This window comes from Mesoplodon mirus, assembly GCF_964341445.2.
Source record: "Mesoplodon mirus genome assembly, chromosome: 1".
Lineage (NCBI taxonomy): Eukaryota > Metazoa > Chordata > Mammalia > Artiodactyla > Ziphiidae > Mesoplodon > Mesoplodon mirus.
This window is the reverse complement of record NC_138976.1, coordinates 2,814,822-3,096,814: the sequence shown is the minus strand read 5'-3', so window position 1 is coordinate 3,096,814 and position 281,993 is coordinate 2,814,822. Positions and strand designations below refer to the sequence as shown.

The 281,993-nt window shown below is 58.4% G+C and overlaps 4 protein-coding genes and 1 long non-coding RNA gene across 11 annotated transcripts in view; 2 read left to right on the top strand and 3 right to left on the bottom strand.

Annotated features, from left to right (window-relative positions):
• Positions 1-5,945, bottom strand: part of COL5A1 (collagen type V alpha 1 chain) — a 162,338-nt gene extending 156,393 nt beyond the window's left edge. For 4 of the 6 annotated variants that reach the window (XM_082624008.1, XM_082624010.1, XM_082624009.1 and 1 more), the window contains exon 1: positions 5,430-5,945. In XM_082624008.1, the coding sequence (XP_082480134.1) occupies positions 5,430-5,547 (118 nt within the window). In that variant the 5' untranslated portion in view covers positions 5,548-5,945. The remainder of the gene's footprint in view (positions 1-5,429) is intronic. The other 2 variants (XM_082624007.1, XM_082624011.1) reach the window with 1 other exon arrangement.
• A 41,224-nt stretch (positions 5,946-47,169) lies between these two features.
• On the top strand, positions 47,170-50,336 carry LOC309805620. Its single transcript, XR_014294275.1, has 2 exons — positions 47,170-47,255; positions 50,145-50,336. It is a non-coding gene; the product is annotated as an uncharacterized lncRNA (long non-coding RNA).
• Positions 50,337-93,964: 43,628 nt separating this feature from the next.
• Positions 93,965-95,453, bottom strand: LOC309805615 (uncharacterized protein). Its single transcript, XM_082623675.1, has 2 exons — positions 95,016-95,453; positions 93,965-94,933 (listed from the first exon to the last, which is right to left on the bottom strand). The coding sequence occupies exons 1-2, from the start codon at positions 95,287-95,289 to the stop codon at positions 94,320-94,322; spliced, it is 888 nt and encodes a 295-aa protein (XP_082479801.1). The 5' UTR covers positions 95,290-95,453; the 3' UTR covers positions 93,965-94,319.
• Positions 95,454-160,086: 64,633 nt separating this feature from the next.
• On the bottom strand, positions 160,087-259,194 carry RXRA (retinoid X receptor alpha). Of its 2 annotated transcripts, none has more exons than XM_082624068.1 (10): positions 259,097-259,194; positions 188,445-188,710; positions 182,639-182,789; positions 182,019-182,198; positions 174,217-174,386; positions 170,819-170,948; positions 169,158-169,290; positions 167,529-167,620; positions 165,675-165,780; positions 160,087-164,059 (listed from the first exon to the last, which is right to left on the bottom strand). In XM_082624068.1, the coding sequence occupies exons 1-10, from the start codon at positions 259,122-259,124 to the stop codon at positions 163,912-163,914; spliced, it is 1,404 nt and encodes a 467-aa protein (XP_082480194.1). In that variant the 5' UTR covers positions 259,125-259,194; the 3' UTR covers positions 160,087-163,911. The 2 variants fall into 2 exon arrangements, with proteins under 2 accessions (XP_082480194.1, XP_082480195.1); XM_082624069.1 differs by lacking the exon at positions 259,097-259,194 and adding an exon at positions 239,681-239,779.
• LOC309809924 (uncharacterized protein) lies at positions 227,304-235,930 on the top strand (the record flags this gene model as incomplete). Its single annotated transcript, XM_082631505.1, has 8 exons — positions 227,304-228,859; positions 229,241-229,384; positions 230,856-231,011; positions 233,856-234,439; positions 234,636-234,705; positions 234,914-235,033; positions 235,285-235,382; positions 235,543-235,930. The coding sequence occupies exons 1-8, from the start codon at positions 228,707-228,709 to the stop codon at positions 235,928-235,930; spliced, it is 1,713 nt and encodes a 570-aa protein (XP_082487631.1). The 5' UTR covers positions 227,304-228,706.
• Positions 259,195-281,993: the final 22,799 nt, after the last annotated feature.

The window sequence follows — 281,993 nt, the reverse complement described above, 5'->3', positions numbered from 1 at the left end:
ACGAGCCAGGCCAGAAAGCTTAAAACTAACATTTGGCCAAGTGCTGACACCAGATGAGTCGATTACAGGGGAGAAATAAACAGAGGGAGAAGCAGAAGCTATAATATAACATCGCCCTCCTGTGAGCAAAAAAAGACTCATCAGATTATCAGACCCAGCTGGACTGAGTTTGTCCTGGGGCTGGACCCAACGCCTCGTGGCTGCCCAGTGGGCTCCGTGGCCACGGGTCATCTCCTCGTCTCCGATCCGGCAGGAGTGGGGCACGATTACGGAGAGAGATGCGGCCTCGCCGTGAGCACCTCAAACACACCAGGCCCTGCCTGAGCAGACCCTGGAAACACATGGACCTGTGCATGGATGTGGGTGTGCATACTCGTGTGCACGTGTACACCCACACACACGGACATGTCACACACACAGGCACACACACGCATCCACACACACACTCACATCACTAGCACACACATGCTTGGACACACACACACAAACGCACACACAGGTGTACAACCCTGCAATGGGCTTGTAAAGCATTTTCACATACGTTGCCTAGGGTGACCTTTACTGTGACCCCACGAGGTGTCGTGGGAAATGGACCCACCGAGCATATGGGGGTGCTGAGGAGAGTGAGGGGGGGCTCAGGCTGAGTCACTTGTGGATGGCAGAGCCCTGGGGGTCTCACCAGCCCCCATAGCCTCCTTGGACGGACACGCCTCCCTCAGCTGGGCTCCCGCTGGAATACTTGCATTTAAAAGAGGATTGTGGGGCTTCCCTGGTGGCGCAGTGGTTGAGAGTCCACCTGCCGATGCAGGGGACACGGGTTCGTGCCCCGGTCCGGGAAGATCCCACATGCCGCGGAGCGGCTGGGCCCGTGAGCCATGGCCGCTGAGCCTGCGCGTCCGGAGCCTGTGCTCCGCAACGGGAGAGGCCACAACAGCGAGAGGCCCACGTACAGCAAAAAATAATAATAATAAAAAAATAAAAGAGGATTGTGAGGCTTCCCTGGTGGCGCAGTGGTTGAGAGTCCGCCTGCCGATGCAGGGGACGCGGGTTCATGCCCCGGTCAGGGAGGATCCCACATGCCGCGGAGCGGCTGGGCCCGTGAGCCATGGCCGCTGAGCCTGCGCGTCCAGAGCCTGTGCTCCGCAACGGGAGAGGCCACAACAGTGAGAGGCCCGCGTACAGCAAAAAAAAAAAAAAAAGAGGATTGTGGCAACCCTACGCTTTTTCCTTTTGCAGAAACACCACCCAAAACAGTAGCCATAATAAGACCCTCCGCTCATCAGGGGCTTCCTGTGCCTTGACATTCCACACGCGGTCTCTGTAGATCGCCTCAGTCTCCATAACCACCCTCAAAGCACGAAAACCATTTCTCCCCGTTTTCCAGAGAGGAGAGCTGAGGCACAGTGGCTGGCCCCCGCCCAGCCGACCCCTCAGAGGCAGAGGAACCATCCACGCTGCCCTGGGTTCAACAATCTAACTGCCAAGGACTGTCCCCCCACGTCCCTGCCTCGCGAAACAGGGGACCCAAAGCGCGCCGGACCCGCCCAGGCCAGGGCAGGCGGCACCCCTCGGATCACCTCTTAACCCCGAGAGGGTTAAGGCAGGCCCCGGCCTCCCTCCTGTCCCCTCAGAGGCCCCCCCATCCCACAGCGGCCACTTCTGCTGGCACAGCACTGTCGGGGCAGGCGGTGCGGGAGGCGCCCTGCCAACCAAGCTAATGAGGGGCTTTCCAGCCAAGGGAAGCAGCTCCGGGAGAACAGGGAAGCTGCGGGGGGGGGGGGGTGTCCTGCGGGGAAGAAGGCACGGAGGAGACAAAAGCCAGAGGTGGAGGAGGGCACCTGCGGAGGAGGCCTTTTGGAACAAAAGGAAGGGGAAGAAGAAAGGAAAGGTCAAGTGTAGCATCACCTCCTCCAGGAAGCTGCCCCAGATCTCCCCACGGGGGCCAACCCTCCAGACAGGCTCGGCAGGAGAATGAACAGTACAGCGAACGGCGTCCACATGCGTGCCTCGCACCAGCCTGTGGGCCCTGGAGCCAGGCGCTCTGTCACCCCAGCCTTCCCACAAGCAGGCCCGGCGCAGGCAAAGCCTCCAGGGGTCGTCGGGTCACGCCAGTGAGTGAAGGGCCTGGTGAAAGGGGAGTGGAGACGGCAGACCCCGGGTGCCCCTGGATGGCATTCGGATAAAAAGCAGGGGTGTAAGGGGCAGGAAGGCACCGAAACAGTCTGCTGGGGCCAAATGGAACCCCTCCCTGGTCCCAGGGCCGTGTCTGGGCTGAGCCCCAGGCTGACAGCAGCTCCAGGCACTGGGCCTCCCCCGTGGAGAAGCTCACTCAGCGCCCAGGTGCAGGGACCAGACAGACCCAGAGTGTGCGGTCCCAGCCCCCTGTTCCCCGGGCCTCTCAGAGTGCCAGCCCCACCCCCTCACCTTGCAGGCCGGGATGAGGGTCCAAGGAGGTGATGTGGGCACAGGGCTAAGAGCAGACCAGGCAAGTGCCAGCAAATTCATTCCAATCGGTACCACGGGTGTGGGTGTCTCAGGAGCCAGGGACCCTGCCCTGCTCTGCGTTGCAAATCCCAGGCTCCACTGTGGGTACGGCAATGGGGCCTCGGGGTGCGCGTGACTCATCCTCGACCCTCGGGGGCTCCGAGCGAGTCTGTGCTGTCACCGTGATTCAGTGAGGGGCGGGGGGCAGTGGGTGTCTGTTCCCCACAACCCTCTGCTCCACCCAACAATGTCCGTGACCCAGGGAAGAGGCAGGGGTGGGAGATGGGGCCAGACAGCCAGAGGGCAGGGGCGGGGCAGGCGGGCATCAGCTGTGCTCGGCTAAGGGCGTGGCTGTGTGAGAGTCCAGAGATATCTGAAGGGTGGGGTAACGGGGCAGGCTCTGGCCAGCACCCCAGGAACAGCCATGGAGCGACATCACGGGACAAGGGAACTTTGTGCTTCCGCACAAGGAAGAAACTCCTGCCCGTGGCCACTGCCGGGTGGTCGCGGCGACCCGAGCTCCAAGCCCTGCAGCCACTAAAATCTGGACCAGAGGAGACACAGGCTTCGGGGAATCAGCTTGGCTTCTGAACTCCTCCCACTGACTGCTCTTTTATGGGGAGGAGGGGGAAGGGGAGGAGAAGATGGAAAAGGCTGTCTTTTCAGCCAACTTGATTGAGTCAGAGGAAATTTAACCATTTGATGTCTGTCAAGTCCCACAAAATTTGGACAACTCTTCCCACCAAATTATTGCCAAGAGCGATCACGTGACGGGCGTCAACCAATGATGTGCCGGGGAGATGACCTCAATTTCCAAATATTGGGGTCATGTTTCATTTCACTTACTCTCCTTTGCCCGTTACAATGTTAAACGGCCCCAAATGCAATCTGACTTTTCATTCCTTCACACGCTTGGCCAAGAAGAAGGTAGGAAAAAGAGCCATGTTCAGCGGGAACTCAAAAAACATCTGGTGGATCTCAAAATGGAGAGAAGAGCTGCCTGCGGATGGCCTCTCCTGCCCCCCCGCCCGCCCCCGCGTGTCAGCGGACAGCCGTTCCCGCTGGCCACGCACTGAGGATGACTTCCAAAAGGGTCCCACCCTCGTGGCGGTGAGGGGAGGTCTGTGAAACCCACCCAGAGACGTGGCTTCTTCACAGGCTCTCAGCGTCTTTTCGACAAGAGCAAAACGTCCAGCTCCACAGCCACGGTCCAGGCATCCACCTCATGCCACACTCAGTTAGGAAGGGAAACCGGAGACGGGCGGGGGGCAGAGATGGGGAGTGGGATAAACAGCCGACCCCAAACCCAGGCGAACGCATGCTCTGTGTGCTCCCCAGCCAGTGCCCAGCCCCGGCTTTTGGGGGTGGCGACTCCCCTGAAGGATTCCCGCCTGACTTCCTAGGGGGAAAGCCCGGCAGAGGAGCTGGGACAGGGCTATGGCCCTGGGCCTACAGGGGTCCCATGACCACATCCCCACCCTGCTCCGTGCCACTTTTCTGGAGGCCGCTACTGTCCCCCACCTCCAGTGATCCCGGGAGAAACACAAAGCCAGTTAGCCTGGGATCCAGGGCACGTAGGTGGCAGCCCAGGGCTAAGACCCCAGGTCCCCAGAGCCAGGCCAGGCTCCCCTCCGCTCCCCCAGCCCCTGACTGGCTGGACACCCTGATTCCTGCTCACCCCCTCTGGCCCACCAAGCACTCACTGTACCAGGAAAAAGGGAGAGAATGTCTTAACTGGCCAGTGGAACACGGAAGTGATGCTTCCCACATGTCTTCAAATGACAAAGCGGAGGAGAGAAGAGCGGAGACAGTAAAGCGGTGTCTTCTCACAGGGGGCCCCTGGCTGGTCCTGCTGTCCACCGAGCCACGGTCCCATCCCTCTGCCCGCACCTTCCTTGACCCTGCAACAGCGGCTCTGAGCCTCGTCTCCGCATCTGTTAACGGGGCCCCAGAGGACTTGCGGGGCCTCGGGCTCCGACGACTGAGGCTTGTGAAGTCCCATCCCACAGATAACCACAAAAGGTGATGCTTAGAAAAACCACTGTCCCGTCAGGAAGCTGTGTGGGAGAGAGCTGGAGCTGCAAGCATCCAGGCTGGCACACTGTCAGTGCTGGCCTGGTGGACGCCATCCACTGGAGACAGCTCCTTCTAAGGGCAGACCTCTGGCAGAAGAAATCCCACATCTGTGTGTCATCTGAACCCCTCACAGCCAAGACTCCGAGAGCATCTCCCGCCTTTGCTCCAAGAATCCCGTCTCTGGGCAGCTAACCCAAGAAAAACTGCCTTCCAGGAGGTCGAGAGGTGGGATTAGAGCAGGGCTGCTCCACCACCCGCCCGGGGCTCCCCGGTACCACTCACTGAGTACTTAGATGGTGGGGAACCACAGGAAGCTCTGTTTCCTGAGAAAGGGAGAGTCAGCCGGGTCTGGAGGCAGAGGAAGAGGGTGCTTGGAGAAGTCCTGGGCTGGGGGCTCAGCTGCTGGGATTCTCCCCAGCGGCCCCCCATCCCAGGAGGCCCGGCCGGAACTGGCCCGCTGCGACTCTAGGGGGCGACCCTTCCCGGGTTTCAGGAAAGGAAGTTCTGCAGCGGGGCTGTGTGGGCCAGAGCTGCGCGCTTGTGATGTGGGACAGAGAACGCAAAGTTTCGGGACAAAAGTGTGCCTGCCTGGTGGACAAGCCCTCTGGCTGATCCAACACAGAGCCCTTCCTCGGCTCCCCGACAGCCCCACCCGCCGGCCCGTCTGGCGTGGGGAGTATTGTGCCGGCGCGTTTCCCTCTCCGGGGCCCCCAGCGAATGGCATTCGGAGTCCCGGCCCGTGCATTCCACAGCCCAGGGGGGGAAGGTCGGGCACGCGCGGAAGAGGCCGGGCGCCCTGGGATGACAGCCGCGCTGGCCCCGGCCCCCCGGCCCCCGGCCCCCCGCGCCCAAGCGCCCCGCGCCCTTACCTGCGCGGCTCGGAGGCGGCGCCCACAGCAGCAGCAGCAGGAGCAGCAACGGCGGGGACAGCAGCGGGGCGCCCGGGAGGAGCGGGCTGCGCGCTTTCCAGCGGGTGTGGACGTCCATGCCGGCGGGGCGCGGGCGCGAGTTGGGCGCGCGGGGACGCACGGGGCGCGGGGCACAACTCAGGGGGCCGGCACAGCTTTAGACAGTCATGGGAGCAGCCGCCGGCCCGTTCTCTTTGTGGTGGCGGCTCTCTGGAGGGTCGGCTGGCGCGCTCGCCCACGGGCGGGAGGGCTCGACCTTGGCCCGCGGGGCGGCCGGGACCCCGGTTCGGCTCGCTCGCCCTGGCCTCCCCCGCCTCCTCCGATCCCTTCTGGCCTCCTCCTCGCCGCCGCCGCCGCCGCCGCCGCCGCCCCGCGACTCGCTCCCCGTGGGCGCTGCGCTCGCGTGAGGTCCTGCGCCGGCCGCGGGGACGAACGAGGAGTGCGGACCTCGCCTCGGGCGCCGAGCACTTTTCCCCCTTCCCCTCCCTCCCTCTCTCTGGGAAGGCACCCGCGGAGGCCGTGGCTCCCCAGCGCCCGCAGCAAATCAGAGCCGGCGCTGGGCTCGGCCGGGCCGGCCCCCGCCTCCCACTGGGCGCCGCGGGCGAGGGGGTGGGGCCAGCGGGCGAGCGGCGGCGAGGAAGGGGCTGGCCCGGGGCGGGCGGGGACTCGGCGAGGGCCAGGCGCCCCCTGCTCTGCCGGCGAGCGCGGGCGGACGGGGCCCGGCGGCCCACGCTGCACCCCGCTTTCCCCGCTCCAGGGGCCCGCACCTGGCCGAGCCCCAGAACCAGTGTGCAGGGGCCCCGAGTTCGATCATTTGGGGTTTAAAAAGGACGTTGCAGCTCACCCCGCCAACTTTTTCGTTTACTTGGAGTTCAGAGCTCCTCTTCTGGGTGGAGACTGAACTTCCAATCCAGCCAGATCGGGGCGCCCAAGACTGTGGCAGACATGTCCACCCCGAGAGAGACGACCCGCCCTCCACCTTCCCCCACTGCAGATTGGGCATCCGTGCCCAGGCTGGGGTCTAGGCTCCCAAGAGCTCTCCGAGGGAGCTCGGATGCCACACATCCTGGATATTAATCAGGCGAACTTGGCCAGCACCCCCTCCCCACTCCCTCCCTCCTACTGCGTGGAGACCCCTCTGCCACAAAAAGGAAAGCGAAGAAGACACTCTTTTGGGAGGCGACAGCAGGCAGAGGGGTGAGGGGTTGGGGCGCTGCTGCCCTGGTACTGCCACTGGGCACTGCCTCTCTCCCTCCGCTTCTTTAAGCCTTGGTGAGGTCTCCCTGGAGTCGGTAGCAGCCCCTCCCACCTGGCTCCCCACATAACCTGCTGGAGCCCCGCTCACACCCCTTCCTCGAAGAGCAACAGAGCTGGTTTTTAAAGAGGAGGGAAGGTGAGTCAAGGGGCTTTTCAAACCCTAAGCCATCCGCATCCCCTTTGAACAAATAGTTCAGCCAGTGATGCCCAAGCAGTGCTCCCTGCCTCCAGTTACATCTCCAGACTGGGCGTGAAATTCCCCAAATGCCCTTTAACTCCCATCATTCTGGAAACAGGAAGGGAGGGGAGGCGGGCAGAGGTTAGGTTTGCTGGGACGGCCACGTCCTGCCTCTTGAGCCAGGTGGTGGTTCACTGGTGCTACCCTGATGGTCCACATCTGCCCCACGTGCCCTTCGCGGCACTAAATGTTGCCCGGGAAAAGGATGAGACTCACAAAGCAAAGCTAAATGGTCCTTCTGGTTTTTTATAGCCCTTTGTTGTTGTTTTACAACCTGTATAAATCACATATATGATCGGGGAAATGTGTGTGTGCGTGTCTGTGTGTGTAAGTTGTGTGTGTTGGTTCCGCTGGAGCTGGTCCTTTGTGTGCCTTAATGAGAGGGAAATTCCATCAGACACTCCCTGAGCCCCCAGCTCCACCTGGCCCCTGGAACGCCCCCCACCAGGGGAAGGCCAGCTTCTCCCAAAGACTTGGGATGCTACCATAGGTCAGTGGTCTAGTTATCAGAAGATAGTGCAGACTCAGGGCTCCAGTTTCCCCCAAGGACACAGGGTGCTCCTTCTGTGACAGTTACAGATGCCTCTGTGCTGGCCAGCCAGCCCTCCCAACACCTGGAACTCAGGGCGGGCATCTGGTCCCTCAAGAGCTGATAGTCAAGGGACACCCAGGGTCCCCCAGCAAGCTGACCTCACAGTAATGAGAAAGCTTGAGACAAAGGTGGGCTCATCCACACCTGGACTTGGATGAGGAGGTAAGTTTCTATCCCACCGGAAAACTCGAAAAAAATCCCCAAACTGAGCAGCCTGACCTGTCTGCCCAGGACTGTAGGAGAGTAACCGTGATGCCTGGTCACGATTGTTATTCCAGTGGGAACAGCAGGAGTACCAGCCAGCCACATGTGTTTCCCACTTTAAAGCCACTCTTGCATCAGGTCACACACAGCAGTAGGGAATACTGTCATTTCTCCCCTCTACAGACAAGGAAATTGCGGATCAGAGAGGGTAAAGGACTTACCCAAAGTACCAGCCCATCCATCCGTGGCCAAGCCTGAATTTGAAACCAGATTTATCTTCGGGCGGGAAAGATGCAGATCGCCTTGCCCAGATCCTTGCAACAATGCCCGATGATGGTTGACCCCGAGCAGCATCCCTTGGCCCTCCCATAACTGATTAAATTGGAGAGTCCTTTGAAAACTGTTTATTTCACTCTGGGCTCTAGGATGTCTGCAGTGAGCAAGGCACCCATCCCCCTGGCCAGCCCCCAACCCAGTCTCTTCCCCTCAACTCCTATACAGTGAGCAGCACCTGCTTGCCTGTGTGCCTCCCTCCTCTCCTGTAATTACTGCCACTTTCCCACCTGGTCCCTCCCTGTGCGTGGACTTCTACTCATGGTGCTCCACCATGGGAGGGGCTTACCATCATCCAGGGCTCTGCACACCCCTGGTCCCCCATGGCTGGGTATCTCCCACAGTGCCTGACAAGCCAGGTGTGCCTCCAGCTTTGCACCTGGGACCTGCTGCCCACCTTCTCCTTCCTCTGCCTTAAGTTCTTCTCAATGATTTTTTTCTTTTCTTTTCTTTCTTTTTTTTTTTGGCTGTGTCGGGTCTTAGTTGTGGCACGCGGGATCTTTTCATTGCGGCATGGGGGCTCTTTGTTGGGGCGCACGGGCTTCTCTGTAGTTGTGGCTCATGGGCTCCAGTGCACATGGGCTCTGTAGTTGTCCCGCAGCATTTGGGATCTTAGTTCCCAGACCAGGGATCGAACCCAAGTCCCCTGCAACGTAAAGAGATTCTTAACCACTGGACCGCCAGAGAAGTCCCCCCTCATTGATATTTTTCAAGTGGCAGAGTCATGGTTCTCAGCGTCCATGACAAGCCCCAAGTGTTACCCTCTTGTGGGTTGTTTCATTTCCCACCCTCCCACCTTAAGGGGCCACCCAGCCTCCCAGGGTCATCGCCTGGCTGGGAAAAGCCTGGGGAAGCGCTCCGGGACAACTGGGATCCTTCTCTCCTTCCCCCTCTCACAGGCGGGAGCTCACAGTCCCACAGAGGAGGTGGAGGAACCCGGTTACCTGCTTGCCCTACAAGAGTTCATGGTCCACTGGGCCCAGGAGGGAATGGGGAGCTGCTGCCTGGTGGAGTGAGGGGCCGGAGCTGCCCCCAGTTACTCACAGCAGTGGAAGTGGCCTCGAGGTTCGCTCAAGCTGCCCAAGGAGGATGCTCCAAACCTGCACCCCGCACCCGTGGCCGCAGCTGCATCCTGCAGTGGGTGTCTGAGGCCAGGCTAACTCCAGAGTTCCAGACTCAGCTGCAACCCCAGCGGCAGGAACCGCCAGCCGGGGGTGGGTCCTTGGGCCAGTGAGTCCTCACCTCTGCGCCCCAGTGCTGTTTCCTGGTAAGTGGGGTGAGGAAGCCGGCCTCCGGGGAATCCCTGTGGAGCTTGGAGGAGAAGCCAGGCAGGAAGGCCTACAAAGCCCTGCTGGGCATTGGGAGGCTCCGGTGCCCCCTCCTTCCCCCTGCATCCTGCAGCTGGGTGGTCTTCCTCCGACCCCTCTGAGCCTTCTGCTGGATCCTTCAGGGCTTCACCCCATTCACCTGCACCACTGGCTCAACAGAGTGAAATCGCTCCCTCGGGGGCAGGAGCACACAGAAGCTGGGAGCCGTGAGACTTGCTCCAGGTCCAAAAGTAGGGGGAGGGGTGGCCAAGCCTGAACCCAGAGCTCCTGCCGGGGCCCCCAACCCCTTGTGAGCCTGCTCTCCAGGACGAGGGGGGCTGTTGGTCAGAGGGCCGCCAGGCTGGCTCCAGGGTCCCCCTCCTTTGCCTGCACTGCCCCCGACTGACCTTCCAGCCCTGGGCCCTGCCCACTGCCCCTGCAGTGCTGGGGCTTCAGCACACCAGGGACGGCTGCCCCGCCCACCCAGTCAGCAGGGCTCTCCCTCCATGCTGGGGTGGGGTGGCTGTTAATCCCAGAGGACTCTCCACAGCTACTAGGGGAAATCCACCGCTTTAAGGCCTCCACTTTGACACAGTGGAGGAGCCGGGGAGAGAGCCTAGCCAGGCCGGTCAACGGCCAAGGGCAGCTCCCAAGATGCCAGGCTTCTCAGGGTATCAGTTTCCTAGGGCCACTCTAACAAAGTGCCCCAGACTGGGTGGCTTGAACAACAGAAATGTACTCTCATCCCGGAGGCTGGAGGTTGAGCTCAGGGTGTGGACAGGGTTGGTTCTCCTGAGGCAGCTCCTGGGCTTGAAGACGACCCTCTTCTCCCGCATCGTCCCTCTGTGCGGGTCTTGTCCTAATCTCTTCCTATAAGGACAACCAGCCACACTGGACGAGTTCACCTTAAAATGAAGATGGCTTCATTTTACCTTTGTCTCTTCTTTAAAGGCCCTTTCACCAAAGACAGTCACATCCTGAGGTGCTGGGGTTCAGGGTTCAATAGGTGAATCTGGAAGCGGGGCACATAATTCAGCCCACAACACCTTGGCAATCCTAGTCTGTGGGCCTTTCGGAGACACCTAGTGATGGGGGCTGTCTGTTCTCCAGAACAACAGGGACATTCTGATGCCCATGGGGGTGGGGGCAGGACCCTGCCCAGCGGGAGGGACCTGGATGGCGGCTCACCCTGGCTGTTGGTCCAGGCCTGCCGACAATCTCGCCCCTTCTGTACGTGGAGCTAAGTGTCTTGTCTGTGAGGCTGTCCACGCCGGGCAAGGGAGTGCAGGGGCGGGTGGCGTGAGGGGGCAGAATGCGGCTGAGACACAGCCACCTCCTGCAGAGGCTCCATGCCGGGGTCTCCTCTCTGCATCCCTAACCACGGCACCTTGCCCTTCCCGAGGAGAGGCCCAGGGCTGCAGGGAAATGCACCGCAGTCCCCGTGACAAGTGTGGGCAGGTGCAGCCCAGCACCGTGGGTGGAGCCAGGCCTCAGAAGGCCACGTTGTCATGCCACGTGGTCCCTCCCTCCAGGGACCTGATCTCGGCATCCCGGGCCGCCCCCAACCGGTGCTCCATTTGCTGGGTGAACCAGAGAGTGAGTGGGGCTGTGCTGGAAAGAGTTGGCACAGGGAATCAGGGGCCTGTGCTCTGGTCCTGGTTGTCACACTGCACTCCAGGGCCCCGTGATTGCACCTAAAATCCTATGGGTTTTCTCTAACGGTTTACCCGTGAAGCCCCCCTCCACTGTGTCGAAATTTCCACAGCTCCGAGAAGTGAAGGCCTCTTCACCCAGCCAACCCAGAGTCCAGCAAAGGAGCTATTTCCCTCCCAGGGCTCACGTCCAGGACCAGCAGCCCTGTACAAGCAAACCAGTCAACGCTCAGCCGCTGGCATCGCGCAGACCCAACACTCAGGCCCACCTGAGGCTGGAGTTCTTCGTGGCTGCACAGCGCCGACCCAAGGCCAGGCAGCATGGTTCTCAACGGCCAGGGAGCCGCCCCCCATCGAGGGCAGGGATAGGACAGCATAACTGCCAGAGCCGCCCACAACAGACGCGCCCAGGACCGGCTGAGATGTGATGGGTGAGTCAGGCCTGTCGGCCCCTCACTGCATGGCCCTCTCCCTGCTCCGTGCGGCACAGCTGCTCCCATGTCATGCCCTCGATGTTTTTTTCGGGGGCCAAGTAAACTTCACAAAATAATGGAATTTCCAGACAAAATGGACCGTGATGGGCACCAGTCGGGCTTTGGACACATAGAGCGAGTTTACAATTGTTCAGACAACAGGATGTGGATCCACCTCTCCCGGCCTCAGACTCGCTGGGCAGGTTACCCTCCTGGAGATGTTTTCTAGACAAAGGTTGGGTTTGCAGCCCAGAAAAATGTCAGTTGGAAAAATCCCTGTGGACTCTTGGTAAGAGCAGTCTGTGTGAGTGAGAGGTGCCCAGAGGTAAAGGGCTCCGTTCCCCAGACACAAAGGGAATTTCTAGACTCTGCCCAGGACAACGTCTGCAGAACATCAGGCTCTCATCCCATCGTCCCCGCCGGCCCACACGGGACCCCACCTTGGGAGGTGAAGGCACAGGTGTCCACGGAGCCCGGAGCAAATGGCCCTCTGTGTGCATGGAGCTGACTCAGACCCCAGTTTCCTGGTCTGGAAAATGGGCCAGGAGAGACCCCTTTGCAGGCTGTGTGATTGCTTTTGGGGGGGTGATGCAGGGACCGTTCCAGGCACAGAGCACATGCTCATGATCAGGGAACAGAACCTCAGAGGGGTTAAGGCGCTGACCGGTGAGTGGAGGCAAGGGGGGCCCAGCCCCACGTCTGAGCTCTGGCCACTCCCTGGCCGCAGTGCCCTGTGTGCCTCTTGGGTCTGTGGGCTCAGGAAGAGGAGAGCCGGCAGAGGTGCTTTGCAAACCGTGAGAGGTTGCCGCTCTCAGCTGCCACGGGGGCTGATGTGCCCTTGGGGATCTGCACTCCTGTGGCCCTGCAGGGAGCGGCGGCTACCGAGGCCCTAGCTGAGCCCCCCGAGCCCCTCCCTGCAGGGGAAGCCCACTCCCACGCCTGGTTGGTGGGTGGGTTCCCAGCCCTCTTGCCTTGCGTGGATTCAAAGCAGCTCGGAAGGGCCTTTGCTGTAGCTGCGTGGACCCCTGCCTGGGCCTGCCGCCCTCGCCCTCCCTGTAAGGCCCTGTGAATGCAGGCCCCGGGCTCAGAGCCAGGAGCCTGGTCAGACACCATCTCCGAGGCAGTTCTCCCCGCGGGCAGCTGGAGCTCGGAGCCTGGGGCTCGGGGGCTCAGGGCAGGGCAGGTGCCCTGGTGGGGGAAGCAGAGACGGCTGTGGGCTAGCGTCTGAGGGCTCCGACCTCTGGGGGGCTGGGGGCTCCCCGAGGAGGTGACACTGAAGCTCAGACCCCAAAGTCCCAGAGGAGTCGCTCAGGGCCTGGTGCCACCTCTCAGGGATGTCCTCCCTGGATGGTCCCCACCAGCAGAGGGAACACACGCACCCAGGCCCAGCGGAAGACTCTTGGGGCTGCACTTCGGGCCATGATGGAGCAGAGAGTGGAGGAGGCCGGGAGCCTGGGGGCCTCTGCTGGTCCAGGCAGGGAGTGTGGCCTCTTGCCAAGGAGAACGGGGCCGCGTAGAGGGTTTTAAGAAGAAAAGGCTACATCAGAGTTGTGTTCTGGAAAGTTCTCTGACTGCAGGGTGGAGAGTTGCTCAGAGAGGCAAGAGCAGGTGTGGGGAATGAAGAGACCAGAATGGGGACAGAGGTGGAAATGGGGACGCAGGGGCTGGGGTCAGCCTGGACTTGCCAGGAGCCCAGGGCCCAGCCAGGAAGCCGACCCGCCCGTTATGCGCCCTCGTCACGGACGCTGTCCACTGCAGGATGTGAGTCTGGGGCCCGGCACCTCGTAGGGGCCCCCAGCATCCAGGGGTGGAAGTGTTGTCTCCCCGCCCATCCACAGATGGGGGAGCAAGGTTCCCCACCGCAGGGGGGCCCTCGACCCACCCAGAGTGGGTCTATATTCTGTTCTCCACACAAGCACCCCCTTCTCATGTCCTCCTACACAGCCACCTCCCGGTCCCCATTCACCTGGCCCTTGGCATTTCATGAGCTGTGTCCTGTGAGGAGTCAAAGGCCAGTGTCCCCGTTTCACAGGTGAGACCACCAAGGCCCTGAGAGGGGGGCGCAGACCCCTGCATCTCCCTACAGCATCTCTGCCTGACGGGTGCTCCCTGCAGGGCACCCACCACCACTAAGGGATCAGATGCAAACACATCTTCCCTCCGAGAAGCAGGGCTGCCTGCTCTTTGAAAAGTCCTGGCCACGGGACACGTCCACACGGCCCCATCCTCTCACCAACGCCACACGCAGAAATTGAGGGCGACACCACACCAGGAGGATGTGGTGCGTGTGGACTGGAACCTGGGTGGTCCTAAGCCCCTCTCCGCCTGGCCCCGAGGACAGCTGCACGTTGAGGACCACAAATCTGCCGCTTAACAAATAAACAAGGAGATAAATCAACTCTACTTCAATTTATAAAAAGGAAGTCACAGAAGAATTCATGAAGTGAAAACAAAAATCTGTCCCTAATTAGAGGGAATGTGTCTTAGCCTTGTGAATAAATACATTAATTAATCTCTTAAAAAATAAAACTAAATATAAATAAATGAGAAGAACTTAACAGCAGTGGAAGGAGAAGGTGGGCCCTAAATTAGCACAGGCTTCGTGGTGGGATGCCTATTTTTATGCTTATTAGTATTCCTGAAAAGTAAACCAGATGCTAATTTAGGGCAAAAACCTTCAGATCTGTTTTCTTCACCTCTCAGGGCAGTGGCGTGGGTCTGGGTGGGACAGCATCCACGCAGGGCAGATATAGCATGCCCATTCCTTGAAACAGCCGTGCTTCACTTTTAAGAAGCTCCTGTCCTGTGGTCATCATCTTCACCCTGGTCCTCGTATTAGTGTCCCAGGGCTGCTGTAACAAATGACCACAAACCAGGTGATTAAAACAACATAGGTGGGCTTCCCTGGTGGTGCAGTGGTTGAGAGTCCGCCTGCCGATGCAGGGGACATGGGTTCGTGCCCCGGTCCGGGAAGATCCCACATGCCGCGGAGCGGCTGGGCCCGTGAGCCATGGCTGCTGAGCCTGCACGTCCGGAGCCTGTGCTCCGCAACGGGAGAGGCCGCGGCAGTGAGAGGCCCACGTACTGCAAAAAAAAAAAAAAAAAACCAGAAGTGTATTCTCTGAAATCCAGGTGCCAGAGCTGCCCTCCCTCTGGAGGCTCCAGGGAAGGGTCTCCTGCTGGCCTCTTCCAGCATCTCGGGGCTTCCAGCGTTCCTTGGCTTGTGGCTGCATCACTCCAGTTTTGGCCGTCGTCTTCATGTGACTCCTCCTGTGTGTCTGTTCTTTAATCTCCTTCAGCCTCCCTCTCTTATAAGGATCCTTGTGATGGCGTTTAGGTCCCACCTGGGTAATCCAGAATGCTCTCCTGCGCTCAAGATTCTTAACTTCATTACATCCGCAAAGACTTTTTTTGCAAATAAGGTCACATTCACAGGGGCCACCATTTCACCCTCCGCCGTCCTGAACACAATAAAATAGGCCTCCGTGCCTGGAGTTTCAGGTACTCCCCAGCTCGGAGACTGAGAAGACACTGCAGCCAGCATGGGTCGGAAGGCTGGGCCAGTGGTGCAAGAGAGGAGAACCCGCTACATTCCCTGCATCCTGAGGGCAAGGTCCCCAACGGCAGGGGACAAGGCCAGGGACAAGGCAGCTGGTGAGAGGACATGCATCTCAGTGGAGCCATGCCTGCGGCGGCACGGTGCCCAGGGGTGCCAAATGCCGCCTGGGATTGTTGTTTTTTCCAGTAGGGGCTAGTTTTATTTGTTTTCATTTTTAGTATGAAACCAATATTTTGAATGGAAATAGCTCCCAGATTAGATTTTCTTCCATAAGAGGAAATAGAAGAGAATATAGGATTTAAAATGAGTGTCCCAGGGCTTCCCTGGTGGCACAGTGGTTGAGAGTCCGCCTGCCGATGCAGGGGACGCGGGTTCGTGCCCCTGTCCGGGAGGATCCCACATGCCGCGGAGCGGCTGGGCCCGTGAGCCATGGCCACTGGGCCTGCGCGTCCAGAGCCTGTGCTCCGCAACGGGAGAGGCCACAACAGTGAGAGGCCCGCGTAATGCAAAAAAAAAAAAAAAAAAAAAAATGAGTGTCCCAAAGTGGAGTTCAACCCAAACACCGAATTCATTCATTCCTCCAAATCTTTGAGCCCAGTCCCTGAGCTGAGCCGCTGTGGAGCTGCAAGTGACTCGGGGTTCCTGCAGAGGGGGAGGAGGAGGAAGGTGGCAACGTTGGTGGGAAAGGACGTGGCAGCTGCGTGACCTTTAACCCTCACTCCTGCCGTGACACAACGAGCATCCCCAATTCGCAGGTAAGAATTCAGACTCAGAGCTTTTAGAAATGGGTGCCAGGGCTGTCAAGTCTCCAGGTGGAGAAGCCAGGATCCCACCCATCCACCCCAGGACGTATGCCCTTTCCCTGCTGCCCTCCAGCAGAAACAGTGCGAGGCAGACCCACACTGACTCTCAGGGCCTGATGCAGGGACCAGGGCACCGAGAAGGAGGATGTGCAGAGCTGACACTGGGGACCCCGGACAGGTCTGGCTGTGGGATACTGACAATGGTTCCCAAAGACACGCCCACACTCTGATCCCCAGAACCTGCAACTGTGCCCTTATTTGGGAAAAGAATCTGTGCAGATGTGCTTAAGTTAAGGACCTTGAGATAAGGAGATCATCTTGGTTTACCGCTAAAGCCCATCGAAATTGTCCTTAGAAGAAGAAGACAGAGGGAGATTAAAAACAGACGCACAGAAGAGAAGAGATAGGAAGAGGAGGCTGGGTCTAGAGTGGCGCAGCCACGAGCCAAGAAACCTCTGGACCCACCAGAGCTGGAAGAGACAAGGGAGGTCCCTCCCCTGGGACCTCCAGAAGGAGCGCGGCCCGGCAGACCCCTTGGTCCTGGGCTTCTGAGCTCCAGAACAGGGAGAGAGTGAAGCTCTGTGTGTTAGCCACCTGGCTTGTGGTCATTTGCTATAAGAGCCACCGAACACTAATACGCTGTTCTTCTGAGACCTCCAGAGGGTGGGGCACCTGGAGGGGGACCCGGAGGGAGGTGGGACATATCAGGAGGCAGGTCCGTCTTGAGCCGAGGCCCCTTAGCTGACATGGCCCAGTGGCACCTGTCCCCTCGCTGGGCCAATGGGGTGGGTCTGGGAGAAGACGTCGGGCCTGGGGCAGCCCTAGGTGGGCTGAGGGGGCTGCCGCTCCAGGCTGGGTTCCGAGAGGCGGGGGTGGACCTAACTCCAGCGACAAGCGTCCTTATAAGAGATACAAGGATGGGAGACACGAGGAGAAGAGGAGAGGCCACGTGACCACAGAGGCCGAGACTAGGGCGATGCGGCCACCAGCCCAGGGACGCCTGGAGCCACCAGCAACGGGAAGAGGCAGGAAGCCCCCTCCCCTAGAGGCTCCTGTCCCTGCGACACCTTGGTTTCAGACCTCTGGCTTCCAGAACCGGGAGATGATAAACTTCTGTATTTCGAAGCTCCCCTCCACGTCCCCCATCTCTGGTGCTTTGTTACAGCAGCTGCAAGAAGCGAATAAACTGGGCAAAGCCAGGCTCCCCATGTCCTCATCAGAGACCCAGCGCTCAAAGATGTGGGAGACCGGCTGGTTCCCACCCGACCCGGGGGACGTGGGGGCCCCCTGCCCGGGTGTGCGGCCCATCGGTGGCACCTCAGGCTCACCGAGCTGCCCGAGCTCAGAAAACGCTGGCTCTGCAGCTGAGCTTGCCAGGACCATCCATTCCGCACTCACATCCCACCTCTCAGCCTAGGAAAATGCAGACGTGGTGCCAAGGAAAATGAGACAGAATGTGTTGGGCGCTAATGAGACCCTGGGCTTGGACATCTCCAGGCCGCTCCCCCCGTGGGGCACTTCCATTCTCTAGAGCACCCCGCCAAGGCCCCTGCCCGCTTTGGAATTTCCCCTTTGAAGCCCGTGGGCCTGTGCCAGTTTGGAACACGGGATCCAGCTTCTTGTGGGAGAATAAAAGCAGCACGCCGACGGCAAATACTGGCGTCGACTGAGTTCTTTTTATTTTTGTCAACAAGGAGATTTGTCTTAATGGGAACCAGGAGCACCGAAGCTGCAGATTTTCCACTCCTGCAGGTCTCAACAGCACTGGCCTGGCTTCCCACCCCAGGCAGGACAGCTGCGAATTCTGTGGCAGAGGGGGAGGGGGGGGACGGCATCCTGCAGAGAAGGGACCTCAGCTCCACTCTGTCCCTCACTCCCCGCCGCGGGCTCCCAATGCCACCCCCAGGCTGCTGCCCCCTCACTGCACTGACCACAGGGACAGATGCTGACTCTTGTCCCCGACTCGTGACAGGGAGGCACCAAGAACAGACGTGCTCTGAGCGAGCGGGCCGCACATCTTGGTCAAGATACTCAGCCTCTCTGTGCTTCAGTTTCCTCATCTGTAAACGGGAACCTCACGGGCTTTCATGAGGATTCAGTGGGATGAAATACGCCCTCCTAACCAGGCAGCAGAAGTGCTTGGTCCACGTCTACTAATGTCAATCAGACTTTGGTCTGGATTGGGGAGAGTCAAACTGGCAAGCCCTTGGTGGTACATTTGTTTCTAAACTGGCCAGCATGCAAACTTCAGACACTGCAAGGTCTAGACACTAGAATAATTCCCGGGGTGGTAGGACCCTCTGCCCCTCCGTCCCGGGGACCAGGCCACACAGACTGCCCCTCTCCTTTACCTCTGCAGACCCTGGAAGATCTAATCTTGACCCTGACTGTTTCCCCTGAGGCCTGTCCACTTGTCAGATGTTAGCAGAGGTCCAGAGGTGGGCTGGAGCTGGCTTGTACCAGCTCACAACAGCCAGTCATGTGTACTTCTTAAAATCAGCCATGGTGGGAGTATTTACACCACAGAAATTGGCAAACGCTACAAAGCTAGACCTTTTCCTTAAAGAGTCGGTCATTAAACATTTACCAGGACCCCACTGGTTTCACCCTAAGTGGCTCTCTGACCCCGATCTACTTCCTTGAGTCCCAGGTGGAGGCCAGCATCTTCCCCTGAACTCTTTAGGTGATGTCTCAGGGCTTTAGGGGAGAATGGGAAGGCGGATCTTCCCCTTTTCCGTTTTAAAAGCTCAGATTTCCTGTGGGGCAGCCATCTGCTTTCCTAAGAAGCTGTCTTTTCTAAACAGCTGTCCTCAGATATTTGAAGGACTGTCATGTGGAAAAGGAGTCATTCCATATGGGCCCTGAGGACAGCAGAAACACCACAGAGTAGATACTTGGGAGAACAGTTTTCCTTTCGCTCCAGATGTATCTTAGAGCCCCAGGGAGCCTTCCCAGGGTTTATCTTGTCTGAGCGCCCCTCAAAACTCAGCTCATTTCCAGAGCGAGGAGATACTTTCATTGTAAATGAATCCTTCCCATGCCCACTTAGTAGGTGTACCTAACTCCTCCCGTTGGTATAACCTGGATGTTTTCCCAGGAAAAGGTGACACACACACAGCTCTTTGCACAGGCCTGGCCTGTAGCAAGAATTCAATGCATGGTGACCAAGAGGCCCCTTATTTGCATCAAATCACGGAACGTCAAAGCTGAGTGGGCTCTCAGAGGTGGGCTAAGTGCCAACACTGTCACTCAGCAAATACCCGAGGAGGACAATGTCTCCATCATAGACCCTGAAGCCGTCACCCTGGAACAATGGGGTTCCCGGTCCCCTGCCCTGGTGGGGCCTGGGGCTGCATTTCCCAGCAGCTGGATGGTTGGCTTTATTTCAGACCATCAGCTGGACACCCCAGATACAAAGTATGCTGTCTTGTTTTGTTTCCTTTTTAAACAAATTTAATGGATCACAATAGATTTTTATGGTTTTTTAATATTTATTCCTTCTTTTTTTTTTTTTTTTGGCCATGCCATGCAGCATGCAGGATCTTAGTTCCCCGATCAGAGATCGAACCTGTGCCCCCTGCAGTGGAAGTGCGGAGTCTTAACCATGGAACCACCAGGGAAGTCCCCACAATAGATTTAAACTTGGGTTGACTAATGGTCTTTGGGGGGCTGGGAAGGGAGTGACTGCATTTTCCTCACACCAATCTTAAGTTAGTGTCATGGGAAAAGGATGGGTATTATCCAATGAATGATAAGTGTTTCCTTCAATTTGCTTGTTGTTTACAGTTTAGGCCATGCTTTCCAACACATCCTTTCTTTTGTCCCCCACGAGAAGCTCACGAGAAGAATAAGGAGACTGTGGAAGCCAAGTCTTGCCCCAAATCATAGCACCGTGTGTGGCAAAGCCCAGGTGAGAGCTCTGGGCCCCTGGCCACCAGCTCAGCCTGTGTTCCCATGTGGAATGGCTACTTCCAAGGTACAAAAATGACAGCATTGTCCAAAGAATAGGTCCCAAGAACTGAGTGCCAAGGCACCGCCTGGTGCCTGCCAGGCACTCTGGGGGTACTTGAGACGCAAAATCATATTTTATCCTTGCAACAAATCCTGGAACATGGATGCCGTGCCTTTGCTTCGTATATGAAACCTGAGGCTTAGAGAAGGGAAGGGAGCATCCAGGCTGGAATTTGGGCCGAGTCTCTCCAGCTCCACAGCTGTGCTTTGAGGCTCCGTCTTCACACCCCAGTGCCCTCATTGCTTAGGACCCCGCTAGTTCCCTCCTCTGCTGAGACGGCTTGTTGGCCTGAGCTGGGGCCAGGGGAAACCGTGCTGCTTGATCAGAAGGAAGATGTAGGCTTATGTGCGAATGCCCACGGCAGTGTGTGAGAGGCTGCTGGGTCTGTCTGAGTAAGTGTTGGCTTTAAAGGCAGGAGGGTCTGTGGGGTTGACCCACTGCCTGATCTAAATAGCTGACCTGCTCTTCATCCTCTTTTTGGGACGGGCCTCAGGGCTCCAGAAAGACTGAACCGCCCACCGCAGCGCCCAGGCCGAGTGAGTCCATTGGCAGGAAAGTGTCAGTCACCCTCAGTGATGAGCAGGTGTGCTGGGGTGGGAGAGGATGTGCGGGTGGGGAGGTGGTATTGAAGGCACCAAGACAGCGCCCGTCCTCTGCAGAGTACAGGGATGTCCACAGACACGTCTCACGCCCCAGCCCCACTGGCAGGCCAGCTGGTGACTAACGAGCTTGGAGTCATGCAGATGGTAAGGTAGCTGGACCCTGAGCTGGGAGAGCCTGGTTCAGGGCACTGTAGGATACAGGATACAGAGTCAAGTTGAGCAGAAGGCCAGAAGGTAAGCCTGGCATTGGCCTTTCTGAGACCATGTAGTGGTTGCAATAGGGCTTCTGGAATATCATGGAGGCTTCTGGAAAGTTCACAGTCCCTTTGTGCATAGATGCTGCACGAGGTAGACCAGATGGCCTGATGATGCTTCGGTTTCATTCTTTCTCATGGGGTTTGGAGATTGCTTTTCTTTTCCTTTTTCTTTTGTTCTTTTTTTTTTTTTTTTCCCCAGTTCTGAAGGCTCTCTCTGAGAGAATTTGAAGGCCCAAACATAAAATAGCTGACTCTTTTATTCCTACATCACAGTGAAAATCTTCGAATGAAATCCTGGCCAGTCTCACACTGCTGAGCAATTTACTGGCCCCTCTGAACTTAAGCTTCTGCCTCCTGGATTCTGGTGATGAAAAGGAATAACGCACACTCTGAGCTCCTCTGCTGCTACCAAGCACAGAGTATGCTCTCTGCAAGTCTCGGCTGTAAAATTCATACCTGACCTTTGTCTGGTGCTGCATGGCTGTGGGCCTAACTAGCTCCGCGGTTCCAGAGCTGTGCTGTACATCTTCCTAGCCACTAGCCACACAGGACCATTTAAATATCAATTTAAAATCCATTAACATTGAATAAAATGTAAGAGTCAGTTCCTCAGTTGCACTAGACACATCGCAAGTGTCCGATGGCCACAGGTAACTAGCGGCCACAAATTGCAGATATAGAACGTTCCCATCAGGGCACTGAGTCCTTTTGGACTTTGGACAACGCTGGTCCAGAACCTCAACAGGCCCACAATCAGCCAGGACATGGGTTAAAAAGTCTGATCTAGGGCTTCCCTGGTGGCACAGTGGTTGAGAGTCCGCCTGCCGATGCAAGGGACGTGGGTTCGTGCCCCAGTCCAGGAGGATCCCACATGCCATGGAGCGGCTGGGCCCGTGAGCCATGGCCGCTGAGCCTGCACATCTGGAGCCTGTGCTCCGCAATGGGAGAGGCCACAGCAGTGAGAGGCCCGCGTACCGCAAAAAAAAACCCTCTGATCTACTCCACGCCTGGAGAAGCTGCTCAGAGGAGCCCAGGATTTGCACGTATAAGAAGTTGTCGGGTGATTCTGATAAGCACCCTTCTAAACTAATAACATCCCTTCGTACCCATGAGGCCACTGAGGCCCCACATCTTGATGAAACCCCATAGCTAGCGAAAGGGCTACCCATCCTTGGGGCTTTTGCTGCAGGGGCTCTCTCGTGTGTGTCCCTCACCAGCTGAGCGTCCGCTTGGCCCCAAAGGCTCCGTCCATCCTCCATCTGCACCTCCGAGGCCTCCATGTCTGCGGGTGAAAGGGACTCACACCCTCGGCTCCCTTGGCCTCTCCAGATTGCGGTCCGCCGCGCTCCGGGCACACAGTGATAAAACTACTCATCTCATCATTAAAACCAGTGGCTCAAAAACCCTATAATTGTCATAGAGCTCATGTGCGAGTCCAATCCACCGAAAGAGTATCCTCCACCCTCCAGCATGTTTTAATGGAAACAGCTTTCCAAAGGAGAGAGAAGGCCAGGGAGCCAAGAGCTAGTTTCTTGAAAATGATTCATATGGGGTTGGCCTGAGCCCGGCCCTCGGTCTCTCCACAACTGATACTGATTTCGGTCTGTTCGGAGTTTGTAAAATCTGCTCTGGATTCATTCACGTTCTGGGAAATTCATCAGCGTGGCCCAGACGAGGGCTGTGAATGTCCATCACTGTCCCTTCAGCCGGGGCAGCCCTGCTCTTCCTCCCCTGTCACCTTCTCCCAGCCATCCCCAAGGAACTATCCCCCGTTACCTGGAGCCCCCGGAGGCCTCTCGTCCAAAGCCAGCCTCTCTCATGTGACTGCTGGCTGATTCCATGTGATGTCAGATGGCTCCGGGCCCTCATCCCGTCATCAGAGAGCTGAGGCTCGGGGGCCTGGGGCAGGTTTGGCGTGAAGCCCTGACTACAAAGTGGGACAGGCCGAGCACAGGCCCTGCCTGCAGGGGCTCCGTCAGCACCTCCCTACGGTGCACCCCAGGAGCTCCATGTTAGAAGCTTGTACAAAGTGGTGTGTAAGCACGGAGGGTGTGTAATTCTGGGTGGGGAGGAAGAGGGAGGGAGGGCAGCTTCCAGAAGTTCCAGTCGCAGGCGAAGCGCAGAGGGCCTTCCGGGGACTCCTGTGAGGCAAGGATGGAGAGGGTGCGGGGCTGTTAACCACAAAGGGCCTTGTCTGCCCTCAGTGATGTGGTCTCTGTCCCCCAGCTTCAGTGAAACAAACCAAAAGCACAAGCCAGCTTTCTTTTGCACCCCATTCCTCAGGGCAGAGCACGGGGCTGGCACATGGGTGCGGAGAGCCACCTTGGAAGGCTCAGGGCTGCCCGACCGAAGCAGAAGGCCCAGCGGGTGCAGCCCATCACATCCCACCCTGAGCGCTCCTGACTCAGCTAGCAGGGTCAGCCTCCTGCTCTGCTGGGTTTTCTCAGTTCTGCCTCTTCCAGTTCCATGTGACCCCTCCCCACTGATGCAGGCCTGGCCCGATGACGCACACACCAGCTGGAATCAGGTTTCTTTACAGCAGAGTTCACAGCCTCAGCCCTGTCAACATTTGAGGCCAGATAATTCTCTGTTGTAGCCATCCTATGCGCTGCAGGAGGTTTAGCAGCATCCCTGGCCTCAACTCATGAATGCCGGTAGCATCCCCCCATCTGCAGTAAAAAGAGCATCTCCAGGCCTTTTCATATGTCCCCTGCGGGCAAAACGGCCCTGGTTGAGAACCACTGATATCCATGGATTTAGGGGTCGTCGGCTGGCCTATCAGACAAGCCACAACCCCCCTCAAGCTGTGTGCAGAGGTTATCTCATGCACCCAGGTGTTCTTGGGGGGAGAGTAGCCATTACTCTCGGCACACGCTCGTAGGTCCCACAGCCCCTGGTTGTTCAGAGCACCAGGAACTTTTCCTGCAAAGGGTTAGACAATGAATATTTTTGGCTTTGCAGGCTAGAGGGTGTATGTTGCGGCTACTCAGCTCGTGCTTGTAGGGTGAAAGCAACCACAGATACTAATAATTAATGACGGATGCAGCTGTGTCCCAGTGAAGCTTTATTTATGGACCCTGAAGTTCGAATTTTATATAATTTTTACATGTCAGAAAACAGTCTTTTTCCTTCTTTTTTATACCAACCATTTAAATATGGAAAAACTGGGCTTCCCTGGTGGCGCAGTGGTTGAGAGTCCGCCTGCCGATGCAGGGGACACGGCTTCGTGCCCCCGTCCAGGAAGATCCCACATGCCGTGGAGTGGCTGGGCCCGTGAGCCATGGCCGCTGAGCCTGCGCATCCGGAGCCTGTGCTCCGCAACGGCAGAGGCCGCAACAATGAGAGGCCCGCGTACCGCAAAAAAAAAAAAAAAAAAAAAAAAAAAAAGCACTTAAATATGGAAAAACTGTCATTAGCCCATGGGCAGTACAAGCACAGGTGTCTGGTTCTGAAGCCAGAGGGGCATCCCTGATCTTATGACCACGGCCTGCATTGGGCTTATATGCCCGATCCCAGGAGGGGGCTCAGCCCAGTCCGCCTCTCTCCCGGGACACACTTGAAGCTGGAGAAACCATTCTCTTCCTGGAAAGAAAGGGAGTGTCTGGTGGTGGGTGGAAAGGGATTGACATTAGCAGGAAATTAACCCGTGAGAAAAGTCACCTGCAGTCTCAGGAAAGCCTGTGGGCACTTGGCTTATCAGAACCCAGAGCTACTCTGCAGGTCTGGCTTGAGGAATGATAGTTCCATCCCGGGGGCAAGAGCGTCCACCAGGGCCTGTCTCAACGACTGGGCTGTGCTGCTCTGAAGCACAGCATTGGTCTGAAACACCCTCACCCAAAAGGCATCTGCCCACCAAGGACAGACTGCCCTATTTATAGCTCTCCTGGGCCTTCTCAAGATGGCAATTTCATGCCCATCCATAAATCTCCCCTTCCAAACTGGTACTTGAAGGTCAGCAGAGGGAGGGCCGAGAACCACAACTGCCAGCCTCCCCATCTAGGAATGGGGAGGATCCCTGGTGGGCAGTGGCCAGGCTTCATCCGAGGGCAGGACACGTCGGCTGTGGGCGAGCGTGGAGCCCGGGAGGTCGTGTGGGCGACCAGCCTCAGAGAGGCTGCCCGTGAGTGAGCTCTGCCGGCCAAAACCCGGGGGGGTCGCAGGGACCCAGGATGCCCTGACCGAGCCCCACTGTGTGTGCCGTGCTGGGCGAGGTGCAGGCTGTGTCCCCAGCAGGACACAGAGATGTCCAGAGCGACCCCACCCTGCAGGGTCCACCGGGGCCCTGCTTATGGCTCACGGTGTCCGAGTGCCCACCCTGGATGCCCCACGGACAGGACACTCACCAGGCCTCTTGCCGAGGCTCTGCAGAAAGGATAAGAGCTGGATGCATCGTAAAGACACCTGCAGCTCACCAGGGTGCTTGCCTCACTGGAGAAGCCTGGGGGCCTGGGACCCCATGTGAGGGGCGCCAAGCGCAGAAGGGCACCAGGCATCAGCTCAGCCTGAACGGAAGTCAGGCCTGGTGCTGTGCCAGCTGGCAGCTGGCTGGGAACCTCGGGCACGTAGGTGAGCTGCTCTGGGCCCCTCTTTCTTTCAACTCTAAAAGGGGCGATTGGACTAGATGTGTCTGTGGTTCAGTTACGACATTGCCGCAGGTTCAGGTCCTGCCTCCTGGCGAGCCTGCGCGTGAGGATCACCCCAGTGCCCAGAGCCACCTGCTGAGCTGGCACCGGGCTCCTCTGTCGTCCTCCAGGCAGGCTCAGCCCTGGGTCTGGTCTTCACGAAGCAGCGCTTTTCCTAACCCCGCAAGTGTCAAGGGTGATTCTTGACAAGATCTGGGGACAGCCCACAGCTGATAGTGTATCTTTACAGATGGCGTGTTCCCTCCACCCACATCTGCCAGAGGCGCAGCCAGGAGGCTGCCGGTCCCACCGGAGTGGACCCGCATCCGGGCGACATGGAGGAGAACGTCCTCAGACCCCACACGGATGCTGCCGTGTCCCGTCCAAGCCGATTGCCTCAGCGAGGAACAGAAAAGTCACCACAAGCACTGTCACCTCCGCATCCCTGGGTGTCCCCCCACCCCGGATCCGCCCTGCAGGACGAAGCCCTCGCTCCCCAGCCTGGCACTCCCGTCCTCTCCCATCCTGACCCAGCTCGGTCTCCAAGGCAGTTACCGAGCTCCTGGGATTTCCAGGCATTGCCATTCAGCCCCCGGAGCTTCCCAGGGGACAGAGTACAAGCCCCACCCACAAGGAGCCCCGTCTGGCTGAGGAGGGACACGGAGACCGATCATTAGAGTCCACCTTGGGGAAGGCGGAAGGGGCCAGCGGGGTGCCCCAGAGACCTGGGTGAACCCCGGCTCTGCCGCAGACTGCAGTCTGATGGCCAAGTCCCATGTCTACATCCTCGGAACGCGGTAGAGACAGCAGCGACTCCACAGGGTCGGACCTGAGAATAGCAGACTAGCCGGGGAGCATGCTCGCACCCTGGGCCAGGGAAAGGCCAATACTCAGTGGGGACGCTGGCAGTGGCAGGATGGCAGAGCGGATCCCGGCGGCCTCCCCGCCCCCAGGGTCTCCTCCGCAGCACAGCTTTTGTGTGTTGTCCTTCCCCAGGCCCTTCTCTGGGAAGGTGGTCCGTCCTTCCTGGGCCCAGAACCCTCCCCCCAACAGCATGACGGACCCCCTCTTCCCTCTGCAAAGGAACCAGGGCCCCTCAGGTACCTCGAGCTGCCCGATGGGCCCAAGCTGCCATGCCGGGCAAGGCGGGCGAGGGGCTTGGTCCCTGCATGGGAATCACGTTGCCTCCATGTCCACCCTGGTCCCTGGGTTGGGGGGCGGGGGGGGGCCAGGAAGGCTGGGCACATCTGTGAGTCCCAGGAGGGGAAATGAAGGAGCCTTAGGACAAACAAATGCTGATGAACTGGAAGAAATGGAAAACATCAAATCTACTCTCTGGCAGGAGAACCAAGAGAAGTGCTGAATGGAGCCAAGGAGGGTTCCGGCCCAGCCGTCAGGCTTCGGAGCAGCTGGTCTGAGCATCAGGATGGGGATCCAGCGCTTGGCATTCCAGGTGGAGAAAACCCACGTGTGCGGACCTGCAGGAAGCTCATAAAAGCCACTGTTCTGAGTCAGAGAGAGGACCAGGAAACAGCCTGAGGGATGCGGGGCACTGGAGAGAGGGCTTTGCAGCCAGCCTTACAGCACGACCTTTCCCAGCACGCCCCGTCTGGGGATGCCAGTGACCGCAGGGACAGGGAATGGGGTCTGTTCTCTTCTTTGTCTCCCGATATCCAGCTCCATGAACTAGAGACGAGCTCTCTGGGGCAAAGGAGACTGGACGTGCAGGCCATTGACAGGGACCTGGAATTCAGAAGGCAGTGAAGCTGGCAGAAGGAAGGGTAGGAGGGGATGATGAGTCTACCCAGAGGTCGGTGAGAAGGAGCACAGGCCTTAGTAAGTAGAAGGCTTCGTCTGCAGCCCCAGAATGCGAGCTAAGAGGTCCGGGAGTCAGGGGAGATGAGGTCTCAGGAGAGAAAGAAGCGCCAAGGTGATGCAGCCGAGGGCTGGTTAAGTCAGCAGCTCAGGGGCACCTCCAAGGCCTGGGCTCCTTCCATCTTTCCGTGCGGCCATCCTCGGCCTCAGGCAACCCCGGGTATCTTTACACACCAGTCTCTCTGAGAACTGTTTTAAGAGCTAAGAACTTCTCCCAGGACTACCCCTCCACCCTCACTCTGGCAGAATTCCCCTCATGGCCCTTCCCACCTCTGTTTCAAGAAAGGACAGCAGAATCACTGTGATTAGCTGAGCGTAAAGACGAGTCCCCTCGCTGGGGCCGGGGATAGGGCCACGGTATGGGACAAGGCTCAGGCACCCCCCGAAGCCCCTTTTGTCCTCCCCTGTCTGCTGGCCCAGTCACCACCGAGGGGCCAGCTCTCTGTGGACCTTGAGCCAGACCAGCATGGCCTTGTCACTCTTCACGCCCAAGCTGGGTACCTGCTATCTCCCACCTCAGGCCTCCCGTCCAAGGGGACCTCACTCCTGAGTGTCCTGTGTCTCTTCCTATGGTTTCTGTAGAGCTTTACCTTTCATTCTTCAATCCCTATGTGCTTCAGTATGCAGGCTTTGAAACGTACATGAATGGAACCTCACTCTGTGTATTTCTCTCCCTCCTGTGCTTTTTTGCCAACATTTTTTCTCTGAGATTCACCTCTTTTGTTGAATGCAGCCTTGGTTCATCCATCTGTGCTCTTGTACACTCCCCTGTGTAAATGTGATACCATTTCTGCACCCATCCCACTGTCGATGGAGATTGGGGGGATTTTTCATCATTTGCCATGGTAAACACCATTCCGTGAATACACACGAGTCTACAGCCTGAAACAACCCCGCCAGCCCACCCTTTGGCACACACCTGGCATGGATGGCTGGGCCATATGGTAGCATCTATTCAGCTTGACCTGATAATGCTGAATTTTGTTCCAAAGCAATTGTAAGAGCAGTTTATATTCCAAAGGACAATGATAAGGATGCTTGCTGGTTCACATCCTTGCCAAGCATGCTATTTTTATAATTTTTGATTATGGCCAATATGGTATATGTGAAAGCTTATAACATTTTGGATTTAATTTGCATTTCCCCATTACTGATAATGTTGAATATCTTTTTCTATGTTTATTGACTATTCAAGTGTCCTGTTTTGAAAGGACTTATTTCAAGTCTTTTGACCATGTTTCTACATTTTAGGGGTCTTCTATTGATTTATAAAAAGCCTTTTTGGATCTCTAACACTAATACTGTTTTTGTTACAAATATAGTTCTTCACTTTGTGTTCTGTTTAATGAACAAAAGTTCTAAATTTAAATACAGGCAGTGAAATCCAGCTTTACCCTTTTGGTGTTCGCTGCTTTGGTATGGTTTGTGAAATCCTTTCCTATCCTGAAGTCATAAATATATCACCCTGTATCATTTTCTAAGAGTTGTACAATTTTGCCTTTTAATTAGGATCTTTAATTAACTTTTCAACATCCTGTGAGATGGCTGGAGTCCAGTTTATTTTATTTATTTATTTTTGTATGGACAGCCAACCACCCTTTAACAATTCATTTAAAAGTCCATTTTTTCCTCTCTTGATCTGCAAGGCTGTCTTCTCCACAAATCCAGGTTCCAGATGAGTCTGTTTATGAGATCTCTGTTCTGTGCCATTGGTCTTTTTGTTTGTTCCTGCAGTGTTTTAAGACCTAATTACTTTAGTTTTGTAATAATCCTTGAGATCTAGAAGGCTAAATTCTCCCACAATGTTTTTTTTCAGGAACATCTCTATTACCTATGTTTCCTTAATCTTCTGTATAAATATTCAAATTGAAATTTTTTAAGTTGCACTCACATACTCATGTACACACACACACACACACACATGCATACGTTAAGAGTTTTATTAGAATTACATTATCAATAGATGAATTTGGGAAGAATTGACGTGATACTCTATCATTCCCAAACATAACAGCTCTCCATTTATTTAGATTTTCTTCCAAGTCTCTTACTACAATTTGTAATTTTCTCCACAATAAAAGTATTGCACACAATTTATTAGATTCATTTCCAAGTATTTTCTATTTTAAGTGTTATTATTAATGGTAAATTTTACCAGTATTTTATTAAAGTATAGTTAAATAGGGTAAAATGCAAAAATCTTTAGTGTACATCTCAATAAATTGTACATGTTTGCACCCCTATGACCACTACCCAGATCAAATATGTGACTTTTCCATCACTCTGGAAGGTTCTGTCCTGACTTTCCAGTCAACATCCACCCCCAGAGGTAATTACTATTATCAGTTTGATCACTGAAGATTAGCCTTGCCTTTTTGTGAATTTCAAATAAATGAGATTATGCAGTATTTATCCTTTTGTGTCTGACTTCTTTCGCTCGGGATAATTTTGAAACCCATCCATGTTGCTGTGTGTATTAGTAGCTTGGTTTTTCTCTTTTTATTCCTGAAAAATATTCCACTTGTCAACATACCCCAATGTGTTTATCCATTCCCCTTTGGTGGATATTTGAGTGGTTTCCAGTTTGGGGCTACTAGGGGAAAAGCTCCTATAAAATGTTTGTGCCATGTTATTATTATCTTGTTTGAAGTAGTTCTCTACGAGAGATGGCTGGGTTTTCTTCAGTTTAGATCAGAATGGTGTGTGTGTGCTTGCATCTCATTATGGCTTCTATTTGCACTTCTCTGGTGACTGATGATGTTGAATATCTTTTCATGTTATTAGCGATGCAGTAACTTTTATTAGGAAGTTTTGTTAATTATTTTGTCAATCTTTAAACTTGGGATACTTATCTGTTTATTAATGTGCTATACTCTTCTCTATATATCCTGGTCCAAACTCTTTGCAGATGTATATAACACAGACATTTCTCCCTATCTGTCCACCGCCTTTTTAATTTCTTAGCAGTATTTTTTGAACATGGGAGGTTTAAATTTTTGATTAAATCCGATATATCAATTATTAGTTTTATGCTAAATGATTTTCGTATCTTGTTTAAGGGATCTTTACTTACACTCAGGTCATAAAGATGTTCCCTGACGTTCAGAGACTTTACAGTTCTAGCTTTCACATTAGCTTTGTGATTCACCTCAAAATAATTTTGTTCATGTGGTGCGCTAAGAGTCAAGGTTGTTTTTTATTGTATCCGTAGCCATTTACCTCAACACCATTTACTGAGAAAAAGCTCATTGTCCCAACTCAATTCATTTGGTGTCTCTGTGAGTCTATTTCTAGAGTCTCTATGTTCTATTCTTTTTTTAATATACATTAATTAATTAATTAATTAATTAATTAATTAATTAATTAATTATTTTTGGCTGTGTTGGGTCTTTGTTGCTGCGCGCGGGCTTTCTCTAGTTGCGGCAAGTGGGGGTTACTCTCTGTTGCGGTGCGCAGGCTTCTAATTGCGGTGGCTTCTCTTGTGGAGCATGGGCTCTAGGCACACGAGCTCAGTAGTTGTGGCTCACGGGCTCTAGAGTGCAGACTCAGTAGTTGGGGTGCACGGACTTCGTTTCTCTGCGGCATGTGGGATCTTCCCAGACCAGGGCTCAAACCCGTGTTCCCTGCATTGACAGGCAGATTCTTAACCACTGCACCACCAGGGAAGCTCAAGAGTCTCTATGTTATATTCTTGTATCAAAATCACACTGTCCTGAGGACTGTCAACTTTATAAAGAGTCTTGAAATTTGGGAGTGTAAATTCTTCAAACTTTTCTTCTTCTCAACAATTATTTTGGTCATTTATTCTAGGCCCTTTTCATTTCCACTTAAATGTTTAAAAAAGATGAAATCTTTTTGTTAGCCCATGCTCATCTTGTATCAACTTTTCAGTTAAATGTATACTTTAGAAACTACAATGTGTATCCTTGATTTATTATAGTCATTGAAACATATCACAGTCTAAATGCTAAAAAATCAAAACAAAATCTTAAAAATAGCCTGTGGGTGGTGGTGGGGAAAAGATAGGAGGCATTTTATCTTCAAAGGAGCAACAACAAGCATTATGGCTGACTTTTCCACAAAACTATGGAAACCAAAAGACAATGGAATGACGTCTTTTAAGCACTTAAAGAAAAAAGTGCCAATAAAGAATGCTATAGCCAGTGAAAATATCTTTCACAATTTGAGATGAGATAAAGATGTTTTCATACAATAAGAAAGAAAGCTAGTATTCCAGATGGAGTATAGTTCCAGATGGAATCACAGAACTACAGGAAGGAATGAAGACAGCCCCAAAAGGTAACATGTGGATAATTAGCAGCAAATATTTATTTAAGACAAGACTAACAGTAATGTCTTCTTGGTATTATAATGCTGGGAAAAGCAAAATATATGGCAACAATAGTAAAAAAAGGCATGGAGGTGCAAGTGGAGTTAAACTGATGTAAAGTCCTCGAATTTGCAGGGAGGAAGGGAGTTATCCTAGTGAAGTTTTTTGCCTTAAAGTCAATTTATCAGATATTAATATAACTCTTTCTTTTTTGTTACTGGGTACTTGGTCTCCTAACTTTCACTCTTTCAACCTCTCTGTATCCTCATGTTATAGATATGTTTCTTTTAAACAGCTTATAATTGGATTTTTTTAAAAATACACTTTGGCAATTTTTATCTTTAATGGAGGTTTTAGACTATTTACATTTATTTTAATTAGTGATATATGATTTTATTTTCATCATTTATGTTGTATTTTTTAATCTTGCCTTTTTTTCTTTTTCTTCTCTCTTCTATTTGATTGAATATTTAATTCTAATTTTCCCTTTATAGTTATACACACTCTTTATATTATAAATGGCTACCTTAGACCTTTTAACATATATGTTGAACTTATCAAAATTCAAGATCAATCCATATATTTACCCTACTCCCAAACAATAAAGGTTTAAAACTCTTTGACTCAGACTGTTCCTTCCTGACTTTTCTATTCTATTATGGTAATTTTTTTAACTCAGTAAAGTATTTTTATTGCTTTTCACAGTCAGCGTCTAATTACCTTTTCTGCATATGTACTTTGGTCACCATTTCTCCTTGCATCTAATCTCCCACCTGAGATTACTTTCATTTTGCCTGACATGCATCCTCTAGAATTCCTTTGAGGGAAGATTTGTTAATAGAGACACTTTTATTTTTCCTGCATTCTTGAAAGATATTTCCTTTGGGTATACATATTCAAGGTAAATAATCACATTTTTGCCACGGAATAATGATTCCATTTTCTTCTGGTGACCACTGTTGATACTGATGAAGTAGATGTCAGTCCAATGCCATTCCTTTGTGGAAATTTAGTCTTTTCTCTTTGATACTTTTTTTTAATTGATTAATTTATTTATTTTTGGCTGCATTGGGTCTTCATTGCTGCTCACGGGCTTTCTCTAGTTGAGATGAGCAGGGGCTACTCTTCATTGCGGTACATGGGCTTCTAGGCACACGGGCTTCAGTGGTTGTGGCACACGGGCTCAGTAGTTGTGGCTCACAGGCTCTAGAGCGCAGGCTCAGTAGTTGTGGCACACAGGCTTAGTTGCTCCACAGCATGTGGACCTTCCTGGACCAGGGCTCGAACCTGTGTCCCCTGCACTGGCAGATGGATTCTCAACCAAGGTGCCACCAGGGAAGTCCCTCTTTGGTCCTTTTAATATATTCTCTTATACTTTAGGGCTCTGCACTTTCACTCATATCTCTTTGAATATTGAGAGGTTTTTATATGTCCTGTTTGGATTTGATGTGCTTGAACATGAAGATTTGTATCTTTTTATCAGTTCTTGGAATTCTTGGCCATTATTTCACCAAATATGGCATCTACTCTGTATGATTAGAATTGAGTTAAACCTTCTCACTCTATTCCCATAATTCTTTTTTTTTTTTTTTTTTTTTTTTTTTTGCGTTACGCGGGCCTCTCACTGTTGTGGCCTCTCCCCTTGCGGAGTGCAGGCTCCAGACGCACAGGCTCAGCAGCCATGGCTCACGGGCCTAGCTGCTCCACGGCATGTGGGATCCTTCCAGACCGGGGCACGAACCCGCGTCCCCTGCATCGGCAGGCAGACTCTCAACCACTGCGCCACCAGGGAAGCCCCTATTCCCATAATTCTTATCTCTCATTTACAGCTTCTGCTCCTTTTCTCTCAGTGCTACTTTCAGGGTAATTTCTATAACTCTATCTCCAAGTTTATTGATTCTCTCTTTAACTGTGTCTAATCTGTGGTTAAACCCATCCATTGAGTTTTTAATTTCAGTTGAAATTATTTTCATTTTCAGTGATTATATTCGGCTTTTTTTCAAATTTGCTTGGTCATTTCTTTAAATACTCTCCTGCTCCTTACCCATATTTCAGTCTCCTTTTTATTTCTTTAAACATGTTAAACATACTTATATTCTTTTCAATACTTCCAATATGTGAGGTCCAGTGTGTCTGATTTTTACAGTTGCTGCATTTTGCTTTTCGTTTTTCATTTGGGTCTTATTCATGGGGCCCTGTTTCCTTGTGTGTAATGTGATTTTGATTGTGAACTCAAGCCCCTTGTAGTGGTTTTATCTGGGGGATTTTTTGAGGCCTGATTTAAAGGTGAGTTTCCCCATGCAGGGTTTATATTCCCTTCCTTCAAGTACATCACAGTGCTGCCAACCCACAACCACTCATCCCATGACCACTCTAAACTAAATTTTCAGGTTGAGACTCTGGATCATCCAGGTAGTGTGAACTTGGGCTGAAAACCATGTGTGGACTGGCTTAAGGTTATAAATTCTCAGGGAGAATTTTTTCTCCACTCAATGACAAATTCGTTATAGACAGTTTTCCTGGCTTCGCTGGGGGGACCTTGGGGATATGTTTAATAATGCAGATGTGAGCCCCTTGGAGTTTTAGCAATAGACTCCGTTAGAATCTCCTCAACAGACAGACTGTGGCCTTTCAGTGTCCACTGTCTCCTGGAAGACCATGAACCCAGAAGCTGATGTTCACCTAAGGTCATCATGGTGAAGGCCCATTTTGGTGCATAGGTGCCCACTTGTACTGAGTTATTTTGCCACAGAGAATCCCTTCATTCTTGCCAGGAGGGCATTTTGACAAAGTGATTCTAAAATTAACCTCGAATAAATGAGTGAGAATAGTAGCCAAGGCCTTTTGGGAAAAATAATAGTGAGTCATTATACACACTGTCCCACATTTTGAAAGTTAATTGTATGTGTCAACTTGATAATTGTATGTGTCTAAGGGATGCCCAGATAGCTATTAAAATATTATTTATGGGAGTGTCTTATGTTTCTGGAAGACATTAGACTGAGTAAAGAAGATAGCCCTCCCCAACGCATGGAGACATCATCCAATCCATCAAGGGCCTGAATAGAGCAAAAAGGTGGAGGAAGGGAGAATTTGCCCTCTGCTTGACTTGGGACATCCATCTTCTCCTGTTCTCAGACATTAGCATTCCTGGGTCTTGGGCCTTGAGACTCAGACTGGGTTTTACACCATTCCCCCCTCCCCTGCCCCAGTTCTCAGGCCTTTGAACTCAGGCTGAATTACACCATCAGCTTTCCTGGTTCTCCAGCTTGAAGGCAGATCCTGGAACTTCTCAGCCTCTATATACTGTGAACCAATTACTATAATAAAGTTGTGTGTGTGATAAAGTCATGTGTGTGTATATATATGTATATACACATACATATATCCTCAGTAATTTTAAATGTATGACACCAGCTCATGTCACAGCTGGTAAGAATCAGTAAGAATGCACAAAATGTCTAGAAACAGACTGTGTAAGAGTAAGTTTTCAAATAAGTGGAGCTAGAAAAGATTCTTCACCAAATAGCCAAGAGTTGGATAATCTGTTAGTCATTTAGGAAAATGGCCAACTAGAGTTCCATCTTATGCCAAAACAGAGTCCAGATGAATCAGAGTGGAATGTAAAAAGTGAAGACATAAAACAACATTAAAAGTAGAGGACAATATTTATACAAGCTCCAGGTAGGAAAGACATTTGTAAGCATAAAAAGCAAAGGAAAAAAACATTAAAAATATATTTAAACCTCCATTAGTAAAACAACAAAAATAAACATGATGAATCACAGTAAAAGGCCAAGGCAAACTGGAGAAACCTCTGGAAACAACATGAGATAAATGTTCATGTTCCTTGCCTTTAAAGAACTATTACAAATTCATAAAGCGAAGGTTTAAAATGACATGAACAGAAAATTAACCACCAAAAGTGCTCAAGAAACGTTTGAAATAAACATTCAAGTTCACTAGTAATCAAAGGAGGGTACATTGAAAGAGCACAGCTTCCAGACTCCTCAAGATTTTTTCATTGATAATCCTCAGCATTGGCGAGCTTTGGGTGGATGAATGTTTCCTATCCTGATGGCAAACTGCATTGCCATTTCTGAGGACAGTGTATCAAGGGCTCCAAAAGCATTCCAACACTTTTGACTTAGCAAGCCCCTAGGTAAATACATGGCAATACGACAGTTACTAGCAAAATGATACAAAACATACAATCAATACCCAAAATAGAAACTGGATAAATATATGATGGTATGTCCAAAGAATATGACACATGATGAATCAAGTATTAAAAATAAGGCTTTGGATAAAGGCAACACAATGGACAAAGATAGTCTTTCAACAAACGGTGCTGGAACAACTGAACAGCCACATGCAAAAAAAAAAAAAAAGAAAAGAATTTAAACACAGACCTTCATGGAAACTATCTCAAAATGGATTACAGACTTAAATGTAAAATGCAAAATTATAAAACCCCTAGAAGATAACACAGGAGAAAATCTAGATGACCTGGGGTATAGTGATGACCTTTTATATAAAACACCAAATCATAATCCATGCAAGAAAGAATTGATAAGCTGGACTTTATTAAAATTAAAAACCTGCTCTGCAAAAAAGAATGTGACGAGAACGAGAAGACAGGTCACAGACAGAGAGAAAATATTTGCAAAGACACATCTGATAAAGGACTCTTATCCAAAATATGCAAAGGACTCTTAAAACTCAGCAATCAGAAAATGAACAACCTGATTGAAAATGGGGAAAAGACATGAACAGAAACCTCACCAAAGAAGACAAACGGATGACAGATAAGCGTAAAAGATGCTCCACCTCATATGTCATGAGGGAAATGCAAATTAAAACAATTATGAGATGAGATACCACTACATACCTGTGAGAATGGCCAAAATCAAAAACACTGACACCAAATGCTGGGGAGGCTGTGGAGCCGCAGGAACTCTCACTCATGGCTGATGGGTGCGAGGCAAAATGGTACAGCCACTTTGGAAGACAATTTGGAGTTTTCTTTCAGAACTAAACACACTCTGACCATATCATCCAGCAATCACGCTCCCTGATATTTATCCAGATGGACTGGGAACATATCCACACAGAAACTGGCACACAGATGTTTATAGCACATTTATTCCTAATTGCTAAAACTTAGAAGCAACCAAGATGTCCTTCAGAAGGTGAATGGATAAATCAACAGTGGTCCATTCAGACAATGGAATAATCTTCAGCACTAAAAAGAAATGAACTATCAAGTCATAAAAAGACATGCAGGGGCCTTAAATGCACATTACTAAGTGGAAGAAGTCAATCTGAAAAGGCTCCAGACTATGTGATTCCAACTATATGACAAAACTATGGAGACAGTAAAACACTCAGTGGTTTCCAGGGGGTGGAGGGGGATGAATAGATGGAGGATTTTCAGGACAGTGAAATTGCTCCATAAGAAACAGTAATGATGGATAGGTGTCATTGTATATTTGCCCAAATCCATGAACGTCCACCACCAAGAGTGACCTCAGTGTAAACTATGGGTTTTCGGTGATAATGACATGTCAACATAGATCCATCAGTTGTAACCAATTACCACTCTGGTGGGAGATGGTGAGAGTGGAGGAGGGTTGTAAGTAGAGTGTGGGGAGAGGAGGGATAGGGCAGATCTCGGCACTTCCTACCCAGCTTTTCAGAGCACCTAAAACTGCTTTGAAAAATAAAGCTTATTAACTAAAAAAACCTTAAAAATAAAGGGGAAGAATCAGGGTCTATTTAGCTGCAGGGAAACTGCCCATGACGCCCCTTAGCACATACCACACAGTAGGTCCCAGTTTTGCGAGAGTTCCCCAGGGGAAGCTGTTCCCCATCCCCTCCTCTGGGGGGTCCCTCTCCTGTGACCCTTTGTGGGCTGCACAACGGCTGCCTTGTTGCTCCCCCGATGGCTCAGAGACCCACAGAGACCGCCGCTTCTCTGTGGCCTTTATCTCTCATCGCTCTGCTCTGGAGCAGGGGTGATACCCACTCCAGATAAAAGCGCAGCGGAAAATGGCGGGTTTTCATTGGCATGGGGAAATCAAACAGCAATTAACTAGACAGGGGTTATTCATCTCTTCACCAGCATTGCTGGTACGTGGAGTCACCGTCATGCGTCCTCCCGGGGGACCGCCTTGCTGGGGGATGGCAATGTGTCCTCGGCTAGAACAAGTGATGGACCACCCACCTCCACCCTGGCCAGTATTTTCTTTCTCTAAGAAGAAAAGCGACAGCAATGGGAAGAAGAGTTAATCCACGGTCTTTGTCAGCAAACGGCAACATCATGGACTGTGAGCTGTCCTGTGGGTTCAGAGAACTACTGGGCTTGTCAAACAAAATCAGTCTAAACGAATTTACAAAGAGCCATCTGAGACGCCGGGAGTCACCCAGGCTCTTAGCCACCGCTTCCTCCCCGATGCGGACGGTGCTTCATGCAGGAAGAATGTGGTGCGTGTTTTCCCAGCTTCCTTCTCGGGCTACCACCAAAGGTGGGAGTAGGGCAGCCTCTAGGAAGCACAGACTCCTCAGCTTTCAGAAATTCCACAAGTTGATCTGGGACATGAATCACACTTCAGGTTTGGAAAAAGTTGCAGAACCAAAGCCGACGGAGGTTCGGGGCCACCCTACCATGGTGGCAGGCCATGGGGGTGGGCGGGGGCTGTTCTGGAGCCTGGCTGGGCTGAGTCCCTATCTGTTCCATCTGGGGGTGGCAGTGGGAGCTGTCAAGCTATAGACAGCACTTAGTCACAGGTCAGCTTTTCGCAAAACTGGATTCATCCCATTAACTGTCTCAAACCACAAACATGGCCATTGAGTCCTGGTTCTACAATTCTCTGAGGAGCCTCAAATGATTTCTTGGGGCGTCCTGGAATTCCATGAATAAAACCATTCCTTAAGCAAGCACACAAAAACCCTGTGGTGAATTGTCACTGAAAACTTCTGGAATGTTGGTGAGAGACCAGGACAGGGGATGGGAGAGTCTCCTTACCAAATAGTCAACGGTGTCCCAGTAATCTAGCTAAGGAGTAAAGTAGCCCTTGCGAGATGAAAGGTCGCATTTTCCTTTTATAAACAGAAAAACTGAGGCCCAAACAGGGGATAGGAACCCTCCCACCCAGGTCTCAGAGTATCATACAACACAAACCACTCACATGCATCTAGTCCAGAAATGTTCACTCTTCCATTTACTCCCTAAAGACCTTCCAAAGACATGTATGCATTTTTCAACTTTATAACCAAAGTGCGCAATGATCCACATGGAGCAAATGTGTCACTGCCACGCCCCACCCTGTGACCTCCCCTCAGCAAGTGTCCCCATCTGGCTCTCTTGAACAGCTGGAGCACTCCCTTCAGGAATATCTTTGGAGAAGGACATGTTGCCTATAGGAGGATGCTTCCTGTTGCCACCTCACCAGGTTAACAACAGACGGGCATGGAGTTTAGGGTCAGGACCTTTATCTTTCAAGTTCACTAGGATATTGGTCCAGTTGGCGTTTTGTACTGCAGAGAAATCTTGAACCCAACTTGGCTTCTGCTCCTTTGTACAGAAACATTTTTCCCCATCCTGCGAGGATGGGCCTCGAGTCATTCCCAGGAGGAACAAGGAACAAATCAGCCCAGATTCCTCCCCACCCCAATCTCCCAGGGCCCTGCTTTGGGTCAAAGGCCAGCCTTGGGTCAGATAGCCTTGACTTTGTTCTGCCGCTAGTTGGGTCCATGACCCTGAGAAGTCATGTTACCTTTCTAAGGACACTTCACTCCTTTTTAGTAAGGAGGGAATAGTTCCTTCCTGTATCTGTTAGCACAGGCTAGGTTATTCTGAGTAACAAACATCCCCCAATTTCTTCATAGTTTAAAACAACAAGAGAGTGTTTCTCCCTCAGGCTACATGTACCTCCTGACACTTGCACACAGTGACCAGACACTGGCCCATCACCTGTTCCATGGCAGGAGAAATGACCAGCCTTCTCTCTGCCCAGGCATGGAGGGGGCTGGACACTGGTGATTAGTGAGAATGACCGCCACACCTGTCCAGACAGGGTGTGCAAGCAGGCCCTCAGCACCCAGGTTACCAGATGGCAGCCAAGATTCCCTGGCAGAGTCTGCCCCATGGTTAATGTTGGTGGGAAGATGGAAAAGCCCAGATGACGGGTGATGGTGCCTGAGGGCATCCAGGGGGCAGGCGCATTTCCAGAGGGACACCTTGGGAGGGCAGAACACAGACAGCGAGGCTGGACCAGCCCAGCAGCGGGTCTTCTGGTGACGGCCTGACTGCCGGAGTGAACTCCATCCACACGTCTCCCTTCAGCCCACGTGGTCAGGGACCCTGCTCTGCTTGGGGATCACAAGCAGGCACAACTTTACAAAGGAAGAATGTTCCAACCTGGCAAAACTGGGATCGTCTAATTTTCTAAGTCCCTGGTTCCTCTTGATCTTTAAAAATCAGCTTTTTTAAATCTGAAGCTCAAGATGTGACAGAACTCAGGTTGGAGAGTTTGGTTTCCAGTGAAAACTCCAGAATGGAATGTGCATCTCAGCCAACATGGCTGGGGCTGCCGACCCTTCAGGCTCCTGTTCCCTCTCTCTGTCTCTCTCTGCTTGTCTCTCTGTCTCTGTCTCTCACTCTGTGTCTCTGACTCTGTAACTCTCTGTCTCTCTTTCTGTATCTCTCTGTCTCTGTGTCTCTCAGTCTGTCTCTGTATCTATCTCTGTCTCTGTGTGTCTATCTCTGTATCTCTCTGTGTTTATCTCTGTCTCTGTGTGTCTCTCTGTATCTCTGGGTCTCTCTCTGTATCTCTGGGTCTCCCTCTCTGTCTCTGTGTCTCCTTCCCTCCCCCGTCTCTCATTCTGCATCTCTCCCTCTGCCTCCCCACCCCTCTCTCAAGCCAGACAACAACAGATGACGTAACTTGGATCCCAGGCAGCCAGCTTGTTGTATCTGAAGAATCCACGTGTTTTAGGTGTTTCAGAATTACACCCTCTTTCTCATGGGAACACATCTGGGGGCTCCCCCTCCCCCTGGATCAGAGCACCCAGACCCCGACACGACCAGCCAGGTGCCCCAGGATCTGCACCCCCGGAGACCTCCTTGCTCCTGGAAAACAAGTCTCTTCCCGTCCAGCAGCCCTGCTAACAAGCAGGTCGTGGCCGCTGGCAACAGCAAGTTAATGACAATCGCAGACTCGGCCAGAGCGGCCAGCCTGGCGCAGACGGACAGAACCACCTCCCCTTTCCAGGTCACCATATTCGAGCACTGCACTCCAGGCGGGCCTGGGGGGGACACGCAGGCCACTCACCCCCCGCATGGGCCATGACTCCGAGCGGTGGTGCCTGGACCCGTGAGCACGCAGTGGCCATTCCTGTCCACCAGGAGCGCCTTTGGCACAGGAGAAAAGAAAAGCCTACGTGTCCTTATGCAGTGTGAATGCAACTTTCTGGCACTGAATGAGACTTTTTCTAACCAGCGATGCGTCAGAGTCCCACTGGGGCTGCCAGGAACCAGCAGCATTTGGGCGTGTGTGGCGTGTTCCCTCGTTAAGAAAGGATGGGCACGTGGAGGCTGAGATCAAATGGGATTAAAGGCTAGAAAAGCATCTATACTGTTTGATCTCAGTTTTGTTTGAATAGGTTTTCAATGCAGAAAAGTCTGAAGATGGAGGGGAGAAAAGAGGGAAAATCATTCCAGATTTTTACCTTTACAGAGGCACAAATAAATCGCAGGCGAGATAAGGAAAGGGGGAGAAAGGAGAAGACTCGGTGCTCTGAAGACAGCCTGGGTCCTCACAGGGCGTGGGCAGGAAGGAGCGTGTTCTGGGGCTGCCCCCACCCCTACCACCGAGAGAGACCAGCGTGCGTGGCTGAGGGGCAGGGATGTCCTGGAAGATGCAGCACAGCAGGACCCAGGCTGTGCTGTGTGCAAGTTAGAGGCTGTCTCCCACCTCCTTAAAGACTGCAGATGGAGCTTGGCACCAGGAGAGACCATGGATGAGAATCTCGGCTTCCTTTACAGTTGGGGAAACCGAGGCCCTCATGGGCAGTGACTGGTACCTGGCCCCGGCTCTGTCCTGTTTCCTCTTCCTTCCTCTACAACATTCCCTTTAAACCTCAGCCATCTGGGGAAAGGAAAAAGGCCGTGGAACAAGTGTGCAGTTTCTTTCAGCTGCTGAGGTTGAGGCAAGGAGTGGGCAGCACGATGGTCTTTCATAACCATCTTATTAGTCAGCTCAGCTGCTGTAACAAAAACCACTGTCTGGGTGGCTTCAACAACACACATTTGTTTCTCCTGAGTCAGGAGGCTGGACGTCTGGCATCAAGGTGCCTGCAGCTTTGTCTCCTGGTGAGGACTCTCCTCCTGGCGTGTGGATGGCCACCTTCTCCCTGCGTCAGTTCTCACTCAAATGGCAGAGAGGGCGAACTCTGGTCTCTTCCTATAAGGAAGCCAATCTCAGTCTGGGGGCCCCACTCCCATGACCTCAGCTAAATCTCATCACCTTCCAAAGACCCCACCCCCAAATACTATCACCTTGGGCGTTAGGGCTTCAACCTATGAAATTGGAGGGACACAAACATCCAGTCCATAAACCTGGTGCACCTGGATAGAAATGGCCACTGCACAACTCTAGGGGGCGCAGGTCGCATCCTGGTCTGTGGACAGATCCCCGGGGTTGTGCGGCGCACAACTTACACAACCATCCACAGTGAACCTGAGCCTGGCACCCACCAGTCACTGTGAGCGAAGCCTGCCTTTGGGGTTCTCCCCCTGCTAGTGGGGCCTCCTTTAACAAACAGGTGATGCATGAGAATGTTAAAGCAGTGAAGAGGCTACAACCCAGGTGCAGGAGCCCAGGAGCCCTGGGGAAGACAACCCTGTCCCAGGAACATGGGCCTGGGACAATTTCACCCTCCCCCTTGGGTCCATTATCTGATTTTGTCCTCTCCTCAAGGCCATCCAGTAGGCATTGCTGTCCTCGAGTTACAGGTGGGTAGCACTGGGGCTGTGAGGCCAGACCATGGTTAGACCCTTGAATCCCAAACTTCAGGCATATCTGGCTCCAAAGCCAAAAAGCAGCCCTGGGCCCTGCAGCCTTTGTCAGCTGAGAGGTGCCCAGGAAGCAAGAGCACTTCACAGTCAAGCGATGGGCCACCGGGTGACCACACATGCACCCATGTCACTCCGTGAGACCCCTGAGCGCCATACCATCTGCCTCCTGCAATGCAAACCTGGTAAGTCACAAGGGCTGGCTCTCACCTAGTGTCTTCCATGGGCGGGGACGGAGCTGGACATTTTATGCCCATCAGCTCATTAAGCCTCGTATTGGCAAGCGTCAAGCAGAGAACCAGACAAGCAAGAGATGGGGATGGATTGACCTCCACATGTTGGCTCAAGGGCCTGGGGTGCTGGCTGGGCAAGAGGGAAACCCACAGGGCAGGCTGCTGGGGGGCGGGCTGGATGCTCTGGGACAGGGTCTTGGCCCCTCAGGGAAGCCTCCACTCTGCTCTGGTTGAGTCCTGCCCACCCCTCCTGGATTATTGAGGAGGGTCGCCCTCATCCAAGTCAACACATCCACCAAACACCTAGGCTACTGTGTGATTGACTCACTGGGCTCCAGCACCTCCTCAAGTGGACTCAGGAATCGTGGTCCCGATGTTACCTGCAGTTGACGGATGGTGGCACAGAGACCCAGAGAGGACGCGCAGCTCAGCCAAGGTCAAGTGGCCAGCCCGTGGCCACAGGGGGATGGGAGGCTGGGCGCCACCTCCCCTGCAGCTCTCGGGAGGCCTCACTGAGGTCCAGGTCCCCAGGAGTCCCCACACTGTGCCCTCCAGGGGGACAGACCACTCACCAGGTCCTCCGCATGGAGGCAGCCGAGACAGATACATGCCAGTCGTCAGGAAGCTCTGTGCTGGGCATCCGGCGGGCTCTGGACAGATCATTCATTCATGGGCAGGAGGTGAGGTGCCCCAGGATGCGTGACAATGGGGACCCGACTGGCGGCGCTGAGGAAAGGCTTCTCAGAAAGTGACATTTAAGCCGAGTTCAGGATGACAAGAAAGAGTTAAACAGGCTACTGGTGGAGGAGAGCTGGGTGCCTGCTCTCAGCCCGGAGCCTGCAGTGTTCTGGCAGGAGCATGGCCTCCCATGCATGAGTGTATGTTACTAGACTGGGGGACAGTGAGGCTTCATATGTGAGTCCTGGGCAGCATTCAGTGGCCGAGGGCAGAGCATCGATGAATCGATCCATCGGACCCGTCCTTCCTGGGTGTGTTGGCTGGGGGCAGGGTGGAGCCCTCGCAGGAAGACAGGGGGGTGATGGCTCCTGGGGTCCTGCACGGAGCACCCGCTGAGATGGGCCTCGCCCATGTTCCCCCCGACCGCCCACCCGACGTCCACGGCAGGCGCTCCTCGTGGCTCCCTGGGGCCATGCTGGGCTACCGGAGGATGTAAACCAGGTCTGGAGCTTCTCCGGCTTCCTCCATTCCCTGACGTCCTTGCAGCCCTTGCAGGGGACCCCCATGATCTAGCAGATGAGGTCTCTGTGGCCTCCACCTGGCTGGACTAGACGGGTGACCCCTTCAAGCCTCCCGTGGAGGAGGAAATGTCACTCTGTGTCCAGTCCTGCATGGGGAGTGTCCTTTTTAAGTGCTGCCCAGGGATGGGGCAGGATACAGCCTCACAGCACAGCCCCACACACGTGCAGGCACCTACCCAGGCTCCAGCAGCAAAGGATGCCCCGGGTCAAGGGTTCTCATACCTAACACCTGCCCCAACCACGGAATTATCCCAACATCAGCATTTGGCCTGGAGGATGGCCCCAGAGAGCAGTACGCATGGCAGACCCTGCTGCGTGGGCCCATGTGGGTCCCCCACCCTTACCAGCCCTCCAGGGAGAGACCTGGGGACGCCCTGAGGGACTGGAGAGGGGCACAGCTGGCATGACCCCGAGCACAGCACACGTGAGCCTGGTGCTCAGGAGATGCTTCTTGTATATTTGCTGAAGGCAAGACTGAGTCCTCACAGGGGCTCCTGCCAGGCCTCTCCACTGATCCAGTCATTCTACACGTGTTGATGGAGCACATTTTACATGTTAAATTATGCTGAGCCCTAGGGGAACCAGCCTAAAAAGAGAGAGATGGACGGACAGAGGAAGGAAGGAAGGAAGGAAGGAAGGAAAGAGGCAGGGAGGGAGGGAGGGAGAGAGGGAGGGAGGGATGGAGGGAGAGAGGGAGGGAGGAGGGAGGGAGGGAGAGAGGGAGGGAGGGAGGGAGGGAGAGAGGGAGGGAGGGAGAGAGGGAGGGAGGAGGGAGGGAGGAGGGAGGGAGGAGGGAGGGAGGAGGGAGAGTCCCTGCGAAGATGCCTGCGCCCCCGAGAGTTGAGGATGGCAGACAAGAGGGCGTGGGAGATGCCAGCAGGTTATCACAATTGGGTCTTCCCGAGTTATTCATCCAACAGTGACCAGCGGCCCGCTGTGCTCCAGGCGTGCCTGGAGGGTGGGGCCTGAGCTTGGCAGTGGACGGGCAGAAAGCAAGCAGTTACCACAAGGCTGATGCGGATTAGCACAGAGGAAAAGCAGGATTGCAGGGTGAGGGTCTCGGAGGGTGATGCCCAGTAAGAAGGGGCCCGCCAGGTGAAGACGGGAGGGGGCACAGGTCCAGGGGGCTGTACAGAGTGTGAAGACAAGGCGGCTTGACTTGAACGTGGACGTTCACCCACAGCCAGGCCTTTTCCAGCCCTGAGAGCAGACAGAAAGTGACCCATTTCTTTCCTGAGAAGGCCAGCCCCCGGCAGAGGTGGCCCCGGGTGGACTTCAGACTGTCGAGAGAGGCTTCCAGAACCAGGCAGCCAGCTGGCCCGGTGCCTCACCCAGCACTGTCCACCGGGGGTGTCAGTGTCCACCATCAGAGAACCCTGAGGCCTGGGCCTGGGAACCCAAGGGGCCTGGTGGCCGGACGGGAGGGGGACGGCGAGGCCAGAGGGCAGAGGATGTTTGCACAGTGAGTCAGAGCAGACGTGGGACTCTTATGACACACTGGTCCACGGAGGCTGGAGTCGAGGCCTCACGACGGCCGACGCCTATGCTCCCTCCCGCCAGAGGGGCCCTGGATGGGGGCAGGGAGGCGGCCACAGACAAAGGCGGGGACACACAGCCCGTGGCCAAGGGCCAGTTTAAATTAGTGAACATCTGAAATGAAGGAAGTTTTGTTTTGTTCTAAGAACCCAAGTGTGTTGGAACAGTCGGCCACAGATTAGCGGCCGGGGAACACCGCCAGCCCGGCGTCTTACGGGGCCTGATTGAGGAACAGATATAAATACCTCGCTTTCAGATCCTGGATCATTCAGCGGGTGAAGGGACACAATTACAGGGACCCGAACGCAGCCCCCTTTGGGTCAGCTCCCTTCCACTCAGGGTCCCCAGTGGCTCTGCAGTGGCTGCAAGCCCAGGGCTCGTTATCCCGTGGGCACACATGCCATGGAGCGGGCTCTGCTGAGGGCTCAGGATGAAGAATCTAGAGCATCAGGAACCTCACCGGTAGCCCGCCCACCGCTTGCCTCCACATTGGAAAAAAAACCCGCTCAGAAATTCTCCTGTGGCTAACTCATTCCAGAAGCCACCAGACTGAATATCGCTACTGTAAATACATTTCTTCTTTATCCTGGGGCATCTTCTGGCCAAAAGACTAAGGAAAAAGCCAGGAGAGACTCAGTAAGTGTCTGGGCCCCCGGCAGGGGTGGAGGAAGCGGGCAGAGGGAGGTTGGAAAGACAGCATGTTCTCACCGAGGACATAATCTGCGCAGTTTATGAAAGCGCTCGCTCGGCTAGAGGCTCTGGGCTGTGCATCCGTGAGAACCAAGGCGGGAAGAGGCACAGCTTAACCACCCAGGAGGGGTACAGTGGGCGGCGTTTCACCATGGTACCCGGGATTGAATTTATAGAGGTAACCAAGGGAGGGCACGGGTGATCTATGGCATCAAAGAAGAGTTTACCACTTACAGTTTTCAAGGGGAGGAGCCATGCCGGGCCATGCAGGGCCACACGGGGAAGCACCAGGGTCGGCCGGAGCCTAGGAAGGAGGGGAAGCTTGGCCCAGAAGCTCCATTGTGGTTTCTGAGGTCAGTGCCTGGTGAGGCAGGCTCAGCACTGGTGGGTTTGAGTCACTCCAGTGGGCCCTGGGCCATCGGGTACCTCTGGCTCTCGACCACCTGGCTGGAGATTTAGGGTTGGGGATCCTGGCTTGTGTAGGAGTTAGAGAGGCAGGTGGTCGGGGTGGGCTCTGGACTGTTGGTCTGCATGTGAAAGGCCTGTTTGCAGGGAGTGGCTTGCTGTCTCCAGGAATTTGCTCCCCCCTGGGGAGGGACAGTCTCACCGAAAAGCCCCCAAAATGTCAAAGCCTCATAAGATCCAGAAATTTTTCAACGTGACTGATACAAGCAGATGGATGCTTCTCTGTCCTGGGGTTTGCACTCTTTTCCAGAGCACTGAACGCAGCTGGCCACTCCCGGTCCTTGGAATGGGCTCCCCTGGAGCTCCAGGACTCCGTCTGCTCCTGGAGTCTCCTTGGACACCCTCAGGGCCCAGTCTTGGGTGGTCCTCTGCCTTCACCACCACCCCGTGACCTCCAGAGGGCATGCACAGGTGCTGGGTCCCCATCTCTACCTGCTTCAAGCCCCTCTCCTGAGCTCCGCACCTGCAGACCCACCTAAACCACCTTTCACTGGCCTTAGCCAGGCCCCCAATCTTCTCTCCCATGTTGTGCTCTCCTGTGGGCTCTCCCTCCGTGAACGGGCCCTCTGTCTTTGTCACCCAAGCCAGAGTCCAGGCTTCTCACTGTGCTGTTCACTGTGTCTGCTAGCCCCTCTCCTACCCCTGACACCCCAGAAACTAAGTGAGTGCCTGGTATCCCCAAAGTGGCCAAAAACCAGCTGGTAGACCAGACAGAGAGACTGAAGGCAACGCCAAGGCCCTCGGGGCCTGTCCTGGGTTGGGGTCTCTTCCCCAGGAAGGCCCACCCTGGCAGCTCAGCTCTCTCCCTCCCCCTTGGAACCACAGCAGTCAGAGAGAGCAGATTGTCTGAGTGCCCATTTTACAGACTGGAAAACTGAGGTCCAGAAAGAGGAGGCCATTTGGGAAGAGCTGGTTAATGGGTGGAGGGACCAGGCCTGGGACTCAGCCCTAAGAGTCTTGCTGTGGTGTTTTCTCGACTCACGGCTGGGCCCAGCGAGGCCCCAGGCATAGCAGCAAGGCCAGTGTGGCCAGAGCAGCCTGTGGACCGGGTATAGGGTCAGAGGTCGGGGCAGGATCACAGCCAGTACCCTCGCTGGGGCTTCCTTCTCAGGGAAGGGTGGTGACCAAGAAGAGGGAAGTTTATCGGGCACCCACTATGCGTACTCGTTTGCTGCCACTGAAGCACAGAGTACAGCCTCGGGGCATGGATGAGGAACTGGGCTCAGGGGTCCCACAGCACCACTGGAGTCCTGGGGACCGTGCCCCTGAATGTCTGCGCAGTGCAGGACCGCTCAGGGACGGGTGGCCGTCAGGCCGGGCGTTGGGTGGCAGTAGAAGCCCAGGAAGGACACAGCATCCGCCTGGGGGCCTGCACCTGAGCCCTCCCACCCTGGGCGCGGGCACTGTCCTGGGTCTCTGTGTGGGGTGACACCATCAAGAGGCGTTCTCTGCTTTGCGATACCAAGGGCGTCCAAGGTCGGGAGGAAACGTGCCCACCCTACAGGGCCAGCTGTGGAATTTGCAGGGCTCAGCGCAAGCGCAAAGATGGGGGCCCGTGTTCCGCAAGTGGGAATGATTTCAAGGCAGCAACAGCAGAGGAGGGTCAAGGGCGGGGCCCTCTCAGCTCAGCCCGGGGAGCAGCCCGGTGCCGTCTCGGGAGAGGGGGCTTTCACCAGGAGGGGTGAGCAGGACAGGTGGTCCCGGCCAAGGGGCCAGAAGGAGGTGGGCTCTGCCCCAAGCCCAGCGTGCACAGGTGAGGGGTGTGCAGAAAGAGTGACAGAGGCCGGAGCCTGGTGGGACCCCTGGGTGGCTTTCAAGCAGGGAATGGAAAACACTAGAGTCTTGTTTGGGGGAGAATAGGCCAGCGAGGTGGGGGGCAGGGTCCTTGTGGCTCCCCATCCCCTGGGCTACGCCATCCAAGTGAACCCCACCTCCCGCCCACCTCACTGGCTCCAGGGACCCCATTCTCGATCGCATTAGCTTGGTGGGGAGGACCTGCAGCTCAGCGTACCTGTAAAAGAGGGGGGCACCAAAACTGGGCACCCTGACCTGATGGTAAGCGTTTGGGACCAACCCCCAGAAAAACGTCATGTGCATCAATGTACCCACACCACGCGGCTCTCAGGTCCTCTTGAAGCCCACCCTGCACCCTGTGACCCCACGTGCTGCTCCTGGCCATCTCATCAGCTTCAGGCCCCCAGGGAGGAGCCAGGGCCCTACAGGTGGCATGTGGCCTGGCGTCCTGACCTCCTGGACCCTCAGTTCCCAGAGAAGCTGCACATCCCAGGGGGCCCACAGAGGAAGCAGGGCCACGGCCCCTCAGAATTCACCACATGTGGCCTCTTGGGCTCTCAGTGAAGTGAGGCTCCCACATCTAGCTCTAGCCCAGGTCAGCCCCTCCACAGCAGGCCCCTCACAGCCCCTTCTCCCTAGCGGTGACCAGGGGGTGCAGTCCCCCGGTGCTTGGATGGTCGTGCTCACCCGGGCCCAGGCCAGGTGGCACGCCTCTGCCCCCCAGGCTCCGTTCAGCTCACTGTCTATCCGCTCCAGCCCCATCACCCTCTTCCTAGAGGTCAGGAAGACAGGTCAGAGGTGGATGGCGCCTCTAGGGTCAAGCGTGGCCATGGTCCAGAAACAGCTTTTGGAGTCCTCAGGGCAGCCTCGGGCAGGGTTCCAGCTGGATGTGGATTCTGTCTGCCTTTGCTGCCCGGGACAAGGCCAGCAGTGCACCCCCGGCAAAGGAGGAGAGGCCTCAAGTGGCAACAGAGGTCCACAGGCAGGAGACTCAGGGTGGTCTCGGGCTTGAAGTGGGGAGGATACCACTGAGACCCACCAGCCAGGCAGGCCCCACCCCACCACTCCAGAGCTCTGGTCCCAGCTGCATGCCCTCTCCCAGTGCCCTGTCCTCTCCTGGTCATGGGATGCTGAGGACGCCACCTCAGAGGGTAATTGTGGGGTTAAAACATAAGGCCTGTGGATCTCCCAACCAGTGGGAGCCTTTAGTTGGTGATTAGAAGAGATCTAGTGCTTTCTACTGCTTCTGCGCTCCCTTTTACTGTCTGCTTGAAAACAGTTATCACACCTGTTGTCATTGTTTGCCCAACTATCTCCCCACCAGACATTCGGCTTCGGAGAATAGGGTCGTACAGTTTCATTTGTATCTCCCCAGTGCCTGATAAGGTCTGAGCGTGTCCTAGCCACCCTGAGGGTATTTAGTGAACAAACAAATGAGTCTAAATGGAAGGGAACCAGTTCTGTGCCAAGCACTCAATTTCTGTCTCACTCCTGCTCTCCCTAAAGGCTGTCACATAATGGTTTCCTGGCTCCCGCTGGTCCTACTACATAAGACATCATGAGGGTCTCAGCAGTCCTCCCCCCATCCCCCAAAACTGTTCCCCGGCCCCCACCAAGGGTGACCACTGCCCTACCTTCAATTGCAGTGGGATAAAATGTGCTTGTTTTGAACTACAGATAAACGGAATCACACAACAAGTGTTTGTTTTTATTTCTGCCTAAAGTTCTTTCCCTCTGCATTCTACTTCACGGTTTCAACCGAATTGGTCCACATGGCAATAGTGGTTCATCCACATTGCTACACAGTATTCTCTTACAGAACATGGCCATCCACTGACCTATCCTATTTTGATGGACGTGGGTTTTTCTAGCTTGGAGGTATTACAAAACAGCTAGGATGGACATCCTTGCACACGGGTTTGCTTACGCCTGTGTACGCAGTTCCGTTGGGCATGTACCAAGGAGCAGAACTGCTAAGTGGCCAAGGTTGCATGTTTTCACGCGTGCGTGTTCCAGTTGCTCCACATTCTTATCAACACATGGTTTGTTGGTTGTTTTTAATTTGAGCCTTTTTGGCAGGTATGTGATTGTGGTTTTTTAAAAAATAATTTATTGAGTGAAATGCACACACCATAAAATTAACCATTTTACAGTGAACAGTTCCATGGCATGTGGTACATCTACAGTGTCATGCTACCACCGCCTCCGTCTAGTTCCCAAACATCTCCATCACTCCAAAGTAAAACTCCTCAACTCTTAAGTCATTTCTTCCCATCCTCCCTCCCCACTGGCACCCACCAATCTGCATTCTGTCCCTATAGATTATCTAGTCTAGAGAGTTCATAGAAACAGAATCACACAATGTGTGACCTGTGGTGTCTGGCTCCTTTCAATTAACATAATGTTTTTCAGATTCACTCATGTGGTCGCATGTATCAGTACTTCATTCCTTTTTTATGGCTGAATAATAGTCCATTGTATGGATGGACCACAATGGTTTTCATTGTGATTTTAACCTGCATCTTCCTGATTACTCGTGAGGTGAAGCACTTTTTCAGAGATTTATCAGCTCTCTGAAGAACCTCTTTTCTGAAGTTCCTGTCAAAGTTTCTTGCCCACTTTTCAATTGGGATTTGGGTCTTTTTCTTACAGATTTGCCAAAGGTTTTCTATATTCTGAATTCAAGTCCTGTATCAATTTTACGTGTTGTAGATATCTTCTTGCACTTTGAGGTTTGCATTTAATTCATACACCTGCTCCTCACCCATTCTTTGTGCTTCAAGTCCGTGATTGTAGTGTTCAGGCTCAGAGCTGGCTATGGGCTGTCAGATCAGTCATGACCACACCCCTGCCCTGGATTCAATGCAGAGTCTTAGAGAAGAGACTCACCCCCGGCTTCCCTGCCCCCCTGGTCGGCTGGAGGGGCGTCCCAGAGAGGCTTCTCTAGAGCTCATCTCCTTGATTTCCTGCAGCTACCTGACCACAGACACCCCCAAACCCCAAGCCCACTGCCAGGGGGAGAGCCCAGAAGACCCCATCAATTCAATGCCATTGAACAAATCTTTTATCCACACCTGCTCTGTGTCAAGGATGGAAGTCAACCCCAAGTCTGCACAAATGGCTCAGGTCTGGTGGAGAGGTGCACTGGGATGAGGAAGGGGAGGGGATGCTGCTGAAGCATGGGGAGGGGCACACAGCCAGGCTCAGGGTGTTCTGGACCATCCCCCTCTCACCCCACCCCCCAGCATTAGCTGGGAGCATCCAAGTTGACGCACCTGTGAAAGAGAGAGCCAGCACACAGGGAAGGATGCGGGGTCCCCAGGGCCTTGCCTTTGGCCAGCAGCTCACACAGGGGTGTGGAAGGGCAGAGGGAGATGCTTCATCCACACCACCCATCCTGGGAACCTCCGGGAGGACAGGAACTACGTGGGTGGATGTGGTCGGCTGATAATGGCCCCAAATATCCCACGTCCTAGTGGCTAGAACCTGTGAAAGTCACCTTATACTGCAAAAGGAATGCTGCAGATCTGATTAGGGACGTTGAGATGGAAGATTACTCGGATTGTCCAGGTGGGCCCAGTGTCATCACAAGAGTCATTGTAAGAGGGAGGCAGGAGGCCAGAGGAGAAGACGCAGGGCAGAAACAGAGATCGGAGGGATGTGTTTAACGATGTAGGAGGGGCCATGAGCCAAAGAAGGTGGAAAAGGCAAGGGAACAATTCTCCCCGGAGCCTCCAGAAGGAAGCAACCCTCTGGACCATCTTGATCTTAGCTCAGTGAGACGGATTTTCTACCTCCGGCCTCCAGCACCATGAGCAGGTCAATGTGTGTTATTTTAAACTCCTCGGGTTGTCATCTGTTTCAGCAGCCTCAGGGGGAATATGAGACAGGACTGGAGTTGAGGGGCTGCGGGGAAGATGCTCAGGAGAGCATCCGGGTTTAGACAGCCAGATGTAGGAGGGGCATCTTAATGGGCTCCCTGGACCCCATGCGAGAGAGCCCAGCTAGACACTGGGGCAAAGAGCAGAAACGACGCCCTCGCCCAGACTCTCGGGGATTCTTTGACCATGATCCCAAGTAGCATGATGTCTAAAATCATGCCCCTGCCAGCCACATCACAGGGCTTGGAATCTGGGTGAACAGAGGCTCAGGAACCCCAGTACTTAATGAACGGCCACCCGCTCGTGCAGAAAAGAATAATCCCACGAGCAGCACCCGAAACAACACCTCCCGCTCCCTGGGCACCGGGTCCAGTTATGAGCATCGTGTGGGCTCCTAGCAACCCCCCTCACAGGCCTTGCTGCTCCGTCTCACAGGTGAGCCCCAACGCCATTTAGAGGATGTATTTCCTTTTTTTTTAATTTTATTGAAGTATAAGTTGATTTACAACATTGTGTTAGTTTCTGCTGTACCACAAAGTGACTCAGTTATACGTATATATATATACTTTTTCATATTCTTTTCCATGATGGTTTATTACAGGATATTGAATATAGTTCCCTGTGCTCTACAGTAGGACCTTGTTGTTTATCCATCCTATAGATACTAGCTTTTTCATCTGTTAATCCCAAACTCCGAATCCTTCCTTCCTGAGGATGTATTTCTCATTCCAAAACCATTGCCTTTAACTCTGATGCTTTACTGTAGTTCTATGCCCCTAGAGCTTCTATGCTTTTAAGTAAAACAAAACCACAAACACTCATTTGGGCCACACTAATTCTGCTTTTGCAAACCTTGGGCCTCTTCTTAACAAACCATTTCCTCATGGGCAATTCATGTCATCAGCACCACCGCCAAACAGCCTTTGGAAAGTCTGAGAAAACATGGACACCCTCTCACAGCCTCTCTTGACTCTTTGCACAGAAGCAAACAGTCCTTTGCTGTTCTGCTGCCTGGTCCCTTAAGGATCTCCAGGAGACAATTTCCAATAACCGACACATACCTTTCCAAAGTCCGCAACGTGCACTCCAAGCCAGAAGAGCGCGTTTACACTAGCCCATTTATTCAGACGTCTCCCAAAACCAGACAGGCCCATCTAATTAATTCAAGGGAGTGGTGCTCATCCATCCACCAGCATCCACCGGCCTCCACCCCTCCAGCCAGGCTCTCTGAGTGCTGGCCTCCATCCTAAGTGTTGTGGAGGCCGAGGCCACAGAGCTCGTCCACTGCACTGAAAGCAGCCAGGAGGAAACCAGTCCATGAGGCAGGCATGGCCCAGGGCTCCTCTCAGGGGTGGCCCCCACCTGCTAAGTGTGTTCACTGCCCCAAAGGGATAGGCGCCACAGCCTGAACACCAATACCTTCCGGGGCTCCTGGGCCCCGCCCACCAGGTCAGAAGGAAGAGTCAGGGAGGATCCAGGGTCATCCCGGGAGACACCCGGCATCCTAGCTCCCTCCGCAGCACCCTCTTGTCCCTGGAGCATCCCCACCCCTCCTGCGGCCTCACGGCACTCACGCTCAGCTTGGGGACTACCAGGTTTGGGAATTTTATCCATCAGTAAAATTTTTAAAAAAATCAGAACCTAGCAGTAGCCAACTTTCTTTTTTTTTTTTTTTTCGGTACGCGGGCCTCTCACTGCTGTGGCCTCTCCCGTTGCGGAGCACAGGCTCCGGACGCGCAGGCTCAGCGGCCATGACTCACGGGCCCAGCTGCTCTGTGGCATGTGGGATCTTCCCGGACCGGGGCACGAACCCATGTCCCCTGCATCGGCAGGCGGACTCTCAACCACTGTGCCCCCAGGGAAGCCCAAGTAGCCAACTTTTAAACACGATTTAATGTCACCTCTATCTCATGACAATAGAATAAAGGACACTGCTGAACATGGAGTAAACAGAGCTTTATGAAGAAAAGCTGTCCTTGTTTAGTTTGCTCACCGTGGACCTGTGGAAATGTCACCCACATTGTGACACACGGGCTGGGAGGCTCTAAGCGCCTGACAGCCCCTGACACTCTAAGTTGCCGGAAATCCAGGTCAGGCTGATTTCACCGACAGGTGTCCTTGTCCATCTTCTCGACCTGCAGAAGCTCGTGGAGGACCAGGGTATGGTATCCTGTCATTCTGAGCATCCCTTCTCACTGCTAAAGGCGATTTGTTGCATAAACACGCATACGCGCAGGCTCTGGGCCGGATGCTGAGTGCCGCCAGCACCGGCCATCATCCTGACTGAAGGACTGCTTCATTCCTCCTGCCTCTTTCATTAAGTGTCTACTTCTAGTTTTCTTTTTGTCTTTTGGAAAATGTGGTTTGTCACTTTCAGTGAGGTCTTTATTTACAGACTCTCGTTTCCCTTTCGGCGAGCGTCTTCCCCGTTTCTCACTCACCTTGCATTCTAAAAACATGGGTATCTCGGTCACCTTGATGTGCACTGAGACAGTGACACTGTGACAGTCACCCGAGTGATGCTTCGGTTCCTCAATCATCTTTGCCTTTCCTCCTGTATTTTCTTTGAATGAATAATGTCCTCCAGATTGTTGTTTGTTCATTTTGTTTTGTCTTTTGCCAAAATGCTTTATGAATTTCCTATATCCTAACATTTCAAAAGTAAACTTTTTTCTTGAAAAGCGTGCAATCCTTTGTTAAGCCTTCAAGCAGTCAACAACCTCTGTGTCTGTGTAGGAACCCAGCATGGAATCAACAGATGTACTAAAGCACATTAGTGTGGTGACAATTGACTCTGTTACTTTAGGGTAGCTGTTTAAAATGTCAACCTCAACTGATCAGAGTCAGCTTTGGTTTCTAAATGTGACCTTTATTAACGGTTCCACCAAAGAAAATAGCCATAGGTTGAATATTTGGACTCAGTAACTACAAACAAGACTTTTGGAGTGTGTGTGTGTGTGTGTGTGTGTGTGTGTGTGTTTACATTTATTTATTTAACTATCAATCAAGCAGACTAAACCCACTCCTTGGGCTTAGGGTTGGCTGGGGTGACCCCGTGCTCTAGGGAGCTAATAATGTCACAAAATTTAATGAAATGCCTGACTTTGGAAACAATCTGTCCAGGGCCACCAAGATCCTGGTGTTTGTCCCATCCTCACTCAATTCCTTGACATGAAGTGGAGGTGGATTAGTGCCCACCCCATATCAATCCCAAGACAAGGGTCCTGCAACCCAGCCCCCCAGATATCTGGAGGTATACAGAGAAGAAGGGTATCTCTGAGGGCCAGGAAAGGTAGCTCGGGCACCACGTAGCTCCAAGACCACAGCCGTGGCCTGTGGGAGCTGTCAGGGCTGACCCCTCAATCCTCTGGCCAGATCCTTCATGAGCCTCAGGACACCGAGGCCCAGGAGAGGGCTCTGGTTGAGGTTACATGGTGATGTTGAGGTCACACTGCCTGGGCCACAGCTCTGACCCCTGTCCAGATCTGTTTCCTCTGCACCATAGATGTTTGACTCAAGGGGCTGCTTAGGGTGTGTGGGATGCAGTGTCATCAGTTTAGGGCCTGACCCAACTGGGGCGGGGGCGCTCAGAGCTGCCCTGCCTGGACAGAAGGTGGAAACCACTTCTGAAGCCACATTCCAGGCAAGAAGCCTTCCACAGGGACGTGTTGGCAGTAAGGAGGACAGGTGTGGAAGGAGGGACGTCAGGGCAAAACCTGCTAATGGAGAGAAAAAGGAAGTGCGAGGGGCACCTGAACTTACCAACTCCCCCCGCTGGGACCTAACCCAGGCCAGTCCAGATCTGCCATATGGGTTGAGACTCACAGAGATGCCACAGTTCAGACAGCTTCAACCAAAACTATCAGCAGCCTCACTTATTTCATGATGACTACAAAACCCTTGATCTTATAAGTTGTGCCAGTGTTTCCTGTGATGTTTTTTAGTAGAATCCAACAGGAGGTTCCTGAAAACCTGTTCTTTTAAATCTTCTGATAGAGGGGATGGGGAGAGGGAGGAAAGAAGGAAGGAAGGAACGGAGGAAGGGAGGGGGGAGGGAGGGAGGGAGGGAGGGAAGGAGGGAGGGAAGGAGGGAGGGAAGGAGGGAGGGAGGGAGGAAGGGAGGGGGGAAGGAGGGAGGGAGGGACGGAGGGAGGGAGGGAGGGAAGGAAGGGAGGGAGGAAGGGAGGAAGGGAGGGAGGGAAGGAGGGAGGGAAGGAGGGAGGGAGGGAGGGAAGGAGGGAGGGAAGGAGGGAGGGAGGGAGGAAGGGAGGGAGGGAAGGAGGGAAGGAGGGAGGGAGGGACGGAGGGAGGGACGGAGGGAGGGAGGGAGGGAAAGAGGGAGGGAAGGAGGGAGGGAGGGAAGGAGGGAGGGAGGGAGGAAGGGAGGGAGGGAGGGAAGGATGGAGGGAGGGAGGGAGGGAGGGAGGGAAGGACGGAGGGAGGGAGGGAGGGGAGGAGGGAAGGGAGGGAGGGAAGGAGGGAGGGAGGGAGGGAGGGGAGGAGGGAGGGAGGGAGGAAGGGAGGGAAGGACGGAGGGAGGGAAGGGAGGGAGGGAGGGAGGGAGGGAGGGACGGAGGGAGGGAAGGAGGGAGGGTGGGAGGGAGGGGAGGAGGGAGGGAGGAAGGGAGGGAAGGACGGAGGGAGGGAAGGAGGGAGGGAGGAAGGGAGGGAGGGAGGGGAGGAGGGAGGGAGGGAGGAAGGGAGGGATGGAGGGGAGGAGGGAGGGAGGGAGGAAGGGAGGGAAGGACGGAGGGAGGGAAGGGAGGGAGGGAGGGAGGGAGGGAGGAAGGGAGGGAATGATGGAGGGAGGGAGGGAGGGAAGGAGGGAAGGAGGGAGGGAAGGACGGAGGGAGGGAGGGAAGGACGGAGGGAGGGAGGGAGGGAAGGAGGGAAGGAGGGAGGGAAGGACGGAGGGAGGGAGGGAGGGAAGGAGGGAAGGAGGGAGGGAAGGACAGAGGGAGGGAGGGAGGGAAAGAGGGAAGGAGGGAGGGAAGGAGGGAGGGAGGGAAAGAGGGAGGGAAGGAGGGAGGGAGGGAGGGAAGGAGGAAGGGGAGAGAAATAAAGACTATTACTCCATCTCCGTCTCACTGGCCAATAACCAGGAGCCCACATGCATCTAGCTGGAAGTGGCAGATCATCTTTTCCAAAGGTGGAGACAACACCTTCTTTCCCACACACTCTTCTACAATGTGACCTTAGTACTGTCTGTCAAGAGATGTGGTCTACATCCCTTCCCCATGGACTTGTCACTGCTTTGACCAACAGAGTATGGAGAGTGGGGCAAGTGACACTGAAGCCTGGGTCACAGGGCCCTGTACCTTCTGCTCTTCTGCTGGGGCACTCACTCCTGGAGCCCTGAGCCCCCAGGTGAGACATCTGACCACCCTGAGGTGGCTGTGCTCTGAGGAAGCCCAGGGCATGGGACCTGTTCCATGGAGGTTAGGAGGTCTATGTGGGTGGGGAGGGGGACCCCTCAGACCAGGATCTACAGCCCTTGCCTATGACTTTTTTTTTTTTTTCCAGTACGCAAGCCTCTCACTGTTGTGGCCTCTCCCGTTGCAGAGCACAGGCTCCGGACGCGCAGGCTCAGCGGCCATGGCTCACGGGCCCAGCCTCTCCACAGCATGTGGGATCTTCCAGGACCGGGGCACGAACCCGTGTCTCCTGCATAGGCAGGCAGACTCTCAACCATTGAACCACCAGGGAAGCCCTGCCCATGACGTTTAAACTCTGTGTGCAAACCTGGGTATTACCTTAAACTTTTTTTTTTGATGATATGTATTTTAAATTGTTTTAAATACACTCATAAGTCCTAAGTGCGTGGATCAATGAAATTACTCAAACTGAACACAGTTCTGTTTGCGGCACCTGTGTCAACAAAGAGATATTGTCAGACCCCAGAGACGCTCCCATTGGTTCCTTCCCTGTCACTACACCTGGGATAACCACTGCTGTGATGATATAACTTAGATGATATAAACTTAGATGATATAAAATACAAAAGTAGTGAAAGTAAAGAAAATGATAGTGTGTTTACTTCTTTGTATTAGATTTTTTCATTTCTCACGTTGTTTGTGAATTTAAAGTTGCATAAATTTGTATATTGTTCATTGGCATTGCTGTACTGGATTTCATTTTATGAATATCAATTAATTTAATCAGTCTACTCTTACCAAAGAGTGATTCTAGAGAACTGGAATTTAAGGAAGAGTTTTAGTTTGGTTCTTGGGCCAATCCATTTTGCATGTGAAAAAGAAACAACTTGGGGTTCAGAGGTCTGAGAGTTATGAGCTGAACTGCATCTCAAATCATTATTAGTGTATAGCAATGCAACAGTTTGGGTGTCTTAATTTTGTATCCTGCAACTCTACTGAATTCAGTTGTTAGTTACAATGTAGTTCCAAGGCATCTTTAGGACTGTATATATAGTATCATGATGTCTGCAAACAGCTACAGTTTTACTTCTTCCTTTCCAAGTTGGATGCCTTTCATTTTCTTTTCTTGTCTGATTGCTGTGGCTATGACATCAATGCTAATTTGAATAAAATTGGTGAAAGTGGACATCCTAGTCTTATTCCTGATCATAGAGAAATGCTTTCATCTTTTCATCATTAAGTATAATGTTAGTGTGGTCTTACCATATGTGGCTTTTATTATATTCAGATATATTCTCTCAATACCCACTTTGTTGAAAGCTTTTACCAAGAATCCGTGTTAAATTTTTTCAAAAGCTTTTTCTTCAGTGCTTGAAACTTTTTCCTCACTGAGTTTCCCCACCTAAGACTTCCCCACTGAGTGGATTCCACATTTGTTTATTTATCCACTTTCCTGGTGATGTGCCTGCAGCTTGTTTTCTTTAAAAAAAGAACAAACATCTGGGACTTCTCTTGAGGTCCAGTGGTTGAGACTTCACCCTCCACTGCAGGGGGCTTGGGTTCTATCCCTGGTCAGGGAACTAAGACCCTACATGCCTCACTGCTTGGCCAAAAAATAATAATAAAAAAAGATAAAAATCTTCATTGAGGTATAATTCACATACCATACAAATCACTCATTTAAAATGTTCAGTTCAATGGTTTTTAGTGTAGTAATAGATGTGTACAACCATCACCACAGTCAATATCATACTGTTTTCATCACCTCAAAAAGAAGCCCTGTACCCTTTAGCTATCATCCCCAGTACGACAGCCCCCCTGCCCTAAGCAACCACTAACCTACTTTCTGTCTCTATGGATTTCCCCTTTCTGGACGTTCTCATAAATGGAATCATATAATATATGACTTTTGTGGTCATCTGCTTTCCCTCAGCATGTTTTCCAGGATCATCCAGGTCATAGCGTGTGTCAGTTTCTTCATTCCTTTTTATGGCCACATAATATTCTATCGTATGGAAATAGCACATTTTATTCACACATTCATCAGTTGATGGATATTTGGGTTGTTCCTACAATCTGTCTGCTACAAATAATTCAGAACACTCATGTGTCTTCATTTCAGGAAGTGGAATTGCTGGGTCACATGGTAGCTCTGCATTTAATTGTTTGAGGAGCTGCCAGACTATTTCCCACAGCAGCTGCCCCATTTCACCTCCTCTCAGAAGTACAGGAGAATGGATATACGCATCTTTAACTCCACAAGATACCACCAAATTGTTCCCAAGCTCACTGTGGCAACCCAAGTTTAGCCCCGCTGACAGGGCAGAGTATGAAAGCGTCACATTCTCACCAGGAAGTGGCATCACCAGACGTGAACATCTGATGACCACATGGGTATGCAGTGGTCACTCACCAAGCTGGAGCTTAGACTTCCCTGATTACCAGGACAGAACCATGGGAAAGCACCAGTATTCTGTTGTGCTGACCTACTGAAAATGTTATTTCATGGGGCTCAACCTCATAGTAAGATCGAGCTTCCTTTTATGGAATGAATGAATCAGTTATTTCTTTATTTACTTCATCCACACTGATTTCCTCTGCTGTGAGTTTCGTATTCATATATTTTGCCGATTTCCCTGCTTTTTTAAGGAAAGAGGTCTTTTTCCTTTTGATATATGGATATAGGGCTATTATTTATGCATTCTGGATATTAATCCATTATTGCATGTATGATGAAAATATCTTTTACTGCTCGGAGGCTTGCCTTTTCACTCTGCCCATGGTATTGTTTCACAATAAGAGGTTTTTAATCTTAAAAGAGATGAACTTATAAACCGTTTTTGGGTCTGTGCATCCTTTTGTTGTCTTCTTTAAGAAATCTTTCCACACCTTGAGATCATTCAAGATAGCTTCCTTCTTTCTCTTTTAGTAATGCTGACATGCTCATTACACCAGGTCCTTAAACCATCTGGAATATATAATTTGTGAGTGATGTGATGTCACAACCTGATTTTCTCTCTTTTCCGCCCCGATAACAATGATCTCCACGTCGTTTGTTGTCTGGGCTCCCCTGAGGATCACTTGCCCCTCCGCCACTTGGTGAGTTTCCCTGTGGGAGCAGACCTGTCCCTGGGCTCCTGGCTCTGACCCACTAGGCCCCTTTTCTCTCCCCTCTACACCAGTCTCCCTTTTTTTGCCATCACTTTATAAGATTTAATAGTTGAAAATGCAGATAACATCACCTCCTTCTTCAAACTTGTTTTGCTTATATTCCTGCCCTGGCCCTTGCTCAGCAATGGGCATGGTAGAATCCATTTTTCAAGTGTCGTTAAAACAAACACAGGCCTCCTTGAGATTGCACTGGCATTCCAACGGATGAAAACATGACGTGAGGACGGATGACATCTGTAGGATACTGAGGATCCCACCCATGAGCCTGGGGCCACTGCCTCGTCCTTGTTTCCCAGCTGTTTTCCCAGGATTTCATCAGGGGCTGCACCAAAAGTTATGTAAGCAATTCTCCACTGGTGAGCGCTCAGCTAGGGTTGAGGGTTTTCTACTGTAAACACTGCTGCAGTGAGCGTTTCCTTGCGTGGGTCTTGGAATCCATGTGAGAGGGTGGGGTTAGGCTGCATCCCTAGACGTGGGCTTGCCGGGACATAGAGCATGAACGCTCACAGCGCGGGAAGGTGTGCCATGTTTCCTTCTGGAAAGATTATACCAGTTTACATGGCGAGGGGCCAGACCTCACGGGTGAGCAGTGGGCTCAAGGCAATGGGATTCGGTTCGTCCTGACCCCGCTCACAGGCTGGCAAAGATGGAGGTGTCCGGCCATGAGAACATAATCGCAGCAAGACGCGACCCCCCATACCCACTCCACCACTGTGGTCCCTCTGCTGGTCTCACTGACCAGGCTCGGGGGACAGTGGCTGGAGGTGTGTCTCTTCCTTCAGCTTCGCCCCCAGACCTGGGGTGAGGTCCCACCCCAGCCAGGGTCTGTGGAGCTCATCTGAGCTCTTCCATGGGTGTAACCTCTGCAAGGCAAGGAGTGGAGGCCAGCCCTTCACACTGCATCCCCAGGGCTATGGCAGCGCCCAGGCACAGAGCCCGTCCTCAGGATATACTTGGAAACTAATTAGATCAAGGACTGTCCCAGCTGTGACCGGAGTCTCAGGCTGCACACTTGGTAGAAACGTCCCTGTTCCTGTTAGCATGACGCACCTTGATCGGGTCCTATGTGCACCTTCTCCAGGCTCCCAGAGGCACCTGAAGACACCTGGTGCCCCATGAACCAGGGAGCCACGTCTCCTGGGAGCTGGCTTTGGACCGCAGGGATAACCTGCCCTCCCAAGAAGCTCCCCCTGCAGCCTGACCTCCAGCCAGATGCAGAAGTCCTTGGGCACAATCTCTGCCATGTTTCATCAGTCAGTGTGCACACAGGGCCAGCCCCGATTCAGGGGAGGGAAAACGAACTCCACCTCTCAACAGGGAAGTGGCAACAACGTATCAAAGAAAGTGATGGGGGCCTGGTCATAATGACCAGGTCATATGACCCTGGTCATAATATCAGCATCACCCATAATGGAGGTCATCTGCCAGGGTTGATTCTGAGCCAGGCATTGGGCACCTACCATTCTAGGTACATATTTTTGTTCCCATTTCATGGATTGGTGAACTGAGGTTCTTGGGGGCCTTATTTCTAACAAGTAGCAGCACCAGGGTTCAAACCCTCTTCCATCTTGTTCTCAAGATATTACTCTTTCTACTATATCAGGAGGCTTTGTGACAAGAGCTACCAGGGGCCTCCTTTCATTGTTTTCTAGGATATTTTCCCAAGGACACTCAAATTGCTTCAGCTCTCCCATATAGTTTAATGTTTTAAATTATTCTAATTTTGAAGATATATAAGAATATATTCATTATTATAAAGCAAACAGCCATGGATCCACCACCAAGGTCAAGATAGACAGCTGCCAACAGCCAGATGCCTCCACCCTGACCTTCCCTAGCATGGCCCCCCTCAGCCCTCCAGAGCTAACCACCACCCTGACTCTTATGGTAATTGCTTCCTTCTTTTTCTTTTTAGTTTTACTATCTAATTATGCAGCCCTAACAATAGAGTTTAGTTTTGTCTGTGTTTTAACGTTATATAAATGGAATCATACAGTGAGTATTCTTTCATGTCTGGGCTTTTTCTCCCCCTCAAAATTATGTTTTTAGGTTTATCCGTGTTGCTTTGTGGAGCTCAGATTATGCGTGTGTGGATGTGTGTGGGATTTGTGGGTCCCAGTTTTCGTTGTCACTGGCTTCTCGTGCTGTATGCAATTTCTTTGCATGAATACACCACACTTTACCATTTCTCTCTCGACGGGCATTTGCACACACGAGCCCAGGCTCCACCAGGATGCTTTTCCAGGGGTGGGACCGCTAGCTCAAGGGCAGGCACACTTCCGGCTCTACCAGATCATACCCACCCATTTCCCCACGTCCACTCCGACCGGCAGAGCTTTACATGCTTGCCAACACGTGATATTGACAGATATTTTCATTTTCCTCCATCTGGCTAGACATTATGATAGCTCGCTGTGATTTTATGTTCCACAGCATTTTAAAGCCCATTTCCATGGCACGATTAATGAGTAAACAGCGCTGAAGAATGACGCTCTCTCGTATTGAGAAGCACAGTGGGGCTCCAGGCCTCCTTCCCCAGCTTGTTCTGGTTTTATTCCTCTTATTTTTATCTCAGTGATCGCAGCGCCTGTCTTTCTTTGGTGATGAGGTTGCAAAGCCAGGGGACGGTTGTGCGTCCCCCCCCACAGGTGTCCAGTCACAGCCCCGAGGTTTGGCCCCCTGCCCAGGGCCTTCCACAGTCCCGAGAGCTAAGCAGGGTGAGCTCGCGACGCCATCCACCATCACGGACAGGGACAAGAGCCACGTTCTGTGTCCTGTGCGCCTGGCTAGCAAGCCCCGCACCCTGAGGTCTCTAGTCGATGTCCAGGGCCTTTGGCGAGTGGTACCCTACATTCATTCATCCCTTCAATCCACCTTTATCACGTGCCAACTCCCAGATAAGAATGGCGGACACCACTGTGCACCAGGCTGTTTTGTGTCGGTCTCAGTCTAGCCATAGCGATGCTATCGGCTGGGAAGGGGATACTGGCCAGGGAACAGTCACGTGGTCCCCTGCTTCTTGTGGCAGCTCCCGCAGACATTTCTCCACCGGAGCCAATGTTGGGCTGCAGCCACCCTTGTGGTTCTCCTGACTGCAAGATGCATCTCAGCAACACCCTTCAGGGAACGACAGAAAAACAAGGCTTGTCACCCATGGGTCCTGGAGGGTCTACGCCTCACATGGGTCTGACCCCACATAGCGAGGTCACAGGTAGAGAGAGAGAGCATGGACTGGGAGTTCTGCCTTTTTTGAGGGATCCAGGGTGGAGTGCCTAGGGCTTTGCAGGGTCACTCTTTATTGGCAAATTTTAAACCTGAGAGAGAGAATTAAGATTCAGGAAGGGAAAGGCGGGGTCATTTGAAGGTCAGTTACCTAGGTCCCCCAGGATTTCCTAAAAGAACATCATGAGAGGGGCGGCCGAGCTCTTTATCTAGTTGTGCAGTGGGAAGGTGTTTATTGAGAATGGATGTCTTTGAAGTGGGTGCCCAGGCAAGCAAAACCTTCATGTCAGGCACCTGCCCTACAAAGCCACTATCCTCAGCATTCATGCCGCGTTAGCTCACTTAACCCTTAGGCAACACCGTGAAGGAGGTACAGTCATCTTCCCTTTGAACAGACAAAAACACCAGCACAGAGAGGTTAAGTGAATTACCCTAGGTCACACAGCAAACAAATGGTGGAACTGAACTGGGGATCAAACCCAGGGACTCTGTCTCCAGGGCCCACACATAGAAGCAGCCTGGGCTCAGGGCACCTGGAAATGATGCTGGTCCCCCTCCTCCTAAAGGGTTCATGTTGCCCAATTTCAAGACACACTACAGAGCCACAGACCATGTGATAGAAAAAGAGTAGACACAGGGATCCATAGAGTAAGATAGAGAGCCCAGAAAGAGAGCCATGAGCATCCCCAACTGCTTTGTGCAAACGCACTTTAAATTTTAGAATAGCCCTGAGTTTACAGAAAAGTTGCAAAGATAGTACAGAGTTCCAGTACACCCAGCACCCAGCTCCCCCATTGTTAGCATCTTACGTTACTACATTACTACAGTATATTTGTCAAAAGTAAGAAACAACATTGGAACATTTGTAACTACACTGGTTTGGAAACTATAACAAAACTCCATTTCATTCTGAGATCATCAATTTTTCCCTAATGTCCGTTTTTGTTCCAGGATCCCATCCAGGACACCATACTGCATTTAGTCATGTCTCCTTAACTTCCTCTGAGCTGTGACAGTTTCTCAGACTTTCCTTGTTTTTGATGAACTTGGCAGTTTTCAGGAGGACTGGGCAGGTATTTGGGGGAATGCTCCTCAACTGAGGTTTGTCTTGGGTTTTTCTCATGACGGTGCTGGGTTTGAGGAGTGGAGACCACAGAGGCGAGTTGCCATCCTCACCCCATCCTCTCAGAGGTACAGGATGTCCACAGGACTGATCACTGTTGAAGTTGACCTTGAGCCCTGGCTGAGGTCGTGTTTGACAGCCTTCTTCTCCGTGAAGTTTCTCTTTTCCCTTCCACACTGTCCTCTTTGCAAGGAAGTCACTCAGTGCAGCCCACTCTCAGGGCTGGTGGGGTAGAGAGGAGGGTCTACGTGAATTACTTGGAATTCTGTGTGGGAAATTTGTCTCTCCTCCCTGTTTATTATTTACTCAATCATTTATTTATATCAGTATGGAATCGTGGATATTTATTTTATAATTTGGGTTACACTCCAATTCTACTTTTTTTTTTTTTTTTTTTTTTTTGCTGTACGCGGGCCTCTCACTGTTGTGGCCTCTCCCGTTGTGGAGCACAGGCTCCGGACGCGCAGGCTCAGCGGCCATGGCTCACGGGCCGAGCCGCTCTGCGGCATGTGGGATCCTCCCGGACCGGGGCACGAACCCGCGTCCCCTGCATCGGCAGGCGGACTCCCAACCACTGCGCCACCAGGGAAGCCCCCCAATTCTACATTTTTGTTTTGCTGCTCCAATTATTGCAGCTTTGGCCATTGGCAGCTCTTTCAGGTTGGCTCCTGTGCCCCGTTTGTTTTTTGAACACACCCTTACCTTCTGTGCCTACCGGATGCTCCAGGACCATCGTGTGTACCTGCCACCCCAGCCCTAGAATCAGCTGTTTCTATAAGGAGCCCTGCTTCCGTTCACTGGAGGATGGTGTTAGAAGCCAAGATCTGGGGACTGGGTGTGCTCATGGCTGCTGGGACATCATTACTTCTCACTCTTCTCAGCTGACAGAGCTGGGAAATACATGTGTGTACAGTAATCTGCATATACAAACATATCTGTAACTATTTCTGTATCTGCCCATCTCTACCCACATTAAGCTAATATGAGTCCATTCTTAGGAATCCAACTTTAATCCAGTACCGTATGGTCCTTTCTAACTTTCCCCTTTGCTTGTGTGTAACCTCCCCCTTCAACACTGAGAAAACTAGATTCCACTGCTCACCTTATATCCACTTATTTGTTCCCTCCCAGTGTGCCTGCACGGCACCTTCAGAACTGTTAACCCAGACCCCCACAAGAAAGAACATTACCAACCAGCACAGCATTTACGCACAATGCTTTTCATCTTTACGCTTACAGTTTCTAATCAAAATACCCTTTTCCATAGTCACTTAGGTCAGCTTCTTTTCCCCCATTCCCTTCAGAGATGTTATATTACACGTATGTAATACAGTTAGTCTTTTGTCACAATCTGCCTTCCATCCTGGGATCCCCTCACATTTTGGTTGATTTTTTAAATTTTATATATCAGAGTTCACTCCATGTGCTGACAAGCTGTATGAGTTTTGACAAATGCATAGTGTCATGTATCCACCAGGCAGTGCCATGCAGAATGATTCCACCACTTAAAAATTCCTCTGTGCCTCTCCACCACTTCTCCCACACCCAACCCCTGGCAACCACTGATCTTTTTCCTATCTTTATAGTCTGCCTTTTCCAAAACGTCATATCAATGGAATCCTACCATATGTAGCCTTTCTGGTCTGGCTTCTTTCACTTAGCAGAATGCATTTAAGCCTCATCTATGATGCTGCATGAATTAGCAGTGCTTTCCTTTTTCTTGCTCGATTCTGTGCCATTGTCCAGAAGCACCACCATTTGTTTGTCCACCTGTTGAAGGACATCATGGTTGCTTCCAGTTTAGGGTGATGATGAATCATGCTGCTTAAAAGTTCACATGTAAGCTTTTCTGTGAGTGTGAGTTTTCAACTCACATAGGTAACAATACATAGGAGTGTGATTCTGGATCCCATGGTAGGTCTACATTTAGCTTTAGAAGAAACTGCCAAACTGGCTTTCAAAGTGGCTGCACCATTTTGCATTCCCACCAGCCCCGAATGAGCTTTCCTTTTGCTCTACATACTTTCATGTGCTTATTTGCCATGTACCATTTTTGGTGTTTGTTCAGATTTTTACTCGTTTTTAATTGGGCTGTTTTCTTATCATTAGGTTTGAAGTGTTCTTAATATGTTCTAAATACATGTCCTTTACTGATACAAGATTTGCAAATATTTATCCCCATCTCTGGTTTGTCTTTTCTCTCCACATAGTTAAGAGTTTGATTTTTTTCACTAATGTTTTGTGCTTTTCCATCTATAGATCCTACACATATTTTGTTAAGTTTATGCTTAAGTAATTCATTGTTCTTTGGTGCTGTTCAACTGATTTTTGACAATGGTGTAAAGACAATGTAATGGAGAAAGAATAATCTTTTGAACAATCGAGGCTGTAACCATTGGTCATCCATATGCAAAAATAATAATAACTTCAACACATACCTCTCACCAAACGAAGTGAAGAGGATCTGAAGTTCCACATAGACCAGCTCTCCCCTTGGCCTCCACTGCCAGGGACCCAGTGGGCACAGGGCATTGGGTAAACCCACAGGAGAAGCGGCCAGGGTTTGAGTCCCAGCTCCTCCATTTACCAGCCATGAGACTGGGGTGAGTGACTTCAGCACCTCTGTGTCCCAGTTTCTCCAATGGGAAAATGAGGATAATAATACAGCTGCCTGGTATGTTGTCCCAAGGAGTCCATGAGCTAACACACAAAATGCGTTAGAACAAAGTCTGCTACACACAGAAGCTGAGTATCCTTTGCTATGTTGTCAAGGTCACAACAACCTCATCTACCTTTGCTGCTCTTGCACCCCACAGCCCCGCCCCTCCCTGCAGAAGGTCCTACCCTAGGATCGCCAAGTGTCCTTCCATGGTTCCAGGTGGGCTCCATCCCTGGATCTCAGTGATCTTCCTCCACCGTAAGGGCCCCTGTAGTACTTGACCCAAAGCTGCAGCCCAGTGCCTGGGCCCTACTGAGGCCGCGTCGGGATCCGGGAAGAGGAGGGACACATCCTGTGAAAAGGGACTCCCCTTGCAGGCAGCATTACCCCACTTCTTGACCAGGGAGTCAAAGTTCAAAGGCCCCATGGCTGCCCAGGGTCGCAAAGCTCTGAGTGGTGAGTGAGGATTTGCACCCAGGGGGTCCGAAGCTATCGCTGGGTCCTTACCCACTGGGCCGGGCTGCCTCCCAACCCGGGCTTTATTAACTCTCCAACACCCAGGGGCCAGCTCTTCGCGAGAGGGCTTGGCTGGGAAGTCGGGCGGAGGGGAGCCTAGGAACCCCATGGCCGGGAGCGTTGCAAAACTTTCTAATCTTTCATCTTTTCCAGCATGTTCTCATCAGCCACAGGCCTTGAAATCATCACCCTGACCCAGGAGAGTAGCACAGACAGAAACGTGAGGAGACCCGATTGCATATGGCAGGTGGAGACTCGACCTGTGACTGCTGGGAGACTCGAAGGATAAGGCGACTCTGCCCTCTGACAGCCTCCTCGTCCCGCATGTGGGCCGCTGTCCGTCCTCCAAGTACATGTGCAGGCCAAGTGGCTGCTCCAGGAAGCTGATTGGCTGGGCCGGGGACTCTGAATCACGGTGCGTGAGGCTCACAGCCCAGCTCCAGCTCACTTCCTGCCGATTAGAACATTTCCCCCCTGGGGGATTTCTGAGCCCCCAGTGTTCTGGCGTCAATCTGTTTCCTTGCAGACTTCACATCTCAGGCAGACACATAATGTATAGGAACAGCCCGGCCATCTGGGCCAGAGGCTCTGCAGGCGCAGGGCTGACGTGGTCCAAGTGGCCCCACCCCCGACCGTGCTGGCGCTTTCTCTCTGATGCATGGTCCAGCCACCATCAGTGAGAGACGGCTCCCCAGTTCCCGCCCCAAGGCATCCAGGAAAGTTTGGCAGGAATCCGCCTCTGCTGTGGGCACAGAGCCAAGCGGTGAAGCACGGGGGCTGTAGCCTCAGGCAAAGCTGGACACAAAGCTGCTCTGCCTGGACTCTCATGCAGCCCCGGAGGAAGCGGCCGACCCCGCAGGTCTCTGTTTCCCCATCTGTAAAGTGGGGCGCTCAAAACTGCCCAGCATGCTGGGAGGACGCAGTGACCACTGTTGCTGGCCGCGTTGGCTGGTTCCCTGCCCACGCCCTGGACCCTGCCCCTGGCCCCCACAGTGTGATGTCTTCAGGTGGACGGACAGGCCCCCCAGAGAGCGTGGACTCACCTGACTCAGCCTGGAACACAGCAGGTGCTCAAGAAACACTCCCATTGACCCCGTTCTGCTCACACAGACCTCAGGTTTTGCCTTGTGAGACCGGAAGCTCTTTGAGGAAGGAGCATGTCCTGGAAACACCCAACAAGACGGCAACTGGGCTGAGGAGACTTCCACTCTCTATTTCTTTAGAATCAGAGCCTCCGGACTAGGCTGCGTCTGGGGACCCCGGAGAAGGCCCCACCTGCTCTGGGCCTCACTTTGCCATCTGAAAACAAAGGGGTCTGTTTCATCTGCCGTCCAAGCTGGCCCTCAGTGCCTTCCTTCCAAAACGTGGTAAGTAATGTATCAAAGGCTTCAAAGTGTCCTCCCCACCCTGACAAGTTCTGTGGTCAAGAGAGAAAATTCCCATGATCTTCAGCCTCTTTGATAGGTTCCAAGGCATTTCCACACCAGGGTCCCACACTCCCCGGCTGTCCCTTCATCTGTGCAGCTTTAACAACTATTGGCCTAGAAAGCAGCATCCACGCGATGATGACCACCAAGGGACATGGCAGATTCATCATAGGGAAACAATGGCCCAGAGAGGGCAAGCAACCTGCCCCAGGCCACACAGCACAGTCATGGTGAGTGGGATGGACACCGGGCCCGAGTCCTCCTCTCCACCCGACACACCTCAGGGGCCCTCCCAAAGCCCCAGTTTTCTTGTACCCAGAGCATCCGAGAGCCCTGTAGCCACTGGACATTCCCCCCACGAGGGCTCACCACCTGGGGACCACTTACCCTCTGGGCTTTCCTGGATAATTGGAGCCCCACCCTGATCCCCATCCCCAGCCCTGGCCAGCTCGTGTGGCCTCGTGGGAGCTGCTGGCCCAGCATGAGAATGAGCTCAGCCTTCGTGTCTGCTCTCCAGATGCCCCAGTCCCAGACCTCCTCTGATCCCTGCCCCAAGCACACATTCCACAGTTTGTCCTCAAAAGACAAAGGTCACACATCTTGTGTGCTTGCTCTCAGCTCAGCTCCTCCCTGGGACTGTGGTGGACCCCTGGCCAGGACGGCCACTGGATGTCACCTTGTGTGCCGCTGAGGTATCTCCCCGGGGCTGACAGGACAGCAGGGCAAGGTCAGCTTCCTACCGGGCAGGAATGAGCTGGGATGGATTGGTGATGTCTGCCCTGCTGCGAACGGACAAGGGGCTCACCTGTAACTTACCAGATGACCACCTGAGCCCGCCTCCAGAGTTTGCTGCTGGTTCCTGATTTGTGCTCAGTCCAGGGCTCAGCCTGGGTGGCACTCCTCACTTGCAGACTCGCAGACGGCTCCCCAGGGTGGACCCCTGGGGTCTACATGGACAGGACACTGTAACAGCTGAAGTGTCATCACCCAGTCCTCCCAGAGGCACAGTAGGAGTCAGCCCCTGTCTCAGATGAGAACCGAATCCCAGGGGCCAGGTAACAGTCAAGGCAGGCTCAAACCCCAATGGCTCTCAGACCAAGGAGGAGGGAACCCGGCTAAGCCCCCAGCCTCCACCAGCCTCCACTCCAACTGCCTCCTCTGGGCTGGGCCTGGGCCACCCCCTCTAGTCCTCCCACTGCAGCTCTCATCCTTGAACCCTAAACTGCCATCTCCCACCCTTGCCCATCTCTCTATATGTGCTCACCTGAGCCCCCTACTCCCCTGCATTGCTGCATCAGCTCACCTGGGTCGCCTGGAGTGCCCGCCCCACCTCCCCTCACCTGGCTTTCTCCCCCAGGCCTGCAGGACCCAGCTCACTCTACGGCTCCCTCAAGACCCAGCACTGCACAGGGAGATCACCTCGGTGCTTTGTGACCGCCGGGAGGGGTGGAATAGGGAGTGTGGGAGGGAGGGAGACGCAAGAGGGAAGAGATATGGGAACATATGTATATGTATAACTGATTCCCTTTGTTATAAAGCAGAAACTAACACCATTGTAAAGCAATTATACTCCAATAAGGATATTAAAAAAAAAAAAAAAAAAGACCCAGCACTGTCCGAGCCCCCCGAGTGGGTGGGTGTCCCTCTGTGGCCAGGGCACTCCGTATATTCATGGGAAAATTAAACGCCCCCTCCCCGACCTTCCTCCATCTCCTCTGCCTGGAATGGCTTTCAGCAAGAAAATGTAAGGAGATAGAGATGTTCTCAGCCTGGGATCTCATCAGAGGTGTCGGAAACAGCAAAACATCACCGTCATCACCAGGTGCATCTGCCCCGTGCACGTTTTTCTGTGAAGATGGAGGGACCTAGAACCTTCCAGGGTTACCTGGGAAGTTCCCTGAAGGCTCTGGCAGTGCACCTGGGGGAGCTGGGATTCTAGGGACTACCGGGGAGTTGAAGGGTCCCAGAGTACGAGTGGAGAAGCTCACACAGATGTGAGCCCTCTGTGTGTCTGTCGAGTCCTGGGGGCTGGAAGTGGCCACCTGCGTCATCACAGCCGGCTCCCAGGGGGACTCACTGAAGGTCTGAGAACAAGGCACAGGGCGGGGGTAGGCGGGTGGCTGCCTCTGTCCACTGCCCCGGCCCCCGGGGAAGCCGGGAGTCCAGGAGGATGGGGCGGAAAGTGCAGAAGGAGACCACAGCCCCCGCCTCCGCTCTCCCGACCCAACACAGAGGCCGGGCCCATACGGGCTGGGTCCGCCGGGCCGGCACTGTGGCTGGCACGCAGTGGGCATTCTAGAAGCATCTGCTGTGTGCAGGTCCAGTGACAAGAGCCATGGCTGTGGCAACGTTCACAGGCCACTAGGGGTGTCCTCACGGCAGTGCCCTCTGTTCCTTCTGCTCCAGGTGGATGGCAGCTGCCTGGGCTTCTGAGCGGCAGCAGAGCCACCTAGGACCCAAGAGGAGCGGTGTGGGAAGGCGCGTCCCTAACCCATCGCTGTCCAGTCTCCAGACGCCTCTGAGGCCCGAGGAAGCTGTGGGACTCAGGAAGCCCCCAAAGGCCTGCTCAGGGACTGCAGTCAGTGTGGCCACTGTCCCCGCCAGCTGGACCTGTCCGGCTTGGTGGTGGCACTCCGTCACTCCCAGCCCCTAACCAGTCACTTCCAGTTGCTTGGAAAGAAAACACAGCAGGCTGGCTCGGCCGAGGGAGGAAGTGTTCGGTGAGGAGCCTCGGCAAAACCAGAACCTAAACTGTGGAGCCACTTACGCTCAGAGTTTATCCTTCGGAATGTTTACCAAGGGCCCGAGGCCAGCCCCGGTGAAAGACCACGCACGGTCCTGCCCTTGAGCACAGCGTGGTCCAGGAAGGGTGGCTGCAGGGATGCAGGCACCAGTGGGGGCAAACCCTCCGTTTTCTCATCTGCTAAAGGGACAAACAGCACCAGGGCCCAGCATGCAGCAGGTGGCCCCTCTGTGGCCACGTGGATTGTCTTAGGTCACCGGCAGCAGGTTCCCCAGGAGAATTCCCTGGTCGCACTCTCATTAACCTCCCCCCTCAGCTCTTGAAAGAACCCTCTCCATTTCCGGGGGTCCTGGCCGTGCCTGCCCAGCCCACCGCTCCCAGGGATGCCCACCCGGGCCCTGTCCGCCAGCCCCCATGTCAGCGGAGCGGAGCCCTGCTTGGCCAGGCAGGGGACCCAGAGCCCTGCTGGGCACGGACCCCAGCCCCTCCCCTCGCCCCCGTCTATTCGACTTGGCCAGCCTCGCTTCCCTTCTGTTTGTCATTTCAATCATCTCAGGGCAATTTCCTTTCTCATCTGCACACTGATCCCCCTCCAGATGGCTTCTTCCCCCCATCCCCCTCTCCCAGGGTCTCGGGCCAAACCCCAGGGCTGAAGGCGGGGAAGGAACAGCAGAGGGTGGCGGGCGGACAGGAAGGCGCTGGCGGCGGCAGCTGCTTGGAAAGGGCCGTCCTCTGCAGAATGGCTGGCTGAGTGAGCTCGGGCTGGCCCCACCAAACCAGGGGCAGTGGCCACAGCTATGCCATGAGCACATTTTTAGACTGTGAGTCAGCTGTTAATAGAGAGATTTTTTTAATCATCCCAGAGAGAAGGCTGATTGATAGCTCTTCTCCGCAGGGGCTGTGCCGTCAGGGAGGGGGTTTGAAAGAGGCTTGGGTGGAGGGAGGGGGCAGGGGACCCTAGACCAACCACTGGCTGGCAGCGGAACGGGTCAGAGAAGGGTGTACCGACCTCCTGTCCCGTCTCCGCGAGGAGGCTGGCTCCCGAGATGAATGGTCCTGTCAACTAGGGCTCAAGCTGGGGCCTCCATCCGCTCTGACACCAGCTGGTATCGCTGTGACTCTAATGCCTCATTACAGGGGAACATAAATCAGTCACAGAAATGGCTTTTCTCTGTCCCCAGCCTGTGCCAAGGCTTTGGGTATTGAGGGATGAATAAGACAAAACTCTTATGCAGAACAGGCAACATGTGTGAAAAAGAGCCTTCCAGATCTAAGCAAGGGTGAATGGACGTGTCCCCTCTGCGCCTATAGAGCAGGGGCCGGAGGGGAGAGGGACCATCAGACCGGACTGCCTGTGCTTCAGGACAGCTGGGGCTGCACAGCATCACTCCCTACATGGTGATCAGCTCTTGGCAGCGGCAGGCAGGGCCCGGGAGGCTGATGCAACAGAGCCAGGCCGCCGGGAGCTCCAGCCCTCCCCGCCCCATCCCTGCAGAAGTCTCCCTCCCTGGCTCGAGCAGGATGCCTTCTCACCTCGGGGGCTGCTGCAGGGCGGCTCCCGGCACCTCTGGGGTTTCTGCTTGGGTTGGGGGACGGGGAGCCAGGACACGAGACCTTGGTGACCCAACCTTTCCATTTTCTGGGACGACGGAGCCTCAAGCCCACTTTGCACCCAGTCTGACAGCAGGCTTTGCCCCCAGCCGTGTAGCTTCTCCAGGCCTCGGCTCCCTCAGCTCCCAAACGAGGGTGGGCATCATGTCTCCCTCACAGAGGGTGTAAAAGGGGTGGAGGTGTCTCTACTCCAGGACAGCGAAGGACAGGCACCTACCTGACCTGGCCCCGCTTCCTGCTCAGTCCCAAGACAGACATTGCTAATCAACCTCCGCTCTCCTTCCTACAGATTCGAGTCTGCCTCAGAATCCCTCTCAACACCGCAGTAGGCCACCACTTGTAATTGATCAGGACTGTCCATGAAAAACACCTCTCTACGTAGAGATGAAAGGGAAGCCCTGGGCTTCCCTGGTGGCGCAGTGGTTGAGAGTCCGCCTGCCGATGCAGGGGACACGGGTTCGTGCTCCGGTCCGGAAAGATCCCACATGCCGCGGAGCGGCTGGGCCCGTGAGCCATGGCCGCTGAGCCTGCGTGTCCGGAGCCTGTGCTCCGCAACGGGAGAGGCCACAACAGTGAGAGGCCTGCGTACCACAAAAAAAAGAAAGGGAAGCCCAAAGAGGAGCAGGGACCTGCCTGAGCTCTCAGAGCTGGCAGTAGAGGGGACACCAAGCTACAGTTGTCCAGAGCATCGGGGAGAAGAGGACAGGGAAGGCAGGGCTCTGGGGGAGGAAGAAGCAGCAAGGCTGGCAGCACCTGAGTGAGCAGGACCCAGCTGGGTAGCGTGACCACCACGGAGGTCGACGATGCTCCCTGGTGGGGATCCTAGCCCATCACCAGGGGGTCGCCCCGTCCCTGCCCTTTCCCCCTCACCACTCATGCTGTCTGGGCACAGGCCCAAAGATGCATCCAGTCCTGGGAGGAGGTCTGGATGAGCACACAGAGGGCTGGGCCTGGGGGTCCAAGGGCTGGTGAGATCCAGACCAGTGGCTAGCACTGCCACTCACGGAGCTGTGAGCGCTGGTCAGGGGGTGTCCCCTTGTCCCCCTTCAATTACATGGGAACTGCAGCAAGTGAGCCATGGGTCCCAGGTCTGGGGGAGGGACACAGACAGCTCCCCAGGGGCCTGGGGGTGAGGGTCTCCCACAGGCAGCAGCTACAGCCTGTGTTTCCTTCAGGTCTGCTCACGTGTCCACCCTGGTTCCCCAATGCTGAGCAGAGGCCATAGCTGAGCCCTCCCGGTGGGCCCCATGCCTGTGCCAGGCTGACCTCGTGCAGCTCAGCAATGCTTGCTGAATGGGTGATGCCGAGGACGCATTCCTGAGGGCTGACCAGACGCGGGAAGGGGACGCGGCTCAGAAGCTGAGAAGCAGTGAGGTCACCATCTTAAGCCACCAGGCCCCCATTTTGCCCCAGAGCAGGGTCCCGTAACAAACCACAGATGAGGGTCAGTGGCTTACAGTGAAAGTTACTGCCATTAGACAGAAAACCTCCTTTTCTGATGGTGGGAAAAGAGCATGAACTTGGCCCGAGCACTTTGAATGAATATTCCAAATGTCCCACAGGCAGCAAGAGGCAAAGGAGTAGATGGAGCTGGAGGCCCGACAATCTCTTGTCTCAAGGCCAGCTCAGGGAGGCCCCCTCAAGGTCCCTGCAGAGCGTCAGAGCAAGTGCCCCAGCTCTGACGGCAGAGCAGCCACGGCCAGGGGAGGCCTTCAGAGGCCCACACGCTGCCAAGGGCAGTGCCCACCTACCTCCGCCCCCCAGGATGCAGTGCTAAACTAACAAACAAAAACATCGTGTACACTAAAATAAGGGAAAAGAAGCCTAAGAAAACATTTATTTTCTCCCAAATGACTACCTTAATGCTTTTCACGAAATATTTTAAGAATGTTTCAGTGTCTCTGTCTTGCTAAGTGTGCGTACTATGAGTTGCACTTGATTTCAGCCCAACGTGGGGCTGGGAAGTCTGGCTTTCTCCCATAAACCACCCGCACAACTCTGGAGGCAAATGGTACGGCTGGGGCCCTCAGCTCCTCCGGGGACCAGTGTCCCGTCCCCTGCACGCCATGCCGACCCCGGCCCCAGGCTGGCACCGTGGCTCCTGCTGGGCAGGCAGAAACCCAGACAGAAGCGCTCAGGAAGCTCCAGGGCTCCCTCCTACGAGGCTGGCCTGTGACGGGGATTCCACAGATTCTGGCTGCCCGGGAAAGTCAGCAAGAACCCGAGAAGTTCTGACGCTCTGCTTTGCCCAGTCGCTCACCCTCTGAGAGGCCAAAGTCGTTGTCCAGACAAGGAGGAACTTAGGGAAGAAGTGATGCTGTTGATCTCCGTGGTCAGAAGTGCTTTGGGTGTCAGCAACGGAATGAATTTCGGCCAGAAGGAAAACATAACCAGACACATACAGGGGACGGTGAGGGTTTCAGAAGGTGGGGTCTGGAGTCAGACACACCTGGGTTCAATGTGTGACTCTGGGAAGTTCCCTGAACTCTCTGCACCGATTTTCCCCATCAGTGAAGTGGAGACAATGCCTGTGTGATGGGGTTGTAGTGAGGGCGAAAGACGGTAACATACACGCGGGTGATACACAGACCCAGGCACGCATGCTGCCTAGCTGGGAAGCGCAGCTGTGGGCGCTCCAGTTCTGTGCCGGAAAGTGTATAACAACCAGCTCAAGGTGTTGGGGGGAGGACAGCCCCACTTTGAACCACTTGCCGATTTCCACGGCGTGAATATTCCCACCTTGTCGGATTCTGAGCTCCCATCGTGATGTCTTTGACGCAGAGCTGGGGGAGATGCACACCATCAGCTCTGGCGGGCCAGCCTGCCCCGGCTCGGGCATTCCACATCCCAGAAGCTGTGGCCTGACGGAGCCATGGACAGGCCTTTGAAGATGCAGCTGAGGGGTCAGCTTGGAGACGACACCTTGTGAGCGTGAGGACGGGGCCCCCTCCTGGACATGGCATCCCCCCTAAATCAATGACCTGTTGCCAAGAGGGTCAACACACAGACGGGTCTAAGAGCCAAGGGGAGGGAAGGCGGGGTGGTCCCTCCCACCAGCAATTAAGTAGGGGAGCTTGTCCTTCTATCCACACAATTCCGGGTTCCAGAGAGAATCGCTTTTACCAGAGACGGTGAGAGCTCCCCCAGTTGTCCCCCACCACCGGCCCCTGGTAACTTCAGTCTCCTCGTGCCGGGGGAGCAGCAGCTTGAGAGGGAAGTAACTCCACAAGCAGGGTGACTGGCCGTCCGTTTCCCCTTTGAGACCAGTGGCAATGGGGCAAGGGGGGAGGCATGCTGTGTTCGCCCCCAACCTGTTCTGTTAAGTGTCCCCGGGGAAAGGGCTCAACCAGAGCCCCAGAGGAGCTGTTTTCCCAGGTGGAGTGTGTACCCCTGGGGTGACTGGAGTGGCCACTGGACCTGGTGCTCACGGCCCACGCTGCAGCTGCGTCTCTCTGGCAACTGCTCTGGACTAGAGGAGCCCGCTGTGCGAGGTCATCCCTCCCTGGGCCACCCACATCCAGTGACTTGCCAGGCAGGATACAGAGTCTCGGCCCCTTCCCTGGAGGCCGCCACCCGCTCCAGCGCTCCCCGTGGGGTGCACTACGGCCCTGGCGCCACTGCTCCACAGCCCATCTCTCCCTCTGCCCAGCCCCATGCTCCTAGCTCTTTAGGCCTTGGTCCCCAAAGCACCGCCCCAAACCATCTGCACATAATTCTGTATTTCCAAGGCTTCCATAGAATCCATCTTCCAGTCGGAAGTCCAGACCCCGGCCCCAGAGTTGCCATGACCAGGTGTAGAGGGAGGGGTCCCGAAGCTGCACCCTGCATGGGTGGGGCAGCAGGGGCGGGGCACGGGCGCTTGATAGGCAGCTGTCCCTGACCGGCCCCCAGACCTCCCTCCAGCAAACAGGGGCAGGACAGCACCAGGAGCCTTGTCCCGCGGCGAGTGTGCTTTTAATTAGCTGTACAAGAAAGTCACAGGGATTGACTGTCCATTGACTGCCTTTCACGGGGGTGCTGGAAGAATCTGCTGCACGTAAACCAGTCGTGGAAAAAAGCGCCGCGCTCCGTGTGCACGTGGAATTCTTGACTGGGATTTGCAACATGGGCGGGAGCCAGGCTTAGATTCCTCTAGGAAAACATCTGAGATTCTACTGAAAACCAGTGAGAAAAGAATTCCATGTACACACGAGGCAGCCTCATGCTGGAAAGAACTCAGGCCTGCCTGGATCTGTACAGACTGGAGATGAACTTTCTCAAGTGTGGCCTTTAGATGGTGAGAAGCAGATCCTCTGGGCAGATGCTGAAGAGTCTGGCAATTTTCAAACAGTGTTTTCTGGAGCCTCAAGGGGTCCACTGGGCCTCAGAGGCTGCCTGCGGGGTTGGGGGTACTGCTCCCCCAGACAATGCCGGGAACATCCCACCTCAGTCCATTTCACCTCCTGGACTTCCACAGGGACTTCCTGTGACAGACGCCGAGGAAACTTAAAAACATGCTGGCCCATAATGACAGCCCCACTCTCACAAGGTCCTGTCGGAAACGGAGAAACAAGACAGTGGTGCCTCTGCAGCCACATGCCAGTCGGGTACTGAACTGCCCAGTTCCACGTAGGCAGCAGCTGGGACCACGTGGTGGGGGCAGGGTAACCATGGCAACCTCCCCCCAGTCATCGCTAAGTAATTCCTCCACAATGTACAATTGCTCTGTTTATAGGAAGAATGCTGACCATATATTCTGGTTTTCCATGCACAATACTTCACTAGGAAAGAATGCAGAACCCACCAGAAGGAGCTCACGTTGCACTTTTCCCAGTCAACCAAACCTCTTCCTGGTCCTTGGGGAATATGATGGATGGGGTTCCATTGCTCTCCCTGCAACCCGAGAAGATGGAGACTGCCCGGCCTCGGATTCACTGCCCAGAGGAGGGTCCCCGTGTGTCAGACCGTGGATGCTTCCCACCTGAAAACCTCCTGAAGACATAAGGGGCAGTGGACTGTGCCAGCCATGGGTCTGGAGTCTGTAATCGGGCCAAACCACCACAGCACTGGTTCGTCAGAATGAAAATTCAGCCCGTTGAAGCACAGGGGAGTTTGGCTTCTCGCTGGCTGAGGCCACAAACGCTGCTCTGTGACTTCAGCTGAGCCTTCGTTCTCTGGGGAAGGCACACACGCTCGCTTCCTTGCAACATGAAGTTCAAATTTAGGAGGGAAAGATGAGTTTCAGATGCTAAAAATAATCTATGGGTTCTTTTCGAGGAAGACAATCAGCCCTGCTGCTGGGCCTGCCTTGGGAGAAATGTTTTCACTCCCCATCCCGTCTTTGATGGATGTGGTGGCCGAGTCGTTGGTATTCCAAACGAGGCCTGTAATTTCCTGCGACCTGGAGATCCAGATGTTCCCCGGTTTAGACTTTACCGCTCGGAACAATGAATTTTACTAAAATGCACCCTGGAGCTTTTTTGAAACTTTTTTTTAATGGGATGCGCATGACGGAAAAGTGCAGAAATCAACAAAGTGTGGCTCAGTGAATGATCACGGAGTATGTGCCCAGGTGTCGACAGCCAGGTGGTGGCCGCTGTGGATCCCACCTTCTCCCTGAGAGCCCGTGAGCCCCTCCCACCTCCGTCCCTTCACCTGTGCCCAGAGGGGCCCCCACTGCCTCTAATGACGCCTTGAGGGAGATTCATCTGTGTCGCCAGGTACGCTCTTGTTCCCATTGCTATGTAACCACATCGAGGCCTTTCTTAAAAAGAAAAGACAATTAGTTTGTTATTTGAAGGGGAAACCTACCCCGGCGGGAGCTCTGGGTGGGAGGAACTTCGGTTCTCCCGGCCCACCCTCCATCACGGGCACCCATGTGTGACTCACCGCTGGAGTTTTCAGGCTGCCTCCAGTGAGCTGGCAAAGGAATCTCAGTTATTAAAGGCTGTGCTAATTATAAGCGCCTCCCGCAGATGGTCCAGTGCGGGGTAATCCTTTCCTTTCCCTGTCCCCAGTTTCTATATTTTTTAATAAGAGGAGGCAGAGAGCTGGTCTAGGATGCAAAAGATAAGCTGTTCTCCCCACTTCAAACACCCTCCCTTCATCTGGAGCCTAGACGCTGCACCCAAGCCCCGTCCTCTGCAAAGACGGTACCCAAGAGATACACGGGCTTGGCATCCACCCTGCCCAGGGCCTGGTCACAAAATCAGTGGACAATATCGGCTGTTCTCCTATAAAGAAACAAAGCCAGCAAGAACACGTAAAGGAAGAAGAGAACCTATTTATAAAACACTAAAACATTCCAAAATGACTAAGTCTATTTAACAAAGAGGCACAGGATCTATAAGAGGAAAACATTGAACCTAAGTTCGATAAAATAAGACAAAAATGGAAGAGGAAACTCTTCGTGGATAGGAGGCATATTAAATATGACTGTCATTTCTTCCTAAAATTATCTATTCATGGAAATGAATCAGTAAAATACCAGTAGTATTCTCCATGGTGGTGTTGCAGGGAATTTAAGAAATAATTTTTCAGTTCAAATAAAATAATGAATTCATGAGGACAGACTAGAAATTTCTGCTTCAGTGCTGAAGTCACCAAAGCAGTCCTCTCCGACATTAAAGCCACCACATTTAAAACAGCTTGGTGCTGGAGATGTCAGCCCATCGGTGGAACTGAGCAAATCCAGAAATAACCCCAGAAAGACATGTGGGCTCTTAGAAGATGATAAATTGGAGGGAGAAGATGGAATGTCCTGTAAATTATGGTCCCACAAATGACTGGTCATTTGGAGGAAAAAAGCTTGAGGAAGAACTGAAGGCCTACCCTCTCCTTGCACCAAAACAAATTCCAGAAGGACGGAGTTTTAAACATGAAAAATAAGACCATAAAAAGTAGGGGCAAAATCACACGTGGATTTATAATACAGTGTTGGAGTGGGGAAAAAAACATTCTAGACAGTACCCAAAAGAAGTTATATCAGAGAAGACTGACTGATTTGAATACATAAACTTTGAAGGTTCGGCAAAGCATACACATGTACACATATGTGTGCGTATGTATGTCCGTAGAACATACAGATGCTATAGACGCTATTCTTACTTATGCATGTGTGTGTACACATACACATATATATGTAAGTATCTCACATACATATCCAAATTCAAAGATAATCTAGCCAAAAAACAAAAACCTGCTACAGGATAGACCAAGGCTCAGTTCCTTAATAAACCAAGAGCTTATACAAATCCAAAAGCCTCCAATTATATGAAAAGATGTGAAACCCAACTCAAGTTGTTTCTGAGCTATTATATTGGCAGAAACGTGAACGTTTTCAATACCTGGTATTGGCGAGGGTTCGGGAGAAGAGGCAGGCCCGAGGCCACGGAGCAAGGCCAGTTCGTGTCCTTGTTGGCAGGACACTGCTCACCCCAGTCGACACTTAACATGCACCTTCAGCCTCTCAGTTAGGAATTCCGCTGCACGACTTTACTTACTTTTAAGGAAGTAGGCCAAGACACACACAAGAGAGTGTTTACAGCCCCATTCTTGTAAAGTCAAGGACACTGCAAACAACGGAGGTGTTGCCCCAGCACAGAGACACTAGCCGTGGGAGCTGCTCTAGACACTTCCCTGTGACGTAGACGCCCTCATCATCCTCGTGATGCAGACAAGGAAACCGAGGCACAGAGAGGTTGGGTCACTGCCTGAGGTCACACAGCAGGCGAGGTCTGGCGCGGAACCTGGCACGTGGCGGAAGCCGCTCCCCGGCAGCCAGTGCAGTTCTTATCATGGTGGGCATGAGGGGCTCTGGCTCACGGTTTATTTCTGGAAGTGGTTTGTATCATCCTTGCAAAACGCGTGAGGCTGATTCTGCTCACCTAAGCATTCTAACAGCAAATTGCAGGGTGGACCTGACTGGGTGAGCAGTCCTGTAAAACAGGAAGATTTGGTGACTCCGCTGTGTCCTGAGCAGACCATCACCATCCTGGAGGCCACAGGAAGGTGCCAGGGTCCTGGAAAGGAGTCCAGAGCACCCGCGGGCTCCACAGACGCTGGACGAGGGCTTTTCCCTCCCAAGCAAAGCGGCAGCCCCTCCTGCCGGCTGGAGCTCAGCCAGGGTGGCCAGGCAGCGCTTCTCCCCTGCACGGAACATTGCTCCCCGACGAGGCCCCGGGGCTGCGAGCCACACTCGGCCACTTCCAGGAAGTCATCTGAAGCCAGTCATAAAGGCTGGGAGGATCCCCCTCCTCTGGGTTCCGGCTCTGGAGCCGCTCCAGACGCGCTCCCCACACCCTTGGCAGAGGTTCAGGGGGATTTTTCCCTCTAGTTGAACCGGAGAATCTATAGGGGGCTTGTCCTGCAGATGAGGTGTGGCTCCCTGGGGCACTGCACGCCAGTGTGGAGGTCACTCTGAGGGCAGGGACTGGGGAAGGGGGGGGCTCAGTCCCCGGGGAACTAAGAATAAGATATTAACAAATGTCTCCCATGGCACATTCTTGGGTCCTTGCACCACCCCCAGACCATCCCAGGGTCCTCACCAGCTGTAGGGGGAGGCCCCTAGGGGCTGCTTTAGGGGCCCTAGAGGGAGTGGCCTGGCCCAGTAGCGGGGAGCACAGGGCTCGTTCTCCAGACACCTGGTCACCCTTCGCGCCACGCATGACTCGCCCGTCCCGGGAGAGGGGCCAGCGGGGAAGGGGGCCTGGACTGCCCAGCTGGGAATGACGAGCAGTGGAATCTCCACTCCGTTGATGAGGAAATAATTCTCCATCATTGTCTCCGGTTCAGCCGCGATCACCTTGTGCGTTACAACTAACGTTCCTTCAGGGAAACCAAAGTCAAGGACAGTGAGAGGTGGAGGGGCCTGGACATAGCCATTCACTCCAGGAGCCGTCTGGGCAAGCTCCCTTCCCGCTCGGTCCTCAGTTTCCCGGAATGAGGGGTGGCCTGGATGAGAGTTCTCAGAGATCCTTTCACCTGGACCTTCTGGGCCCCCAGGGCCTCTCTGGACATCTCCATGGGGAGGTGGGGTCTGCGGGGGAGAGAGCACAGCTGGTCACGGTGTGGTCATGGTGGGGGACAGAGAGGAGGCAGGCTAAAAGGAGAGCAGATGGGCCGGGGTCAGGGAGGGGACACCGTGGCAGGCTTGGGCAGCATCTGAGGACAGAGCTTCAGCAGGCCCAAGGCTCGCGGCGCTGGGGAGGGGGCCGGGGCCTGGGCAGCAGGCAGACGTGCCCCTAGGTGAAGCCCCGGAAAGCCCAATACGGCCGGAGGGGGACACAGCAGCCCCGGGCCCAGCCTCAAGGCCCAGTCCCTTCTCCTACAGCCACAGCTAGGCAGCAGCTGTCTGTATCTGAGACCTCCTCCACTGCCCCCACCTCCTTTGCTTCTTGCTCCAGTTGGAATTTCATTCCAAATGGTAAATATTTTATTTCCATCTGTGAGGCTCCCACGCAGATGACTTTAACGTGGAAAATACGTTTTGCTACTCAATCCAGCACAGGAGTCTGTAGTCCAGAAGATGAGTTCTTTGTGAAGCCAGAGGGCAAGCTTTTGGCAAAACACTCCGCCTTCCTCTGGACCATGATAAACCAAGGGAATTACTCCCCTGGCCCTCCATCAAGGGCCTGCCTGGGGGCTGGGAGATGACATCTCCAGGGTAAGGAAGCAGGGAGTCCACTTCTGAGTGTTTGTTTCAACCCCACCTGGCTCAGTGTTGGCACACAGCTCTCTAAGACCCCCCCCCCACTGGGTGGAGCACAGGGGTTCCCACTGTAGACTTGGGAAGACACTTCCTAGCTGAGTGACCTTGGGAAAGTTACTTCCCCTCCTTTTTTTATTTTTTTATTTTTTGTGGTACGCGGGCCTCTCACTGCTGTGGCCTATCCCGCTGCGGAGCACAGGCTCTGGACGCGCAGGCTCAGCGGCCATGGCTCACGGGCCCAGCCTCTCTGCAGCATGTGGGATCTTCCCGGACCGGGGCACGAACCCGCGTCCCCTGCATCGGCAGGCGGACTCTCAACCACTGCACCACCAGGGAAGCCTTACTTCCCCTCTTTGATCCTTGCTTTCCCCTCTGTAAACTGGAGGTAAGAATGGAAACTTCTTCAGAGTTTGCTGCGAGCGTGGAATCAAGTGATGCTTATAGGGTGCTTAGCCCACTACTCAAGCTATTGCAATAAAAGTGGCCAGAAATATGGAATCTTAGAAATTTAGTCCACCCCTTCCACTTACAAAAACATGCTTGGATTGCTAATTAAAGTACCAGCTGCTGGGTACGCCAGGGGTTGCTGGCACATCAGGGGCGCGTGCTGAGGCCCAGAGCAAACCCCATGCTCGTACCAGCACAGGGTTAAAAGAATGTATTAAAAGAAGATCAACCTGTTGGGTGTCTCCCTCCCCATGAGAGCACATCAAGTCACCGCTCGACTGCAGCTGCCCTGAGCGTGGAGCCTCACGGGTGTGCCCCCAGCACTGCGTTCCCAGGGGCCCTTTACAAGCGGAGGATGGACGGGGCCTCTGCAGTTCACCCCTGGACCCGCTGGCCTCTCAACAGAGTTCACACCCGGGAACAGCTGCTCGTAAATGCGGTTTTCATTAATTTTCTGGAAGATGGAGTTTTAATTTCCACATGATGGGTCTTGGGAGACCTGGGGAAGGAGGACCCAGTGCAGAGCTGGCCTCCGTGGTCCCTGGCACCCTTGTTTATATTTATTCCCACATTATTTATTTAATCGTCTCTAGTCCGTGCCCAATGTTCTGGCTCCGAGGGGAAGGGGCCAAGCCCATGAGAAAGTGCCCCATGTACTTTCCTGGGAGGAGGATCGCCCCAGGAAACTTGAACTTGCAGCAGCTCAAAGGGGGTCGGTGTTGAGACCCCACAAAGGACAGCGAGGCCCCTCCAATGGGTGGACATCACATCACTCCTCTAGAATGTTCTTTGAGCAGTCCCAGAACGTCCATTCCAGGGAGGGGACCACTGTGGTCCAGGAAGCCCGGGAAGGAAGACAAAACGTGCAGCAGAAACGCCGCGTCAGGGTGGACACACGGTCTGCCCAGTTCTAAGTCTTCAGACTGTTTTATTTTCTTCAGGATCCCATGAAATCTCTCATACACAATAGGACACAGGGGTCATTTTCGGAGTGAGGCCAGGGTGTGGGTGGGATGAACTCATGCGCTGGGCTGCTGGGATCCCAGACACGGAGGAACTGCCCAGCCCGGGCCCCCGTGAGTGGAGGGTGCGGCCGGGCATCACCCCAGGCAGGGCTGCCGGTCCCTGCGGCCTCCCTGCCGACAGGTTGAGGGCTGCCAGTTCCTTCCTCTGCTTCGAGATGTTGCTTGCATCCAGCCAAAGCTCAGGAGGGCTGGGGATGGCCGAGCAGGGCCCTGTCTCTCACTCCCAAGCAGTTTAAAGTGCTACAGGAGGACAGCTCCTGCTGCCCTCGCGCGGGGCCTCTGTGCCGGGCGCGGCCACCCTGACCGTGTGACGGGGGACAGTTCGTGCATCCTGCCCGCCTCAGGTTCCTCGTCTGGAAAGTGAGATTCGTAAGGGCACCCATCTCACGGGAGCACGACGTCCTCAAGGAGGTAAAATTTGCCGAATGTTTAAAAGCCGTCAAGGGGGCTTCCCTGGTGGCGCAGTAGTTGGGAGTCCGCCTGCCGATGCAGGGGACACGGGTTCGTGCCCCAGTCCAGGAAGATCCCATATGCTGCGGAGCGGCTGGGCCCGTGAGCCATGGCCGCTGAGCCTGCGCGTCCGGAGCCTGTGCTCCGCAACGGGAGAGGCCACAACAGTGAGAGGCCCACGTACCGCAAAAAAAAAAAAAAAAAAAAGCTGTCAAGGCACACGGTGAGTTCTCCAGAAGTGCTGGTTAAATTAAGAAGATGCATAAGAAAGGAGGCCAGATCCAGGAGGAGGAGGGTACTCCAGCACGGTGGGAGGCCAGGGGGCCTTATCTCCCAGACAAGGAACTGAGGAATCGGAGAGCTGGGGGCCCAGCTGGTGGGCAGGAGAGGCCTTGAACCAGACATTCCAGGAAGCAGCAGTGACCTCCAGGGTGGAGGGAGAGGGCAGGGGACCCCTCCCGGCATGGAAGTGCCCACTCTGCCTGCCCCGGGCAGCCCTGTGGGGGCACATCACTGCACGGACATCTGTGGAGCTTCACCAACAGCCCAGTAAGGTCCTGGCCTGCAGGTCCTGTCTTTGGACCTCAGATGGGGTCCCTGCTCCAATAATCAGGGTGCTAAAGCAGCGCTCCCAATCCCAGGGCGCCCCATCCATGCCCCCAGACCTGCCCAGCTCTCCAGGGGCCCTGTTCCAGGCTGAGAGGCTGAGTCCCAGCTTCCCCGAGGCAGCTCACCCCAGGCCAGTGCCACCAGCACCTTCCAGCCGGCTCTGCGCCCCCCCACCTGCTCCCCTCGGGCCCCAAACACAGCTTGCTTTTGTTGTTTGTTTGGGGACTTTTGAGGACATATTTTTTTTTTTTTTTTTTGCGGTATGCGGGCCTCTCACTGTTGTGGCCTCTCCCGTTGCGGAGCACAGGCTCCGGATGCGCAGGCCCAGCGGCCATGGCTCACGGGCCCAGCCGCTCCGCGGCATATGGGATCCTCCCAGACCGGGGCACGAACCCGTATCCCCTGCATCGGCAGGCGGACTCTCAACGACTGCGCCACCAGGGAGGCCCTGAGGACATATTTTTAAGTGTCAAAAATTTACACTTTTTTTTTTTTTTGCAGTACGCGGGCCTCTCACTGTCGTGGCCTCTCCCGTTGCGGAGCACAGGCTCTGGACGTGCAGGCTCAGCGGCCATGGCTCACGGGCCCAGCCGCTCCGCGGCACGTGGGATCCTCCCGGACCGGGTCACGAACCTGCGTCCCCTGCATCGGCAGGCGGACTCTCAACCACTGCGCCACCAGGGAAGCCCCAAAACTTTACACTTTTAAGTGTAAGATACTTCAAACACATCGGAAAGTGCAGAGCAGCACTGTCCAGTAGTCCTTTCTGTGATGGGGGGTTGTCCTACCTCTTCCCATGCAATTCAGCAGCCACTGGACAGACACATGGGGCCTGGGGCACTGGAAACGTGACCTGCCTGCCTGGGAACCTTCAGGTGGCATCTAATTCGATCTCAATTCACGGCCATGACTGGGCTGCCACGCTGGAGAGCACTGGCTGAGAGGAGACGGCTCAGACACCACGAATGTCAACGTTCATGAAATTTCTGTGCAATTTTCATTTCTCCAGAAACAGAGCCAGAGACAGGGATTGGAGGGCAGGCTGTTCATCTGGAGGATGGAGAGACCGCTGGGGGCGGGGAGTGGGCCACAGGCAAGGGGAGGCACCGGTTACGAGCATCCTCTCCAGGTGGACACATGAGGACTGGCCCGGGCACACAGCGCTGTCACAGCGGCAGTACCATGCTGGATGGATGAACCACGCATGGGCACCCACACAACGGAGTGTCATTCAGCCGTGCAAAGAGGTGAAGCGCTGACACATGCTGTACTCGAGCCCCGAAGACATGGTGCTGAGGGGAGAAGCCAGACATACAGGGGATGAGGGGGAGTGATGGGTAAAGGATGTTATTCAGCTGAGGGAAACGTATTCCAAGTAGATAGAGGTAACCGTCGGACAACACATGAATGTACCAAAGTCCACTGGACTGTTAACCTCTCTGCAAAAAAAAACACACAAGAATGTGTGAAGTCAGTTCTCACAGCAGGGGACTGGGGGGTGCAGTCCTGCAGGGGCATGCTGGGAAAATGGTCCAGAAGGAACAGCCCCAAGGGTAGGGAGCTGGGGTATTTATACTCCACCCCCCACCCCCGCCCGTCATGATGGCCAAGCATCCCTGGGCACAGAGGTGCAGCCCTGGGGGCTGAGCTGTCTGGAGGGCACTGAGGGAGAGGGTTGGGGGGACATGGGGGGGCACAGAGGCTGCTTCTCCCGTTCTTTATAATAATAATAATGATAAAACAGCCCGTCTGTGCACCGCCTGCATCCTATCCCACCCGCCCCCAGAGCTCATCTCTCTCTCCTTTTTTTTTTTTTTTTGGCCACGCTGCGCAGCTTGCAGGATCTTAGTTCCTCGACCAGGGACTGAACCCAGGCCCTCGGCAGTGAAAGCATGGAGTCTTAACCACTGGACCACCAGGGAATCCCTGAGGCCACCTTTCTCTTGAATGCCAGGTTGATCATTCACCCGTGTGACGGGGAGAACGATGCCCCCAAAGATGCTCTAATTCCCCGAACCTGTGACTCGGTTATGGGAGAGGACTATGCAGGTGATTAAGTGAAGAATCTGGAGATGGAAGTTACCTTGCATGATGGGGCTGGGTCCTGTGGGGTCACAAGGGTCCTTACGGGAGAGAGGCAGGAGGTCAGAGCGGAGAGAAGATGTGAGGACGGAGGCTGAGGTCAAGGAGGGAAGACGCTGCCGGGAGCCCAGGAAGGGCTGGGAGCCAAGGAACGCGGGCGCCTCCAGAGCTGGGACAGGCTGGGCGGCCGATGCCCCCCTGGAGCCTCCAGAAGGACCCAGCCCTGCGGACACCCGGACTTCAGTCCATTGAGACGGCTTTTGGACTCTGACCCCCAAGACTGTAAGATCATACGTGTGTACTGCGTTAAGCTACCAAATCTGTGGTCATCTTACAGCAGCAGCAGGTGTGGCATTTACGGAACCAGCACTGACTATCCATCTGTCTCCCACTTGCCTTTCTCCCTCACTTACGTTTCATCCCTGCTGATTCATGGAGCCGTTATCCATCCCTGTACTTCTGAGTAACATTCTGCCACACAGATCCACCACAATTCATTTGTCCCGATCCCTGTCGATGGGTTTGGAGCTGTTTCCATGCGTTGGCATTCTTAACGGACTTTTATAAACGTCCTTTGCCCTCTTTCCTGTTTCGTAGGGTTTCTCTGGACTCGCATGTCCGGTGTTTATTTATTCAGCAAATGCTTCCCGAGCATCTGTACACGATGCTACTTACTAGGAACACAGCCGGGCAGGGCTGGGCTCCAAACACAGCTGGTCCACCAGCCACAAGCCACAGAACACAAGTCAGGCTGCAGGGGGCTCCCTGGCGCCCCTTCACCAGGCACCCCGTGAGAAGGAAGTACCCTCTTCTCCATCCCCCCCAGCAACCCCACAACCCCCAAGAAACCCTTCCTGCCCACCTCTCTCAGCGGAAGCTAAGCCTCCTTCTGTGTGGGGCAGGCAGAGTGGGAAGTGACCGGTGGTTTGGAACCCGCTGGTCTCGGCATCTGTGCCTCTGCCCTGGTTACAAGACAAGTGGCGGGCCGTGCTGAGCAGACACGTCAACGCCATCAGACCACGAGCATTTCAGGAGGGGCACTCAGTGCCCTAAGGACGTATCAGGTGTGAGGTATGATGTCATCACAGAGGCTGCTCCAGGCCTCCCCGTATGTGCCAGGCAAGGCGAGCCCCTCTCTGCAAGCCTTCTCTGCAGAGTCGTCACAGTGAGGCTAGCAATTTCCCCATCTCACGGATGAAGACACTGAACTTAGACAGGATTGGTCCCCCGCCCAGGTGAGCCCAAGGTGGGCAGACCGTCGACTGCAGGGCTTCCGAGGTCTTCTGCAAGAGGAAATTCCACCTCTTCCGGGAATGTCCTGTTTGGTTTGTCCTGTAGATGGGAGGCCCCTAAAGGGAAAGCCAGTCTTTCTGTAGTCAGGACCCAGGCCAGGAGCTCTGAGTCTCGGTTGTGCTTAGAATACAGGGACCTGATTTGAATCCTGAAATCATTCCTTTGTTTATCAAAAAAAAAAAAAAAAATCTACTGAGCTTTGCCGTGTGCTGGGCGCTGGTCTTGGCGTGGGGCTGGATCAGTGGCTGAGACAGAGGGGGCCACGCCAGTCGGAACCTGCAGAGGGTCTGATTTCCAACTCGCCTGAGTCAGGGCCCCAGCAGGAGGCAGGTGCTCTCTCAGGACAAGATCATTCAAGGAGGGTTTATTCCCAAAGGGACGATTGCAGTGGTGCAGGAGAATGGGTGTCCTAGGGACAGCACGGTGACTGGGGCTGTCATCCCAGCCCCCAGGGAGGAGGGGAGGTAGTTTCCAGACCCCACGTGGAGAAATCAGCCTGGGAGGAGATGCACGGCCAGCAGAGACGACCTCGGGGTGGGGGGGGTCGCACAGCCTGCCTACTCCCCTCCCTCCTTTCTTCTCACCCCCACCCAGTGGCTGAGTCCACCTGGAAGCCAGAGGAGCAAGGTGCCTTTGATATATATGGTCTACCCAGGACCACCCTCAGGACAGAGAGCAGAGGGGAGAAAGGCGGACCGTGGGTACGGAGGGGCAAGCAAAATACCAACGAATGTAAAATGGTGCAGCCACCTCGGAAAACATAAAGCTAAACGTGGAGTTTCCAGATGACCCAGTGATTCCACTCCTGGGTACAGACCCAAAGGAACTGGAAACGGGAACCCAAGTCCAGGTACACATAGGCTCACAGCAGCATTTCCCACAATAGCTAAAGGTGCAGACGCATGCACCCACCAACAGACAAAGAATAAACAATACATCATGGTCCATCCGTACAGTGGAATATTATTTAGCCATAAAAAGGAATGAAGCACTGATTCGTGCTACCACATGGATGAACCTTGAAAACGTGATGCTAAGGAAAGAAACCAGACACAAAAGGACAAATATTGTACATGAAATATTGAGAAGAGGCAAATTCATAGAGACAGAAAGTAGATTGGAGGTTACCAGGGGCTGGGGAAGATGGGAGGTTGTTGCTTAGCAGTGACGGAGCTTCTGTTGGGGTGATGAAAGTGTTTCAAAAATAAATAGTGGTGATGGCTGTACAGCATTGTCAATGTAATTAATGTCTCTAAATCGTACATTAAAATGGGTGAACTTTTTGGTATGTGAATTATATCCCAATAAAGCTGTTCTTTAAAAAAAAAAAAAACATCAGGGCTTCCCCGGTGGCTCAGTTGTTGAGAGTCCGCCTGCCGATGCGGGGGACGCGGGTTCGTGCCCCGGTCCGGGAAGATCCCACATGCCGCGGAGCGGCTGGGCCCGTGAGCCATGGCCGCTGAGCCTGCGCGTCCGGAGCCTGTGCTCCGCAACGGGAGAGGCCACAGCAGTGAGAGGCCCGCGTACCGCAAAAACAAACAAACAAACAAACATCAGACACATTCCACCCCTCTGCCCCTCAACACTCACCCAGCCCTGTCCTCCCTCTGGTTGAAAAGCTCATGTCCCCAGCACAGAGGATGGACCATGTCCCAGGAGCTGCCACACCATCGTGGGCAGCGTCAGTATGACTGCAGGACACGCTCCCCCCTGAAATGTGCAACCAGCTGTACCAGCGCTTTTCCTGCCGGGCAGACTGAAAGGGGCAGGGGGGACAGGAACAATGTGGGGCTTTCTTCCACCTAGGGTTCCATTGCCCCTTGACCTCTGCATGACCTCTGCTGGTGGGGTGACCCAAGACTTCACTTGCCAAGGATCCGGGTCCTTGGTGGCCCTGCCTTTGTTTTCTTCCCTTGTGAGGAATTTCTTATGTAAACAGCACAGCCTAGGTTTGATATATTTCTCCAATCTGTCAGCATCTTTTAACCGGTAAGTTTTGTCCTTCTACGTTTAGTGTGGTGACAGGTGTAGTTGAAATCACTCTGCCTTCCGTGTGCATTCTATCCATCCTGACCTGTCCAGGCTCCCGGCCCAACCCTGTCCTGCCTTTCTATGGACGGAGGTTCTCTTCAGTTCTGTTTTTCCCCTCTGCTGCTTTTTCCACCCTATTTGTTTTTAGCAGTTATCCTTATAGGTTTGACGTGCCTATCTAAGCTGAAAATTGATTTCTCTACCTTTCCCTGAAACAAGAAGAGGAATCTAAAGTACTTTCACTCCTATCATCCCCTCCCATCTTCCTTGTTATTCTTGGCTGGCATTGGAGTTCTATCTTTTTCATCCCTCAAATGAGATTTGTTTTCTACAGTCACAGTGGACAAGGCTGGTGTTGGGCTGGGTCTCTTCTTTATACCATTTCTTCCAGCAGCAGCACCAGTCTGACTGAATGCGTGTGTGCGTGTGCAGGCGTGTAGGAGTGCCCTTGGGACAGTGGTGGCCACTTTCCCTGCAGGGGATGCAGGCTGTGCCCGAGCACTGCCCACCCCCCCCCGCCCCTCCCTCCCTGACCTCCAAGCACAGCCTCCGTGTTTGATAAACATGTGAGAAACTCTAAACAAAACCTTTGCGAACCATTCCTCCTGGCGTCTCCTTCTCCCTTTGGATCATTCTCTTTCCTCCTGAATCGTACTTTTTCTGAGTCCTTTTCCTGAGGGTCTGTGGGGATGCTCTAACTCAGATCTTGTTTGTCTGACGTTGTCTCTATCCACCGTTTTTTAAACGGCATTTCACGGGTACCTGATGGATGGAAGGGGAGTGTTGTTTGGGGAGCACTTTGGGGACGCCTTCCCGTTGCTGTGCTTTGAGAGTTTGTTGTCAGCATGGCTGTCCTTGATGGGGAACCGGTCTTTTCCATCTGTCTGATTACATAGGACCTTCTCTTCGTTCACGGCCCCAGTGTGCTATCGTGTGTCTGCGGTGGCTTACCTCTCGTCACCCAGCTTCCTGAATCTGAGGACGCCTGCCTGTCATCAACTGTCGCCCCTTCTCAGCTGTGAGTGCTTTGATCACAGCCCCTCTTCCGTCTTCTACTTCCCCTCCTCCTGCCGCCAGGACGGTGGTCCCCTCCCGCCCTGAAGCAGGCCTGCGTGGCTTCCAAGACTGGGTCACAAAGGTCACTGCAGCCTCCCCAGCTCTCTGGGGAAGCGGCCACCACGCTACCTGCCCTTGTGAGGACACTGGAGCAGCCCCACAGGGAGGCCCCCCCAATTCTGCCAGGTGAGTAGATCCTCAGGATGCAAATGCGCGGTTGCCTAGGAACAGGGTGGGGGAAGGTGACAAAATATTTCCCCCTGCACACACAGACCTCCCTTGGCCCCGAGTGTCTGCCTCAGCGTTCTCTCCTCCAGGAAGTTTCTGGAACGTCTGCAGCCACTTGATTCCCCCCCTTCTCTGGGCGTCTTGCCCTCTTCCAGGCCTGTCACTTTCAGTGCATGTCCTGTTGTGTCATAAGCCCAACATTTCTTTCATTTGAGTTTCTTGATTCAAAGTCCACAGATTATCAGATTATTTCCTTTATCTCCCTTGTGGTGCCCAGTTTGGGGCCTTAGATGATCCAAAAGCTCCCTGTTCCCCGCAGGAGGCCGGGGGAGATTTCTTGGAGAGTCCACGGCCCGAAAACAGACTCCCCCCGTGGAAATCACGCTGCTGTCCTCACCACGAGGGGCAGCTGTATAAAGGGCTTCCTACCGCCGCGGGATCCCCAAGGGCAGGGATATTTTGGTCTCATCATTACCAGCACTGTGTCCTCCACGCAGGCCTGACACCGTAGGGGCTCAGCGTCTATTTTCAGAAGGATACGAACGTGGTTTTCTTTGCCTTCTGGCTGCCGACGGAAGAGTGAAGAGCAAACCCCACCTCCGTTTCATCAGCTGGGAAGGGCTTTTGGTGAAAAGCCCTCTTCCATTCCACCCCATTCCAATGACAATCTTCCCTGGCCCGGACTCCCGTTTTCTTTTAACATTGTTTTTTATTGTAGTAGAAAATGCATAACATAAAATGTACCATTGTAACCACTTTAAAGTGGAAACTTCAAGGGCATTTACGAAATTCACGATGTTGTGCAACCATCACCCCCTCTGGTTCCAGACACTGGGCCCTGAGTTTTCTTCCTGCTTCCACATTGTATACTTTGCTCTATGCATCTCCCGGGAGCTGCCTAAAATCCTCAAGGAATGAGGCGAGATTTCCATTAAGAAAATACCTGAATTGAAAGGATGAAGTTTGGGCTCTTTTAAACTTGAAACTCTCCTGAGAATGCGTGGTAGATGAAGGTGAGCTGGGGGTTTCTGCCATAGCATCGGTCTAGTCGTCCAGCTCTTTCTGAGTTTTGGCAGCCAGAGACCTCTTTCCACGACACCACCGACTCCCAGCTCCTGGGCTCCGGGACCCCTCACTGGCGGCCCACACCCGGGAGCGGCCCAGGCTGTGGATTCTCCGTTTCCCTGGGTTACACACAAAAGTTTTGTCCCCCTTGGCTCTGTAGAAGGCTCTGTGGAACACAAACTGACCAACGCCAGAAGCGACGGCTGCAGCCGGCGTCCCGGGGAGGTCGGAGGGCCGCTCCCGCCCCGCGCCCCCTGCCCGCCTGGCGTGGCTGCACCCTCGGGGGAGGAGGCCGGCGGAGGCCCAACAGCAAACTCCCAAAGGGCAGCAGCCCTTCTCCCTGCCCTCGACCCCCAGGCCGTTGCCTTTCTTCGCTCTTGTTCCCTGTCGGGACATCTTTGCCAAACACTGAGTGGAAACATCTGAGCAGCTCTGGCTGCATCTCAAGGCTGGGATTCGAACACGGCTCAGAGCTGCCAGCTGGTCAGTGCATCTCGGGCTGTGGATCTCTGCAGCTTGGCAGTGAGAACTCTTGGACGAGAGGCCCCCAACTCTGCCTTCTCCTGCAGCATGTCTGAACCCAGGCTGGCTCCCTGGAGGAAGAAGGAGAGGGGGAGGAGAGGGCACAGCTGAGGCCCTGGAGATGGAGAAAGCTCCTGACCCCCTCACCATTACCTGTGACTCGGTCATCCCAGCTGCACGCTGTCCAGTCAGAAGTGTCCACGAGGCTGCAGAAAGCGCAAGGCAGGGCAGCAGAGCCCAGGCCACCACCCTCAGACCTGGTCCAGCCTCCCTCTGCTGAAGGTCCGGCGGGCCGGAAGCAGCTGGACAGCTTGGGAGAATGAGGAAAGGTGGCGAGGGCGCTCCGTGACCACCCGGCACAGGGCGGCGCCAGCAGCCCTGAAGGCTGTGCGGGGTCTCCAGCAGAGCCAAGGCGGGGCGGCCACATACACCTCAGCAGCACCCAGGCCCCGCCCGGCAGCAAGGAAGAGGGAGGAGCCGGGTGCTGGATGTTCCTGGCACAGCGGGGGGAACCTGGCGAGTGTCCGCTGAAGCAATCTGCCAGCCTCAGAAAGGCCCGTGATGGGATGCCAGGTCGGACAGGAAGTGATCTTTTCAAAAACGTTCACTTTCACCTCATCCAGCCTTTGCAGCTGAAACACAGGGGACGGGGGAAGCAAGGAAAATGATGCCCGAGGACATCCAGACGCCGACAGTCCACAAGGCGACCGGCTTGTTCTCCAAAATGTCCATGAGTCAGTGTCCTGGGAAAACGTGAAGGGGGCGGGGTGTGTTCTCCCGTGAAATAGATCGGAGGCGGAGCCAAACGGGAGATGGGAATTACATTCTAAATCCCAAAACCCAGAAAGCCATAAGGTGCCTCTCTGCACAACTGAAGAAATGAAAGATAGAGTGAGGAGATTGCAGAGTTCTCCAGGGCCAGGACAGTACCATGCTGACGATGGAACGTGGCCTTCTTTTTAGCGGAGGCAAGCCGAAGGGTTTGGAGGTGAAGCGTGGGATGTCTGCAACTTTCTTTCAAATGAGAAGAGAAAAAGAGGGAGGGGAGGAGGGGCCGAAGCCTCCCGCGGCTCTGCATCCATCGGCAGCCTGGGTAGCTGAGCATATTATGTAAAGGGACTGGCTACAAACATCTGGCCAGGAACGGGGAGACTGGGAAGGAGAGCCCGCTGGGAGCTGTTACCCCATCCGCAGGGAGAAGGGTGCTTGAGAGGCCCTGCATGCACACACCCACCTCCCGCCCATGAGGAGGGAGCCGGGGGAGGACTGTCAGGGCGTCACTGAGGCCAGGTGGTGGCCGCATGGGCCAGCGTGGGCCTGTTGGGTTTTTTTTTCCTTTTTGTTTGAAATGTGGAACATTTGAAAACTCTCCTAATAATAAAAAATGGGGGGTGGGGAGGAGAAGAAGGAGAGGCAGAGAGCAGAGGGCGGATGCCCACCCTGGCCTGAAAGGGGTGGAGGAAAGCCAGTCTGCAGGCAGGGAACGGAGCCTGCAGCTCCTCCCCGCCCCACCTCGGGGGGCCCCGTGGGCCTCGGGCCGGGCAAGGGGGGTGCAGGCGGTCAGCTCGGGGGAGACGCAGCCCCGCTCCCTGGGAGGCAGAGTGGGCATCTGCCTGGATACCCAAAAATAAATGGGCAAAATGTGAATAACGGGGGTCTCTGGGGGAATAAACAACATTTGGGCCAAAACCAAACTCCGTTAGACATGCTCACACTTATTTAACGGGTTAGCACTGTTTTTCTTGGGAATTGCATGGGCGTGGAGAGTTTTGGAGCTTGACCAGAGAAGCAGTTCCCGCCAGGCCCTCCGACCGACTGCACGCAGCAGAGCTCAGGAAACTCGGCAAAACCCTCAGACCTGCTGAGACGCGTCCCCAGCGATCAGGGCCAGCCCTGCGGCCACCACACAAACGCTAGGAGGACAGGCCAACCCAGGGCCCAGAGCCACCGCCCGGCCCTCCCGCTGGGTCCAGGCCCTGGACACCCCTAGCCCACGCAGGCCCATGCTGCCCAGCCCACAGCGGGGGCCACGGTTCAGGTTTGTGTCTTGGTTGCTTAGCACCAGGAGCGGTGACCTCACTGGCACAGAGAGAGGACAGAGCCCCCTCCCCAACAAGGTCCCGGGGAGAGGCAGGGCCAAGGCACAAGCCCGTGAAGGCACCAGGAGGGACCCCCTGAATGTAGGGAGGGGACGGAGGACACCCACGTCACCCACCCCCGCGCCCCCAATGGGATCCACAGACAAAACAGGCTGAGCGCATCGCCCAGGGTCAGACAGACGTGGGTTGGAACCAAGCGCCCTCTTCCTGGCTGTGTGCCCTGGACAGGTCACCCAGCATCTCTGAGCCTGTTTGCTGCTCTATGTAAAGGGCTTGCTGAGAGCAGCACCTGGGAAGCCGCTTAAAGCAGCTCCTTTCCACCACGAGTTGATTGACTTGGCGTGTAAATGTCCTGGGGCTGCTGTAACAAGTGACCACAAACGGGGGGCTGGAAACAACAGACATTCATCTCTCCCACTTGTGATGGCTCGATGGCTGCAAAAACCTCTGTTTACTGATGTGGCAGGCAACATTTTTCATTCACAGAATTATGTGTGAGAGTAGCTGTTATCATCTATGCATTTCATTTCTGGATCATAAAGGAACTGGTAAAAATATTTGTTAGAAAAGGGCCGTTGGGTCTGATGGAGTGAGAACCATATGTCAAAGGAACAGCCCAGGGCTGGAGCTCCGGCGGGGGCTGGAGGGGGTGTGGGAAGCAGGACTTGAGCAGGAATCTGAGAAATGGGTCCAAGAGAGGATCCATGTGCAGGGTCCGGCCCGGAGCCGCAAGAGCCCGGCCTGAGGGTTTCTGGAAACAACCGGCCTGCCGTGGGTTTGCACCCACAGGGCCCAGGACAGGAAGGGGCACCACCAGCTCAGGCACCCGCCCCTCCAAGGGCGTTCTCGCACTTGCTGAGGCTGAGAAGTTGTGCTTCCCACCCGGCAGGAAGTGCAGGATTCAGGCTGAAGCCCGGGTCTTGGGATCCAAGGTGGGGGGCTGGGGGGGGAAGAGATGCTGACTGTGAACCCGGGCTGACTTTCCCTTAAATGGAGAAGACAAGAAACACAGGGGGACATTTTAGCCTTCCAGGGGGGAAGGAAGGCAGAGTTCTTTCTCTTTTCATAGTCCAAGCACCAAAAAGACACTTTGAACAAAGCCGGGCGAGTCAGAGGGCAGGGGGCCGGCTCACAGGCCAGGGCGGGGGCAGCTCAGCACCCACGGCCCATGGGAGTCTGGGTCAGAAGCCCAGCAGCGGAAGCAAGGGGGTGATGGACCCAGCTCCGTGTCCCCCGAGTGCCCTGGGGACACACAGAAAGGCAGTTAGTGGCTCAGAGCCTTTCAGCTCGTCCAAGGGAAAATCATTTTTTTGGAATGGGTGGGCGAGGAGCTCTATATACAAAGATGTTCTCAGCCGTATCATTTAGGATAATGAAGAATTCAAAGTATCAAAGAGAGGTGGGGCGTGGTTAGTCTGGGAAATGTCTCTCCGGGTCAACAGCCCACAGACATTTAAATGGCCTGCAGGCTGGCTTAGGGGATAAGATTAACTGAAGAACAAGATTAGAGAGTTCCAGCATGACCACCACACTGTGACACACAGAGAAAAGGCCTCCTAGAAGGGGTAGCACAAATGCAAATGGAAGTCTCTTGTAGGGAATAAAAACATAGGTCAAGGGCTTCCCTGGTGGCGCAGTGGTTGAGAGTCCGTCTGCCGATGCAGGGGACACGGGTTCGTGCCCCGATCCAGGAAGATCCCACATGCCGCGGAGCGGCTGGGCCTGTGAGCCACGGCTGCTGAGCCTGTGCATCCGGAGCCCGTGCTCCGCAACGGGAGAGGCCACAACAGTGAGAGGCCCGCGTACCGCAAAAAAAAGTCGATAGAAAGAGCAGGCAGAGGCCAGGTGGGTATGGGATGTGGTGGGGATGCTGTGTACCTGGCTACAGGTTCTCCAAACCTGAGGAGCCGGCAGGAGAGTCAGCCCAAGCATGGCATCCAGAGGACCGCACCCCACCTCCACTACAGTCACGCCGTGTTAACGCGCTCTCCCAGAAAGCCCCTCGAGGGTGCATGCAGGCGCCACGGAGAGGCCGCTTACCCTGAGCAGGTCAACCAGGGGTGTATAGCAGGTGAGAGGGGGGCAGGATTCCCCAGGGGGAGGCTCTGGGCAGGCCCAGCGGGCCCGGGAGGTGGGCTCCGTCTACCCTCCTGCCCCAGCTTCACATGCCCCGCAAGCCGGGCCATGTCAACATCCCCCAGCCACCCCTCCCAGACCTGGTGCTCATCCAGAGACGCTGTGACCTGCGGGGGCTCAGCCCTCCCGCCATGTCCTCCCCCGGCTCTTCAAATGTGGTCCCCGGGACGTCTGTCATCTCACCCAACCCTCCCAACAAGCCGCTAGGAAAGTGTCACCAGCACCCCCACCCCCACCATTTTGTAAGGAGAGGAGATTGCAACTCAGAGGCTGCTTGTCCCCAAGGCCACACAGCACTGTCCAGGACTCCCAAGAGCATGGCTTTGGGTCAGCCAGACGTGAGTTTCAGTCTCCACTCTGCATAAGGCCTGGGCCTCAGTTTCCTCATCTGTAAAGTGGGAACATGGACACCTGGAGGGTTAAAGGTGACGACTTGCTTTCCTTGGCTGGCACGGGGTGGGGCGGTCGCTGTCAGCTCATAACCCCAGGGTCAGGGCCAGAAATGGAGATCTCAGGCCACTCGACACCTCGGGACTCTCGCCCCATCCGTGTAGAACTCGGTGTGGCCCAGCCTGAGCCCATTGGCAGCCCATACTCTTGGCCCAGCAGCCCCAGTGGCCCTGCCCTGCAGTCACGGGCAGCAGGACGGGATAAACCCTCAAGGAGTGGGGACAGCCTTCCCACAGGGCTGGGCCTGGGCCTCAGCTCAAAGAGCCCGGCCAGGCTGGCCTGCCGCCGGCCCTTTAGCAACCTGAGGGCAGTGAGGGGCTGTGGGAGTGGGAGCGCAGCAGCCTAGCCCCTCATCCCAGCAGGAGGGAGACCCCACCCCTGCCCGTCGGCTCAGGCCAGGGTTCCTGGACCAGGCCTCAGTCCCCACCAGGGCCTGGACGGCCACAGCCCCCCTCATCAGCTGGGGTTCCCAGTCGAGCTGTCACGGTGGCCGGCCGCCAGCACCCGCCAGGCCGAGAGCTCCGATGACATCACTCTGGCCCAGGCGGCAGCAAAGTAAAAACAGATGGCGCCTCGTCCAGGCTTGGACCCGCCTCAGGAGGCACCTCGTGAGCAGTCCTCCACTGGGTGGGCCCAAGGTGACCAGAGGGGCCAGGACAGCTGCCCTGTCACAGTCCTCGCCCCTCTGAGTGGTCACTGCTGCCCCCTGGGCTGGGCCTCGAGGGAGGGTGGGCACCGCCCGTGCCTTGTTCACGGGCGTCTCCCAACCTCCGACATGGCGCCAAGCACATGGTTGGCATTCAGGAAATGCCAGCGGGATGAATGAAGGGCCACCAGCTGTCCCGGAGCCGTGGCTGGGGGTCCGAGGTTCCCCTCCCCCCGCCCTGGCAGGGTCACCGCCATTCCTTCTCGGTGGTGCTTTGCAGCCTCCCCCAGCTCCCAGCCGTCACCAAAGACCATAGGTTAGATGATTGCATTCACATGGAATGTCCAGAAGAAGAGAATCCATAAAGACAGAAAGCAGATGAGTGGGTGGAGGCTTGGGGTAGGGGGTCACAGCTAAAAAGCGTGGGATTCTCTTCCAGGTGATGAAAGTGTCCCAAAATTGAGAGTAGTGATGGCTGCACACATCTGTGACCACACTCACACCATGGACCCCTTAAGTGGGAGAATCATCCGGCGTGTGAATTACATCTCATAAAGCTGTTTAAACAATGAGGAAGCCAGTTCCTGATAAGCCAGAGGCCTGGGGCTGCGGACCTGGGAGCTCAGCTCTGAGGACCACCCACATGTAAGGATCCAGCAGGCAGAGGGTCGAGGGTGTCTGTTTGAGCTCCGCCCCAGGTTTTAAATGGGGCCTTCCCTGTTATCGGTGGAGGTGATGGAGACTGAGGCTGACTCTTAGTATCATTATTATAGTTGTTACTGCAGAGCTTAATGGGGTCTCATTTGGTCCCTAGGAGAACCTCCGACCAATGGTATAATGGGCCCGGTGTGATGGGGGAGCTGAGTGCAGGGGGGCCACAGACGTCGGGGGTCTGGTCTGGCCCGAGACCCAGCACCAGCATGTGATCTCTGCACAGGACACAGCTGCAGTTTGCTCATTCTTCTCTGAGGCTGTCAGAGTATAACTTTCAGAAAACTGAAAGCAAGGCTGTCACACAAATAGAAAATGACTATGGATCAACAATTAATTAGCTCATTAATACAGGAACCAAAAAGAGGCTGCAACAGTGTGAGGATCAGGGCAGGTGAGTTAAAGGTGACACAGGTTAGGGTCCCACCGGCAAGAGAACTGCAACCCTTGGGGGGTCACCTTATGCCAGATGCACATCTGCAAGTTAACATAACTTCACAAAGTCCAAACTCTTAATTAATAGTAAACAGCAAAGTTCACAGGCACATTCTCTAGATAAGGAAATTCCTTGTGTGGCCTTAAATAATGCCCCAGGATGACTTAGAAAGGATAGCTTTTTCTTTCTTATTATTTTCAAGCTTTAAATAATTTCCCTTGACATTAAAGAAGATACAAATAAATGGAAAGATATTCCATGCTCATGAACTGGAAGAATTCATGTTGTTAAAATGTCCATACTACCCAAAGCAATCTGCAGATTCAGTACAATTCCAGTGGCATTTTGCATAGAAATAGAACCAACAGAGACTTCCCTGGTGGTCCAGTGGTTAAGACTCTGTGCTTCTACTACAGGCAGGGCAAGTCTGATTCCTGGTCAGGGATCTAAGGTCCCACATGCTGTGCGGCACAGCCTAAAAAACAGTAAATAAAAATAAAATGAAATGGTGCATTTTAAAAAATAAATAAATAAAATAAAACAACAGTCATTAAAAACAAAAAAAAAAAAACAAAAAACACCAGAAAAGTTCCCTGGTGACCTAGTAGTTAGGATTCCAGGCTTTCACTAATGTGGCCTGGGTTCAATCCCTGGTCAGGGAACATCCCACAAGCCATGTGGTGCAGCCAAAAAAAAGAAGAAGAACCAACAATCCTAGTTTGTATGAAACCAAATAACCAAAGCAATCTTGAGAAAGGAGAACAAAGCTGGAGGCATCACAATTCCTGCTTTCAAATTATGTTACAAAACTATAGTAATCAAAACAGTATGGTACAGGCATATAAACAGACACACAAACCAAGGGAACAGAATAGAGAGCCCCAAAATGAACCCACATATATATGGTCTATTCACTTACAACAAAGGAGTCAAAACTATACAATAGAGAAAAGATAGTCCTTTCAATACAGACAGACCTCACTTTACTGCACTTTGCAGATACTGTGTTTTTTACAAATTAAAGCTTTGTGTTGAACAAGTCTATCGGTACAATTTTTCCAACAGCGTTTGCTCATTTTGTGTCTCTGTGTCACATTTGGGGAATTTTCGCAATATTTCAAACTTTTTCATTAATGTTATATCCATTATGGTGATCTGTGACCTTCAAGGTTACTATCTTAATTGCTTGGGGAGCCATGAACGGCACCCATATAAGACGGCGAACTGAATTGATCCATGTGTGTGTTCTGGCTGGCCCACCGACCGGCTGATCCCCATCTCTCTCTCCCCCTCCTAGGGCCTTCCTTTGCCCTGAGACACAACAGTATTGAAATTAGGCTAATTAATAACCCTGCCATGACCTCCAAGTGTTCAAGTGAAAGGAAGAGTTGCACGGCTCTCACTTTAAATCAAAAGCTAGAAATGACGAAGCTTGGTGAGGAGAGCATGTCAAGAGCTGAGATAGGCCTAAAGCTGGGCCTCTTGTACCAAACAGTTTGCCAAGGTGTGAAGGCAAAGGAAAGTCCTTGAAGGAAATTAAAAGTGCTGCTCCACGGCTGGGCCCGTGGGCCATGGCCGCTGGGCCTGCGCGTCCTGAGCCTGTGCTCCGCAACGGGGGAGGCCGCAGCAGTGGGGGGCCCGTGTACCGCAAAAAAAAAAAAAAAAGTGCTGCTCCAGTGAAGACACGAATGATAGGAGAGCAAAACAGCCTTATTGCTGGTATGGAGAAAGTTCGAGTGGTCTGGATAGAAGATCAGAGCAGCCCAACGTTCCCTTAAGCCAAAGCCTCATCCAGAGCAAGGTCCTAACTCTCTTCAATTCTGTGAAGGTTGAGAGAGGCGAGGAAGCTGCAGAAGAAAATTCTGAAGCTGACAGACGTTGGCTGAAGAGGTTTAAGGAAAGAAGCCGTCTCGTAACGTCGAAGTGCCAGGTGAAGCAGCAAGCGCTGATGGAGAAGCTGCAGCAAGTTGTCCAGAAGATCTAGCTGAGATCATTCATGAAGGTGCTACACTACGCAACAGATTTTCTATGTAGACAAAACGGCCTCTATAGGCAAAAGACACCGTCCAGGACTTTCATAGCCAGAGAGGAGAAGTCAATGCCTGGCTTCAAAGGACAAGCTGACTCTCTTGTTAGGGGCTAATGCAGCTGGTGACTAAGTTGAAGTCAGTGCTCATTTACCATTCCCAGAATCCAAGGGCCCATAAGAATTATGCTAAATCTACTCTGCCTGTGCTCTATAAATGGAACAACAAGGCCTGGATGACAGCACATCTGTTTACTACATGGTTTACTGAATATTTCAAGCCCACTGTTGAGACCTACTGCTTAGAAAAAAAGATTCCTTTCAAATTATTACTGCTCATTGACGATGCACCTGGTCACCCAAGAGCTCTGATGGAGATGGACAATGAGATCAGTGATGTTTCTAGGCCTGCTAACACAACATCTATTCTGCAGCCCATGGATCAAGGAGGAATTTCAACTCTCAAGCCTTATTATTTAAGAAATACATTTTGTAAGGCTACAGCTGCCATAGACAGTGATTCCTTTGATGCAGCTGGGCCAAGTAAATTGAAAGCTTTCTAGAAAGTGTTCACCATTCTAGATACCATTAAGAACATTCGTGATTCATGGGAAGAGATCAAAATATCAACCTTAGCAGAACTTTGGAAGAAGTTGATTCAGGACAACAAGCTTGGCAATGATTTTGGATTTGACACTAAAAGCAAAGGCAACAAAAAGTAACAATAAACAAGTAGAACTACATCAAACTAAAATCTTCTGCACAAAAAAGGAAAACATCAACAAAATGAAAAGGCAACCTACAGAATAGGAGCAAATATTTGCAAATCATATATCTGATAAAGGACTAATAGCTAAATTATATTAAGAATGCATGCTACTAAATAACAAAAACTGATAATAATTTGATTTAAAAATTGGCAGAGTAACTGAATAGACAATTTTCCAAAGAAGACATATACAAATGACCAATGGGTACATGAAAAGATACTCAACATCACTAGTCATCAGAGAAATGCAAATCAAAACCATAATGAGATACCATCTCACACCTGTTAGAATGATTATTACCAAAGAGATAAGAGATAACAAACGTTGGCAAGGACTTTGAGAAAAGGGAACCCTTTGTTGGTAGCAATGTAAATTGGTGCAGCCACTATGGAACTTAGCACGGCGATTCCTCAAAAAATTAAAAATAGGGCTTCCCTGGTGGTGCAGTGGTTGAGAGTTTGCCTGCCGATTCAGGGTACGCGGGTTCGTGCCCCGGTCCGGGAAGATCTCACATGCCGTGGAGCAGCTGGGCCCGTGAGCCATGGCTGGGGAGCCTGCACGCCCAGAGCCTGTGCTCCGCAACGGGAGAGGCCACAACAGTGAGAGGCCCGAGTACTGAAAAAAAAAAAAAAAAATTAAAAATAAAACTACAGTATGAGCCAGCAACTCCACTTCTGGGTATTTATCCAAAGGAAATAAAATCTCTATCTTCAAAAGATATCTGCACCCCCAGGTTTATTGCAGCATTATTTACAATAGCCAAGACATGGAAACAACCTAAGTGTCCATGGATGGATGGATGGATGGATGGATGGATGAGAAGATGTGGGGATGTGGGAGGCTTCCGGCACTTACACTTCTGGTAAAAGGACAGATTAGGTTAATCAGGCCCATCTCTCACTGAGGAACAAAAGTGCTTAAAAAAAATTTTTAAAGCAATAAGGTAACAAGATAGTAAGGAATAAGGAGGCCAAGGTCTAAGGGGGGGCAGGCCCGCAGACGTGAGTGCAGCTGAGCATGCTCTTAATTGAGAACTTGTAGAAAAACCAAAGGGACCTTGGGTTTCACTAGCCTCATGCAAGACACAGAGACCCCAGCCCAGGCCCGCATGCCCAGGGCGGCCCCCAGGAGGCACAACTCGTAAAGCCTAGAGCATGAAGAGCCCCACTCTCAGGACACAAGTGAACCAGAAACAGACCCACTAAAGGCCCACCCCAGGGACCACAGGGGAGCCACCTCAGGACAGAGCGTGGGGCTGGAGTCACTAGAAATTGGGACCATGGTACAGACCCGCATCACCCGGTGACTCAGAGGAGCCTTGTCAATGAATTTACCTCAAAGTGACCCTGGCTCTGTAGTGGCCCAGGACCCAGAAGGACCAAATGTGGACTTTCCCCACTTATCCTCGACCTCAAAGGAATTCCACACATTATCTACTAAGGACAGCAAGCAGGTCTCAGTACAAGCGCAGAAGGGCACCTAACGCAAAGAGTGAGGAACAGGAGAGGAAACAGACCCACAGAGCTCAGATACTGGAAAAATCAGATTGATTGTAAAACAACTATGTTTCTGTCAAGCCTAAAGAAATCAGAGCCAGATGGAAAAATCTACAGGAAACTATTCAAAAGGAACCGACAGGGTAAAAACAAGTAGAAACCTGGGAATAAAAAATACATTAATTAAAATTATTTATTGGATTTTGATTTTCATAGTATATCCAGTTCAACTGAAGGAACAGTATTGAACCAAAGGACAGATCAGAGATGTTATAGAGGTTGCATCACAGAGAGGCAAGACGATGGGAAACGTGTGAGGTTTGGTGACATGGAGAAAAGGATGACTTGGTCTAACCACGCTCCAGAAGGTGAGAAAAAACAGAAGCTCAGAGCAATACTTGAAGCAATACTTGAAGAATTTTATAGAACTGGTGGAACTCACACACACAAAATATCCCCCAGAAAAGCCCGATGAACCCCAAGTAGGATTAACAAAAGGGAATCTACATCTAGACTCATCTTAGCAAAACTACAGAGAGAAAGAGAAATACAGTTGACCCTTGAACCACACAGGTTTGAACTGAGCAGATCCACTTCAACATAGATTTTTTTCCAATAAGTATATTGGAAAATTTTTTGGAGATTTGAGACAATATGAAAAAACTCGCAGACAAACCACATAGCTAGAAATATCAAAAAAATTAAGAAAAAGACGCACGTCATGAACGCATAACATCTATGTAGATACTATTCTATCCTTACATAGGCATAAGGTGAATGATATTTAGTATAAAATTAATAATGTGTTCGTTTTCTTACTGTTTTATAACTTTGCTTCCAAAGAATTACATCACCTTACTGTGTGCCTCTCTCTCTCTCTCTCTCTCTCTCCTAATTGAAGATACTATGGAAACAGTACCAGCCTACCATCAGAGGTGTTTTTTTTAATGTAGCAATGTTTCCAATACTGTATTATGAATATGACAGTAATACTGTATGTCATAAACATTGTATAACTATTCATTTATTAGTGTTGTTAGGCTACTGTGAGGCAATTGTATTGATGACACCAGGTGACCATAAAGCAATCATACCGCTGCGTCTTTGTTATGAATGCATGAATCGTTATACCTGTTATAAATGATTTTTTTCATGTTATCTTTTCATTTTTGATGTCCAGTGCTAGTAATACATATAACATGTACTGTGTTTTGTATCATATAAGACAATATTGATATAGGTACTGGCAGACGATTCATCCTGTAAACAGATGATGTAAACTTATAGTATGGATAAATACTTATAGTATGGATAAATACTCTAAATGTATTTTCTTTTCCTTACAAGTTTCTTAATAACATTTTCTTTTCTCTAGCTTACTTTTCTAAAAATACCATGTACAATACATATAACATACAAAATATGTATAATCAACTGTTTATGTTATCAGTAAGACTTCCGGTCAACAGTAAGCTATTAATAGTCAAGCTCCAGGGGGAGTCAAAAGTTATATGCAAATTTTTGACAGTATGGTGGGAGCCGGGGTTCGGAGTCCCTAAGCCCCGTGGTGTTCAAAGGTCAAATGTATTTGAAAAACAGCCAAAGAAGGAGACAGATTACTTTCTAAAGAGTAACATTAACGGCTGACTTGTCCAACACAGGAATGAAAACCAGAAGCCCGTGAAAGGCCATCTTCAATGAGCTGAAAGAAAATACCCAGCGAAAATGCTTTCCAAGAATGAGGGCAAAATAGAGACATTTTCAGGATGATAAAAAGACAGAGAGAGTTCACCAGCAACGGACAGTCTCTGCAGGAAATCCTGAAGGGAGAATTCCAGGCATATCCTCATGTGATTCCAGATGGAAGGAATGTTTGTAAGAAGAGAAGGAGGGCATAGAAAGTGGGGTGAAAAAAAGTGGGTGAGTCTAAATGAGCCCTGAATGCATGCAAATCATGAAGTCTCTTGCGTTATGACCATCCCGCCAGGTAGCGTTAACACACCTGTCAATCAGGGGCCGGTAACCCGGAAGCCCAGGAGGTCTGTGCTTCCTGCGTCCTCTGATTAACTCTGCCCCCTCATAAGAAAGTAGGTTGAATAGTGGCCCTCCCAAATCCGTGTCCACCCAGAGCCTCAGGATGTGACTCATTGGGAAATAGGGTCTGTGCAGATGTAAGTAGTTAAGGATGGAGAAAAGATCTTCCTGGGTTAGGGTGGGCCTAAACCCAAGGACCGGTGTCCTTATGAGAAGAGGAGAGACACAGACCCAGAGGAGAAGGCCGTGGGGTGATGAAGGCGGAGATGGGAGGGACGTGGCTCCGAGCCTGGAGTCTCCAGGGGCTTTGCAGGGAGGGAGAGAGGGACCGAGAGGATGGGGGGCGTCTGGTCTGCAGGGAGGGCCTCCTGAGCAGGAGCTCGGGTGTGGAAAGGGGCGTCCAGAATCCAGCAGCCAGGCTGGGTGTCCGCTGCTCGCTGTGGGGTGTAGGGTTCCTGCAGCCCTGGAGGACTGGAGCCTCTGAACACCCTCAACTGGCCCAAATGTCACATGGCCCATCAGTTCTCATCAGGTGGAAATATCTGCCAGGGGGTGGGAGCATAAGATTCCAGAGGCTGCCTCCTGCTAGGTGGGAGAAACGGCCTAATTTGCGTGTCTGGAGGGGGCACTGGGTCACTGCCAAGCACTTGCCACCTGGGCTGGACCGCAGCTCTCAGAACAGACAGCAGTGATTTATTCCCAGGAAACTCTGGGCTCCAAGCCTGGTGACCTCGGGGCCTTGGGCCTGTTACTTGATTTCTGGGTGCCTCGGTCTCCCCATCCCAGGCCATCATATCAGGAGAGACAGCCAACGTTGTCCAGCTACCCAGACCCGACCAGGGGGACCAGCTATGCCGTGTGCCCAGGACCCCTCCCAGCTCCAGCATAAAGGGCTTGGGTCCCCGGAAAGTCCTCAGTGCCAGGGGGTGCAGGCTGGACCCAGGGGGGCCGCACCCACCCAGCAGCCTGCGGCCTGCAACAGCCTTTCCCAGGGAGGTCAGCACGCAGGACCCGCCCACACCCCTACCCCAGCTCAGTTTGCAATAACACAGGGACGTCCGCGCGGCCCTGCGAACAGCTGGGCCCCATTCCGCTCAGCTCTGAGCTCCCATGACTCACCCCGCCAGGCCTCCCACAGACCAGGCCGGCCGGCGAGGGCTGCAGACGCCACGTCCCCACCTCCCGCCTTCCACCAGGCAGCACTGCGCCTCCTGAGGGGCACCCCGCCCCGAGACGGTCTCCCCAGCTCAGGCCCTGCCCTCTGCAGCAGCCGCAGGAGTCTGGGTGAGCTCCGGTGTCTGAAAGCAGGCAAGAGCCAGGCTGGGTCCAGGCCCCGTGGCCGCACCCGCTGACCACCCTCCTGGTCCATCCTCGCGGGGGTCCAGCCCACCGGTCCCACGCCTAGGAGAACAGTGCTCCCCGGGCACCCCCATCTGAGACAGTGGAAGGTGGCCCTCAGGCCTGGGCCGGCCTGTCCCTGCATCCCCCTCCCATCTTGAGGCCCCTCCACGGAACCCTCTGTGCTGAAGCCAGCAAGCTCATCTGTCACCAGAAGCTCAGAGCAAGCCACACAGCTGGCCCGGAGCAGCCAGCCCTCTGTTCCCCACAACTTAAGGCTGATCCCCTGCCTTCCCCCCAGGGTCTGGGTGCAGAGGAAAAGAGATGTCTGGAGGCCACTGGGTCCTGGCTGCAGGGACATTCTGAGGAGCCGGTCTGACCTGAAGGGGCCTGTGCCCCCGGGGCCACGGTCCAGAGCTGGTGCCTGAGGGGCAGTGCTCCCCAGACGGTGCCAAGGGTGGCGTGGCTGACGCCATCTCTCTCGCTCAGCCCAGCTAGGGTGACGCTGGGTTCATCCCCACCGTGGGACATCCCAGACTCCTTCGAGAGGATATTCCTCAAATAAAAATATGGGGACTTCCCTGGTGGCGCAGTGGTTGAGAGTTCGCCTGCCGATGCAGGGGACACGGGTTCGTGCCCCGGTCCAGGAGGATCCCACATGCCGCGGAGTGGCTGGGCCCGTGAGCCATGGCCGCTGAGCCTGTGCGTCCGGAGCCTGTGCTCCGCAACGGGAGAGGCCACAGCAGTGAGAGGCCCGCGTACCGCAAAAAAAAAAAAAAAAAAAAAAATATGATGGTCAACAGAGAAAGAGCTAGTGAGGGCCTCAAGAAAGTCAGATTGATTTCCATAAACTTGAATGATTTGCCAGAAATTTCATGAAAAAACATTTTTTTGAGACCACATTAAAATAAACACCAATTTTAGAGTTCCACATGACTGAGATACTGAGCTGAGTGCCTGGCACAGTACCAGGGATTATAAATACAGACACAGCCGCGGAGGGGTGCTAGCCATAACCAAAGTTACCCAGGCTGGCAATGCGCTTTCACCTGCAAGTTGGTTGTATCGTAATGGAAGCTTTGTAAAATAGTTCGATTCCAAAACTATGTCCAAAAATAAAATGCTTTCTAAAAGTAGGAAAATATATCTGAGTACATTAAAGTGAAAGAAAATGTGTGTCCGTATTTAGAATCCTTGGTCCATTACCCATCTCGGCCGTGTGGACCTTTAACGGTCATTGCTGGTGTTTATTCCAATTTGGTCTTATTTTTTATGTTTTTCATGAAATTGCTGGCAGATCATTCAAATTTATGTGAATTAATTTGAATTCCTTGAGGCCTTTGCTGGCCCTTTCTCTGTAAACCATAGTATTTCTATTTGAGAAAATATATTCTTGATAAATGCTGAGATACCTGATAAGTTCAAAGCAATTTCTGCTGAATGGAGGATATTGGCAATCTTAGGTTTATTTGTTTGGAGTCTTTGTTTGTTGTTTTTGTTTTACTTAAACGTGTACATATTTCAACCCCAATATTCTTTCAGGTGCATCTCTATTCAGGGAGCCTTTCTTCAGCAACAATATTTATCAGGCAAAATTCAAATGGGTGGTCTCTACATATGATTCCCTTGAACAGCTCTCTCAATTTTGTTCCATTTAGCTTCAGGATGTAAATGTATCCAATTAAACCTAAAAGCACCCTCAAAACATTCTCCCCACAAGTACGATTTTCCGAAGCACAATTATACGACTTGAAATTAGATCTTAGGGCACTGTCTGAGACCTCCAGTTAAATTTGTCTGTTTCCTCCTTTGCTTTTATAGGGATAAGCATCTGCGGCCTCAACTCTGCAAACTTTGTTTTCAATCATTACAATCCTTAAAAGATTCAAAAGCTCACGTGCTTTGACTCTTTGTCAAAACGTTTGATTAAAGCTCTCCAAGCGAATTTCAATCAAATGCAAAAGACTCCTTTTCCAAAATGTTCAATACCATCCCAGGTAATTCTTCGATGGCCCAAACATTTCTGAACTCAGACGGCAGGCAGAAAACAGAGAAAGTACAAGCTGCTACGCTGAAGGGTTTTTTCTTTAATTACACATCAACTTTGAAACAAATTTTGTAGTTCTGTTTAATTTTTATTCTTACTTTTTGGCTGCACCACGCGGCATGTGGTACCTTAGTTCCCTGACCAGGGATCGAACCCGTGCCCCCTGCAGTGGAAACGCGGAGCCTTAACCACTGGACCGCCAGGGAAGTCCGTTTTGATGACTCCACCTTCTATATCTATTGGCCACACATCAAGCTAGCTTACATGCAATTAGGAATTTCATACAAACCACAAGCAGTTCCCAATAATAATGGATTTCTTAATTTAGTCAAAATATTATATTTTTTATCACAGTGCTGTGATCCTCCCAAATTCATCTTCTTGTAAACACCTTCAAGATGAACAAAATTTCAATGTTGAAGGGTTTGTTTTGTTACTGAATTTACACCAGGATTGACAGGACATCAGCTATTTCACATTTGTTCGAATGAACTTCCAGATGCTTTACCTATATTCCATCCACTGGATTAAAAAAAAAAAAAACGCAAAACATTTTCGGAATTAATTTAACTGATTTCTTGCTTGAAACAACTGATGTCGCTAATCTGAACAGGAATCTCTCAATGGCTCGTAAAGTTCTTCTGAGGATGCGCGAACAACAAGACTTGGAATAAAAAAAACAAGCAAAATCAATTTCAAAGAACAGACGTTCCCTCTGAAGAAAATGACAGGCTTCAGAGTCATGTGTCCCTGACCTGCAGCTGCACGTGTGCCAATGCCCCAGTCTTCGGGGGACCGCCCACTGGTGACCAGCTGGCACCACACCCACAGCTGTGCCCTCTGGTTCCCGCCCACTCAGCGTTGCCGCCACTGCCCACATTGGAGATCAATGTCCACACCTATTTCATACCAGTTAAGTGTTCCACTTTCTCGAGAAAAAGGAATCAAAATTCAATCGTTTTGTTAAGTGCGATTTTCATGTTTCTGCTGGTTGCCACTGAATGGGTTTATTGCAAAATTTTAAAAGCATTACCAAGAGCAATAAAATGAAAAATAGCTGCGGATTTGCACCATTCGATAAATGACAAAACCACAGGAGGGGGCTAAGCTTATTCTGCCTCTGCTCCATGGCAGGGCCACCCGGCCTTCCTTCTGCACACGCCGTTCATGGTTTCCTAACGGGTAATTTCCACCCCTCCCCACCCACTGGCTGCCTAGTGACTCACGCCCGTCAAGACCACAGCATCCCCCATGCTCCAGCCCCCCTCACTTGGGGGTGGCCCTGAAAAGACAGAGCTTCAAGCAGGAAACTTGTCATCAACTCTGTGGCAGCAGAAGCAACAGAAGATTAGCGTACACCGTGCCTCTGGGGCAGGGGCGAGCGGCTTGGAAGGTCAGGGACCCGGAGGTCTTGGGGAGAGGTAGGTGGGCTCCCCTGCAGGTGATGGTCTCTGGGGGGCACTGGTGTAAGCACAGCCAAGAGGGCAGGATGCTCGCCTGGAGAGGGTCAGCCAGCCTCTCTCCTCATCACCCAGTGTCTGAACAATGAGTGCGGGAACAGAGCTGCGTGCCGGTGAGGCTGGGGACTCTGCACCGGCCCACCGACCTCAGGCCCCTCTCACCGGGGTTGCTCTAGCTTCTGCCACTGCTGAGTGTGCACCTGTCAGCAGCAAGACCACTGCTGAGCCCTACACAGGGCGCCATTCCTCCACGCAACCAGCCAGCATCCCTATGTCAATATGAGTATATCAGAACCATCAGACTTTTCTGCCCTGGAGGCAATTTGCCTTCCTGCATTGGTCAATGTTCCAGGCGTGGGTTCTCTTTCCCTGTCCACACAGCCTCTGCCAACAGCATTCACCAAGACTTCACAGGGCATCTCACTCAACAACACAGGGTCCAGCAGGATGCGCCTCAGGCCAGCAGATGCCCATCATGGTGAAGGTAGAGGGACAATGGGACCATGACCCCGGGACCCACTGGTCCTGTCTCATACCTTGTCACCCAGAGCCTCCAGCCTGCTAGAATATAAAAGGGCTCCTTGATGGCTTAGCTACTGCCTCGGCTTGACAATGACCTCTGTGGAGCTAGGACACTGTCCTTCAAGATACAGTGTCTAATAGCCAAAAGCTAGAAACAGCCCAAATGTCCGGCAACAGAAGAATGGATAAACAAATGCAGTCTATCCACGCAGTGGAATATTATTCAATCACAAAAAGGGATGTAGTACTGGTTCATGCTGCAACGTGGATGGACCGTGAAAACATTACTCAGTGAAAGAAACCAGGCGCGGAAGACCCACACCTCGTTCGATCCCATGCATATAAAACATCCAGAAGAAGCAAATCTGTAGAGACAGAAAGCAGATCAGGAGATGGGAGGAAGAGGAATGGGAGTGATTATTTCATGGGTGTGGGGTGTTCTTATGGGGCGATAAAAATGTTTGAGAGCTAGATAGAGGTGATGGTCACCCAGCACTGTAAACACACTAAATGCCGCTGGATTGTTCACTTTAAAGTGGGTAATTACACGTTAGTGAATTTCATCTTGATAGAAGTATATTAAGTGAAAGAGAAAAGAGAAACATTCAGTATATATTTTGAACCATTGTCCTTCAAGGTACAATATGCATTTTGAACCTATGGCCACCGTACAGTGACTGCTCTGACCCCAGTAATTAGAAGACACGTGTCCCCAAACCAAGGTGTGGAGGGCGGAGTAAGCCTTCTCGCTTCGGCTTCCCGTGTCCACCGGGGAACCTGTGCTTCCCAACCCCACAGCTTCACACTCTGTAGGATGAAAGGTTCCAGTCCCCAGGGATGAAACCCTTCCTTCAGGGAAGTTTACAAGGGCCCCTGTGAACCTAACGTGACAATTGCCGCCTGGTTCTGGGTTCCTCTTGGCAGCTGAGCCTGAAGCAAAGAAAGGAGCCTCTCCAACCTACCTCTCTGCCCCGCTCTGTGTAATGGGGGCAGGGAGGCATCATCCTGGGCCTCCTCTTGGGGCTGCACCCTGGGGATGACCATCAGTAGACAACCACAGCAGCCACCCTGGGGCTTGAAGGCTGCGGTTATTTCACAGCAAGCAACCCAGGCCAGGAGAAGCGCAGGTACGGGGTGTGGGTGCAGGGCGGTGCATCTCGCCGATGCGGTGGAAGGCACTGGAGTGACAGTGCTGTAACTCGTCCCACCAGCTCTCCTGAAGGGAGGTGTTTTCTGGGGTGGGCGTGGGGGCATGCTAAGAGCCACCACACTGAAGCGTCAAAGACAGGACAGGATGGGCTTACAGAGAGCCTCAAGCGATCTGAGCAGTGCAAGGGGTGGACTGTCACCACCGGGTGGATGCCCCGCCCACAGGCCCTCAACCTGCCCCAAGGCCGCTGGCACACAGCTCCCTCCCACAGTGACCCCTGCTCGCCATGTTTCTCTGATGTGGGGTTGCTCTGTCCACAAATGCAGAGGATCGAAACCCCAGAATGACCCTCGAAGAATAAGGGATGAGAAGAGCCAATAAGCACCCCAGCACCATCACCACCCTCATCTGGACGACCAGAGGGCCGCTCAGTCAGGCACGCTCCCGTCAGTGCCCAACTCCTAGCATCACCGCCAATGTAAATTACTTGCATCCAAATCTTTGCCTGGGGGTCTGACTTGGTGGGAAGCCAGTCTACGACAAACTAAGGCCTGAGGCCCTCCTGGGCAGGAAGATGTCAGTTGTGTCTGAAAAGGAGAAGGAAAAGTACAAAGTCATTCCCCAGAATCGACCACATGACAAAGGGACGAGACGCTGCCGAATTCGCCACCTGCGCCAGGAAGAGGCTCCAACTCGGACTTACCCAGGCAGACCCAGAGCCCAGCACGAAGCACGGGCCCCACGCCTCCACTCCAGGTCCACCCCACGTCCACCCTGCCCAGCCTGGCCGAGTGTCCAGTGCCCTCTCTCGCCCCGAGGACAGTGGGACCCTGGTACCTGGTGGTACGTCCCCTTCACGTCCTTGACAGCCTGTCCTCACCCCGCAGTCAGCCGGGCTTAGCCAGATGCCACCTGATGACCTCCCCACCGCACACTCTACTCTCATGAAAATCCTCCCATTGCTCCAGGGCTGCAGTGCCTCTGGGACACGGGACCACTGGGACGGGGTACCAAATATTGAAATACTGCCTCACTGGTCAGTAAATGGTGACTTTCCATGCTCCCCTGTCCTTCCCAAACGCCGGATCTCTCCGAGACTACGGGGTTCATTCCAGGACCTTGCTCCAGCCCGGCTGGCCATCCATTCTCACCAACCTGTCCCACCGCCTCCCCACTGCCGCCTGTGCCTTTGCTCCAGCCTCACCTCCTTAGAGCCCTGGACGGGCCCCACTCCCTCCAGCCACGGAGCACAGGCTGTCCCTCCCCCTCACTAGTTCCTACTCATCCGTCAAAATCTGACTCAAAAGCCGCTTCCTCCAGGAAGCCCCCCACCCCTCCCCGGCCCCCGAGAGGAGCTCTGGTCCCGTTGCTTCTTCCTTGGTTCCGGCACCTGCCCTCTCAGCACCTCCCGCCCAGGTAATGACACTCAGTTCTCGGCTACTTAGCTAAATCTCTCCTCTCCTCTACAGGGCTAGCTTCTCTGGAGGAAGAACAGGCTGGGGGTTTTTTGGTTTTTCTTTCTTTCTCATCACTGTATTCTCGGCACTGGGCAAGGCACCAGCCCAGAGCAGGAACTCAGCAAGTCTCTGAATGAAGGCGTGAATGAAATGCCATCCGATCTGGGCCCCAGCCTCCCGCCAGCGCCCCCAACTGGTGACAGCAAGCAGTACACGCGGGGAGCTCGGCCCCTCTGTGACTCTGGACTCCCAGGAATGCTTCGGCAGCACAAAGAATCCTGCTCCAAACCCCAGCTGCACTTCTTATCTTCAAGGATTGCACAAGACCCTGGAACTCACTTTAATCTTAACTGTCCATTTAGAGAACACAGCAAACCAGCCACGCTCGAGGGTGGAGGGGGCGGGGAGCGAATTCACTGATCCTTAATCTCTAGCAGATGCTGGGCGGGGCTGAGCAGGCTCTTCTGAAACTTAGGGACTGTTTCTTAATGCTGGTGTTGAAGTCCTTCAGAAGCAGATCTGGGCTCGCTGGCTGCACAGGCCCCAGCTGGAGGGCTAGACACAGCCCTTCTGGTGAGCTGACGTGGCCTGACAGGGGCACCATGACCAGTCTTTGAGAAAATCCATGTCCCACCTTCTCCAAAACCTCCCCTGACACCCATTACCCCAACTCCAAGGGCGCATGCAGAATTTTACACAAGTCAGCAGTGGTCCGTGCTCCAACTCCACCACGACAAGTATTTACCCCACACTTGCTGTAGCTGGAGGGGCTGGGAGGCAAGTGGGTGCGGCGGGGAGAGCAGGGAAATTGCTGCCACCAAGGAGGTCAGGGCAGCGGAGCAGTTAAGTAGGCATCCCTGGAGCTGGACCGGCCTTCAAATCATGGCTCTCGGCCCCTCTGTGGCCCATGGCAAGTCACTTACCCCAGAGCCTCGTCCATAAATAGGGGAAAAACCACTCTTCTTCAAACATTTACACCGTGCCTGGCACATATTAGGCACCTGATGTTTGCGAATGACTTTGTTATATACCTATTGTATCCCAGGATCTGGGCTCAGTAATGATACCCACAGGATCACTGTCCTGGGGGCCATATTTCTGGCCACAAAAGGATCCTGTTTGGGGCTCAGATTATAATGAAGCCCATTCTTCATCTACGGAGAGAACACAGACCCAGGATAACAAGCATGCAAATGAGGAAGCAAGATGGGAAGAATCGTGGAGCTACACGTGGCAAACAGAGCCCTCCCGGGAATAGACAACTCTTTCTGGAGAGTTTATTGGAGGAAGCAGCGAGACACAAACGCTCTGCTGGAAGGGCTCCTCCAGTGAAGATGAAGATGAAGAGCTCCAGCCCCCTAGGTGCACTCAGGCCAGGTTGCAGGCAACACAGCACAGACAGAAACACAGTAACATGATCCTTGGGTACCTTTGCCGAGCGGTCACTCAGGGAAGGTCCCAGGCAAAGTGTTCTTCCCCCTTTATCTCGTGGATTCCGCCCAACAGCCCAACATGGCAGGCACCACCATCACCCCAATTGTACAACCGGGAGGTTCTGAAGGGTCATTAGTTTGCCCAGGATCCCACACGGTGAAGTCAGGATTTGAACGCAGGCCACTGACCCCAGAACTGTTCTTTCAGGACCACCTATGCAGAAAAGAGGGAACAAGACCAGAGCAAAAGCCTGCCCTCACAGCATCAGTGGGTGAAGCCCAAAGCTCTCTGGCAAGAAGGAGCTGGACATTTATCCTCCAGTCCCACTGCCTGCCTCTTCTAGATGTCGGACATACCCACGTCGTGGTTGACTTCAGAGTGTCCTCCCCAAAGTTTTCATGCTAATGTGTAGGCTCAGCCATTTGCAACTTTCATTGTCTCCCGAAATCCTGAGGGAGAGGATGCTTCCTTCCAGGTGGTATCAGGCATCAGTATCTGTCTGCAAGGAGTAGACCCTTCCTCACTGCTACAGCCGAGATTCCGGAAAACCAGTCATCAGTAGTAAGGAACTGATTCCAGCATCCACTCTATGCACCCTAACCAATCACATAGGATGCCTGCTTCTGGTTAGCCCTCCTACAGCTTCCCCAGACCAGCAGCCTCCAATCAGGGCATATCCGTTCCCTTTTTTCCACTATAAAACTTAGCCACTCTAGGACTTCTCTGGTGGCGCGGTGGTTAAGAATCCGCCTGCCAGTGTAGGGGACGCAGGTTAGAGCCCTGGTCCAGGAAGATCCCACATGCCGCAGAGCAACTAAGCCCATGCGCCACAACTACTGAGCCTGCGCTCTAGAGCCCACAAGCCACAACTACTGAAGCCCATGCACCTAGAGCCTGTGCTCCACAGCAAGAGAAGCCACCGCAATGAGAAGCCCGTGCACCGCAACTAGAGAAAGCCCATGTGCAGCAACGAAGACCCAACGCAGCCAAAAATAAATAAGTAAAATAAATAAAATTTTTTTAAAAACCACTTACCCACTCCCCTGCCTGCCTCTGAGTCTCTGTCAAAATGAAAGTCGTGATACCTGACTCCCTTGCTATAGCAAGCCCTGAATAAGCAGTCTTTGCTTTTCTCATTTTATTGGCCTTCATTTATTTTCCCCTGGGGCTCTATGTTAAGAAGGATTCTGAGGCTTCTTCAAGGCTCAGTGGCCAACTAACAATGGCCCGTGGGCTGTGGCAGAGGTGCTAAGAATCTGCCACTGTCTTAGAGCAGCCCCTCCTGCTTCAGCTAGAAAGATGCCTCCATCGAAACACCCACCTTCTGCTTCCGTGATCCCAGAGGTAATGCAGATTGAAATGCAGGAGAGGCAGCTGGTGGAGGATATGGGAGCGTCTGCTCACCCACAAAGTCTAGCCAAAAGTTCAACCCAGTACTTGGCCGAGTTTCCCACTGTGCCCTCATCTAGCACTAGAATACAAGAGATGGCACAGAAGATCTGAAGGCAGATGGTAGATGGCCCTCAAATCTGATCATCTGACCATAAAATCCACACAAAATGGCTGAGATTGTCGACGGTTAAAGGAAGCGTTACCAGGCCAAGATGGGGAGGCCTGAGCCAGTGGCAGAAATGACCAGCTGACCCGCCAGTATCTGACTCCCTTTCCAAGGTGTAGTTATGCTGGGGGCCGGTGCCCCGCCAGTTTCCCAGCCTCCCTTGCAGCTGAGTGGAACCATGTGATTAGTTCTCACCAATGGAAGGGAAGAGGAAGTGCCCCAAGCACTTCCGGCTCCAGGTGGTTGAAGGCACACCCGTAGCCGTGCTGTCTCTGTACAGGCTTCCGGGAGCCCGGGTGGAGCCTGGGTTTCCGAGGAACGCTCAGAGGAGAACCAAGCAGGAGCAGCCCGATCTACTGAGTGGGCGCCGTGGTTTTGTGATGCAGCTGCCGAGGCAGCCCCACCACCATCAGTGCCCACAGATCGATGAAGGAACGAGGAGTCCGGCGAGCAGAGAAGCCCTCCCCCATCCGACGAAAAGAGGAAAACAAAGTGGGAAGCTCCTGCGTCAGTGTGGGGGATAGACAGCCCTGGCCACCAGATGGAGAGCTGGAAGCTGGGTCGCTTTCCCAGAGGTCAAGTTTGTCCATATGTCAATTTCAGAAAAGGCGTTCACTCGTCATTAGCAGTCTTCGCCCGGGAAGATAGTGAGACAGATTCCAGGAGGTTGGAGGAGGCATCACTGTGTCGACAGAGAGAGGGGAATCCCGTCAGGGTCTCCAACAGCAGATGGGAACAGGGCTTGCTGTGCTCATGGCCACAGAGCGTGTTCCTGGTGGCGAGGCTGTTGCTGGAACGTCCAGGGATGTCTGCATCCAGCCCTGCCCATCGTCCTCCTTCCTCACAGAGGAAGGGACACACCCAGGAAAAGAACAGAGGGTCAGCGGACACGGCTTCCTTTGATCTGGGTTTCTGTTCCACACCATCTGACGCAGAGCCCCAGCAAAGCAGACGGGGGCCCATGACCTGAGTTCAAACCCGGATGTGAAGGGGCTCCCGCTCTCTAGCTAACCCCCTGGTACAGGGACCCAGAGCAGTGACCAGTGCCTCAGGCACAGAGCGGAGAGAGCATAAGGTGGCCAGGCCTCCAGAGGACGCCAGGGCTCAGCTTCTAGACCTCCCGACACGAGGTCATTTGAGATTGGCCCGCCCTGCCTGCTGTGGGCCAGTCTCTCTCTCTGTCCAACAAGGAGAGGGGCCCTCTGTGGTCCCGCCCAGCCCCAGGAATCCTATGATTTCATGAGCCCGTGGTTATTATCCTTGGATAAGCTCTCCAGCCCACAGGACCATGAACCATGAACTGAAAAGTTAATCTCAGAACCAAGGAGGTGTGTGGAGACGGGAGGCCAACCCAGCTTCGGCACAGCTGAAGTCACCCCAGCCTTACATGGAAAACCATTCTTAACTCAGGTCCACATTAAAGCAGGCAACAAATGTGGCTCCCGGGCTATAGTCTGCTGACCCCTGCTGTCATACATAAGGGCCAAATCTCAGTGGCTCAAGAAAATAAAAGTTTGCTTCTTCTTGTGTAACATCCAATGATCATGCAGGCGGGTGGCCTGGTCTTCCAAGCCAGGGAGCTGTGCAGGGACCCAGGCTCACAGAGGCTCTGCCAGAGGCTCTTCCACGTGTGGTTTCCCAAAGTCACCATGGGCATCAGTGTCCACATCAACATCCAGTTAGCTTAGGAAGGGAGCACATGGGGGGTTGTGTGGAGGGTTTATGGACCAGGGATCAAGATGGCGTCCACATTCCCCTGGCTGGACCTTGGTCACATGGCTCCACCCAGGTGCAACAGGGGTGTTGGGAAATGTCATCACTGACCCGGAACCTGGTCCCCAGCAGCAGCCCGATGGACCATCTTTCATGGGGGCAACAACAAGGGTGGTTACGGATGGGTGGTGACGATTCAGTGAGGGTAATGCATGTAAAGGACATGATGACGCCTGGGAAGCCGTTCTGTATGTATTATCCTAGGTACCAGATATAGGAAAGGTTATAACGTGGGGATATTTTATTTTAAAGACAATAAAAATGAAATCAGCATTCCCATGCCCACCACCCAGATTAAGAAAGAAAACTTTACCTACCGTCTTGAGACCACTCTGCATCCCAGTCCCGTGTGCCCCGTCTCCCCAGAACCACCCTCTTTGGCCCCCGGTCCCACATTTCCTTTCATTTCCCCACCTCTTTGTTCACCCGAGATCCCAGAGCTCAGTGACACCTGCCTGTTTCCCAGCTTCACGTCAGTGGCATGGTGCTGCTTGCCTCTTCCTGGTATTCGGTCTCTTCTGCACGTTGCATTTGATATTCATCGGCATTTACATAGCTAAAGATCCTTTATTTTCATTGCTGAATGTTGTTTGCCTATACACACCACAATTTACTTACCCATTTTCCTATGGAGGGACAGTTGGCCTGCCTCTCACTTTGGGCTGTCGAAATACATTTGTACACATCTCTTGGGGCCCATGTGTGCATTTCCCGAGGGGAAGAGCCTTGAGTCACAGCGTATGGCAGGCTGAGCTTCAACGGATGAGGCCAAATGTGTCAGGAGGGGCTATCCCACTGCCCACCTCCCCCGGCAAGGCGCACAGCGCCCGGGCCCCTGGACGACGCTGCACGCTGATCCTCCCTGTGGGTGCATGCCCCCCCCCACCTCATAGCGCCTTAAGATGCCAGCCTCCCACCTGACACTCATTACCATCCAGTGAGGCGCACAAAGCCAGGTCACTGTTCCCATTTGACAGATACGGGCCCTGGGCAAGTCAGAAGTGGGACATTTCCTATTGTTCCTCCACGGACCATGCCCGGCTCTGAGAGGAAGTGTATGTCCCTGGCCTCTGTCCTGGTGAGCCCAAGGTCAGGCCCTCAGGGTCCGGGGCTGACTAGGTCCTCGTCATGCTCTGCATTGGAAGGTGCAACCTGCTTTCCCCTTGAGCCCAGGACCAGGCCAAGCCAGCGCCAGCCCAGTCTCACAAGGGCCCTGCGGGGGGATGCAGGAAGAGCCAAGGGCTGCACGTCACTTGCTGGTATGTAAAACAAACTCGATTTAAATTTCAGGATGCGCATCTCCACCCCACATAATCCCGAGGATGAAGTTCCCTGCAGAAGCAAAGGCACCCGTGCTGAGTGGGCACCTCCCCTTGGTGCAGTGCCTACCCCCCCCACCCCCCCCACGGGCCTGGCTGTTGTGGTCCCCCGTCCTCTGTAACATCTCTTCCCGCTCTCCTTCTCATGCCCCTCGGGCAAATATGGGGGGGGTGGTCAGGGGACTTCCCAGGCGGTCCAGTGGTTAGGACTCCATGCTTTCACTGCAGGGGGCTCAGGGTCGATCCCTGGTCGGGGAACTAAGATCCTGCACACCGCACAGCATGGAGTGGCCCCCCCAAAAAAATGGGGGGTGGGGGTCAGACGTTTGGGGACAGCCCCTCACCCAACACCCAACTGTGTATGTAGCCTCTGGACTTTGAGCAGATGCAGTAATGGGATGAGACTCTTGGGACCCTTGGAAGGATAACTGTATTTTACAGGCGGGAGGGACATGCATCCCGGGGGGCCAAAGAGCAGACTCTGCTGGATGGATTCTAAAGTGGCTTCATGATCCAAGCATCCTGGTGTAACCCCTTCCCCTTGAGTGGGGGCTGACCTGTGACCTGTGTGTAATCACTAGACTCTAGCAACGGTTATGGAATGTCCCCCTTGTGAGTCCTTTAGAGGATTCCGTAACGCCCATCTCTCTGGGAGACTGTCTCCCTTACCAGCTCTGATGAAGGAGCTGCCATGTGAGAGGGCCCCACGTGACTGAGGGTGGTCTGAGGGCAGTTTCCAGGAGACGGCCAGCAAGAAAAAGAGGTGTTCATGTGACACCCCACAAGCACCTGGATCCTCCCAACAGCCACAGGAGCTTGGACTCTTCCCCAGCTGAGCCTCCAGATGCAACCCAGCCTCCTGCCCCAGAAACTGCGAGATGACAAAAGTGTGTTATGTCACACTGCTACGTTGGTGGTGAGCATGAGATGCTCAAAGTGGCAGCCATACTGGACAGAGGATTTACTCTGCTGAGCGTTTTAAATAAAATAATATCTCTAACTTCAATGATCATGCTAAAATGCACAAAGTACTACTCAAATATTGAACAGCACTATGGCTCCCAAGACCCATTAACCAGAAAGAAGGTCAGACCCAAAAACACAAACTCATGCTCGAGGTTTCTAAGCCAACTGTGACTTGGGAACCTACCTCGGCTCCAGTGGGATCCTGTCACCCCTTTCTTTCCCAAGGTCTCCAGCTCACCAGAGGATCCCCAAGCTCAGTTCTCTCTGGCTACCACCCAAGGGTGTCATTGTTGTATTTGCTTAACCAAAGCCACCATTCATGCTGCATTAGCATTGCTAAGCATTTGGACATTCAGACCCTTTCTTAGTTGGCTCAGGCGGCCATAACAAAATGCCATAGACTGGGGGCTTGGACAGCAAAGCATTTCTCACAGTTCTAGAGGCTGAGAGTCCAAGATCAAAGTTCCAACCAATTCAGTCTCTGGTGAGAGCTCTCTTCCTGGCTTTTAGATGGACACCTTCCCACTGTCCTCACATGGCAGGGAGAGAAAGAGAGACAGAGAGACTCATCTCTCCTTATAAGGACACTAATTATATAGGATCAGGGCCCCACCCTTATGACATCATTTAACCTTAATTACTTCCATAAAGGCCCCATGTCCAAATATAGTCCCACTGGGGGTTAGATGAAGGGGGTGGCACATTCAGTCCATAAAAGACCCCCATGGCCATCTGCAAAGAGAGGCTTATGTCTCTCCCTCAACCATGGACAAGGGAATCTACCCTGGACTTTCTCTTATTTTCTTTGACAATAAAAAGACCCACCCCAAAACTTCCCAAAACATTTTCCATCAAACACCAATGTGCATGCAAGAGTAACAGGTGTTTTGAGAAAAGAAGATTCCACAGTGAAATAGGTTTGGGGTGACAGGGTTATACCAAGTGTGACAGGCCTCTCTGAGCCAGGGGTGGTTCTCCTTGGAATGGATGCGTGAATGGCAGTGCCTCCGGCCCAGACACCACGTAGCCACTCGCCCTTCTGAGTCCAGCCAGTGAATCTGTCCCCAAGGTGAGTCAGAAGCTGGTGAGGAGACCCATCTAGTCCAGCAGACAGAGGAGCCCCGAGGGAGCCGGTGCTGTGACAGGACCGCTGGCCTCACCCATTCGCTGACACATCCTGACCCAGTTCCTGCCTCAATCACAGTTTACTGCTTCACAAATCGCCTGAAAGGTCACTTCTCTGCCAACCCATGAGCAAACTAAAACAAGAAGCTTTTCCTCCCTTCAAATGTTTAAAAGGCCATCGAGGTCCTGCCAGCTGCACGAGGCTCCCTGCTCAGACTCACCACCCCAGAATCAAAGCCCCAGGTCCTGACAAGGTGGGGGACCCAGCAGGAGACACACAAAGGTGGCCACGCCGTGCACCCATTCGGCACTCCTCTGGGAAATAATCAGAGCCTGGCACACAGTTGGTGCTCAAAATAGATACAGCTGAGCCGTGCCCAGAACGGCTACAGCGGCAAACCACAGACCGCACCCTTGCCCGCACAGAGCCACCAACCCACCAGGAAGATGGACAGTAAAGACCAGAGGCGTCCAGGGTGCTGGAGGCCGACCTCCTCCACCTCCACGGCCGACCCCCACTCCCGGGCTGCGTCAGCCCTCTCCTGGCACTGCTGTAAAATCGGGGAAGGCAGCAGTCCTTTCAAGCATGACTGAGCCCTGATGTCCCTGTAGGACCCGGGCTTGGCACAGCTTCTCCATCGGGGCCCCGCCGCCCAGCCCCAGGGAGCGGTCAGCGCTCAGCCTCTAGCTGTCACCTCCCTCCAGGTCTCGCCCCTCCCTGCACCCCACATTCAGAGTGAGCGAGAGGTCACTCTAGAGGTCCAGCCACCGCAGCCTAAAGCTGGATGCTCTGTCGGGGGCAGTTGCTCTGGGGCGCCCTCGGGGATAGGCGATGCCTTACAGGCCTGAAGCCCCTGCAGCCACTTTCTCGGCCCAGCCCCGCCTCTCCCTGCCCTGCGCAGTGTGGACCCCTCACACACATCCGGCCCCCGAACTCCGGCACAGCATCTGTTTCCGGAACGCCCAGCCTGAAACTGTGGTTCCCGAGTGGTCTGAGAAGGCAGCCCCCCTTCCAGAGGGGTGAGGAGCGAAACGCTCATGGATTCCATCCCTGCTGGCCCATGAGGCTCAAACCCCCTGCAGGGTTGGCGGCCCAGGTGTCGAAACTTTGAACAGGAGGAACTGGGACTGCGTTGCTGCTGGAAGGGACCAGATGGTATCTGTGAGGACTAAGGACTGGATGGTCATTGCGAAGCCCACCAATGTCCCAGAGAAAGACAAGGGACCCCTGGGGGCCGGGGCAGGCAGCTAGAGCGCAGGTGTGAAAGCCAAGGACCCTGAGGGGGGGGTCCGGCTGAGAACACCCAGCACAAGTCCGAGGGCCAGGATGGTCAGAGTGGCTGGACTCCACAGAGAGCCAAACGTCCAACCAGGCAGGCCTGCCAGGCCAAGGTCAGGGACCTGGTTGGGGGAAGCTGGAACCACGACACATGGGACGAAATATCTGAAGATGCCCGTCCCCAGGTCCTCCAAGCCTTCTGAGCCGCAGCTGGAGCCCACCCAGCCCTGCGAGCTACACCCCACCCCTGCCCACCCAGTGGGGGGCCTCCCCTGTGAGACAGTAAGTGTGGCCGAGGCAGGCCGGGACCCGGGACCCTTTGCTGCAGTGCTTGCACCTGGACACACATCTCCTGGAGCGGCGAAATACAAAGAAACCATAACGGACTTAAAAATAACTGCGTGCGTGCGCAGGTGGGGCAAATTCTGGACAAAAGATACAAAGAGACCAAAACAACCCAACTGCCACTTCTGAGGAGTCCGGAGCAAAAGCAGGGCACTGCGCATGCCCCCTGCACGCAACACCACCAAGGGGGTGGGCACCCTAACCTCAACCCATATAAGGAAGCAGCGGGCCCCTCCCTCAGGGAGGAAGCGAGCAAGGGAACCTATTGTTTATTCTCGGTCGCTCCCCCCACCCCCGCTGCAGCAGGGCCCGCAGTACAGCCTCGCCTGAACTTCTTATCTGGCTTCTTGTCAATTTCTATTGATTAAGGAGGCCAAGGACCCTGGTGAGTAACAGCACCCCACCTCCCCTGCAGGCAGGGCCCATAACTAGGGTTAAGTCATAGCCTGATTAGGGACGAGGGGGCGGCACCCCAGCAGTGGAGAGACAGGGAACAGACATGGGATTCGGTCTGAGGGCGCCGGAGCAGAGACCGGGTCATAGAGTCCTCCGGGAAGAAGGATTTGGGAGAGACTGCGGACACACTGGGCTTGTCCCCTGGCCGGGAAAACAGACACGCCTCAGCGGGAGAAACAGAGAGGCCCCTAGGCTGGAGCAGGCTGTCCTCAGCGGAGAATCGCGCGCCTTTTGAAAGGCACCTCCTGGCACGCCGTGGCCCCGGCAGAGTGGAAGCGGGCACCCTCCGAGGGCAGGGTCACGTGTCCTAGAGCCGTCCCGCTGTAGCGCAGCCAGCCCCTCAGCTTGCTCCTCGGCGGTCCAGGGTCCCACACAGCGAGATGGAGGAGGAGGAAAGCCCTTCACCTGCAAGCGGGGTGCAGAGGGGCCCGCTGGGTTTGGGGGTGCAAGCTGAGAACTGACAGCAGGCTCACCACCTGCTCTGCTCAGCCGCACGGCCCTGGGCAACAGCAGCCCAGCCAGAACCACCCGGATGCCCTCCACGCTCCCCCCGACCCTGCCCCACCCCAGAGCCCCAGGACTTCTGACCTTTTAAGAGAGAAACAAAAGCTGGCTTAGAACTGCATCCCAAGGGACTTGAATTTTCCTCAAGTACTGAATTCAAAAACGTTTTCCCACTTCCCTTGAAAGGAGTATCAAAAACTGCACTTGAAGCATTCTTTTTTTTTTTTTTTTTTTTTTTTGCGGTATGTGGGCCTCTCACTGTTGTGGCCTCTCCCGTTGCGGAGCACAGGCTCCGGATGCGCAGGCTCAGCGGCCATGGCTCACGGGCCCAGCCACTCCACGGCATGTGGGATCTTCCTGGACGGGGGCACGAAGCCGTGTCCCCTGCATCGGCAGGCGGACTCTCAACCACTGCGCCACCAGGGAAGCCCCTGAAGCATTCTTAATAGATGTCACAAGTGCTCTAAAACCTAGGTGCAACTAATTTTGTCCACCTGGTTTCTGTATTCCCAAATAAAACTTCACAAAGACTTAAAATTCTTTCCCCTTCCAAAGTGAGCTCAAGAGCACATTTACAAGGCGGGTGAGTGACTCCCGCCAGAGGGAGGAGGGGGCGGAGGGGATGTGAGCTTGTGTCTAATTCTGATTTCATCAGCGCGCCCCTGCCCCAGAGCCTGGCTCCAGGGCACGGCTGGGCTTTTGCCCAGAGTGGGGCAGTTGGGCCGCTCCAGGCCTGGGCCCAGGCATCCGCTGGCCGCCCTCCCTGGCCCCCTCCCTCCGGGCTCCCCACGGGCTGAGTCAGTCTCGGTGCAGGAGCAATGGTGGCGTCCAGGCCACAGTCCTAGACTTGCTGATGGCAGGGCTGGGGAGCAAGCTCGTCTCGGGGTTGACACAGGAGAAGCCGGCCTGGCAGGCGGCGGCATGCGGTGGGCAGGCATCCCTGTGTGCCCGCTCCCACACCCTCCTCCCTCCCAGGGCTCTGGCCTCACTTGGTCCCTCGAGGCTGCCCCACCAGCTCCGGGGGCACGAGCAGTCGCCTCGGTGGCCACAACTCTTCCCACTGACTGAGCATTTACACCGTTACAGAGGCAGGGAAACTGAGGCTCAGGCAGCGAAAGCCACTCACTCAAGGCTACAGAGCTGAGACGTGGCCAAGCTGGGACCAGCCTGTGCACCACCAAAGCCGCATATCGGGTCCACACCCACCTGGCCACCCCTGCAGCTCTCGGCCCAGCACACAGAGGGGCAAAGCAAGGCCCGCCAGAGAGCCACAGCCAGCCGGCGGTGCAGGTGGGGGTCCCGTGTGTGTTCACAGACTTGTGCTGAGACCCTGCAGGGGCTCTGGAAGCTTCCAGGGATCCCCACTCTGATAATGTGTTAGGGCTGGAGGGACCACTGACCCTGGCTGCATCCCAGCCAACCCACACCCACCCTGGGCTTCAGGGCTCCCGGGCGGGCGGAGTTGGGGTGTGGCTTGTTTTGGGGGTGGGGGAGCTGGTGGGGAGAGGGGAGAGCCCTGGGCGGGGAGAGGCGCTCAGGAGCATCTCCTGGGCCAGGGCCCGCCTCCCCTCACAGCCCCACCCTCCCCGGGAAGCCACCCAGAAAAGGAGGAGGGAAAAGTTCATTTCCTGAACATGGGTGCAGAAGAGGAAGAGTACAGGCCGCGTCCACGTGGCAGTTCCTGAGCGCCCGCCCCGGCCAGCAGCCTCACCCAAGCAGGCTCCCCAGGGGGTGGGGAGGACCCTCCTGGGACCAGCGGCGCCCCCTCCTCTCTGCTGGCCCTTCACGCCCCTCCCCTCCATGCCCTTCTCCAACTCTGCCCTCCTCTGCCCTGCAGAACTGGCTTGTGCCTGTCCCCCGAGCCCAGGACAGCAGGGACAGGGCCCCAGGAGCCGATCAGGGTGGGGGACACGCAGGTCTCTCCCACCAGCAGCAGGGGGCTCACCCAGCTCCCAGTGCCAGGCTTTCCCAGTTCCCAGGACCAGGTTTCCCTCGGGGCCAAAGCCACACCTCTGTGTGCGAGGTCTGCCCTGGCACCAGGGACACAGCCCAGAGCAAAGCCTATGTGTCTGCTCTGGGTCCCCCGAAGAGAACAAATAAACAAGCATACGGGATGCCGACCCCACCTGAGGAAGGAAGATGCAGGGAGGAGATGGAGAGCAGGGTTGGGGGAGGGGGGCCCTCAGAAGCGACAGCCGAGTGAGGACACGGAGGTGGCGCAGAGAACCTGGAGTTCTGGGAAAGTGCTCCAGGCAGAGGGCGCAGCAAACGCAAAGGCCCTGAGGCCGGACGGGCTCCCAGGAGGCCACAGTGGAAGGGAGCGAGAGGGAGCCAGACCAGGCCCCAGTGGCATCCCAGAGCCGGGATGGGGCTGCCTCTGGCCCTGCCCTTGTCTTGATGGCGCAGACAGCTGGTGCCTGGGGAGGAAAGCTAGTGTTTCCTGCGGTTGTACGGGCCATCCTCTCCCTAAACACACACTGAGTGCCTACCGTGTGCCTGGAGTGTGTGTGCGTGAAGTGTCTCCAAGGCGGATGCTGGGCGCTGTCTCCAGGCCAGGCTAAATCCTCCCCCAGGAGTCCCACCGTGAGGACCAGGAGGCCGGCCCCGTCCAAGGCAGCACTGACGGAAGGCGTCGGCACGGATCAGGCAGGGGACGGCCTGGCCCCGGGCTGGGCCCTGCTCCAGCCACTGCTGTCCTGCTGCTTGCAGACCTCAGACGTGAGGCACCGTGGGGGGAAGCCCGTGATGGCGGGACACCCAGGAGGTGGCTCTGGAAGGTTCTGGGCATTTGCCCAGCACATCCTCCCACCCCGAGGGGTCTGCAAATGCTCCCCCAGGGGAAGCTGCAGAAGCAGAGTGTTTGGGGGAGGAGAGAGGGATCCACGGGAGAGGCACTGGCAGGGCTTGGCCTCATCCCAAGGGCAGTGCGGGCGGCTGCTGGGGGGGCCCGCGGGGCCCGCAAGGCCCCCTTCCGGTTCCCCCTCCACACGCAAGCCACCCGCCTCCTTGTAGATCTCCCAAAAGAAAGGCAGGAGCCATAGGGCTGCACTGACCAGGGACTGCGCTGTGCTCGGGGACCCAGGCACTGAATGCGTATGATCTCACAACAAGCCAAACAGGGTGGGACGGCCACCCCTGTCACAGATGCCCGGGGGTGGGGGGTCACATTACCCCCTCCCCAGCCATGCAGCTGCTGGGTGCTCCAGCCGCCAGGCTCAGCCCAGGTCAAGACTGCGAAGCTGAGCCCTAGCGCTTGGCCGAGCTCAGCCCCGGCGCTTAGACAGAGCCCCGCCACCTCCCGAGTTTCCAAGACGAAAGCAAGTCGGCCCAAGTCAGAGGCTCACAGAGCTTCTTCCCCAAAGCCAGCCCAGTCCCAGCACCCCTCGGCCTCCCAAACGGACACCCAATGAGGGTGTCAGGGCAGGCTTCCCAAGCAGATGTGAGGTGCAGCCCGGACAGGAGGAAAAGTTGGGGAGGAAAGCCGAGTGCTTCCCTCACTCCCCCAGAGATGCCCCAAGTGGGGAAGACGGGAGAGAAGCCTGGGCTGGGACCTCGTGGAGGGCAGGCCGCAGCCTCCTCCCCAGCTCCCCCTGCACCTTGGGGCCCTGCTCACCGCAGGGGCCAGAGCCACGATCACATGCAGTTTGCACCCCAAAGGCCAGAGAAGTCCCCAGCTCAGACCACCCAGCCTTTTCCTGGGAAAAGCTGACAGTGGGGCAGGGCCAGGTCCTGGGGCTCTGATTCCAGCTGGGAACCCTGGCAGGGTGGAACTGAGGGTCCCCAGAGGGCACCAAGTGCCCCCCCACAGACGTGACAGACCAACACCCCGCTAGTGAATGGACTCTGTCTGGACCTAGGACATGGGAGGACAGGGCCCGGCACGTGGCGTGCAAATGACCACATGTGAAGGGAAGGGTCCTCAGAAAAGCCCCTGTGGTCGGTGCCGTGACTTCCACTTTGCCTGCTGGACACTGGGTTGACCTGCCCCAGGCCTGCAGCTCCAAAGTGAGGCCCGGCCAAACCCTCCCCATCTGCAAGAGCCTCAAGGCCCGACACTGAGCCTCCAGATGGTTCCTGCAACCCCGAGGCCCAGGGTACTAGCTGAGGAGGAAGGAGCCACCACCCCAGCCCAGGACACCCCTCAGGTCCCCTGGCCTGCCCGTGGCCAGGCCCCTGCTTGGGTAGGCTTCCTCTGCCCCCTAGTGTCCACAACTTCAGGGCCTATCAGGGTCAGTGGGGCAGGAGGGCCTGTGACCAGGACTTGGGGCCGTGCTCTGTGGTTGCCTTCTTGAGATTCTTAATCTTCCTCAAATGAGGACCCCTGCGGTTTCATTTTGCACTGGGGCCCACAAATTCTGCAGCTGGTCCAGCTCCCAGCTTTCACACTGGGTGGGTTAGACTCAGCCGTGCCCCTACCCCGGCCTTGGCTGCTCATCTGTGAAATGGGTTTATGCCCAGGTCCCAGGGTGGTCTTGGGGGTGAAGGAAACAGAGACTGAGCTCTGACACTCTGGGGTGGGTGGTGAGGGAGTCCGGGAGGCTGGTAGGGGGAGAGAGGAGGGGAGAGAGGGAGTAGCGGGGAAACAGGAAGAGAGGGAGGTAAGGGGGAATGCAGGGAAAGGGCAGGAAGGAGAGGGCAGGGAGGGGGCAGGGCCTGCTGCAGGCCGGGCACAGGCGAGGATGGAGCCCACCAGGGCCGCGGTCTCTCTCTCTCTCTCTCTCTCTTTCTGGAGCCGGCGTCCCCCACTCCCCTGTCACCCAGTCCCCACCCTCACAGAGGAGCTGGGAGGACTGGGCACAAGTCCCGTGGAAAAGAAGTGGCTGCACGTTTTCCGAGATGTTTTAAACGTTGTTTTGGCAACGCTGAGGCTCCTGCTCAGCCCGAGACATCCTGACATAAAACAAGCCTGACCCCAGGCTCCTCTGGCGTCCTCTCCCAGCCAGCCCCAGCTCCCAGCTGCCGGACACACGGGGCCAGAAAGGCCAGCCTACCCTCTTCAAATGGCCTCTTTTTAGGGCCAAAATACAACTCATGGTGAGTTTGTTTCTGCAGTTGCTAAATACAATAGCAACGCTGCATCCGTGTGGATGGTTTCCTACTCCGTGCAGACTTTCTGGGCCAGAAGGGGCCCAGGTCTACTGGTAAAAATGCCTCATGGTGCAGGGGGGAAACTGGGGTCCAGAGAGGCACAGGAGCTTGCCCGGACCTCGGAGCAAATGGCTGAGCTGGGGGCAGTGTGTGGCCCCTAACAGCTGGGCCGTGGGGTGTCCCAGGGGAGGGGCCAGCCTGGTCAGTGCAGCACAAGTGTCAGCCCTGTGGGCCCTCTAAGCCTCACCTCCCCTGTCTGTACCTGCTTCTAAACGGTAAGGATATCATTTTACCTAAACTACCTGGTGCAGGACCTGATTCGTGGAGGGCAGCAAAAACAGACACTTGGGCAAGGAGGGAGTGCCTGTGAAGGGCTCGGACAGGTGAATAGGAGTTCACCAGGCTGGCCAGGCAGAGGCAGGGACCCAGACCACGTGGTGCACAGCAGGAAGGAGGTCGGCTGACCCCCCCCACCCCGGGCCCACCCCCCCTCCTCATCCCGGCTCCCCTCAACGTGTGGGAGGTTCTGGAAACATCTCCCGTTAGGGAGGTGAAACTTCTCCCCTGTCCTCTTATGTTCAGTTTTGGAGGCAAGAGAGAGATTATGGGAGAGAAAAGACAGATTTTTATTCCTTTGCATACGTCCTTGGGAGTTCACAGAAAAATGTGACTCGGGGAATTAGAACGTGGGGCTTCTGTGCCGCCTTATGGGTACATTATAGGGGAAGGGGAGGGAGAGAAGGGTACTGGCAGGAAGACACGTGACTTTCTGGAAGGATCCCTGGGCCCCTAGGAGAAGGGCAGGGGCTGTGACAGCTTTGCACGTGTCTGCTCGGGTGCGGTGTGGAGCCCCGGCGTGCTCGTGGAAACAGTCTTTACTGGTGACTCCAAGGAGGGGATTGATGACAACTGGATTCTTTGGAGTTCTTTTGGGCATCTCTGCTTTCAGGCAAATCAGAGATTCGGGGGACCCAAATGCCTTATTCAAAATAGTTTCTAGGCCACCAAGACCTACTGGGAGCCCTGCACTTCTCTCCCCAGACCCTCCATCTGGCGGGTGGGCATCCACTGAAGACACGGGACTCACAAAGCTTCAGGCTTCCTTGGTCACTTTCCTTCTGAAGGCTCCTTGCCAGCGAGGGTGGCCTCTCCTCCACCGGGGGCACGGCTGCTAGGGGCGGAGATGGGGACATCCGCGGGGGGCTCCGGGGTGGCCGAGCCACCGTGTAGGCAGATGGATGCCCGGGAGAGCCACCTGGGTGCGTCCCCGGAGGGCCCCGAGTCTGGAGTGTCTGGTCATCATAGTGTAACTCCGGGCTGCTTGTACCAGGGCTTCGACACTTTCGCCCACTCCCCGCCCCCCAGGTCACAGCCGGGCTCCCGGTCACGTACCTACACGCAGGTAGGGCCCTTCTCTGGAGACGAGGGAGGAAGATCAAGGTCTGTAGAGCGCCCAGAGCTCACCTCCACTTCCTGGCCCTCAGTTCAGCCGTCCTGCAGGGCCCGGGTGACTTCAACTGCAGCTCCAGACCTAGAATTAGCACGTGAGCTGAGGCCATCGGGCCCAGTGACAATGAAGCCAGGGACATGGGTCAGGGCCGGGCCTGCAGAGGTCAGCTAAGTGAGCCGAACAGAAGCAGGACACCGGGGCTCCAGAGCGGCCGTGGCTCAGACCTTCTGGCTCTACCCCAAGAGGCCTGCCTGCCCAGGAAGCCCCAAGATGGCCCCTGGGGGCCGCAAACACGGATGCCCTCCACACAGGTTGGCCCCAGTGGGTGTCGGGTTTTCACCAGCATGGGATGTAGCTGGGAACCCCACTGTTGACTTTAAAAAATGCACAACGTGAGAGTTGCGAGTTAAGTTTTATTTGGGGCAAAATGAGGACTGCAGCCCGGGAGGCAGCGTTTCAGATGGCTCTGAGAACCTGCTCGGAGGAGGCCAGGGGAGGGGCCGGGATATACTGGAGTTTTGCAACAAAGGGCAGGTAGTCGGGAAAGTCAACGGATTATTGTTATTTAAAGAAAACCAGATATCTCAAGTTAAGGAAGTTAGCACTTGGGCTTCCCTGGTGGTGCAGTGGTTGAGAGTCCGCCTACCAATGCAGGGGACATGGGTTCGTGTCCCGGTCTGGGAAGATCCCACATGCCGGGGAGCGGCTGGGCCCGTGAGCCATGTCCTCTAAGCCTGCTCATCTGGAGCCTGTGCTCCGCAATGGGAGAGGCCACAACAGTGAGAGGCCCGCGTACAGCAAAAAAAAAAAAAAAAAAAAAAAGGAAGTTAGCACTTCTCTATGTCTGGGAAGATGCAAGAGGCTGGGCTCACTGAAATCATTCCTTGATTGATGTGCACCTTAGCTTTCTGGGGCCTGTGTTCTCACATCCTGAGTTTCCTCAGCGCTCACCGCAGGGAGTGGCTGCAGTCTGACGGCTGCTAGATGGCAGGTATCCTTTTCAGCCCTGAGTTTCGTCAGGGCTCACCTGCTCACGTTGGAGGGCTGCAATCATTGGTGACTGTGACCTCCTTTGTTTATTGATATGGCAGGAAATATTCCATTTATAAATATTCCATTTACCACCACCATGTATTGGGCCACACAACTCACCTGCTGGGATGCCCCGCCTCTCCCCAAGGGGCATAGCGCATCACGATCCATCCTCAACCTCACCACATGTACCTCCTACAAGGATTCAGATATCCAGTGCAGAACAGGAGTTCTGTCTACAGTGGGATCTCTGGGGGCTAAGGCCACTAGCCTAGAGCTAACTGGCTACCTAGGCCCCAAATTGGCTGGGCCAAGACCAAGGGGAGCTGTAGAGGAAACAGGTCTTCTTCATTTCCTCCTGGCCCCCTGGGCTGCCAGCTCACAGGTCCAGGGCGGCTCCCTCTGCCCCACCCCCACTCCCACCATCGCGATAGGGATGCATCTCAGCTCTGGACAAGGCTTCTGCTTGGACGTCCACTGGCACCTACACTGGCCAAGCCTGGGGACACGGAAGGAGGGAGGCTCGATGGGGCTTTGCGGAGGCCACTATCCGAGGGCAGAAGTGGATGGCTGCACTGAGTTCCTGGGGGACAGGGGTGCAGAGGACGGCCCCGAGCCCAGCCGGGTGTCTCTGGGGCCTCAGCCGTGAGCCCAAGGAGGGGAAGGGGGAGTCAGGTGAGGAGAGCGCAGAGGTGCCCACGGCGGGAGCTCCGGGAGGGTTGGGTGGGGGTAAGGGAGGGGAGGTCCAGCCTGACCTGCAGCTTAAGAGCGAGCAGCCTTCAAGTTGGGACTCTGGGTTTTTCCTCATGGGAGAGATAGTCAGATTGGGGTGAGGACAGATGGCTAAGTCACCTCTGGCAAGAGAGGGGTGACCCGGACACTGCTGCTGCTGCAGAGGGCAGTGGAGGTGGTCTCGCGGGGAGGTGCTTGTGGGGATGGAGAGAGACAGGCAGCACAGAGGCAGCTCTCCCCCGACCCGCTTCCCGCGGAGCCTGGACCTTCCTGGGCAGACACCTCCTCACACCTTCGCCTTCGGAAGTGGACGCCAAACGGGCCTTGAGAGTGAATCTTCTGCCCTCCTTTTAAAACTTTTTGATTCTCTTTTTTTTTTTTTTTTTTTAAATGAAAAAGACCATTGAGTAACAGGCAATGGAAGCTGATTCTATGGAGAAGTTTGGGACAGTCTCCAGGCCAGTGACCTGCACAAACATGGAAACTTCTGGAGCGTGGGGAGGGTCCGTGGCCACAGGCCTGTGGATGGACACCAGATGGCCGGGACGACCAGGGGCCTCCCTGTCTCAGCCACCAACATCTCCCCATTTCATTGGCTGTTCCAACCTCCTGCCTGGCTGGGTGCTTTGTTGGCTGGGGTTTTTATTGCCCAGTTGTTACTCCAGCAAAATCAACACCCTCACCCTACAGACTGTCTTCAGGCAGACAGAAGCAGCATGGGGGCTGTGACTGACTGGTTGTCTCCATGAAAAGAAGTAGCAGGAGTTCAGCTGCACTAAAGTTACAGAAGACACACCGGAAACGCCAGAGCTGTGTGTTCCTAAAGCATGCAGCCTCGGGTGTGCAGAGCTGGCTGGGCCCTCTCGCTGTGCCTGGCGCTGCCCCGTGTCAGAGGTGCCACCCTCGCCCCCCCTTCCCCATAGCCAGGCGCCGATTCTCCTCCAGCCAAGCCGTGCTGTACCCTGCATCATGACGGCGGGCCTGCCTGTTCCCCAGCTTTCCCCGGGCCGTAGCCACTGACCACAGCCTGCAGCCAGGAAGTGGGTGGCCCTCATCTGCCTCTAGCCTCCCCGCTAGGCCCGCATGGCCCAGCACAGCCCTCCCAAGGCAGAGGCCGAGCAGACAGACACGGTGCACAGCCTGGCTTGGGGCAGCTTGCTGTTGGGACAGTCCCGTCACACTGGCTTGGCTCTTGGCCGGGTGCTGTGCTGAAACCTTTATGCCAGAGGAGGGGGTTCCTCTTTTATCCCCATTTGACAGACAAGGAAACCGAGGCCAGGCAGCCCAGGGACATACCTGAGGTCAGGCGGCCGGAGTTGGAACACACATCCCACCAGGCTGCAATACTCCCCCCAAGACACAAAACAGACCCCGCAGGCCCCCCAGGGACCATTTAGGCCTGGGCAGAAGGCAAGCGGGGAGGCCTGGGGCCCAGCTCAACTCAGACACTGACGGAACCATCCTGCGTATCAGACGCTGGGTCCCAGTGAGAAGAGCCAGGCGTGTGAGAAAATGGGCCACAGGGTGGCGCCACGAGGGCCATCTTGGAGAAAGGCCACTGCTGGGACCCGGCTGAACCGAGCAGGCCACCTGAGGGCCAGGTGGCCAGGAGGACAGCGTGCGAGTGACAGTGCAGGACTTCAAGGCGGTGGCTTCCCCTGAGTCCTGACCACATGTGCTGGGAAGCCGGCCACCATGTTGTGAGGATGCTCAAGCAGCTCCCTGCTCCCACTGGGGTCCTGCAGGGGGACAAGCCGGCCCACCACGCGGCTGCGACCCCGGGAGCAGCTCCTCCGGCCCTGGTCAAGCCTGCAGAGGATGCAGCGCCAGCCAGTGTCTAGCTGCAGCCAGGACCACCCCTGAGCTGCTTCTCAGTTCCTGACCCACAGAAACGGTGAAGGAGGATCAATGGCTACTGTTGCCTTAAGCCAACGAGTTCAGGGTGGTTTGTTACACCAACCCTCCACGGCCCTCCCTGATCTCAAGAAGAAGGTGGGAGATCTCCTCCCAGGACCCAAGTCCTACGCGCGCCGCCAGGCGCCTGTCCCTCGGTGTTTTCTCCCGTTTAGTCCCCGGGACACACGGCAGCGCGGGGCTCAGGGGAACCTTTGACAGGTGGCATGAACAGACTGCCATCACCTGTCCTCGCCCTCCGAGGAGCATCGGAGCAGCCCTGTCAGGAGCTAGTTCCGGCTGAGGGAGGAGAGGAGGAGGCCCCGAGCGCTGGGCCCAGGCTTCCCCACATCCCCAGCACCGCGGAGGGTGGGCAGCTGTCACATAAAGGCCCCCTCACCGGCTGACGGCCGCCAAGCAGCAGGAGGCTCAAGGACCCTCTAACTAGCAGGGACAGGACTTCTCGGAGGGAAGGGAGCCGTTCCGTCCACCCGAGGCGTTCCCACCACGCCAGAAACCTCCCCCAGGCCATCTCTCAGCCAGGCGGTGCGTTGTCACAGCTTCTCTGGGGACAGCCTGGGTTTGGCAGCCATGACAGCCTCTTCCGCATCTCCCCAGCACAACTCTGAACGCCTGCACTTCACCCTCAGGTGACCAAGATGCCGTCGGGGTCCTGTCGACGTGGGGATGCGAGGGACATGCTCTCGACCCGGCCACTGTGCTTCTGAAAGCCATCCAGGAGGCCTGGGGATGCTCGTGGTGTCGGCCGGCCAGGTACCCCGCCCCCCGTCCCACTGGGAACAACCCAAATCCCCACCAGGGAGGGCGCGGGAGGGCCCAGAGGTGCCATCTGGAAGAAGGCAGCTCGGCACCCGATGCCCAAGAAAGGGGCCCCACGCCAGCGGTGAGAACAGCTGTGCAGGGCATATCTGCCTGTCAGGTGCCGGAAACTTCTGGAGGGTGAGCACAGGGCACGGGAACATCATCCTTCACCGAGCTCTGGAAGATTCTTTCTCCCACGCCCATGCACCTATCCGTGCACCAAACCCACCTGATTCGGCCACTGACCAGCAGATAGAACTTCAGCCGACAGCCGCCCTTCTCTGGGCCTCAGTGTCCCTTTTGTCATCCAGAAGGCCTCACAGGGACGGGCCCCCAGGAGCCAGTATCAAAGATCCTGCAGCAGGAGCACCTGGTCCCGGCCCCGCAGGCCAGGACCGCAAGGGCGGGGCTTCCAGCTGTGAGGGCCCCAGGGCTCAGGAGGGAGGGGAAGGTTATAGCAGCGCCCCGGATGGATGCAGAGCAGTTCACACCAAGATGAGCAGAAATGCTCAACTGGGGAGAGCTCTGCGGAGAACCAGGGCTGGCTTCCTGGTGGAGGCCACACCCGAGCTGGTCCGAATCCCGCCTGACTCAGGAGGGGGCTTATTTCTCTAGGCCTGGGGTTCTCGACCAGGGGCATTTTTGCGCCCCCGGGGGACATTTAGCAATGGCTGGAGACACTCGTGGTCACCACAGCCAGGGTAGGGGTGAGGCCTGGCATCAAGCGGTAGAGGCCAGGTGCCCTGATGTCCTGCACTGGATAGGATGCCCACCACAGAGACACAGCCAGTCCAGACGCTCGTGATGCTGGGCACAGAAACCCTGCTCTGGGCCCAGAGGGGACAAAGGGACTTCACAGACCAACCAGACCCCGCCCACGGGTGCAGCAATGGCCCGGTTGCCGGGAGCCCCCAGCAGCCTGCAGGCAGGTTTCTGGGAGAGGATGTGGAAGCCTGGTCTGGGGCTCGAGGCAGAGGTGCCAGGACTCTGTACCGGGGGCACCGGGGAGCCTCAGTGTCTGGGGAGGGAGCCTGGCACCGATGTGAAGGGGCTTCTTGACTTTGGACTCACGGCAGCAGGGGTAGGGGGGTGGGTAGGGGATGGGGGCTCACTGCTGAGTCAAGCACTGCTTAAACCTCCTGAAATAAATTCTCAGAAACAGACATTTGTCATTTTGGAGAGTCCTATCTTCCTAACTTCAGTGACCTGAGTGCCCCTGCCTCCACCTGCCTCTGAGCTCCGGGCCCCCCCCCCCCACACCATCCTCTCTTGCCCTCCAGCCTCCTGCTGGCTCAGCTGGAGGGTCGGGGGCAGGGCAGGGGTGTAACCTAGTCCTGCTCCCCATGGCCAGGGCACGGGGCTGCAGCGTCCCCTCTGAGGGTTCCCATGAGGCTCCCTGCAAGGCTCTGGGCCCCTCCCCACCTGTGGCTCCATGGAGGTGACAGAACTCACCCCTGTGCCCAGGCTGGCCCTGCACTAGCCCTTGGGTCCCCTGCACCAACCCCGCTGTGTAGGACATGACTTGTTAAACTCACGTCACTGGCCCAGTGGCCTGGGGCATCCGTTTCCTGCCGGGACCCTGCTCCCTCCCAGTCCCTGAGGCCCACTACTCAGAAGGTGACAAGTCAGCCGCTCCTGACTCAGCAACCTCTCCAGGCCTCAGTTTCCCCAAACTGCAAAACGAGAGCTTGCTCCAGGGGAATCTGAAGGACCCGACAAGATTCCCTCTGGACCTCAGAGAGAGCAGCCAGGCAGGGTGCCCTGGCTGGAGGGCCTCACAACCCAGACAAATGCCACCGCCACCGGCCACCACTCCCTGGGTATGTCACGGCCCGAGCCCTGAGCGGAACATTTGCACTCAGCGGCTCATGGACTCTTACAATGACCCTACCGGCTGGGCATCAGTCCCATTGTACAAATGGGGAAGCTGAGGCTCAGGGAGCGTTCATCATTGCCTGAGGTCTGAGAGCTTCATTTCCAAAATGTACAAACAGCTCCTACAATTCAATAACAACAACAACAAAAACCCAATTGAAAAATGGGCAGAAGACCTAAATAGACATTTCTCCAAAGAAGACATACAGATGGCCGACAGGCACGTGAAAAGTTGCTCAACATCTGATGCATGTGCATCACATGAGCCGATGAGGACGTGGCTGGGTTCCCCCCACACCGTCAAGGCCCAGGTCCCTCGTGCTCTGGTCCTGTCGCCTGGGACAAGCAAGGCCACTCGCCCTGGGAGCTGCCCAGGGCCTCTGTAAGGAGACAGACCCGGCCCCAAGCCCACAGTCGGCAACCAGTATGCAGTGGTGACTGCAGCCGGTGGGAGCCACAATGGGCAAAGGTTTAAGAAGAAATGGGATTTTTGTATAGTCTCAAAGCACAGCAGCAACCCCCCACCCCCGAAAAAAGAAACCCACCAGTGTGAGCGGCCTGGAGTTCCCAGAGCACAAATGAAGAACTGGGACTGGGCAGGCACGGAGGGGGGGCCTCCTGGAGGATGCTCAGGCCTGAGCGCTCGGCAGGGCCTGAAGAAGGAGGCACATGGCCTGGGCATTCTGAAGGCAGCCCCCAGCCCTGGGGGCTCCCGGCATCTCCAGGCACCAGGCACTGGGCTGGGGGTTTGCATCCATCATCCCCCTTAAATCCTTCCAGGTCAGTGCTGCGAATATCCCATGTCACAGAAGGGGAAACAGGTTCAGACCCATGGGCAGCCCGTTCAAGGCCTTGAAGTCTGTGGGTGGTGTAGCCGGGAATCACAGCCAGGCCAGTCTGTCTGCAAAGCCAGGGGCCCTCTCAGGGTCCACACACCTGGCCCCGCTTTCCCATTGGTCAACACCGCCAGGGCTTATGGGGGGCCTTCCAACCACCACGCCTTAAGCCTAGCCCTGCCCCTGGCTCTTCAGAGAGACGAGACTTCCATTCACAAAAATGTAGAAGGCGTGAAGATCAGACTGTGCAGTCCATGTGCCGAATGCGGCAGACTCCAAAGGAGGAGGAAGCTCAGGTGGACAAGGGTGGTTCAGGAGGGCTTCCTGGAGGAGGGGGTAGGATTGTGGATGGTCTCAGAGTGTTCTCTGTGGAAGCCCCAGGGCCATGTTGCCAAGACCACTTGGGGATAAGCCACTTGGGGTCTTTCCTAGGCTGCATCCGCTTCCAGCCAGCAGGCCCCCCACGCAGGCTGGAGGCCTGCTGTCCAAGGTGGACCTGCCCCTCCCAGCCGAGCCACAGAGAGGAGATAGGAGCTGAGGTCCTGAGCGCAGCCGCAGACCAGGTGGCACTGAGCCTCAAGCATCACTGCAGACCCATTGCTCCACGTGCAAGCCCCTCAGTCAGCAAGTGTTCTTGGGTTCCTGGGGTGCCTGCATTTCCCGTGGGGCGATGAGGCCTTCAAGGGGCTCCAAGGAGGGTTTCTGACTAACCATTCATGGCCCGGGTTCCTCAGCGGAGAACCAGCCCCGGGTAAACACACAGGCAGGGAGGTGCCCCGCCACCAGCACCCAGTGGGGAGGTTTCAGGGTAGCCGCTCCTAAAATCAGCGGCATCAGCAAACACTCAAAGCATCCGCCACTTCCGCTGCCCCCCACCAAGAGGACGATCCACCTCCTGTACCTCCCTACCCCACCCCCATCTTCCCCCAAAGAGTTAACAAAGGAATCAGGTCTGTCCACCTACAGCCAGACCTTGACATTCATTGCCTCATCCCACCCCAGGCAGACAGCAAACTGAGGTCTCAGGGGACAGTGCTTGCTGGAGGCTGACCGGCGTCCAGAACCGCCTGAAGGACCCCTGCCTGGCGCTCCCGCCCCACCCCAGGCCTATGGAAAGTCCAGCAAAGAGAATCAGCCCAAGGAGAGTGCAGCCCACTGCCAAGGCCCCAGCCGGCGGTGGGAGGGAGACAGAGAGCTCCCTGCTTAGCAGAGAGCCAGCGGCTACTTTCCATGGAAAAAATGTCTTCAGACCCCCAGAGGCCGGGAGGCCCCAGCCCATGAGTCAAGGCTCTGCTGCAGCCACTGCTGAATCGCTTCCCAGACAGACAGCCTCGACCCTGGCCCCCCACCCCATCCTGAGCCAGGCTCTGTCCCCCTCCCATCCATCAGGGCTGGGTCACAGCGAGGGCCCCCTCCAGGCTAAGCCCCACCGGCAGGCGCTGTTGCCCCTAGCCGGCCCCTGGCCGTCTGCCTCGCCCCAGCACGGGCCCCGATGCGAGTCCCCTGTCCTCCAGGACGTCTACCTCCCACCTGAAAAGTGGGCTTGTTTCGAGTGGGCTCCTGAGAGCCCACAGCGGCGTTGCCCGGGGGTGACCCCGGAGCCTGGCCTCAGGCCCTGTGCCCTTGCTTTCAGGCCTGGCACCAGTCAGCTGCCAGCAAACGCTGGTCGACTGGGATCTGAGTCCCTCAGGCAGACGCTCGCCCATCCTCCCTCTGTCACTGTGCTTCTCTGCTAGGTTTTATTTCAAGAAACATTTCTGAGACCGAACGTGGAGATGACAGCTAAGCCAGGCCACCTGTGCGGACCTCCCTGGAGTGAGTCCTCGGAGATGCCCGGGCTTGTGCCCGACAGGGCTTTATAAGTGGCAAGTGAGGCCCTTTCTGCCCGGGGGGGGCCCCTGCCGCTAGGGCTGGGAGGGGTCTGAGGCTCTGGCGACCGTGGCCCAGAGGCCTGGGCTCTGGCCGGGTGGGGAGAGTCCCCGGAGAAGGGGACTTCGTACCGCTGTGCAGTGAGGACCACATCAGCTCCTGCCGTGTTCCAGGACCCCTGGCTCAGGGACCCGCCCTCTGGAGACCCCGTCCGGAGGTGCTGGGACAAGCAGGGTCCTGGGGACAGGGGTGAACAGAGGTGGGCTGCCATCCTGTCTCCCACTCCAGGGTCCATGGTAGCCAGGGGCTGGGGACACCGTGGGGGTCCCAGACCACCGGCCCCAGGCTACAGGGCCAACTTCGGACAGTGCGGGAGCCGGGGAACACTCAAAGGGGGAGCCCTGAGGGCCGAGTCACCCCCGCAGCCCCGAGGGGACCCTCCCGACGACGAGGCTGGAGTGGAAGCAGAGCAGGCCCGGCAAGGCCGTGACATTTCCGTCCGGGGCCAGCGGGCTCTTGGCAGGGTCGAGAGACACTGAACTTTCCGGGAGCAGCCCAGTGGGCACCCCTTCTCCCTCCCAGGCCGTGGGGCGGAGACCAGACAGCCCAGGACACCCAAAGCAGGGGACCCCGTCTCCCCCACTTCTGCCTATCTCCTTGTGCAAAAGACCCCATGGGTCATCAGCTGGCCTGGCTCGAGGGCCAGGAGCCGGCCTGGGACCTATTTCATGTTGTGTGTGTCCCAGAACCAGCGGCGAGCTTCATAGTTTCCCACTGACGTCACCCGGCATGGTTTGAATCTGAAGTGACTTCGAAACCCTCAGAGACATAATTGCAGTTGTCTTTGCAAAGTGAAATCAGATGGTTTTTCCAAACCTCCCCGGCCCCTGCCTCTTCCCCCACTCCCTCTCGCCCTTTCTCCTTTTTATTATGTTCCTTGGACCACGTCCAGGTGTTTCCTGCAATAGCAACCCTCCAAAAATTACAAAAAAAGAGCAAGAGCGCGGCTTCCTGCCGGCTCGGGTGGAAGTGGCGACGTGGCAGGGCGGGGGCGGCAGCCACAGCTTCAGGCCGGCAGGAGGCAACAGGCTCCAGCCAGGCCACCGGTCCGGACACCCGCAGGACATGGCCGCAGGGCCACAGGGCTCTGGGGGCAGCCCCCATCCCCGGATGCAGGGCCCTGGCCCAGCCGTGGGCCGAACGCAGGCCGTGACCTGGGAGAGAGCAGGGCAGAGCGTCAAGACGAGGCTCTGGGCTCAGGCTGACCGGGGTGTGATCCCAGCTCAGTGGCTCATACACGTGGCCGTGGGAGAGCCACGTCTTCACAGCAGCTGGGCGCCTTAATGACAAGCAGCCTCTGTCCAGGGCTGGCATCGGGGACCACCTCACCTAGACCAGCTCACCTGGAGGCTGGTCCACAGGGCCCATGGGAGGAGGGGCTTTGGAGCCTGGAAGGAGACCCAGCATCCCTCCTGGAAGGAGGCAAAGACGGGGAAGGTGTGTCGGGTGGGGATGCCCTTGGAGCAGCGGCCTGGCTAGACCCGCCGCTGGGGCCCGAGGCACCTCTGGGAGAGCTGGCCCATGAGGACCCCTGGATGCCCCCCGAGTCTTAGTGAGGGCAGCACAGAGGCAGCCCCTGAGCCGGGGGGAGAAAGAGCCAGATGCTGCCTTTGGAAGTCCCGCAGCCCCACCCAGCCCCCAGCGCTCCCCCTTCCGAGACGACTCAGAGTCTGCACACAGACGCAGAGTCCAAGGTCTTACCAGGCAGCGTCCCCTCTGACCTATGTGCCTCCAGGTTCAGAATGGGGTGGGGTGGACGGGGGGAGGCCATGCTGCCACCTCGGTCAGCAGGACCCCCCCCTCAGGGAGGGTCCCCCAACCTGAAAGAGTTTGGCTCTCCCCAGGACTGTAGGATGCCAGTTGGATGCCTGGTGGGCAGAGCTGGGAACCTGGACAGGGGAGCCCTCAGCAAAATGTCCCAGGGTCTGAGGGTGTCCTACAGGGCCTGTTGGACACAAGCCTGCCTGCTGGGGGTCGAGACACAAATGGGACGGATGCCCCCCCACCGGCCTCAGGGCCAGTCAGCAGGGAGACTGACACTGCTGTCCAGGGGCTCTGACCACCCTCGGCTTCCTTGATGCCCTGGAAGGACTCACAGAACCCAGCCAAGCCGCTAAGCTCCTGGCTAACTTTTATTAGGGCAAAAGGACAGATAAAGACCAGCCAAGGGAAGGTCCGCGTGCGGCAGGTCCAGGAGATACCAGGCACCAGCCCCTCCTGGTGGACGTGTGATGTCATGGGTGAGGGTTGCCAGCCAGGGAAGCCCCCCTGAGCTTTGATGCCCAGGTTCTCGTTTGGGGTGGGTCATATAGGCATGGCTGACTGCCCACGTGGGTGACCTTAGCCTCCAGCCCCTGCAGAGGTCAAGCTGATACCGTGAGCCCCTAAGCCCCCCATAAACCCTATCATTTCACAGACTCTCTGGCCTGGCCTGGGGTGCCCCAGGTAGACAGAGATGCTCTTATCAGCAGGACGTCCCAAGGGCTCAGAGGTCCATGCCGGGAGCTGGGCCAGGGACAGAACTTTCTTGAATGTGCAGGGTGTGGGCAGCCCAGGTCTGCTGAGTTAACCTTTTACTGCACAGTGACCGTGACCCACCGTGCACCATATTGGGAGGCAGTCTGCCCAAATGAGCCCAAGCTGGGGAGGCGAGGAGGAAAAGCATCCGGCAAAATTACAGCCGCTGCCAGACACATGGCAGGTGCGGGGGCAAGGATGGCGCTGCCGTCACCTCCATCTTACAGGTGATGGAACAGAGGCTGGATGGGGGCACGGAGCCAGACTGTTCCGGAGCCCAAGTCCAAACCCAGTCTCACACGCAGCCGGCCCCTCAGCAGAGCGAGCTGGGCCCACGTCTCGGCGACCCTGCAATGGGCTGGGACTGACTGCTGGACCAGCTTCCTCTCCATCACCCAAGGGTTCTTCCCTCAGCTCCAGTGACACGAGCACCCTTCACAGCGGTCCCTGATAAACCCTCCCAGGACCCCCGAAAAGAACGACAGGGACCACTTCAGTCTCAGAATGTGCAGCAAGCGTCTGTAAGGGCAGAGGGTGATGCTTAACCTCCCAGAATGAAGCCCCGAAGCTCGGATTCCAGACAACAGAGGAGGGAGGTTTGGGGAAAGGGAGGTCTTCCTGCTGCCCACCCGCATCACCCAGAATCACAGCAGAGTGTCGATTCCAGATAAACCCCCTCTTTCTACAGAAAGGAAAGCTGACACCCCAGAAAGCAGAAGGGATGTGCCTCTGGCCACACAGAGCTGTCACAGCCCTCGGCTGCCCCACACTGGTCACCTCTCCAGAGATGTCCCTGATGCAGGTTTAATCTTTTGATTCTTTGTAGAAACATTTTGGAAGATTCACATGTAAAGGTTTTTATGAACACAGCAGCTTTCCAGGCTGGTCCCTGGGAATAGCCATGGGTACGGGCGGCGTCTGAGCAGCCCTGCAAAGCAGCCTCGCCTGGGACCCCAACAGCAGCAAGAGACATTTCCGTTAGACCTAAGGAAGACGACCCAAGCGGTAGCCAGGAGATCATACCTGGTTACATACAAGTTTGGGGAATCCCCACCTGCACCTCCTTCCTGTAACACCTAAGTGAAGGTTCTGGAAGGCACAGGCACACACAATGGCCTCATAAAACAGCAGTAGGACCAGGTAATACTGTCCAATGGCCTGGCCAATGGCCTGGCCAATACAGCTAAGGTCTATGGCCCACCTATTAGTAGCTAAACCTCTAGACCTTGGTGCTTGGAACTAAAAGATGGCAAAATATCAGCACTGGCCCAGGGGCAGAAAGAAGAGGATTTAAACCAGCGGTTCCTTTAGGAGAACCTGGTGGGAGGTCATTGAAAGTCCTTGATTTCTTCAGACCCTACCTAGGCAACAAGGAATGAAATTAGAAGATTTTCTTTTCCCTACTTTGTACCCAAAGAACTCCTATTTTCCTTTCAGTGTCCAGCTTAAACGCCACCTCCTCTGGGAAGCCTTCCAGCCCCCTCCCCCCTTGGCTGCTCCCTCCTCTGAACTCCCACAGCACCTTGGGCGTGGCTTCCTCCTGGCCCAGATCAGCCCACATTGGCTCCCCTCCCTACATGCAGCCCCGAGAGAATGTTCTAGATTTTCACTCTCCAATAAGCCAGCCACTGGCCACATGTGGCTTTTGAGAGCTTGAAGTGTGGCTTGTACAAGTGGGGATGATGTGCCGTAAGTGTAAAATAGGTACCAAATCTCAGACTTGGTACCCAAAAATGAGTGTCAAATAGCTCATTAATAAGTTTTAGATTGCCCACATGCTGAAATAATAACAGGTTGACACATTCGGTTAAATTAAATATATTGTTAAAATTCACGTGGTTCTTAATGTGGCTACTAGAAAATTTTCAGCCACACACGTTACGTTCTATGGGACAGACTCTGCTCTCCCCTGAGCCAACCCAGGGATTGGCCTATGCAGGTTTCCAGGCAGTGTTTGCTGAATGAATGGACAAATGACTGGGTGCTCGGGGCCACACGCCATTGCCTTTGCCCTGGAGCCTCGGACTCACCCCAGTGAGTGACCCATGACCATCCTGTTAAAACACAGACGATGTGTGAAGTTTAAATCATAGCTCCCTCCTCTGGAGTCTACACCCAACCCGTGCCCCAGGCAGTGTGCGCCTGGCCCTGTGCTGGGGTCTCGGGGCACGCTGGGGAGAAGATGAGGGGTGCACCCCGAGGGGGAGACGGGGAGCTCCAGTGAGTGTGCGGAGGTCTGCAAGCACGCCCTTGGCTGCACCTGCAGGCTCACAGCGGGCTGTGCAGGCAGCGGGAAGGCTGGGTGCTGGCCTTCTGCTCAGGCTGAGAGTCTGCCAGGCCGAGCTGGAGAAGGAAGTGGGAGGCTGCAATGTCCTTCCCTGGGTCTCTGCGGGCTGGCTCCTCACTGAGGCCCGGCCCGACCACGCCGTCTAGGTTGTCTCCCCAGACACCTCCTGGGCTCCCCACCTGCCCCACCACTTGATTCCTCAGAGCGCTTAGCTGGGACCAATGGCCCTGGTACCCAGATGCGGGCGCTCGACTCCCTGCATGGGCTCCTGGCTCATCCCTAGCCTCCCTTCTCCTCTGTTCTCACTCTGAACTGGGAAGGTGCCCGCCTGAGGCTTTCTACAGGCTCCGGGGAAAAGCTGGGGGTGTAGCACTGGGGTCCAAGGTGGTCAAAATTCATAATCGCTTCTCACTCGACAAGGTCTGGCCACAGAGGGAGTTCCCACTGGACCTCCGCTGGGACGAGCTGGGGGCGGATGTCCCAGGCCCCTCCACTCTTCCACCGGTGATCTCCTGCATTCTGCATCCCCCTCCCCTCGGCAGGCAGCCACTGCACCCTCCCCAGCCCACTCTCCACCATGGGGTGTGAGATGATCGCTGCCTTTGCACCTGGTTGTGAAAGTTCGCTCTCTCTTTTTTTTTTTTTTTTTTTTTTCTGCTCTGTGTTTCCAGAACAGGACGTGGGAAAGAAAAGCATTTGGGGAAAAGGAGGGCCCCTCAGCCAAGATGAAATCAGAGATGCTGGTATGGGGCCCCTGGCTACTTCCACCGTCTGGCACAGTCCATTTGGGCAGCTCCGCGGCCCCTGGCATGGGGGACAGAGTGCGGAGGGACAGCACCTGTCCATCACATAGCAGCACGGCTGCTGGATGGGCACTGAGAGAGGGAGGGCTGGAGGCGGTTGCCAGGGAGATGTCAGGGCTTAGCCAATCAGCACCGGTCACCAGGCTTTGTGGTGGGGTGCGCTCAGTGGGGCAATGCTGTCCTCTGGTGGTGGAAGGGGGAGCTGACAGCCCAGCCCTATCTCTGCCATCATGCCAGGTGGAGGCACCTGGTGATGTTTTCCCCTCATTCTAGGTACATTAAAGATACCCAGGTAGGCATGGGTTTCTCTGGGGGGGGGGGGGGCGGGAGGCCGAATACCTCCCTTTGTGATGAGTTTCACAACCATCCTGTACTCCAAGGAGGTTATTTTTACTGGCGTCACCCTCACCTGCTGCCCCACAAGTCAAGGAAAGCTGTTGGCAGGTAATAGAGAGATCACGAAATGGCTCTTTCCTTGAATCTGACTTAATTCGAAGTTATAATCCACAGAGTTCTGTGCACAAAGATAGGCTTTATTGAACTTGCTCAATCAGTAAGTTATTTTGGTTTGGTAGACCCTAAAGTTGCAGAATAGAGGAACTTTCCGCTTGGAATAATTGGAGAGCGCCACCCACTGTTGACCCAGAGAATTGCAACCCAGCTTTACAAGCTGTTGTAACTCTTGGAACAGAAGGGCCACAGCCTCTGTGAGTGGGGCAGCTGGAGGGGTAGGAGAGGGTGTCCAGGAACTGGTGGGATTTCCAGAGCCCTAAGAGGTCCTGGCGGGACCAACAGAATGAAACCACCAAAGTCAGAGGGATGAGTAAATGAAGTCAGCTAGCTCTGGACCTTTAAGCCAGCTGCCCTCTCACACATTCTAGCTCACCCATGGACACAGCTCCACAGAGGCAGTTTTATCAGGCTGGTAAGTGAACAGCCTCCACTCTCCTAAGGCTGTGGCAGAACCAACCCATCAGGCATCTGAATCCTTCTCAACACAGTGCCCCAGGCAGCCCCTGCTTTTGACTGGAAAGGGCAGACAGCTGTCCCTGGAGATGAACAGCTCAGAACAGCCCCTCCATCCACATTCTATTTGCTCCTAACTCATTTGTTTGCTTTGTGGGTTGGGGGGGGGGTTGGTATATTTCTTGTTTTTTTAAATTAAAATCTCACTTATCTGTTGCACCCAAAGTTCACTGGATTTGTACTCACTGGCAAATTCCTGGACCTTTTCATTCAACTTGTCCCACCAGGGCCCTCTGAGACCTCAGGGCCCTCCAGCAGCCCCGATATCTTGGTCCTCTACCCCTTGGGCAGCCTTCTGAGGCCCAGGGGAGCCCCACCTTCTACATCCACATCCTGCCCTGTGACATTCTGCTCCAGAACGGGGAAGCTGATGTGTGTGACTCCAGAACCCAGGGGCAGGGTGGCTGAGGCCCAGGACTGGGTTCTGGGGCTGCCACCACCAGCAGGGCCCTGAGACACTGTCAAGGAGGCTCTGAAGAGCCCACTTCCTGTTCTGTAAGGATGCTCTAATCTCTCCTCCCACACCTACCTCATCCAACCCCAGACAAACCAGAAAACCTTGCCTCCCTATTGGGAAAGCACTCCCACCCCCTAGACCTGGGACCTCTCCATCCCAGGTCCTGCTGACCTAGAACATGAGCGGAAGGTGATCTACCAGAGAGCTGGAGTTTGAGCCCCAAGGGGTAACATATGGTGTGGCCTGGGTGTCAAGCTGAGCCTCCTGCCCCCCTGTCATCCCTGGTGCGTTCCCTGGACCTGGAACCCAGACCATGGGCCTGCCGGGTGGGCACCGGTTGTGAGATGGGACTGGTTTCCACCCAGCAGCCCAACCCTCCCTCACCCAGGCTCTCCCCTATCAGCTGAGTTTGGGGCCTTTCAGGTTGAAACACAAAAGCTGAGCTACTGGATGAAAACTTGTCCATGTGGTTCTGTAACTGGGGTCATGCCCATTCCCAGAGAGCTTTCATTGCTGGGGAAGGGGCTCAGGCACATACAACAGAGACCATAGTTAGTGACCTTAGAGGGGTAGGAGGGAGTGGGGAGGGAGGGAGGTGAGGGAGAGCCAGCCAGCCTAGCAGGTCAGCTCTTCAGCCCCTCCCGTCACTAGACCCCAGCAGACCCCCATCATGTTCTCTCCCTCCATCTCTCTCTCCCCACCCGCTCCTGAATATGGGATATTACACACAGGCTGGATATGGAATCTCTCTGGAAAAGCAACGTCCTTATTCACAACAGCTGGGCTGTCTCGCAAGAGGTCTTCAGTAAACACACTGGTTTCCATAAGTCAGTATTCAGGCCATGGATTGTGACATTTTTTATGTATATATGCTGCTTTAATTTTCTAAATAAACTTTTTTTAATTTTAGAATCGCATTAGATTTATTGGATTGTTGCAAAGATAGTACAGGGAGTTCCCATAGACCCCTCGCCCAGCTTTCCCTCATGCTAGCTAACATCTTACATCCATAGAGCACATTTGTCGTAACTAATGAACCAGTATCAATACGTTACTAAAGGCAACAGCTCAGAGATATTGCGGGTTCGGTTCCAGACCACTGCAATAAGTGAATATCGCAAGAAAGCAAGTCACAGGAATGTTTTGGTTTCCCAGGGCATATAAAAGTTATGTTTACACTGTACTGTAGTCTATTAAGTGTACAATAGCATTAGGTCTAAAAAAATAATGTACAAACCTTAATTTAAAATATTTTATTGCTAAAATATGCTAACCACCATCTGAGCCACTGGTAAGCTGTCATCTTTTTGCTGACGGAGGGTCTGGCCTGGATGCTGATGGCTGCTGACTGATCAGGGGTGGTAGCTGAAGGTTGGGGTGACTTCGACAATGTCTTAAATAAGACCACCATGAAGTCCGCTGCATTAATTGACTCGTCCTTTTGTCAACGATTTCTCTGGAGCATGCGATATTGTTTGCTAGCATTTTACCCACAGTAGAACTTCTTCCAAAATTGGAGTCAATGCTTTGAAACCCTGCTGCTGCTTCATCAACTAAGTGTATGTAATATCCTGAATCCTTTGTTGTCATTTCCACAATTTTCACCGAATCTTCACCAGGAGTAAGTTCCATCTCAAGAAATCACTTTTGATGGCCAAAAAGCCCATGAAAAGATGCTCAACATCACTAATTATCAGAGAAATGCAAATCAAAACTACAGTGAGGTATCACCTCACACTGGTCAGAATGGCCATCATCAAAAAACCTACAAACAATAAATGCTGGAGAGGGTGTGGAGAGAAGGGAACCCTCTTGCACTGTTGGGGAATGTAAATTGATGCAGCCACTATGGAGAACAGTATGGAGGTTCCTTAAAAAACTAAAAATAGAACTACCATATGGTCCAGCAATCCCACTCCTTGGCATATATCTGGAGAAAACCATAATCCGAAAAGATACATGCACCTCAGTGTTCATTGAAGCACTATTTACAATAGCCAGGACATGAAAGCAACCTAAATGTCCATCAACAGAGGCATAGCTAAAGAAGATGTGGTACATATATACAGTGAAATATTACTCAGCCATAAAAAGGAATGAGATAATGCCATTTGCAGCAACATGGACGGACATAGAGATTATCATGCTAAGTGAAGTAAGTCAGACAATTATACCACTCATATATGGAACATAATTTTTTTAAAATGATAGAAATTAACTTCATTACAAAGCAGAAACAGACTTATAGATATCGAAAACAAATTTATGGTTACCAAAGGGGAAACATGGGGGTGGGGGGCGTGTATAAATCAGGAGCGTGGGATGAACATACACACACCACTATATATAAGACAGATAACCAACAAGGACCTACTGTACAGCACAGGGAATTCTACTCAATATTCTGTGATAACCTGTAAGAGAAAAGAATCTAAAAAAGAATGAATATATATGTACAACTGAATCATTTGCTGTACACCTGAAACTAACACAACATTGTAAATCAACTTTACTCAAATAAAATTAAAATTTACAAAAAGCAAAAAATATGAGATTGAAGTTGGTAGATGCTAATATGTAAAGCCTGAGTTTAGGGCAAAGGTCAGCAAACGAAAGCCCACTGTCTCCTTTTGTAAATAAAATCTTATTACAACATACACACTCACAAAAGACAGCACTTCCCTTCCTCATCCGTAAGAAGCAACTCCTCGTCTGTTACAGTTTTATCATGAGGTTGCAGCAATTCAGTCCCATCTTCGGGCTCCACTTCTCGTTCTAGTTCTCCTGCTATTTCCACCACATCTGCAGTTCCTTCCTCCGCTAAGGTCTTGAACCCCTCAAAGTCATCCATGAAGGCTGGAATTGACTTCTTCCAAACTCTTTCAATGTTGATATTATGACCTCTCCCCGTGAAACACGAATGTTCTTAACCGTATCTAGAAGGGTGAATCCTTTCCAGAAGATTTTCAGTTAACTTTGCCCAGATCCATCAGAGGAATAAGTATTTATGGCAGCTGTGGCCTTACAAAACGTATTTCTTAAATAATAAGACTTGAAATTCCTCCTTGATCCATGGGCTGCAGAATAGATGCTGTGTTAGCAGGCCTGGAAACATCATTGATCTCATTGTCCATCTCCATCAGAGCTCTTGGGTGACCAGGTGCATCGTCAATGAGCAGTACTATTTTGAAAGGAAATCTTTTGTTCTGAGCAGTAGGTCTCAACAGTGGGCTTAAAATATTCAGTAAACCATGTAGTAAACAGATGTGCTGTCATCCAGGCCTTGTTGTTCCATTTATAGAGCACAGGCAGAGTAGATTTAGCATAATTCTTATGGGCTCTTGGATTCTGGGAATGGTAAATGAGCACTGACTTCAACTTAGTCACCAGCTGCATTAGCCCCTAACAAGAGAGTCAGCCTGTCCTTTGAAGCCAGGCATTGACTTCTCCTCTCTGGCTATGAAAGTCCTGGACGGTGCCTTTTGCCTATAGAGGCTGTTTTGTCTACATAGAAAATCTGTTGCGTAGTGTAGCACCTTCATGAATGATCTCAGCTAGATCTTCTGGACAACTTGCTGCAGCTTCTCCATCAGCGCTTGCTGCTTCACCTGGCACTTCGACGTTACGAGACGGCTTCTCTCCTTAAACCTCTTCAGCCAACGTCTGTCAGCTTCAGAATTTTCTTCTGCAGCTTCCTCGCCTCTCTCAACCTTCACAGAATTGAAGAGAGTTAGGACCTTGCTCTGGATGAGGCTTTGGCTTAAGGGAACGTTGGGCTGCTCTGATCTTCTATCCAGACCACTCGAACTTCCTCCATACCAGCAATAAGGCTGTTTTGCTCTCCTATCATTCGTGTCTTCACTGGAGCAGCACTTTTAATTTCCTTCAAGGACTTTCCTTTGCCTTCACACCTTGGCAAACTGTTTGGTACAAGAGGCCCAGCTTTAGGCCTATCTCAGCTCTTGACGTGCCCTCCTCACCACGCTTCGTCATTTCTAGCTTTTGATTTAAAATGAGAGCCGTGCAACTCTTCCTTTCACTTGAACGCTTGGAGGTCATGGCAGGGTTATTAACTGGCCTAATTTCAATACTGTTGTGTCTCAGGGCAAAGGAAGGCCCTAGGAGGGGGAGAGATAGACGGGGAACAGCCGGTCGGTGGGCCAGCCAGAACACACACATTGATCAGTTCAGTTCACCGTCTTATATGGGTGCCGTTCACGGCTCCCCAAGCAATTACGACAGTAACCTCGAAGGTCACAGATCACCATAATGGATATAACATTCATGAAAAAGTTTGAAATATGGTGAAAATTCCCCAAATGTGACACAGAGACACAAAATGAGCAAATGTTGTTGGAAAAAAGGCACCAACAGACTTGCTTGACTCAGGGTCGCCACAGACCTTCAGTTTGTAAACAACACAATATCTGCCAAGCGCAATAAAGTGAAGCACCATAAAACGAGGTTTGCCTGTGTTTGTGTCCATAGTTTAATTTTCTTTGTTTTTTCCCCTAATGTCCTCCTCTGTCCCAGGACCCCACCCAACATTTAGTTGTCACGTCTCCTAGGGCTCCTCTGGGCTGGCATGGTTTCTCAGACTTTCCGTATTTTTGATGACCTCGACAATTTTGAGGAGATTGCTCAGGGATTTTGTAGAATGTTTTCAGCTGGGGTTTGTCTGGTGTGTTTCTTGTGGTTGGACTTGGTGGTGGGTTTGGGAGGAAGACCCCAGAGGGGAGGTGCCCACCTCATGCCATCTTACCAGGGGTGCAGGCCATCACCAGGGCTCATCACTGCTGGTGTTGACCTTGATCACTGGCTGAGGTCGTGCTTGCCAGGTTCCGCCCCACCTCCACCTCCATGAAGTTCCTCTTTTTCTCCCTCCCTGTAGAGCCCTCTTTACAAGGAGGTCACTGGGCACAGCCCACGCTCAAGGATGGGGGGTCAGGCTCCACCTCCTAGAGGGCAAGCATCCACATAAATCCTTTGGAATTCTTCTGCAGGGAGATCTGTCTCTTGTCCACCAGTTGTCTGTTTACCCAATCATGTATTTATATGAGTACAGGCCCACAGCTATTCGGGTTATCCTTTGAGTTATCATCCAGTCCAACTTTATTTACTCTGTCCCAGCTCCGGTTGCTACAGCTTCAGCCATTGGGAACTGTGCCAGTCACATCCTGTGTCCCCCTGATGACCCCACTGTCCTGCTTCTGTGGTTCCTGTGGGTTTTTTTTTTTTTTTTTTACTTTTGCTTTCTGGCACAACAAGATGCTCCAGGCTCATCCTGGCCATTTCCTGCCCCAGCCCTAGAATCAGCCATCTCCGCAGAAGCCTTGGTCCTTGCACTGGAGCATGGTGTTAGAAACCAAGATCTGGGCGCTGGGGTGCTCAGGGCTGCTGGGAGCTATTTGTCACTTCCAGCCTCTCTCAGCTGATGGAGCCAGGAAACTGTGTGTATCCTACGCTGGGCTGTGTTTACACATAATTATAGGTATGCTCCATGCAGCCGTCTGTAGGAAGCCAAACCTGAGTGCGTACTGCATCTCCAGCTCTGAGCCACTGCCACGCGGATCCTTCGAGCACCTCCCCTGCTGGTCTATCCCTCCCACTCTAGCAGCCACATGCCAGACCCCCCCACACACACACACCCCACGGCACGGTTCAGTTCCAGTGTAGACATACAGCAGCATCAGATATCAGAGCTGTCAGCCCACAGCCCCGGAAACAGCTTTATCAACTTAAGTGCGGCCCCACACAGTGCGTTTCATCTCTAATTTTACAAACCCCACTCATCTCCAAAGCTGATAGCTCAGCGGCCGTTCCCTCCGCCCTTTCAGTGAGGTTGATTCAGGAAGGTTGTTCTGCCACAGTCTGCACGTCATCCTGGGATTCTCCCAACCTCCTAAGTAATTCTCTTTAAGGCTCCCTGTTTGTTCAGTAAAATCCTGTGGGTTTGGACAGGTTTGCAGTGTCATGTACCCACCAGTAGTCTCGTACAGAATAGTTTCACTGCCCTAAAAATCCTGCATCTCACCTACTAGCTCCCCCACTGGAACCCCTGGCAACCACTGATCTGTTTACCATCTCTACAGTGACGCCTTTTACAGAGTGTTGCATAAATGGAATCACGTAGTATGTAGCCTTTTCTCTTTCTTAGGCTTTTTCACTTAGCAATACGGATTTATAATTCCTCCCTGTCTTTTCGTGGCTTGACAGCTCATTTCTTTTTTATTGTTAAGAGTGTTCCCTCTGTCTGGATGGACCTCAATCTGCTTGTCCATTCACCTACTGAAGGACACCTTGGTTGCTTCCAGTTTTCAGCAATTATGAATAAAGCTGCTGTAAACGTTTGTGTGCCAGTTTGGGGGTAGACATATGTTTTCAAATCAGTTGTGTAAACACAGGGCTGCAGTCACTGGATGATGTCAAGCTTTGTAAGAAACTGCCAAACTGCTTTCCAAAGCAGCCCTCCCCAAGCCCTCTGGAGAGGAGGTGAAGTGCTGGGGGGAGCCTCCCCTGACACCCCTGCGGTGGCAGCCTCTCCCCTTTCTGAGCTCAAATGGCCTTGGGCATCTAAAGAGTTTGGGCCCACCACCCAGCCCCTACCCCACCTCCCTGAGGTCTCGGCAGCAGATGGAAAGGGAGGTCCACAGGCATCTCTGCCGGGCTGCTCCACCCCAGCACCCGGGGCCCCACCTGCCCCACTGGGCAGCCTGGGCTCTGAGCAGGCGGCAGGGAGAGCTCACAATTGCTCCTCTCCTGGCAGGAGCGCCGCCTAGAAGCCGGGAGCCGGGGTTCCACTGCTCAAGCTGAACCCGGGCGGTCACCTCCTCTCCTGGCCTCAGTTTCTTACCTGAGCAATGGGGCTACTCATCTTTGGTGAGATCATTACTCTGCTCTGAGCCTTCACAGCACGTGCTCACTACAGTTCTCACCCAGCCACAGAAGGGAGACTGAGGCCCAGCAGGGAAATGTTTCGTCCACCAGTCTCCAGCCAGGGTTGGACTCCGGGCCTGGCCTCCTGAGTCTCATGCCTCCCCGGATGGCCCCCACTGGGCACTGTCAGCTGCTGGTGTGAGAAGGGCAGGAGGACGGAGGCCCGACTTCGGTGGCCACCCAGAGACCTGTCCCTCCCCAGCCAGAGCAGGTTTCTCAAAGCTACATCGGGACCAGCCCCCGGGGGGGCACGGCGGCCAGAAAAGCCTCTGTGAAGCGCGTTGGTTCTGGGCCCCCAACCCATATGCCCCTCTGGGCTGCGGGCCTGGACTCACCTCTGCCTTGTGAAGACGGGAACCAACTACAGTCCCACAGGCAGAAGCAGCTTTTTCCAGCCCCGCTGGGTGCTGAGCACTGTGCTTCACAGGCTTTGGGTCATAGTGTCCACGGCAGTCCTGCCAGGTTAGGGCAGGGCCCCAGGTGTCCAGGCAGGGAGGGCCTGGGGGTCAGGCTCGGGGACAGCTGGGCCAGGTCGTCCAGCAGGGGGTGGGATAGGGATGTCCAGGCATTCCTGGATTCAGACCCAGGGGCCCTAGTGGGGTAGAAAGCCCCTCAGGGTGAGGCTTGGACCTGATAAGTGTCACCCATGAATGACTGCACCAAGTCCCCTCCCCGGGATCCCCAAATGCCCAGGGCTTGGCCACCCACCCGGGCAGCTCTGACCTGCCCTTGGTTCTTCACCTTCAAGGACACGATGGTGCTGACCTTCCTGGTCCCCCAGGCCGGAACTGGGCCCATAGCCCCGGCCTCCTCCAGACGTGGCCCCAAGCCAAAGCTCCGAGGGCTCCAGCCCCCGCCCCTGCCAGGTCTGCGCCTCTGTGCAACAGTCCCTTCGCACAGAAGTGAAACAGGAAGTGGCGACTTTGGAGCATTTTCTGGATGACCAAGGTCTTGTGCACCTCATCACAACGGCTCTGGGAGGTGGAGACGTCTGTCCTCGTGGTGGGGACGCGGAAACTGAGGCCCAGAGAGGGCGGGACCTCCCAGCCACCTCCCAGCCCAGGCAGAGCGCACAGTAGGCCCTGCTGCCCAGCCCACCCTGGGCATCCATACTAAGCACCCACGCTGCCCTCCCTTCTCCCACCCCAACCTTCTGATTTAATCAGCTTGGGGGAGGTGGCCTGGGCATCAGGATTCCGTGAGGCTCCTGGTGATTCTAGTGTAGGGAATCGGGACCCACTGCAGCAAGGGCTGCAGGGATGGGAGGGACAAGGGACCGGAAGGACCAGGGTGGGCTTCGCCCCAGCACTTCCAGCAGGGGGCAGTGCCGCCTCGCACCTGGGGCAGCTTGCCCCCGAAGCTTCAGTTCTGAGGCACCCAGCGCACCCTTCTACAGGGGTCCCTCGTAACAGGGGTGGCGGACTGGGCTGGTCTTGCCTCTGGGCCCCATCGCCCGACTCAGAACCTCTCCCAGGGGCTCTGTCTGCATCAGGGAGGCTGCCCCGGGGCTGCAGCCCCCTCCCAGCCTCCTGTGGGTGCTCCGGGCATCCATGTAGAAGGCTTCTGCGGCTGGGCGGGGTCGGGGGGTTTGAAATGGCCAGTCCACTCTGACACTGAGTCCTCGAGGTCACCGGCAGTCGGGACGCCTCCCCTAGGGACAAGACGGATGGGAAGTCCACAGGCAGCAGGCTGGCCGTTCCCCTCGTGGACCCAGCCCCACTGGCACGTACTAGGGCATCAGCCTCTCCTCGTCCTGGCTGGGGAGGACTCACCACTGCAGGGGAGCCCCCGTGTTTGGGGGCAGATGGGACTGTGTGGGTAGCAGGGGCTGAGGACTGAAAACGTGATAAGGCCCCTCTCCCTAACCCTCCACATTCCAGTCACTTTCTGCCTGAGGTCTCAACTCCCCTGACCACCTCTGCAGGGCTCTCGTCACTCTGGGTACGGCAGCCCTCGGGCCCTGTGATGACACCTACTCTTCTTCTGTCCTCTGCATCCTCTGCTGGGCATCGGGGCCTCACTGGGGGCTCACCTCATCTTTCCAGGATGTCCCCCCCCATTTCCCACACATGCCCTTTCTCCAATCACACTGCCTGCTTGCTGATGGCAGGGCCGGCCCTTTCCTGTCACTGGGCTCCGGCACCCAGCCCAGAACCTGTTATCCAGGGGAGCTCAGCACAGTTCCATCCCAAAACCCCCCACCCAAATCTCACCTCTCAGGTCACAACCCCCAAGCTCTGCTGACTCATCCTGTCACCACCTGATCCTGCTGGTGATAAACTCATCAAGCCCAGCATCTCTGGCCCAGGGGGACCGCCCTGGGCAGGAGTCACCATGGCAACTGGAGGCAGCAGAGAGGCCAGAAGCCAGGTTGCCAAGCAATGCCCGTAGGCAGCCTGGGTCTCCGCTTGACTGGAGGCTTGCCAGGGGCACAGCCCTCCTCAAGAAGGCAGGTGCCAGGCCCTGCCCACCCGGCCCCGCCCACCTCTCGGCCTCCTCCGCCCACCGGCCCCTTTGCAGCTGCCCCTCCGGGGTGACGTCAGCCCAGATGTGCTCCCTGGAGCCTCTGTCCTGGACCACGTTTGGGGGATGCTGGGCCTGGACAGGTCATCTTGGTCCCTGCCCTGCTGGCCTGGGAACCCGCGGGGAACCCTCCTCTCCGGGCTCTTCCCCGGAGACCTCGGTGGCCCCTCCTCGCCCTGCAGCCGTTGGAGCCATCCCTCCTCAGGGCCCACTTACACCTGTGCCCCCGCACCCTGCCCAAGACACCCCTGCAGGATCCATCCGTGGAGGCCGGGCCCAGAGCTAGGCCAGGGTAGCCAGTGGGCCTGGGCATGTGGAAGGCAGGGCAAGGGGCCCTCAGTGGGGGGCAACCCTCCAACTCTCCAGGCCCCCCAGGGCTGACCCACTTTTCAGACCAAGACGAGGCCCCCACGGCTGGTATTATTTGAGCTTTTATGACAGGAAACCAGAGTGGGCGGTCCCAGCAAGGCCCGGAGGCTGTGGGAGGCTGTCTCCCTGTGCCCGCCCCTCCCAGGAGGTCCAGGGTGAGCTCTGGTGGGCAAGGCCACGCCCTCACTCTGGGGAGGCCCTCCCAAGCAGCAGCAGACCTGGCAGCGGGTCTCGGCAGCAAGGCCTCAGTACCCTGCGTTTCCAGAGTCCTGCTGGTACAGCCTGCAGCCCTGGTAGGGACAGGAGCCGCTGAGTTTCTGTGAGGTGGTGTGTGCGCACACGTGTACGAGCGTTTGTACGGGTGTGAATGCACGTGTCCTCATGTATATACTGTATGTGCACGAGCACATCTAGGGGGGTTACCAGGGGAGCCCCTGCCTCTCGGGCCACAGGCCTCGTGGTGAGATTCACGCCCTCCTGCCGGGGGCCACCTTTGCCCTCGGTACCATGTGTCGGGCGTCACCGGGCGGGCCTCCGGCCCTCAGGGTTCCCAGCTCCAGGACACCCTGGGGCTCCCTGGAGGGTGCCTGCTGGCTGGAGGTGCACGAGAGGGTTCGGGGACCATCACCAAACTGCGGCCGGGCCCAGCCCAGCCCCCAGACAGCATGGGGACGAGAGGGAGAAGGGGTGTCGTTACCTGCTCACTAATGGGGCAGTTTGATGACGTCACTCATTCTGTGGCTGTGTGTGAACCTCCCGCCCGTTCAAGCCAGTGTGGACACCGGGGCTGGGCTCGGCCCACACCCGGCCCCTCGGACGCTGAGGGCAGCCCTCTCGGGAGGCCTCTGGACGGGACCCAGACCCAGAGGCAGGCTCCCGGGAGCTCTGTGATCTGAGAAGACCCAGGAGGAGAAAGGGCCCGGGTGGGGCCCAGGGCGCAGTCTCACCATCCTGGACAGGCCAACACCGCCGTCCGGGGTGCAGCTGGGGCACCTGGTGTGGACCCAGCCCAGGTCAGGGCGAGGCCGGCAGGCCCTCCCCATCCAGGGCGGCCGGAAGCCCCCGGCGTGGCTGACTTCCAGACCAACAGGAAAATCCCACCAGCACAAAGGCAAACTGAATGGGGATGTATTTTTAAACACTCATGTTTTGTTTGTTTCTCCTCTCACGTTTGGCTTTGAGTTTCTCTTTTCCACAATTCTAACACCATTGTTCGTGAATCCCCGGCACCTGCGGCCGCGAAGTTTTCGAGAACAATCACGTGGGGAAGTAAATTTCACAGTCACAGAGTCTCGGGAAGGCCAGCTGGCAACAGGGACAGAACAGAGCAAGGCTTAAAAATTACTCGAAAGGGGAAGAAAACCGTTGAAAGTTTCAGGCCCACCTTCCTGCCCCAGAAAGAAAACATCTACGTGCGGCGGTTTCGTCTGAAGCCCGTGCCCCGTCCCGAGAGCTCCCTCCTCCGCTCCACCCTGCGTGCCAACGTTGACTCAGAAAGCTTTCACCTCAGTCTCTAGAAGCAGAAACAAAACAAGTGCCCCCTCCCCGCCACATCCTCCAAGTATACATGAGGGATAAAATTACATTTGTACAAAAATAGATTTTTTTTTCTACCTTTCCCGATGCTTTAAACATCTCTTTTCTCTGTATTTGTCATCCCCTCTAAGTGTGAGCTACGCATCCCGGCTAAGGCATCCTAAGGACTGGGAACAGCTAAACCTGTTTGCTCCAAAGCATCTTAAAATAGATGCATCTCCTTGCCACGAGATATTCATTCGAACCCGGATTTCAACAAAAGAGGGGTCCTTACGTACTTGCTTACATGAAGCAAATCTGTAGGAAAACGGTGGTGGTGGGGGGAAGTCTTGATTAAAAATAAACAGAAAATGCTGGTAACTGGTACGTGTGTGTGGATGGCGAGCAGGTCTGTGCACACAGGGTCTCTGTACAGCATGTACATTGTACACCACACACCTGCGTGCGTGGGCAGGGACCGAATTCCGTGATGGGGACAACATCAGCTGATTACCCACTGGCTGCACGTTCCGGCCGGGCCCCCCCAGGGGCCCCCACGGAGGAGGAAGCTCGGCACGGTCTCCAGCACTGGCCACCGGCCTGCCAGCCCGAATCCTTCCGGAACACCGAGAGTGTGGCGCCGTTTTCCCCCCCAGGGGACGAGAGGGCCAGGGGCTGACCCGGGAGCCATCTGGGCAGACGTCCCCGGGCAGGCCAGCTTCCAAGGAGACGCCTGACGGGGGACGAGCGGAGTCTGGTTTTGCCAACACCTTCCAAACCCGGGGCGTGGTCGTCTTCACTCCTCGGCCTAGGGAGGCCCATCTGATGTCCAAGCAGGGAGGGGACATGCCGGAAGCGTCCAGCAGGCGGGGACGGGCACAGGATGGCTAATGAGCTGATGTTAGTGCTCTCTTTAGAAAATTAAAGATTGTCCCACCAAAATAATAATAATAATAATAATAATAATTACAAAAAATCACCTTAGTTGAACCAGATTGGTACTACTACTGAAGGTCTGGTTAAATAAAAATCCTACCTCTCTACTGAGTAACGTGCCGTTTCCCCACCATCATCTTTCAGACAAACAGCACTGCATGAAAACGTCGATGACAGCGGACCGAGGAGAGGACGAAAGGGCAGCCCCAAGAGCCCAAGATGCTGCCGTGCCAGCGGGGCCACGGAAGGCTGAGCGGCGAGGGGCCAGGGAGTTTCTGGCTTTGGGAGGGGGTGGCCTGGGGACCTCAGTGCTTTACGGGCAGCCAGCCCACGAGGCCGACCCCCCAGCAAAGCGCCCCATCCTGGGTTTTCCCCACTGGAGCCACCACGTTCCCGAGGGGTCCAGGGGAGCGGGAGGGGGCTGGGCGTGGACAGGGTGCATCTGGCTGCAGAAGGCACCAGGGTGGTGGGCCGGGGGGTGGTCTACGTTCCCAGGGGGAGGGGGTCCCAGAGGGAGGCCCCTGAGGGTGCCGGCGTCCTCCTGCCTGACACAAGCATGCCCCCAAAGGCTGCCAAGACTTGCAGGGAGAGTCTGGGAAGAGGGACAACTGGGCAGGCGTGGGCTCGCCCTGTCTCTGCCTCAGACGGTGGACGGGGCTGGGGGTGTCTGTGTGGCGGGGGATGCCTCGCCTGGACCACCACATTAAGGGTGGGGTGGGGTGCCCAAGAAAGGACGTGTTTGTGGAAGCTTCCACACCCTGGGCCCAGGTGCCTCACGCTTAGCTCGGGCCAGACTCTGGAGGGCCAAGAATGGACCCCCTCCTCCCTAGAGGCCTGGAGGCCGGCACCTCCCCTTCCAGCCCCAGGGGCACCCTTGCAGCACCCGGGGGAACAGACTTGGGGGGAGGGCATCCACAGCCCCCATGCCCACCCCCGCTCTGGGGCCTCTCTGGTGGGGAGCGGCGGGAAGAAGACAGGCATCGCAGAGCGCCCCCCTCGTGGGCTGAGAAGACAGGACTCTCCTCCCCAACCCCTACCCCCGGCCCCCCAGCCCCCCAGCCCCCCAGCCCCCCGGCCCGGCTCAGGCCCCTGCTGACTGACAAATGCTGGGTTTGTGAAGTACGAGGCATGAAAATGGAAAGTCCTCAGACCAAAGGGAGGGCATTACAGTGCAAAAGAGGCCAGTTCAACCTGAGAGACCCCGCCCCCCGCCCCTGCCCCAGGGGCAGAGGGCCTGCCTGCCTGGGTTGGGTGAAAGGTTCAGGGGCGGGTGCAGGGCTGGGTGGGGTGCCCTCCACCAGAGCAGGTGTTGATGGAGCTCCCACAAAGGGCTCCATCAGCCGGCCAAGACGACAGCCGGGCTGGCTGCCCCCGAGGGGCATCCAGCCCCGGCCCCAAGGGTGCTGGCACTCAACGGTTCCTGACCCCAAGAGTCCTCTGGACAGAACAGCCAGCGAAGGGGCCTCTCTACCCAGAGCGCTCCAGAATGGCCCCCTCCCCCGAGCCATGTGCCCTCAAGTCCCTCCTTCAACGTGCACAGCTGCCCGAGGACCCTCTGGGGAAAGTGACCCTCCTCTCCTCCCGTCCCTGTGGGCCTCCTTGGTGGTGACCTCTGCCCTTGAGAGGTCAGCAGAGTCCAGGTCGGCATGGCCCCCCAGTGCTTCCAGGAGGGACAGAGACCAGGCTAGCCCTCCAGGACTGGGGACTGGGGTCAGCCTTGGCCCTGGGCACAGACTGGAAGATTTGGGGGGGGGGTGTTGGTTACCCAGGGCTGGACAAGACCACGTGGGACAAGAAGCTGAAACCAGGACGATGCCAAGAGAGAAATGAGGTGGGGTGGGGTGGGCAGGTGACTCCAGTCCCTGCAGCCTTGAGGTGGCCCCCAAACCCTGCACAGAGGTCAGCTTCTGTTCTGACTGGCTCGGGGACGAAGTTGAAAGTCATCTTTGGAAACAGGGGTTGCTCACCCTTCATTCTGAGGGGAGACAAGGCTGCTTGCCCCAGAGCCCCTCCCGTCCTCCCAGGGGGCAGGTGGGGTCTTTTGCAATGAAATGCCAAACCCCCCGTCCCCTCCTCCCGACTGTGGGTGAGGCCGGGCTGGCAGGCTGCCAGCACACACAGGAGGCAGAGGGATCCCTGCAAACAGAGGACCTCGCGACAACAAAACTGACGGAACAAAGCCACCCTCTGACCGCTGTAGCTCCGGGGGCGGGGGCCTGAGACCCCGTGAGCCGCCCGGGCTCCCCGGGGCTCACACCAGTTCCTGCCACTCCGGCTGCCACCCCAGCATGGCCACTGCCCGGTCCAGTCGAGTAGTACTGAAAATAACTGAGGATGGCAGCACATCTCAGGCTTAGCAGTGACAGGCCACGCCCCCAAGTCCAAACAGCCGGGCAGAGGAGGGGCGGGACGGGCGCGGCTGAGAAGAGCAGCTGGCAGCCGGGCGGGGCGGCGGGACCAGCGGGTGTGAAGGACGGGCCTCGGGCCTACGTCATTTGGTGCGGGGCTTCCAGCATCTCCATGAGGAAGGTATCGATGGGCGTGTCCCCGATGAGTTTGAAGAAGAAGAGGTGTTCCAGGCACTTGAGGCCGATGGAGCGCAGGGCCGGCAGGCGAAGCAGCAGCTTGGCAAACCTGCGGGACAGGAGCCGCGTGAGGGGCGGGCGGGCCCTCCCACCCTGCGTCCTGGCGCCCGGCGGCCCCCTGGGGAAGGGACCAGGCTCACAGCCCCATCCCCCTGAGGCTGCCACGGCAGGAGACCCCCAGGGTGGAGATCCAGGATGAAGGTCCAGTGGCGAGACAGTGGCCGGGCTGGGGCAGGCTGAACAGGGCTTCGTGGGGAAGCTACAACATGTGAGCGTTCTCCAGTGCAAGAGGGAGCCACAGTAGGATTTTAAGCAGAAAGAAGGGCTGGGAGAAGAGACCTGAGTACCAGCAATGCCTCTGGCTGCAGAGGCGCCAAAGGTGAAGCTGCTCCTGAGCTGGGAGCAGGGCTGAGCGCCAACAAGCCCTTCTCAGCAAGGACCAGCCTCCAGGGGGCCCCATGCCAGCGCCCACCTTCCCCAGAAAGAGCTCGGCCAGAGGCACCTGATGCCCAGACAGGGTGGGTGGGAGGGAAGGAGGCTCCTCAGGCCGTGCCCACCCCCTGGGGAGTTTCTGGAGAGGACGCTGGGTGGAGGAGGAACAGGGGAAGACTTTGGGAGCCTCTTGGAAAAGGGACGCCAGGCTTCGTGGCCCCGCTGCCAAGGACAGTTGCCGTGGGGGGCGGGGGGGACGGGGCCACATGCCCCTCCAGGGACATCCACATCTGCCCCCCATGCCGTCCCCATCCCACGTGCTGCCTGGTCTCTCCACATGCCCCTCCAGGGGCCCCAGGGCCTCATTAATTATTAACAGTGTCTGTATTTCAGGGGGAAAAGCCCCGTGCTTGGCTGCAACACTACCCGTGTTTTAAAGGCAGAAATGCAGCTTAGAGGCTGGAACAGGGCCAGAGAACGAGCTGTTTTCTGCTGAGCTGGCGAGATGGGCTAGAGCGGGAAGCCAGGAAAAACAGGCGGGGCTGCCACCCCTCCTCTCCTCCTCCTCCTCCTCCGGGAAGTTTCACTCTAAACCAAACCAGATGAGGCTGAGCAAGACAGTTAACCCTGTGTGGCCCGTGTGTGCCAGTCGGCGGGGTGGCCAGCGGGAGAGAGAGCGGGTGGAATCAGGACAACGGATCTGGAATGCCGTGAAGCCACTGACGCTTCCCCTTCTCCTGGACACCCACGGCGCGCCCGGCACTGTGGACCCAGAAAGGAGACAATTCCAGCCCTTCCGGGGCCCACAGTCGGCCAGGAGAGACGGGCAGGTCTGCAGACCATGGCCGTCTACTCTGCATATGCTTATAAACCACCTACTATGTGCCGGCGTCCTTCCCTGCTAGGGGTGAGCACGCCAGGCCCCTGCCTCTAGCGGTTCCCTTTGGCAGGCGGAGGAAAGCACTGACTTTGTTTACGTGCTTTACGGCGACAAGCACCTACTGTGTGCCCGCACTGGGCCCATCTTTTTGGTGGGGCTACAAGAAAGCGTGAGAGCGTGCCCGCTGAGGCCGGGAGAGCACCTCAATCCCCCGCTGCCCTGGATGAAGGCAGGGTGTCGCCTTCTAATTCACAAGAGTGTCTGGAGGGGTGGTGGCGGGGTCCTGCCCCGGTCAGGGCATCTGCAAAGAGACCCCGAGGTCCGTCCAGGCAGAGGCTGGGTCGAGGCTCACCTTCCTGGCTGCTCGGGGTACTTGTGTTTGCAGTATGCCTCCAGGGACGCGTAGACCTTCTCGCGAAGCGCCTCCACCTCGGCCGGGTTTGAGAGCCCCTTGGAGTCTGTGAGGGAGCAGGGGCCGCAGGTAAGAGCCCTGCCCAGGGAACCTGCCCCAGGGACTCAGAGCCCCCACTCAGACGAGGCTGCCCTGCGCTCGAGCCCTGGCCCTGCTGCTTGCTTGCTGGCCACTTGACCTTGGGCCAGTCCCCTGACCTCCTGCCATTCAGCTGCCCCATCTGTAAAGTGGGATGGGCCTGCCCCCGGGCGGCTCCTGGTTACCATGGCAACCGGGTTGACTCCAGAGGCGTCTGCTGCATTGGGTCTCAGCCCCTTCGAGCCAGATGAAGGCTCCAAACCCTCTTCTACCTGAAACAGCCAGACCCATGCTATGGGGGGCCCTGAAGCCATCCTGAGCCCTGGGACCCTGGCGGCAGGAGACCAGTCTGGAAGGCTCTGCCTGTGGATGGAGATACCCGGGACCAGGGTCGCCAAAACCCCCAGGGCCCAGGGGTGAGGCTGAGAAGCACGGGCCGCCCTGGCTCATCTTGGTGAGCTGTCACAGGCCTCTCTGAGGCACCAAGAGCTCCCGGGCCGGGCAAAGCTTTGCTAAGAACCCCCATGTGCTTCTTCATCTGCTGAGGTTACCCAGCAAGCTGACACTGGACGAGCCTCTCTCTCTGTCTCCCCACTGCCCCCGAACAGCAGCCACCACTGGGCATCTGGATTTGGGCTCACACAGCCCTGAGTCTGGCCCCAGCCAGGCGTGGTCCGTCCTAGTGGCTCAGAGGGCAGAGGCTAGAGCCTCCCTGCTGCTGGCCTGAAGCTGACGCAGCCTCTGGGGGCTCAGCCATGGAACAGGACTGCTGTCGGTTGGCCTGTGAGTCCCAGACCAGGGGGTCCCACACTGGCCCTGTCCTGGCTGTCTGATGTCCTAGTAGGAGCACTGTGGCCCAGTGTGAATGCCATGGTGGCCTGGGGTCCTGGGCACCTTGGGAACATGCCGGGCTCCTCTGCAACTGGGCTCCCCCAGGCCCTGGGGCTTTGCCAGCTCTGGACATCTCCCTTCTGTCCCCAGCAACCCACACTTGGGCCCCAACAGGTGAACAAACGCCAGGAGCCACAAGCCATGCACGACTTCAACGGGGATCCCGCCAGGCAGGGCCGAGACACGTGCTCAGCCTCCCATGCTGGCAGGGTCACGGGCTCCAGCACAGAGCTGGGGAACACACGTCCCTGGCAACGGGCTGTCCCCCATGAGCAGACTCCATCTCCACCCCACCCCAGCCCTCAGCACTGGAGCTGATGGAGGGCAAGGAGTCAGGGCCCGTGACCCCCAGGGCCGTCCCATCCTCCCGCCGCCCAGTCAGCTCCCTGCACCTCCCCCTAGAAGCCCTCAGCAGCCCCAAACCTGCCCCCGGTGTCCCCGTCCACCCCCAGAACATCCGGGCTCCAGAACTTCGGCAGCAGAAGCGCGCAAAGAGGCCGTCTCCTCTGGAGCCCGGGATGCCGGTGCGGGTGGGGCCTCACTTTGGACACAGTGCCCAAAGGCCCGGCCGGAGCCCTCACCAAACCACAGAGGATGAGCTCAGCTGCGCAAGCCTCGTCCGACCTTCACAAGGGCCTCGGGAAGAAGGTGGCATGGCTGTGCCCTCATCGTAAGAGAGACACCGAGGCTCGGAGAAGGGTCAGGTCGCCGACGCTGCAGCGCCAGTGAGCAGCGGGGCTGGGATGAGAGCCCGGGGACTCTAGTCCCCCCTGGGGGGCTGATACCCAGGCCTGGACAGCAGGTAAAGCGGCGGGAAGGCAGTACCGGGGTTGAAGAGGACGATGGCGCGCAGGCAGCCCAGCTCCGTCTTGTCCATCTGCATGTCCCGCATCTTGGACACCAGTTCCGTCAGCACCCTGCGGGGGAAACCGGCACATGCCCACGTCCAAGTCAGACCGGGCCTCTCACAGGGCCCGCCAGAAAAACCCAAAGGGCTCGGGAAGCCCGGTGTGGGCCTGGAGGGCAGCTGAGAAGAGCCAGGAGACTGGGGGAGCTGCCCAGACAGGGCGGGACAATCCCCACACCCAGCCTGTCCCATCCCGCCCCGGGGGCTCCACGCCTCTTCCTCAAGAAGGTCTGCGAATGGGATTTTATCCTGGGGGGCCAGAGACGAAAGAGGAACCTCGTGACAGCCGGGGCAAAGCCCACTGCCACACGCCCCCACGGGGCCTGAGGCCGAGGCCTGAGCGCCGCATTCCTGCCGCTCCCTGGAGTCCGCCCGCGGGAAGGCATTTCCCCAGCTCCTGGCTTCCTGGCTCCTTCCCTGCAGCCGGAGCAGGCTCCGTTCCACTTCCTGTCACCGGCCACTTATTACATTCCCATCACCGTCACCTCTAGCAGCTGGAACCACAGAACTGTCAGCTGGGTGCGTGACTGGGGCTGCACTTCTAAACATCCCCCCCGAGGGACGTGCTCTCCAAAGAAGCCGTCTGCGGGCAATAAATCTGCACTCCACAGCCCCTTTTGGTGGCACTTCTGTACACGAGCTTGTTAAAGGTCCTGAAACATCCCGTGGCAAAGACACAGCCCTACACTGTCTAAACCAGTGCTTGCCCACAGTACGTGGTGCCCCTCTGTTCTACCTGAGCTGTCCCACGGGGCAGCACGGCTCCCACATTTATCCCCGGGGGGCTACAGTAGGGGCTTCTGCTGCTCCCCTCTGACTTCAAGGCTCCTGTACTCGGGGGCTCGCCTGGGACCCCTCCCACCACCATCCCCACCCCCCCAACCCCTGCCACCCGCTCCTTCCCACTCGCCACTCCTGTGCCTCGCCCCCCACCCGAGGGACCCTGGGACGCCCCTCCCCAGCCCTTCCCACTCCGGCTGGCTGAGCTGACACCCAGGTCCCCAGGTCCTCCGGGCTCTTAGGCAAGGCCCAGAGACAGGAATGAGCAGCTCCTGTCCGCCCCGCCTGATGCAGCACAGGTGGGCCATGATTCTGGAGGCACTTGAATGGAGCCCCCTGCCCACCGCCCAGCACTGGCCCCTGGCTGCGTGCCGAGAAGGGGCCGAGGGGCAGAGAGCGGTGTCTCCACGCCAGAAGCGGCGCTGAGATGCAGCCGGGCACCCGGGGACAGGGTGCGCGCGGGCTCACAGGCGCTGAGATGCTTTAGTCTCGGCTCGGAAGAGTCTCCGCCACATCCGACATAACCGTGGAAGAGTATCTACGGCACAATCTACCTTTTGCATTAAACATAGGGCAGCTTCTCTTCCCATGGGCAGGACTTTAAAACGTATTTGGAGAAAAGTAAACCAAAAACGTCGGCTGCGGCTGTCGGGTACGCCCAGAGGGATTTTAATCTTAGTCCTTGCCCTTCTCTGTATCCCCGCAAGTGTAACCTTCGTGAACAGGACAAAGGCCAAGCGGGTCACGGCCGTGGGCTGGGCCCCCACCTGTCAAAGATGGCGCCCACCCCCGCGCTGTGGGCGCTGTTGCGATGGACGTGCAGCCCGGTGGCCAGGAGGATGCCGTCCTTCACGGCTATGGAGCGGTGGGAGAAGGAAGCGATGAGCAGCTCGTTCCAGCCTGCGGCGGGGAGAGCACACGGTCACTGTCGGCCCCAGACCCCGGCTGCCCTGCCCCCGGCCCCGCCGGGCCCCCCAGAGGCGGCGCTCAGCCTCCCAAGCCACGGTTCCCCAAGTGGGCTCCAGGAAACCCCGAGCCCATGACCGTGCCACAGAAAGCAAGTTCCCAAGCACGGACGTTTGGGAAATGCCTCCAGAGTGCGTGCCGTAAAGGCCCTGAGAAGTCCTGCACAGAGCATGTCCTGTAGCGTAGTTTAACCCAGGCTCCCAAACGAGGGTGCCAGGGGAGTCTCTCTCTGCAAGTGCCAGACACGTGTGCCACGGAGCACAAGGGAGCTCCCAGGACCCTCTCCAGGCGGCCCTGGAGCAGCTGCCGCCAGTCTGGCCCCCACGGCAAGCTCCCAGAGACTGACATTTTGTGGATGGCACAGAACAGTGAATTACTGAGCTGAAACAAGGTGTGTTTAGAGCCAAAGGCCAGCTCGCCGCTCTCTCTACACGAGGCCCTGGCGCACACAGAGCAGGTGCAAGGGCTACAAAGAGGGATGGACACGATGCTGTGAGCAAGTGTTTCGATGACCCTATAAACTGAACAGCATGAATCATCCCACAAGACTGTCACTAGTGACCGTCACGGCCACCACTCCCGAGTGCCCTGAAGGTTCTGGGCTGGTGGCTGCCAGTATCACAAGGATCATCCCATCTAATCCTGATTCAACCCTACAAAGCAAGTATTGGCCCCATTTTATACAGAGGAAAAACTGAGGCCCAGGGAGAGGAAGGGGCTGCCTGGTCAGTGTGAATCAGAATCCTCTCCAACCCCTGGTCCCAGACTTTCCCAACCCTGCAGGTCTGACGGCTCTGGGTGTTGGGTTTTGTGTCCCAGAGTGAAAACTCTTCTAGGCACGGGCTCTCCCCGCCCCCAGCTTCAGTGCGAAGGGACACCCCCCTGGCCAAACACCAGGGCCAAGGACCAGAGCGCTGCGAGGGGCAGGACCAGCCCCCCAGCGCCTGCCCTACCCTGCCACTCTGCGAACACTCTGCGTCTCTCCCTCTCATCCACCCCCCACCCGCCCCCCGGGGTCCCAGGATCTCCCTCACAACCCGTTCGGCCGTGGGGTGTGTGCTGAGCACGGAGCGAGCTGTTTTTGCACCTGCTTCGTGCATCTCAAGCCCAGCCTGGGAAAGGGGCTGCGGCCTCAGTGGAGGAAGAAGGCAGAACACACAGACCCCCAAGGGCAGCCCCTGCGAGACCTGCTCGCCCCTCCCTCTCCACAGGGGTCCCCCAGACGGCCCTGCACCCCTCTGAAGGCCACTAGGAGAGACCCCAGACTGAAGCCCTCCTCATGAGGGAGGGGAGGAAAACCCAGGCTGGGGTGGGCAGTGCTGAAGCAGAAGCCCCGGCCCGTGCCCCTTCCCCCGCGGCCTTGCACAGCAGGAGGAAGGCCGCGTCCCCCCCGCGGGGCTCCAAAGCCCCCGCCCCTCTCCTGTCCATGCCTGCCCAGCCCCCGCCAGGCCCCGCCACTCACCTGCCCGCAGCAGGATGACCTGGTCGTCCAGGGGCAGCTCGGAGAAGTGCGGGATCCGCTTGGCCCACTCCACCAGGGTGAAGAGCTGCTTGTCGGCCGCTTGGCAGATGTTGGTGACAGGGTCATTGGGCTGGGGGAAGGGACACCGCGGTGAGCACCGAGCAGGGAACGCGGCCCCAGACCGGGCCCCGCCACACGCCTTACCCGGCGGTGGCGGCTGTATAACGCCCCCAGTGACACCCGCGTCCTATACCCCAGAACCTGCTAATGTGCCACCTTACCCGACAAAGGGAATTCTGCAGACGCGGCCAAGTTAAGGGTTTTGAGATGGGAGATTACCCTGGAAGAAGTGGGTGGGCCCAGTGCCATCACGAGGGTCCCTACTGGAGGGGGGAGGAGGTCAGAGCGGAGAGAAGGCGTGAGGACGGAGGCCGAGGTCGAGGAGGGAAGATGCTGCCGGCCCCGAAGCCGGAGGAAGGGCCGGGAGCTGAGGAACGCGGGCAACTCCAGAGCAGGGACAGGCCGGGCAGCAGCTTCTCCCCGAGAAGGGCCAGCCCTGCCGATGCCCTGACTTGGCCCAGAGACACTGAGCTCAGACTTCTGACCTCAAGATGCGTAAGATACTAAAATCTGTGCTGTCTTAGGCACTTGGTTTGTGGTCACTTGTCCCAGCAGCCACAGGAAGGTCACCGTGCTACAGCCCACTCAGTCCCCACCGCAGCCCCGGGGGGTTGGGGCCAGGTGACCGCGTGTCACAGACCAGACTCGGGGGTGGGTGCCAGCCCCTCCGGTGTTGCTCCTTCCTACCAGACTTGGAGGTGGCACACAGAGAGGGTGCATCAGAGGCCCCTCCAGAAAGTTCTAGCCAGAAGGGGAAGCCCCGGTCATTCTCAGAGATGAGGAAACCTGGGCGGCCTCAGTGGCACCCTGCTGCTTCCGGCTCCAGCCTGTGGGGCTCGGGTAGAGAACCCTCTGGGCCCAGGGAGGGGGGGGACCGAGGCCCGTGCACGGGATGTGGAAACCCCTCATTCCAGAAACCATGACGGCCAGGCAGCCACATGGGGGAGGCCCCCACGGAAGAGCTTCCCCTGACAGAAACCATCCGCCCTCCAGTGACGCAGCCTAAACAACCCGGCCCCGTGAAGGGCCTGCTGAGGGCTCTCGTGGGAGGCCTGGTGACAAACTGGCACCAAGGCCACCAGGGTGGACAGAGCCAGGCGTGCAGAAAGGGGACCTGGGACCCCGGGAGAGGCGGCAGCCGGGGAGCGTGGCCAGTTGGTCTGCGGACCTCAGGGGGAAGGGGCAGGCAGGCACCAGCTGCTGGACGCCCCCGTTGTCACCCGTGGGGGCCAGCCCCCCGCCTCCACCCGCTCTGCAACAAACCTCCCAGGAGCGTCAACCAGGAGTCCACACACTCGCTGGGCCCCGGACAACTCGCTGGGCCCCGGACACCACGTGCCCAAGACACCCTGCAGGCATCGCCCACCCCATCCTGTCTGATGGACAGCGGCAGCCTAGCCCGCACGGGGTCCCGGCTCACACGAGCGAAACACCCTGCAGCTAGCGTGCCAGAGGCCAGGGCCGGGTTCTCGCCGGAGCCACTGCGGCCAGGCTCCACTCCCCGGGGACCATGCTCCTTGCCCTTCCATGCCACAGGGCAGCCCCTTGAGGTGAGAGCACAAGCCTGATGGTGGGGGGCGTGGGGGAGCCATGCAGGGGGAAGCGGGGGGCATGGGGAAGACCCGAGGAGAGCCCCAGGGGTCGGGCCTTCTCCCTGGCCACTGGCCAACGGCCCCCTCCGAGCCCTCAAGGGGCCCAAAGCAGGCCCGGGGCACAGGCTGTCACCCTGAGCCACTCCCTGGCAGGCCGGGGTCTTGTAGGTGAGCACAAAGTCACGCCTAGAGCTGGGGGCGAAGTCTGCCTGCACAGTAGGTGCAGGACTAGGCCTGGGGGGCTCCCCTGGGGGAGGGGGCTCCAGCTCTGCCCTGCTCCGTCCCGCAGGGTGGTCTCTAGCAAGTACCTAACTTCTCCGAGCCTGGATTCCCACTCAGAGACAAAACAGGCCTCATTCAACAGCAGTTTCTGGAGTTCCAGCCCATGCCTGAGAGGGCGGGACCTTCCCTGTCCTAGGAGGTGACAGCGGGATCCCCAGGCAGAGGTCCGAGGCGCCCCAGGCCAGAGAGGTGCCGCTGGTGTCGAGAGAAGGGGCCTAATGAGCCGTCCCCAGAAGGGGACCCGGGCCAGCCCAGCGCAAGCTGTAGCACGAGGGCAGACCCTCTGCCCCGCCGGCCCGCCTGCCTGTCCCCTAGACCCCCCTCCGCCTGCTCTGAATTCGTGGAGAGAGAAAATGGCAGATTTGTTTTCTTCCCAATAACGTCCTTACTTGACAAAATTAAAAGCTGGCAGGCCTGGGTTGATCCCCTGACTTCTCTTTCGGAGGGTTCCGACTCAGTCGTGAAGCCCTCGCAGCCGCCCCACCCTGCACTGGGACCGGAGAGGGGGTGTAGGGTCGGGCCGGACCACAGACCAGACGGACTGCTGAGCATCACAGCCGAGGGGAGTTCTTCTACGAGAGGCGGCACGTCCAGGAGAGGGCCCGCCTTCCCTGGCACACAGCCGAAGCGGGCGTCTCAGAGGGGCCATGGTCCTGGGGCACCACAGAGTGCGGGACGGCAGCAGGGCGGCCTGCGGCCCCCCACAGATGAGACGGGACCCTCACACTCGGAGATGGGGGTGGGGGCCGCGTGAGAGCACCTACGGGCAGGGCAGGGTACTGGGGAACAGCCTGACGGCAAGGATGGAGAATTAACCCACTGCACGCGCTGCGGCGTGGCCCCCACGTACTAGGGGCCGTGAAGAGACACGTCAGGAGCCCTGAACCCACAGAACAGGGGCACCGGGGGGGTCAAGAAGGAAAGGGGCTCTGCGAGGAAGTGACACCTCTCTGAGACTGAAGCCTGAGGAGGAGCAGAGGGAGCGGCACATGCAAAGGCCCTGGGGTTGGGGTAGGGAGCTGGGCAGGTGTGTCTGGTGCCGTCTGGGCCACTGTCAGCCAGGGACAGGACGGAGGGAGCCAGGCCTGGGTGACCTCAGGGCCTGCCTGGATGACCTCAGGGCAGGCCACAGGGCTGCGGTCCCACCCTGACCGCACACGGGAGACACAGATGAAGTCTGGACCTCACGCTGCCCGCAAACCTGGGGCAGACACAGAACCCCTGAAACCCGGCTGGACGATGGGCCAGAGACAACACGAAGCTTGAAGGTGACCATAAAGTCCTGGGCTTTGAGCCAAACAACCAAAACCTCACCCACCCGACTGGGGACATTACAGAGGGGGTCTCCCTCCCAGGAGCGCGCCCGGGGCCACGGTCCCCAGAGCAGGGCGGGTGTGCACTCACCGAGCTGGGGTTCAGCCCCACATTTGCCTCCACGTACGTCTCGGTCTTGGGTTCGACGGCCAGCTCGGCCTCCAGGATCTTCTCCACCGGCATGTCCTCGTTGGCGCTGCTCGTGGACTCCACCTCGTTCTCAGCCCGGTCCTTGCCGCGCTGCCGTTCCTCCTGCACAGCTGAGGCACGGGGAGGCTGCCAGTCAGCCCGCAGCTCCCGCGGCAGCCCCTCCGCCGCCAGGGCCCGAGCGGCGCGCCCACAAGCTGGCCGGGGCCGGGGAGAAGGATGCTGCTCAGAGCCGGCCAGACTACGGCCCCCTTCTCTGCCCCAAGCCTGGCCTCCTGGAGGCTGTGTGCTCTGAGGATAGAACACGCTGCCTCTCGTTAATTCATCCACCTACTGGTCACACCAGGACCCACCCAGGGCCAGGGCAGATGGGACCCAGCTCTCAGGAAACTGACAGTTCAACAGGGATCCCAACGTGCAGTGAGAAGGGCTTTGATGGGCTATGGACTGAGGCAAAGCCAGGAAGGCTTCCCGGAAAAAGTGACAATGAAATTGAAGGAACAGGAAAAATAGGGAGAGCACTTCAGGCAGGAGAGGTAGCGTGTGTCAAGGCCTAGAACCAGAGCAGAAATGCTGCTGATGAAAGGGCCTCTTACGTCAGCTAGAGAGCAGGACAAGGAATGCAACGGTGGGGGGCGTGGCCGAGAACAGGGTCCAATGTGCCCCAGGAAAAGGATGGGGTGAGATGCAGATCTCTGATGGTCCCTTTCTGCTGCGGGGAGGAGAGGGGCTGGGGGAGAGCGCAAGCTGGGTCAAACCCAGGCTTGAGACGGGACAGCCTGGGCCGGCCGGGTGGGTGCGGGGCTCCAGCACGAGGGTAGAGACTGAGCAGATGCTGCAGTCGGGGCAGCCTAGTTTCTGGGAACCCAGGGAGAGAAGCTGATGGGAGGAGGCGGAGACGGAACGGTTCATTCCAACACGTCCCCGCAGAGACCCACGTGGGAGGAAGGCCGAAGGGACCAGGCACCCCACGGCTGGGCATTCACAGACCCTCGACTTCGCAGCCCATGCAGCTCAAGCGGCCCTTTCCCAAGAGGGGCCGAGACCTCCCTGAGGTCACCCAGCAGGCCCAAGGCGACGCTGAACCAGAACCAGGCTGTGGACCCCACCCAGAGCCCCGCAAAGACCCAAGAAGGCTCCCGGGGGCTTCTGCAGCGCCCTCTGCTGACCCTCACAGCCCCCCTTCCTCTGCTGGGGACACCAGGGGCCCTGGACCCGGGGAAAGGAGGCCTGGGCGGGGTGGGAGAGGCTGCCCACACAGCACCAGCACGGGGGAGTCCCTGGGCGTACTGGGCCTGTGCCTCCCCAGGGACGCGCCAGATGCCACTAAGCGAGGGCCGCAGCACCGGGACGGGGCCCACCACCGCTGCCAGCCGCCCTCCCTTGGTCCTGCTCTGCTGAGCCAGAGCAGATGTCCAGACGTCCCCCGACACTCCCAGGGCGCCCACGGCCTCCTCAGGACCAGCTCCGCAGCCCCCACCCCACACAAGGCTTCCTGGGGTCCCTGGAGACCCCAAGGCAGAGCAGGAGCTTGTGCGAGGCGACTTCCCGAGGGCAGCAGTGAAACCTCTGTCACACACTCCCAGCCCCACAGAGGAGAAGGCCCTGCACGCAGCCCCCAGCATGGAGCCTTCCGGAAGCCGGGAGGGTGCGGCCCCCTCGGGGGACTTCCCACGTGCCATCACCCCTCTGGGCCTCAGTCGAGGCTTACCTTCCCCTGCAGGAAGTCTGGACCGGGCAAAACACAGTGCCCTGTTACCGCAGACGCCGCTGTCAGGGGACTGCCCCCCGCGTACCTCCAGACCCACCTGCCCTGCCCAGCGCCGGGGCCCGAGCTCGGGGCTGCCTCACCCCGGGCCCTCTCACCCTTGGCCTCAGGTGGGTCTTGCAAACGCAGGGGACCAGCAGGAGTGAGGAGGGGGTCCGTGGCTCTGGTGCCCGCCCTGCCCGGCCACGGTTCTCAGCGGCCACTTCCTCCTCAGGCCACAGCTCTAGGGGCTCTGCCGGCCCACCCCCACTCCGTCCTCCAAGACTGGGGGTGTGAGGGCTCCCCTCTCCTGCTCCCTGGGGGCCCCCTGGGCCCGTGCGATTCTTGGAACATCACCCACAGCTCTGCAACAGTCCGCATAGACCCCTGTCCAACACGCCGGCCCCGCCAACGATCGTTCAGACCCTCTCCGGGCCGCGGGGCTCCCTGAGGGCCGGCCCTGCATCCTTCCCGCATCCACAAATGACTATTTGCGGATGGCCCCTGCCAGGGGCTGCGCTCTCCAAGACGCAAACGCTGACTCGAGTGAGACATTTTCCATCCGTGTGGCGAGACTCGGGACCGGGGGCCGACCCACGCTTCAGATCCGCCAGCTGGGCCCCAGAGCCAGGCGGGAGGCCTCGCATCAGAGTTTTTGCAAGCCTGGTGCTTCTGGAAAGTCTGACAGCTGGTGGGGCTGGGTGGGGAGCTCAAGCTGGCTGGCCTGGCTCTGGCCTCTTCCGACACAGCGGATGCTGGGCTGGAGCAGGGCACTGCCTCGTGTCACCGTCTGCTACGGGGGACAGGGTCACAGACCAGAAGAGTGGACCCGGTGGGCGGCAGCCACACAGGCTGATCTGGACCAGCATCCGGAGTGATGGGGACCCAGAACCCTGGCAGGCCAGTGTCCCTGAGACCCTGAGGGTGGGGGTCCCCAGGGTCTGTCCTCTGAACGGAATCCTAAATCCTCAGAGCTGGGACACAGCTGAGAGGCACGTTTTAGCAGGTGGGGAAACAGGCCCAGAGCACCAAAGGGGTGCGGCTGAGCTCTCAGGAGACCAGGCGGCTTCAAGCTACAGGCTCTGGGATCAGAGCCTGCCCCAGCTGCTGTGTGGTCCCGGGTGAGTCCCTAGCCTCTCTGTGCCCCAGCTTCCCCAGCCACAGGGTGACAAGGACAGCACCGGCCTCCAGGCTGGATCCGCAGGAGGCACCCTCAGGACGCTCGCGGCTTCGTCCCCGCACACGGCCCCCGGGACGCGGCCCAGTTAAGGGGCTCTCCTCCCCTTCCAGACGGGGCAGGGTGGCAGGTGGGGGTCCCTCAGCACTTGCCTCCTGCGTGGGGGCATCCGGAATTAATTAGCGAGCGCTCTGTGAAGCACTCTGAAGCCATGAAGGGCCGGGCTGCTCTGAGCAGTGTCGTTACAAATATTATTGTTTTATTTAAACGGGGGGGGGGGGCGGGGGGGAGGGGCTGGGGATTCATGCTCTGCCAGCTCGACCACCTCTCAGACGTAGCTGTGTTTGACTTATGTCCACGGGCGCCGGGAAGCCTCGGGTGGGAGGCGTCGGCCAAGACAGGGTCTCGTTATCCTCCCAGCCCCGAGCCACGGGCAGAGGGGCCGGCACGGGGAGGGGACGCTGCCGGGAGGGCAGAGGAGGCCGGGCCCCCACGTCAAGGATCCCCAGGAAAGCCCGCGGGGCCGACCCTCCCCCAGCAGCCAAGCACGCGCCTGGGAGGGGCACTCAACGCCCAACATAAGCGGAGTCCCCGGCGTCAGGAGACAGCTGGTGCCGGACGGCCAGGGGAGCAGCAGCCCACAGCCAGGGCGGGACCCCCTCCCCCGACCTGCACAGCGCCCACGGCCGCCCTCCGGCTCCTGGAAGCCGGGAGGTGGGAGGGGTGTCCGGGCGGGGTGGGGGTGGGGGTGGGGGTGGGGGGACCACAGGACTGCCGCCTCCTTTGCTTTGGCACCGCCAGCGGCTGGGCCCTTCCTCCATCCCCTGTGTGGTCCCCGGGGCAGGCAGGGCTGGACGTCTCCAAGGGCTCTGGCCCGGCTGCCTCTTCTCAAGGCCGGAGGGGCATGTCCCTGCCAGAGGTCACAGGGCGAGTTATGTCCCTCGAGCTCGGAGGACACATCCCTCCTTCCCTCAGGGGGCTCAACCCAGGACAAGAGGCCTGCACACAGAATGATCACGTGCAACATACACGGGCACGCACACGGGTTCACACACTTGCACACACGCTGCGCCCCCCACTCTCTGACCGCGCCACCTGCCAGGCGCGGGGCTGGCACCCACCACGTTCCCCCCAACAGGCCCTTCGGGGAGCCTGCCAACACCCCCACGCACCGCGAGGAAACTGAGGCTCGGAGAGGCAAGGCCACGCGCCCCACATGGACAGGGAGGCGCGGGAACCAGCGGGGGCCTCTCCGCAGCCGCTGCGGGGCCGTGCCTGCCTGTGCACACACATCAGGCGCTGCCGTTTCCACACCCCAGTCCCTCGGGGGCAGGGGATGGGGCGCAGGAAGGAAACGGGGAGAGGCCTTCCTCAGAGAGGAAGAAGGAAGCAGAGGCGGGGGCAGCGGGGTGACCCTCCAGGCTGCTGCTGTCAGGTCTCCCCCCTCAGACGGGAGCCCCGGCAGGCCCCCGAGTCCTGCAGCTGCACGCTCAGCAGACAGGCCCGGGCTCAGCCTGGGGAGGGCTGGCCCGCGGGGCACCTCCCACTTGGGCCCCACCAACCCCGGAATGCTGCGGAACGAGCCCCCGGGGGCTGCGTGTGTGCGCACGCCCCTGCCGTTGCCCGACACGAGACGCCGTGGGCCTGCCGCGTCCCTCGTTACCAGCACGGGGGGCAGGGTGCCCGTCGGCCCTCCCTGCGGTCGGCCAGTCCAGGGGCCAGCCCAAGCCTGTGCCCCACCTGCCCCAGGGGTGTAATCACAAGCCTCTCCCAGGGGTCGTGCGGCACCGAGGCCAGTCGGCATGGCCGCCCGTGTGGGGCTGGCACCTAGGAGGGCTCAGGCCAGCCCTGGGGGCGGACAAGCCACATCCTGCGTGCTCCCGGCCAAGGCTGGGGTGGCACTCCGGGCCCCCGTCCCCCTGGGCCCCACTATGCCCCAATTCATGCTGCCACCAGCCCTGCCACAGCCAGGGAGCCCTCCTGGCGGGGGTCGCCCCAGGACAGCAGAGAGAAAGGAGGCTGTCTCAGAACTGAGCCCCCTGCAGGGCCGGGGCCACCGGTCACTCCTCCCGAGAGCGAGGCAGTGGGCCAGGTCCCGCAGGTGACAGGAAGCACGACGGGCGCTGCCACCCACGCCAGGACAGAGCCTCCTCCCGGGGCCCCAGGGCTTGCGGGCCGCACGGCAGCGGTGAGTTTACGTTGTGCTGGGAGCACCAGAGGGCGGTGTAGGAGGGTCTTGACCGCCTGCTTGTGACTTATAAATCCAGCAGGATGCAAGGGGGTGGGGGGGGTCCTGATGGGATCAGGTATTTATCTAATGGCCCATAAATCAGGTCTCGAGGGCCGCACTGCCTCGGGATCGTGCCCAGCGCTCCAGATTTATGCACCAGATGGAGAGACGGGCAGCGCGGCTCCGGCCCAGGCAGACGGGAGCAGCCCAGCCCCGCCAGTGTGGCCCTGAGACCTCCGCGAGCGCCCCTCCCCGCCGTACCCCGTCTCTCTACCCGGGAGGTATGGGAACAGTGTCACAGCACCACGGCTGAGAGTGTGTGTGACAAGGACAGGGTCCCCAAAGAGGCTCCGCACACAGCAGGCGCTCCTAACAGCCCCCGATGAGCACAGGGCAGGGGTCAGACCCGGTGCCTCCCCAGCCCCGAGCCTGCAGCTCCACTGGGACAGGAGAGGGGTGTCATCCACTCTCCCCCAGGTCTTGGGGGAACAGGCAGCTGGGGTCTGCCCAAGGCTCATAGGTGGACAGGCTGAGGGGGCCTTAGGAGGGGGTCAGCGCTTACGGGAAAGCCCTGGGGACCCGTGGACGGTCACTCTCTGGGGCCCCACAGCGCGCCACATCCACGGAGTTTCTCGGCCTCGGCATGCGCTGCCCCCACCAGCTGGGCACGGGTCTGCCAAACACCCTTCCACTCTTCTGGTGTCAGCTGGACATCTGCCCACCCAAGCCTTGCCTGATGCCCACGGCTGGGCCAGGGGCCTACTCTGGGCTCCCACAGTCCCCTGGGCTTCCCCCAAGGCAGCACTGATCACACCTGGGGGGCCCTGCCTGGCTGTCTGACGGTCACTTTGAATGGATGGATGCCCATGGCTCGCTGCTGTGTGCCCAGCGCCCGACGTGGTACCAGGCACCAGGGGTGGCAAGCTCAGAAAGCAAGTGATCTCAGTCTATATTGTGGTGCCCACAAGGGAGCCCTGAGCCGCACGCTGCATGTCAGGGCCCCACCTCCCCTCAGCACACTGGCACCTGGCCCTCTGGCCAGGCTCCGCATCTGGATGCAGACGGATCTGCTGCCCAGCACACCCTTGCCGCCTGCCCGAGTTTCCATCCTTCAGGAACCACGCTGCACTCACCACCTCCAGGAAGTGCACCCTGACTACAAAGGGTAGCCAGAGGAACCGGGGCTGGGCACAGGCCTCCCCCAGCCAGGCACATGCTTCCTCTGCCCTCTTGCTGGTCTAAAGGAATAAGATCTGCACTGGAAGCCAGAGGCCCAGGCTCCAGCCCGACACGTGATCTTGGACAAGCCCTGGACCCTCTGGGCCTCAGCTTCTCCACCCACACAAAGAAGGGTGGGCCAAGGTCTCTATGGAACACGTACCCTGCTCAGGAAGGCCTGGAGCCCAGGCCGGCCCCTCGCTCACACTGAAGCCCGGGAGGTACCCCGTCCCTCACCAGCGGCTACCACCGAGCCCCCATCACATCCCTGCACTGCACAGGCAGCCTCGCGGCCTCAAGGAGCAAATCCTGCAGGACCACACGGCCCGGCTGAGGTTTTGGTTTCTCAGCAAGAACAAGTGGGGCTGAAGAGATAAACAAATGAAAGGAGATGAAAACTGCAGTCCCCACGAGAGGACAGTCCTCGGTGGTGAGACGCCAGCCCGAGACCCCCGACAGGAGCCGGTGGGAAAGAGGTGGAAAAACACAAGCCACGCGTGGACCATGGGGACAGCCGCAGCGGAGAAGGGACCGCAGACAGCACTTCCTAAACCCAAGAGGCCTCAGGTACGAGACACTCAAGCAGGGACGCAGACCAAAACTGAGAGAAGCCACCCAGAATACAGGAGCCACCAAACCTGCGCTGGGGAAACCAAGGCCCACGGACGGCAAGGGGCTACGAGGAGCCACCCTGGGCTCAGGCCCAGGTCTGGCTGGACAGCTTGACAATTTCAGCGACCTCAGGGGAGCGGCCTTTCGTGCTACACGCCCCCACCTGCCCCTAATAAATGTCACAACCCAAGGCTGAGAGACCCGCAGCCCGAGTCCCTCTACTGGGAGGACCTGGGGTCGCAAGGCACCCCAGCCAGGTCTGTAGGAGGAAGCACAGCCCAGGACAAGCTGGCGTCCAGCAGGCTGGGGACCGTCCCCTACTGAGCAGCGGCACCAAGGCTCCCGGACCCGCATGCACGCTTTCCCGGGCTCGTTCATGCAGCGCCCGCATCCCCCACCCCCAGCCTGGCTCTCGCTGAGCTTCTGCCTCTGCCTCTCCCAGAGCCCAGGCACTCGGCCGGGCCCACTATGACCTTGAAGAGGCTCTGATCAATGTCTGTCCCCAACGGGGCTGGGAGCCGCCAGCAGGCAGGACCGAGAGCGTGTCCTCTGTAATCCCAGAGCCTAGCACACAGCAGGTACTCAGGAAAGAGCCGGTAAGTGAGCTCACAGCCCGCGGAGATGTGCTTCCAACAGAGCAGCAGCCGCCTCTGGAGGGAGCGAGCACCCCGTCATCAGAGGTATGCAAGGAGCTCCGCGAAACTGCCAAGTCCAGAGCCACACCCTGTGCTCCGAGAAGGGAGAGGGCCAGCACCACCTACCTTCGCGCTTCATGCCCATGGCCAGGCACTTCTGGTAGCGGCAGTACTGGCACCGGTTCCGCTGCCGCTTGTCAATCAGGCAGTCCTTGTTGTCCCGGCAGGTGTAGGTCAGGTCCTTGCGCACCGTCCGCTTGAAGAAGCCCTTGCAGCCCTCGCAGCTGTACACCCCATAGTGCTTGCCTGCAGGTGGGGCGGCCGTGAGCACCCTGCGGCCAACTGGCAGAAGGGGCTCGTCCCACTGGGGTAAGGGAGCCAGCCTGGGAGCGCGGCAGGGCTGCGTCCCGGCCCCGCCGAAGACCTGGACCCCGGGGGTCCTCGCCGTCTCCGCGTCTGAGCCGGCGGCCCGAGGAGGTCGGCCGTCCTGCCCCCAGGGCTGGCGGGCTCGGGAGTGGGATGTGAAGGGCCCTTCACCCAGGCACAGCCCAGAGAGGGGCACAGCCCTGCTGCCCTCATCGTCACCACCACAGCTGCCTCGCCTCTGGAAGCCTCAAGGCCACCCTGCCGCTCACCGTCTCCCGGACATGGATACACTAGAAGGTCCCAGGTGAGCAGCTCGGAGCTCCGAGCAGCCCCTTGTTGGCCGGGGGCCCTGCCGTCCCACCGTGCCCTCGGCGGCTTACCTGAGGAGCGGTCCCCGCAGATAGCACAGATGTGCTTGGTGAAGGACGCCATGTTCCCTGAGGGGTGGGCCGGGACTTTGAGGACACCGTTGAGGCCCAGCGGGGGCTTGATGTCCTCGCTGCTGCTGACGGGGTTCATGGGCGAGTTGAGCTGAGGGAGGGGAAGCCGGGGTCAGCCCTAGCAGGCCGCTGCTAGGCACCTGCTGCTGGGCCAGGACCGTGCTGCCACACACCCCCTTTACTGAGAGAGAAGCTGAGGCTCCGAGAGGGGCCTTGCCCACCCCAAGCCACGTGGAGCGGCAGGGCCCAGCCCCGCTGAGCACCGGCGGATGCCTGGCACCACTTACTCAGCCAGGCCGGAGGAGGCCGTCCTGCCCTCAGGGCCCGACCCTCCGGCAGGACCCCAGGCTCGAGGGAGGACCCGCAAGGCCCCTGCTCACACCCTCTGCCCCTCGCCCACCTAAATAAGAACTGCCTGCCATTCCTGGGCGCTCCCCCGACAGGACAGCGAGAGTGCTGGGACCCTCTGGTGAGGCAGGCGCTTTGGGGACTCCCAACCCATAGATGGGCGCTGAAGCCTGGTCCCAGCAAGGAGGGAGGAGAGCCAGGGTCCACGAGCAGGCCACGCTGCCCCGGCCTCGGCGGGCAGGGTAGGGGTCTTGGATCATGTGACCCAAGGAGAGAGGGAGGAGACGGCATCCCTTACACACACACACACCCCCCTCCATCCCTCCCGCCATCCTGACACTGCTCCAGGAAGAAGCGTGGGAAACTCACCAGTCACCCTGGCAACAGCGGCCGCGGCTGCAGTGACACAGCAGTTTTGGTTCCGCTGCGCCCACCCCAGCTCTCCCATCGGCGCCAAGGGCCCCGAGGTGCTTCCCACCGCATCCTGCGCGCCAGCCGGTCCCCACAGGCGCCAGGACGCCAGATGGGCGGCCCCCCAGCACCCCGACTTCTGTAAACCCCTGACAAAGGCGGAAGTCGGGTCCTACGATGTCTCTGGATGGACAGCAGCTGCCACACTGCCCCCTGGTAGCCCCAGGCTGGGCCCCTCCTGCACAAGGGAACCTCACCCTCTTCCTTCCCCGTGGCCCCCAACCCCCTAATCCCATCCCCCTTTCTCATGGGACGGGAAGAGCCGGGTGCTCAAAGCACAAACCATCCCAAAGGCTGTTTCACACCGGCCCCAGCGCCTGCAGGGATTCTTCCAGCCCTGGACAGGTCTGGATTCTTCTGCTCAGGTGGGCTGTGGCTCTGTCAGGTCACTTAACCCCACGGGACTCAGGGGGGCTGCAAGGAGGCCGGGAGGCCAGCCCCGGCCACCTGGGGCTGTCAAGATGCAGGAGGTGGGGCTAGAGGGCGTCCAGAGGACCCCACTGCACCCAAGAACGCGCAGCCCACACCTCCGGCCGCCCCCGCAGGACCTGCAGGCTTCAGGAGCATCTCCCAGATGAGCCTCAACTAAGCAGGGGCGCCGACTGTTTGCTAAGGGCCACTGTGCGTGGGATTTGTCACGTGGAAAGCCCCTAGTGAGCAGGGAGAGCTGCCCGCCCCTTTCCAGAGTGGACATGGAGGCTCAGGGAGGTCAGGGGACCAGCAGAGAGCCCATGGGTGCTAAGTGGCCGAGCAGGTGTGAGCTCAGGCCCCTGGGAGCCACAAGCGCTGAGGGACTCACTCCCTGCACACTGCAGAAGGGACAACGGGGGCCCCAGGGGACGGGCCAGCCCAGAGTCGCTCGGTGATCCCATCCACCAGACCATCCACCGAGCGTCCAGCCAGGCGCCTGAGGCCCCGAGGAACACGCCCTGCCCAGCCTGCAGAGCTCGCCCACGGTGGTAGGGGGAACGGCCACAGCTTATCGCGGGATTCTGCCTCCTCTATTCCCTGTGTGACTGTAGGGAAATTATCTAATCGCTCTGGGCCTGACGCTCCTCGCGTAAAAACTGGAGAAAACCTGAGGGCCTCCATCCCAGGGCTGCCATTGGGATAACGGAGCGATTCACGGGCAGCGCCAACAGCAGAGCTCATGAAGCCAGCCTGGGGCGCAGCAGCCTCTGCATTAGTACTCGGGCTTCCGGGGGCCGCCGCTAGGCCAGCTGGGCCGCGGACAATGGAAGGCGGCGTCCCAGGCAGAGGGCCCCCCCCACCCCCAGAGCAGACGTCTGGAGGTGGGGAAACCAAAGGACTGTTGGGGAAAGGGCAGGAAATCCGTGCGGCCGGGAGTGGAGGGTCAGCAGCGGGGGCCGGGGGCAGGTCTTGAGGGGCCACTGAGCGTGGGGGAGCAGCGGGCGCGGGCTGGAGGCTGGCACAAGGCCTCTCTCGGGCTGCGGGAGCCCGGCCATGACTCCACACGGCTCTGGATCCGCTAGGCAGTACCGAGGAGAGGGCGTTTCCTCTTTCTGTGGTTGCCCAAAGCATGCCGGGTGGGTAGGGGCCACCTGTCCTCTGTCCCAGGCCCCCACGTGCAGGCCCTCGGGACTGGCGCCTGTCCTAAGGAAACAGGCAGGCCCCGCAGCACCAGGGAAGCGGCTGCAGGCAGGATAAGTGTCATGGCCAAGCTGGCTCCCAGGCCACACGCTGAGGGCATCCCTGGCCCTCCCGGGCTCAGGCTTCCTTCCCGTGGGCACAGCAGTCAGCCCAGAGGCTCTGGAGAGCCCTAGGAGACCCTGCACGTGTGTGAAGATGTAGGCTGGTTGTAGCCCCATCCTCACCCCAGGCCTGGGGCCTCCACTTCCCTTCTCTGCCTCAACTGGTGGGTCCTGGCACGGCCGCCATGGCAAGGCTGAGGGGGACCGGGGTCGCTTTTCTCCCTCCCTAGCCCCAAGCTGGTGGGCCTTGGACTGGTTCACAGCCCCGAGGACAGAGCGCGGGGTGTCTTGTTCTGCCAGGCACGCACACCCACCCACCGTGGGCTCAAAGCCCCCCACCTATGGGGGATGGCTCCCCTCCTGCACTCCGTCCCGTGTCCTAGGAGACCCGGGGCACCCACAGCCCCTTCTGGAGGCCAAAGACTCCCTGGCGTGCCCAGGATGGGGGTCCCATCCCATTTCCCCTTTCATATCCTTGGCACGTATTTCAGTTCCCGCGGAGCCTGCAGGACTTACTGAAATAACCGCCCGGCTCCATCAGGGCCCCCCAGGTCTCCTCGCCGCCCCTCTCTTCCACGCCCACCGTGCCCCTCCTTCCCGGCCCATGCTGGTAAGGCCCATCACCCACGGTCAGGACGGGGTGGCAGGCCCTTGGCCCCGCCGGCCTCCGTCTGCCTATCAAGGCAGGTGGCAAACCCTATGAAGCACACGTGGCCTGCTGGACGCCCCATCCCAGAGGCCTCCCAGCCGTGGTGCCCACAGCGAGGACAGGCAGGGACCATGCAGGTCCTGCTCCAGGGAGGCTCGCCAGGCTGGTGAGGCCAGGAGACTGAGGTGCCCGCACGTGCCAGGCCCTGCGGGCAGGCTCCGGGATATGGTGGGGAATGCCCCCTGGGCCCTGGGCTGATGGAGCCCCCGAACCAGGGGAGAAAGGCGGGGCGACTTGGCAACAGTACCTGAGGTCCGGCCCGGCCCTGCCCAGACCCACCCCCGCACCGTTTCCATTTCCCTGCAGGGCGGGGTCGAGGAGGAGGCCCTCCCTGACAACAGCAGAAGTCAGAAAGCCTCACTGGTTCCGGCCCTATGACTTTGCGGTTGTGGTTTTGAGGCAGGGGGTGGGGGCATGTCCCCCTCGAGCTCCACTCACACTTCCATGAATCTGGGGAACGCCAAGTTTCCAAGACAAACTGCTGAAGCCTAGAAGCTGAACTCAGAGCCCAGGGAAGGAGTTATGGGGGCAGAGGTGGAGGCAGGGGTCGGGGGGACTGAGGCGTCCGCAGGAACGGTGGCCAGAGGCCGAGCACGGGGCTCAGACCACGGCGCTCAGACCACGGCTAAGCAAACTGCGGCCTGATCGACCTACGGAGGAACAGGCGGACGGCTGACCAGAAGGGCAGCCGTGAACGTCTGGGACACACGGGGTTTGCTCCCCACCCTCACCCCCTCCTAAGCCCCACTCCTGCCCTCATCCCCTCATCAGCCTCAAGGGACCTGCAGCCCCTAGCTCACAAGCAACCTGCGTTCAACAAGCACCCACCGTGTGCCAGGAACCTGGCTGTGTGCAGAGAACAACAGAGAACAGGACGGACGTGGCCCCAAACCGCCACTTGCCAGCACCGCCCACCCTTGCCCCCAGACAGGCTACCGGTGCCAGGGGGCACCAGGCTCCCCCAAGGTTTGGGGGGCATCACTGCCACCCTCGGGCCCTGCCCCTGCACAGCCCTTGCTCCAGACTCCACACCCAGGCTCCTGCCGTACGCATGCCCGCAGGGGCGTGCAGGGCAGGCACAGGGCCTGGGAGCCAGCAGGTGCCGCCTCTGTCCTGGTTCCCAGGGGACAGGGTGCAGGCCCAGCCCTCGTGTGCCCTCCTGCTGAGAAACATTGTCAGGGTGTGGCGGCCATATGCTCACAAGAGCACGGCCAGGCCCAGGAAGACAGCCACGACCCCCGTGCCAACACCTCCGGCCTTCTGCCTGCTCCTGGAAGGCCAGGTGACATGAGGGGCCACCCGAGGTCCAAGTTCCTCTGCACCTGTCCTCCAGGCACAAAGGGGCTGAGGAGGTGGCCCTGGAAGAGCCAGCAAGATGCTCCACCAAGACCAGCTCTGGACAGGCCCAGCTGATGGAGGGGAGAGGGCTGTCCTGCAGGTGGCGTGGCTCCATGGGCAGCAGGGAGCCCACGGGACACGCTGACACAACCAGCTGTGCAGCTCTGGGCCGTGGAGCCTGCGCCTGAGTCCCTCTCTGGCCGCTGTCCTGCAACCCCGAGGAAACAGCTCCCAGAGCTTCCCCCACAGGGCCCTCCTCTAAGGGGGCCTCCCTCTACGGGGATGACAGCTGGACCCAGACTTGAACGACGCTCAGAGCAAAGGGGGCCCCACCAATGTCCAAAAGGACAGTTTGAGCCCCAGAAAGAGGGAAGACCCCTGGGATTCAGCAGATCTCCCAGGCATCCAGTGAGAAATCCACCAGGAAACCCCCAGAGCCACGAGAGGAGATGCCCAGCAGGGGTCCTGGGCACTCAGGACAGCTCTGCAGGGGTTCAGACGAGAAGCGCCCAGGGGAGGGTGGACCAGGCCTCGGGGGTCCCCACGGCAAGAACTGGCTGAGTCAGGCCCGCCAGGTGCCAGCAGCTTCCTGATCTGGACCCAATCCCGAAAGCCAGGCTGTTCAGAGGAGCATCTGGGCAAACACGACGACAGAGACCACCAAGCCCGGCAGATGAGCTGAAGCCACGGTGGGACTCAGGCCTGGCACCCCCGAGGAGGCAGCGTCTGCCCGAGCCTGGGGGTCGGGGCAGGGAGCACCGAGACACCCCGTGTGGGGAAGGGTCCGGGCCTGGGCACAAGAAGGGCAGGCCAGGGGACAAAGGGGCTCCAGGGAGGCGGCTTCAGCCTGAGGACCTAGGAGTCCCCACCCTACAGAGCTCCGAGTCCTAGGGGCAGGTTCCCCCCCGCACTGGAGGGGGCCTCGCCGGGACAGAGGGCCGGCGAGGAAGCGTGGTTGCTGACCCCCGAGGGCCACGGGCGCAGGAGTCGGCCAGACCTGAGCTCAAACCCAGGCAAAGGCTGCCTCTCTGACACGGTTTCCAGAGATGAAAGGTAGAAATGACAGCACCTGCCTCCCAGGGTCCACAGGACTGTGCAGGTAAAGCCAGGCCCCGCCCCTCTGGTCCAGGCCCCGCCCCTCTGGTCCAGGCCCCGCCCCTGCACTTACCTGGGGGCTGCCGGTGCCGAAGCCCAGGGTGGGTGTGGTGGGCACGGACATGGAGTGGGGGCCCATGGGGGAGCTGATGACCGAGAAGGGTGGGCCCATGCCGTTGATGGGGGAGCTCAGGGTGCTGATGGGCGAGTGCAGCTGTCCCGGGGAGCCGAGCGAAGAGCCGATGCCGGGCCCCAGGGAGGGGTGCAGCGAGGGGGCGGCCATGGAGCCGCGCCCCGTGGGGGAGTTGAGGGAAGAGGAGTTCACCTGGGTGGAGAAGTCTGCAAGACAAGAAGACACAGGAGGCTAGTCAGGAATCCACACCGCCTGGCCCGCCACCCCTGCGGCCACAGCGACCACACCAGGCCGTGGAAGGGCAAGGGACCCCCACTGCAACCCTACGGCTCCCCAGAAACACGAGGCCAGGCCAGGCATGCCCAGAGCTCCCCTCCAAGGCACCAGCCCCACCTGGCCCAACTTTAAGGTTCAGGCTGGGCCCCAGGCAGATGCAGGAAAAGCAGGCTGACAGCTGCTCTCAGATGCCTATCTGGGCAGGGAGGCCAGATGGCTGCCCCTGGAACCTTCAGCACCCCAGGCCTGTCCACCTGGAATGCCTGGTGGCCAGGAGTTGCCAGCCCCTCTGCCCATCTACTCAGGGGGTCAAGGTGAAAGTCTGGGGGTAATAAAAATAATGCAGGCTGACATTTTCGGAACACCCACTATGTAGCAGAAACAGTGCATGTCCTCAGCGGAGATGAACGCACGGAGTTAGGAGGTACACGGCGGTCCTATTATCCCATTTTACAGATGGGGAATTGAGGCCCTGTGTTCTTACAGCTGCCCACGGCAGGGCGGGCCCAGCACACAGCCTGGGCCTGCTCAGGTACCCCAGCAGCGGTGGCCAAGACAACAGGCCCCCAGGCCCCTCTACCTCATGGGGCCCCAAAGAATACAGCTTCCTGTGTGCCCAGGCCCGGTGGCGTGTAGCCTGGGGCAGGGGAGCTTCCAGGCAGGCCTGGTGGAGGGGGCCCAGGTGTGCACCAAGCCTGCAGACGGGCAACCCACAGAGGCTGCAGCAGTGAGGGGCCGGGACCCCCCACACACCAGCCTTTCATGCCAGGGATTTCAAAGCCCCACCAGGCACTAATTGGGCCTCCCCTCCCTACCCTGAGGGCTCAACAAGAAGCTTCCCCAGGAAGGAGGCTCTCAGGGGGTGAATCCACTGCCCTGGGGCCTGAGCAGAGCGTGGGGAACTCAGAGAGGCCTAAACAAGGGAGCATGAGTCAGAGCTGCAGGCCACAGCTAGTCCAGTCCGGCCTCTGGCAGGAGGTCCTGAGCAAGCCACGCCCCCTCGGTGGGCCTCAGCCTTCCCATCTGCAAAATGGTCTCTCGGGCCCTTCCCACCAGGTCTGCAGTGATCACACATGCTTCTGAGAAGTCGAGCGGGCCACAGGTGTGATCGGGTGGCCCCCGTCCACGTATCCCCAGGTCGGGGGACATGCCCTGCTTGCACCACCCAATAGCCGCAGGAGGACTTCGCTTGCCTGAACCTTGGAGCGGCCGTGCCCTGAGCGTTCCCTGAGCACCAGGCTTGGAGCAGGAAGAAGCCTTGTTTGTTTGTGCATCGCTCCCGAGTCCTCTCACCCACTTTGGTCACCGGTGCAAACTGAGTCTCAGGGACAGGCTGCAGGACACCACTACCAACAGCCAGGGCCGGACAGACCCGACTCCGGCCAGAGCCGAGCTTCCTCCAGGGCCTTGTGAACTTGTCCATGGAGGTGCTGGGCGGTGGCCAGCCCGTGGGGTGGGGTGGTCACCGCAGGAACATGGGAGGCTCTGCCAACCCTGGGGACCCCCTTCTCTGGGAGCACTTACCCATTTCCACCCTGTAGCCCCCAGCCTGCTGGGCACCTCCTCCCTTGCTTGCCCCCTGAGGGAGGAGGGGCACGGGAAGGGGGCCTGGAATTCCCAGCCAGGGAGTGGGGGCCTGCCTGCCACTGCACCAGCAAAAGAGCCTCATCTGATCCGTCTGAAACTGTCACCATTCACAGAACTGGGAATAAACCATTTCACTGAACTTGAAAATAAGAGCTAAAGATTCCAGAACCAAATGGCGGCACCTATTAGCAGAGATGGGTACTGCAAGCCAGCCCTATTAGTCATTAAGCTCCCTGCACCCACAAGGTCTGGCTGCACATCCTTGACCTCACTGAATGCTTGCGACCCTGTCCACCCACCCGTGGCAGACAAGGAAACGGGCACAGGGAAGGTGCAAAAGTTAACCCAGGCACACGCCCCAAAACCTGCAGCTGCCCCTAGGCCGAGCAGGCACTGTTCTTTCTTCCAGGCCCCTGGGACAACTGGAATGCCCATTTCACCTGGCCCTTGACCACCATGAGGAACCCTGAGCCAGCTGGCCCCGTCCAAGCCCACTCTGCAGGATGCAGGCTAGCGCTGGCCCCTCCCCTTCACTCAGTCCCGAGAAGCACGCCTCCGACTTCAGGCGGGGAGGGCAAGGAAACCAAGACGGACATTACAACGTCCGTGTTGCAGACACCTCCACCAGAGAGCACAGGGGGCAACTGCTGGGGCTCTCGATCGGACAGGGGTCCCAACCCCAGCAGTGTGTCCAGAAGCCTGAGGGCCTGGCCACCCTAGGGGAGCAGGCCACTTTTCTCCCCAGCCTCAAGGAACGAGATGGGGGTCTGGGGCCAAGAGGGAGATAGCTTCCTCACCTCCACCCGCTGCCCGGAAATCTTGGGGGGACTGGGGGTCTCTGAATTGGAGGAGAGGACGGGGTGGGGGCCTTCTCGGGGGCTGCTCTCCTTAACGGGCAGAGTGCAGCCGGGAGCGCCAGGGGGCCCAGCGCCTGTCGGGGCCTCTGCTGCGGGCCGGCCACACCTGCGGGGTGGGGGCAGCCGGGCTTCCCGTTCACACAGCTGCAGAAGAGGCTCCCCAGGTCCACGCTGGGCCTATGGGGCCTGAGCTGCTTGCTTATTTGTTTGTTTGCTGCTCCCTGGCAGGAAGGGGTGGGAGAGGCAAGAGAAAGCTTTGGCCGGAAGGAAGGAGGGAGGGAAGTGGCTCCTTAGACTGATAGCTACCAGGCTGCACCCCAAAGCTTCTGCAGCCCCTCAAGTCTGGGAACCGTGAGGAGGGCAACAATGAGATGGAGGGAAACTGGGCAAGACAGGAGGAGCCGGGTACAAGGGCGTGGGGGGCCTCCAGTAAAAAGGGGGAGGCCAGGGGAAGGGGCACCAGCCTCCAGCCTCTGCGTGTGGCCCGTCTCCCAAATGCAAAGGTCGGGGCCTGGTTCCTGAGCCCAGCCCCCATCCTCTGCACCCCAGGGTCACGTGTGCAGCAACTGCTCCAAACCAGGGACTATGAGCCCCTGGGAGGGGCCACCCCTGCCAAGACCCACCTCAGCGACCCCCGCTGCCCCCAGGCCCCCACTCTGGGCCCTTCCTGTTGACACAGAACATCCACAGCAGACACTTTCCCGGAGCCTGGGTGACAATGGGCAGGGGGTATTTTCTGGAGTCTTCTGGAGTCTGGCCAGGAAGGGAACGTTAGGAGGAAAAGGGAAAAATGCCTCAACAGCCCCTGCTCGCAGAGAGGCCCCGCCCTGCCCTCCACGTGCAAGCAGGCTCTGCCTTTTCCGGGCCACTATCTGTCCCCACCCACTGATAAACAGTAGATGTGATAAGGCGCCATTCTTGAAGTCATACTTTGGACTCGCAGGGGACTTGTCACCAGCGGTCACCACTGGCTTATCTGATCCTGGGCTGCAGGACACCAGGCTCAGGCCCAGACCCCACCCTGGGAGCTGCTGACACCCAGCTCTCCCCACCCAAGGGGGCGCACGGGGCCTCGGAGGGAGGGGCAAAACCCAACTGCCGACTCTCTCCACCCCCCCAAGAACCCGGGCCTCGCCAGGCCTGAACCCAGCACGTCACACTGCTTTACACCCTCCATGCCCGTGGGGACCAGCAGCAGATCCGTGAGACTCAGGACTCCAGGGAAGGAGGCCACGGCCCGGGAGCTCCCAGGGACCTCCAAAAAGAGACAGGTCCCCGTCCAGGCCGGGGGACATCCCGGCAGCCCCAACACAGGCAAAGGGACTTCAAAGAGCTGCCAGATGCAGTTCAGGAAGCCTGCGTGGAGGAGGTGATGGACGATCTCTGCCTTGGCACAAAGAGCGTTTCAGGCCATAAAACTGACTCTAAAATGCAAATACCTGGAGGCCAGATAGGGAAGCCACGGAGCAGAGATGGAATGCCCTGGAATGCTCAGCGCCCAGAGCAGGAGAACAGTAACCCCCTGGGCCCCCAGAGTATATAGGCGCGAAAAGTTACATTTAGTAAAGTTAAAATAAAGAATGTTCTTGGGCTTCCCTGGTGGCGCAGTGGTTGGGAGTCCACCTGCCGATGCAGGGGACGTGGGTTCGTGCCCCGGTCCGGGAAGATCCCACATGCCGCGGAGCAGCTGGGCCCGTGAGCCATGGCCGCTGAACCTGAGCGTCCGGAGCCTGTGCTCCGCAACGGGAGAGGCCACAACAGTGAGAGGCCCGCGTACCTCAAAAAATAAATAAATAAATAAATAAATAAATAAATAAATAAATAAAAATAATGTTCTCGTGGTAACTGACAAGGGCACAGGCTGCTCCTAGAGGTAGTGAGTTCCCCGTCGCAGCTGTATGCAAGCAGAAACTACAGCCACCCCTCAGGAGTGGCCAACCAGGTGGGCCCTGAGGTCCCTCTGAGAGAGAGAAGAGACATTCCCCACCCCCCCACCCCGTGCCAACAGTCCTGAACTGCACGGGCTCCCTCCAGAATGCCCACCAGGACCCTCCTGCCGCGCCCCCCGCCCCGGAACCCCCAGCAGGAAGCCGGGGAACCCCCACCAACTCTCTTCTGGTCTCTGCCAGGCGGTCTGCGAAGGCGGGGGAGGTGGCAGGAAGTACCAACCCCACTGAGGCGGCCCGGCTGGTGCGGGGGGAGCCCCTGGACCTCCAGCCCCTCTTCGGGAGCCAGGGAACCCCCGACTCTCGGAAAGGGGAGCTCAGGGCTCCTCCGCGGCCCTTCTGAACCTACGGGGCCAATCAGGGCAGGGTCCGGGCGGGCCGCAGACTGGGGTCGAGGGCCCAGCCAAGCAGGAAGCCCAGCGGAGGGAGGGGAGGGACAGGCAGTCCAACCGAAGGAGCACGGGAAGGAGTCCTGTGGGGCTGGAGTGAGCGGGGACTTCAGAGGGGGCCCGTGCAGCACAGCATGGAGCCCGGAGGGCGCCAGCACCCGACCCTGACGAGAATGAGCACAAGCATCCGCTCCCCCCGCCCCGAACCAAAACCCCACCACAGGGGGCTGGCGGGCCCTCAGGAGCTTCCTGGGACGCCCGCCTCCAGACCCCACCTTCCGGAAGGACTGCTTCCCCTGCCGCCCAGGGGAGGGAGAAGTGGCAGCCCGGTGGGGACTGTGGTGGGACCGTGGCGCGTCGGGGTTTGGGGGAAGCTCGGGGTGGTTGGTGCAGGGGAGGGGTGGGGCAGGAGACGTCCACAGGCTCCACGGGGTGAGGGGCCTTCAGGAACTGGGGCGGCAGGGGGTGGGGGACAGACGTTCCCCCGACATGGGTGTGCCGGCCCTGGTGGGGAAACGCCCACCACTCAGGTTCCCCTTCTGTAAAATGGGTACGCCGACAGCAGAGGCTGCTGTGACAACCCACAGGAGTGGGCCCCACGAGCCCTTGCAGGGTAGGGTTCCAGCGCAGGCCATGTGCCTGCAGAGGGTGGACCTATCACCTCCAACCCCAGGGGGCGTGGCCAGCTCACTGCCTCTGGCCCAGTGTCGGTTTACAGCTCAGGTGGCCTGGCCTGAAATTTCAGCTCCTCTGGGGTCACCCTGCCCTTTCCCCAACGAATGCCCCCAGCCCAGACAGAGGTCAGCTCAGCCCTTACACGTGATCAGGAGAAACTCCCGCCTGCCTCCGGCGCTCCCCCAAGAGCCCAGGGCCTCAGAACAGGGTCGGATAGGGAGCCCACCAGGCAGGCAACCTCAGGGGCCCCTACGGAGAGGCCCCCAACTGGCCAGAAGGGACCCAGGCCCAGCAATCCGTCGGCCTGCAGGGACCAGAACTCAGGTCCCAGCTCCACACCAGAGCCCAGGGTGGCCCAGACCTGCCCAGACCCCAGAGGAGAGAGGAGGAAGGCGGCAGAGTGAACCAAGACATGCATCTCCTTCACCCCGCCCCCCACTGCTCACAGACGCCCACGGGTCACCCGACAGGGGCTCCACCACCATCGTCACCATCACCACCATCGTCACCATCACCATCATCATCACCATCACCATCACCACCTGAGGGACCCCTTGCACAGACAAAAGGCTGAAGCCCTAAGAGGCGGATGGTGACACTGAGTGGCTTTTGCCACAAGTGAAAAAGGGACGATGTTTCGGGTTCTGATGGCTGTCCTCAGCCGGCCAGGGCTGGTGAGGGGCGGGAGGAGGAACGGGCAGTGGTGGCAGCCGCCTTCACCCAGCACACTCGTACAGCCTGGGGGCACCGTAACTAGGCAGTGGGGAGCACAGCCGGGAAGAAAGGGGGGGCCAGGAGGGGCTCCATGTGACCAGCCAGCCAGTGCCTGGGCCTGAAAGGTCCGGGAGAGAGCTGAAGGGTAATGGTGCCAACGCACTGGGGCGCTAGGGCCAGGGTCTTGGCAGGAGGCTGCCCCCCATGCCCACCCTCCAGAAGCTCATGGTCCAAGAGGGCTTATGGCCACAGCCCTCACACCAGGCCCAGCTCGACAGTCAACCAACGTGTTTCCACCACTTTCCCCCGAGTCCTGCGGTGGGCACTACCACCACCCACCGGGCCAGCGGCACTTGGACAGATGTCCGAGGGGGGCGCTACCTGGTGGTACCCTAGGCGCTGAGCTGCACCTGGGGGAAGCACTGCTCCAACCACCACGGTACAGAGGAGGGATGTGAGTCCCAGAGCCGCATCCACTACCTAACTCTCCGCAGCTTACGGAAACACACCTGGGGAGAGGGGCTTGGGGGGTGCAGGGAACACCCTGGCCGGACTCCCAGGAGGTTGGGGCCGGACTCCTCAGGCCCAGCTCCCTGGCTGCGTCACGCCCCTCTTCGCCAGGCCACGCCACGTGCACCCGGTGCTACAGAAGAAGCCGCTCACAGCTTCAGGGTAACGGGGACCAGGGCCTGCTGCTGGGACACCTCCCTCCTGGCTCCATCCTGCACCCTACACAAATGCCCTGAAGGCTGGCTCAGGAAATGTCAACTCCCCACCTTCCCCGCCCCCTTCCCCGTGACTGTAGGGCCTCCTGGACCTTGGGGCACGGCCGGTTTTTCAGGAGAAGCCAGGTGGCCACAGGCAGAGCCAGTCCCTGGCAGTCCTGTCCCCAGAGGCCTTGGGAAGGTCGGGGGTTGGGGGGTGTTCACGGTCAGGACTGGCAATGACTGAGCTGTGCCAACGTGACTCGGAGACCCAACCCAGCGCCGGGCTCCCACTCGGGTGCTGTTTCTCCATCCATCCAGCAGGGTGACCACCCCAGGGTGCAGGCCACAGAGCCACCACCTGGGGCCCCGAAACATGAGGCCGGTCCTTTTAGGAGAACTCCAAGGCATCTGACTTTACGGAGAGGTTCCCCCACTCTCCCCGCCCCAGAGACGGCTGGGGGACAACAAGGATTCACTAGCCTCACTGACTGGGCCACCCACCCATCCCAGGGTCCCAGACGTGAGAAAGGCCAGCCCAGCCGGCACCAAGGAAGGAGTCAGGAGAACACGGCTGGAAGGCAGTGCCCGGCTCAGCCCCATCCAGCAACACTCCCTCCAGCTGGTTCCAGAAAGGAGCCCCCCATAGGAGGGCTGCCGGGTGGAGGCAGCACAGGGCCGCCCGCCCAGAAAGATGCCAACGGACAGAGAGAGAGTCCCCAGAGCTGGTTTCCAACCGCGTGGCCGGAGGCCCTCGGCAGGCCAGCCTGCACCCCTGCGGGGCCGTCCCCTCCCCCAGGCATGGCAGGCAGACGACCCCGATCTACTGCCGGACCACTGGGCCATGCCTCCTGCTCAGTGGCCTAACACGGGCTATCCGGGGGGAGAGGCTGGGGAGGGCCAGCCGCCGAACCCCCAGGCCTGCTGGAATCCCCAGGGGGGAGGCACAGGCACAGAAAAGGGGGAGGGACAAGAGGGACGGGGCCACAGAGCAGCTGGGGAGCCAGCTGCAAGTGAACCTGCATGTGATGCCGCTAGCACCATGGTCTCTGCAAAATGGAGATCCCCAAACGCACGGCCTGCTGGTGGCCCCGTGGCTTGGGAACGCCCCCCAACCCACCCCCCCGCCCTGACCCCGCAATGAAATCAGAGCCTCCAGAACACAGAACTAGAGTCTAACAAGCAGCTCCTGTGTGGCTGCCCCGAGCCAGCGTTGATCACAGGGGCTCCGAAAAGCCTGGGGACGTGGGCATGGCTCCGTCCCACCTGCAGAGGAGGAAGGGGCTCAGGCAGGGAGGGGCACTCCCCAAGCCAGAGCCGGAGTCAGCGGCCGGGGACCAGGACACAGCTCTCCACCCTGATGCACCCAACCCACTTCACTCTCACACAGAGCCCCCGCAGCGAGCCTGGGTGGCCGGCAGAGCTCCAGGCCGGACCCGGGGCCAGCAGGCATGCCCACCGTGGGGTCGATGGGCACGGGGAGCTGGGAGCACGCTCACCTCTCCGGGGCCGGGCAGGGGCTCCCGGCTGCCACAGCCTCCTGTCCAGGCAGCACCCCTGAACCGTCCCCAATACCTCCAGGGCGCCGGCCCAGACGGCGGGGGAGGGAGGGCGGGGGGGGGGAATTCCTGATGAAACCCCGCCTGCTCCACGGCAGCCTGGGTGGTGGGGGGCCCCCGAGCCCGTGGGCTGGCTGAGGCAGTCTCTCTTCAACAGGAAAAGAATGACGCTTGTTTCATTCTGAGCCATGTCACTCGGGCTGGCCCAGGGGCCCGCGGCCCGGCTCTGCCGTGGAACGCCTGGGCTGTCCAGCCCTGCTACAGCTGTTTTTCTCTCTAACCTTCTCGCAGCCCCTGCCGGCGTCGGGAACATGTTTGCCGACACTCAGGCCCAAGCTCCCCGGCACCCCAGCCACCTGTGCGGAGTCGGGGGGCCCCGTGCCAGGTGGCCCACCTGTCCCAATACTGTGGAGCGGTCAGGGAGAGATCAGGGCCCGCCTCCTCTAGGCCCGGCGTGGGCTGGCCTCTCCCGGGGCGTCCCCAATCCTCACACTGCCCTCCAAGCATCGCCACTTCTCGGATGTGGGCACGGATGCTTGGCACCTCCAGCGTGTGGTTGCCCAGGGCCGCGCAACGGGCGGGGCCGGGCCAAGCCGGAGACCCTGGAGGGCAGAGCGCCAGCCCAGCTCCCGAGTGGCTCACGCACGGCAGGCTCCCGGAGACCCCCGCTGCCGCGTGCCGAGAGCCCGGCCCCTCGGCGTCCTGCCCTGAGCAGAGGCTGACCCACACGGCGCTGACTCCGCCAGGTCGCCAGGCTGGTGCCGTCGTGGGCGGAGGCACAGATGGCAGGGGCTCTGCAGACAGCAGACAGGACCTCACCCATGAGACAGACCGAGAACGGGACGTCCGCCTGCTGGAGCGGGGCTTCCCCATCTCGGCCGCAGCAGGGGCACCTCCCACTCGGACCAGCACAGCAGCCCCAATCCCACTGCTCCTGCAGCCCCGCCGGCTCTCCCCTGCTCTGAAGAGGCCTCCTCCCTCAAAGGGCAGCCTCCGGGGGCGGGGCGGGGCGGGGGGACCAGCCTCTGAACCCCCTCGGGCCGTGTCCCCACTGTGCGGGTTCAGCTGGGGGCCCACGGGGCTGGCAGGATTGGTTCCCAAGCTGAGATGTGACTCTGCCACGCCTTGGGGACCTGCTGTGTGACAGGGTCTACCCTTCACGCCCCCCCAGGTGCCCAGCAAGTGCAGGGACAGGAGAGTGGGTTCCACTCTGCACCAGGAAACGGAGGCCCAGGAGGCCCTAGAACCTCCACCCCTGTCCTCACAAAGCACTGAACCGCGTCCCCAGATCTCCGACCTAAGGCCTCATTCCTGACACACCTTGCTGGGGGGAGCGGCCAGGAGGCTGAGAACCTCCTCATCCCACAACAGGCACTTTTCAGGGGCTGCTGCGGCAGCAGAGGGGACAAGCCAGCTGACCCCGCAGACGCGAGGGTGGACGTGTAACAGGCAGCATCCATGCCCCATGACCCACCCCTGCCCTGAGAACCCAGATGGGGCCTCAGCAAGCACCCAGCCTGGCCACCCAGCCCACAGGGCCTCCAGGCAGGACGGGGGTGGACAGACTGACAGTTGGAAAGTCTCTCCCTGGGCCCGGATGACCATGGCCTCCGTCCGCACAGCACCGCCTCCCCGGGAGTGACCCACCAGCCACTTCGTACAGACGAGAGCCTCAAGTGGCCAAGCTCAGATCTGGCTGTGGCCAGGACACAGCCACTGGCTCAGCATGCCCTTCCCGTGGCCGCCCCCTGCACTGGTCACTTGGCAGTATGGCCACTGTCCACTCAGTCACCACCAGAACCTTCCATGGCTCCCCATCACAGCCCCCAAACTCCAAAGCCCACCCCCACCTTGTTCTGGCCACCTGGGGCCGGGGCCTCTGCCCTTGCACCGCCGCCTCAGTGCCCCTTCCGGGCCCTCTCGGCTTCACCAACAACCACAAGCAACCCCCGGGGGTGGCCAAGGTCAGGGTCAACGCGGGGAGGGAATCTGGGGAAAGTATGTTTCCGCTGCCGGCTCCTGCCCTTGGGAATATATCTGCCGACAGCTTCCAGCAACTATGAACCACGTGCGGTTTTGAACGCAGGATGGGGGCTGGGGGCCGCCCACCGCGTGACCAGCCAGGTGACCGACACGCGCTCCCGGCGGCAGGGCCACGTTGAGGGGCCCCAGCGACCAGACCCGTGCCCAGGGGTGCTGGAGCTCGGGGAGGCCCAGCTTGGAGGGATGGGGCAACACCAAGGCCTAGGGGGACACACCAGGCAGGCAGCAGCCTCCAGCTCTCATGGCTGCCGGAGGGAGGGGGTGCCCCTCAGCACCTGACAAGGAAAAGCGGGGACCCAGAACCGTGCCTTCCAAAGCTCCAAACCCACCCCGATCCCCCAAACCCGCACGCAGTCCACAGAGCTGCCTGGGAAGCAGGGCTTAGTCCCTCCTGGGAACATACAGCCCGCTGGACATCTGGGGAGCCCTTAGCCCCTGGCCCCGCGAGTGATCAGCTGTCACCTGCATCGTCAGAGAGAGGACAGTAAAGTACCACCTCACTCTGTCAGAGGCCTTGAGTGCAACACCCACGCCTACCCAGACCCAGGAGGGCTGCAGATCCAGGCACAGGAAGACCCCAGATACTAAGAAAGCCAAATGCACTCGAAACAGCAACTCCAGAAACTAAAACACTTCATGCGTTTGGCTTTGCTCAGAGCCTATTGACTCAATGTTACCCACTATGCTAACATGCCTCTTTGGATGATTTCCCAGAGAAGGAACAATTGGAAAGAGCGAAAAGTGGTAGCAAGAGACGCTATGTGGGAGACAATGGAGAAAAAAAAAAATCAACCAACTATCCAGCAGCCAGGTAGGTGCATGTTCCACACAGAGAAACCCCAAAATACCCTGCTCTCATCTCCTGTGTGTGGCCAGAATAACGGTCCCAATCCCCTGCAGGGAGACGGGCAGCATGCCCGGCAGGACACTTAGAACGCCCAGCCCAGCCCCCAAATGCTCACGATGTCCCCTCGTCATATTCCCACGGGTTGCAACAACCAAAATGCGCCCCTCGTACACATACGCAGCTTCCAGCTCAGAACTCTGGAAAAAAGTCAACACGTTCCCCACTCTCTCTAAGAGCACAGAGCCTGGCCTAACAACCCAGGATGTTTTCTGTATGAATGTAATTTTAGATGATTTTAAATGTTCTGTCACGTCAAGAGACGAACTGACCTGGAAAATTCTCTTTCCTGCACTCAGTTTACAGACAAGGAAACCAAAACCAAGAGCTGAAGAGGCCTGTCCACGGACCCGTGTGGGGGGGTGCCCAGTCCTTGCCCTCAAGGAAGAGCTGCCGGAGGGGTCTGAATGCAGACCCCCACTGACGCCTCCAGAACAGGAAGGCACAGCCCTCGGTCCAAAACACGTGCCACAGAGCTCTTTGCTGCAGGAGGACGAGGCCTGTGAGGAACCTGGGGCTCAGAGACTCAGACCTGGAGCGAGCCTTCGCGGTCACTCGGGGAGGAGGGGGGACACCGAGCCCAGAGACGCGCAGGGCGGCCCCAGGACACAGGCACACCCTGAGTGCCCGTCCCTGAAATCCTGACCAAGCAGAACGTGGGCAAGGCTCGTAAAGGGCAGGGTAGGGCAGGCAGCCCCCCAGTCAAGACAGCCCAGCGCCCCCGGCTGCAGTGTTCTCTCCTTTTGGGTCCCAAGTCCAACACCAAGTGGCTCCCGGAGACGACCCAGTGCAGCCTTGCCGGGCGTCCACACCTTCCACACGGCGTGAGGGAGGCCAGGTCGTGGCCCCTCCAGGGAGATGCAGGCGAGGCACCCGAGACGTGGGTGGGGGGGGCGCTGAACATTCACAAATCACAAAAGGCCTTTAAAACGCCTGGAAGAGCGAGGTGGTCCCGGCTCCCACCTCGGCTGCCACGTCTTGTTGGAGGTCCTCCCCTGAACCTCCGTGTGGCCCTGGGAAAGTAACTTCACGTCTCTGGGCCTCAGCTTCCCCCAGAACCTGGGCACAGAGGAGCACGTCCTCCTAGGGACGTCAGTGAGTGACCCACACGAGCCCCGGCACAGGGTGAGCATGAAGAAATGGAGCTCCTTGTAACCAAATGAAGGGAAGTGGCCCGTGAGCCGGGCCAGGAGGGGAATCCGGTGTCGGCCCCCCCATCAGCACGATGGGGGAGACTGAGACCCACTGGGATTCCAGCCTCTGGCCTCCCTGCAGGCCTCCTCCCTGACAAACCCCTCGCCACAGGAGCCGGAGCCAAGACCCAGGGGCGAGCCAGGTCCAGGGCCATCTGTCCATCCCGGGCCGGCTCCAAGCAGCCCAAGCCCCGTGCAGCCTCATCGCAGGGTGCCTGTGGCTCCCAGAGCGGACGTTTCCCACACCAGACCCAGAAGCATGGGCCAGGTCCACCACATCCTCCAGTCAGACAAGTCCCCGCCATCCCCAGCCTCAGTTTCCTCATCTGAAAAGCCAGACCCCAAGGGGCCCTCCAGGGAGCCTCAAGCAAGGAGAGGAAAAGAGCCAGCCTCTTTCCCTTCCCCACCCGAAAACCTGTTGGCCCAGACACCCAGGGCAGGCCAGAGCCCAGCAGCCCTGGCCTCAGGCCGGGGGCAAGAATCGGGACACCAACCAGATGCGCCGAGCACAGCCGGGCACCTCACGTGCGCTGGGCAGCCGTGAGTGGCCCTAGACAGGCACCCTCTGTGGAGACACCCAGCACCAGCCCGGCTCTCCCCACCTGTCCCCCGCAACGCCCCCCCCCGCCCCGGCACGGTCACCACGAGCATCACACCCTACAGGCGAGACACTGGCGCCTCCCAGGCCATGCCGCCCCCAGCACCCCCCGAGCCCAACTCTCACCTGCCAGCCACCTGAGGTCGCCCGTCTGCCAGGCCAGGCCACCTCCCGAAAGAGAGGCCAGAAGGTGCAGCCTCATGGCCAGGGAGGGCGAGAGGTCCCACCACTGGGGCGGCCCCATCAGCCCCCGGCCCGCCGGCTCAGGGTCCCACGGCCTCTGGCGATGCCACACAGTGGACGAGCAAAAGCAGCAGAAGCCGGCGAGGAAGGAGGCCCGGGAGGGCCAGCGTCTCCGCCAGGCAGCTGGGAATCCGCCGGAACAGCTGAGTTCCCCTTTCCCAGGGCCGCCCGGCCCACCACCCTCACCCAGACACCTGTGACCACAGGCGGCTCCCGCTGGCCGAAGCCAAGTGCTTCTTAGAGGAGAAGAGGCACCCCAGCCCCGTCTCCTCCACCTGAGAGCAGTCTCGGCCTTCAGACGATGCGGCGCACGGGACCCTTGCCCAGCCAGGGGCCCAGCAGAGGGGGAGGGCAAGGCCCAGCCCGGAGTTCAAATCCACTCCTCCGCTGCCAGCTGGCTGTGGGCAAGTCAGGAGACCTGGCCGAGCCCACTTCCCCAGCTGCAGGCAGGCGTGAGGGTGGGGGGATGGGGCACGACGGCTCCCCGATGCGCTGCCAGCGGCACACCCAGGCACGCTCATTCGCCCAGGTGTGCAGGCCTGGCAGGGGTAGAGGGGTGGGCTGGAAGAAGCCCAAGCAGCACTCGTGGGGGCCACAGACCCCCACCCACCCTCAGGTCCCCACCACGCCCTCCCCCCACTCCCCGACAGGAGCATCCTGTGCCCTGACGCGCCAGCAGCGAGGGTCCTGCAGGAGGGACGACAGCGCAGGCGCAGGCCAAGCAGGGGAGAGGGGGCAGTGCAGCAGGGCCTTGACAGCCGCTGGAAGCCCCCCAGCCTGGGAAGCAGGGCCTGGGCAGGACTAGACGAGCCCCGGGCGGGGGCTCGGCCTCAGAGCGGGTGTGCAGGAAGTACGGAAGGAAGGAAGCCTTCGTGGCCCCCGGCCACCCTCCAGCCACACAACGGGGTCATTCTCCCGGGGCACAGAATGCCTTTTGTAGCCCATCAGCCAGCAGCCCAGCCCAGGGCCGGCGGTGGAAGTGAGAGTGCGGGCGGCTATATCACACGGCCTTCAGCCGTGCTGCTCTCTTGCAGGCAAGTGGGGGGTCCTCAGTCCCTGCCCCCCCCAGAGGCCTAAGGTCCAACCAACGCTGTCCACATCAGGCTGCGGGGGCCAAGGCTGCCCAGGCAGCTCTGAGCCGCACATGCTGCCCGCACGCTGCCTGCTCTGTGGCAGCTGGCGGCCAGGCCGGCCCTGGAGAGAAGGCAGGAGGTGCCCTCACTTGAGCACATGGAAACCCTGCTGCCCACTCCAGGCCTGGCACTGGCCGTGGGACAGGGTTGAGGCCCAGGCGGCCTTGCTCGTCCAGCAGGACTCCTACAGAAGGGCCAGGGACTCCCGCCCACGCTGACCAGGCTGCCGGCCCAGCAGCAGCCCCCCTCCCCTGCCCCCCAGGCGTCTCCAGCGCACCCCACCATCATGCACCCAACCTCTCGCACTGCACTCTCCACCTGAGACCCAACTTGCTGTGGGACCCGGGCAGGTCCCTTCCCTCCAGGGGGCCCACCACCCACCCCGCCCTGACCATAAAGGTCCACACTCGCTGGAACCCACTAACGTTCGGGGTTCAAGGATGAAGAGGGAAACCCCCAGGGGTCACACTGCAGAGTGGCGGGTCCAGGACTCCCAGCTCCAGGGAAGGAGATGGGACACCCTTTCCCACGTTGTTTGGCTCAGGTTTCTGCCGTGTGCACGTGTGGTTTTCACGGTAACGACACAAACGGCCTCTGCGGAGGCCTGATTTTAGCAAGACCCTGGCCAGACAGTCCCGAGGCTGCTGCCGTCCTCCTCCGCACTGGCCGGGATTCCTCATTCACTCCTCTCCACCGCTCCGGGCTCCCTGCTTGCCTGGTTCAGGGCCCAGGACTACACCTGGCTAAGCTCACCCAATGGACGGGGGCGTGGCAAGGGCCGGCCTGCAGCAAGCATCACAGCCCAGCCCCAGTCACAGAGGCAAGCCACGCCCACTCAGCTGTGGCTGGTGGTCTACTGTGACCCCCAGCTCCTCCTCGGCTGCCTGAGGGCCTGGCCAGGCAGCCAAGGGCCTGTGCTCCCAGATCAGGGTGGGGAGGTGCCTGTGAGGTCCTCTGGACCCTAGCCCCACTGACTCAGTTCACCTGTGCCCAACAAGCCTCATCGTTTGAGCACTACGGCACCAGGGCAGGAAAGGTGCTCAGCCGCACAAGTGACAGGCGGGGCCACCTCTCGAGTCAACAGAGACTTAATCCTGCCTCAGCAGCGCCAGTGCTGGGCCCAGGGCGCATCCTGGCCAGCAGCTGGCTCCCAGCCCACCACGCCCTCAGCCTCAGGCCCCCCCAACACCACCCCATGCCCGGACGGTGCCACCTCCTGTGCCGCCACAACGTGGCGCACCGCTGGCAGGAAGACCCAACCTCGGCGCCCTCAGAGAGAGTCCAGCTGACCAGGCACTGGGCCTGTCCCACCAGCTGGGTGGCCTCAGGGGTGATGACACAACCTGGGCACATGACCCACCTGTGTGGTGACAACTGGGGGTCCCCTCGTGGGACCGGGTGTTCAGATGCCCCAAGCCCTGCCACCCCGGCCTCCGTGTGCGTACACGAGCCACATCCACGTGGGCCCCGAGGCCTGCAAGTCTGCGCTCGGCCCTGCCAGGTGCCTCCTGCCCCCGGGGGTCTCACCAGCCAGGCCCTGCCCTGGGCAGGTCCAGCCAAAAGCGCTCAGACATTTAGTGAGCACCCAGAACGTGCTAGGTGCTGAGCAGAATCCCAAGCAGCAGCACGTGCTGCCTCCGTGTGGGCAGAAAAGGGGGGGGGGGGCTGACCCACGGGGGCTGAAGCAGCTCACGCGCACATCTCTTCCCGACCAGCGTTCAGCGACATCACGTCAGTGGCTTCAAGCTGGCCACGGCAGGAGTGTCTACCTCACAGAAAGTAGAAAAAAACCACAGATCACACCCCCCGCCCCCGAGCCACAGGGCTGCCCCTCTCCCAGCCCCAGCTTCCCCCCAAGATGTAACAAGGGGGTCGGCATGCGGCCTGAAAGGTCCCTCCCCTCGCCCCCAGCACCTCTCCATCCCAGAGACCTACTGTTCCTTCCAAGCACAGGGGGTCCTGGTCCAGACCCCGCTTCTGGGCCTCCTGGCCAGTCCGGCAACACCCAAGATGTTGGCCCAGGGGTCGCCCCTGGCAGACGGGCTCTGGGACAGCCTCTCTCCCCCTCCAGCTGTCCTAGACCTGCCTCAGCAACTACCTCCTGGCCCGCAGGAGCACGCCCCCGGCCCTGCTGCGGACCCCCTGCCTGCCCCAGGCCTCACCCTCGCAGTCAAGGCACTGGAGGCCGGAGCCCGGGCCCTAGCCAGCAGCCCCGGAGCCCAGGCGAAAACAAACACACACACACACACACCACCCAACCCTCAGCTTCCTTCCTCTCCAAGGCCGGCACGAGAGAACAGCAAGCAGGGGCCGGGGGTGGGCGGAGGCACCAGCCCACACGGCTACGTTGAGCCCCCCGACGCTGCCCCCTGGCTCAGCCAGCGGCCCCTTCCCTCTCGCTCGCATCCTGGTGGGGTGGGGCGCGGGGGGGTGCTGGAGGGGCAGCACAGAGACCAAGGGCCACCGCTGAGGCCAGCGGGCCTGGGGGCGGGGGCGACGAGGGCCCTCTCGCGGGCGCACCAGGACTGCTTTTGGCTCCACCTGCAGCCCCCTGCCCCCCACCAGGAGCACTGATTCTTCCTGTTTTCCTACACCCGGGAGGCGCCCGCAGGGATGCCCAGGAAGTCAGTGGCTAGTCCACCGTGAAGCCACCCCCTCAATGCCCTGAGCAGGGCCCCCACCCCTGCTGCTGACCGTTACCTTGGAAAAACCCTGAATTCACCCAGGGGTCTCTATCAATCACTCCCACCAAGGCCAGCCCCACCTCCCTCTCTCAGAGGGGCCCTGGGGCCACCACGGCCAATCTGCTCCACAAGGGTCTTGGTGCCCAGCCCAGCGTCCCCGGGAGCCTCCAGCCGGTGTGGCCATCAGTCCCTCTCAGCCCCTGCCCTGGCCCTCAGAGCAGCACGGTCATCCCCTCTGGGTCTCCCTGTCAGGGACACCTCCTCTAGGTGTCCCTGGGCTCCAGGGCTCCAGGGAGCCCTCCTTACACCTGCTAGACAGAGAAGGAAGGTCTGGACAGAGCCCCAGCCCTGTAGATGTTAGCTCAGGTCCGAGCCCACCGCCCCAGACGGCAGGTCTGCAGACAGGCCGGGTCATCCTGGACACCAGCCCCCAGCCCGGGCTGCTCACCCCACCCCCGCCCCCAGGCATGCTGCCTCTTCAAAGCCTCTGCAACCTCTGCCCTGCTCCAGCCGCCCCACCTGCCCCAGGACCTCAGTGCCCCAGCCCAGCCTGCAGGCCGCTCCTTCCCTGCAGCGGTGCCCACACCGGCCCTCAAGGGCAGGAGTCCTCCCACTTTGCAGAAGCAGCAACCGAGGCTCAGAAGGCACACAGTGCCTGGGTCACAGATCCGACAAGAGGCTCCGCCGGGCTCAGGCCCGGCTCTGTCTGAATGCCCTGCGTGATGGGCACCACGCCCCACAGCAGGGCCTCCACACTCCCACTGCCCCTGGGGCTCTGCTGTCTCTGCCACGAGCAGGAGAGCGGGGTGCTGACCCTCAGGAGGAGATGGGGCTGATGGCGACCCTGGAACCCCTGCAGCTCTAAGCCCCCCGAACCGCAGGACTGGCGGCCCGGAAGCACCACAGAGGCCTGTACTCTGGCCTCTAACCCCCGAGACCCGGGGGAAGGGGTCTGCAGGTGTTCAGCAGGCCTCGGTGGCCAGCGTTATCCCCAGCCGGACAGGAGCGGGACGGCCCGGGCACAGGAGGGCTGGGGTCTGGCCTGGAGGTGCCCTGGGACAGCGGCGTCTGCCCCTTCAAACCGAGCCCACTGCCATGCTTGCCCCCTGGACATCTAGGGACGTTGACCCACCCGACCCAGGGGCCCGGACTCCGTGCCCATCTGCCTCCCCACCTCCCCGTCCTCCTCCCCCCCCCCCCAGCAGGTTCTCTGCCCGCCTGGAAGGCAGGCACCTGGGCAGCGTCTGCTCCGTGTGAGGCTCTGACCCGGGCTGCAGGCAGGAGCCCTGCCCCCCACTGCACAGCCCGGGGAGGGGAGGCTGGGTCTCAGAGACCCCAACCCCAGATCTGGGCCTTGTCCCAGCTCCTCCAGGAGGCGCAGGCAGCCCCCGGGCACCAGTCCCCCGGGCCAGGCCGGCAGCGTGCCCTGTCACGCCCGCCCACGGCCGGGCCCCCGCCGCCCCGGCTCCCAGGCTCCATGTGACTCACAGGGCCGGCACGCCACCTCCGGCCCCTCCACAGGCGGCCGCCCTGAACACACACGCCACACTTGTCCAGACTTGATGCCGGCGGCCGGCAGGATGGGCCTGGGAACCGGGGAGGGGGCCGGCCAGGCACTGGGCCACAAAGGGGCCCCCAGGAGGGGCCTGGGTAGGTCACACTCAGGCGGGTGACCCAGGAACTGTAGCCCCTGCAGGGCTGGAGCCCGATCCCAAAGACCCCACAGGCCCCGGGGAGCGGTGCAGGGAAGGGCCTGGGAGCTGGGGCCCACACCCTCCTCGAGTCACCAGCCCAGAGGCCAGTGTGCCCACCGACCAAGGAGGGCGCTGGGCACCCCCCAAACCCAGGCCCGGACCTCTGCCCTCCCCCTGTGAGGCTGAGCTTCACCCTAGGGGCCAGGTAGGCCAATGGGCCCTGGCACCCTACAGGCCACAGGCCTCTGGGTCTCGGGCTCTGGCCAGGGCCACACAGGGAAGCCCATCCCAAGGAGGGTCTCGGCCAGAGCTCTGCTGCTGTTCAGGCCGGGCCCGAGGTCTCAGTCATCAATCAGGAGTGTCGTGTCTCCTCCCGGGAACCAGGGGGGCCGAGAAGGGGTGACGGCCAGGAGGCTGAGGCCCTGCCAGCCGTCAGGGGAGCGTGGCAAACGCCTCTCTAAGAGGGCGGCCACACCGCAGCTACAAGGGCTGCAGTGGGCCTCTGACACAGAAGGGCCACCGCCCACCCACCATCCGGGGCGGGGCCCTCCTCAGGCTCCCCCGTTGTGCCGCCGCGGCCAGAGAGCAAGGGCGGCCCTGGCCCAGGAGCCCCCGGTGCCGGGCACCCACCTTGAGGCAGTCTGTGCCCCCTTCGGTCCCCAGGCATGGACATCGCTCCCTCAGCAGTAGGAAGCGGGAAGCCCACAGGAAGTGGGGACAGACCCCCGGGGGCAGGGTGAACGGTGGCGGGGTCCGAAGGGGAAATAAAGGCAAAGCGCCCAGGAAGAGCACAGCAGGGACAAGCAGGTAGGACAGGGAACAGCAAACAGGTCCGCTCCTGCCGCGCAAGGGGGTGGTAGGAGGGCCAGCGAGGCGGGAGAGGGCCGGAATCCGGCCCTGGAGCTGTGTCAGCGGGCCAGGGACCGTCAGCGGCGGCGGCTGCTGACTGAGTGCTGCACGGACGTCAGCAGGGCCCACCCCCGCCGGAGGGAAGGCGAGGGGCGAGGGGCCCCACCGAGGCAGGAGCAGGCCTCTCTTCCGGGCACAGGATGGAGCCGGACAATCCGACTCGAGGAAACAAAACAAAGTCACAGCCAAGGATGGCCTGGCTCTCCCCCTGCACTCGGTTCAAGGGGATCCACAAGGCAGCCGGGCGGGGCCAGGAGGGCCACCTGTGGGCAGGACGTCTGCGGGATCCTGGAGGCAGATGGACACACGGTCAGGCTGCGGCACCTCTGGGATCCAGAGCCCTCGGTGTGCGGGGAACCAGCCTCCCTCCACAAGCCCAGATCCAGGCTGCCCTGCGGAGCGGAGCAGGCCAAGCACGCGGGGGTCAGAGCTCCCCACCTCTGGCTGCAACCGAGCTCTCGACCGACGCTGGTGAGCCACGTCTCAGCCAGCCGGGGAGAAAGGGAGAGCTACACCTCACACCTGCCCCCAGGCACTGCCACGGTCTGGACGGGCATCAACTTCCCCCCACCCCCGGGGATAGCTCCACGGGGACGGGGACCAGGGAAGCATCCTCGTTTCCCTGCAGGCCACCAGGAACGGGCCACCTCTTCTCCCTGCTCCACCCTCCAGAGACAGGAGTGTGTGGCCCCTCGGGGGGCAAGAGTGAAACTGCTCGGGGGCTAGGACCCCCCCCCAGGGACCTGCACACAACCATCACAAGGCTACGCCCGGGGCGGCCTGGCTCCCCTGCGTGGCCCCAGCTGATGGAGAGCACGCCTCTCTCCCCATGATGACAGCACCCGTCCCAGAATGCACCCCTGAAGCAGGCCGGGGTGGCCTGGCACCCACGGTCCCCCTCTCCCCGCCTCTTCCCGGAGCCCGCGCCCTCGGCCCCTCCCTGCCTTGCCCAGAAGGCGTGGCGGCTGCCAGTTTCCTGCTGAGCTACTCCTAATCCCCAAACTCAGTCAGTGTAAAACCTGCTCGGCACCCATGGCACCACCGTCCACCGTGCAGCCCCCATCTGGGAGGGCAGGGTGTGGGGAGGACCGTGGGCTTCGACCCCCAGGGTGGCCGGGCGCCCACAGCCCCGCCCAGCCCCCAGCCAGCCCTGCCACACAGGCACCTTCTCAGCACCTGCCACCTCCCGAACACCCCTCCCCGACCCGAGGGGACGGGACGGGTTCCCGGGACACAGGTCGGTCTGGGCAGCAGGGGTCCATGACCCACGAAAACACACACACACACAGCGGACTAGAAAAGGAGAACTCAGACTCGCGGGTGAACATGATAAATCTCTGGAGGACGGGGGGCTCCCCACTCCCCCAAATCCTGCACAGGTTGGCGATGGGGCATGGGGACAGGGGCCGACACCCCACATCCCCCCAAGGCACATAACCCCAGGGGCTTCATCTGCCTTCGGGCTCTGCGCGGTTAACAATAGGATGTGAAGCGCCCATCTTGTGTGGAGGGTATAACTCAGACACCCCTGGGCACACCGCTGCCCATGAACATATGCTCCCCAGCCGTGGCAGCCCCGGGCAGGGGCTACAGAGGCCAGCGACAATTGTGGACGAGTTAACCGCCCACACACACGGTGAACTTGACAGTGAACTTGACGGTGAACTTGACAAAGGCAGACTCCTGCCTCCTGGGATGAAACAAAGAAATGGACGCACCCCCGGGCCAGGGCTGCATGAAGAGCAGGTCCTGACAGCCCGTCCCCGTGAAGTCTGAGGGGGGCAAAGTGACAGAGGTGAGCCAGGGCTGACGGGGGCCAGCTCGCTCTGGGTGCCCCAGACCGTGGGCGATGTGTGCGCTTCACTGCGAGCGCACTGCACGCCAGAGCTCAGGGCGAGCTCCAAGCGGGGCCTGCCCCACGGGGAAGCTCGACGTGGGGACCCTGCACCGCTCTGGGCCTCAACCCGATGGCCCTGGAGGGAGGGGACCCGGGCTACCCCCATTCTCACCTGCTCATTGGTCAGGGGGTCACCAGGACAGGTCGTGACCCCTGCGCTGGGGAACGGCCCACAGTGACACCGGAAGAGTAGCCAGCTAGCCTATCAACAAACAACCCAACAGATGACCACCAGTGCCAGCGGAGAGCTGTGAGTGCCCACACTGCCTGGGGGCCCAAGGGAACAGGGGCGGGGCTCCCTGGTCCCACAGTTAGGAAGCAGGAAGCCTGGGGTTCTGTCCCCAACCAGGTCCCGGAGGCTACTCAAAACTGGCCGGGTCCCTCCCCCAAGCGGTCTGGTGCCCCAAGGTCCACTGCTAAATGCCAGCCAGGCAGGGGCACTGCCAGCATTTCCTGAATGCCCAGTGCCCGGGAGCCCACACGGAGCACTTCAGAACGTGTATGTAGTTCGTCCAGCTATTTCAGAAATTCTACAAGCATCACTGTCTTTTTACAGAAGCAAAAGTGAAGCTCGGAGACACAAAGTCCAACCTGCCCAAGGCCACCCAGCTGGGTCAGTACAGGGGAGACAGGGGTCCAAGGCTGCCTGGGCACAAGGTGCGGGTCTGAGGGAGGTGAGCAGAGCGTGCCAGCAGGGGGACAGACAGCGGGCGACGGCGGAATCCTCCACCCCACAGGGGATGGAGACACCGAGACGGGTAGCGCAGACAGGTATGAGCACACATGCGGGTCAAGGCGTGTGTGTGCACACACACATGCCCTGCTGGGGGCCCAGAAGCCCCCGAATCCCCCACCTGGCAATGCCCTCAGGGGAGTCGGCAGTGCTCGAGGGTTGGGGGGCTGTGGCTGGCACAGGATCCTGGGTGCTGGGTCCAGAGTCTCCAAGAAGCGGTTCTCTCCTCCACCGGCCATGGGAGGGCCTAACCCCCCACACCAAAGGCCTCCTTTTCCTCCACCAAAAGAAAGGGGGAGTCTCACCTTGCCACCGGAGACCTCAGCTTTATAGACACTGAAAATCCATATTCCATTTTTATTTAAAGCATAATAAACACCAAGATGGGCCGTTATCTGTCTACAGGTGGAGGGAAAAGGCAGCCAGCAAGCTAACCTTGGGTGGGTGGGACTCAATGGCTGGTTTTGACTTTCTTTGTTTGGTTTTGGTAACGGCGTTGCAAGGTGCTTGAGTTTTGTTTTCTCTTTTGGTGGGGCGGGGGCGGGGGGAGGTAAAGGTTACTTTACAGAATCTCAGCATTTCCCCCATCAGCCACGTGCACAAACTCTCCCACCAAAAGTGCTCTCAAGGCCAAATGAGGATTTGATTTCCTCCAGAACCCCACCCGCCCCAGAGCCCTTCGAAGGTTCCCCCAACGTGGGCTGGAAGGCGCCCCAGGAGGGCTGGGGGTCCCCTGCCCAGCCCCACGCCTGCTCGTCGTCCCACCTGTGTTCTCGGCTATAAGATGAGACGCCTGACCAGCATCACTCGGGCCCGAGCTCTAACGACAACCCATCCGAGTGGTCCCTGGGCTAACCCTGAGATGAACTGGGGTTGACTCTGGGCCAGGGCCTGCCTGAAGCCTCTGCCAGCTACCTAGGACCAACCTGCCTCAGCATCCCAACCCCAGAGCTCCAGAACGGGCTGAGGCCCACCAGGAGACCCCTCAGCCTCCCCCCAAGAAGCTCACCCATCTGCCAGACCAGGACTGGGCCAGCTGAGTGCCCAGATGCCACTGTCATTCTGGAAGCAGGAAGGTCTCCTGGGCCAGGCCAGGCCAACGAAGGCCATGAGAGCCACCTCCTGCCCTCCTGCTCGCCAGACCTCGGCGCCCCTGGCCCTCCCCAATCTGAGCCTGCCCACTCTCCACCCACAGGCTTGGGAACCGAGTCATTTCCAGGAACACACAAGCTCTCTCACCTCTAGGCTTGGACATGCTGTTCCCTGGGCCTGAAACTCCCCCTACACCTCTCTTGGCTCACTCCAACCCCGTTTAAACAACACCTCCTCCAGGAAGCCCTCCTGATTCTCCCAGCCAGGGTAGGGATGTCTTCTACTACATACCCTCAACAGGGCACTCACCACACCACAGGGTGTCCCCAGCCCACTAGTCTGAGACTGGGGGCTCCGAGGGTGGGAGCCACAACTGGTTCACCAGGCATCCCTGGGGCCTGGCACACAGCAGGCACTGAATAAAGACCAAATGGACAAATGGACTGGGGATGAGTGGTGGGAAGGAGCCAATACAGGCTGCAGGATTCACCACAGTCCTTAAGAACCAACTGAGCAAGCACCAAGTTCCAAAGAGGCCCTAAGGTGCTGACAAGCTGTGCAACCCCAAGCAGGCTGAACAACCCCTCTAAGCCTTTATTTCCTCTTCTACAAAGAGATGTCGCATAAGAAGAAAGTGGCCAGGAGGCAGTGGACGTGAACGAGTGACCACGAGGCTGGCCTGTCCTCATCCATCCCCACAGGTGGTGAACACAGGTGTCCCACAGCCCACAGATCTGGGTTCGAGTCCTGGCTGCTCAACTCACAGCTGCGGGGTGGGGTGGGGCCCACGGGCATCTGACCCAACCCCACTGGGTCTAAGTGTCCTCATCCTCCGAAAGGGGACAGTGCCCTCGGCTTCGGTTCCTTCACGTATCACGGAGCACTCCCTAGTGGGGACGCCTACTCCCCCCCACTGCCCCCCACTGTGCTGGGGACAGGCAGATAGTCAAGGCCAGGCCTTGCCAGGGACAACCAGTCCAGAGCCAGAGGCCTTTTCCAGGAACCCAGAGGGCCCAGTCAGTCAGTGATGAAGCAGAAGGAAGGGTACTCTACCTTCCTGTCAGAGACTCCACTTGCCTCCCTCCAGCTATAACCTACACTAGGCTCCTACATCCCTGCAAACCAAGCCCTGGGCTCTCTGTGCACAGCTGGGGGATGGGACAGACCTGCATGCAGGCCCACCACGAGGACAGTCACCCCAGCCAGAGGCCCAGGGAGGGCACCAGACTCACGCAGGGAACCCCTGGCACCGGAGGCACTGAGACCAGGGGCCAAGTCCAGCCCCACCTCCTCCTGACCAAGGACCACAGTCAGCAACGTCACCTCTCTGGGCGCCAACGTTCTCATCTGGAAAATGGGTGAATAAAGCCTCCAGACAGGGTTGTTTAGGGACATAAATGGTGTTAAGTTGAGCACAGCGCCTGGTGTACAGCAGGCAGGCATCAACCACAGTTCCTGGGACACAGTAGGCACTCAGGAACCGAGAGCCACCTCGGGGGTCACCGCTCTCCCCGTCACTGTCACTCCCGGCCCCAGTGAAGGCACTAAGTGTCACTGGCTGGAACCTGCGTGGTCCTCCCCACCAGACCACTGAAGCTTCCACCTTACCAGCGCATGGGTCTCCCGACGCACCCTCTGTCCACAGGCCCCGGGCTCAGCGGCTGCCTCGCTGTGTGGCCCAAGCCCAGCCCCTCACCCTCTCTGAGTGTCCACTTCCTCATCCATAGGAGGCTAGTCTCCAGGGCCCCTCCCCTGCCAACGGGCGCCGGGCAGACGCCACAGTCAGGGTGAGGCCTGCCACAGGCTCCTAGAACCCCAGGCCCCACCCCACAGGGGACCTGGCTGGGGTCTGCAGGAGCACCGCGCTGGGAAGACGGTCCTGAGCCCCTGTCCTCCTCCTCTTAATCCAGAGAGCCAGATTCCAACCCTCAACCCGCTCCACACCCAAGCTGGCAGAGGTCCCTCAGGGATCAGAGAGGTTGCACAGCTCAGAATGGCAGGGCCAGGACCTGCCACCGGGGGTGGACTTTTCCATTACACCACCTCCTCCCAACCTGACCCAGCAGAATCCTAGAGAGCGTGGCTTTCACTGGCTGGCAGCCTAGACACCGGTTCCCTGCCCCCTGCTGTGTGCCCCCAGCCGGTCACTTGGCCTCTCTGAGCCCTGGTTTCCTCTCTAAACACTGAGCATAAGAGCACCCACCCCAGGAGGTTACAGGCCGGGCTCCACGAGCCCCAGAAGTCGAGGGCCTGGAGCACAGTGGATGATCCATGAATCTGCAGTCACCATGGTCACTGGCTGCCCATGCACAGGGCAGCCCCAGGCCCACTTCCCACCATCTCCCCAAGGTGGGCCGTTCAGTAAAGGGCCCAAACCCCCAGTCCAGGGCTGTCTATCGGAGGGCATGGGAGCCAGGACCCTCGGCCACCGCCCCCTGCCACCAGGCTGGTGTGTGTTCCCCCCGGGCCAGCGGGACATCCTGGCCCGCCTCCTCCTCTCTCCACCCCTCCCCTCCCAGACTCCAAAGCCTGGGCTCAAATCCTGCCCTCCACGCCAAAGCCACCCGACTTCTGTAAAATGGGCAGGTCACAAGGATTACGTGGGCCCAGGGTAATGCCACCCTGCCCTGATGTCACGACCTCTGCCCCGCCCATGTGGTGGTAGGGGAGGGGCGGTCTCTCCTCGTTTCCCCGGGGAGAAAACGGGGAACTGGGCACCCCAAGAGGGAGGCCCCGGCCAGGCCTGGCACCCAGGCTCCTGACACGCGGTCCTGTGACAGCTGGCAGGATGTTGGGAAACCCACAGGCACTTATTTCAACACGGCAGCCACGTCAGCGACCAGTTTCGACACACAGCGGCGCCCAGGAAGGGCCGCGGCCCTCTCGTCCGCCTGCCCGGCCCGACCCAGATGCGGCCCTCGTCCTCGGGGGCGCACAGACAGGCTGGCTCGTTTCGAAGGTACACAGGCCGGCCCCGCGGCCCCGGGCCACTGCAGGCCTGCTCTGCCCCAAGCCTCCCGTGGCCCTGAGCTGGCCCAGCGCTCAGCGGACCCCCCAGGGGCCAAGCTCGGGGAGATCGCGTTCTAGAAAGAGAGCGCACCCCGGGGCCGCTCCTCACCAGCCCGGGAGGCACAGCCGAGTCAGGGGAGGTTCAGCCCGGCCCGCCCGGGCCTCACGGTCAGCACGCGGGTCCAGCCGAGCCCAGGGCCTGCACGCGGCCTGCATCCCTTGGCTGAATTTTAAGCAAACACAAGAGGGGCCTGGGATGGCAGCTCCCACTCAAGGACACCCCTGCTTCCCAAAAAATGGTCCCGCTGAGCCCCACCCACAGAAAGAAACTGAGGCCCAGTCAGGGCGAGGGACTTGCCCAAGGCCACACCTAGAGGAGCGGGGGCAGCGGGGACCCCACTCTGGCACCACACCTGGCTGCCCGCACTGGGCCAGGAGGAGGGGAGGGTTTTAGTTGGGGTGGGGGTCTGAGTTTGAGTTGGGACAGGGTCAACCGTGGAGGTAAATCCCTCTCCACGTGCCCTCTGCCGTGCGTCCCTGGGAGGGAGGGGCTGTGCCCAGGTTCCCTCCAGCTGCTGACCCCCGGAGCCAGCCCAGGGCCCCCAGTGCCAGCCACCCTCCCCCACCCCATCTTCAGCCCAGGGGGCTGAGGTTCCCGGCACAGCCGCCTGCCGTTCAGGCCTGACACAGCCTGGCCCCCGGCCCCCAGGAGACATCCAGGACCAGTCAGTGGAGGGGACGCTGCAGTGACTGCCAACTCCCACAGTGACTGTACCCCTCACCCAGCCACCCAGCCTGGCAGCACCCCCCCCCTCGGCAGCATCCTCTCTTAGGACGAGGGGCCCTGCCATGGTCAGAGCTCCACTGGGTACACCGCCCACCAGGTCCTGCCGGGACCAGCCCTTCCCAACCTGCAGACTTGCCACACCTGGGCCTCCACGCGCCCAGCGCTCCTACCCGGGTGCCCCCTGCCAGTGGCCAGCACAATGCCCAGCTGGCTCTCAGACAGCTCAGCGGTTACCAGGAAGGATGACGGGCCACCACACCATGGTCTCTCTGAAATCCCGACAGGCTTGACACAGCCGGCGGCACCCAGAGAGACAGAATTCCAAATGACTGTACCCCCTTCATCAGGTGGGGACCAGGTGTCTTCTCCACACCAGGTGCTGTTCTAGACCTGGGCACGCAGCAGAGAACCCACAGGGGGATGGAGTGTGAACCGGCACAGAAATAAGGAAGGTAATTAGGAGGCACCAGGTGGGGTCGCCCGGTCTGGACACAGTGGCGGGGCAAGGCTGGCAGGAGCAGGCCACGAGGGAGGGGGGGCCCGGTGCTCCCAGTAGCGGGAACCGCCAGCCAGAGGGGTCTCCTGCCGGGGAGAGAGCGGTCTGCCAGGGTTCAAACTCAGGCCCGAGGTCATCAAAACTCAGGCTCCCCCAGGGCCCACCGTGGATAGACGTCACCCCACATGCCCTCTGAAGCCTCCAGAGATGCCCCCGATGGGGACAGACAGGTGGTTGTCCTCCCTGTCCCCACATCAGGAGACCAGGGGCCACACCTGGCTGCATCCCAGCATGTCAGGCAACAGGATCCCCTCCCCAGGTGCCCGGGAGCCCCAGCCCAGCACCCCGCTAGGTCTTCAGACCCAGCAGAGTCTGGAAGCCGGAGAGGGAAGAGGAGGGTGTTATCCACGGTGGGACACAGAGCCTTGAACACCGTGCTCGCCGCACACGGAGACACGTGTCTATGCACATACATGTGTACGTGCGTGACTGTGCTGGGAGGAGGGGGTCTCGCCCCCGGCCCGTACCTCCTGTTCCACCTCTGAACCTCAAGGCTGCAGGGGACGGCAGGGCAGCTGTACGACGGTGCCCGCCTGGCCGGAGAGGGAAAAGGACTTCCCGAGGTCACTTGGCCGAGAGGGACCCAGCCGCCCCAGGCTGGACCTCAGAGCCAGGCCCGTAACTCCCAAACCCGGTCAGCACCCGAGGGGCGAGGAGACCCTGGGCTGGGCTGGGGGCATGGGGACCTCACAGGGACAGGGTGACAGGACCCCAGAGGCCCTCGTCCCTCACACCCACACACGCGTGTGCACCACCCACGGAACGGCGCCCGATTTCACTCAAAGAGACAGCCAGCGCTCCGAACTTTCTGCTGCCTGGCCCATTACCCTGCAGGGTGCACGTCTACCCCATCCCAGTACCGGGAGGTCCCCGAGGAAGGGGCCGTCCGGCCCCGGGAGGGAAGCCCCAGGCCCTCAGGGCCGAACTCACCAGAGTCCTGGGATGGCCGGAGTGAGAGCTGCTCCCATCTTCCTGGAAGGGGCCTCACCTCCTCCTGGGAGCCTGGTCACGCCTCTGTCCAGCCCCCGACCGACCGTCTGCTGAGCCGGTGGGGGCACCGGCCACTGGGAGCCCAGACAGGACAGGGCCACATACCGGCGTGTCCTCCTTCACCGGGAGGAGGCCTCTGCAGGGACAGGGGCGCCTGGGGACAGGGCCCAGCGAGAGGACTCAACTCAGGGCCTCTCCTCCACCTCCACCCCCCACCCCCGTATCTTATGCAAGTGACAAGCGGGGAAAGGAGCCTCCGTAACTGAAGGAGTGAGAACCAGGTGAGAAACGGGCTGGTGCTCCCCAGACGGAGGGCCTGGGCCTCCTCCAACCCCGGACCCCGGGACTCAAAGCGAGGAAACTCCTGCCGCTGCCCCTCCGACGGTGGAAAGAGACCCCGGAGACGGAGAAGACCCAGGCCTACACCCGCTGCAGCTGAGCTCGGGCAGCCTGGGCCTGAGCCCAGCGCTCACGCTGGCACCTCCACAGGGTGAACGAGCAGGGCTGTTTAATAACAAACTACAACGAGCCGGCAGGGAGTGTCTGAGCGAGGCTCTCCGGCAGGGCCGATCCCGGGGACTGATGTCAGGGAGCTCTGGGAACGATTTAGCTTAATTAGCAGTTCCTGCACGATCAGCAAAAAGCGCTGGCCGAGCCGGGGCCCTGGGTGACGCCAGAACCAGAGGTGCAAACAGGTTGCCACGAGGCAGCACGGGCGCTGCGGGCGCTAAGGCCGTCTCTGCCCTTCAGTGGGCGCGTGGGCTCCCACGGACCCACTGCACAGCTGGGCAAGTCGAGGCCCGGGAGACTGCACTCCAGGCAAACTCAAAGTCCACGGCACACCTCGGAGGCCGGCCGAGAGAAGCCCACCACACCCTCCCTGGCAGCCCGACAGCTTGGCAAAGGTTCACGCCCCGTCTATGAGCAGCTGGCTCCTTTACTGCTCTGTGCCACCTGCCACAGAGGCCCGAGGCCACCACCCGGCCGCCCCCTCCAAGGGCATGGAGGCAGGGGGCAGGCCTTGGTCCCAGGGTGCTGCATGGCCTCAGGCAAGGGATCCTCCGCTCCGGGCCTCAGTTCCCCATGTGTCCACGGACGGCGCCTCCCGGCCCTTCAGACCCCAACACTGTTATCTCCAGGTGCAGCTTCTAGAAGCAAGAAGACCAGGTCAGGCTGGCCCGGCTCGGGACAAGGCCCAAGCCTCCTGGTGGGGGACGCTTGATCCCCACCCTTCCACGCCAAGCCCTGCAGCGCTGGCCCCAGGCCGGCCTCATGCTGCCCGAGGGTGCTCAGGGCCGGGGCAGCTGCGGCTGGTGCCAGGGAGGGGGTCGCTCCGTCAGCCCTAGGAGCCCGCCGCAGCCAGGCGCTCTGTCACTGACACCAGAGGTAGCAAGTTCCAGAAGGGCCAGGGGAGCACAGGAGCAGCCCTGCCCTGCGCTCTGCTGAGGAAGCTGGAGCCGGCTGGAGATCATGTGGATTCCTGAGCCCGTGCCAAGGCCCTGGGACCCGGAGGGGCGGCGAGCCATGCAGAGGAGAGGAAGGCCCTCGCCCCTTCCCCATGCGTGCGGGGCATGCGCAGGGGACCACCCAGGAAGCGCCAACCCGGAGAATCGCCTCCAGGACCGCAGTCCCTCCCTGGCCGCCTCCCCGCCGGGGCCTGGCGTCTCCCAGCCTCAGTCTTCCTGTGCGACCGGGCGCAGCACGGCCCCCAAGGCCTGGCCTAGAAGATGCTGACCAAGTGTCAACCCCACCCCCCAGAAAGGAAGGGGTGCAAGAAGCTGGAGCCAGACAAAATCCTACAGTCTTAAGGCTCAGGCCAAGAGAGAGCCATGCTCCCAGAGGTAACTCGCCTGACCCCTGACCCCGACCCATCACCTCTGGGCTACCCATGGGCTCACACGGAGGGCCCAGCTTCATCAATGCTGAGCGTCCGTGTGTGTGCCTTCCCCCACCAGCCAAGCTCCCCAGCATGGGACCTGTGCCCCGAGTCGGGCCTGACCCAGGCAAGATGAATGAACGGCAGGGTGGGGGGACTTGTGAACGGAGGGGTGAGTTCTGCCCAAAGCATCTTCCCTTCCGTCCATGGAGCGTGCCAACTGCCCCTCCCCAAGTCCACCCAGCTCCTCGGAGCCACCCCCACCAAGGCAGCCACCAAGGTCAGATGTAAAACCGGTCCATCCCAGGCCCACCGAGGGACAGCAGGGCCCCAGTCCCCGCACACAGCACAAGCCACTGGGCCCCCAGTGCCCCCGGCAAGGAAGAGCAGGGTGCCTGGCCACACACAGCACCAGGGCCTGCCATCCACACCAAGGTCGGCATGAGACCCAGAGAGAGGCCAAAAACGCCCAGTCTCACACCACAACCGGGTGCAGCTGCATTTCTCAGGGGTGGACACACCTGCCAAATCCCATTCGCAGGGGCAGGGTTGCCCCACACTCCAAGCGCACCCAGGGCCAGGACCCAGATGCTTCCTCGGTCACCCGCCCAGGCACCGCTGCCCCCCGGGGAAACAGCTGGTGGGGCAGAGGGGTTTCGGCCGGGCACCAGCAGGCCAGCGGCCGTGACCCTGAGTCTCCATCTCTTTGTCTTTAAAGCAGGGGTCCCCGAGAGGACCCTGAGAGATGGCACACGGGGTGGGGGGCTTTCCCGAGGCCCATGTGCAGCCAGCCACAATCGTCAGCAGCCCCTGGCTACGCACCCGCCCCACCCCCACCAGGAGCTGTCAGCTCCCCACCTCCTCCCTTCCAGCACCCAGACCCTGGCTACGCTGCCCACCCAAAACCTCACAGCCTTTTACCACGAGACACGCCCCCCCCAGATGCTGCGGGACTGCCCGCCCCCCACAGGGTGACCTCGGACGGGCACAACCCTCTCCAGCCTCAGTTTCCTCATCTGAGAGGGGAGGGGGCGGAGAGGAGAAAGGACCTGGAGATCCTCATGCAATGTTCAAAAGCCAGAGCCGCAAGCTAGGGCCCAGAGCCCACATCCCAGCTCATGGACCTCCTGCCCTGCCGGGACACACGGGTTCCCACCTCACGGCTTCTGCACCCTGGTCTGGAAGGTCTGGGCAAGACGCCGTGGACCTCGGAAACTCAGCTCAGCTCAAGATTTAGGGAGAAAGATCCATGACATCCCGCCGGTGGAAGAACCTAGAAAAGCATGCTGGAGGAGGAGGGGGGCGGGGGAGAAGACCCGTCCGGGAGGGGGGTGCCCTAGCAACCATGCCCACAGCACAGCCTGCCTTCTTTCGGGGGGTTTGCCGTTCTTTTCTCTGGCTGTGAAGTTCTTAGGAGAGGCTCTTCCCCACCCAAACTGCTAAAGCAAGTAGAGGTGACAGAACGTTACCGCCCGAGGTTTCCGCAAAGGGCGCGACTGTGTTTACCCAAAACTCACGCCACCTGCGTCTGCCCGAAAGCCGGCGCCCTGCCCCTCCCACGCACCTGCTGGAAGGTGGGCGCTTCCCCCGGTGCGAGGAGGCCCAGCGGCCCCCCACAACCCGGTGCTTTCACCGCAGGAAGGGGCAGCGAGGGGCCGTCCCCCGAGGGCTGTGCTCAGGCGGACGGCGGCTGCTGCCGTGCCAGCCGAGCGTGACCGTGCACTTAGTACCTGGCACGGCCCAGGATGCGGGCTCCTGGCGGTGTGCTCGCCGGGTCCCCTCTACACGACCCTCTCTGCCCACGTGCGCCGTCGGCGCCTGCCTAGAAACGCTGCCAGCAAGTCACAGAAAGGGCGGAGACAGGCGCCCCTGCAGGGAGAGGGCCGAGGAGCACGCCAACAGGCCCCCAGCAGAGCTTTCTCCCTTCTCCTTTCCTCCCCCTCCCCTCTCAGATGAGGAAACTGAGGCTGGAGAGGGTTGTGCCCGCAGCATCTCGGGGCGCACCCCTGGCCCACTGGGGCCGGGCGCTTAGATGGGAAACCAGCGAGCCGGGAAACTAGCTGATCCTCTACATGGACCCCTTCCACCTCTCCCCTCCGGCACGGAACGGGGTGGGCAGACAAGGCCGGTGCCTCCTGGGCCCAAGGCTTGTCTCCCCAGGGGAGGGGACGCCGCCTCTGAGGCCGGCCTTGCTGCCCACTCACCCGCGGCATCACTCACAGTACACCCATCACAAGACACGAAGACCCCCAGGAGGCTCCCCACCACAGACAGAGCCCTGCAGGAAACGGGCGCCCAGCAGCCCCGGGAGGGTGACCATACCATCCCGGACCTGTCACAGGGAAGGGGGTGGGAGGAGGGACGCCAGCTCTGCGGTCAGCCCCGTCCTTCTCTGACGAAGGACAGCGAGCGTTCGCCCAGACCGGGGCTGGGAGCTGGGGAGGGATGGGATGGCTGGGACGGAGGGCGCCTCGGGCCCGAGAACCATGGTGTGGGAGCCAGGCTTGGGGGGGGCGGGGGACGGGGAGGCAGGGCTTCTGGCGGAGGAGGAGACGCTTCCGCAACTCCCACTTGGAGCCCTGACAGCCAGGCTTGGCCACCATCAAGGGCGTCCACCCCGGCCAGGAGCTGGCCACGAGAGACGAGTGGCTCAACACAGACTCTGAGGCTCACCCCTGGGGACCTCAGGTCTCTCCTGCTCGGGTAAATGACTCACGTGGCCCCAGGGCCCCCCGCCCCAGGGAGAGAAGGCGGCCCATCAACCTCAAATACCACCGTTTGTTCGCGCAGTGCACCCGCGGCCGCAAGCGCTGTGCCGGGTGCTGGGTGCACAGTGGGGACACGGCCAGCTCCACTCCCACCCTCTGGAAGCTCAGCCAGGCAAGGCTGGGGGAGACCCTGGACCAGCCACCAAAACACGCTGCCTGTGGCAGGAGGGAGAGACGTGGGGCTGCGGGAGCGTCCACGGGGACCACAGCGGGCGCGCGAGGGGTCCGGGAGATGCCCCGGCCCCGCACAAACCTCTGGCCCCCATACACGAGATGACCAGGAGCCACAGGGGGCAGGTCAGGCAAGGAACACGCGAGGCCAGGGTGGGCGATAGCCCAGTGGTGATGGGGACGCTGAGGCGCGAGCGGGGACTGCCACAAGCAGCAGGGACAAGCACAGCCCACCTTCCAGAGCCACGTCCCTCCTGACCCCCTCGGGCAGTGGGACAGCGTCCAGGAGAGGCGGTGCTGGCCAGGGGCGAGCTCAGGGCTGGGAGGGGGCCAGAGCTGGGGCACGTCGCCTGCACCTCTGTCACCTGCGCCTTCTGGCCACAGCTGTCCCAGCCCCGCCTGGATGGCCTCGGGCTGGAAAGGGCGAGAGGGACGGGGGGTGGGGGGCGTGGGCAGCAGGGGGTGATGCGAGCAGGGACGACAGGGCCCGACGCGCCGGGACAGCTGGGCAGGTCCTGAAATGGGCCGCTGCACACGGTGGGTCGCAGGCCCAGACGGCGTCAGGGCCAGCATGGGGACAGCCGCCCTGCCGCGAGGGAGGCCTCGGTTTCCCCACCTGTGACATGAGCTCTCTTCAAGTTTCCTTCTGGCTCTGAGGCCAGGTGCCGGGCCCAGAGAAGGCTCCAGAGTTAATTAGTTCATGAACAAATTAGCAAAATGGTCACCGCATTACTCTGATGAGTCAGATGCCAGGACGTACGGCAAAGTCAAGTCTGACACCGAAAGGCTGCTCGCTCCCATCAGATAAAATCCGAGCAGAGCCCGGAGAGGAGGCGCTGGCCGCGCTGGGCTCAAAGGGAGCAGGGGGCCGAGCCAGGCACCGCGGGGGCTGCCCTGGCGGGAGGCACCTCACAAACCCTGCCAGGCCTCCCGGGTTCCCAGACCCCAGACCAGAGCAAAGATGGGGCTCAGCTGGGGCTCTCACAGCCCCGGGGATGGACCCCAGTCCCAGCCCAGGACCCCTTCGCCCAGCCTGCCTGACAGCCCCGTTCGGCGCCTGCCCGGCCTGCCCCTGCCTCGGCCCCCCGCGTCCACCATCCCCCAGGCGAAGTCCCAGGTCTCGGCCCGGCCCGGGGGCAGCCCCACTCCCAGGGACCCCAGGCCTTGGATGGGGCTACTCCCTCCAGGAGGTCCTGGCCAGAAGACCTCCCTGGGTGGTCCCAGATCCCGGGTTGCCCCCGGACAAGTCAGGCCCTGGGACCGAAGCAGGGGCCCCTCTGCTGCTAAAGACCTTTCAACAGGCTTGAAAGCAGCGTCTGGACGAGGGGTGCTGGGCAGGATGCGGCACGCACGTCGTCCCCACCGCCTGTCCTCCAGACGAGGAAGAGGGCTCCCCGGGATGCGACCCGGCACTTCTGCAAGGCCACAGGGCACACCCGGCCTCACTGTCACAGCGCGATCCCATGACCAGCACGGGTGGGAGCGGGGAAGGAACAACTGCTTCCTGCCAGCTCGGCCCTATCCCCGACCACACGGGAATCTGCAGCCTGTCACTGGCTCAGGCAGCGGCCGGACGCCGACCCCTCACCCCGCAGCCTGGGCAAGGCCACCGAGAGCAGCGCGTGGCTCCCAGCCCGGGACCGGGGACCCTGGGACCACCCCACACACACGCCCCCACCCCCCGGCCAGACAGTGAGAGCAGGGGCTTTAGGTAAGAGCCTGGGGGCTCCTGCCACCTCTGCCTCCTGGGGGTTAAGTGGCCGTGACAAAACCAGCCCGGATCACGGCTGAAGGACCGGACGCGGCACTCAGCACCGCCAGTCCCACCCCGGCTCAACCGCCTTGCCTGGCTCCTTGCCCCCTCTCCAGCCCGGGACCCCGGCAGGCCCCAGAACCTTCTGCCTGCCCTTGGTGGGGCGATAAGGAGCCTCAGTGCGTGAGCCCCTTCCCTTCACAGGTCAGGCCCACCAGAGCCCCTCGGGCTGCCCTGCCCAGCTAGACAGATGGCCTGAAGCAGCCCACGAGGGAAGTGGCCAGGAGGTGGGCCGGGGCACCAAGGGCTGTCACAGGACCTCCCAAACCATGGCTGTGTGTTTGGGGAGGGCAGGGGGTGGACACAGGAGGGGCTGCCTGCCACCTGCCCCCACCAGGGCTCCACCGCGGCTGGTTCTGACTCCAGAGCCACAGGTACCTGCCCTCTCCTGGGATTCAGGCCACAGACGATTACTGGGTTTTTTATTACTTATTCAGCAGAGTGAGTGACGGGCCCTTCTTAACCAACCTTCGGGAAACATCAAGCCCAGGCCCACGGAGAGAGAGTGGGGGGCCAGCCTCCTCCCCTGGGGTCCCACCCTCCCCAGCCCAGCACCCTCCAGACAAAGGCCCACACAGTGTCCCCTGAGAGGGCCCAGAGCCCAGAGGAGAATGAGGACGACGATTTATGGAATTCATTTTCCACAGAGCTGGGGGCTGGGGGCTGGGAGCTGGGCGGATGGGGGGCTGGGAGCTGGCGAGGCGCCGCGGGGCAGGAGCACCAGAGAGCCAAGAGGGATGGGGAGGAAAGGGAGTGAAGCCAGAAGAAAAAAGTGCCCGGGGAGCGGCAGCCTGGGGCGGCAGGCACCCCCCACATGACTAATTAGCCGGTTACTGGCGAATAACGAGCAGAGGTGCCCTCCAAAGCACGAGAGGCCCCAGGGCAGCCCCGACAAGGGAGCCCCATCAAAGCCGCCTGGGCCCTGCAGCCCTCCCAGGCTCTGCGTGGCCTCGGGCATCCACTGCTGGGCCTCAGTTTCCCCGGATGCTCACTGAGACTGGTGGCTTTCAAATCCGGCTCTTAGGCACCTTCATTCAGGTGGGGCGGGGGACCCCCAGCCCTGGCCCAAAGGGAACACCTCACCCTCCTCGCCTGTCCCTACGGATGGCCTGGGAGACCCGCCCCCCAAGGGCCCCCACTCTCTGCTGCAGACCCTGTTTCCTCCTGGGCCTCACCCCAAACTTCTCCTGCACCAGAAGGTGCTCAAACGCTCCCTGAACTGAACCGGCCCCTCCGCCTTGGAAAGGGGGTGGTGACACAAGGCTTCATGAGAATCCCCCCCAACGTGGGGTGTGAGCCTCTTGGCGATTCCAGCTTGGCCCACGAGGCTCCCCCGCACCCCTTCTTTCCTTCCGCTTTTCTAAGCTCTAGGGGATGCTGGGACACCCCCCGCCCCTTCCCTCCCTGAGCCCGCAGCAGTGAATTGTGAACTGCGGGGCTCCTGGCCCTCTGCCCTCATGCACAGCACGCTTTCACACACAGGCCAGGCTCAGACCTGCCAGCATTCCCAAGGCTGCCACCACTGCCTCGCGGAGACCCCAGCCCTGGCCCAGGCCTGCCCCAGAGCAGCTTGTGTCGGTCCTGCCCCGTCCTGCTGACAACAAGGGCAGGGACAGGCAGGGGAGGGAGAGCCTCGGGGCAGCACTGCTCTACTGAAACAGCACCAAACAGAAGCCTGGAAACCCAGATTCCTGGAGAATTCTCTGGAACTGGACCTTGTTAGCTCCCGCGTACAACACGTCCAGGGCTCCCACAGGCTCAAGTCCAGACCCGGCACAGGCCCTCTGGGACCAGCCCAGGCTCAGGCCTTGACCTCCCCGCAAGAACCCAGAAGTCCCCTTTCACCTCTGGGCCGTTGCAAATGCTGTTCCCCCGTCCGTTCCCTTATCTAGATCTAGACCTGCAGGTTGTTGCCTCTTCCAGGAAGCCTTCCCCCAAGCTCCACCCCAGCCCAGGTTGACGGAGGCCCTTTCACCCTGGACTGCAGCTGCCCACGTCCTGCCCGTCGCCCCCACTAGACCCTGAGCCCTCGCCTACCTCCTGCCTGGAAGTGGCCTCCTGCCCAGCTCATGGCTCATCAGGCCAGGACACTCGCCAGGTGAGGACACGCAGCCTGGGCTGGGCGGAACGTGGCGGTCTGGGCTCTGACCTGGGACAGCACTTACTGTTGGCTCCCTCCTTGGCCGGGGGCAGGGTGGCCAGCGGCAGCCCTCTTAGAAGTGACACACGGCCTCCCACGGGGACCCCTCTGAAGGACACAACCCGCAGGTGGGCAGGCGACCAGGGTCTGCCCGCGAAAACACACGCGGGGGTCGCACCTCACTCCCGCCATGCCTCCCGAAGGATCCCCAGGCCACCCACGGCCCGTCCTCCCGCCTGCCTTCCCGTGTTCCCGGGGCACCGTGGATAACTGCGGCTGCCCCCCGCCTCCTCCTCGGCCGTCACTTTCTCCCCGCTGCCCTCGGGCCTGCCACAAGCTGCCGCCACAGTCTCATCCCCTGGTAAGACAGCTCACAGGCTGCCAGGGCCAAACTGGTCAACTTACGGAGAAACCACGCATTTACACCCCCTTTTCTCAGAACGTGGGCTCCGCCCTGAGGGTGGCCCTGCTTATTTCTGAAACAGGTCTGTGTCCTGGGAGGTTCTGGCTAACAGAAACCCGACTTCTGCTTGGGTAGAGCATTCCCTCCCTAAACGCCGCTCAGAACCGCGTCCACCACTGCATCCCCGGGCCTCAGGGGGCCTGGCGGGCGTGGGGTCACCAGGGCCTCAGCAGCTCCCGCCCTCCCCTTGACCCAGCCGTCCCGAGCCTGGCACAACTCCTGTGGACAGACCCCCTCCTCCAACCCCACCCCCGGGCCCAGGAGGAAACCGAGGCGGGAAGGGCCTGACGTCACACAGCTGCAGGACAGGGGCTGAGGCGAGCCCCAGCTCTGTGCAGGCCTCTCCCCAGCCCCACAGAGCCCGCTTTTCCCCAGGACGGGGCCGGGGGAGCGGGGAGGAGGGTGCAGGCGTGTCCCGCAGCAGCCGACTCTGGCTGGTTTCTCCTCCCGGGGAGCAGGCCCTCCACCAGGCGCCAGATCCAAACCCGTCCAACTGCCCCGGACGACCCAGCACCGGGCGACTATCTGCTCCAACGCGTTACGCAACCCGGCCCCCAGCGAGCGATTGCAACAGGCCGCGGGGCCGCAGATAAGCAGGCGGAGGTGCGGGATGGGGGGACTGGGGGCGGATTTTTGCTTTGCTTTGTGTCTCGTTTCTGCTCCCCAGCCCGGCTCGGGCCCTGAGGCTGCTGGGTGGGGATGGAGGCAGGTGAGGGGGCCCCGGGAGACACCCTCTATCAGGGTCGGGGCTGAGCAGGCCCCGGGCTAGGGGAGGCCTTTCCCGGCCGTGTGGGCACACGTGCCGCCAGCCGAGCTGTGACCCTCGCCTCAGCAGGACCCTGATGAGAAAGTCCAGCATCCCCGACTGAAGCCCAGCGGTGTCTCGTCCGAGAGCCACGAACAGGATCATCCCCGTGCACCCCCGGCACCCCCATGCGCCCCTGGCACGCAGGGCTGTCACTTGGGGGCGGGGAGGGCCCCACTCCCCGCCAGCCTCCTCTGTGCACAGGGTCCCCTCCCTCATCAGCAGGGCTGGGGGGCGGGCTTGAAGAGGTGCCCGCCGTGGGGACCCTCGCGCCCCGTGGCCCGCCCACCCGCCAGGGATCTTTTCTCACACCCAGATGGCAAGCCTGGCCCGAGGCCAGGCCTGGGGACCCCAGACCGCACCGCCACGTGCGCCACCTTCCCAGCGAGAGCCAGACCGTTCCCACCCACCCTACAGAGACCCAGTGAAGCAGCGCTTTATTCTCTCCATTTCAGTGATGAAGAAACCAAGGCTCGGAGTGCTTGAGTAACTTGCCCACGGGCCCCCTGCTCCCCAGTTGGGGCACACCCAAAAGCCTGACGCTGTGCCGCCCACCCGGGACCAGCCTACCCAGCCCCACAGGGTTGGGGCAGGGAAGCTGGGCGAAGGAGGGTCGGTCTCCCGAGAAGGCCCCCAGCCCGTCCCAGCCCGCCTGGGGTGGCAGGGAAGGAGCAAAGGCCAGCAGGGCTCATGCTTCCCCGGTCACCAGGAAAATGAGGCCTGGCCTGGGACAGCCTGAGCCCAGCTCCCACAGCGAGAGCTCTGATGGGCCCCGCTCTGGCTCCCCGTGGGGACACAACCCTGCCTCTCTTCGGAGGCATCCAGGTCCAGCAGCCATCCCAGACCTCGTCCCCCAAACCTGGCTGTGGTCAAACCACCCCCCCAAGGGCTTATCTGACACCCTCAGGCTGACACCCTTATCTGCCACCCTCAGGCTGACACCCTCACAGCCTCTGCTCCCCTGAGACCAGGGAGCCACAAAGCTTTCCAAAAAATGCAGACTCCAGGGCAGGGCAGAGCCAGGGCCCTGGGAGGAATTCCCCGCACGGCTGCAGCTTGCACAACGGGCCAGGTCTCTACCTGCCTCTGCAGTGTTGCAAGGACCCACCGCCCTTCAGGCTGGAGAACAGAGCGAGGGCAGAGGCCGGTACTTCCCCCACCCTCAGGGGGGCAGGGTCCGGGCCTCCCAGACCTCGCAGCACTCAGCCCTGGCCACAGAGGACGCTTTGCAAACCTCTCTGCGGGTAGCCGCCACCCCATCCCTCCTCTCGGGCTCTGCTGGCCCCCGAACTCTGGGCCTGTGCCTCTCCCTTCCCACCCCACCCGAGAGGTGAAGCCCAAACAAGGGAAGATTAACCAAAACTGACAAGCAGTGATTCCCACGGCTGGCTGTGCCATGAGCACCGTTCACCTTCCCGGCCTCCCGAGGGCAGATCAGGAAACTGAGACGGGCGGGGTGGGGGGAGGTGCCCAACATCTTCCTGACCCCGGACGAGGGTCCAGCTGGTCTTCACCATCTGCCTTTCAGTTGCTAGGGCTCCCTGCCCCCTACAAGTCAGACCGGCCGCCTGGCCCAGCTGGGGGGCTCAGATGCCCAGCCCGCCTGGCACTGCTCGCACTGACCCGGGGGACCCACCCACAGAGCCTGGGACCCGGGCCTGCCCTTCCCCAGGTGAGGGCGGACGCCAGGGCAGAAAGAGGCAGAGGGGAGCCAGGCACAGGGGAGGGCTCCTGCCTACAGGGAGGGGGTGGCCGGCCCCAGCCCCACCCTGAACCCCGAAGGCCAACCCGGGCAGGAGAAAGGATGCACGGCCCTCCTGCCATCACGGGTCCCGGGCGCTCCTGGAACAGACACCCTGCTCACGCAGCTTCCTGAGAGCAGGGGAGCCAGTCTCTGGGGGGTCCCTCTGGCCCGAACACCCCACAACACTGAGGCAGGCTCCCCACCTACCAGTGGAGACTTCCTAGTGGCCTCAGTCCCTACATGCCCACGCCCATCACCGGCCCTGGAAGGCCCACGGGCACTGTCAGGGAGGTCAGCGTGCAAAGGTCTGCGGGACGGGAGCCACAGATCAGGGACTCAGAGAAGCATCACCTGCAGAGCGTGGAGGGCCCGGGACATGGGGCCACGTCTGACCCAGACCAACAACAGAGCTCCTGAAGATTTAAATCTCCTGGGAAGGGCTTCCCTGGTGGCGCCGTGGTTGAGAGTCCACCTGCCGATGCCGGGGACGCGGGTTCGTGCCCCGGTCCAGGAAGATCCCACACGCCGCGGAGCGGCTGGGCCCGTGAGCCATGACCGCTGAGCCTGTGCGTCTGGAGCCTGTGCTCCGCAACAGGAGAGGCCATGACAGTGAGAAGCCCGCGTACCGCAAAAATAAAATAAAATAAAATAAAATAATCTCCTGGGAAGACACAGACACACACACACACACACACACACACACACACACACACACACACACGGAGTTACAGGAAGGACACTGGGGAGCACCTGGCCCGGATGATGCCTGCATGTCAGCGTCACCCAGGGGCTGCTGAAAAGCCCCAGTGCCCAGGCCCGGCCCCCAAGGCTGCTGATCTAATTGGTCCAGGGCGTGGCCTGGACAGCGGCAGTTCTGAAGGCTCCCCTGCTTTCAAAGGAGGGCAAGGCAGGGAGGGTTAGGGTTAGGGTTAGGGTTAGGGTTGGGGTTAGGGCAGCCAGCGTGAGCAGCTCCGCCCGGGTCAATTTCACAAATCCCTCAGGCCCTCTCCCGCCAGCTGTTCAAGGAGGGAGGATGCAGGGTAACGTGCGGCGGCATCGGCGAAAAATCCTGGAGGCGTGATGACCACGGACACGGCCTCGTCATTCGGCTCCTGGTGACCGAGCTCAATCCTATTAGCTGCGGACGCCGGCAGACCCAGGATGGCAACGGCGCGGCACGCGCCCCTCCTGCCCCTGGTCTCCCTGCTCGCATCGCTGCACCTCTCCGAAGCCCCAGAACTTCTCCCGCTGAGCCCCTAGCGGCCACGATCAGTCAGCCAGGGAGGCCTGCGGGCTGGGGCCTGGGGGCTGGGGCAGACCTGAGTCCCTGCTCCAGGGGCCTGGTGACCTCTGCTCCCCGAGACAGCCCCTCTTGCTCACCCAACCCCATTCCCTGCAGCACCTGTGGAACACTGCCCCAAACTGCAGACACAGCTTCCTAAGAGCACCCTCAGCGTGGCTTGGAGATGTGTTTGGAGCTGTCCGTGAGTCTTTCCCACATCATCAGGGAGACGTCAGGCATGCCAGGTCACAGATGGCTCGGCTTGCCAAACAGGTACACCCAGCCCTGGAAACAAACCACCTTCTAGAGGGACCGGAAGGCTTCAGGGAGAAATGGCCCCTTCCCTTCCCGAGGCCTGGCATCACTGCCCAGAGGGCGCCTCAGCCCTCCTGCCCTGGGAAGGGGTTGGCGGGAGGGCAGACGACCCACTGGTCTGGAGTAGGAGGGCTGTATCCAGGCCACCACCTTCAGGAGGACCGGAAGGCCCAGCTGGACACACTGGGGACACACAGGTTCCAAGAAGCTGACAGGGCATCACTTAGTAGAGTCTGAATTCTTCTGAACACAAGGGAAGGTTTGCTGAAAGGGGGGCATGTCCAGGGTGGCCACGTGAAGGGAGACCAGCCTAACGCTCCTGCGTGTACACACAGGCAGCACGAACACATGCACACACACGTGCCCACTTGCACACATGCACACACATGCAGCCCAGGCCGCCAGATCCCCCTCCACTTCTGTCCACCAGGCCCAGGCCTCCCACACCCAGGGCTGTCAGAAATTCCACCTTCTGGGGACCTTAGTGAGCACAATTCCAGCAGCCTTTAAATCCGTCTAAGAAAATAAACACGCCCTCTCCCCAGCAGAGCCGGCTCAGGCCAATGTCTGCCCTCGTCTCCTCGGGCCCCAGAATGCTGGCTGTGGGCCCACCCCTCCCCGCCACCCCGGCAGCCCCAGCCCCTCCTGCCAGTGCCAAAGCGGGGATCCAACTCGGCAGACACTGGAGGGCCCCGGCCAGTCCACTCACCCTCCCAGCCCACGCGCCCGGGTCCCAGCCCGACAGCATGGGGAGAACCCAGGGCGCGAACTGCCCTCTGCCTCCCCGGGTGCAACACAGTGCCCACGCTAGGAAGTGGGGGCCCCCTCCCCCAGGAGACAAGGAAGACGGGGGAGACCGTCCTGAGACCCGTTGCCCTGGGCCGGGGAAGATGAGCAGATGGGGCAGACGTACCCAAGGTGCTCCAGCCCACGCAGCTGCCTCTGACCCCTGGGACGCGCAAACGGAGCGGGCACCTCGTTCTCCCAGAGGACTGCGCCCCTCTCTACGCCCCATACGACGTGCAGGGGATGCTAAGGACCGACATGGAGCCACTCCCTGTGCTGGCCCCGCACTCGGCCCCTCGGTCAACCCCATGACACCCGCACCCTGACTCTGTTTCTCAGGGGAAACCGCCGCCAAGTCAGGAGGTAGCTGCAGGATGTGGCTGGGGCACACGGCCCCCAGCGCCCGCCGGCAGCCGGGGATCAGCGCCGGCCCCGCCAAAGGAAAACAAGGGAGGCCCAGCAGAGGGTGGCTGGAGGCTGGGTGGTCCAGACACTTAGCCTCGCACGGTCTGCTCTGGGCGCACGGCCACCTCTGCCTGCTGCTGGGCAGAGGTGAGGTGGGGAGGGGCAGGGCGGTGCTGCCAAGCCCTGGGCCACCCGTCTGTGGACCCAGAGTAGGACCCCTGCGCCCTCCCTGGTGCCCGAGATGCACCCGCGGGCCCTGATGCACCCCTGAGGGCCCTGGCGAGCAGCCACCAGGCCTGGCGGGATCCCCCAGCCCAGCCCCGCCGGGTGTTCAACCCTCCCGTCAGCAGTGGCAGGGTCCATCCACGTCCAGGCTGCCCCACGGCCCGGGAGGCCTGGGGGCGGCTCACCTGCCCCCTGTCTCGCCACGTACCCATCACACACCTGGGCAGGCCCAAAGCCCACTGCAGCCCTGGGACCAGGCCCTCGATCCCTCGGCCCTCAAGCCCAGAACACTGTCCCCTGGCTGCACCCAAGCCCCTCACGCATCACTCCTGGGACCCTCCTCCGGGGCCATCAGGGCTCCAACTCCCCACAAATCAGGCCTCCTGACCAACAGGGAGCCAGACCTCAGCCTCCCAGGCTCACCCCGTCCTGACACAAGTGCACACTCAAACATGGGCACACAGAGACCAGAGTCTACCACCCCCCACCCCGCCACATACAGACCAGACGACCCCACCAACACACGCCAGCCACACACACCCCGCCCCCAAGAGGCCAGGGCCACAGCCTCTGCGTGGCCTCCACAGACCTCCCCAAGGCCCCCGCGCACCCACTCTCACAAACCCCGCTGGGCGCTGTTCACCTCTCATTTTGATGCTTAAAAATTCATTCACGGCTCCACATTGGCTGTTACACCTCGGCTTTAATTAAAGAGGGCCGCAGAACGGCATTTTAAACAGCAGTGTCATTTTCTAATTGACGAGGCTCCATCATCAAAAAAAAAATACTCAGACGGGCCTGAAACAGAGCCAGCGCCCCTCCTCCACCCTCTCGGAGCAGGGGACGAAGGTTCAGCTTCAATTTTTAATCCGCTGATGAAATATTCACAGGCCAGGGAGGGGATCACGTTTCCCAAGGTGTAGGATCCCTGGCCTCTCCAGGGGCTCCCCGAGCTGGGAGGACACCGAGTTTGGGGTGATGAGGTCAAGGCGGGGGCTGGACACCTGCCCGCCCCGCAGCCAGCACCCTGTCACCGCCTGGGCCACAGGCTCTTCCGTCCCCTGCGCCCTGCCCTGGGTGCACCACAAACTCCACTGCTGGGGGGGGGGCCTCCGGGGGGCGACTCCTTGGAGGGGGACACGGGGGCCCAAGGTCACCAGCAATGTCCCCCTAGGCCTCCTGGTCCCAGCCCTGCCATGTCTGGACCTCCAGGGCCAGTCCAACCTGCTCCAGGAGAACCAGCTCTGTCCCCAGCACTGTCGTTGCCTAAGCGCAACATCAGAGGCCCAGCCCCTAACGCCAGCATTTCCTCACGATCAGGCATTTATACCTCAAGGCTGCAAACGCTTCTTATGATGGTTAAGTCGGCTGCCCCCCGTTTTACAGGCGGGGACACTAAAGCGGAGCGGAGAGGCCCTGGCCGCCCTCCCAGGGCGTCTGCCCACCCTCACCGAGGAACACGGGAACAGCCAGGTGAGAAAGGCATGTGACACTCAGCCTCTGGCGGTGGCAGCACAGCCCCTGCCCCCTCACAGAGCCACCGCGCACAGTACAGATGAGGACGCGGAGCCGGCGAGGGGGGTCCCAGGACTCGCAGCTCCCCGGAATGCGTCCCCAAGTGCAGCGGGGAGGGCGGGGACCCCGGCCCACCTCCTTCCCGCCTGCCTCCGAACAGAGGATGAAAACGTTCCAGCTGAGCAGCCCCTGGGCGGGAGGCGGGGTGAACAAGGCCGCCAGGCCGGGCCGGGCCGGGCCCCGCGACAAGGTCCTTCAGTTTCCTGCGCAGGCCACACGGTGAGCACGGCCAGAGGACACATCCGTGGGCCTGGCATCATCCATCCTGGGCAGTTGGCCGGCTGCCCGCTGTGCCCTCCGCAGGGAAAGACCCTGGACGGAAACCACGGGCCTCTGAGGAGCATGACCCCGCCACAGGCAGCCCCGGAGAACCCCCAGCCGCTGACCCGCCACCCGTGGGCCTCCGCACCACCAGCTGCGAGACCAGGATGGGCAGCCTCCTCGACAGATGCGGGAACTGAGGCTCAGAGGAGCCGGGGGTCTCTAACGCCAGTGGTGTGTTTGGCCCTCCACCCTGCAGTGCCAGCCCCCCCACCGGGCTCTAGAAGGCCCATCGCCTCCCACCTCCCCCTCCCTCCCCCACCCCTGCAGCACTGGGCAGCTTCCACGCATCCTGCCGTGCGAGCCTGACACTGACCAGCTGCCCAGCCGGCCTGGACAGGTCGTTTAATCAAAGCCTGCGATCAGCACAGCCTCTCCTGAGATCACTGGGCAGATGCGCCCGCCCAGCCATCTGGTGCAGCCACTCTTCCTGACCCTGGACCCGCGCGTACCCTGGACAGAGGCGTGAGTCCAGGGCCCGGGGAAGGGGGCCCAGCAGTGCAGGAGGGGGACAGTGTTACGGGCAGAACGCTGGTGTGTGCTGTCAGCCAGCCGCCAGCTGCGTCCCTGCCCGACCCCCTGAGCCAGCTGCAGTGCCCGCCTCTGAGCAGCCGTCCTGGGTGGGCACGGCCCAGGAGCTCGGCCCCGGGGGATCACGTGCAGATCACGTGTGTATCCACACCCTAGATACACACTCAAAGTGAATGTAGCCAAATTCTCAGACACGGAGATACAGACAGCCTCAGAGGGGACGGAAGATCCCAAACAGCCCAGCATGGGGCCTCCGATGTCGCCAGCCCAGCCCGCCCACACTCACCTAGACTCTGGTCCCCGTCCCCTAACGCTCCCTGCACATAATGAGCCCCAGGGACCGAGAGGCCGCGGGCTCCGGCCCACTCCCTGTGGCCACCACCCCCAGCTGCAGCAGCCTGACACCAAGAGACACGGCCCGCTCGGTCCCACAGACCCTGAGACATCAAACCTCATGTGGGCATCGGTGTCACCCGCGGCCCCCGGGTCAGGTCTCAGCCCACCAGCACACAGCCCACCAGAGGGGGCTGCTTCTCCCTCACCCCCTCCCTGGCCAGGCTCCTTAACCCCAAGACACCAGCCCCCAACCTCAGAGCCTCCCCGGGCAGACAGGCCAGTCCCTGTCTGCTCTCTCCTGCCCCATCAGGGATGCCCCCCACTCCCCACTCCCCAAGCCCACCAAGCCCTCCACCTGGGCCGGGTCACTCCCTGCCCAGAGCTGCCCAAGCAGGCGTCTGGACATGGCATCACGGGTGGGGGCAGGCGGCAGCTCCAGGCCCAGCCAGCCCCCTCTCCCAGGAGAGCCTCCATGCGGGCCCCTCCTGGGCCGGGGCAGCGCTCAGGGGACCCCCATCCCCACCACGAGTCCAGGGGCAGTGCAGGTCCCTGCCTGGCGGCGGCGCGACCCCAAACACCACCCACCACCTCAGCACAGGCACTCCCTTCACTGCCTGCGACAGAACTGGGTCTCCAACACGCCTGCCCCCTCCCCGGAGCCTCTCTGCCCGCTGGCACTACACCGCAGCCCCCACTGATGCTGGGCGGAGCTGGCGTCCGGGGCGCAGCCCTACTGCAGTCCAGGAGCAGCTGCTCCTGGAGGCCGGGGGGCCGGCGTTTGGGCACCACGCTCAGAATTCTACTCTCACTCAGGGGCTGTGAGCCCCCCACCCAGGTCCCAGCTGCCCCCTGCCCCAGCATCCAGCATCCCTGGGAGGCGTCCTGGTGGCACTGGACACCTGACAGCAGATGGACCCCAGGACAGGGAGAGGGTCTGGATGTGCAGGAGTGGCCCATCTCAGGAAGACAGGTGAGCACCGGGGTCAGGGGGAGTCCCACAGACAAGAAGGGATCAACAGTCCCCGACATCAGCACGTGGCTCCCCAGCCATGACCAACCCTGACCTGCAGCAGGGCCCTCCCACAGCCGCCCTGAGCTCAGAGAGCACCCTCACTCCCATTCGGAGCTCACTGCCGAGCACCCACCCCGCCACGGATGCTGTGCTCCCCACACCAGCAAAGGCCACTCTGACTGCCCTACCGCCTGTTCCCACCCTCGAGCCCCCACTCATGCTGACCAAATGCTGCACCGAGAACATTCCACGTTCTGACCACAGGCCCCAGATTCCCAAGTCTCTCTCCCAAGACCGGGCGTCAGCGTCCCCGGCTCTTCCAATCTCCACGCGGCCCTGTGTGGCCTCACTGACCACCCGGGACTCCGGCCTCCTCCCCCGCCAAGCCCCCCACAAACAGCACCACCTCTCACCAAACCTCGCGGGCACCCCAATTCCCAGAGCCCCCAGCCCTGGCCTGTTGGGTGTGGCTTTAACTGCAGCCCAGACCCACCCACTCCCCCATCCCCACAGCCGCCACCTCCTCAGGGACTCAGGACCCCACCCCTGCCCCTGGGCCCGGTCTCACCAGCGGCCAGGGCTTCCCTCTGCTGTGGGACAGGCCCAGAGCCCCACTGGAGCCCACGTGGCTCTGCCCCTCCCGGCACTACCGCTGTCCCACCTCACCGCCATCCAACACCAGCCTCTGCGCTGACCTGCCCAGGCCAGGCTCACTCCCACCTCAGGGCCTTTGCACATGCTGCCCCCGCGGCTGGGAAAGCTCTTCCTTCCCGTCTCTGCCTGGCTGCCCCTTCTCGTCCTACGGCCTCACCTCAAGCGTCATCCCACGTACCCACGACTCGGCCATCATCACCGTAGGCCCCGTGCTCCTCTGGACGTGGGGGTGTGGAGGTCAGAGGGGAGCCCGGCTCTGAGCAACTCGGCCACGGAAGGCTCCTCCAGGGCCCTCCTGCTCAGCGGACGGCCCGACACTGCGACGGCCACCCCCCGCCCCCCAGCTCCCCTCCATCCGGGTGGAGGGCGCGCTGTCTGCCCCTGGGACGATGGAGGCACCAGGCTCTGCTTGGGGACGCAGACAAATGCAGGCTGACCACCCCCAGCCCACAGTTAATCTCGGTCAACACCATGGCAGGGGGCGGGGCGTCCTCCACCCAGTAATTTACGTTTTTATTAAATCACACAGAAAAATTAGACACATTATTACTTCCCTCAGCCTTTAACTCTTTCTCTGCCCTGCACTGCATGCAGCCACTCCACGCAGTCTGTCCCAGGGTGAAACCCAGGCTCCCACCCCACCTCCACCTGCCTGTCGCCTCCCCAGTGCCGGCCCCTGACCCTCCCCACAGCCAGCCAGGGCTCCTCTTCACAGCACAGGACCCTCCCCCCAGCACAGGACCCTCCCCACTCAGCACAGGGCCCTCCCCCCAGCACAGGGCCCTCTCCCCAAGCACAGGACCCTACCCCCCCCACCACAGGGCCCTCCCCCCCAGCAAGGAACCTCCCCCCTCAGCACAGGCCCCTCCGCCCCCAGCACAGGGCCCTCCCCCCCAACACAGGGCCCTACCCCCCCAGCACAGGGCCTTCCCCCCCACCATAGGACCCTACGCCCCCAGCATAGGACCCTACCCCCCCACCACAGGGCCCTCCCCCCCAGCAAGGCCCCTCCCCCCTCAGCACAAGGCCCTCCCCCCCAACACAGGGCCCTACCCCCCCAGCACAGGGCCTTCCCCCCCACCATAGGACCCTACGCCCCCAGCATAGGACCCTACCCCCCCACCACAGGGCCCTCCCCCCCAGCAAGGCCCCTCCCCCCTCAGCACAGGGCCCTCCCCCCCAACACAGGGCCCTACCCCCCCAGCACAGGGCCTTCCCCCCCACCATAGGACCCTACGCCCCCAGCATAGGACCCCACCCCCCCACCACAGGGCCCTCCCCCCCAGCAAGGCCCCTCCCCCCTCAGCACAAGGCCCTCCCCCCCAACACAGGGCCCTACCCCCCCAGCACAGGACCTTCCCCCCCACCATAGGACCCTACGCCCCCACCATAGGACCCTACCCCCCCCACCACAGGGCCCTCCCCGACACCACAGGGCCCTCCCCCATAGCCAAGGTCCTCTCCCAGGGCCCAGCTCTGGCCAGAGCAGCCAAGGGGCAGCACCTCCCCCACCTCCCCCAGTGGCCTTGAGTCAGGCAAAGCACCTCCCCTCGGACCTGTTTTCCCCGCTATGACATGGGGTCTCGCAGGCCCAGCTATCACCCCACCCTGACACCATCCCAATGGGGAGGCCCTGAGACCTCCCACCACCCCAGGCTCCACAAGCCTGCGGGGAGGCGGCAGGGGGCAGGGCAGCAGCAGTCGGGGCTCGTCCCTGGTCAGCCCAGCCCTGCCCTGCCCCCGTCCACGTTCTTCCTTCACCCACTGCGCTGAAGACCTGGGGAGGGGGCGCCAGGAGTTGGGCAGGTCCCACAGCCCCTGGGAACCCCGAAGCCCCAGCGCACGTGCCCCCCGTCAGGGGACAGACAGGAGCCCTGCCAGCTAATCGCTCGCAGGATGCACAGGGCCTCAGGAGGAAAGAACAGGCTCGGGTGGCCAAGGGTGACAGTGAGGGGAGCCAAGGCCACGGCAGCCCGGGGGTCCGTGGGGGTGACACCCATGCGAGACCGGAAGGAGCAACAGTGGCCGCAGTGCGGCCCGGGGAAGGGCATTCCAAGGCAGGAACAGCATGTGCAAAGCCTGTGAGCAGGGGAAGCGCTGGGAACATTCTAGCAACAGGAAGCAGATCGGTACAGCTGGTTCCCCGGGAGCAGGGATGAGAGCCAGGCCCGGGGCTGGGACTTCACCCCGAGGACCACGGCAGCGTGGGAGGGGCTTAAAGACCACAGTGTGATCAGGGTCAAGTGCTTCAGAACGAGCGAGCAAGCACCTCAAGGAGACGCTGTGTGGCCCGACGCCATCACATCACTCTGGGTGTCACCCCCACGGGCCCCACCCCGACAAGCCGCCGCCCCCTACTGGCAACACGGTCCTTACAGGGCAGATGGGGAAAAGACACCATCAGACGCACAAGGCATGGGGCCGTGGGTGTGGGGGAGGCCCTCCTAAGGGGGGCATCAAGGAGGGCTTCCCATAGGAAGGGGCGTCTGAGCACAGCCCGCCGAGCAGGTGCAGGAGCACTGCCACCATCCCACCGCGCAGCGCGCTCAGCTGTGCCAGGAGTTGACCCAGATTTAGTCATGAATGAACCTGGCCGAGAGTCGAGTCTCTAATTACTTTTCACTTCCCCTCGTCACGCATTATGCATTGACAGCGAGCGAGCAGAGTGAGGGGACGGGAGGAAAAGCACACGGCACAATTAATTTCAGCTTCAACTGTTCTCTCCCGCCTCGCCCTCCCCGCTGCGGGGGAGAGCCTTTCCTGGCCGATGTTTCACAAATACCTTAAGGGGTCAAGCAGGCGACTGCCGGTGGTGGCAGATGCTGGGGGCACCGTAGGGTGGGGGGACACCAGAGCTGTTATCAGACGCTGAATGAAGACCCTGCAGGAAGGGCCGGGCGAGGAACACAACATCAGAGCAACAGAGATGCATCCCCACCAGACCCAAGCCCGTGGCCCTGGCCCCTGCTTGCGGGAGGCCACTGAGGCAGGGACAATGGCTTCTCAACCCCAGGAGCCGAACCCCCCGGCTGGCCATCTCCATGCTGGCCCCGGGGCATGGCTGGAAGGGCCCTGAGCCTACCAGGTGCCCCCACCGCTGACGGCCCAGGGGACACGAAAATCCCATCTCCAGATTTGGCCCAAACTTTCAGCATCCTTCCCAGCAGCCCCATTCCTTGGGCAGAACCTCAGGTTGTGCGAACAGCAGCTCTGGGACCCCAGTGGGAGGGGTTATCCCCACCTGACAGGTAAGGAGACCGAGGCCTCTGCCCAAGGCCCTGCCAAGACTGGGCGCTCACCCCCTGGGGCACATCCACTTCCATTTTCCAGGCAAAGAGGAGCCACCAAATGCTCTCCCGGGGCGGAGAGCCCTCCTGCTCAAGCAGCCTAAGCAACAGGCCCCGGGAATGCTAGACCCCAACTCTCCGCACGGCCCAGAGCCCCAGGAGGCAGGCCCACCCTCCATGGCTGTCACCGCTCCCCCGCTCGCCCCAACGCCACATCCCCTGTCTGACTACGGGGCCAGCGCTGACGCTGATGAGGGCTCTAAGCCCACATCCACCACTGCCTCCAGGGCGACGGGACAGCGGGCACTGTGGCTGTGGGGTGGAGAGGACCTAACCCCAGGGGAGCGTCCAGGAGGCCTAATATATGCAGACACCTAGCAGAGCAGGAAGCTGGAGGGTGAAGAGGCCGCATGGGCAGGACCCAGAGGAGGGAGCAGGCGTGGCTCCTGAGGACAAAGGGGCGCAGGGAGGGCAGAGGAGAGCAGGGCTAGGTGGCAGTGGGAACTTCATCCCGCGGGCACAGCGGAGCCACAGAGCGTGGTGCCCAGGGGAAAGGGCGGTCCTGCAGGGCAGGAAGGCAGGCCAGGAGCCACGGGAGCAGTGGGCCCCGGAGCCCAGAGCTGGCTCCAGCCCCAACCCGATCTCCTGCCGGGAAGCCAGGCAGGAACCTAGGGCTCGACTTCCCACCTTCACAAAAGAAATCTGGGCCATGGGTGCCCCGGTTCGGGGTTTCTGTCGAGAAATCCGGTCTCCCCCACCCTGCAGCTGCTGAGTCAGGAGCCCGGGGCGGGGGCGGGGGAGACCCAAATCACAACCCCTTCCAGCAGCGCAGGCAGGCAGCTGAGCATGCTGGCGCCCAGCTCCCCCTACCCCCGGGCCAGACCGGAGCTGAGACAGCCAGGGCCCTCCCGGACCCAGCACCCCCTCCCCGGGACGTAAGCCACAACATTCTCACTTGTCAGCACTGGAAGGGACCCACTTGGGGCCGGGGACACGGAGGCCTGGGGCAGGACAGGGTGGACTAGTCCACGCTTGGCCAGATCCCCTCCTGGGGCACAGAGCAGGGACGCTCAGAAGGCGGGGACGTCGGGCGCAGGCCTGGGGACTGTTTCAAGGTGGGGTGGCACTGGAAGCAGGCTGCAGGGACAAAGAATCGGAGCAGGGGCAGGGCGGGCCCGCCGGGCAGAGGGAACAGCACGCACGAAGGCTCAGAGGTGGGAACACAGACGGCGCGGCCCAGCAGGGACCTCTTGGGGCTCTGCTCTGCCAGTGGGGCCCCAGAGGGAGACTGCCAGGTCTGGGGGGAGAGCTGACAGGCCTGAGCACCCCACTCTGGTGGGGCCACGAGGGCCGGCAATGGGCCCGTGAGTGTCGCAGGCAGGAGGGCAGAAGGGCAAGAGGGCGCCGGGGACGTCACATCTGCTGACCGAGCCCCCGCCCGCACCCGGCTTTGGGGAGGAAACGCTCTTTCCCACAGTTTCGAAAGATCCTCTTTGCTTGAAGGAAGAAGCAAACCCGGAATCACGCCATTCCACGGCTTGGGGCCGTGCTCGCTGGGGCTGGGGGGCTGGTCCCCCGAGCCCGCCCACCAGAGAGCCACCCACCTGAACACACTTCCCTGCCCAGGACACTAAGCAAGGAAAGGCCAGTGGGGACTGGACAAGGGACTTAACCCCCCAAGTCCGCGTCAAGGCTGCACCTGGCAACGGCTCTCGCTTCCTGGCCCTGGGAGATTCCTGGGCCCCAGAAGGTTCTGGAACCAGCGGTCCCTGAAACCGTCCCTCCCAGGGAAACACTTCCTCCCAGGGGAGAACTCCCGCATCTCCCCCCATGGCCCAGCCCATCACTGGGTGCCGCAGAGCACCGCGGGGCGGCCCTTCACAGGCCCCCCCAGCACCAGAGCCAGAAACTCCTCTCCCCAGCCTGCAGATGAGGACACTGAGGGTCGGGGGGGGCCCCCAGCCACTGCTCTTCCCTGCTCCCTGGCGAGAACTAAAGTTCCGGCCCTCCTTAAGTTCACCCTCACGACCACCCTAGAAGTGAGTGTCATCACCCCACTCCACAGATGACAAAGTCCAGAGAATGAGATGCTGCCCCAGGTCACACAGCTGCGAAGGGCTGAGTGGGGACCCGAACCAGGCACATGCGTCCTCCCCCCGCAGCACGCCAGGGCCACCCAGCCCACACGTGGCTTCCCAGGCTCATAGAAGGAACCCCTCACCAGAGCAGTGACAAGGCAGCCCCACCAGCCAGATGGCCCTCTGCTCGTGCCACCTCCCCAGGGCGGGGCGGGTAGAAATCCCATAATCTCTAGGGCCTCTCCAGGGAGGAAGTGCCCCCCACCCCCCGCCTGGGCCACGGGATTCGGTTTTCTGTCCTCTAATCAAGAGATTCCCCACAATCCTGGCAGCCACGCGTGCACGCACCGCCAGACACCTCCAGGATCACCCCAGCCACAGCACTCACGCCAGGAGGAGAGGCCACCTTGGCACAGGGCAACAGCCACGGCCGAGTCCGGCTGGGCCGGCCAGGGCGGGAAGGGCCAGAAGAGAGGCCAGGCTGGTTCCTCCCTCAGCGCCCTGCACCGGCCCCTCAAGTCAGAATCCCAGACCTACCAGGTACGTCTGGGCACTGCTGGGGCTGCCCATGCCAGCCTGGGAAGCCCACCCAGCACCGACGGGGTGGCAGAGGGTCCCAGGTACCAGTGAGGCTCAGCAGGACAGAGTCCGGGATCAACCAGCTGCTTGGCACCTGCCTGCCAACAGGTGGAGTGACGGGCACAGAGCGGGCACCTCTGGGTGCAGAGGAGGACGGCACCGGGCCCTGGCTTTCCCACCGAGCTTGTTTCCTTTGTCCATCCCCACTCACCTTGGCAGCCCTTCCTGACCCGCAGAGCCCTGTGTCCTCAGGTGCCAGCGGCACGCTGGGGTCTCACCCAGACTCACCGGTCCATGCTCTGACATGGACACTATGAGCGCTGGTGAGATGGACCCGTCTGCGTGGCAAACATCTGTGTCCCACGTCCCCATCCCGGCAAGCAGCCCCCCAGTGTCAGGACCACATGGGCCTTCTATTCTGACCTCACAGCCCCTCGCCAAGTGCTCGGGCCCGCAGCAGGTCCGGGATAAACCCTGCCCCTTGGCCATAATGGCTGGGCCAGTCCTGCCCAGCGCCTCCCCACTGAGGGCCTGGGGCAGACAGCAAGATGCAGCGTTCCCAGCTCGGGCTCTGGGGCCCCGGCACCCGCGGGGCCTCGGCAGTGGCACCCTGGTTCTCTGCACCTCAAAATACATGGGGCTGGCGGCCCCACGCCCACAATCTGTGTGGCCTCGAGGATCTGCTGGGCCTCTGAACATGGGCCTCACCTGCAAAGGGAGAGTGCAGTGGGCTGGGCACAGGCTGGCACCAGGCCACTTGGTGGACCGCAGCCCACCGGCCCTCCACCTGAACCCCAGCCCCACCCAGGCCTGGAGCCACGGCGGGTCTGACCCCCAAGGTCAGGACCCCCAACCGCCAAATGCCAGCACAGGGCCCAGCCGTGCCCACGCAGGCAGGCGAGGGCCCCTTCGCCCCAGGCCAGGTCGTAAGCCCTTGGGGAGACGCCCCCAACCTGGGGTTTCCATGTCCCCCGCAGCCAGCAGCACCCATCACAGGAAGACCTAGCGGGCCAGACCCTCCCCGTCCCGGAGGCGGGCTTGGCCGACCCCTTGGCAGAGCTGGTCCCTCAGAGGGTCAGGCCTGGGCCCATACAGTCTGAATGAGGCCAAGCCCAGCCCTCCCCTCGGGGCACCCTGCCCGGCCAGTCAGAGGCAGAAACACTGGGTATTTATTTACCCTCATGTCCCTGGCCCACCCCACCCAGCAGATACACCACACCGGTCACCCTTTCTCCTCTGTCATGAGGTCTCACCCCCAACCTCAGCTTCCAGCGGAGAACCACGCAAGAATGGGAGGAAACTGAGTCATGAGCTGGGGCACAGCCACTGCCACCACACACTCCCCACGGCTGGTCCCAGGGGATGGAAAGGGGCCACCCTGCAGAACTCTATACCTGGGGAGAGAGTGAGCTCCCCGCCACCGAGGGTGCGCAAGCCATGCTGCTGAACCGGGGTCTTGCACACACGCTTGGCTTCCCCAAGGCCCCAGGCCCGAGCCAGGAAGCCGGGTGTAGACTGGAGGGCGTGGGCCTATCTAACCCAGAGTTGCTAAAAAGAGCCAACGGGGAAGTAAAAATAGGAAATAAAAATAAAATTGCTCCAGCCAGCCCTGGTTGTTTGTGTAGGAAACACGGCATCTCCCGGCCCAGCAGGGCGGGCTCAGCTCTGGGCCCCTCCCGGACGAGGAATGTCTCTCCCCACATCCCCCCTCCTCCCAGGACTTAAGCTGTGCACCCTGGGCAGGAAGTGCCTCAGAGAGGGATCCCGAGAGCCGGGTTCAAATCTCAGCTCTGACACTCATCAAATGTGGGACCCTGGGCAGGGAGCTGGGCCCCCTCCCAGGGCTGCAGACGCCCACCCTGCCCCGCCCGAGGCTCCGGCAACACCGGCCCACCACCTCCTCTGCCAGGTTCCCCTCCGGGACCCTCCCCATCTGCACGCCGCTCTGCCCCGAGGTGGGCAGTCAGGAGATAAGAGCACCAGACTACAGTGAGGACCAGGCCTGGCCCTCCGGCGCTGCTCAGAGCTCAATTTCCTTATCCACACAATTACAGGAAGTCTTCCTTCTCATCCTTTCCTGCTGGTCCTTTCCAGGGTTGGCATTAGACTCATTCTCACTAAAGTGTGCATGACTGACCCCGGCTTCAAGACCGGCTCGTTCTCCCAGGGTGCAGAACCCCACAGAAGAGAAGGTACCCCAGCCAGAGGGCCAGGCGGCGGCTCACACATCCCACCACCCACCCCGCCCCACCCCGCCCTTGGCAGGCAAGGACCTTCCACCACCCACTCATTCAGCGAGGCACTTGCTGGATCAACGCTCATCGATTGGCCAAGTCTGCCGAGGGCGCCCCCTGAAAGGGCTCGGGAGAGCTGCAGAGCATCAGTGATGCTGCGCGGCCCGGGCCCGGGGCAGTGGGACACAAGCCGCGGACGAGCGCCTCCACCCGCTGTGCACTCCTTCAGAGTACCCTTGTCACTCCCGTGGCCCCTTCGGCCCCCACCACTGGGTCTGACGTTCGTCTAACCCCTCGCCCAGGCCTGGGAACTGGGGGGAGCCCTGGGGGACTGGCTGGGGAGGTGTGGAGGTGACATGGCTGGTCTGATCCAGCACCCGTCGGCCCCAAACCACCCTCCCACGACAGCCCGAGGTCTTTCTGGAACATACATCTGCTCTCGGCCCTCCCCATCCTCTGGCCCTCAGGAAAAAAACCCAATTCCCGAGGGGCTCACTCGCCCCTCGGCCCTGCTGTTTCTCTGAGCATCGCCTGCCTTGGACTCGCCCACGTCTCCCTGCACACACCCGGGGCGCTGCCCATGCCGGCCGTGCAGCGGGGCTCCCAGCCCTCGGGGCCCAAACTAACCGCAAGCCGGCCCGAGAGGACCGTGGGCCCATCCCCGGCCTGGACTTGCCTGTGTGGACACACGGAACACACACACTCACACACCCTCCCTCACACACAGAGGCTTGCACACGTGCACCCTGGCTCCACTCCCGGCCACAGGAGTGACCCTGCCCGACCTCTGCGCCCCACTTGGTTCTGGTTCCAAGTTCCCAAGGAGGGTCTGGGGAGGATGGGGTCCCTGAGGGCAGGGGTGGGGGGCAGCACACGCCACTCCCAGTCCTGGCCTTGCTGCCCAGCCCCCTCCGGCCCACAGACCCTCTGAGCTGGCTGGAGAGCCCGAGCTGGGGGTCCCACGGGTGAGAGCAGAGGACGAGAGAGCAGACCCTGGGCCCTCTGGCCTCCAGGTGAGGGATGCCAGCAGCCCACCCAATACAGGTGCGTGGGCCAGTGGCCACCAAGCACCGAGCGAGGAGTCCAGACAGCCAGGGGGACGACAGCAGTGACGACAGTCATTTCAGACACCAGGCAGGGGGTGCGTGTGTGCGTGTGCACGTGCGTGTGCATGCAGGGCCAGCCACCAAGAGGGGCTGAGGGTCAGCAGGGGAGGGAGGTCCGGGGCAGGCCATCTCCAGAGCCCTGGAGGGATTCCCTGAGACCCCCAGGTCCCTACGAGGCCCGTTCACTCCCCCAAGGCCATGATCTGCCTGCCCCCTCCCCTCGCCCAGGGGCCTGGGCAGAGCACACGGCCTGGCCTCGATGCAGGACGGACATGACAGCCGAGGGGGTGGGGGGCCCTGGCTGCCCCTCCAGTAACGAGCTCCATAGCTTATCAGCCACGTGCAGGACCAGCGCGGGTTCGGGAGCCATCCCCTCCCCCCTCCGGTAGCCAGCCGCCAGCCGTGAGAGCATCCCCGCTGCCCAACGAGGAGACACAATAACTGTCCACAAGCAGATAAGTCTCAGCAAAGAGGTGCGGGCAGGGCGGCTGCTGCAGCTGGGAGACACACGCAGGGAGCACCCCTCTCCCGAGACCTGCAGCCAGCGAGGGCACCGGGAGATGCGACCTTGCCCCGTGGCCCTGGGACTTGGGGTGGGGAGGGTGCCAGCCGGGGTCGGAGGGGCAGCACCTGGATTGGGGGGTGGTCAACCTAGAACCAGAGCTGCCCGCGGTCCTGCAGCCAGATCGCACCCCGGCAGAGGAGGCTCTCTGAGCACCACGGCATTTCCTTTTTATAAATCCCATCCCACGCCAGCCACGGGAGCCAGGAATAAGTCGGCAGGGATCCAACGCCCAGTGGCAGCCTGTCCCAGGCCGGCGGCCGTGCCCGCACGCCTGCCCATCCTTCCAGCCTGGGAGGGAAGCCCAGAGAGGCCTCGGACATCTCGGGCTGTGCTGTGCACTCTGCCTGCAGCATCTCCCGTACTCGCAGGCACCCAGGCTACCATAAGCCCCATCTACACCTGCGAACTGAGCTGGGACCGCCAGCCAGGCCGTGGGAACCTAAGGCGCGTGCTCCAGACGGCCCAGCTGCCTGGGCCCAGGTGTCAGGCTGCATCCTACACCAAAGTCCTGATTGCCCCCCCCCAGACCTTCCTCTAGAGTTTTCCTCACTTGGTAAAAGGCACATCACCCTTCCTGTGCTCAGGCCGAAAGCCCCAGACCACTTCTGCCTCATCACCACGCCCCTGCCCTGCCCTCTGCCCCCCGCTTCTCACACAGCCGCAGAGCCTCCTACCAAGCACAGGCCAGACGCCACCCTCCCTGGCCCGGGACCCTCCAGTGGCTCTACCTCCCGGGGGCAGAGGTTCCATAGGCTTCTCCGCGCTCTCTGATTCCGTCTCTACCCTTTCCCCTCGCCGGCTCGGCTCCAGCCACACAGGCAGATTCAAGGAACTCTGAGCGGGAGGCCTCAGACGAACAACAGTAACATGCGGATCTGAGGACGCAGAAACTGACTTCTCCCAGGCAAACTCCTATGCATCCCTCACAACCCAATTCAGACAGCCCAGCCCACTGAACACCGGGGCAAGCTGACAACCCTTCTCCTGTGCCTGCTCTGCTCCCAGGAGTCCTCCCACCGCCACACTCACACTGTCCCCTCCCCCACAGTGAAAGCAGGCATGACCACACTTGTCAGCCACGAGTGATCTACCCTGACACACATTATCAGCCCCACTTGACAGATAAGAAAACTGAGGCCCAGAGAGGTTTTAAAACTCTGGCCCAAGGTGACACAAGGGGTAGTGTGGCGGCGGTCCATCCGAGTCCCCATGATCCCAGGCGCCACTCACCATCTTGGGGGCTGAGCCTCACTCAAGGCTGCCTCCTCAGGGACCAGGAGGTCCAGGCATCTGCAGACAGACAGCCAGTCAGACGGACAGAGGGATGAACAGACGGCTGGCAGGAGGGAGCTTTGCTCTGAACCTCTAGGCCAGGCTTTGATTTCTACCCTCTCGCCCCACCGGCCAAGTTTCAACAAGACGTACTGAGCAGCAGAGGAAGGAACCACATCTCGACACAGGCAGTCTCATCTGGGGCTGAGGAGCCCCCATGCTGCATCCGGGCGCTGAGTCCAAGGGACACCCAGGTCCCATCCAGCAGCAGGTGGCAGCTGCATCTAAAGCATGCAGAGCAGAGAGGGTGGGAGGCTCAGTCCTGGACAGGGACAGCCACGGTTGCAACCCTGGCCTCAGGCTCCCCGAGGGCTTCCAGCTGCCAGCTGGGCCCAGGGATCCTCCAGGGCAGGGTCTCCGTCGATGGCGCCAGGCTCTCCCTGCTCCACGCCCAGGAAGCAGCACCAGGGTAGACACACAGCAGGACTTCCCTCCCTTGAAAGTTGGGACGGACCCCCCAGAAGAAGGGTGATTCAGACAATGATGCCTTTCAAAGTCGCTCTGCAAGGGGTGGGCTCCCCCCGCGACGTTTCTGAAGTGGAGGGGGTGGGGGAGACACTTGCAGAAAAAGCACTAAATTCAGTCAACAAACGCTTTCTGAGGCTGGTGCAGCACCTGGTGCCGTGTGCGCAGCAGCCAGCCACACCTGTGAGCCAAGCCCACTGATGGGCAGGGGTGCTGCGCGGTCTCAGGCCCCGCGGGGAGAGAGCCGCGCCCGCCTGCGGTGTCTGCCAAGGGTCCCGGCCGGGGAGCAGCGGCATGCCAGCACTTCCCACCTCCGACTCGGCCCAACATCCTTCCTTCCATTTCACAGATGAGGAAACCGAGATAAACAGGGAGGAAGTAACGTGCTCCAAGTCACCAAGTTCACGTGGCAGAGCCGGAAGGTTCAGGCCAGGGGCTCTGAGCGGGCCACCCATCCCCCGTCAGCAGTCTGCAGGGATCAGCCTCTTGGGGGCAGAAGCTGGCGCCCCGACCTTTGCCCAGGGAAGCAGAACAGGGAAGGGGGAAGGCCCTGGCTCTCCTCCCTGCTGTCCGCACCCCTCCAGCTGGACCCAGGAAGGTGGCCACCAGCGCTGCCCCGCCCCGCCCCAGGCTGTGGCCCACCTCGCCACTGTCTGAGCTCAGAGTGGCCTGGCACTCACTGCCCAAGGCCCCCACCTCCTAGCCCTCCTCCTGACCTTGATCCTGGGCAGAAAGTCCAGGAGCAGGGGTGGGGCGGGGGCAGCTCCGCCGCCTCCTGTGGACTCTGGCCCCAGCAAGAGCCATTTTTCTCAATCCAGGCAAGGAGGGGGTGAATTGAGGAACCATCAGACGGCCCAGCACTCCTGCAGGAGGCTCCACGAGATGGGGGCAGGGGCACTTCGGGGATGGACCAAGGGATGTGGGGATAGACAGGCGGGTGGGGAAAGGACCCCCAGCTGCTCCACCCAGAGAGGGCCCCAACTCTGGCCACTCCCCCCAGGAGCCAGAGCTCCGAGCTGGGGTAAGAACACAAGGTGGGCCAGCATGGGCCATGCTCCAGACCAGGACATCCCAGGGCCCGGGAAGCAGAGGGGACATCGGGCCCGCAGAAAACGGCTCAGAGGGGCTGCCTGCCACCAGGCTGGGGGTGGCCAGGTCGTGGCCAGGCCCACTCCCAGCCTTACCTCCTCCCAAGGTTAATCACTCCCAGAGCAGCTGACCACACCCCTCACGCTCACGTGGGTCCTCACCAGCACAGACCGGTAACCAGCCATCAAGGGGCCAGGCAGAGGAGCCTGGCCGTGCAGTCGGATCCTTCTGAAATCCTCCAGGGAGGGCCCACCCATCAAACTCCTATTTATCCCGTAAAACCTAACTACAACATCACCTCCTCTTTGAAGCCTCCCTGACTTTCCCAGGCAGTTTACAGGTGGAGCAACTGAGACCCAGAAAAGTAAACTTGCCAGCCCAGGGCCACACGGCCCCCAGCTCAGAGCTGGCACTCATTCATCACAGCAGCATGCTTTGAACACGAGAAAGCCAGAGCGCAGAGTGAGCGGTGCTTGATGCCGAGGGAGAGGCTTGAGGGTCACGTGACACTGAGCAGAGGCCCAAGCTCCGCACGGGGGCAATGGGGGCCCGCGGAGAAGTCCAGGTTGGGGATGTCAGGGCCCAAGGAGAGAAGGGCCCGGCCCGGCCTTGGGTGGTGGCTGGCGTAGCACCTGCAACTCCCCTGCCCCTGCTCCGCCCAGCCCCCATCAGTAAGATTACTCCCCCCGACAGGCTGCTTACCCCCAAACCGTCTCACTGCAACACTCCCAGGTGAAAGCCGGAGCTGGACCCGGCGGGACTGACCATGCTCCCCACCGCAGCCGCTTCCTACCTCCCACAGCTCAGATCCTGTCCCCTCAACAGGGGGAGGGCACAGAGCCACTTTCTGAGGAGGGGGTCCCCAGCTCTGCCACCCAACTGCAAGGCCACCAGCTCAGGGGAACAGGGCCAAGGGAGGGAGGAGCTGAGGCCTCTGGCAGCCAGAGGGCCCCAGGGAAACCGAGGCCCGCAGGGAGAAGGGACCTGCCCGGGCATGCAGCGAGCTGCCCAGAGAGCCAACTGGACCGTCCACCCAACCCCGGGCTGCAGCCCTGCAGGGGAGGGGCCCTCCTGCTCCCCAGAGGCGGGGGGGGGGTGACCACCAGCCTGCCCAGGTGGGGCAAGACAAGGGGGTTCAGGGGGACACCCCAAGAGCTCAACCATACAGGTCTCTCCTGGGAGCAGCAGTGACAGCCTCTGCTGAGGGCACCCCAAAGCTGCTCCAGAGGAAACCGGGTCACGGGGGTACACAGCCAGGGCACCTTGGGCACATCCTTCAAGCTCCCCAAGACTGAAGCCCTCATCCCCAAAATGTGGACACAACAGCCCCACCCCAGGGCCTGTCCACGTGGAGGGCACTCAGCCCAGGCCACCACCCTGCCACCGCGGCCCAATGCCGCCCCACGCCTGGCCCGGCCTCTGAGGGCCAAACAGCCAGCGAAGTGGGTTCTCTGGACAGGAGGCCTGCATCTCCTGGAGAGCGGGGGCCGGGCTGGCCCACCAGCCCCTCGCCAGGGCCCCAGGCGCATCCTCCATGGCGTGGGGTGAGCTGCCACTGACAGCAGTCGTGGGTCACCTCCACCCCACTCCTCAATCGTGGGCGCTTGCCTGGACGGCTCGGAGCCCACCGTGAGCACTCCCTTCGCTGACCCTCCCGTGTCCCTACAAGGCTGCGTCGTCACCCCGCGTCCGAATGAGAAGCAGCGGAGCTGAACCCAGGTAGCCCGGCACCCAGTCCAGAACTGAGCCCACCGCCCCGCACTCTACTCGGCCGGCTCACAAGCCAAAGACCGCGCACAGCCTGGCTGGGCTCTAGCCGGGCAAAGCACTCAGGTTTCCGGACGACACGGCCCCGCAGACCGGAGGGAGGGGACAGGGACAGGGACCTCCAGATAGGGTCTCGGGGCCAGCCGCCCGACGGCGCCTTCTCCAGAGGGCCGGGCAGAGAGCCTGTGAGCGCAGCGACTCTGGCCACCTGGGCTGTCACCACCTGACCTCTGCCCGGGGCCAGTGCGGACACTTAAGCTAAATTGGTCAATTACGGGATACTTAGATCCCTCCCCGGGGCTCCCCAGCCTCCCTCGGTTCTGGGCGGCAGCACCAGGAAGCCAGTTGAATCAGTAACCTCATTACAGCCCAGCGGCCGCACCCGGGGCCGGCTTTGAACTCCGCGGGGTTTATCCATGACCACTGCAGGATTTACACACGGCTGGCCCGGGCCCAACTTGCTCTCCCCTCCCTCTCCTCCCCTCCGTGCAGGAGGCTCCAGACTCAGGACGGCCGCGGCCTCTGCTGAGACCCATCACCACCAGCCCCGAACCCTGGGCACAGCCAGGGAAACCGAGGCACGGCGAGACACCACTGTTGCTCAGATGAGCCCATGGAGGTGCAGGGGTGCCGGGGCCAGGCTCTGGGTCACTGGGAAGCAGACCAAGGGCTCCTCTTTGTGTCCCCAGCCCCAACTGACGGCGCTCCCCACACCCGTCTCAGAAACTTGGAGCCAAAGGCCAGCCGTGAACATCTCACGGAGAGGGACCCCAGGGCAACAACTCACACCGAGGCCCTCAGTGGCTCCAGCCCCACACGGCCCCCCAACATCCCATTTCCCAGCCCCAAGGTCAGTCCCCACCTCAGTCCTCGAGTCCTTGCTCTGACCCCAGGAGGCCCGGTCGCCCTGCCCCGGCACAGACAGCCCGTCCCCCAACTTTGGTGCTCCGGGCCCGACACAGCCTTCCAGGACTGGGCTCAGCCCTCTTGACTTCCAGACTGTTCCATCACCTTTCCCAGAGACACCAGGCCCCCTCACTGAAGCCACTAGCGCCCCAGGCCCTGGAACGTCTCGGTTGATGTGATGGGGGGCCCGTGGGGTGGAGAGCACGTCCCCAAGGACAGGCCAAGGGCCCACAGACCAGGAAGGGAGAAGGGGACAGGAGAAGAGCCAGGGCCGGGCAGGAGTTGGGGGGTGGGGGGGTCCTCTCCCAGCCCCGTGCTCAGGGAGGTGAAGACCTCCAACCCAGTGGCCCAGCCTGACCCCCCCGCAGGAAGCCACTTGGGGTCCCCACCCCCAGTGCAGGCCGCTGTGCTGAGAGACCCAGCCAGAGCCCACTCACAGGGGCACCTACCCTGTCGGGCTCCAAGCCCACCCAGGACCCTTCTCCTCCAGCCCAGCCTCTGCACACAGCTGGAGGCCTAATTTGGACCCCAGGGCCCCGGGGCCCCTCCTGGTCACCGTGTCAACCAGCCAGCTCTCACACAGCACCGCCTCTCCTAGCTCCGCCACACGGGCCGCTGGGCCCCGTCTCAGCTGACCCTGCCACCCGGAGCGCCCCTCCTCCCGACCTGCCGCAACCCTACCTCTGCTTCAGAGTCCACGCCAGACCTGGCTCCAACAGGAAGCCCGGCCGCCCTCCTGCTCACAGCCAGCTCCGACCCGGCCGGCGCTCGGCAGGTGCTCCCCGGGCGCCGCGGGGACTGAAGCCAGCCAGCAGGCCCGAGTCCTTCTAAGGAAAAGCTCACTGAGACTTTATTAGAATCAGCTGGGAAGGCCAGGCCCGTGCACGTGTCGTGTCCGTGCAAGCATGTTTGTGTGCACACGTGCTCGTGGGAGCGGGTGCGTGTGCGCACGTGTGCACGTGTGTTCGTACGTGTGCGTGTGTTCACAGCTGTGCACGTGTGCACGTTGTGCGTGTACGCGTGGAGGCGTGCGGTCACGTGCACGTACGTGCGTGTGCACTGCCCGCGCAGAGATAAGCGAGGCCCTGCCCTGCCCTGGGGACCAGGTGTGGCTGTCCTCGCCCAGTACCCCCACCAGGTCCCTCAGGAATTTCCTGCCAGACAACTCTGCCCTGGCGGGGCGAGGACGGGGACCCCAGGCCACAGGGGTCTTGAGGCTGCGCCTCTAGCTGTCACCCAGCCGTGGTTTTCCAGTCTATCAATAATACCCTCGACCCTGCCCCACCCCCAGCCGGAGACAACCCCGGAGGAGGTTCAGGGTCTCTACTCTCCAGAGGGCCTTCGAGGGATGAATGGGGACAGAACGGGGACAGACGGGGACAGACGGGGACAGTGAAGCTTCAACCTCCACCAAGTCTCCCAGGACAAAACGTTCACTCACCTGAGGGCCCAACATGCACAACAGGGCTCCCGGGGAGCCAGGACGGGGCACAGACCCAGGCCCCGCCAGGAGAGGGGTTTCTGAAGATGCCACCTGAGGATCAGGAGGTCGGGGGACAGCAGCGCCCCACCCCAGGGACTGGTCCTGGCCCAGCTGGTGCTCAGGCCCCGCGACTGGGAAACCAAGGTGCTGAGAAAAAGCAGGCAGGACCGTAAAGAGGCGCAGCACGGCACAAAGACTGCAACGGATCTCACATTTCCGAGGGCCCCGCGAGGTTGTCACGAGGTCCTAGAAACCAAGGCCCAGGGACACAGCAGGCACCCAGCGAATGGAGCCATCATGTCCTCGGGTGGACGGCACAGTGCCCCAGACACGTCAAAAGAGATTTAGAGACATGGGACAGACGCGGGCCAAGGAGGCCCATCTGGCTTCTGGAAACCAAGGAAATGGGTTCCTGAGCGGCCGCCTCGTTCACTTGCTTCACTCACGCAGGGACGAGGGTCCCAGGGGCGAGAGGACACACAGACGTAGGGACACAGGACAGACAGCGCCAGGCACAGTGCAGGCAGGGCCCAGCTGCAGGGCCGAGAACGAGCGCGCGGCTCCAGCCGCCTGAGTGTGCGCACACCGGGCCGCCACGTGCGTGTGTGTCCCCACTCTCCTCTGCGTCGGCCCGGGCCAATTTTATTTAGCTGCTTTCTGCTCCATCACGCTCATTCGGCTGCTGAGCTAGACGATTGCTTTGTAACTCTAGGGTGCAATTTCTCCGTCTGTGAAGCACTGGGGCACGACTGCTCGGAACATCCCGCACCAGGCTCAGTGGGCTGCAAGCGAGGCCCTCGCCCCACCACCTCCTGCGGGCCTCGGGGAGGGTGCACAGAGCAGGGGCCATGTCGGTGCTCGCTCAGCATGGGAGACGAGGCCGGGGGCAGCCCTCCTCTCCAGCGTGGGTCCCGCAGCCTTGACAGCAGCAGCCATGCCTCTGCTTTGTGGTCCTGTTTCAGCCTAACACTCAAGAACTGGGCCCCACGCTGATCCAGGCAGGGGACACGGGGAGGCTCTGGCCACAGGCCTTGCCTTTGAAGAAGAGCCGTCAGGTAGACACGCCCCTGAAATAAGATGGGCCGCCTTTCCGCCAGTGCCGTAGAAGGGCCAACACACGTGTCCATTTTACAGATGGACAGTTAAGGCTCCGAGAGGTCGGCAGGCAGGCCACACACACAGGCAGCAGGGACAGAGGACCCGATCCCCAGGGGCCTGACCACCAGCCCACAAGAGGACACAGTCCCCCAGGAAGGCGCAGCTCCCAGGGTCTGCTCCCCCTCTCCCCGGGAATGGCCCGGGTCATTCGAGAGAGCAGGTAGGGGGAGCAAATGACAAAGGGGCCTGAGGAGGAGAAGGGAGAGTGAAGACGGAACTGCCCCTTGGAAAACGTAAGCAGTGCAGGCAGGGGAGGGGAGGGGACCGGCCCTCTCCCCACACCTTCCATAGCATCCAGGAAACAAACCTGCACAGTGCACATCAGGGCAAAGGTATTGAAGGTGATCCCCAGGTGGACACCAACCTCACCAGCCACCCAGGTTCTCAAGGGCCCGCACCCCCGCCCATCCCTCACCCTGCCTGTAGTCAGTTCCCATAGGAACAGACCGGTCGAGGGGACACCTCAAGGCCCTGGCCACCAGAGCCAGCTAGACAAATTCTGACAAACTAGGAGAGGGTGAAAAGGGAAGGAGGATCAGGTCTTGTCCTGAGCCAGTTCAGTGGCCTCTGCTCTGTCCTACGGACAGCAGCTGAGTCGGGCCCAGGAGCCCTATTCTCCTAGAGGATGGGCCTTACTCGAGACCACCGCCTACCGTGGAAATACACCAACCGTGGAGAGAGCCCGGGCAAGCCAAGAAAATGAAAGTCCGGAGGCAGCTTCCATTGGCTCTGCGCAGGCATTTGGGGCCTTCCCCCCAACCCCACACCACCTCCCGTGCAGCCAAAGCCTGTCCCCCCTTGACTCTCCAAGGGGCCCCTCTCCTGATGCCAGGGCCCGTGGTACCCACACGCAGCCCCATTCTGTACCCCACAGCAATCCCACCACCAGCCCCCAGAACGGGAGACAAGGACCACCAACCGAAACCTGCCCACAGCGGCACAGAGAGGGTGGGGCAGGGGCCGGGGAGAGGCAGGCAGAGGGCCTCCTGGAGGAGGCCCAGCTCCCCGCGGGCCCGGAAGGACAGGCACAGCTGGGAGGGCTGGTAGAGCTGGGCTCAGGCCCCCAGCAGCTGCCCGGGGCGAGCAGGGCTGCCCGCTCTACGCTGCCAAACCCCAGCTCAGTGGCGCCCGCCCGCCCGCCCGCCCTCCATGGCTCCTCTTGGGGGTCCCCAGCTCGCCCCACCCATGTTCGGGCAGAGTGGGTCCGGGCTACACTCCGGGCCCAGGCGCAGCAGACAGGCGACCGACCCCAGGCAAGGATGCAGGCCAGCAAGGCCACGGCCACGGCCACACCCATCTGAGGGCTGTTTTTCTCACCCTGACACTTCCCCCGTCAACAAACAGAGCCCCCTCCAGAGTTTACCAAAACAAACGCCCCAACAGTCAGCAGTGCCCAGGCCAAGACAGGACTGCCTCGCAGGCCGGACTCCAAGCCCAGCCTCCAAGCCCAGCCTCCAGAGAGACACATGACCCTGTTATTTCGGGAGGCCCCGGAATGTGCTCTATTTTGGGTCCCGAGGGCTCTGATGTTACCAGATGCCCCTTTCCAGGGCTCCAAGCTCTCCCAGGTCCCCAAGAGCTGCCCAGAGGGTGACCAGTGGACCTCCTGCTCTGCTACTGCCCCCCACCCTTCCCCGGGCAAATGGGTTACTAGCAGCCAGGGGTCTGGGGTCTGAGACCTTGGGACACTGCGGACTCAGCCTTCCAGTCCCATTGTCCAGCCTGATGCCAGTGCAGGTCTCCCCCCGATGGGCACAGGCACTGGTCCGCCCTGGGCAGTAGCAGCAGGGGCAGGAAGCAGGGGCAGGAAGCAGGGGCTGCCTTGGGCAAGTTTCTTGGCTTCCAGATCTGTACCTTGGGCTCATCCCCGCCCCGCCCCCACTGGGAGGCTCAGCAGCCGGGAGACTCCCGGGCGGGTGAGAGCAAGTACCCAAGCCCACCGAGCCCCAGGCGACGGTGCTGGAAGGAGCAGGCCCTCCGCCCGAGGCCCTGAAAGTGGCCGGACAGCTGTAAGGGGCAACGCCACCTGCCCAGCAGCACCAGGTCTGCCCCGGGTCGCCAGCCACGCCTGGACAAGCTGGGCCTCCTGATACTGACCCCCAACGAGGGATTAGGCCGTGTTGACAAAAGGGCTTAGGCAAGTAGCCGCTTAAATGGACCTTCAACTCCACTGGACTTCAGAGCTGCTCACTAGCTTAGAAAAAAATAAAGTGTAATCAGAGCCCAGGGCTCTCCACTCAGGCCTGGGGCATGGGCTGCCTGGGAGGCCACAGGCTGAGTCAAGGAGAGAAGCTCCCCCAGCCAGCCTACTTGCAGTAGGGGGGGCGGCGGGGCGCGGGGGACGGGGTCGGGGGGGAAGGGGGAAAGGTGGGGGGAGGAACACGACACCTACCCAGGTTCCTGGGGCACGACCTTTCCTCTTCACGGGAACTCCAGCACAGTGACCCTACAGCCTGGGCCGTATGTGTGCTGACCCCCAGGACCCTCCCAGGATGTCAGGGACCGGGACCTGTCCCGCTCCAAGTGCCCAGCCATGGCCCTGGCTCATCGCGGGGGCCAGGAGGGGAGCAAAGGCAGAGCTGAGCATTCTTGTTCCAGAGAGATGCTCTGTGTGTGTGTATGTGCACACACGTGTGCAAAGCCTTAACGGGGGACAGGAGAGACTGTCGGCCTACACGGGGCCCCGCCAGGCCCACGCCAGGCCCGGGAGTGACAAGTCAAACAACTCAGCTTTCAATCCTGCTACACACACACGGTCACCACGGGCTGGGGGCTCAAATCCAAAATCCATCACTTTGTAGCTTGTGGCTTCAGTCGCTCTCAACCAGGTTTCTCATCTGCAAAATGGGCATGAGCGCCCACCCTGGGGGCTCTGGGGAGGAACGAGGGTGCTCAGCCTGGTGCCTGCAGAGGTCTTCGCTGTACAGAGTCAGGGAAGGAGTCTTCTTAGATTTGACAAACTCGGAACCCTGCCCCAGTCACCCTGCCATATGCCCCTCTGTGAGCCAGCGCCGAGTGCTCAGACCCTCGCCCAGACATCCCAGGGAGGGGGGCCAGCTCCACGCGGCTCCCCTCCACCTCCCCATCTCACCAAACGTCCCTGCAGCTGTGCTGAGTTCTGGCCGCCAACCCGGTGGCCAAACTGCACCCCGGGCTGCAGGAGGGTGGGCAGGCAGGAGGGGCAATAGACCGCGGGTTTCATTCATAATCAGCTGCTTTAATTTCCATTCAGCACAAATCCTTCACCCAGCCTGACAGCCTAACTGCCGGCCCCACCACCAAATTAATATCCTTCCCGGGCTCATTTATAAAGTCTCCCCACCCACTCCCCCCTTCCCAGCCTCTCACTGGCTCCCAAACCCTAGGGAGGACGATGGCTCGGGGCACCTGGCCATGCCCCCTCCTCCTCTTCCTCCGTGGGTCCAGGCCTTGAACTGGAGAGCAGTCCCGGGCAGGGAAGCCACAGGGTGGGATGGCAGTGGGAGGACAGGAAAACCGGCCCTCCGTGCCTCTAGGGTGTCCACCCCAAGTGCAGGGCCAGCTCCAGAGAACGCCCGGAGAACACTCTGGTGCGCCAGAGTGAGGGGCCCCATTTCTGGAATGGGGCCTCCCCAGGTTTGATGTTCCCGATCTTACGGCCCCTTGGCGACCCTGCCCACCCGCGCCCGGGCTGCTCTGGGGGAGGAGGAGTCCGGAGTGTTCCAGGGCCGGCGGCCTGCTGGACTCGGCAGCCCAGGCGGCGGCACAGAGGCCGTCCCGATGCCAGGGCGGCCGAAGGCTAGGAGCGCACAAGTTGCGCCGCCCCGCTGGAGATGGGCGCCCGGGCGGGGGTCGCGGGCCGCTGCCAGGATGGGCCAGGAGCCCCCCCCCTTCCAGCCGACCGGCCGCCCCTCCGGCCCCGCCGCCCGCCCGCTGCCCACTCCCGCTCCGCCACCAAGTCGGCGGCCCGGCGCGGGCCGGGGGCCGCCAGCCGCCCTCGCCCCCTCCCAGCCCGGCCGGCCTGGGTAAAAGTTGCCCGGCCCACCCGCTCCCGCCCGGCGCCCCAACTCCGCGCGGGCCGGCGTGGGGCGCGGGGCTGGCCGGGGCCCCCGCGCGCGCCGGGAACGCGCCCCGCCGCCGCCGCCCCCGCCGCCGCCCGCGATCACTCACCGAGCGGCAGGAAATGTTTGGTGTCCATGTCTGCGGCGACCTCGCAGCGGGAGGCGGGCGAGCGCGGCGGCCCCCGGCGCGGCCGGCCGGGCCCGGGCGGCGGGAGCCGGCGGCGGCGGCGGCGGCGGCGGCGCGCGGAGGCCGCGGCGCGGCGAGTTGTTGCAAAAGTCGCCCAACAATGTAAACTACTTGTGCTGCGCGCCGCCGCCGCGCGCCCGCGCCCGCGCCCCCGCCGCGCGCGCCCGCGCCCCTCTCCGACCGCTGCGGCGCCGGCGGGGGGGCGGCGGGGGGCCCGCGACGGGCGCGGACTCGGAGCAGCGCCGCCGCCGCCCGCCCGGCCGGAGCGCCCGCCCAGCCCCGCCCGCCCGGAGCGCACCCCCCGCCGGTCCCCCCGCCCGGCCGGAGCGCACCGCCCCCTCCGCGCCCCCACCTCGGCAGCCTGGAGCGCGCCCCCCGCCCCCCGCGCGCCGCCCGCCCAGCCGCAGAGTTGCGAGCGAGCAAGAGAGCGGTGCAAACTTGCAAGTTTCCCTCCACCAGGGGTTCCCCGGAGCCGCGCGGGGGTGGCGGGGGCGCAGGGGCGGGGCGGGAGCAGTATTCCCTCCCCGGCCTGCCCCAAAAAAAACCACCCGGCGGAGCAGGCGGAGAGCCTGGCTGGAGCGACCGGCACGGCCGGGCCATTGTCTGGGCGGCCACACAAAGCGGCCGGCCGCGCTGCGCGCCGACCCTGGCCGGCACGTGGGGAAACTGAGGCCCTGAGTGGCCGTGAGCCTCGACGCGGGAGCACAGGCTCGGCTCCGTCATCTGGGGAGTGTTTTATTTTCTGGAGCCCCCAGTCCGCCCCCGACTTTCACACTCAGGGCAAGCAGAGATCTAAGGGCACCCCGGCCCCGCCCCCACGGACCCTCTGCTGGCACCCCGGGAAGGAGGGGCTCCCGCTTCTGCTGCACTGTGGCCCTGGCTTCTGGGTGTCCTCTTTAAAGGCACCAGGCTGGGGACCAGCTGCCGTGAGTTGGGTGCTGACTTAGTGGCCGGTGGCTATTTTTACGCCTTGGACAGTTCTCTGCCCTGGCTTTTAAATTCATGACTTGTTTGTTTAAAAGCGAAAGGAAGGACGCCTGTCCCCAACCGCTCGGGCTGCTGGAGTTGGGGCTTCGGTATGAGTTACCTGCGCGGAGCCGAGCCTCCAGAGCAGGCGCAGGCCAGGCGCTGTCGTGCCGTCCCTGTGTCCGGCTGCCCAGCGCTGCGCCGCCCTCCTCACAGACCCCTGCTAGACCCATATTCCCAGTGGTGACCCAGGCTCGTTGGGGTGGGGGTGGGGGCAGAGGGGCTTACCAAGGTCACACAGGCTGTCTGTGGTGGCCCCCGGGCAAGGGGGCACTGATAGGTGATGACTGTGGATGGCCGTCACCGCTGCCCAGGGACAACCACAGCCCTTCACAAGAGAGGGGTCCTACTGCCTGGTGCACCACTGTCACCTGTGTGACCTCAAGCCAGCCTCACCACCCTTCTGGGCTTTAGTTTCCCCTCTGTGGAATGGGGGAGCAACGGGACCACCTCCTACTGGACAGCCAGGAGCTGGATCCCACCAAGGCCATTGAGACCCTTCCAGGAGGGAGGCCCTCGGGTCACTTGGAGCATCCTGAGGCGGGGCGCTGTGGGACAAGTGCTGGTTGGGGAGCCCTCCCTCCCCAGCACAGGCCATGGCCCAGGCTTGTCCTGTCCCCTGGCTTCCGCTTGATCCATGCCCCATCCACTCACGGAGAAAGCCCTGTCTTTGCTGGCTCCTGGGCCGCCACCCACCTGCCCTCCCTCCAGCATCAGCCTGTGTGAGTGTGGTCCTCATCTACTGTCATCACAACAAACGCACTCCCCCGTTCCCCCCAGCACATGCACCCGCTTCTACAACCGATTTCCTCCTGCCAGGGCTGGGGGCGGGCCAGCACCCAGGGAAAGGATGAGAAGGAGCAAACACAGGTGCTGACACGTCTGGGGTGAGTGCCGTGTGCCAGTCCCAGTTCTCAGGCCTGTCTCCGTAACTTCTGTAGTGGCCCTAGCCATGTACAGCATCAGTGGCCCATCTGAACCCCATTCTCCCAGCCTGTCCTCCTGACCCGCATCAGACCTCGCCACTCCTGCCGGAGAAGAAGAGGCCAGATGCCCTCGCCACTCGGGGGCCCCACTGGGCAGGAGGAGGAGAGCTCCAACAACCCGTGGGCAGTGGGCACTGCTAGCCCACCCAACCGATGAGGACGGCGAGGCTGGGAGAGATGACACGACGGAACAGGTCACACCGCAGTGAGGACGAAGCCAGCGTTTGAACCCAAGGCCTGTCCTTGGAAGCTCTGGGCCACTGAGGGTGTGAGCCTGCACGGGCCCCCCGGGCCCCCCAGTGACCTGCGGTGCAGCACTGCCTTCCTGTCACATCCTGTGTGGACAGCCCATCCGTGCTCTGCTGGATGAGGACGGGTGCGGGGGTGCTTCCATTGCTGTGGATCAGTCATTCATTCAACAAACATCTCTTGAGCCTTTACCAAGGGGCCAGACCCTGTGCTCAGGGTACTCCTGTGGAGGTGTGGTCCCAGGTGAACAGGCAAGGGCCAATCCCAGCTCTGCCTCTTACCATCCGTGTGGCCTGGCCAGGTCACTCCCTTCCCTGGGCCTCAGTCTCCTTATCTGTAAAGTGGGCATGGCCACCCCCTCCCGCTGAGTCATGGAGATGACTAAACAAGGTAATGCAGGGAGAGTCTGGGCCCGAGGAGGCTCGTGATAGTTGCTGCCACCGCTATTATCACTATTATTATAAGACGATGAATTAGGCCCTTTGGCAGCCCCGGCCCAGGGGGGAAATAAGACACACCCACCCTCCCCCAGCCCCTTCCCCCTTGCCCTGGAAAACCTTTGGAACTGTTGGCACTTGGATCCAGGGAGACACACACAAATTTCCACATGGGTTCCTCACACCGGGCAAGGCACAAGCACCCAGTTTGCCGAGGATGCAAGAGGGGCCTCTGTTCCTAAGAGAGACCTACGAAGGTGTCACCCAGCCCCAGCCTCGCCCAGGGCCCCAGGAGACCGCATGGACAGTGAAGGGAGCATGGGGTCCAGAGCCACACAGACCTGGCTCCAATCCATCCTCAGCGTCTACAGATGCCGAGCTGCTCTCAGCCTCCCCTTCCCATCTGCAGGGGTTCGGGAGTGGCAGGGGCAGGGGTGCTCCAGGAGTCGGCTGGCTCGGAATGGGGAGGGGAGCCGGCTGTGGAGGGGGGCAAACACCCAGGCTCCTTGACGGAAAATGTGTATGCTGCTTGTTATTTCTATTTCCCGCTCCCCCCTCGAGCTGGGGCGCCTTGGTGCAAATGATCCCACAGGACACCGCCCGGGACGGTGGCTGCCCCATTTGGAGTCGCCAGGTCCAAGCTAACCATGGAAAAAACCACCCCCAGCCTTCCTGCCATGTGCTCCTGCAGCCAAAAATATTTTTATAGTAATATCCATCTATTTACAACCTGGGATCTGAGAGGGTTTTGTTTTTTGTTTGGGGCTTTTTATCCCCTCCCGAAGGATGCTTTTTAAGGTACTTTGGTTTAGTCCATGCGCCTGTCTCAGCTCAGTCTTGTAAACGGTCTCTGGAATCACTTGGTGAATAATATTTGTAAAGGCTGGTGTCTGCAAGGCTGGAGCCCCCAAGGCTGGCGTCTGGGTGGACGGCTCCCAGCAGTTCCTGGGGCACCAAGGGGCACCTCGGCTGCTTCCGGTTCCTTCACCCAAGGGAGGGTCCGTGTGATCCTGGCAACCGGCAGGATCCCGCAGTGGGTTGGGGCCTTTGGCCCCCATCAGGCAGGGCAGGGGCCTAGGCACTCCAGCCTGTCCCAAAGTCCCCCAGCCCGGAGGGCACTTTCTCACCGTCTCTGTGGCTCCTTTGGGGGCAGCAGTCTCTGTCCCTGGTGACAGATGACTCAAGCTAGGAGGTGGGGATGAAGCCCAGAGAGGCCAGGGCTCACCTGAGCTCACATGGCGAGACAGATGGAGCTGCCCTGAGTCCTGCCCTGTCTCTCCATCGTGTGGGGGAGTGCGGGAAAGCTATGTGTCCATCCTCAGCCTCTAGTCTGTCCTGCTTAGTAGGGAGAAGAGAAGGGATGGGGGGGCGGAAACGCAGTGGAGGAGAGGACGCCTTCTGTGAAATGTCTGCTCCCATCAACAGGCAGCTGCCAGCCCTGAAGGACAGCGGCCCCATACACCCAGACCAGAGCAGGCCAGAGAAAGGCTAGGCTCTGTTTCAATGAGATGCACTGAAGGCAGGCGGCGTACCTCCATCGTGTGCGAGCCTCTTTCCAAATCTCTGGGAGCTGAAAGGCAGTTTGGGCAAACCAGTTCGTGTGAGACAGGCCTAAGGGGATAGGGGCTGCTGTGTGGACAAAGACCGGGATTTCGGGGCAGCTCCAGGCAAGAGCTGGTGGGATCCTTCCAGAAGCCTCCAACAAGATGCTGCGTCCACACCCCAAGGCCACTTGGAAGGAGTCACAGGTGACGGGGGAGGGGGGAAAGGAGGAGTGGGAGGCAGCTCGGGGGGTTAGAGTGTGCCAGGTGGTCCAGAGGGTTCCGAGCCAGCAGAGGAAGACACTGGGGTTTCCTGGGACCTCTTGGTGCCAGGTCTGCCACACACTGCCAGACACCCTCTCCGCCAACTCCACCCCAGCCCTGCAGACAGATTCCTGCTTCCCCATTTCACAGATGGTGATACTGAGCCAGAGGGGAGCAGTGACGGGCTCTAGGTCATGCAGTGGCTCCAGCACCAAAGTCAACAGATTCACAATAGAGGTTGATGGTCAGACCCCCTTAGGACAACCACCCACCTCAGCCTCTTGCCTTCGCAGTGAACTGCCCCGCCTCCCCGCTTCTCACTGGTGTGTGGATGGTAAGATCAGAGTCCAGAGAGAAGGGCCAGGCAGCCGACTGGGAAAACTGGGTGCTAGGGTGTGTACCAGGAGGAGGAAGCCTCACCTGGCTCAGCCACCAGTTCTCACGTGGCCCTCTCTGAACTTCAGTCTCTTCTTCTATAAAGTGGAAGAAAATAGCCAGCTAATCATGGAGCCTTTTTTATATGAAATGAGAACATATCAACAGGGACATCAATGTTGACATATCCCAGGAGCTCAGGAGAAGGGCTCAGGCCAAGAGTCCTAGCCTGGGCCTGGGGTGCCGATCCCATCCTGGGCCTGGCTCTGAAGATGGCACGCCCCTCCCTGGCTCCTCTCCATCATGCCCCTCTCCAGACACCGCAAGAAGATAATGTGTTTTACCAGGAGCATTTATTATCGACAATTGCTACATAAATCTCTCTCTGTACACACACATGTACATAAGAGGTGGGTAAATATGCAGAGCAGAGCCTCTGTGTGCAATCTCACCGATGTAGTCAACTTGCCCCCAAAAAGATAACGGGAAATGATTCATAATATTTATTTGGCAGACATGATATGAACCGTAATAGCCTGTTGGGATTAAAAATATCCGTACGTCTCTGTCATCCACCAATGTGGTTTAAATATTATATATGCGGCCACTGCGGCAATAGGGAGATGGGAGCGGATATTGGTAGCAGCCGTAAAGAGGAGGTAAAGAGGCGTCGCTGTGCGTTGAGGAATGGGAAAGTAGTGGAGGAGTTTGCCCCGCGCTCCTTGTGCTCGCATCGAGAGAAACCTTCCCTGAAAACACGGGTCCGCCACCCCCAGACCGCCAGCCAGTGGGGTAAAGACTGCCCAGCACACGCTGTTCTGCAGCCCGTGGCCAGCAGCGTCCCAGGAGGGCATGGCCTGACTCCAGGCTGCAGCTCGGGGTCCGATGAAGCTGCCACCCCCTCAGAGGAGGCCCCAGAAGGCCCAGGCCCCACCCTCGCTGGCCGGAGACCCCTGCCTGATGGGCCTGTCCTCAGCCTCCGTCCACCCAGCGTAGAGCAGAGCCCTGGCGCCGCCCCCATCCCCCCATCAGGTCACTCCCAGCTTAGAAACCCTTTCCTGCTCCCCATCCCCCTCAGGATAAAGTCCAAGCTCCTAAGAAAACCAGCCAGGCCCGCCCTCCCTCCCTCCACACACCCCCCCACCCCGCCCCGAGTCATCTCCCTCTTGCCAGCGCCCAGCCTGCCCACAGGCCGCCCCCATCCGGGGCAGACTGCTGCTCTGTCCACAACGGCCACTCTGCATTCCAATGGAAGGTGCGGCGCCCCAGACACACGCCCCCGAGCCTGGCTGGGCCTTCTCTGTGCCCCACGACAGCCCACACCCTCTCTGACCCTCCGTGAGGTCCGTTTCCTTGACATTCCCACCGGCCTGCAAGCTCGCTGAGGCTGCGGACCTGGGGATGAGACCACCGGCTCTCCGTTTCCCGACCCGGGACATCATGGGAGCTCAAACTCTCCACGGAGGGAGGGAGGGAGGGGAGGAAGGAGTCTCTGCTGTTTTCAGGGGCCAGGCTCCTACCATCGCGGCAGTGGCTCCTCTGCAAGCCTGGGGGTGGGCCCGCAGGATCCCTATTTACATCTCAGTCCTTCTGCACTTAGAAAAACCACCTTTCCCTCCCAGGGCCTCGGTTTACCCATCAGTACAATGAGTCTCCGGCCCCTGGGTCGGGCATGTACCCTGAGCAAGGCTTTGAGGCTTTGCTTTGGGAAGAACCCAAAGACTTAGCTCTGAGAAAATCTCCAGGGGGGTGTTGAACCCCCTCCACCATTACCCACACCACGCCCCACCCCACCTGGTCCCACCCGCCCGCCCCCAGGCCCCAGAGCTCCCTTTGGAGGAGCCGCATCCCCAGGCCGATGATGACTATTGGCCTTTGTTTCTCCCGCTAACCGGGGTCCCTGCTCCCCAGAGGAGCCGCTTCTGAGCTGTCCTGGAAAAGAAGGGCTGTTCTGGAAATGAGGTTGCCCAGGGCGAGAGCGCAGACCCACCTGCCTGCAGCTGGCCCGGGAAGGGGGACGTCACCCTCACGGGCAGGATGGACGGACAGGAAAGGTGAGCCCCGGGCCGGAGCGTCGCTGATGAGCACGTTTCCCCGGCCACAGGCGCGGCCCTTCATCACCTCCTCGGGGAAGCCCACTCCTCCTAGGCCCCTGCCGTCCACGTTCCCCGCCTCCTGCCTCCAGGCCGTCCTGGCCACGTGTGGGCACCCACCAGGCGCCTCCACCAAAACGTTCCCAGGACAGGGGTTTCTGCTTCTTCGTGGCAACCCGGGGGGCCTCCCGGCCCCACCCTAGAGCCCCGGCCCCTGTGTGCAGTGGGCTGCCCTCCCGTTGCCCCCTCTCTGGTCACTGTGTCCTCACCTCTTCCCGGGGTGTGAGCATCAGGGCTCCCACCTTCCCCGGGGTGACGGCGACGCAGGATGGGGGATGAAAACCAGGCTGTCAGGAGTCCCACGCATGGCCTGGACAGCTGCCTGGATCCAGTGGCTTCAAGTGGGCATAGCAGCAAGGCCCTTTCCTCCCAGGCCCCAGGGAGGGAGGCAGGGGTGAGACAGGGTGGGGCCACGCCCTGGTCGAGGCCAACTGGGGCTCTGGAGCCTGCCCACTCCGGAGCCTGGCCCCTGAGGGGCCAGCCCAACCCCCGAATCAGGAGGGAAGCCCCACTAAGTGGGGATGACAGGGCTGATCCTGTGGTGCCCAGGGTGGACCGAATGAGATCAAGTCACGAAGCCCCTCCTGGGCCTGGCCTGCACGAGCAGGGAGGAAATCGCTTGGGTGACTGGGTCATCAAGCCCGGCTGAGCCCAGCTTCCGTGGTCACTGTCAGGGTGCATCTCACACCCATCACCCCCCAAGGCACTCCACCTAGAGTCCAGTCGAGCTCACCCAGGCCAGGTCCCAGCATCACCCGGTTTAAGCCTCGTGGCCAGAAATTTCCAGATCGTCCTAGCATTTAGATGCGGGTCCCTGATATTGCAGGGCACCGTGCCTCTCGGTGGGGACAGGCCCATTTCAGCTGAGTCTGCCCACACCACGCCCACGGCTGGGGGGACGGCCGTGGCTCGGGCCCTTGGAGCTGAGCTGGTTAAGGGCTCCTCCCTCCAGCAGCGCTCTGCTGCTTTGGCCCCTGGGTCTCAGGTCTTAAGAAGCATATGCTTGGGAAGGCCCAAGGGAACTCCCAGCAGGCCCTTGGGGCTGCTCAGGGCTGGCTGGGAGGGCACAGGGACACCAGCAGAGGTGAGCTCTCGCCTTGCCAGCTGCACGCCCGTCACCCCTGGGCAGGGAGGGTGAGGCAGTGTGCCTGGGGAAGCTGCTGTCCCCACACGGCACCACCCTCGCCTGTGTCAGGCTGTTCTGAGGAGCTGGCCGGCCAGGCTGGCCCCGTGAACTCCTGGCACACGGCAGTCCAGCCGCTGGCCCTCTCGGCTCACCAGGTTCAGAGAAACATTAGCTGACCGGGACACTGTCACGCTGATAGCCTGACCGGTGTCACTTCCTAGGGTTCAGGCCCAGGGAGGTGCCCTGGTCGGCTCAGCCTGTCTGCCGGCCGTCCTCTCCCCAACCTCAGTTTCGTCCTCTGCAACATAAGCCTGCTACCCCTCACCCCACTGGGGTGTGATGCCAGAGCTCTGTCCTGGGGATGACCCAGTCGCAGCCTCACCGGCAGCAGAGCGAGAACCACGCCCGAATCTAAGCCGGCTGCTCCCCACCCTAAGGAAACAGACACTCAGTGGGAGATTCAGTGAGGAAGATGAGGCCCGGCGGCAGCTGGGAAGGTGGGAAACGGCCTCAACGGACACCGACGGTCGTCTGTCTGTTCAGTAATAAGGGATTAGGGACTTCCCTGGCGGTCCAGTGGTTACGACTCCGCGCTTCCAATGCAGGGGGTGCAGGTTCAATCGGGGAGCTAAGATCCCACATGCCGCGCAGCTCAGCCAAAAAACAAAAGCAACAGTAATAAAGGATCAGCTCCAATAGAACACATGCGTGTGCTAAAAACAATATACTGCCAAGTGGGAAAAATAATTCCAATTAAAAACGCATCCACCAAACTCAGGAAAGAAGCCCCTCCTCCCATTTGTTACTGGTGGGGCGTTCTAGCAATGGAGCCAGGAGCTTTGCACATCCTCCTTTATAATTTTCTTCGTTTCTCTGTAATGAGCCTTTATCACATTTAGAATCGGGGGGAAAAAATAGGGTTAACAAAAGCCTGTCTGAATGCATCTGAAATTTGATTCTTGGTGCTGTAGCCAACCCCGGCTCCGCTCAAAGACCCAGCCCACTCCCACCTCCCTGTGGACCCCTGTGACAGCCTCATGGGCCCTGGAAGCCAGTCGTCTTGTCTCCTCTCCATGCGCGACTGCCCCCCCAGCCTCCTCGCTGTGGGGGACTCCCAGCCCCCACCATCCTGCCACCCCCATCTCCGGGCAGCCTCTCCTCCATCGGCGTGGAGCCGGAAACACCCGCGTCTACTTTGCATCGATAAGGATACGCTCTCACTCACTCGATCAGCTACGGGGCTATTTATCTGATCTGCCCACCTTGTCACCGGGCCAGGTGAGACTAATAATACACTTAATTTCACAAGCACAGAAGGTTTCGTCTAAGTGGGCAAAATATTTGGACCACAGCATGACAAGTGAGATCATTTCAGTGGTTTTAAAGGCTGACGCAGAAGACACTTGGCTTTTGTTCCTGGCTGTCTGTTACCAATACAGCTGAATGGCTGGCTTCATCCAAGACGTTCTGAGCTGCAGGACGGTGCCCTGGACCCCGGCACCCCGCAAATGCCACCGTCCCTCTGCGGTGCCTCCCGGGAGTCAGCGGTCGAGGGTCAAAGGGGAGGGGGCGATGAGGAAGGGAACACCATATGGTCCAGGCCCCCCTCCCTCCATCTCCAGGTGATGCTGTGGTGTGACACACACCGAGGTGGACCAGACACTCACAGACCAGGGAGGGGACAGGACATAAGGCCAAGGAGAAAAAGGAGATGAGTGATCAGAGACTGCCAGAAGGGGCTCTGGGGCCCTCTGACCAGGTGTCAGGGCACGGCGCTCTGAGGCGCCTGGACATGGGGCCGGGGTCTGACCAGGGGACATGAGAAGGCAAAGCCTCCTGCTGGGGAGGTCAGCCGGGTGGGTGGGGTGAGGGCAACTACGGGGGGGCAGGGGTGGGGGTCAGGATGCTCAGAGGGGAGCAGTGGCTCTGCCCCTGCAGGTCGGAGTGGCCCAGGTTTGGAAGGGCCTCCATCACCCAGCTAAAGTGCTAGGGAAAGGGGGTGGTGGGACCCCAGGGAGGGTCCGAGCCCAGGGGACCCACCCTCAGGTGACAGTAAGCTAGGTGCTGCGTGCATTGAGGGCTTGCCCTGATGCTTTCATCCGTACGCAGAGACAAACGCCATGATGGGTTCTGTTTTGCAGAGGGAACCAGCTCGAGATGCTGTGACTTGCTTTATATCGTGGCTGGCCTGGGGCACTGGCCAGAACGCGGTCCAGGATGGTCTGCAGCTGGAGCCTGGTTCCGAGAGGGCTAAGCCGGTCAGACCTGGCCGGAGGAGGAGGTTGGGGGCACTACTGCACAAACCCACCCCCAGCTCAGCCCAGGTCAGCTCAGCTGCGGGGCCCCCGCTACCCTGGGCCCCAAGAAGAGCCTGCGGCCCCGCCCTGCCCTGATCACCTTCCAGAGGACTAGAGAGAGAGAAGCTGTGCCAGGCAGGACTCGGGAAAAGCCCCCAGACCACTCTGATCCCCGGGAGGCCTTCTTTTCCTCCTCCCAATTTTACACATGGCACTCTGGGGCCCAGAAGAAGGGAGGGGCTCGCCCAAGGCCGGCTCCCAGGCCTTCCAACCCTCAGGCGCTTCCGGCAAGCTCTGGATCTGAGTGGGGCTTGGCCCTCCCTCTGGCTCCCCCCTCCAGCGAGCAGCAGGGATTAGCGCCTCTCCGAGGTCCCTGCCTCCTGCCCTGAGCTCTTCATCAAGCCCGCTGCCCCCGGGAGCGGCTTTGTCTGGACGCCACTTGACAGACGGAGCTGAGCAAAGGACTAACAGGATTTCTCAGCCCTGTCACTCCTGCCTTTGCCCCCTTCAGCCATCTGAAGACGAATTAGTGTTGCCTCCCCTCCCTCCGTCAGACCACCAGCCCTGAGCTACTCCCCATGCGGCTGCGTCTACAGTCAGGCTCAGAGCTAAGCCGGATTTCAGGCCTCTCTGACCAGGATCCGCGGGCCAAGGAGCCTGGACAGACAGACAGCTCTCTCGTGAGCTAGGCAGCCCTCTGCCCCATTATGGGGGGCCCAGGGGGTGGAGGTGCAGAGAGAGCCGGGCCTTCTAAGCGGCCTGCGTTTGGATCCCTGCTCTGCCAGCTCATGAGTCCGTGGAGCCCAAGCGAGCACCTTGGCTGCCCTGCCCCTGTTTCCCCCCGACTAAAGCAAGGACCCCAGGACCTTCCAGGAAGGCCTTTGTAAGTGTCAGAGATGCAGCTTGCAGAGGGTCAGGCCCATAGTAGGTACACGACACGTACTAAGTATCACTGCTGTGACTGGACCAATGACGCCTACAAAGAGTGCTAATTAACTGAGCCTCGCGTCTCATTCTAGAGGACCCTCGAACAGACAATGGGTTTGCTGGGTCCCATGAGGAAAGGTGCCCACAGCACCGTAACTGCCCCCAGGGGCGTCCAGGGTCTCTGTCTGGAGCTGCCAAGGAGTTCTGGGCAGGTGTCTGTGTCGGTATCTCCGACAAGGCTGCACAGGCCTCGACTGGCCCAGGGTGACGCCCTGCAGGGCCCTGATGGCTTCACCCCTCCCACATGGAACCCACAAGGAGAGACCTCTGGGTCTCAGTCACCCGAATTCTCCGGGGCACTCCAGGGCAGGATGGGAGGACTTGTGGCATGTCCTGTGGAGCCTGGCAGACCTGGGGTCTGGCTGTGTGTCTTGGGCAAGTCACTTCTCTGAGCCTCAGTTTCCTCACCTGTAAAATGGGAACCAGCACCAACCCCACCCCCTTACGGTGGTGGCAGGGCCAAAGAGTGTGGCCCGCTGCACGTACAGAGCAAACATTCAGTGCACTTGCTTTAAGAAAATAAACTCAAACTTGACTGTGGGAAGAAGAAGAGGAAACTCCCAGAGACCCCCCAAATTATCCTCATGGCTGAGGGAGGAAGCCGGTTCTTTTCCCGTAAGCAGTGCACCCACACTTCCGAGCAACCCCCCCACCCCACAACTAGCTGGCCTGCCGTCTTTGCTAGGGTCCTTTCAGGAAGAGGTGGCCCCGCTGAAGCAGAGGGTCCAGCCCCACCCCTGGCCAGCACTTCCAGCTGGAACAAGAGGACACGGCACCCCTTCCGCGCTGAGAGCACACCCAGCCCATCAGGGAAGGTCGCAGCTCTGGGCAGCAGAGACACCTGTGTTGGATTTCCTGCTCCTTCAGAGATTAGCCCTGTGCCTGGGAGCCTGGACAAGACCCCAGCACGTCTGGGCCTCCCTTCCATCTGTAAAGGGGGCACCGTCTCTGCCGGGGTGGCCGTGAGGAGATGGAAGCGTGGTCAGCTGTGCTGGTGTCACAGTTATCAGGCTTCAGGCAATGACCCGCAGCCTAGACGAGGAGGCAAGACAGATTCCTAAGTTCATAGAAAGGCGGATACTGGCAATCGTGAGGGCCAGGACATTGCCTTTATGCGTGAAGAAACCGAGGCCCAGAGAGATGAATGGACGCTGGCACAAGTCAGTTTGACCTCGGCATGGAGCAATGGCACAAGAGGAGTGCAAGATGGACAGATGGCCTCAGGCAGAAGCCTGGCAGCATGGCTTTGGGGAGGAGACGGGTGATGAGATCTGAGCTGGGTGGGGTGAATAGAGCCCCCGTGAGAATCCAGGTGATCCCCCGCCCTTTCCACAGCAGGCCAAGGAATTCACTGCTTCATAGGCCAGTTTCTGTCCTCATGCCCAGAAATGGAATCATAGGTGTGACTCCTGGATCCAGCCTGTCCTCTCCAAATATTGGGAATAAAATTGCAATCTAAAAATGACCCCACGTATCAAAATTTATGGGATGCAGCTAAAGCGGTTCTTAGAGGGAAACTTATAGCTTTAAATAATTATATCAGAAAAGAAGAAAGATCTAAGACCAATGACCTAAGTTTTCACCTTAGGATAATTTTAAAAAAAAAAAGAAGAGCAAACTAAATCCAAAGTAAGTAGAAGGTAGGATATAATAAAGGTAATAACAGAAATTCATGAAATAGAAACAAACCACAGAGAAAATTGACAAAGCCAAAACTGGGTCTTTGAAAATATCAACAGAATTGACAAACCTTTACTTAGAATGATCAAGAAAAAAGAGAGAGCACAAAAATCACCAGTATCAGAATGGAAAGGGAGTTATCACTACAGATCCTATAAATATTAATAAGATAATAAGAGAATTCTATATACAATTTTATACCAAAAAATGTGACCACGTAGATGAAATGGAGATATTTCTTGGAAAAGACAACTTACCAAAATTGACAGAAGAAATAGAAAATCTAATCAACCCTATAGCTATTAAAGAAATTTAATTTATCAGAAATAATCTCAAAACTCTAGGCCCAGATGGTTTCACTGATGAGTTCTAGCAATCATTCAAATCTTATATCAAATATTTAATAAACATATTTTTCAAAGATTTAATAAAATACCAAAATATTAACAAATTAAATCCAATCCAAAGTATTAAAAAAGGGATAATACCTTGTAAGATAATACCTCATTGAGATAATATTTCAATCCCCGAGACTTATCTCAGAAATGCAATGTTGGTTTAACATTTGAAAAACAATAGGGTTCACCATATTAACAGGCTAAAGGAGAAAAATCATATTATTTCAAAAGAAAATATGATTCTCTCAAAAGATTCAGAAAAAGCGTTTGACAAAATTCACTACCCATTCATTACAAAAACTCTCAGTAAACTAGGTATAGTAGGAAACTTCCTCAAACTGATCCAGGGAATCTACAAAAGACCAGCTTATAGTCAACATCATTCTTTTTTTTTTTTTTTTTTTTTTTTTTTTTTTGCGGTACGCGGGCCTCTCACTGTTGTGGCCTCTCCCGTTGCGGAGCACAGGCTCCGGACGCACAGGCTCAGCGGCCATGGCTCACGGGCCCAGCTGCTCCGCGGCATGTGGGATCCTCCCGGACCAGGGCACAAACCCGTGTCCCCTGCATCAGCAGGCGGACTCTCAACCACTGCACCACCAGGGAAGCCCCCAACTTCATTCTTAACAGTGAAAAACTGATGTGTTTCCCTGACACTGGGAACAAAGATGTTCTCTTGCTACTCCTGTTCAACGTTGTACTGGCCATCCTAGACATTGCTATAAGCCAAGATAAAAGAAATAAAAGACACAAACATCAGAAAAGAAGTAAAACTGTCCCTATTTGTGGATGATATGATTACTTATGTAGAAAATTCCAAGGACTGTACAAAACAACCATAAGAACCAATAAAGGAATTTATCAAGGTCATAGGATACAAAGTTAATATAAAAAATCTATTGTACTCTTACACCATCATCTTTTTTACCATCATCACCATCATCATCACCATCATCACCATCACCACCCTCTCCATCATCATCACCACCGCCACCATCATCGCCATCACCACCATCATCTTCCTCTTTACCATCATCACCATCAACCTGTACTTGCCCTCTCTGAGGCTAAGGCTGTTAGAATCCCTATGGAACAGATGAAGTAGCCCAGGCACAGAGCACCTTGCCCATGCTGACCCTGATAGACAGAAGTTCCCATGAAGTGTACACTTTTCAAGCACCTAAAGTCATGGAAGAAAAAAAACAGCAGGTCACCAAGATGCAAGTTGGTCTGCACCACACCCTCTCACATGAGCTCCCTTTAAGCACTGGTTCCCCTAGTCTTCCCAGAGCTCTTACTGAGGTTAGTGCACACGTCCTCACCACAGCCTTGCGGGGGAGGCTTTATCATCCCCAAACTAGAGTCAAGGAGATCAGGGCGCAGAGAGGCCCAGTCTCTTGTTTCCAACATTCTCTCTCTTCTTCTGCAGCTGCCTAAGCTCAGGAATAGGGCGGAAGTGGGTATGCTGGGCAGACATTGGCAGTTCTGTCTACACTAATCAAGTTAATTGGATAATTGCCACTTCATGGTGTTTGGTGTTGACACAACCTTGAACTTGGCTTTTTTACCGAAGGTTTCCTCTGAACCTCTCTAGGAGGCTCCTCTGGCTGTTGAATAGAGCCACTTACTCTCCAGGCCAGGGACGCTGGGGGTCTCCTTTTCTAGCCGGTGGGGGCGGGGGAGGGACTGGCAGACAAGAAAGGCTAAATGACTGTCCAGGGTCACGAAGTGACCTGTGGATGAGGTGACAAGAGAAGCCCATGCCTGCCCACTGCCTCCGGCTCTGACAACTAAATCACCCCAAAGAGACGTGTATGATTTCATTTCTATTCCATCTGCAGGAGGGGGAAAAATCAATGTTTGCTAAATGAAAAGGAAGAAGATCGGCAGGAGGAAAATGTATTTTCAACTTTTAATAGTGTGTTACCGGCAATGGCCAGTCCATGGAATACAGCAGGCCCACCTGCCGTGGGGCTTGGCTGTGATGCGGGGACATGACCTCAGTGGCCAGGTGTTGGGGCTGGTGGAGGACTGTGGGAAGGGGCACAGACACCCCCGTCTGCCAAGCCTCTGAGTGAGCCCTAGGTGGACACCCCCCAATGGGCAGAGAGGGGGGTCAGCTGGGCTAGTAGGACAAGGACCCCTCTGTAACGGGGGGTGGTAATCTGAGAAAGATGTGGTCCTTCTGCAGAACCCAAGCGCTGCTTGGGCCACGAGACTCGACAAAGAAGGGCCAGGAGGGCCAGGATGAGGATTCCTCCAGCAGGAAGGACGCTGCCCACTCAGGTCCCCCACGGGCTCTGGAGACCTACACCAGGCACCTATCAGGGCAACATGGGCTGGCGAAGGTCTGGTTTCATTCATTCCTTGATTCTGGTGTCTGTTTAGAAAGAAGTTGTTGAGTATCTCCTGAGTGGTGGGCACACTGCCCAGTGCTGGGGACACAACAGTGACCAGAGCAGAGACTGGCGCTGTCAACGGGGTTTCTGGTTTGGTAATTACAGTGATAGAGGATGGGCATTAGGCAAGGGCGGGGGAATGATGGCCAGGGGTGGGGGGCACCAGGGCTGGGGGCGTAATCCAGCCAGGGGCCTCTGCGGAGGCTCCCAAGGAAGGGATGCAGCATGTCTCAGAGGAAGCGTGTTTCCAGCTGAAGGAGAGGGGCCAGTGAGGCCACAGAATGCACCAGGCTCCCCGGGTCCCGCTACAGGGAGAGGGGGCGGGGGAGAGAGGTGAGTCATGGGCTGGAGAGGTGGTGCCCGGGGTCCGCCTCTGCCCTCTCTAAGCCAGGAATCCTCCGCAGGGGCTCAAACAGACACCCGTGTCAAGGTGGATCCAGACTCTGCAGGGGAGGAAGCATGCACAGCTTTCAGGCCTCTTGAAAAAAACAAATACAAAATTGCAAGTACAAAATTAGGTCCAGGGCCTCAGAAGCAGGCCCTGCAGGTGAGGGATGTAACGGTCAAGCTTCATCAGCCTCCTGGGAACTCCCCTATCCATCTATAGATCTTCATCTCCTCCACGATTTCTCTTAAAACCCTCTTTCCTTTACGTTCCATTTTGTAACCCTCGCGGCCATAATCACAGGGCTTTATCTGACCCCAACTCGCCTCAGGATGCTCCATCCATCCCTTGCTGCCTGTCCATCTCTTGGTTCCTTCATTTTGATTCGGCTCTTGGTGACCTGCGTTTTGTTGTCGTTGTGCATGTGTGTGTGTGTGTGTGTGTGTGAGTTTTGGCCACACTGTGCAGCTTGCGGGATCCTAGTTCTCTGACCAGGGATTGAACCTGCGCCCTCAGCAGTGAAAGCGCGGTCCTAACCACTGAACTGCCAGGGAATTCCCTCTTCCATGGCTTTAGGTGTGCAGTGAGTGAGTGTACATTTCCCGGGAACTGGCAGGTCTGCCAGTGTTCCCACCGGCTCCCCAGCCAGATGCCAGCTCAGCTCAGGAAGACTCAGGACCCTGTGATGTGACTTCCTTGCCTTGACCAGATCTTGGTGTCACCTTGCAGAGCGACAGGGTTGACAGGAAAAGCATCTGGAAGGAGTCAGGCCTGGGGAAGGCATTCCGACCCAGTCTGAGGGGACAGATAACCGGCAGTGAGACAGGCCAGAGCCGGCCGGGACCACAGCCCCTGGAGCCTTTGCTGGGGTCTTTCCCCACCCATGATGCAGAGCAAAGACATCTGGAAACTGTAGAGTGCAGCGCACATGTGCATATGTGTGAGATGTTGTCACATAATGCAGTCTGCCCCAGATGTGACTTCTGTCTGTACTGGTCCTTTGTGGTGTGAATTTTTAAGTGGTTTCCTTTTTAAATAAACAAACAAAAAAGTAATTCATTTGAGAAAGTCTGGAGAATGTAGAAAACGAAAGGATAACAGACAAAATAAAAATACCAATAATCCCAGCATGAAGACGTAATCATTATTAATACTTTGTTTTTTTCCACCAGTCTTGTTTTCTGTGAATATGCACATATACACATTTTTTTAACCTAGAGAACATACTATATTTACCATTTTGTGCCCTCTTTTTTCTATTAAAATTATATAATGCACATTTTCCTGTCTCATTAGATACTCAAATTATCATTTATAATGGTTACACTGGGGTCCAGCAGACAGATTTAGATTAATTTACTCAACTCTTCCTAGAAGCAAGGACCTCTGATGAATGTCCTTCTCTGTGCATCTCTGTACATCTTGGGTTATTTCCGACTCCCTGCCTATGGGGCAAGGAGTCAGAGAAGTGCTCACTGCCAGGCTTGACACCTGCTGCCAGATGGCCTTTGGTCCAGCCATGGTCCCTGGTCCAGCAGTGACCCTTGATCCAGCCATGCCCACACAGCCTGGTGATCCCAGGAAGGGACCGGCACCCACTTTTACTCAATTCTTGGCAACTTTTTTTGGTGTCCTCTTGGGGTTTGAATTTACGTTTCCTTTAGGACCAGGGTACATGAACACTGCCCCATGTTCTTATTGTCACAATACCGATCAGAACTCTCCTTCCCCTCATAGAGGCAGAATTTCCAAGAAGAGCAGAGGCAGTTTGTCAGCTGTCCTTTGCCCGTTTTCCTCTCCAGATGCACCTCAGTGGGGGGCCCCTCATTGGTGATCTCAAGCAAAGTAATCTGAGGAGCGCTTATAAAGGGGAGGATTTGCAAAGCTATGGGAAACTGCAAGAGGCAGGACCCTACCCGGGCTGGAAACAAGCATTGTCACCACCCTAGGCTTGAAGGGACAAGGGGGAGGGGGTGGTGACCTGAACCCGGAGGCAGAGTGGGCTTGGCGTGGGGGGCACCTGGCAGGCACTGCTCTCCCGGAGAGAAATCAACATCCTTACCATACCTGCTACCCCGCCTCTGAAGCTGGAGGGCAGCAAGCTCTGGATTCCATCCGTAAGGGTCGGCCTCTGAGAACACAGAGCCACGGGGAGATGAGAGAGGGTCCCCCAGGGGCACAATTTCTCTTTTTCAAAAAATTTAATTTGGGACTTCCCTGGTGGCACAGTGATTAAGAATCTGCCTGCCAATGCAGGGGACTCAGGTTTGAGCCCTGGTCCGGGAAGATCCCACATGCCACGGAGCAACTAAGCCCATGCGCCACAACTACTGAGCCTGCGCTCTAAAGCCCGTGAGCCACAACTACTGAGCCCACGTGCCACAACTACTGAAGGCCGCACGTCTAGAGCCCACGCTCCGCAACAAGAGAAGCCACCGCAAGGAGAAGCCCGCTCACCACAACGAAGATTAGCCCACGCTCGCCACAACTAGAGAAAGCCTGTGCGCAGCAACAAAGACCCAATGCAGACAAAACTTAATTAATTAATACATTTTAATTTTATTTATTTATTTTTTGGCCACACCGTGCAGCTTGTGGGATCTTAGTTCCCCGACCAGGGGTCGAACCCGGGCCCCCGGTAGTGGAAGCCCAGAGTCCTAACCACTGGACCGCCAGGGAATTCCCAGCATTTCTCATTGATTTGTGGACCCTCTCTATTATCGTGGCATTGGCCCTCTCCTCCAACACCCAGCTTCAGTGGCATAATCCGCTTTCATTTTCACTGTCCAGCATTGGCCGCTGTGCACAGGACAGGATGCATGTGGGGATGTTTTCACCATCGGTGCTCAGGTTTGCCTGCCTTCCTGCCTGCTAAAAAGACCGTGTCAGGCAGCTTTAAAAATATCACCTCAGCCGAGAGATGGTCCCAAGGCTTAGTGCAGCAGGAGTAATCACAGTGAATTATCGTCAATTTATCTGGAAGGGGTAAAAACAGCATACCAAAGGGTTGAAGAAGCTGCACACACCAACTCCAGAAAGGTTTTGATTTTAAATGTAAACTTCATGAGTTCATGCGTGGTAGGCAGCCTCCAAATCGGCCCTAATGACCCCACCTGCTGGTGTCCACACCCTCGTGTGGTCCCCTCCCATGATGAATAGAGGTGCCCTGTGTAACCAGTAGGACACTGTGGACATGATGGTGTGTGGCTTCTAAGGCCAGGTCCTAAGATATTTGGCTTCCACCTGGCTCTCTCTCAGACCACTAGCTCTGGGGGAAGCTGGCCACCCTGTCCTGAGGATGCTCAAGCAGCCCTGTGGAGAGGTCCATTTGGGAGGAACCGAGGCCTCCTGCCAACAGCCAGCACCAACTTGCCAGTGATGTGTGCGAGCCCCTCGGAAGTGGACATCTCAGTCCCAGTTAAGTCATGTCGTCCCAGTTAAGTCACGTCAGCCCGGTTGACATCTGAACTGCAACCTCTTGAGAGACTCCAAGCCAGACCAGTTTAGCAAAGCTGCTCCCAAATTCCAGATGCACAGAAACTGTGGGAGATCATAAACGGTTATTATTGTTTTAAACTGCTACATGTAGCATTATTTCTTATACAGCAATAGATACAAGAACGGTATTTCACTGCAAACCTACAGAACAGTTTGAAATCAAGGGCTGGAGTCCAAATTCTGGGTCTCCATGTGAACCCACTGGAAGCACCTAGCAACACAGGGGCTGCTGGAGCTAGACCTTAGGGAAGAGAGTTCAAGGCTGAGGGTTTGGAGTTCAGAGCTCCCCATGGAGTCAGTGTCCCTCTCTGAGCCTCAGTCTCCCCGTGTGTAAAATGAAGGAGCTGTGCTAAGAAGCCCAGACCTTCTGAGGTTCCGAGGTCAGCATGGACAGAGCCCATCCCACTCTTGACACCTGCCTCACTTCCTTGAGCAGAGCCTGGGCTGTACCTGTGCCCCGATTCCAGAAGCACCAGAAACAGGACCCGCTCTGCTACTTGTTTGGCCAGAGAGGAGGGCATTGCCCCTGGCCAACCAGAGCTCCCCCAAATGGCTGTGTGTGTTCGTGTGTGTGTGTGGTGTGTATTTTTAAAATTGAGATATAATTCACAAACCATAAAAGTCACCCTTTTCAAGTGTACAACTCGGTGACTTTTAGTATTTTCACAGAATTGTACAATCATCATCACTAATTCCATAATATTTTCATCACTCTAAAGAGAAACACTATACCATCTAGCAGTCACTCCCATTACCCCCCAGCCCCTGGCAACCACTTATTTACTGTCTCTGTGGATTTGCCTATTCTGGACATTTCATATGAGTAGGATCATTTGCATCTGGCCTCTTTCATTTAGCATAAGGTTTCTGAAGTTCATTCACATTGTAGCATGTGTCAGAACTCCCTTTTGATGGCTGAGTAATATTCCATTGTAGGATGAACACGTGGGATGAACACGTGGTTAGCCGATGGACCTGTGGGCTGTTGCCATCTCTTGGCTGTTGTGAATAGAGCTACCCCCACCCAGGAAGCAGAAACCAGCCAAGGAAGCTGACAAACAATTCTCACATTACGGGAAACGTCAATCCCTTCATTTACATTTTAAGGTCAATTTGTGAATCGATCTCTGGGAGGGAAACTGTGGCTTTGGATTTCCAAAAGCACTTTCTGTACCTGAGGGAAGTGGGGGCTGGCCCGAGACCTGAGCCCTCAGTTCCAAGCTCTGTTCCCCTGATGCTCTAAGACTCAGCCTGGGCCTCGGTCTCCCCATGAGGTCAGGGGTCAGGGAGGACCCTCGCCAGGACAAAGCTACTCCTAACTTTGCCACTCAACCCTGACCCCTGTGCCCAGAGGCCCAGAGGCCCAGTTCCTGCTCTGTGAAGTGGGGACACTGCCACCCACCTGCTAGGACTGTGGGAGAGGTCAGAGGCCGTGCTGGAGAACACGTGACCGTGAGTGAGGGGTTTACAGAGAGGACGTGAGCACGTGGGCCGATGAGGACGAGCGGTGAGTGAGGAATAAATCGCGGTGTGAATAAGCAACCGCACAGATGACAGGAAGAACAGAGTCTCCTTCGGGGATGTTGGATGGGGGTCTTTCCAGCCGGGCCAGTCGCTCTCCCACACCAGGGCTGGACACAGGGCCGCATCCCCTGGGCCCACACATGGCCTGGCTGACTGCTGGGAGAGGAGGGAGCGGGGAGCAGATTAGAGCTATAGGGCGAGGCTGGGGACCCGCCCCTGAGAGGCCCGGACCGGGTCCCCCACGAGACCCCAGGGGCAGAGGGGCTCCAGGGCAGGGATGGGCACCCCGCCTTCAGCCCTCAAGGCTGACACCTCTTCTTGGTGCCCCGTTCTGGCTCCAGGCAGGAGTGCCAGGGCCACAGGGCTGGCGGGTAGGCAGGCCCCCGCTCCCAGGGCCCGGGGCCATCCATCTTGGTCTGACCCTATTAAAATACATTATAAAGGGAAGAAAAGGGTGGGCCAGAGGGTGAAGGGGAGGAAAATGATGCTGCGTCAGGCCTTTGTTTGTTCCTCCCCCAGGACCCGGAGCAGAGAAGATAAAAGGGGGGCTGGGGCTTTGTTCTCAGGGGCTGGGGGCAGCCGAGCTCAGTGGGGGGGCTCTGTGGGAAGAAGAGAGGCCAGTGGGACGCACCGTCTCGGGCCTGCCCCTCCGGTGCTGGCTTTCGCACCGTCGGACACCACAGCTGCCTCGCACCCAGATGCCTGCCAGCGCCCCGCCCCGCCCCCACCTCCCCTGACCCAGCAGCTCCAGCTCCGGTCCTGCAGACCTGGGGCAGAGAGGCGGGCTCCAGCTGCACCTGGGGTGCAGGAAAATCATCCTGGGTCTTGCAAAGATGGAGCTTTGGAACTTTCCAGCTCCTGAAGAGCCCACAGGGGAAGAGTAAGAAGCCACCCACAGGTGGGCCCTGCCTCTGAGATGGGACCCTGGGCAGCTGACCCAAGAGTGTGGGCCATGCAGGCGGCCCAGGCCTCATCCTGGTGCTGGGGAAGGGACAGAGCCGCCCAGAAGCAGATGCTTCCCCGATGCCCGTGGGCACTCCCTCCGCGAGTCCCCCCTGAGGGCACCTACTGAGAGCCAGGACGGGCGACGCCTCTTCCCAGGGTGACAGCTTTGATCCTTGACATCACCGGTTATGGGTTCAGTTCTATCCCTCCCCCAAAAAGCTATGTTGAAGTCCTAACCTGCAGGATCTCAGAATGTGGCCTGATGTGAAATGGGGTCACTGCAGATGTCATCAGAGTGAGGGCACGCGGAAGCAGGGTGGGCCCCCGTCCGCGATGAACGGCGTCCTTATGAGGAGGGCGCGGTGTGGAGACAGAGACCCGCACGGGAAGGCAGAGGCAGAGATTGGAGGGGTGCGGCTATGAGCCCAGGAACGCCAAGGCCACCAGAAGTGGGGACAGCCACTCTTGGCAGAGGACATGGGATCCCTTCCTGTTCCAATGCCCTGAGAAGGTGTTTGCACAGCACAGTGGGGTCCGCGGCTCTTGGGTTTG

Excerpts from the sequence above, each read along its gene's own strand:
- LOC309805615 (XM_082623675.1), bottom strand. The coding sequence starts at position 95,289 with ATGTGGCCGCCCCGCCTTGGCTCTGCTGGAGACCCCGCACAGCCTTCA. Across the intron at positions 94,934-95,015 it reads CTGGGATGACCGAGTCACAG|GGAGCCAGCCTGGGTTCAGA; the intron begins GTAATGGTGAGG and ends TTCTTCCTCCAG.
- RXRA (XM_082624068.1), bottom strand. The coding sequence starts at position 259,124 with ATGGACACCAAACATTTCCTGCCGCTCG. Across the intron at positions 182,790-188,444 it reads TCGGCACCGGCAGCCCCCAG|CTCAACTCGCCCATGAACCC; the intron begins GTAAGTGCAGGG and ends CCCCTCCCTCAG. Across the intron at positions 167,621-169,157 it reads GTGGGCGCCATCTTTGACAG|GGTGCTGACGGAACTGGTGT; the intron begins GTGGGGGCCCAG and ends TTTCCCCCGCAG.